The sequence below is a fragment of the Schistocerca gregaria genome, chromosome X (genome assembly GCF_023897955.1).
Source record: "Schistocerca gregaria isolate iqSchGreg1 chromosome X, iqSchGreg1.2, whole genome shotgun sequence".
Lineage (NCBI taxonomy): Eukaryota > Metazoa > Arthropoda > Insecta > Orthoptera > Acrididae > Schistocerca > Schistocerca gregaria.
In genome coordinates this window covers 622,079,851-622,368,208 of record NC_064931.1, presented here as the reverse complement: position 1 = coordinate 622,368,208, position 288,358 = coordinate 622,079,851, and the positions used below count along the sequence as shown (strand labels likewise).

Below are 288,358 nucleotides of genomic sequence, written 5' to 3'. Positions count from 1 at the left end.
GTGGCGGCGTAAGAGGAAGTCATACGAATAAGATAGAGGCGTTCGAACTTAGAGCCTCAGTGTAGGTCAGTTGGTCCAGAGTCTTATATTCCATAATGTTCCGCTCTTTCTGTAAAATCCTGCAGTCTGGCGAGCAAGGTGAATGATGCACTCCGCAGTTGACACAGATGGGAGGCGGGGCACATGGAGTATTGAGATGCTACGGGTGTCTACAATCTCGATATGTGAGACTGGAAGTATATTGGGAAGACATACGGCCAAACTTCCAGCATGTGAAGCACCGCATTAGGGAAGGCATATAGGGCTTGACGTCACAGTGGTAGACCATCACCTCGACGTTCTTATGTATCACTCGCGAAGGACAAGGTGAAGGCACCTGTGGCAGCTTGATTATCCCTGGGCCGCAATTGATGCGCCAGACGAAATGAACACCAAGCTGCTCTAAATTGGAGCGCATCTCGTCATGAGACTGCAAAAGCAGGCCCTGTGGAAGATAATACCCTGGACCATATTTAATCTCTTATACGCCGTGATGGTTATAGAAACATCTCTAGGCTTGTCACAAGCGAGTAATGCCCGTGACTGGGCAGAGGACATTGTTTTCATCAAAACTGGCCCAGAGCGCATTTTGGACAAGCCCTCCTCCTAACCAAACTTGCCTTCTACATTTTCTATAAAGAAGTGAGGCTTCATTACCATGAAAGACTCCACATCAGCTCTTGTACATACTAAATACAGGGGCGACTAAGTTTCGCTGCCAGCCTTAGACTTTCGTTCCTCCCATGGTGTGGCCACAGAAGGGAGCGATTTGGGGTCGTACTTCAGTGCGCTGAACTGAGAGCTGGAACGCTTAGAGACCGCTGGTGGCTGGCCACCAGCAAGAGATCTACATCTACATCTACATGACTACTCTGCAATTCACATTTAAGTGCTTGGCAGAGGGTTCATCGAACCACAATCATACTATCTCTCTACTATACCACTCCCGAACAGCGAGCGGGAAAAACGAACACATAAACCTTTCTGTTCGAGCTCTGATTTCTCTTATTTTATTTTGATGATCATTCCTACCTATGTAGGTTGGGCTCAACAAAATATTTTCGCATTCGGAAGAGAAAGTTGGTGACTGAAAATTCGTAAAAAGCTCTCGCCGCGACGAAAAACGTCTATGCTGTAATGACTTCCATCCCAACTCGTGTATCATATCTGCCACACTCTCTCCCCTATAACGCGATAATACAAAACGAGCTGCCCTTCTTTGCACCCTCTCGATGTCCTCCGTCAATCCCACCTGGTAAGGATCCCACACCGCGCAGCAATATTCTAACAGAGGACGAACGAGTGTAGTGTAAGCTGTCTCTTTAGTGGACTTGTTGCATCTTCTAAGTGTCCTGCCAATGAAACGCAACCTTTGGCTCGCCTTCCCGACAATATTATCTATGTGGTCCTTCCAACTGAAGTTGTTCGTAATTTTAACACCCAGGTACTTAGTTGAATTGACAGCCTTGAGAATTGTACTATTTATCGAGTAATCGAATTCCAACGGATTTCTTTTGGAACTCATGTAGATCATCTCACACTTTTCGTTATTTAGCGTCAACTGCCACCTGACACACCATACAGCAATCTTTTCTAAATCGCTTTGCAGCCGATACTGGTCTTCGGATGACCTTACTAGACGGTAAATTACAGCATCATCTGCGAACAACCTAAGAGAAAAGCTCAGCTTGTCACCCAGGTCATTTATATAGATCAGGAACAGTAGAGGTCCCAGGACGCTTCCCTGGGGAACACCTGATATCACTTCAGTTTTACACGATGATTTGCCGTCTATTACTACGAACTGCGACCTTCCTGACAGGAAATCACGAATCCAGTCGCACAACTGAGACGATACCCCATAGCTCCGCAGCTTGATTAGAAGTCGCTTGTGAGGAACGGTGTCAAGAGCTTTCCGGAAATCTAGAAATACGGAATCAACTTGAGATCCCCTGTCGATAGCGGCCATTACTTCGTGCGAATAAAGAGCTAGCTGCGTTGCACAAGAGCGATGTTTTCTGTAGCCATGCTCATTACGTGTCAATAGATCGTTCCCTTCGAGGTGATTCATAATGTTTGAATACAGTATATGCTCCAAAACCCTACTGCAAACCGACGTCAATGATATAGGTCTGTAGTTAAATGGATTACTCCTACTACCCTTCTTGAACACTGGTGCGACCTGCGCAATTTTCCAATCTGTAGGTACAGATCTATCGCTGAGCGAGCGGTTGTATATGAGTGGTAAGTAGGGAGCTATAGTATCAGCGTAATCTGAAAGGAACCTAATCGGTATACAATCTGGACCTGAAGACTTGCCCGTATCAAGCGATTTGAGTTGCTTCGCAACCCCTAAGGTATCTACTTCTAAGAAACTCATGCTAGCAGATGTTCGTGTTTCAAATTCTGGAATATTCCATTCGTCTTCCCTGGTGAAGGAATTTCGGAAAACTGCGTTCAATAACTCCGCTTTAGCGGCACAGTCGTCGATAACAGTACCATCGGCACTGCGCAGCGAAGGTATTGACTGCGTCTTGCCGCTTGTGTACTTTACATATGACCAGAATTTCTTCGGATTTTCTACCAAATTTCGAGACAATGTTTCGTTGTGGAACCTATTAAAGGCATCTCGCATCGAAGTACGTGCCAAATTTCGCGCGTCTGTAAATTTTAGCCCATCTTCAGACTTTTCGCGTTCTTCTGAACTTCGCATGCTTTTTCCATTGCCTCTGCAACAGCGTTCGGACCTTTTTTGTGTACCACGGGGGATCCGTTCCATCTCTTACCAATTTATGAGGTATGAATATCTCAATTGCTGTTGCTACTATATCTTTGAATTTGAGCCACATCTCGTCTACATTCGCATAGTCAGTTCGGAAGGAATGGAAATTGTCTTTTAGGAAGGCTTCTAGTGGCACTTTATCCGCTTTTTTTAAATAAAATTATTTTGCGTTTGTTTCTGATGGATTTGGAAGAAATAGTATTGAGCCTAGCTACAATGACCTTGTGATCACTAATCCCTGTATCAGTCATGATGCTCTCTATCAGCTCTGGATTGTTTGTGGCCAAGAGGTCAAGTGTGTTTTCGCAACCATTTACAATTCGCGTGGGTTCGTGGACTAACTGCTCTAAATAATTTTCGGAGAATGCATTTAGGACAATCTCGGAAGACGTTTTCTGCCTACCACCGGTTTTGAACAAGTATTTTTGCCAACGTACCGAGGGTAGGTTGAAGTCCCCACCAACTATAACCGAATGAGTGGGGTATTTATTTGTTACGAGACTCAAACTTTCTCTGAACTGTTCCGCAACTGTATCATCGGAGTCTGGGGGTCGGTAGAAGGAGCCAATTATTAACTTAATTCGGCTGTTAAGTATAACCTCCACCCACACCAATTCGCACGGAGTATCTACTTCGACTTCACTACAAGATAAACAACTACTGACAGACACAAACACTCCACCAGCAATTCTGCCTAATCTATCTTTCCTGAACACCGTCTGAGACTTCGTAAAAATTTCTGCAGAACTTATTTCAGGCTTTAGCCAGCTTTCTGTACCTATAACGATATCAGCTTCTGTGCTTTCTATAAGCGCTTGAAGCTCTGGGACTTTTCCAGCGCAACTACAACAGTTTACAACTATAATTCCGACTGTTCCTTGATCCAAGCACGTCCTGTAATTGCCAAGCACCCTTTGACATTGCAGCCCATCCCGCACTTTCCCGAGGCCTTCTAACCTAAAAAACCGCCCAGTCCATGCCACACAGCCTCCGCTACCCGTGTAGCCGCCAGCTGAGTGTAGTGAACTCCTGACCTATTCAGCGGAACCCGAAACCCCACCACCCTATGGCGCAAGTCAAGGAATCTGCAGCCAATACGGTCGCAAAACCGTCTGAGCCTCTGATTCAGACCCTCCACCCGGCTCTGCACCAAAGGTCCGCAGTCGGTTCTGTCAACGATGCTGCAGATGGTGAGCTCTGCCTTCATCTCGTAAGCAAGACCGGCAGCCTTCACCAAATCAGATAGCCGCTGGAATCCAGAGAGAATTTCCTCAGATCCAAAGCGACACACGTCATTAGTGCCGACATGTGCCACCACCTGCAGCTGGCTGCACCCTGTGCTCTTCATGGCATCCGGAAGGACCCTTTCCACATCAGGAATGACTCCTCCCGGAATGCACACGGAGTGCACACTGGATTTCTTCCCCTCCTTAGCAGCCATATCCCTAAGGGGCCCCATTACGCGCCTAACATTGGAGCTCCCAACTACCAGTAAGCCCACCCTCTGCGATTGCCCGGACCTTGAAGGCTGAGAATGATCCTCTGAAACAGGGCAGGCGGCTGCATCTGGCTCAGCCAGAGACAGTGCCTGAAACCGGTTTGTCAGACGCACCGGGGAGGCTTTCTGATCAGCCTCCGGGGACGCCTTTCGCTGCCTGCCACGCCTTGGTTGGTTGGTTTGTGGGGGTTAAAGGGACCAGACTACTTAGGTCATCGGTCCCTCGTTCCATGACCATAATAATACACGAAGAAAAGTCCAACAAGCAATAAACACATAACGGAGACGACAAGGGACGACACAATACAAGAAAGACATAGACGAAGACCAGAGAAAAGAGATTAAAAGACACACAGAGTGCGACGGTCATTGGCCGACCATGAAAATAAAACTGGAAAGGCCAACAACCAAGGGACACATTAAAACACCACAAACTAAAACCCCAGGCCAAAAGCCACAGTCGACACTAAAAAAAAATAAAAAGGGACTCTCATATTGAATGATAAAAACCCCCTGCTCGAAGAAAACGGAGAACTAAGTCAGCCATAGTAGAGTCATCGGTTAAAAGAGCAGGGAGTGTATCAGGCAGCGCGAACGTCTGCCTGAGGGCAGTTAAAAGTGGGCAGTCTAGTAAGACGTGTACCACGGTCAGGACCAATCCGCAGCGACAGAGAGGCGGGTCGTCACGGCACAAGAGATACGCGTGCGTGAGCCGGGTATGTCCTATGCGGAGCCGGCAGAGAACGACAGCGTCCTTGCGAGACCCCCTCATGGAGGAGCGCCACACACTGGTTGTCTCCTTGACTGCCCGAAGTTTGTTGGGAGACGGCAGGGTGCGCCACTCATCACGCCAAGCAGCAAGGACCTTCTGCCGCAATACGGATCGGACGTCACCCTCTAAAAGACCGATCTCCATGGCCGGGGAACTGACCGCCTGTTTCGCCAGTTCGTCAACCCGCTCGTTACCCGGGATGCCGACGTGACCCGGGGACCAAACAAAGGTGACAGAGCGGCCGCAACGGACGAGAGTATGGAGGGACTCCTGGATGGCCATCACCAGACGGGAACGAGGGAAACACTGGTCAAGAGCTCGTAAACCGCTCAGGGAGTCACTACAGATGACAAAGGACTCACCTGAGCGGGAGCGGAGAAACTCTAGGGCACGATAGATGGCAACCAACTCGGCAGTGTATACACTGGAGCCAGCTGCCAATGACCGTTGCTCACAATAATCCCGTAGAGTGAGAGCGTAACCAGTGTGACCAGAGACCACCGAACCGTCGGTGTAGGCCACCGCCGCGTTCGGAAACTCGGCCAGGATGGAAAGAAAGCGGCGGCGGAGGGCCTCCGGAGGCACTGAGACCTTCGGACCCTGTGCCAAGTCGAGCCGAAGGCACGGTCGGGGCACACTCCACGGGGGCAGACGGAGATTGGCCCGGAAAACAGGCGGCAGAGGAAAAAAGTCAAGGCCACGGAGAAGGTCCCGGAGGCGAACCGCAATGGGACACCCTGACCGGGGCCGCCTGTCTGGAACATGGACGATCGAGCGCGGGAACAGGAGACGGTAGTTTGGATGCCCTGGCATGCTATAAACGTGCGCGGCATAGGCGGCCAGAAGGCGGTCACGCCGGAACCGCAATGGAGGGACACCAGCCTCCACAAGTATGCTGTCGACGGGGCTTGTCAGGAACGCTCCCGTGGCGAGGCGGATCCCGCAGTGGTGTATGGGATCCAACAATCGCAATGCTGAAGGCGAGGCAGAACCGTACGCCACACACCCATAATCAAGGCGGGACTGGATCAGCGCGACCACAGCAAGAGGTTCACCGTCAAGGTAAAGGCGCGGCTCAGGGTGAACCGTGCGACGCCGGCAGAAATGCACAATGCAGGTCTTAGCGGCCGAAAACTGGAAGCCGTGCGTTACAGCCCATGACTGCGCCTTGCGGATGGCACCTTGCAGCTGCCGTTCAGCAGCGGCGATGCCACTGGAGCTGTAATATAGGCAGAAGTCGTCCGCATATAAAGAAGCCGCGACGGACGACCCCACCGCCTCAACGAGCCCATTGATGGCAATTAAAAACAGGGACACACTGAGGACAGACCCCTGTGGGACCCCGTTCTCCTGGACCCGGGAGGAACTATGCGACGCAGCTACTTGCACGCGGAAGGAACGATACGAAAGAAAATTCCGAATAAAAATCGGGAGCGGGCCCCTAAGGCCCCACCCATGAAGTGTGGCCAGGATGTGATGGCGCCAAGTCGTATCGTATGCCTTCCGCATGTCGAAGAAGACGGCAACCAGATGTTGGCGGCGCGCAAAGGCTGTACGGATGGCAGACTCCATGGAGACCAGATTATCGACGGCAGAGCGGCCTTTACGGAACCCACCCTGAGACGGAGCCAGAAGGCCCCGAGACTCGAGGAGCCAACTCAACCTCAGGCTCACCATACGTTCCAGCAACTTGCAAGGAACGTTGGTGAGGCTTATGGGGCGACAGCTGTCCACCTCCAGCGGGTTCTTGCCAGGTTTCAATACGGGGAGGACTATGCTTTCCCGCCATTGAGACGGGAAAACACCCTCGACCCAGACGCGATTGAAAAGATCTAGGAGGCGTCGCTGGCAAGGCACTGAGAGGTGTTTCAGCATCTGGTTGTGAATGCGGTCTGGTCCAGGAGCCGTATCAGGGCAAGCAGAAAGTGCGCTCTGGAATTCCCATTCGCTGAAAGGAGCATTGTACGACTCCGCGTGGCGCGTGTGAAAGGAAAGCCTCCGACTTTCCAACCGCTCTTTCCGGGAGCGGAAGGCCAACGGGTAGTTCGTTGACGCGGAACACTGAGCAAAATGCTCTGCTAACCGGTCCGCAATCGTGTCGGAGTCGGTGCACACTGCTCCATTCAGCGAAAGCCCAGGGACAGACAGGTGGCCGATAGCCTTGGAGTCGCCGAATCTTGGCCCAAACCTGCGATGCAGAGGTACGGACGCCAATGGTGGAAACATAACGTTCCCAGCACTCCTGCTTCCGTTGGCGAATAAGGCGTCGGGCTCGGGCGCGGAACTGTTTAAAAGCAATGAGGGTCTCCAACGACGGGTGCCGCTTATGGCGCTGAAGAGCCCGCCGGCGATCTCGAATCGCCTCTGCGATCTCGGGCGACCACCACGGCACAGTCCTCCGCCGAGGTGACCCGGATGTACAGGGAATCGCAGATGCCGCCGCAGAAACGATGCTGGTGGTGACCGACTGAACCACCGCATCAATCGGATCAGTGGAAGGAGGTGCGATCACTGCGACAGATGTAAATAAGTCCCAATCAGCCTTATTCAGAGCCCATCTGGAGGGGCGTTCAGAAGAGTGACGCTGTGGCAGTGACAGAAAGATGGGGAAATGGTCACTACCACATAAGTCGTCATGGACCCTCCAGTGGATGGATGGTGAAAGTCCGGGGCTGCAAAAAGAAAGGTCAATGGCCGAAAACGAGCCATGGACCGCACTAAAGTGGGTCGCCTCTCCCGTGTTTAAAAGGCAGAGGTCAAGCTGTGACAGAAGAGTCTCGACATCTCTGCCCCGGCCAGTAATCGCGGCGCTACCCCACAAGGGGTTATGGGCGTTAAAGTCGCCCAGCAACACAAAGGGAGGCGGCAGTTGTCCTATCAATGCAGCCAACACATGACGAGAGACATCACCATCCGGCGGAAGGTACAAACTGCAGACAGTAATAGGCTGAGGCGTCCACATCCTTACAGCGACAGCCTCTAAGGGTGTATGAAGAGGCACACACTCGCTGTAGATAGAGTTAAGGACGTAGACGCAGACTCCACCAGACACCCTCTCATAAGCTGCCCGGTTCTTATAATAACCCCGATACCCTCGTAGGGCAGGGGTCCGCATTGCCGGAAACCACGTTTCCTGGAGGGCAATGCAGAAGAAAGGGTGACTGCTGACGAGTTGGCGGAGCTCAGCAAGGTGGTGGAAAAAACCGCTGCAGTGCCACTGGAGAATCACCTCGTCCATGGGCGAAATAGGCGTGAAGGGACCGAGGAGGCAGATCACGTCACTGGGTCACCTGCTGTCACCGATCGAGGACCAGTACAATCGGCGTCCTTGGCGTCTGAGGGTATGGCGAGATCCAGGTCCTCAGCGGACGCCAGGATCTCCACCTCATCCTCAGACGCAGAGCCTGTATGGAGCGGCGGGGTGGATACCACGGCGCGTTCCTTGGCCTTAGAGGCCTTCTTCTTCTTCGTCTTCTCCCTCTGCTCCTTGGGCTTTACTGGCTGGGAGGGCTCCACCGAGTCAGTCTCCGGGACGGAGGAGGAGCGGGAAGCCCTGCGACCAGCCGCTGGCCTGCTTTTCAGCCATTGGCTGACGTCACCCTTCCCAGAGGTGGAAACCTGGGAAGGGAGGGAACCGAGGGATCCCTTGCGAGAGAGAGTCGCCAAGAAGTCGGACGCTTCTCTGGCTTAGTGTTGGGGACTTGTGTCCCCGATGGTTGGGGGGTCGTTGCTCCTGAGGTAGGTGGTGCAGGAGCAACAGATGGGGAAGTGCCCCCCACCATCAAGGGGGCAGGTGTAGTATTCCGGCTCAGAGTGTTCAGTGGAATCGGTGCAGCAGATGACAAAACTACTGTTTTGGCAGCGGTGGCATAGGAGCTGGTCAGAGCCACAGGATGTAGCCTCTCGTATTTCCGCTTAGCCTCAGTATAGGTCATGCGGTCCAGGGCCTTATATTCCATGATCCTTCGTTCTCTCAGTAGAACCTTGCAGTCTGGCGAGCAAGGGGAATGGTGTTCGCCGCAGTTCACACAGATGGGAGGCGGCGCACATGCAGTATTAGGATGTGAAGGGCGTCCACAATCTCTGCATGTCATGCTGGAAGTACACCGAGATGACATGTGGCCGAACTTCCAGCATTTGAAACACCTCATCGGGGGAGGGATATAGGGCTTCACATCACATCGGTAGACCATCACCTTGACCTTTTCGGGTAGGACGTCACCCTCGAAGGCCAAGATGAAGGCACCGGTGGCTACCTGATTATCCCTCGGACCCCGATGGACGCGCCGGACGAAGTGAACACCTCGCCGTTCTAAATTGGCGCGTAGCTCGTCGTCTGACTGCAAGAGTAGGTCCCTATGGAATATAATGCCCTGGACCATGTTGAGACTCCTATGGGGTGTGAAACATCCCCCAACTTGTCACAAGCGAGTAACCGCCGTGACTGTGCAGAGGATGCCGTTTTGATCAATACTGCCCCAGAGCGCATTTTGGACAAGCCCTCCACCTCCCCAAACTTGTCCTCCAAGTGCTCGACAAAAAACTGAGGCTTGGTCGCCATAAACGATTCCCCATCGACTCGTGTACAGACTAAATAGCGAGGTGAATAAGGTTCGCTGCCAACTGTAGCCTTTCGTACCTCCCATGGTGTGGCCAGGGAGGGGAACGATTGTGGATCATATGCCTGAGCGTTGTATTGAGGCCGAGAACGCTTAGAGACTGCTGGCGGCTGGCCGCCAGCAAGAGATGATGTACCACGCTTCATCGCGTGTCATCCGCCCTGATGCCACCTACTCCGACCAAGGGCCCTCCCCACGGGCGCCACCCAGCCTCAGCAACGACCACCTGGCGGCATGGCCATTGCCGGGAGTCCCGATGCCCCAAGGAGACAGGCATCTACTCCTTGGCATACGCGGGGAGTTAACGGCGCAGGCATCAGTAGAGCGATCCCTGTGTTGTCAGGGGGCTACAACCGACAGGGTACATGGCGGCCCCACCACAACGGACTGGCTACCGTGCTGGATTTCAGGTGAAATGTAGCCCATGATCGTCATTGGCGCATAAAGCGACACAGCAGAGCAGACTGCAAAAACCGCACCCAAGAACAAAGCCACGCCCTAGAGATGGTGAGTGGGCGGGACAGCTATGCGACGACGACCAACCAAGCTAGAGATGGTAATGAGCGATGGACACATTGCACCTTGTAAGGCGCCCTTCCCCAATCAGCTCGCTCTTTGGAAGAATTTAGAAGATGGAGGTCAAACCGGGTAGGGGACCATCACATAAGGCCGAAACGTTTGAGACTCCTTTTAGTCGCCTCTTACGACAGGCAGGAATACCGTGGGCCTATTCTTACCCCCGAACCCACAGGGGGGGGCCACGCCTTGGAACGACCTCCCAATCAACCACAGGCGAGGGCTCAGCCCCACTGCGGGCAGCAACCGGGGCAACCACAGCGGCAGACCGATCTGGGGACAGACGGGATGAGGTTGACATCCCCGTGATACCCGAGTCCGGCTCCCCACAGTGGTGCCCATTGGCAACAGCCTCAAGCTGCGCGACCGAAGTCAGCGCCGATTGCAGCTGTGAGCGAAGGGATGCCAAGTCAGCCCTCATCCGAACACAGCAATCGCAGTCCCTGTCCATTCTAATTGATGTTTAACAAGTTACCGAAACACGAGTCCGTGCCTAGATAACGCAAGCGGAACACACAAAGAATGTATCAACTAACCTGTACAAATGCCTAACGACTGCGCTACAATCTGCTGAATTTACGATTACAGTAACTAAAACTCGAAATTGCACCTCCTATACGAAACTCACACGCAATTTAAATAAGAATCTACGAAGTAAACACTAAAGCGCGATGCTACAACTGTCAAATACTATAATACGCCAGAAATATATGAATTAAACAATGCAAGTACCCAAAAACACGCAAAGAAATTAATTAAACTATCTAACAAATAAGTAAGCTAGGGTTATACGACTTGCTGCAGCAGCTGCTTATCCAACGGCGGCAGGGAGCATGTACCATGCTTCATTGTGGGTCAGCCGCCCTTACGCCACCCACTCCAACCAAGGGCCCTCTCCAAGGGCGCCACCCAGCCCCAGCAAGGGACACGTGGCAGGATGGCCATTACCGGGAGTCCTGATGCCAGAGGATGACGGGCATCTACTCCTGGCATACATGGGGAGTTAACGGCATAGGCATCAACAGAGCAATCCCTGTGTTGTCAGGGGGCTACAATCAACAGAGTACACGGCGGGCCCACCACAACGGACTGGCTACTGTGCTGGATATCAGGTGCAAAGAAATCCATGGTCGTCGGCGGCGGCACAGAAAGCGACACGACATAGTGCATAGCGGAACCGCACCCAAGAATGTATCCTCGCCCAAGAGATGGAGAATGAGCGAGACTGTAATGCGACGTCAAGAAAGTGTTCTAAAGATCTCAATGCACGATGGTCACGATACACCATGTACGTGCGTTCTTACCCATCTGGCTCGCTCTCCGGAAGAACTTTTAGATATTGAGGTCAAACCCTACAGGAGACCATTACATAAAGTCTGAAACATGTGAGACTCCTTTTAGTCACCTCCTACGACAGGCAGGAATACCGTGGGCCTCTTCTAATCCCTGGACTTACAGGGGGTACAGCACGCAGCTCTACATGTAAGCACCTAATGAATTTCTCATAAGAACTGAAACGTCCATAATTAAACACTGTACTTTACTACAGAACCAAGAAAACCACAGGAATCTAACATTTATCTTGGCATACGTTGCTCAAGTGGAGCCAATCCACAGCGAAAAGACGTACAAATCGGAAACACGGTATCGGACAATTCCTTTCAGCTATATATCTCGAACGAAGCCCTCGATATATAAAGCACAAACTTTACACAGCCTGCATAATACACTATCAATCTACGACACCAAAAACCTCAACAAATCAAACACTCAACAACTTCTGTATTCACTAGATAAATTTACGTACAACCGAAATACCATACATCTGAACACACAAAGCTATGTGAAGAGAACACATTTGGCTTAACAGTACTACCCTCATCAATATATCCCTCAGTAAGTCCCACAAATTTCCTCTTACTACAACTACAAATAAACCGTGAGCACATCGTCAGCGTGCTCTCTCACCTCAACCCGCCCACAAATTGTTCCTCCCACACCTCTTACGTAACTGTGACTTGTCGATGTCACCTGCGAACCCTGGCTTAACCAACTTCTTCATATACTTAACATATGTTGAACACACTTCCCTACGTAAAGGAACGCAATGTGACACTCCATTCCATTCTCATGTGCCCTAAGCTCATAGTGGACCTGCAAGAAAAATAAGTAAACAATACAGATTTCGTCATGGCTGATCTAAATTTCTCGTACCAAGTACCACGCTAAATCGATAGCAAGGCGTTGGCTCTATGATACGTCCACATGCATAGGTTCCTGGTCAACTTCATTCACTGCTCCCAAGTATGACACCTAACATTCTGTTACTAACCCAGAAATCTGCAGAAACTTTATGATCGACATCAAGTTGCCCAGAGCAGCACGTAACAAACAGCTTATGGACCCCATCCCTATCGATAAAGACATAAAAATTAAATTTAATAACGCATGACAAACACCAACCCAACCGTACATAACAAAAACGCCAAACTCGTAAACCTCAGAAACCAATAGATCATAATAACTCACTGGAAACAAAGCTCGCACTCTCGGCTCCACGTTACCTCACTGATTGCAAAGACGCAAATAAACCCACGTTGACAAACTGATTACCGCACGTTATACAAACAGCTCCACACACAACATCCACCACCAGAGTGCGCCACTAAATACACCAGTGGCATCACACACCCCAAAAATAGTAAGTCACATTTCAGAACAGAAATGTGGAATCGGATGCTTCTAATGACCCAACTTGTGGAAACATCGACGCCCAAAATTCGGCTCTGAATGCTTTGTTACATTAGAGAAACGTCGACATCTAAAACTTATTTCGTGTCTTTATAGGTACATAACTGCTTGTAAACGCCTAATATGTGAAATATTCCCGAAAGATATCACGTCAGTTAGTTCACGCCCGATGAGCACATCAGCCAATTTCCTATGGTAGAGATTTCTCTACTGATGGTTGTAGTAATTATGTTGGAAGTCACTTCAGTATTCATTATTCAGTGGGCTATAATATTTTGCAAGCGTAAAGCAAATTCTGAAACAAATGTCATCAGCTATATAGTCTGCCCTAGGTACTCCTGTTAGTAATCATTCCGTCCTCACACTCCATACTCTGAATTCGAATGCTTTCCAAGTAATTTGAATAAAGCTAATTTCTTAATTATTTCTGACCAAAACAAATTGAAATAAAACGTACGTATTCTTAGGGACTGGATGACCTCAGAAGTTTGGTCCACAAATTTCCAAACTTAAAATGTAAAACTACCTTGAAAGTGTAGTAAATGAGTATAAAACTCAGAACAAATGCTACCCTAACAAGTAGTAGCTGTAACCAGACCACAGAAGGAAATTTAAGCTGGTGGTTGTAAATGTCGTCTGTCATTAATAGTTGTGGAGGCTGATTATTTATGTATTATTTTATGTACAACATATTCACTTTATTGTTTAGACGGTGAGGATATCATTTTGATATTGGCTCAAATGTAATTTCCAATAACTTTTATTAAATTGTATTTATGTTGAGTGCTGAGGATCTCGTCTGATGGACGTATCTGTGTTAGTCTCTATTTGTGTGGCTTCACTATTACGATTATCATTTATTTAGTTTTACCCCTCCCTTAGCCTCTCAGTTCTCTCCATTTCCCCAGAGCACTGCCGATTTCCTTCCTTCCACACAATCCGAGCTTGTGCTCCTTCTCTAATGACTGACATCTCGACGGGACATTAAGTCCCATCTTCCTTCCTTATACGGGCTGTGCGGCGCACGCTGCAGCGCCTGAAGATACAGGTCTCATCACTTGCAGCGACCGTCTCCAGGAGAGAGCGAGTTACATTTCAGGTTAGTTTAATACTTCGTAGCGGCGCGTTTAGATACATTCACACTCTCGACAACAAATATCAAGATTAAGTAGTTCATTGGGCGCCTCTTCATTGACAGACTGACACCTGGCCCTCTACATAGCTGATCGTTCGCGACGTTTAATGGTCAAGGCAACTAGTGTGACTCGTAAGTTCGTTGTAAAATGTGTGATGAGGGGGGGGAGGGGAGGGGGGAGGCGCGTACTTCCTGTGGCCAGACCGTGGTTCGAGGGCCATGAGAAAGACAGACCGTGGCGCATAGTCTCAGCAAGTGACACTGCATGCCTTACTAGTGCCAGCAGCCGTCTGCGGCATAGAGCGAGTAATTATTTGAGACGAGTTTAGTAATCCTTGACTGTACGTTAAAATATATTCACGGTTTCGATAGCACACTACAAAGTTACGACCTATAGTGGGTACATTTTCAATTACATATTGATTTCCCAAGGGATCAGCACGGAACCGATGGTTCGCGAAGTGTGACGAACAGGCCACTAGTGCGATGTCACAACTTCATAGCAAGGGCCCGGATTTATCGTGGGCCCCGCTGTGGCGGCGCAAAATCAACTGCTATTTGGGTAACGGAGTTGAATTTGCTTGAAATTAGGCAAAAACGTTATCCCTACCTTCACGGTAGTGATCCTGAGCTGTGATGACATCTAGCAGCTTACGATGTATTGTTTACTGCGATAATTTAGCTGTGCAGTTGTCAATGGTCAATATCTAACACTGTTGGATAATGGCTGGTAGATATACACCGACGACAATTGCCTTAGAAACTCAATGTTTTATGCCGTTGATAACTTTTTCTGTATGTTATTTAGGATGAAACTGTTAGTTTCTCGGTTTTTGCCGAAGCAATACACACGTATCACACCTAACCTGTATCCGGAATCATTCGAGAGGAACGCTGAAACAGTACATTGTTACGTACAGCTTACCAACAGTCTCTTCGCTGACGGACGGATAGATTCCACACAGTTCTGGTGAGCTCGCATACAGAAATGCCTCTTTAATAATCCCGAAGTCTACGGGACGCCTTCATCCGAATCTCTGCATGCAGTACTCTGTAACACCACCCTCGATCATAGGCAAGCGGGAAAGGGCAATTCTACACACCATTGTCATTGCCAGCATACACATCAACCACAGGAAGATTCAGAACTTCTTTTGCGGGGTGCCGAGCCTGTTGGAAGCAGATTGTTCTTCCAGTCTCTCGTCGAGAGTAATAACGGCGGCAGTGTCTGTAAATTGAAATGCAAATTGTCTACTTGACATTGAGATTTGTCACTAGGACAAACATACCGTTGTACATCAATTACTATTGATTCATTATTCAGAGAAAGCCCAAAATAACTTTCAGAATCAGCAGCAACCTGTATGTTATTTCGTTAGTAACGAGGGTCCAGTGCCTCAAAGTGTGTATCATAATCAAATCACTCATCCGAAATCATCAAGACTCAATGGACTTCAGAACATTTTTCAGACTTCATTGGCGCAGTGAGCTTCCCTAAGATTCCACGCTACATGATATCTTGTGAGTGGAAGTTAGCAATACACTTCAGATAATACGACCTGTTTCATCCGTTTTTACTGCATGCAGCAGTTACAAACTTAGAAGATATTACACGTCAAAAAATGTAATTAAGCCATTTGCTTGCAAGGTTCATAGAAAGTTTATTAGATATTTGAGAAAACCGTGTTTAACAAAGTGTTCTTTCTTTCTTTCTATCAAAAACCGTTATCTGCATAACACATTTCATTTTGTACGACCAGAATGTAGCCTTCTTAACCGATAAAAAGGGAACTGCAATGATGCCCCCCCAGAGCGTCTTACACAATTAGCACACTGTTTTACACTTTTGTCTTAGTCACTATTAATTTGCTGCTACAAATACGGAAGACTTTCGTCTTTTTTTGTAGCTGTTGGTGAGACTGTAATAATTCGTAATAAAGGTTTTCAGAAGACAATCTACTACACTCTCAACTTAACAGAAGAGACTTTGTAGTCCTTATAGTATTTTTGCTATGCTTCCTTTACATCTGAATTTCTATTCCACACGCTTCATCTTCTTTTTAATGAACTGGGTGTGTTGTTTCATCCTCGGACATTTAGTTTATGGAGTATCTAGCGCTAAAACACCATTTAACTATACATTTAAGGTATTCGCAACTTAGAGCGCTTCGTTCCCAGTTTCAATGCTGGGTGTCTTAATCTTTAACTGTAAATGTTTCGTACAAAATATGTGAAAGTCACCATCACCATATCTACATCTGTATTAACAATTCTATACTCAGATGGTTCAAATGGTTCTGAGCACTATGGGACTTAACATCTGAGGTCATCAGTCCCCTAGAACTTAAAACTACTTAAACCTAACTAACCTAAGGACATCACACACACCCATGCCCGAGACAGGATTCGAACCTGTGACCGCAGCGGTCTCGCGGTTCCAGATTTTAGTTCTAACCTCGTCTGACAAAAACCGTTCTTAATTAGTACAGTAAAGACAGAAGAGACCAAATAATTTTGTTAAATTTGCACTGAGCTATGTGCATTTGCGAGCAGTAAGTATAACCTACGTTTAGCCTAATATATCTGTGTAGTAGTTTCCCCACATATCGTAATTTCGTTATTTTTCAATTAAGGGCGTTAAATATCTGGTCTGTAATATTTCATTTTACATACCAACATTTAAGGCTTCGAATATTCAGTTCATACAGAATGGCTTGAATCCCTCTACACTTCACGTCGGCAAAATTAAAATGTAATCATACTATAAGCGTAACGTGACGCTAGTTTTTGAAAACGTCATCCTACATGAATGTTAAGTCATATGGTTTCTGGCAGTTGAGTTTCCATACGCCCTCTCCGTGAGTGTTTGACCCGTATTTGAATGAATACAATAACTAATTACGGAAGTAACTCAGGAAAGTAAAGTATATAGTATTTGTTTTGTTCATAAGCTAGGAAATAAGACTGCCGATGGATACAGAAATCCACGAATATCAGATTTCAGTTTCGCCTATTGATCACAGGTCAACTACAGTTGGTATCGCCTAGTCTGAGCGCTGAATGAAATTACATTAATTTCAGATGCCTTTTTTTCTTTTTAGCTGAATTGTCTAGTTAAATAAATAATGAACAGGAAAAGACACTATCGGAATCAACAGAGGAGTAGCCAAGGAATAAAAGATAAACTGTAGAAGAAAATAAAAACTCTTTGTCCACATTTTGGAATGTATGAATGGCCCTTCCTGTATAGAATAAAACACACATGATTAAAAATATTTTAGTGGCATGTTCTTGCTCTGAGGGTAATGTAATGATATCGTTATGGCATAGTCTCACAGACAAAAGTTATTTGAGAATTATTGTTCGCGGTATTACGATATTTGCAAAACAGCAGGTTCGTTACCGATGATGGTCCTCTTTCTTATCCGTCTTCGTAGGCCTCTTTAATCAATAACCACCATATAAAAATTTCACTACTCGTACTCAGGCTGATTATTCAGTTATTGTGTGAAGATTCTATACCCCGTAAGACTATCAGGGTCTGTTCAACTACTGATGGTAAGCAAGAATGACGGAAACGGCTTTATTCAAAATGCCTTCACAGCATTCTATTTCTGTGTATGGTTGTGAGGAGAGCACGAGTGCTAATTAAGTACAACGAACTTGTGCAAGACTTCTAAAGACTTCCATATTGGTTCATGAATAGAAAATTGGATGCCAAGCATAACGACCACTACTACCAATAGACAATCTCCAACTGCAGAAATTGAGCTACTGTGAGGATATATGTTGATGCGCACTTCATACATGAACAAACGGAAATAGTAATAGCTTAATGATATCTTTAGAGATACTTTCACCAATTGGATGTATATAAGCAGTGACATACCTATAAAGACAGTCCTAAGCTTCACACCCAGAAATTCCACAAACAACAAAAGCATCCGGAGCAGAGTTTTGGGTGTCGGCGTTTTCACAAAATCAGCAAAGCGAAATTTCTTATGAAAACGTTTTGTTACTAACACGACACAGCTGATACCGGTTGCGTGGCTTTGCATGATACCTGACGTCACAGCAGTTCGTTCGCTTAATTCGTAGTAGGGGGCACTGCAGCGCGATCGCACGGTGACGTCACAGACAGAGCGCATATAAGGAGAGGAAGAGGGCGCTGTGCGCTACTTGATCGTTGTCCGCCATAGTGTGTGGTAAGGTCGGTGCAGAAATGGAGCCTTTCTACTCGCTGTTGTCTGTGATGGGGCTGTCGGTCGTGTGTCCGTCCATCTTTTGTTTCAACTTTGATATCATCGGCAGCCTACCACCAGAAATCGCGATAACCATCTTAAGGTAAGTCTCTTTATAATTCGTGAATGTAGGTGACTGTCAGTGTACAATTTATCGAGACAGTTGCTAGTAATATTCTCGTTCTTGTAATGTCTTCAGGTATTCAGTGGGATTCCTAATTACTTTTCTGAAATGTGTTTTCCTCAGTAGCATTTGTTTCGAAACTGTCATGAAAAAGTTCTGTAGTGCTGGGGTTTGCAGTTAACCGTTGCTGCTTAATGAATCCCACTTGAAGATCTAATTACGTCTGGAGAAATTGTAGCTGACAAATTACAGTTAAAATAGCTCAACTCGTCAAGGTTCACTTAGTACTGAATAAGAACGAGTGGTGGTATTTTCATTATGGAAGTTTGTTCTAACGACTTATTCGCTAGATGCTTAAACATATAACCGCGTGCTGTACCCTACAAAGTACTTGGCAAAACAGTAAAAAGGAGAAAATGGTAATGATATAGCAGGCCGCCTTTGAGTTTTCACGTGGTGTTACGTATATCTCGGATGTAAGTGTATAAATCTCCTGACAAAGTAAAGAGCTAAATTGTTATTTTGTTATGAAGACCCTTGCACCTAGTGGTGTCATGAAGGTGGGAGATTGTTTACGAAATGCGCTAGAGAGTAGAAGTCCCTCATTAATATAAAACTGATATCCACGGGATTTAAGGTGTAGTTTGTATGTGAAACTGCCAAGTGAAGTGTGTGTGTAATTGTAATCAGGCCATCTGTTTATGGGTGAAAACTGCTTTCGTGTGGTTTTAAACTGTTCATATTTCAATTATCGTTGTTCTATGTGCGTGCCATTCCTTCTGCTATGTTTTTGTTTTTCTGCCTTATTGGGAGCATAATACTACCATAGCCTAAGCTGAACCCCAAAGTATAGGATATCCATATTTGTTTACATGTGAGTCACGAAGCGAGTGGAGGTTGCTAATTGCATGTATTTCAAGAATTCGTCTTATGTATCGGCGACCACCAAGCTGTGTACTGCACTAACTTTTGCATAAATCATTTCTGCGCGTTCACTTTTTCAGGTGACACAGAATGAAGAAATGTATAGGCCATAAATTGTCAGACAGACAACTGGTTACCAGGACATCGCGTTCAATTGTGTGTTGTAAATGTATGTTAATGAAAGTAGCTATAAATATGAAACCAACCGTAAATTGCGTTTCTTCCCCCGGTCGAAAACTTTCGTGGATCAGTTCGTCTCAAAATTGTTAGATTCCTGAGATAATTTTGCAAGTGACAAAGTGAAGAGTAATATTTGTGATATATTGATACGTCGTTCTCGTAAACAAACAGTCTAAGCGAATAACACTTAATCTCAATTCTTATATAGACGAGTGATAGTTCAAATAATTTTATAGCGGTTAGGTCATTGGGGGAGCACTTGCAGAAGTAACATAGCGTACAAGAACTATCATGAAGTACACAAAATGAGTACTGGTTAAGTGACATTCAATTATCGATGGAATTGGTTTCCCTGTAACATGAAACACTACTTTCACCCTCAGTATAAGAAAAATGCCTTTTCATAAAGTATGTATTTATGATTAAAAGTAAACAGCACTTTCACAAGTGCCTGTATATCGGCAATAACTATTAAATAGGCACCGGTTGTTACTCCATAGCACCCATATCTGAAGGTATAGGATCTTCATTTGTTCGATATTTACGAACTACCACACAAGCCCCGGGCTCACATTTCTATAGTCGTGTAATATCATATTTCTAAATTTCCATCTGCACAGTAACCACTGTTAAATAGAATTCACAGATAGAATATCAAATATTCTGTAAGGCAAATTGTCAAAAGTTGCTGGAATAGGTGGACGGCACACAATGTGAAAATTATCGAATAATGTGCGTTGGGGAAGATCTGGCGGACGATTCAGCCTATTACGTAGGAGCTCTAGATGTAGTTGGGTGGTTTCACGTTCCACGTTAGAGGACTTGATGTGTCTTTCTACGTGATTATTCTGTTAAAAGTAGTTCTGCGTGTTTATTCTTCTTCATACATAAGTAGTTAGAAATGTTTCGAAAGTGGTTTTAAGCAATGTCAGTGTGTCATTGACGTGAGGGTTTCCGTCTTACTTGTGTGTATACTAGTTTTGGGTTATTGTACTGTTGGTATTTTATAGCTGCAGATTGGTTATTGGCTTTCTAATAGTTATTTCGGTGTGATGTTGAAGAATGATCGTGTAATTCTTTATTTGTCGTTTATAGATATGGCTACGTCACTCTATGGAGATGTGGAGAGATTATTCCTGTGGAAGTGCTGCTTTTGCCAGAGTGGTCTGCTCAAAGTCCATTAATTATTTTGTGCAGGTGACAGTAAAGGAAAGGGTGTGAGGCTGAAAGGTTATTGTCCCAACTGAATTTGCCTTTGGGAAGGTGAAACCTGGGATGGTTAGATGTGTTTTGGTAACTTGGTTATAAGGTATGTTGTTTGGGGGGTTGGGTGTTTTGACGTAGCTTTTAGGATGGTGGATTCGCGGACAAAACCGTTACTTGTTGGGTTAGTTGAACATATTGAGGATGGCTCTACTATTTTCTCATTGTCATCTTTTAGATAGTTGGGGTTTGTTACAGATTGGGAGACTTGCAGGCCAAAATCCATTTGTTGGTCGGAGTGAGTGGGGGAATATTTAACTTGGTTGGTGATTTGGCCAGGGTTGAATTTGGGCGTTGTGGGTGTTCCGTAGGTGTTCGTGAAGGGTGGGGAAGGTTGAGGGGTGCAGGTGGCGCAGATTTTTAATCGTTTCACTTAGGCTGATAAGTTAGTTTTGTTTTTTTTATATGTAATAGTATATGGCTTTCGTATTTTATGCTTAATTATGATACTTGGTAACTAAACTGTCATTGCGCTTTCATATGCATTTTTGAGTTGTAATACTAGCCGAAGGTAATGATTGTGATTCGGGGATATCGTGCAGTGCAGTTTCATGCGTTTCGGTCGCGTATGCTTTCCGTAGTAACTGACAAGAGTTTCTTGGTACTGCAAACATCGTTTGATGTTAGTAATCCACTTTTGATAATGTTCTACAGTTTTTAAGGCAAAGGATATGGTTTGCATATTATAGGCTGGGTGTAAGTGTTTTGTCATCGAGCAGTTTCCTTTATCCTTCCACAGCCTAGTAGGGTACCTCACTTGAGGGAATTGATGACAAGTTCGTGAGTCGTGCTGTGGAAAGGTTAAATCTCATACTCCGAAGCCTGCAGTTGGTTTTTGGGTTTTATAGTGATAATGTTGATGTAAAGATTCTGTGGGACTTTTACTAAAATGATGAGAAATTGGTTGTGGCCCCAATGACTGGTCAATATGGGAGTAAGTACATGCCAAATATGTATTACATTCTGCTGCGTGGGGCGCTTATCAGAGTGTAATAGCAACTTTATAGAAAAAGGTGCATTGTGATATTTGAGGGGGTGGTGTAGCAGTACTAGTAATGTCCTCTACCAAAGAAATATAACTTTTATGCTACCATCGTTTGGTTTTGCAATTCTAATAGCAGCTGTGTTTACCTGATATTGTGATACCACCATTTCTCAAGATAAGCGGTTGCATGTGCTATCACGCTCCACCGAAACTGACTACGCTTAGGACTAATCATATTGATTTAGTCCTGTGCTTCGTGAAAGTAAGGTTGTCTCAACATTGCAACATGCACAAAGCAATTGTTGCGCGATTTTATGTAGGTAGAAACCGAAGTCAATTTTTAATTCTTTTGATTAATATTACTTAATATACACATTTTATATCGTTTTGGTTTAGTACTATTTAAACTTGTGCAGCTTTTAGCTTTGGTTCGGTAGTCACTGCAAAGAAGTGATAGTTTACTATCTCGTGGCATACCGTTCATAGTAAAAGTTTGTATACGTATCGTCTTTATTTCATTAATCTGAATACCATTCCTCAGTGACGTGGCTGCATCAGTTAGTATCAGAAACTTATTTCCACTTGTCAATCACACTGCATTTAAATGATGAAGTACTGCAAGAAAAGATTTAGTCTAAGGAAATATGCTCAAAAAATTGAGTCTTTTGAAATACTGAACGTCAGTTATGTGCCTATGATTAGAAAAGTCACTCCTCCTGTCAGATTTTTTCCAGTATTTTGTGTAATTTTGGCGTAGCTGGAGCTCTGTAATGGTAGCCTTGATATTCCATGGTAAGTGTGGACTTACCCCTACCAAGCTTTCTATGCTACGTCAACTGCAATCCACGGCGTAAAAAATGCATTGAACAGGAATTTTCGTAATTTTCAGTGATCTTGCTCGAAGAGCAATTGCAGCTCAAGAACGTTTCCCGTGTTTTTGAGAAATGGTTTTACAGTAGTCGTTATATAGAATGGTTTCCTTTACAAAACTCGAACGTACATCAGAATAGTAGTTATACTTGTTATTTGTTGCTGAACCATTGCAAAACAAATGAAATCCATATTTTACTGTTCATTTCATGGCTAATTTGTGGTTTACTGAGTTAACATTTAACTGTCGGCAATTTGTGGCACACCAACTGAAAGTGGCCATCCGCTAATTTTTCTGTGATTTGCCTTGAGTACGACGACAGTGGTTGCACTGCGGTGAGCGTCAAGTGATTGCGGAGGGAAGTTCATCCTACAATTTTGTGTTAACGGAATTGTATTTTGTTGGAAATGTTTTGGGCAGATAAATATTTCGCGTATTTCTTTCAGATATTCATCTTCATACAGTATAAGGTACTTTTCATGCGCTATCAGTCGGGTTCAATTCGATTTTTTTAATGTTATCTCTTTTCTAGACTGCAGTAAGTTGTACATGTATTTTAAAGCTATTCCGAAAGCAGATGATGTAGCAGAGGTATTGAAACTGTATTGTACAGTCAGCTGCAACGCAGATATTTAGGCGGGTGACGGTTGTTACGTACGCAACAACAAAACGTTTTGAGTCCTTCAGTCATGTGTGGTCTGTGAAGCTGAATGTAATGAAAATTGTGTGATGTTGCTGGACTAAGTTTGCAGAGTTGCAGCAGCAATTGTTACCTGTAAAACAAAATAATTGTGCTCATCGCTTCGTTGTTTTGTACGAAAGACGGCGCTGGACAGAGACATTGAAACCATTTAGTGTAAGACCTGAGTTGGAATTTGACATTTAGTGTAGTTGGAGAGATCTCAGAAGTTTGTAGAACATTGTTAATCGATTTATAACGTACTGCTGATTCCGCACATTGTCACTCCGTATATTGTGAGCAGTCCGAAATCTCTCAAAGGGCCTTGCCTGTTATCGGAGCTTTTACTTTTCCAAACTGTTTAGCAACTAGATCAGAGTACACCGTTTCCCACTCGTTTGACCAGATTGCGTTAAACTTTTCGCAGTGATGAGTATTTTATAGTATGAGCTGAATCGAAGAAAACCATATACATATTAAAATGCAATGAAGCGTTATGTGACGCAATAGTGGAGTAGCATTCTGACAGCAAACTGATCGTATGTGTTGGAAAAAGTGATAAGCACGAAAAGTAATGAATTTGATTGCGCAATGTGGTCACACTCAGGGGTGATAGAATTAAGCAGATTTGTACTTTATATACGATGTGTAATTATTTTCATAATTATATTAAAGTTTAAAGGCACCTACAAAGCTCCGACTGACAGACCAATTTCGTGACAGCCTACACACGTGCCGACCGACTGCACTCAGAGATTATAGCTCCGCCCAGTTGTCGTTGCTTGTTTATCATAAATTCATTGTATTTGCTCTACGAGATCCAGCTTGGATTTACACCAAAATACAAGAGGATTTGCCTTGGCTGTTTTAGAGGTCCAAAGGCTAAAAAAGTCAAGAGAAAGCTGTGGGCAAAGATGCGAAAGAAATTCACCTAAGTTCTGTTACTTATGCAGTTGTTGTTACATGATTTTTCATAATTATCTAAAAATGAATGAATCGTGCGTTTCTGAGTGAATGGAAATCATCAAATTCAGTGCTTTCGTATCTCCGCAGTTATTAACTAAAATGATTCCTGAAACCTGCAATGTAACCTAAAGATGACTGAGAAAATACATCAAGCTGAAGGAAAATAAAAGATGTTAATATAAACATCATTTATGTGTGTATGTAGCATAAAAGATCAGGAAACTCATTGTAAATTCGACAACAGTGGCTACACATGGTGGCATACAAAAGATACGTAAGAAATGAAGCACCTTCAAAAGGCCATACTTCGCTCTTCATAGTATAGAGCTTAGATGTTGGCTGGACTGATTAACACTTAAAACGATGAAGCAATTACATTTTACGACTTCAAGTCCATTTAATATCGATACGTCAATTTTTGTACTTTATTTCCTACAAGTATCGGAGATAAAAACAGAACAACTTTTAATTTACGTGCCATAACAACCATTCTGGATTCGTTAAAAATTGAAACAATGTGCTTCATTTGTAACTTTAGTATTTCTATACCCCTCACATGTGTCCCACATATATTTGCAGACCTTAAATTTCTACAGAAACACTGTCTTCAAGATTTCTCCCATCTCGCACTGTGTCGTGTATATTAGACTGCATTTGATCCCACGAGCAGTCACGAAAGACCAACTTCTGTCTGGAGATTGCGCAGTTTGTTGGGTGGAATGGTGTTGATGCCTGCTGTCGTCTGGTCCTACCTGCCCAACATCCCGACGAGACATGTTCGGCGGTCAGTCAAAACGCCTATTCACGTCTAATATGTCGGTTTGTTGGTCCGTGTGTAAGGCCGTTAGTGTCACTACAGTAACGAAGGTTTCATTGCACTGTATCTGCTGCTTTGATTTTTCTCTGTATGCATCGATGTTGTCACTCTTGAAAAGCGATGGTATGCTAAAGGCGCGCATTTTGTGTTGCAGGCAGCTGGACGGAGAGGCGCTGTGGGCGGCGAGCCGCGTGAGTCGTCGCTGGAGCCGGCTGTGCAGGGCGGACGCGGTGCTGCAGCGTAGGCTGCGCCAGCAAGAGGCGCTACGCCGGCGGCGGGCAGAGGCGTGCGTCTGGGCCGTCCAAGTCGCTGCCGCGCCTGCAAGCAGGGATCTGCAGACCGCGCTGAAGGCGCGAAACGTCAGGCGTCCGCTCCATCTCGTCCCGGCAGGTGAGTCGCTCGATATGCTACTCGGCAACACATTTTATAACTATTACTTTGGTAGGGTTTACAGCTTAACTGTAAGCATTTCCAGTGGACGAATTGCGTTGGACTGTTGCTGTGAAGTGGCTCAACTGGACCCGTTTCATGAATGCTAGACGTACTTCGGTCTTCGCGGATTTACTATATTAACAACACTTTACATAGAATTGAATCTTGAAAAATAACCTGTGGAAAAGGCATAGAGGTGAGGCATAGAGGTGATGCATAGAGGAGGCCGTGTAGTGAAAGGATATGGTCTTACAAAATAAAGTATTTGTGACGCATGAACATTTTCTTTTTAGTTATCATCTTGCACAATTTCATTTTCTATTCACTCCTATATGAATGCAGATTTAATAAACGAAAGATTAACGTAGTATCATGATATCACATTCTCTTTACCTCATACGTGTTTCAGATTATATAAGATACGTCCTAGTTATCCTTTGCGCTTTTGTTATTTGCGTACTTGACTGGAGTAAGGACTTTCAGACGGGTATGAAGGGTAACGAACATTAACTCCGAGGAAGAAATTAGTCTGAATCAGTCATAAGAAACTCAACGTTCAAAGAATAACGCCGTTAATAGTTCTGTTAGACTCGACATAATCAAATTTCACTAGATTCTTGGTTTTAATCTGCAGTCGGACCCAAATTTTGGAAAAACCGCCAGTCCATCTAATGAATGACAATGGAGCTGTAATATGGCCAGCAACGGGCTACTGAGTTAGTGTTCTGTTTATTAAAAATTTCTACAATTGAATCGTAAATATACGCAGAATTCTCACTGTAGACCACAGTAAGGGTATGCATTGGCGGCAAACACTCGTCCTCACCTATAATTTAGACGCATAAAGGACACTGTGATTTGGTTAAAAGAAGTCATGAAGGTTACACATTAACTAATTTATCACAATGGGTGCAACTACGGGGACGAGGTGGTGTCTATCGTACATACATTACATATATGTGAATGTTAACACCCCTTTCCCATTTAGTAATTGTTACAATTAAATTTTGCTTGAGAGCCAACAAAAACGTACGCCCTGTTCGTGGTGAACCCTAAGTCAGTGCATGCTCTATATTTGTCCTGTAAGGCAAGGATAATTTCCTTCAGGTGTACTGCGCTGTTTCCTGCAAATGTTAATAAATCAATTGTGTAACGTGTTGTAGCATGTTCATCGAGCTTTTAAAGTTGCCTGCATCAGTTTTCCAGAAAGATTGTAATAGTAACATAATTCCCATGTTTCAGGTCGACCGCAGCCGTATGCAGCTCCTGCGAGCGCGCAGAATACGAATACGAATACGAAGACGCAGAAGAAATCGAGGCGGTTGCTAGCACCTGGTGCTAAGGGTGCGTCCCTGGTGTCTCGAGGGTGCTCCACTACTTCTGCCAACAGACCGTTGCGAATATGAAAACTGTATTTTACGCCAATAAACTACTTAAAATCCACACAATGTGTTTTCCTTGCCACCCAAGACACAATCTTAGTGAATTGCATTTTAAATTACGAATATGATTTTTATAAAGCTAATCGATTTACGAATATCGTTCAGTAATAAGTAACTTCGCTATAAAAGGTATATACAAGGATACACAATTAAGAGATAATCTCTTGTACTGCCCTTGCTACACGAGGACTATAAATGATGGGACTGAGCTTACACCAACAGAAAAAGTATTTTTTAACCTATTCACTAAACTATACTCAAAGCAAAACGGAACTCAAGTAAAACACGTTGACTGCTTCAGGCTTAGTTGCGAATGTTTCAACCCCAGGAAGCATAACGGCGTTCGTGTCTGCTGTGACCGGCAACGGCCTTCATGCTGTCAACAAGTTAAACGGAAAGTAAAACAAATTTTGCGCCGGTATTAAGAAATACGGCTACTTAATTAAAATTGTCTTTCGTTTTAATGGATTAATTAGCTGAGATTAACCTAGACATTTAAAGCTGCTCCAGGTAATTCTGTTCATTTCAGTGACGAGCAACAATAATTTTTCTCTATCCTCTTTAACTTGGTCACCATCATGAAGAGAAGACATTCGTGTATTCATTTAGCTGCTTGGTGGTAAGTACCTGACATTATTACTTAACATATTGCATAATTAATCATTTCCATGCCGGACGTGGTGGCCGAGCGGTTCTAGGCGCTTCAGTCCGGAACCGCGCGACTGCTATGGTCGCAGTTTCGAATCCTGCCTCGGGCATGGATGTCTATGATGTCCTTAAGTTAATAAGGTTTAAGTAGTACGAAGTTCTAGGGGACTGATGACCTTAGTAGTTAAGTTCCATAGTGCTCTGAGCCATTTGAACCAATAATTTCGAATATCAATAGTTCAGTCTGATGCAGTATATATTTATTTAAAAAAAACTTGTGATGTGGGTTCGATTTGAAGATAAAAGTAATTTTTGTTTTTCTCTTATTTTTGGTTTGTTCAAAAAGACAATTCAAATGCGTGTGAAACCTTATGGGACTTAACTGCTAAGGTCATCAGTCCCTAAGCTTACACAACCTAAATTATCCTTAAGACAAACATACACATCGAACCTCCGCCGGGACCAGCCACACAGTCCATGACTGCTTTTGGTTTGTAATTTGAAAATCACGAATAGAAAAGTAACATTCATTGCATAGATATGCAGGTACGATATGTTTTTATGAAGTTCGTACTTCTGATTAATTACGTAAGCAGTTTAAAGTATCGTGTGCGTTTAATTTTCAAAGAAATTCTCTGAACTATACACTATGCAGTACTACTATGTGGAAAGAGAATAGTTCCCTCCAGGCGTGTGTGTACGTACACGCAAAACGTATATACCACCCTGGAAGAACAGTCATGTTCGGTTTATTTAACAAAAACTCTCCGAAAATCATCAAAGCCGATGGTTATTTCCCCGTTACATTGATTCTCACCAACTTACAAGAAGGGCGTATTTAGATAGTGGTAAAAAGTCCATTTTTGTTCATCTTAAGATACATAGTCCTAAAGTTAAATGAGCGCTGAAAAATCTGCAGTTGAGATACCAGAAATATTCAAGCATTAGGCTTCTTGCTAGAGATGAACCATTCTTTCTGTTGGTTTGGATCTTTGTCAGAAGCACTATAATCAGAAAAGTGAAGGTAATGGACTTGTACCACTATTGAAATAAGCCCTTCATATGATAGAGCTTTTGAAAATTGTCAGAAGAATGGGCCACACACCACTCCTCCACTTAAACGAGACGCAGTCAGCCGGACTAAAATCAGTCACTCTCCGTCTCACCCATTACTCTTTTCTGAGACAAACTACGGCCGATGAGTGTTTGTTACTGTGTAATCAGATACTTTCACCATTCGAGCAGAGATAAAAGACTTAATAATTTTCGGTACTCTCAAAGTATGACTTCTAAGAATGCCAGACAAACTTGAAAAATCTTTGTGTGTCTGAAGAACTCTGGTAATGATACACATTTCTTCACATGAAAGCCACCTTTTATACCATTTTTCACATATAGCGTACGTCATGCGCTACAAGACTGCACAACATTGTTTACTCACCTGTGCACATTTAAGGTTTGTGTTTGATTGTATACATACGGACTCCACATCTCGCACATTTTCGTCGAATGAAAATTATGTTAGTAACGAAAAGCAACTTCAAACGAAAATAATCAGTTCTGAAATATTTGAAATAGCATAACCCTTATGTTTCTCATTAAAACTATGATTTGACTATCTGACAATGCGTTTAGCTAGATCACTGTTCTCTGTTCTTTATTGAAGACGGAAGATTTCATGTGTTAAATAATTTTTTATATCTCAGAATTCATTTAAGTAGTAAAGTTGAAATTTTGACTGTGGACTATTATTATTATTATTATTATTATTGTTGTTGTTGTTGTTGTCTTCAGTCCTGAGACTGGTTTGATGCAGCTCTCCATGCTACTCTATCCTGTGCAAGCTGCTTCATCTCCCAGTACCTACTGCAACCTACATCCTTCTGAATCTGCTTAGTGTACTCATCTCTCGGTCTCCCTCTACGATTTTTACCCTCCACGCTGCCCTCCAATGCTAAATTTGTGATCCCTTGCTGCCTCAAAACATGTCCTACCAACCGATCCCTTCTTCTAGTCAAGTTGTGCCACAAACTCCTCTTCTCCATAATCCTATTCAATACCTCCTCATTAGTTACGTGATCTATCCACCTTATCTTCAGCATTCTTCTGTAGCACCACATTTCGAAAGCTTCTATTCTCTTCTTGTCCAAACTAGTTATCGTCCATGTTTCACTTCCATACATGGCTACACTCCAAACAAATACTTTCAGAAACGACTTCCTGATACATAAATCTATATTCGATGTTAACAAATTTCTCTTCTTCAGAAACGCTTTCCTTGCCATTGCCAGTCTACATTTTATATCCTCTCTACTTCGACCATCATCAGTTATTTTACTTCCTAAATAGCAAAACTCCTTTACTACTTTAAGTGTCTCATTTCCTAATCTAATTCCCTCAGCATCACCCGATTTAATTTGACTACATTCCATTATCCTCGTTTTGCTTTTGTTAATGTTCATCTTATATCCTCCTTTCAAGACACTGTCCATTCCGTTCAACTGCTCTTCCAAGTCCTTTGCCGTCTCTGACAGAATTACAATGTCATCGGCGAACCTCAAAGTTTTTACTTCGTCTCCATGAATTTTAATACCTACTCCAAATTTTTCTTTTGTTTCCTTTACTGCTTGCTCAATATACAGATTGAATAACATTGGGGAGAGGCTACAACCCTGTCTCACTCCTTTCCCAACCACTGCTTCCCTTTCATGCCCCTCGACTCTTATTACTGCCATCTGGTTTCTGTACAAATTATAAATTGCCTTTCGCTCCCTGTATTTTACCCCTGCCACCTTTAGAATTTGAAAAAGAGTATTCCAGTCAACATTGTCAAAAGCTTTCTGTAAGTCTACAAATGCTAGAAACGTAGGTTTGCCTTTTCTTAATCTTTCTTCTAAGATAAGTCGTAAGGTCAGTATTGCCTCACGTGTTCCAACATTTCGACGGAATCCAAACTGATCCTCCCCGAGGTCTGTATCTACCAGTTTTTCCATTCGTCTGTAAAGAATTCGCGTTAGTATTTTGCAGCCGTGGCTTATTAAACTGATAGTTCGGTAATTTTCACATCTGTCAGCACCTGCTTTCTTTGGGATTGGAATTATTATATTCTTCTTGAAGTCTGAGGGTATTTCGCCTGTCTCATACATCTTGCTCACCAGCTGGTAGAGTTTTGTCATGACTGGCTCTCCCAAGGCCGTCAGTAGTTCTAATGGAATGTTGTCTACTCCGGGGGCCTTGTTTCGACTCAGGTCTTTCAGTGCTCTGTCAAACTCTTCACGCAGTATCGTATCTCCTATTTCGTCTTCATCTACATCCTCTTCTATTTCCATAATATTGTCCTCAAGTACATCGCCCTTGTATAAACCTTCTATATACTCCTTCCACCTTTCTGCCTTCCCTTCTTTGCTTAGAACTGGGCTGCCATCTGAGCTCTTGATATTCATACACGTGGTTCTCTTCTCTCCAAAGGTCTCTTTAATTTTCCTGTAGGCAGTATCTATCTTACCCCTAGTGAGATAAGCCTCTACGTCCTTACATTTGTCCTCTAGCCATCCCTGTTTAGCCATTTTGCACTTCCTGTCGATCTCATTTTTGAGACGTTTGTATTCCTTTTTGCCTGCTTCATTTACTGCATTTTTATATTTTCTCCTTTCATCAATTAAATTCAATATTTCTTCTGTTACCCAAGGATTTCTAGCAGCCCTCGTCTTTGTACCTACTTTATCCTCTGCTGCCTTCACTACTACATCCCTCAGAGCTACCCATTCTTCTTCTACTGTATTTCTTTCCCCTATTCCTGTCAATTGTTCCCTTATGCTCTCTCTGAAACTCTGTACAACCTCTGGTTCTTTCAGTTTATCCAGGTCCCATCTCCTTAATTTCCCACATTTTTGCAGTTTCTTCAGTTTTACTCTACAGGTCATAACCAATAGATTGTGGTCAGAGTCCACATCTGCCCCTGGAAATGTCTTACAACTTAAAACCTGGTTCCTAAATCTCTGTCTTACCATTATATAATCTATCTGATACCTTTTAGTATCTCCAGGGTTCTTCCACGTATACAACCTTCTTTCATGATTCTTAAACCAAGTGTTAGCTATGATTAAGTTGTGCTCTGTGCAAAATTCTACTAGGCGGCTTCCTCTTTCATTTCTTAGTCCCAATCCATATTCACCTACTATGTTTCCTTCTCTCCCTTTTCCTACACTCGAATTCCAGTCACCCATTACTATTACATTTTCGTCTCCCTTCACTATCTGAATAATTTCTTTTATTTCATCGTACATTTCTTCAATTTCTTCATCATCTGCAGAGCTAGTTGGCATATAAACTTGTACTACTGTAGTAGGTGTGGGCTTTGTATCTATCTTGGCCACAATAATGCGTTCACTATGCTGTTTGTAGTAGCTTAACCGCATTGCTATTTTCCTATTCATTATTAAACCTACTCCTGCATTACCCCTATTTGATTTTGTGTTTATAACCCTGTAGTCACCTGACCAGAAGTCTTGTTCCTCCTGCCACCGAACTTCACTAATTCCCACTATATCTAACTTTAACCTATCCATTTCCCTTTTTAAATTTTCTAACCTACCTGCCCGATTAAGGGATCTGACATTCCACGCTCCGATCCGTAGAACGCCAGTTTTCTTTCTCCTGATAACGACATCCTCCTGAGTAGTCCCCGCCCGGAGATCCGAAAGGGGGACTATTTTACCTCCGGAATATTTTACCCAAGAGGATGCCATCATCATTTAATCATACAGTAAAGCTGCATGTCCTCGGGAAAAATTACGGCTGTAGTTTCCCCTTGCTTTCAGCCGTTCGCAGTACCAGCACAGCAAGGCCGTTTTGGTTAATGTTGCAAGGCCAGATCAGTCAATCATCCAGACTGTTGCCCCTGCAACTACTGAAAAGGCTGCTGCCCCTCTTCAGGAACCACACGTTTGTCTGGCCTCTCAACAGATACCCCTCCGTTGTGGTTGCACCTACGGTACGGCCATCTGTATCGCTGAGGCACGCAAGCCTCCCCACCAACGGCAAGGTCCATGGTTCATGGGGGGGTTATTATTATTATTATTATTATTATTATTATTATTATTATTATTATTATTATTATTATTATTATTACCGTCGGTGTACTATAAGAGAAAAGTGTTTTTCGCCTCTTAATGAGTGAGTGACACGGTCACGTCGCAAATAGTATAGCGTTACACAATGTCAAATGCTGACAGAAGTCACAGAAACAGAAATTAAAGGATCAAAACAGTTATCATGGTATGTTAATAAATAGTACTTAGGGACCGTCTAGTCAAAACTAAACAAAACACAATTTTGTGTGTCTCACGCTTTTCGCCTCACTTTTTTGCAAAGCATCTTCAGTGGTCCTGAATACGTACACATCTTTGTTTATAGTGCTTATCTTACATTTAAGACGGTCTCAAAGTAATAATTGCCATTAAAACGTAATATACACACAACTAAGAAAGACAGCACCACAAAAGATCAAGATGGAATTATCACATGTCGCCTTTCAGACAGGAGCAACTACAATTAGCTTATAACGGGTAAGGTCGTTCAGAGAGACGGTTCTCGAAAACTGCTTGAGATACATGTCTGGATCATGTTTTATTACATCCACCGGACCAATAACGGCAAAGTACAGTTTTGCGATAGCTTCATGTTAGCGAAGTTGCTAAATTTGAGGCAAAATCTTTTATTAGCCGTAACTCCGTAACTATACATTTGCTGACCTATATTTATTTGAACTTTTTGGTATAGTTTTACTACTTGTCTTTTGTAATTTTTCTTCTCCTTGCTCCATTGACCTCAGCAAAGTGATGGACGACAGCACACACTCGAGTTCCTGTATGAATCTCAACTTAATAATCATTTTCAGTTCCTCATCCTCCCTGCCCTCAACGTTTTGTCATTTTGTCATTTCACACAGTTCCCCCTCCATTATAGTTCATACATCATATACTATGACAAGAGGATTTCGGTTTTCAGGTGGTTCACATTTTACCGCCTTACACTACTTTTTGGTTATTTAACAACTTTTCCTTGTCCTCCTCCGTCGCCATGTCTACTATTACAACACTTTTGCCTGGTTATACCTTATTCATTCTAATCTTGTCTTTTGCCAGGTTCACTACTGTCTTCTTTAACACGTCTTGTCCAGGCAGGGTCTGAGAAAGACCGCCGTGACCCCCCTGTGGGTTCGGGGGTAAGAATAGGCCCACGGTATTCCTGCCTGTCGTAAGAGGCGACTAAAAGGAGTCTCAAACGTTTTGGCCTTGTGAGATGGTCCCCTAACGGGTTTGACCTCCATCCTTCTAAATTTTCCGAAGAGCGAGCCGATTGGGGAAGGGCGCCTTACAAGGAGCGATGTGTCCATCATACATTACCATCTCTAGCCAGGTTTGTCGTCATCGCTTAGCAGTCCCGCTCACCTACCATCTCTTGGGCGTGGATTTGTTCTTGGGTGCAGTTTATTGCAGTCTGCTATGCTGTGTCGCTTTATGCGCCAATGACGATATTGGACTACATCACCTGAAATCCAACACGGTAGCCAGTCCGTTGTGGTGGGGCCGCCATGTATCCTGTTGGTTGTAGACCCCTGACAACACAGGGATCGCTCTGCTGATGCCAGCGCCGTTAACTCCCCACGTATGCCAAGGAGTAGATGCCTATCTCCTTGGGGCATTGGGACTCCCGGCAATGGCCATCCTGCCAGGTGGTCGTTGCTGAGGCTGAGTGGCGCCCGTGGGGAGGGTCCTTGGTCGGAGTAGGTGGCATCAGGGCGGATGACCCGCAGTGAAGCGTGGTACATCATCTCTTGCTGGCGGCCAGCCGCCAGCAGTCTCTAAGCGTTCCAGGGCTCAATACAACGCAACTACATATGACCCCAAATCATTCCCCTCCCTGGCTACACCATGGGAGGAACGAAAGACTAAGGATGCCAGCGAACCATACTCGCCCCGCTACCTGGTGTGTACGAGAGCTGATGGTGAATCCTTTACATCCATGAAGCCTCAGTTCTTCGTCGAGCACTTAGAGGACAAGTTCGGGGAGGTGGAGGGCTTGTCCAAAATGCGCTCGGGCTCGGTTTTGATCAAATCGGCGTCCTCCGCCCAGTCCCGCCGGTTACTCGATTGTAACAAGCTGGGGGATGTTCCGGTTACAATCACGCCCCATAAGAGTCTTAATATGGTCCAGGGCATAATGTTCCATCGGGACCTTCTATTGCAGTCCGATGACGAGCTTCGCGCCAATTTAGAGCGGCGAGGTGTTCACTTCGTCCGGCGCGTACATCGTGGTCCAAGGGATAAGCAGGTTGCCACCGGTGCCTTCATCTTGGCCTTCGAGGGTGATACTTTACCTGCGAAGGTCAAGGTGATGGTCTATCGTTGTGACGTCAAGCCATATATCCCTCCCCACGATGAGGTGCTTTAAGTGCTGGAAGTTCGGGCATATGTCTTCCCGCTGTACTTCCAGCCTCACATGTCGAGATTGTGGACGCCCATCACATCCCAATACTCCATGTGCTCCGCCTCCCATCTGTGTAAACTGCGGAGAGCACCACTCGCCTTGCTCGCCGGACTGCAGGATCTTCCAGAAACAGCGCAAAATCATGGAGTATAAGTCCCTGGACCGCCTGACATACACTGAGGCCAGGCAGAAGTTCGAACGCCTCCATCCTGTTCGAATGCCTGCCTCTTACGCCGCGGCTACTACTGTTATGGCCCCATTACCTCTCCCTCAGACTGCCACCTCTCAGAGCCGGAATGCTACACCTGTCCCCTTGATGGTGGGGGGCACTTCACTCCCTGCTGCTCCTGCACTACCTGCCTCAGGAGCAGCAACCCCCCAACCATCGGGGACATCAGTCCCCACTTCTAAGCTGGGGAAGCCTCAAACTTCCCCGGCTCGAATAGCACGGAAAGGGTCCCTTGGGTCCCTTCCTTCCCAGGTTTCCGCCTCTGGGAAGGGTGACGTCAGCCAATGGAAGAAAAGCAGACCAGTGGCTGGTCGCAGGGCTTCCCGCTCCTCCTCCGTCCCAGAGACTGACACGCTGGAGCCCTCCCAGCCAATGAAACCCAAGGACCAGAGAGACAACACGAAGAAGAAGACCTCTAAGGCCAAGGAACACGTGGTGGCATCCACCCCACTGCTCCCTACAGGCTCTGCGTCCGAGGATAAGGTGGAGATCCGGGCGTCCGCTGAGGACCTGGATCTCGCCGGACCCTCAGACACCATGGAAGCAGATTGTACTGGTCCTCCATCGGTGACAGCAGGTGACCCAGTGGCGTGATCTGCCTCCTCGCCCCCTTCACGCCTTTTTCGGAAATGGACAAAGCGATACTCCAGTGGAACTGCAGCGCTTTTTTCCACCACCTTGCTGAGCTTCGCCAACTCATCACCAGTCACCCTTTCCACTGCATTGCCCTACAGGAAACTTGGTTTCCGGCAATGCGGACCCTTGCCCTACGTGGGTATCGGAGTTATTACAAGAACCGGGCAGCTTATGAGAGGGTATCTGGTGGAGTCTGCGTCTACATCCTTAACTCTGTCTACAGCGAATGTGTACCTCTTCACACACCTTTAGAGGCTGTCGCTGTAAGGATGTGGACGCCTCAGCCTATTACTGTCTATAGTTTGTATCTTCCGCCAGATGGTGATGTCTCGCGTCATGTGTTGGCTGCATTGATAGCACAACTGCCTCCTCCTTTTGTGTTACTGGGCGACCTTAACGCCCATAACCCCCTGTGGGGTAGTGCCGCGATTACTGGCCGGGGTAGAGATGTCGAGACTCTTCTCTCGCAGCTTGACCTCTGCCTCTTAAACACGGGAGAGCCGACACATTTCAGCGTAGTCCATGGCACATTTTCGGCCATCGACCTTTCTATCTGCAGCCCCGGACTTTCACCATCCATCCACTGGAGTGTCCATGACGACTTATGTGGTAGTGACCATTTCCCCATCTTTCTGTCGCTACCACAGCGTCACTCTTCTGAACGCCCCTCCAGATGGGCTCTGAATAAGGCTGATTGGGGCTTGTTCTCCTCTCTCGCCACTATCGCACCTCCTTCCCATGACACCATTGATGCGGTGGTTCAGTCGGTCACCACCGGCATCGTTTCTGCGGCGGCATCTGCGATTCCCTGTTCATCCGGGTCCCCTCGGCGGAGGACTGTGTCTTGGTGGGCGCCCGAGATCGCAGAGGCGATTAGAGATCGCCGGCGGGCTCTTCAACGCCATAAGCGGCACCCGTCCTTGGAGAACCTCATCGTTTTTAAACAGCTCCGTGCCCGTGCCCGACGCCTTATTCGCCAACGGAAGCAGGAGTGCTGGGAACGGTATGTTTCCACCATTGGCGTCCGTACCTCTGCATCGCAGGTTTGGGCTAAGATTCGGCGACTCCATGGCTATCGGCCGCCTGTCTCTGTCCCTGGGCTTTCGCTGAATGGAGTGGTGTGTCCTGACTCCGACACGATTGCGGACCTGTTAGCAGCGCATTTTGCTCAGTGTTCCGCATCTACGAATTACCCACTGGCCTTCCATTCCCGGAAAGAGCGGTTGGAAAGTTGGAGGCTTTCCTTTCACACGCGCCACGCGGAGTCGTACAATGCTCCTTTCAGCGACTGGGAATTCCAGAGTGCACTATCTGCTTGCCCTGATACGGCTCCTGGGCCAAACCGCATCCACAGCCAGATGCTGAAACACCTCTCTGTGAATTGCCAGCGACGCCTCCTAGATGTTTTCAACCGCATCTGGGTTGAGGGTGTGTTCCCGTCTCAATGGCGAGAAAGCATCGTCCTCCCCGTGTTGAAACCTGGCAAGAACCCGCTGGAGGTGGACAGCTACCGCCCCATAAGCCTCACCAACGTTCTTTGCAAGTTGCTAGAACGTATGGTGAGCCTGAGGTTGAGTTGGCTCCTCGAGTCTCGAGGCCTTCTGGCTCCGTCTCAGGGTGGGTTCCGTAAAGGCCGCTCTGCCGTCGATAATCTGGTCTCCCTAGAGTCTGCCGTCCATACAGCCTTTGCACGCCGCCAACATCTGGTTGCCGTCTTCTTCGACATGCGGAAGGCGTACGATACGACTTGGCGATATCACATCCTGGCCACACTTCATGGGTGGGGTCTTAGGGGCCCGCTCCCGATTTTTATTCAGAATTTTCTGTCGTCTCGTTCCGTCCGCGTGCAAGTTGCTGCGTCCCATAGTTCCTCCCGGGTCCAGGAGAACGGGGTCCCGCAGGGGTCTGTCCTCAGTGTCTCCTTGTTTTTAATTGCGATCAATGGGCTCGCTGAGGCGGTGGGATCGTCCGTCGCAGCTTCGTTGTATGCAGACGACTTCTGCCTCTACTACAGCTCCGCTGGCATTGCAGTTGCTGAGCGCCAGCTGCAGGGCGCTATCCGCAAGGCGCAGTCGTGGGCTGTAGCGCACGGCTTCCAGTTTTCGGCCGCTAAGACCTGCGTTATGCATTTCTGCCGGCGTCGCACGGTTCACCCTGAGCCACGCCTTTACCTTGACGGTGAACCTCTTGCTGTGGTAGAGACGCATCGGTTCTTGGGACTGGTATTTGATGCCCGGTTGACTTGGCTGCCTCATATTAGGCAGCTTAAACAAACATGCTGGCGGCATTTAAACGCTCTCCGTTGCCTTAGCCACACCGGATGGGGTGCCGATCGGTCCATCCTTCTCCGGCTGTATCAAGCGCTGATCCAGTCCCGCCTTGATTATGGGTGTGTGGCTTATGGTTCGGCATCGCCATCAGCATTGCAATTGCTGGATCCCATCCATCACTGCGGGATCCGACTCGCCACAGGAGCATTTGGGACAAGCCCTGTTGACAGCTTACTTGTGGAGGCTGGTGTTCCTCCATTGCGGATCCGGCGCGACCGACTTCTGGCCGCTTATGCTGCCCACGTTTGTAGCTTTCCAGGGCATCCCAACTACCGTCTCCTGTTCCTGCACTCGATCGTCCATCTTCCAGACAGGCGGCCCCGGTCAGGGTGTACGATCGCGGTTCGCATCCGGGCTCTACTATGTGGGATTGAGTTTTTTCCTCTCCCGCCTGTTTTCCGGGCTAATCTCCGTCTGCCCCCTTGGTGTGTGCGCCGACCATGCATTCGGCTGGATTTGGCACAGGGTCCGAAAGACTCGGTCCCTCCTCCGGCCCTCCGCCGCCGCTTTGTTTCTCTCCTTGTCGAGTTTCCCGGATCTGCCGTGGCCAATACCGACGGTGCGATGGTCTCTGGTCGCACTGGTTACGCTCTTACTCTAGAGGATCATTGTGAGCAACGGTCGCTGGCACCCGGGAACAGTGTATACACTGCCGAGTTGGTTGCCATCTATCACGCCCTAGAGTATATCCGCTCCCGCTTTGGTGAGTCCTTTGTCATCTGTAGTGACTCCCTGAGTGGTTTACGAGCTCTTGACCAGTGCTTTCCTTGTTCCCGTCTGGTGATGGCCATCCACGAGTCGCTCCATGCTCTTGCCCGTTGCGGCCACTCCGTGGTCTTTGTTTGGACCCCAGGTCATGTCGGCATCCCGGGCAATGAGCGGGTTGACACGCTGGCTAAACAGGCAGTGAGTTCACCGGCTCTGGAACTCGGCCTTATGGAGTGTGATCTCCTGTCGCTTTTGCGCCAGAAAGTGCTTGGTGCCTGGGGTGACGAGTGGCGCACCCTGCCCACGCCCAACAAACTTCGGGCGGTGAAGGAGACGACCGGAAGGGCCTCTCGGAAGGACTCTGTCGTCCTCTGCCGGCTGCGCGTTGGCCACACGCGGCTGACGCACGGCCATTAGTTGCGCCGGGAGGACCCACCGCTATGTCGCTGCGGGGCAGCTCTGACGGTGGTCCACATTTTGGTGGACTGCCCGCTTTTAACAGGACTCAGGCAGTCGTTTGCGCTGCCTGATACCCTCCCTGCCCTTTTATGTGATGACGTTGCTATGACGTACCTCGTGTTGAGTTTTATTCGGGCAGGGGGTTTTTATCGTATGATTTGAGTGTTTGTCCTTGTATTTCCTGTATTGACTTGGGCCTTTGGCCTGTGGTTTTAAACTGTGGGTTTTAGTGTCATTTGGTGGTTGGCTTTTCCTTATTTTCATGGTCGGCCAACCACCTTCACACTCGGTGTGATTTTAGTTCCGTTTGTCTGGTCTTTGTCTGTCTTTCTTGTATTGTGTCGTCCCTTGTCTCAGTTCTCCGTTTTTAACGACTGACAGTTTTTATTTCGTGTGATTTTATCGTGGAACAAGGGACCGATGACCTTAGCAGTCTGGTCCCTTCAATCCCACACCCAACCAACCAAAGACCGCCGTGTCTGGCCGTTTGGTAACCCTAGCTATCGTATCTTTCGTAGTTTGTGGCTCTGGTGGGGCTTGCTTAGCCACAACATCCCACGCCCCAACATCGTGCAGCCAGCCTCCAGTGATGTCGCGACAGGCGTGAATGGAGGGACGAATGGAGACGTGTCGTCTTCAGCGATGAGAGTCGCTTCTGCCTTGGTGCCAATGATGGTCGTATGCGTGTTTGGCGCCGTGCAGGTGAGCGCCACAATCAGGACTGCATACGACCGAGGCACACAGGACCAACACCCGGCATCATGGTGTGGGGAGCGATCTCCTACACTGGCCGTACACCTCTGGTGATCGTCGAGGGCACACTGAATAGTGCACGGTACATCCAAACCGTCATCGAAGCCATCGTTCTACCATTCCTAGACCAACAAGGGAACTTGCTGTTCCAAAAGGACAATGCACGTCCGCATGTATCCCGTGCCACCCAACGTGCTCTAGAAGGTGTAAGTCAACTACCCTGGCCAGCAAGATCTCCGGATCTGTCCCCCATTTAGCATGTTTGGGACTGGCTGAAGCGTCGTCTCATGCGGTCTGCACGTCGAGCACGAACGCTGGTCCAACTGAGGCGCCAGGTGGAAATGGCATGGCAAGCCGTTCCACAGGACTACATCCAGCATCTCTACGATCGTCTCCATGGGAGAATAGCAGCCTGCATTGCTGCGAAAGGTGGATATACACTGTACTAGTGCCGACATTGTGCATGCTCTGTTGCCTATGTCTATGTGCCTGTGGTTCTGTCAGTGTGATCATGTGATGTATCTTACCCCAGGAATGTGTCAATAAAGTTTCCCCTTCCTGGGACAATGAATTCACGGTGTTCTTATTTCAATTTCCAGGAGTGTAGTTTGACTAGTGAAAAAAGGCAGGAATCCGTGTCTTACCTCGGACCGGCACCTCTAACATGAGGGAAGGGGGGGGGGGCAATGTAGGCCGCCCACCTATCTTGCCCAAGGGCACTCATGGGCTGCCACCGACGATTTAACCCAGCCCCCCTCGGCAAGTACACCCCACACTCCGGTGAGGCGGATGCACCCCTCGTCCTTTGCTGCCTACTAGCCCGAGCTTCTGCCTCTCGGCTAAGGACCCACTCCTGGTCAGGTAGTCGGCCGTCCACGTAGACGTTCAGCGCTGTGGACCCAGCTAATCTGTCCTAGGTGATGTCACCATCCCCTGGGTATGGCAGAACATGCCCCGGTTACCCACGGGGTTGCGAAGCGTCCTTGCCGACTCGTGTCGAGATCCCACGCCGACAAACGTGGTCGCCAGCATGCAGACCACCTGGTGTTCTGTGCTCTGCGTAAAGAGCAGCCGCCGACCGTAGCGGAGTCACTCACACGGTGAGCAACACTCCCCAGCCTAGCAGCTCGCTAAACCCTCCCCCAAGGGACAGATCTACGTTCTCTGGACACAGCTCCCTCTTTGGCACTAACCCTTCACAATCTCATTGGGTTGGGTGGCAGCTCCACCTACTGATGCAAGGCAACATCCAGGCGCGCACCCAGGAAATGCCGAGCTTAACTTCTGACACCAAGGAAAGTCGGAAAGAACCATTTGGAAGGGAGAAACTATGTATAGCGTTTCACTCCCCCATGTGAGGCCCATCGCCGACACGCCCGACCATGGAATGATACGTCATGGGGCGAGATTCCGCGCCTTACGGCGAGTGGGCCCACACCAAGCGCACCGCACAACCGACTGGGGAACTGCAAGCTTCCGCTAGCGCTTAACCCATCCGACCTCACGCCAGACATTGCTGATATGGAGCTCCGCAGGAGACCATCCTGACATGTTGACCCAACGACATTGTCACTTACGATTGCAGTGGGCTCAGGAGCACAGGGAATCGACCATCAATCAATGGAAAAATGTTGGATCCTCGGGTGAATCACATTTTTGCCTCAACAGGTCGATGGTCATCTCCATAAATGCCTTCATCGAGATTAACGATGGATCGAAACGTATTGTGCGCCACAGGCACAGGTTGGCGGGAGCAGTGTTATGCTTCAGGAGACGTTCTCCTGCACGCTGACAGCTGCAAACCATCTGCATCCCTTCTACATCTACATGGATACGTTGATACCCGGCAAAGGGTTCATTGAACCTCCTTGACAATTCTCTATTATTCCAATTTGTATAGTGTGCGGAAAGAATGAACACCTGTATCTTTCCGTAAGAGCTCTGCTTTCCCTTATTTTATCTTGGTCATCGTTCCACCCTATGTAGGTCGGTGTCAACAAAACATTTTCGTATTCGGAGAAGGAAGTTGGTGATTGGAATTTCGTGAGAAGATTCCGTCGCAACGTAAAACGCCATTCTTTTAATGATTTCCAGCCCAAGTCCTGTATCATTTCTGTGACACTCTCTCCAATACTTAGCGATAATACAAAACGTTCTGCCTTTCTTTGAACTTTTTCGATGTACTCCGTCAGTCCTATCTGGTAAGGATCTCACACCACGTAACAGTATTCTATAAGAAGATGGACAAGCGTAGTATAGGCAGTCTCCTTAGTGGGTCTGTTACATTTTCTAAGTGTCCTGACAATAAAACGCAGTCTTTTGTTAGCCTTCCCCACAACATTTTGTATGTGTTCCTTCCGATTTAAGTTCATCGTTCTTGTAATAACTAGTTATTTAGTTGAATTCGCGGCTTTTAGATTAGACTGATTTATCGTGTAACATTTTAGCACTCATGTGGATGACCTCACAGTTTTCCTTATTTAGGGTCAACTGCCACTTTTTGAAATATTCAGATATATTTTCTAAATCGTTTTGCAGTTTGTTTTGGTCTTCTGTTTACTTTATTAGACGACAAACGACAGTGTCATCGGAAAAACAACCGAAGACTGCTGCTCAGATTGTCTCCAAAATCGTTTATATAGATAAGGAACACCAAAGGGCCTACAACACTATATTGTGGACCGCCAGAAATCACTTCTGTTTTACTCGATGACTTTCCGTCAATTACTACAAACTGTGAGCTCTCTGACAGGAAGTCTCAAATCCAGTCACATGAGAGGATATTCCATAAGCACACAAGTTCACTACAAGCCGCTTGTGTGGGACAGTGTCAAAAGCGTTCCAGAAATCCAGAAATACGCAATCGATCTGAAAACCCTTGTCAATAGCAGTCAACACTTCATGTCAATGAAGAGATAGTTTTGTTCCGCAGGAATGATGTTTTCTAAACCCATGTTGACTGTGTGTCAATAGACCGTTTCCTTCGAGGTAATTCATAATGTTCGAACTGCTGCATATCGCCGTTAATGATATGGGCCTGTAATTTAGTGGATTACTCCTACTACCTTTCTTGAATATTTGTCTGACCTGTGCATCTTTCCAGTCTTGCGGTACGGATCTTTCTTCAAGCGAACTGTTGTATATGATTGTTAAGTATGTAGCTAATGCATCAGCATACTCCGAAAGGAACCTAATTGGCATACAGTCTGGAACAGAAGACTGCTGGCCGCGGTGGTCTCGCGGTTCTAGGCGCGCAGTCCGGAACCGCGCGACTGCTACGGTCGCAGGTTCGAATCCTGCCTCGGGCATGGATGTGTGTGTTGTCCTCAGGTTAGTTAGGTTTAAGTAGTTCTAGGGGACTGATGATTACAGATGTCAAGTCCCATAGTGCTCAGAGCCTTTTGAACCAGAAAACTTGCTTTTATTAAGTGATTTCAGTCGCTTCACTAATCCGAGGATATTTACTTCTACGTTACTCATGTTGGCAGCTGTTCTCGATTCGAATTCTGGAATATTTACTTCGTCTTTTGTGAAGGCATTTCGGACGGCTGTGTTTAGTAACTCTGCTTTGGCAGCACTGTCTTCGATAGTATCTCCATTGCTATCGTGCAGAAAAGGCATTGGTTGTTTCTTGCCGCTAACATATATCACATACGACCAGAATCTCTTTAGATTTGTGGTGACACCACCAGACACCACACTTGCTAGTTGGTAGCCTTTAAATCGGCCGCAGTCCGTTAGTATAAGTCGGACCCGCGTGTCGCCGCTATCAGTGATTGCAGACCGAGCGCCGCCACACGGCAGGTCTAGAGAGACTTCCCAGAACTCGCCCAGTTGTACAGCCGACTTTGCTAGCGATGGTTCACTGACTTCTACGCTCTCATTTGCCGAGACGATAGTTACCATAGCCTTCAGCTACGTTATTTGCTACGACCTAGCAAGGCGCCATGATCAGTTTCTATTGATATTGTAAATCATGTACCATCAAGAGCGACGTTCGTCATTAATGGATTAAAGTTAAGTATTCTACCAGCTACGTCCGTTTTTCTCAATTTTAATTCCCTTGTCATGTTCCAGACCTCACGCCATCCTGCGTGAGCTAAAACGCGTGCATTTTGGCATCCTTTAGTAACCCTATGTTGCCTCTCCTGCCAACCATAACAAGATTTTCTGCCAGATTTCGAGACAAAGTTTCGTTGTGGAAACTGTTATAGGCATCTCGCACTGAAGTCCGCGCTTAATTTTTCGTTTGTTAATTTATTTGGTATGAATCTTACAATTGCTGCCGATACTATTTCTTTGAATTTTAGCCACATCTGGTTTACACTTTTATTACTAATTTGGAATGAGTGGAGATTGTCTTTCAGTAACGCGTCATGTGAGTTTTTATCTGCTTTTTTGAATAGGTATATTTTTCCGAGGGTTTGGGGATTACAGTATTCAGTCTCGCTACGACAACCCTGTGTTCACTAGTCCCTGAATAGGCGTTGTTAACTCAGGATTATTTGTTGCTAAGAGGTCAAATGTGTTTTCACAAACGTTTAATATTGGTGTGGGCTCATGAACTAACTGCTCGAAATAATTGTCAGAGAATGCGTTTAGCACAATTTCGGATGATATTTTATGCGTACCTCCGGAATAAAAAACTTATTTTTGCCACCATATGGAGGGTAAATTAATGTCACCACCAACTATAATCGTATGAGTCGGGCACGTGTTTGAAATCAGACTCAAGTTTTCTTTGCACCTTTCAGCAACTGTATCATCTGAATTGGGAGGTCGGTAAAAGGCTCCAATTATTATTTTATTCCGGTTTCCAACAATGACCTCTGCCCATACTAACTCACAGGAAGTATGTACTTCAGTTTTGCGGCTAGATAAACTACTTCTGACAGAAACAAACACGCCATCGCCAACTGTGTTTAGCCTATCCTTTCGGAACACCATTAGGTTCTTCGCAAAAATTTCGGCTGAGCTCATATCTGGCTTTAGCCAGCTTTCAGTGCCTATCACGATTTGAGCATCAGTGCTTTCTATTGGCGCTTGGAGCTCTGGTACTTTCCCAACACAGCTACGACGGTTTACAACTATTATACCAATGATTCCTGTATCTGTGTTTATCCTGTGTTCAGCCTGCACCCTTAGTGACTGGATCTCTTCTGAGCAGGAACAGAGACACTCTAGGACGCGAGAGATGGCTATTAGCTCTGCAGTGAAAACACTGCAGCCAGTTGGCAATGAGCGTTGTTCATAATGATCCCCAAGAGTAATAGCACAACCGGCTCGACCAGCAACCATCGAACCGTCGATATAGACCACGTCAGGGCCGAGAAACGCGGCAAGAATGGAAATAAAGCGGTGGCGGAGGGTCTCAGAATGGAGTGAGTCCTTTGGTCCCTGTGCCAAATCAATCCAAAGGCATGGGTGGGGCACACACCACAGGGGTATACGTAAAATTGTCCAGAAAAGAGGTAGGAGAGAGAAAAACTCTATCCCAGAGGGCGAACCTGGACGCAAACTGATATCGTACACCCTGACCGGGGGCACCATTCGGGAAGATGGATGAGCGAGTTTGGGAACAGGCGATCGTAATTGGGATGTCTGGGCAAGTCACAAACATGTGAAGCATAAGCGACCAGTTGTCAATGGCTCCGGATCCGCAATGGGGGGACACCAGCCTCCGCAAGTATGGTGTTTACAGGGCTTGTGCGGAAAGCTCCAGTTATGAGTTGTATCCCGCAGTGAAGTATGGGGTCAAGCGACCGCAAGGATGAAGGCGATGCGGAACTGTAAGCCAGGCTCCCATAATCGAGACGGGGCTGAATCAGTGCCCAATATAGTCAGAAGGATAGACCAGTCGGCACCCCAGCTGCTGTGAGTCAAGCTATGAAGAGTGTTAAGATGACCCCAGCACGATCGTTTAAGCTGCTGAATATGATGGAGCCAAGTCAACCAGGTATGAAAAAGCAAGGCCTGAAACCGATGCGTCTCCACCACAGCAACAGGTTGACCGTCAAGGTAAAGCCGCAGCTCAGGGTGAATAGTGTGACACCGGCAGAAAAGCATGACGCAAGTCTTTGTGGCCAAGAGCTAGAGAAGACGTGCATGATGGCCAAAGACTGTGTCCTGTGGATAGCGCCCTGTAGTTGTCGTTCAGCAACCAGAATGCCAGTGGATCTACAGTACAGGCTGCAGCTGCAGCAAGCCCATTGGTAGCAACTAAAAACAGGCAGACATTGAAGACAGAGCCTTGTGGGACCCCATTCTTCTTGACTTGAGAGGAACTATGGGAAAGACCAACTTACATGCGGAAGGAACTGTGCGACAGAAAATTTTGAATAAAAGTCGGGAGGGGGCCCCTAAGACCCCATCCATGAGGCTCAGAGCCATTTGAACCATTTGATGGCAATCTCCAGGCAGACCAGATTATCTGTGGCAGAGCAGCCCTTACGGAATCCACACTGGGACAGAGCCAGAAAGCCATAGACTCATGTAGCCAACTCCGGCTCACCATTTGTTCAAGCAATTTTCACATAAATTTGGTGAGGTCATTGGGGTGGTAGCTGTCCACCTCCAAGGGGTTCTTACCAGGTTTCAACACCAGGATGAGGAGGCTTTCCCGCCATTGTGATGAGAACTCACCCTCTACCCAGATACAGTTGAAAACACATCAGAGGCGTCGCTGTTAGTTCACAAAGACGTATTTTAGCATCTGATAGTGGATGCGATCTGGACTGGTGGCCATATCAGGGCAAGCAGCTAGGGCACCCTGGAATTCCCACTCACTGAATGGAACATTGTACAGTTTGGGAAAGCGCGTATGGAATGAAAGGTTCCAATGTTCCAACCACTCTTTCAGGGAGCAGAAGGCCAGCGGGTAATGCGTAGAAGCAGAACACAGATCATAATGCTTTGCTAAGAGTTCTGCAATCGTGCCAGAGTCACTGCAGACTGTACTATTAAAAAAAAAAGCCCAGGTACACTGACAGGGGTGTGATATCCATAGAGCCACCTAATCTTGGCCCAAAACAGCCATGGAGAGGTACAGACACCAATGATGGAGACATACCGTTCCCAGCACGCCTCCTTCCATCGGCAAATAAGGGGGCAGGCTCAGGCATGGAGCCACTTAAAGGGAATGAGGTGTTCCCATGATGAGTGCCACTTATGATGCTAGAGGGTCTACCTGCAATCTCTAATGGCCTCAGCGACTCAGGGGACCTCCAAGGCACAGTCCACCGCCGAGGGGACCTGGGAGAACAGAGAATGGCAGATTCCGCTGCAGAAACGATACAGTGGGGATCGAATGAACCACCTCATGAATGGTGTCATCAGAAAGATGATCATTAGTGGCAATGGCGGCGAACAAGTACCAGTCATCCTTTTCAAAGCCCATCTGGAGAGGTGCCCAGGTGAGTGACGCTGTGGCAGTGACAGAAAGGTCAAAAAGTGGTCACTACTGCACAAGTTGTCACGCACATGCCAGTGGATGGCTGGTAGAAGGCCAGGGCTGCAGACCAAAAGGTCGATGGCTGAGTATGTGCCATGTGCCACACTGTAATGTGTGGAGACACCATTATTTAAGAGAGAAAGGTCGAGCTGTGGCAACACTTGCTCAACGACAGTGCCTTGGCCTGTTGCCACCAATCCACACCACAAAGAGTTATGGTCGTAAAAGTCGCCCAGTAACAGAAATGGTGGCGGCTACTTTGGTTTTGCTGGCTGGGACTGCTACACAGATTCAGTCTCCAGGACTGAAGAGGATCTCGAAGCCCTACGACCAGCTGCTTCTGTGCACTTCAGAGAGTGGTGAGCATCATCCTTCCCACTAGTAGAAACCTGGGCAAGAAGGGACCCAAGGGACCATTTATGAGCAAGAGGAGTTGAGGAAGTGGTATGCTTCTGCAGCTTAGATGTGGGGACAGACGTCCCCAATGGCTGGCTGGGGGGGAGGAGGTGTTGTTGCTCCCAAAGTAGGGGACAGGTATATCACTCAGGCTCTGAGGGGTGACCGAGATATGCGAAGCTGATGAGGCTAGAACAGATCTAGCGGTGGCGTAAAAGGAAGTCATACGAATAGGATGGAGGCATCTCAAACTTCCGCTTAGCCTCAGAGTAGGTCAGTCGGTCCAAGGTCTTATATTCCATGATTTTCTGCTCTTTCTGTAAAATCCTACAGTCTGACGAGCAAGTTGAATGATTCTCTCCAAAGTTGACACAGATGGGAGGCAGGGCACATGGAGTATTCTTACGCTAACTTTGACATCGTTTAGCTTCTGTTTGTCTGAGAGGTTTTGGCTGCGTTTAAATTTGTGGTGAAGCTCTCTTTGCTTTCGCAGTAGTTTCCTAACTTTGTTGTTGTACCACGGTGGGTTTTTCCCGTCCCTCACAGTTCTACTGGGCACGTACCTGTCTAAAACGCATTTTACGTTTTCCTTGAACTTTTTCCATAAACACTCAGCATTGTCAGTCTCGGAACAGCAATTTTCGTTTTGATATGTTAGGTAGTCTGAAATCTGGCGTCTCTTACTCTTGTTAAAACAGATAAACCTTCCTCCCTTTTTTTATATTCCTATTAACTTCCATATTCAGGGATGCTGCAATGGCCTTGTGATCACTGATTCCCTGTTCTGCACATAGAGTCGAAACGTTCGGGTCTGTTTGTTATCAGTAGGTCCAAGATGTTATCTCCACGAGACGGTTCTCTGTTTAATTGCTCGAGGTAATTTTCGGATAGTGCACTCAGTATAATGTCACTCGATGCTCTGTACCTACCACCCGTCCTAAACATCTGAGTGTCCCAGTCCATATCTGGTAAATTGAAATCCCCACCTAAGAATATAACATGCTGAGAAAATTTATGTGAAATGTATTCCAAATTATCTCTCAGTTGTTCTGCTACTAATGCTGCTGAGTCGGGGGTCGGTAAAAGTCGCCAATTAGTAACCTAATTCGGTTGTTGAGTGTAACCTCCACCCATCTTATAGAGACTTAAGGCTTTCGGTATTTATTGGTGGATCATTGCTAAAAAAACAATTATGAAACAGCTGCACACACAAATACAGTATATTGATATTGTTGGGGGGGGGGGGGGGGGGTTCGCGGCTTCGTGATGGGACGGCGCGCTTGCCAGGTAATTATTGTCCTGTCGAGAGTTTGTTGCATATTATTGGGGGACTTGCAGGCTAAAGTTTGTAAGTTGGATGTGTTGCTTTTAATGAATGGGGGAATGTTTAATATGGTTAGTTATTTTGTCAGGATTAATTTTGGGCATTGTGGGTGTTCTTTAGGTGTTTGTGAGGGGTGGGGAAGGTTGAGAGGTGCACGTGGCGCAGATTTTTAATCGTTTTACATAGGCTGGTAAGTACGCTTTGTTTTTTATACATAATAGTATGTGACTTGCGTATTTTATGCTTAATTGTGATACTTGTATATCTAAACTGTCAATGCACTTCCGTATGCATTTTTGAGTTTTAATACTAGTCGAAGGTAATGATTGTGATTCGTGAATATCGTGCAGTTTGTTCCACGTATTTCGGTCAGGTATGCTTTCGATAGTAAGTGATCGAGTTTCTTGGTACTACGAACATCGTTTGAAGATAGTAATCTTCTTTGATAATGTTCTATAGTTTTTAATGCAAAGCATATGGTTTCCATATTATAAACTGGATGTAGGTGTTTATCCATTGAGCGGTTGTCTTTTTTTGTTCCAGAGCCTAGTAGGGTGCTTCACTAGAGGGAATGGATGAAAAGTTGGTGAGTCGTGCCGTGGACATGTTAAATCTTATATTTTGAAGCCTGCAGTTGGTTTTTGGGTTTTATAGTGCTAATGTTGATGGAAAGATTCTGAGGGACTTTCACTAAAATGTTGAGAAATGGGTTGTGGCCCAAATGAGTAGTTAATATGGAAGTAAGTATAAGTTAAGGATGTATTACATTCTGCTGCGTGGGCTGCTTATCAGAGTTTAATTGCTACTTTACAGAAAGAGGTGCAATGTGATGTTTCAGTGGGTGTAGTAGTAGTAGTAGTAGTAGTATTCTCTACCAAAGAAATATAACTGTTATGCTCCCATCGTTTGGTTTTGCAATTCTAATAGCAGCCGTGTTTACCTGATACTGTAATACCACCATTTCTCAAGATACACGGTTGCATGTGCTATCACGCTCCACCGAAACTATCACGCTTAAGGCTAATAATATTGAATTACTCCTGTGCTTCGTGAAACGCCTGACTAAGGTTGTCTTAAAATTGCAGCATGCATAAAGCAATTTTTGCACGATTTTATGTAGGTAGAGACCGAGGTCAATTTTTTATTGTTTTTATTAATATTACTTTCGTTAGTGCGTCACATTTTATACCGATTTTCGTTTATTAGTATTTAAACTTGTGCACCTTTCAGCTTCTTTTCGGTAGTGGCTGCAAAGAAGTGGTGTAAACGTTCTACACCTTGTGCCATACCGTTCATATTAAAACTGTGTTTCATTAATCTGAATACCATTCTTCAGTGCCGTGGCTGCATCAGGTAGTATCAGAAACTTATTTCTACTTATTGGTCATACTGCAGGTAAAAGGTAATTGCTACAAGAAAAGATTTAGTCCAAGGTAAATGTCCTCTAACCTTCGTGAGACTTTCCAAAAGCTGAACGTCAGTCGTGTGTCTACGAATAGGCATGCAAGATTTCTCCCCTTATTTTGTGTAATGTTCGCGTAGCTGCAACACGGTAATGGTAGCTTTAAAATTTCATAGCATCTTCGTACGTGTGGGGTTGTCCATCCCAAGCTTTTTTTATGCTACGTCAACTGCAATTCACGGTGTAAAAAAATGCATAGAACAAGAATGTTGGTAATTTTCAGTGATCTTGCTCATAGAACAATTGCAGCTCAAGAACGTTTCCTGTGTTGTATTTGAAAAATTTGTTTTACAGTAGTCGTACCGAGCGAGGTGGCGCAGTGGTTAGCACACTGGACTCGCAATCGGGAGGACGACGGTTCTATCCCGGCTCCGGCCATCCTGATTTAGGTTTTCCGTGATTTCCCTAAATCGCTTCAGGCAAATGCCGGGATGGTTCCTTTGAAAGGGCACGGCCGATTTCCTTCCCCATCCTTCCCTCACCCGAGCTTGCGCTCCGTCTCTAATGACCTCGTTGTCGACGGGACGTTAAACGCTAATATCCTCCATCCTCCTCCCTACAGTACTCGTTATATAGGATGTTTCCCGTCACAAAAGTCGAACGTGCATCAGAAGAGTACTTATACTTGTGTTATTTGTTGCTGAACCATTGCAACACAAATTAAAGCCATAATTTACTATTTATTTCATAGCTAAGTTGTGGTTTACTGATTTAGCATTTAACTGTCGGCAATTTGTGGCACACCAACTGAAAGTGACCATCTGCAAATTTTTCTGTGATTTTCCATGAGTATAATGAGAGTGGTTGCACTGCGGTGAGCGTCATGTGATTGCGGAGGAAAGTTCATCCTACAATTTGGTGTTAACAAAATTTTATTTTGTTGGAAATGTTTTGGGCGGATAGATATTTTGTGTATTACTTTCAGATATTCATCTTCATGCAGTTAACGCACTTTTCATGCGCTATCAGTCGGGTAAAAATCGATTTTTTTAATGTTTTCTCTTCTCTAGGCTGCAGTAAGCTGTACATGTATTTTAAAGCTATTTCAAAAGTAGATGATGTATCAGAGGTACGGCAACTGTATCGTGAAGTCAACTGCAACGTAGATATTTTTAATTGCGCGAGTGTTTCTACTGGAGAGCTTCTAGGCGGGTGACGGTTGTTACATACGCAACAAGAAAACGGATTAGTCGTTCAGTGAAGTGCGTTATGTGAAGCTGAAGAGAATGAAAATGGTGTGATGTAGCTGGACCTAGTTCGTAGAGTTTCAGTAGCAATTGTTACCTGTAAAGCAGAATAATAGTGATGTAGCTTCTTTGTTTCATACGAAAGACAGCGCAGGAGAAAGACATTGCAACCATTTAGTGTAGTTGGTGACACCTTCCCATATATTACACATATTGTTAATCGATTTTGAACGTAGTGCTGTTTCCCGCACAATGGCACTCCCTATATTGTGAGCAGTCCAAAACCTCTCAAAGGGCCTTGCGTGTTATCAGATTGCTTTTAACTTTTCGTAGTGAGTAGTATTTTATAGTATCAGCTAGGCCGAAGAAAACCGTATAAATATTGAAATGCAAGGAAATTTTATGTGATACAATAGTGGAGTAGCATTCTGAAGGCCAACCGATGGTGTGTGTGGAATAAGTGATAAGCCACAACAACTGATGAATTTGATTGCGCAGTGTGGTCACACTGAGGGGTGATAGAATTTAGCAAATTTGGATTTTATATACAACAAGTAATTAGTTTCATAATTATATTTAAGTTTTAAGGCCCGTACACACGTCCTAGTTTATCGACCTACTGCAAACCAATTACTTGAGCCTACACACATGCCGCCCGACTTCACTCCGTCCTGTTGCTGTTAGTTGTTTATCATAAATTCATTGTTTGTTCTACGAGATCCAGCTTGGTTTTACGCAGAAACAAAATACAGGATTTGCCTAGGCTGTTTTAGAGGTACAAAGCATTAAAAAAAGTCAAGAGAAAATTGTGTAAAAGGATGCGAACGTAATTCACCCAAGTTCTGTTACTTAAGCAGTTGGGATCAGATGATTTTCCAAAATTATCTAAGAATTAATGAATCGTGCATTTCGGAGTAGCTGGACATCATCAAATTCAGTGCTTTTGTATCTCCACAGTTATTAGCAAAGTGATTCCTGAAATCTGCACTGTAACTTAACAGATGACTGAGGAAATACATGACGATAAAAGAAAACTAAAGGATGTTGATGTGAACATTGTTTATGTAAGTAGTATAAAATCACCTATAAGATCAGGAAACTCATTGTAAATTCGAAAATGAGTAACTACACATGGTGGTGGCATACAACATGCTCTCCATTGTATAGGGCTTCGATGTTGGCTGGACTGACTGACACAACGATGAAGAAATTGTATTTTACGACTTCAAGCCCATTCAGTATCGATACGTCAATTTCTATATTTTATTTCCTACAAGTGTCGGTAACAAAAACAGAATGAGTTTTACTTATGTGCCACAATCAACATTCTGGATTCGTTAAAAAATGAAACAATGTGCTTCATTTCTTGCTTCAGTATTGCTATACTCCTCACACGATGTATCCTAAATATCCAGAATGAAGTCAAATCCTAAATATATTTGCGGTCTTTAAATTTCTCCAGAAACACTGTCCTCAAGGTTTCGTCCATATCTCACTTTGTCGGGTATATTGTGACTGCATTTGATCCCACGAACTTTTGTCCGAAGACTGCACAATTTGTTGGGTGTTGTGGTGTTGATGTCTGCTGTCGTCTGGTCCTACCTGCCCAACATCCCGACGAGAAATGTTCGGCGGTCAGTCAAAACGCCTACTCACGTCTAATATGTCGGTTTGTTGGGGCGTGTGTAAGTCCGTTAGTGTCACTACAGTAACGAAGGTTTCATTGCACTGTATCTGCTTCTTTGATTTTTCTCTGTATGCATCGATGTTGTCACTCTTGAAAAGCGATGGTATGCTAAAGGCGCGCACTTTGTGTTGCAGGCAGCTGGACGGAGAGGCGCTGTGGGCGGCGAGCCGCGTGAGTCGCCGCTGGAGCCGGCTGTGCAGGGCGGACGCGGTGCTGCAGCGGAGGCTGCGCCAGCAAGAGGCGCTGCGCCGGCGGCGGGCAGAGGCGCGCGTCTGGGCCGTCCAAGTCGCTGCCGCGCCTGCCGGCAGGGATCTGCAGACCGCGCTGAAGGTGCGCAACATCAGGCGGCCGCTCCAACACGTCCCAGCAGGTGAGTAGCTTCTCGGCAATAAAGTTTATAACTCTTACTTTGGTAGGGTTTACAGTTTAACTGTAAGCATTTCCAGTGGACGAACTGCGTTGGACTGTTACTGTGAAGTGGCTCAACTGGACCCGTTTCATGAATGCTAGACGTACTTCGGTCTTAACGGGTTTACTGTATTAGTATCACTTTACGAAGCATTGAGTCTTAAAAAATAGCCTCTGGAAAAGCGATGAGCTGACCTGTTCATTTATTCACCTAAGTAAAGCCCATTTAATTTCTAATTGCCCTACAATCAATTGAGATTTGTTGGATGCAAGAACGGGTTTGTTTCAATTGTTGCTCCTAAATGTCAAGAGATAGCAGTCGTAGAAAGCAGAGAGGATCGATCGTAGGCAGAAACGAGGTCAAGGTCGACGTGTCACGGTGGCATGGTCGGCAATTTGACCTTCTAAATACAACTGGCACATGCCCCACCATGTCGGGCCGCACTTCACGCAGGTGCATCTTGATACACTTGTTGCCTGGATCCTTGTAACTATAGGATACTTACGAAACCGATCCTCTTGTATAATTGACAAAGGTATTTGATTTTGTAGTTCACCTCGTGATTATAACTAATTCCTTTACTTCAGCCGCGGTACCCAGGGAAATGATACTCAATACTCTTCCTGTATTCCCTTTCTGTGTAATTTTGTGTGCTTGAATGTACTTTCTAAGACGAGATTTCTTCTCAGAGCAGCCACCACGTATTCTTCACCAAACTGTTAGTGTAGCATATCGTTTTGCTTATTTGACTACATTCATTGTTAGTCTGCGTACGAACACGTGAGTTATCATGTATTTTAAGAGTAGTTTTTGTCTGTAATAGAATATCCTTTCCCTGTTTACCACGGCTGAAATAAATCAATTAGTCACAGTCATGAGGTAAACTGCAAAATACTACAACCTTTTTCTATACTGCAAGAGGATCGCTTTTAGAGAGGCCATATACTTAGTCCCAAGTGGCAGGTACCCCTAGATGAGCCTGTGTCAATGACATTCCCGATTTCACTCGGGGGGGGGGGGGGGGGATGGGCTAGTTACCATTAAATAGCTAAATTGTCAATCACAACCCCGTGATGTCCTGGCATTGCCCTCTTCCATGTCAGCGAGTGATCGACCCTTGCCCTTTTCTTTGATTCCCATTTACAGAGTTAATCCCCAACTCGACTAACTCTGGACATTATTGACGTACATTTGACAATAGTTTTCATATCCATCCATTCACTCCCAGGATTGGACAGATTATAAACTGAAGGGCTTTAAGTAGGTAAATACACGAACAAATCAGGCGATCACTCTTTCAGAGGCGTTTGTGCACTAATCCAGCCACCCCCTTCCCCCTCCCATATAGACTAGCTGTAGAAAAGGGCGTGGTAAGTCGGCTGTCGGCCCCCAGGTATTGAGAGGTCACAATACCGAACACACAATTTTGAATCTACAATAGCTGCTTGTGTGGTGAAAATTCCTTTTCATTACTGTGCCTGTTGCATGAGGTTTGTGGTCACATGCTTCATACTTGATGTGTGTCCGTGGTAGTTCCGTTTATTTCTGACCACGTCTATGATGGCAAACTGCAGATAGAGATTTTCTGTTTCACTTTTGCGACTGTTCTGTTCGTAAATTAAGCGTCGTCTTCTAACCGGCCCTATTGCCCCATATATACTGAAAAGTGAGTCTGGCTTAGTTTATGATTATATAGGTGTGATCTGTATTTCCTTCTCGGAATGTGTGTTACAGGGGGCCATTTACGTGGTACGTTGCCACAGAACCTATCTGAATGTCGAAGTAAATATTGTCTGGTGATGGATATAGGAGACCGTGTTGGGGTGTGTAGTGAGACATGGTGTTATAAAATAAAGCATTTGTGATGCATGAACATTGTTTCTTTTTAGTTATCATCTTGCACAATTTCATTTTCAACTCACTAACGCCCTTTTGAGCATGTTAATTCATGTGGATGCGGTTATCAGTTCTGTTAAACTCGACATAATCAATTTTCGCTAAATTCTTGGTTTTAGTCTGTAGTCGCATCAAAAGTATGGAAAACCGCCAGTCAATCGGCTGAGCGACAACGGGGTTGTAATATGGCCAGCAACGGACTACTGAGTAAATGTTCTGTTTATTAAACATTACTGCAATTCAATCGTAAATATACGCAGAATTCTCACTGCAGGCCACAGTAAGGGTATGCATTGACGGCAAACACTCGTCCTCACCCATAATTTAGACGCATCAGGAACACAATGATGTGGTTAAAATAAGACATGAAGGTTACACATTAACTAATTTATCACAATGGGTGAAACTATGGAGACTAGGTGGTGTCTATCGTATATGTATTCCATATGTCTGGATGTTAACACCCCTTTCTCATTTAGTAATTGTTACAATTAAATTTTGCTTGAGCGCGCACAAAATTGTACGCCCTGTTTGTGGTGAGCCCGGAGTCAATGCGTGCTCTATATTTGTCTCCTAAGGCGAGGATCACTTTCTTCAGGCGTACTGCGCTGTTGCCTGCAAATGTTAATAAATCAACTGTGTATTGTGTTGTAGCAAGTTCATCGAGCTTTTTAAGTTACCGGCATCAGTTTTCCAGAACGAGTGTAATAGTGGCGTAACTCCCATGTTGCAGGTCGACCGCAGCCGTATGCAGCTCCTGCGAGCGCGCAGAAGACGAAGACGAAGACGCAGAAGAAAGCGAGGCGGTTGCCACCACTTGGTGCTAAGGGTGCGTCCCTGGTGTCTCGAGGATGCTCCACTACTTCTGCCAACAGACCGTTGCGAATATGAAAACTGTATTTTACGCCAATAAACTACTTAAAATCCACACAATGTGTTTTCCTTGCCATCCAAGAAAATTTTAATGAATTGCATTTTAAATTACGAAAATTATTTTTGTAATGCCAATCGATTCACGAACATCGTTCAGTAATACGCAGCTTCACTATAAAAGGTATGTACAAGGATACACAATTAAGAGATAATCACTTGTACTGCCCTTGCTACACGAGGAAGGCTATAAATGAAGGGACTGAGCTTACATCATAAGGAAACGTATTCTTTAACCAAAACGGAACTCGAGTAAACCGCTATAATTTAGCAAGAAGAAAATAGGTTTAACACGTTGACTGCTTCAACCTTAGTTGCGAATGTTTCAACGCCAGGAAAGCATCATGGCGTTCGTGTCTGCTGTGGCCGGCAACGGCCTTACTGCCGTCAACTAGTTAAGTGGAAAGGAAGAAACTATTACGCCGGTATTCAGAAATATCACTACTTAATCAAAATTACTTGTCTTTTGTTTTCATGGGTTAATTAGTTGAGATTAACGTTGACATGTAGAACTGCTCCAGATAGTTCTGTTCATTTCAGTCAGTGACAAGAGCAACAGTCATTTTTCTCTATCCTCTTTAAATAGATCGCCAACATTACGGAAAGAGACATTCCCGTATTTGGTTAGGCGTTTGGTGCTAATTAACAGTATTACTAATGATATTGCATAATCAATAATTTTCTTTTATCTCCATAGTTCAGTCTGATGCAGTAAATATAATTAAACTTGATGTGGATTCGACGTGAAGATAAAAGTAATTCTTGTTCTCTAATTTTTGGTTTGTAATATGAAAATAACGAATGGAAAAGCAACATTCATTGCATAGATATGCCGGTACGATATGTTTTTATAATGTTCGTATTTCTGATGTACCGATTACGCAAGTAATTCAAAGTATCGTGTGTGTTGAAATCAGCAAACAAATTCTCTGAACTATACATCGTGCAGTACTACAATTTGGCAAGAGAATAATACCTTACAGATGTGTCAGTGAGACAACTTTGTATTTTGCCTGGATAAGTTCGTAGCACACTCCCATCGAGAAATTCCAAATAGAAAAGTCACGGCTCGCACAATGCTGCTACGAATATGAAGTACCATCAGGACCATATTAAATAAACGTGTGTGTGTTATATAATATACCACGCTGTGGTAACCCTTTTGCTATAAGAACAGCCGTTTTTAGTTTAGATAACAAAAACTCTCCGAAAATCATCCAAGTCAATGGTTATTTCCCCGTTAAATTGTTTCTCAGCCCCTTATATGGTAGAACACTTGAAAATTGTCAGAATGGGACATACATCACTGATGTACGAAAACGAGACACCGAGTCAGCCCGACTAAAACCACGTAGTAATTCTCTGTTTCACGCACTACGCTTTCTTCTGAGACATACTACGTCCGATGCGCGTTTGTTTTTGTGTAATCAGATACTCTCACCGTTTGACCAGCTATAAGAAAATTCAGTAATTTTCGGTACTCTCAAAGTATGACTTCTAAGAATGCCACACAAACTTGAAAAGATCTTTGTGTGTATGAAAAACTCGGTTAATACACATTCCTTCACATGAAAAACCTGTTATACCATGTTTTCCATATAGCGTTCGTCAGTCGCTACACGACTGCACAACATTGTTTACTCTCCTGTACATACTCGATTACTTACACATTTAAGGTTTCTGTTTGAATGTACACATACTGATTCCACCTCTCGCACATTTTCGTCGAATGGAAATTATGTTAGTAACGAAAAGCAACTTCACACGAAAATGGTCAGTTCTGAAATTTTTGAAATAGCATAACCCTTATGTTTCTCATTAAAACTGCAATTTGACTATCTGAAAATGTGTTTAGGTACATCACTTCTATGTAAGCATGCGATGACATTTTTTGTATTACGACCGCTTTATTGAAGACGGAAGATTTCGAGTTTTAACTATTTATACCTCAGAAGTCATTTAAGTTATAAAATTGAAATTTCAATTGTGGAATTATTATTAAGAGTTGGATAAAATTTATTTAACATAGGTGTACTGGAAGAGAGCAAATTGTTGTTCGCCTCTTAATGAATGGGTGACACCGTCACGTTGCAAATCGCATAGCGTTACAGAGTGTGAAATGCTGACGGAGAAGTCACAGAAACATCAAATTAAAGGATCAAAAAATTATCATAGTGTGACGATAAATATTACTTAGGGACCGTCTAGTCACAATTGAACAAAACACAGTTGTGTGTGTCACACGCTTTTCGCCTTAATTTTTTGCAAGGCATCTTCAGTGGTCCTGAAGATGTACACACCTTTGTTCATACTGCTTACCTTACATTTAAGACGGTCTCAAAGTAATAATTGTCACATACCTTAATATATATGCAGCTAAGGATGACTGCACCGCAAAAGTTCAAGATGGAATTATCACATGTAACGTTCAGACAGGAGCAACTACAACTAGCGTACAACGGGTAAGGTCGTTCAGAAAGAATGTTCTAGAAAACTACTGCAGATACACGCGTGGAACATGTTTTATTACATTCACCAGACCAATAACAAAGTAAATAGAAATCGTGCTTTACTTTATCCTCGTACAGTTTTGGGATGGCTTCATGTTAGCGAAGTTGCTATTTTTCAGGGAAAATCTTTTATTAGCTGTAACTTTAGTTTTACTTGTCGAATAACATATTAAAATACTTACGTATCTTTGAGAATCGCCCTGTATACAACTTTCCCATTGTAATTTTTCTCCACATTGCTCCAGTGACCTCAGCAACGTGATGGACATCACACTCCAGAGGTCCTGTTTTGAATGTCTTTTTGAGTTCCTTATCCTCCATGCCCTCGAAGTTTTGTCATTTCACACAGTTTCCCCTTCATTATAGTTGGTGCATCATATAGTATGACAAGAGGATTTAGTTTTTCAGTTGGTTCACACCACGTCGACAATTACAACATTTTTGCCTGGTTTTACCTTATTAATTCTAATCTTGTCTTTTGCTGGTTTTATTACTGTCGTCAAAATCCCCCGGACCTTTAATACGTCTTGGCCCGGCAGGGTCTGAGAAGGACCGCCGTGTCTGGCCGTTTGGTAACCCTTGCTATGTATCTTTCGTAGTTTGTGGCTGAATGCTGTACATTTGCTGCACTTGCCCCTTCGCCAGGCGAAGGGACGCACATTTTACTCAATACGACCAGTATATAAGGGACCTTCTTCTTAGACATCTTGGACAAATACAGAGCTTCTTTCTCGAAATCGAAATATTTATAACTTTTGGAAAACGAAAGCGATACCGACGATTATGCCAGAATATAATTAGTTGTGCCAAGTATAAATATAGATTCCTCTGTCTGTGCGGTAGCTTTCTTTCTTGCTTACTGATTGCGATGGAAACAGTCCATCGACATGGGAGCAACAAGAAAGGAACGATTTAACGAGAATGTGAATGTACGCTAATCATTTCTTTTTGATCACTGCATTTGTGCCTACTTTAATTACTACAACTGCATACCCAAAAGACAATAGGGAAAGAATAAATGGGTATGTGAACGTTTGAAAAGAAGAACGACATACTCCATATTAATTTACTCTCTAAAAACATTAGTTAATAAAGTGCAGCGGGAAAATGTTCAAAACATACCTGAAAACACGTTCACTAAATAGAGATAAGAACATCTATGATTGACATGGCACATAAAGAAAATGTTAGAAATAAGGAAATAAAGTAACACTAAATGCTACGCTTGTAACGTACGTTGTTGTTCTACATTGTTTAGCTCTGGTATTTACAGGGTCGCAGAGAAAGCATCCTAGGTTCTGGAGGGAAAAGCCGTAATTGTAATTATCTGCACTACAACAGAAACAAGAAGGACAACTTAAGGAAAAATACTGTAAGCTCACAATCGACTTTGAAGCAGATAGTTCCTGTGATTTAGTATGGGCAGAGCTTATATTCAACAACCGGAATAAATTAATAACTGGCTCCTTTTACCGACCCCTGTCTCAAATGAAACAATTGCTGAACAGTTCAAAGAAAACGTGAGTCTCATCACCCTATTCATACAATTATAATTGTCAGTTACTTCAATCTACCTTCGGAATGATGACAAAAATGCATTTTCATAAACTATTGTAAATAGAAAACAACTACCGTAATTGTTCTAAATGCTTTTTTAAACTTATTTTTTACAATTAGTTGAGGAGTCCATTCAAATTGTAAATGGTTACGAAAACACACTTGACCTCTTAGCCATAAATAATCCTGAGCATCACGACGGATACAAGCAATAGTGAACACGAGGCTCGCTTCCGTAACAAAGAAAGTCACCAAATCCAAACGCGAAATATGTCTATTTATAGAAGCAGCTAAAAATTCGGTTGACGTCTTTCTAAGAGACAGTCTCGAATCCTTCCAAACTATGTAAGTGAAGACCATATGTGTCCTAAGTTCACAGAAATAGTATCAACGGCACTCGAGAGATTCATACCAAATAAATTAATAACAGACGGAACTGATCCCCCATGGTACACAAAACACGACAGAAAGCTGTTGCAGGGGCACTGCAAAAGGCACGTATAATTTAGATGAACGCAAAACATCCAAGATTGGTGACGTTTTACTAAGGCTCGAAATTGGTTCTAACACGTTCAACACTTCTCCTATCCTCGAAAGCAGCTTTCCCTTGCAATGATCGACTTTTCGGTGTAAGCTCACCCATGTAACAACACCTTCTTTACATTCCCCATATTTAAGATACGCGTAACCTTTCTAATGATCAGGAGGCCTGCCCTTGTTCGTTGTCATAACTTCCATACTTAAAGTCACGTTACGAACTTCGAAAGCAAACTGGACAGGCGGGTGAGGAGGAGGAGGAGGAGGAGGAGGAGGAGGAGGAGGAGGAGAGCAGGAGGGGGGGGGGGAGACAATGGACCCAACCCTTCGGAGCAGGTAAAATCGTGGCAAATGTCCGGCGTGGCAACTGTCCACAAGACTCCTTGTGGCTCCGGTGGGGCTTGCGCAGCCACAACATCCCACGTCTTTAACGGCTGCTTGTTTTCCTTCTGAATTTCCTCAACATGGCCTTCCAGCCACATTGGCTATGGCCCTGCTGCAACTCAATTTTAATAATCTTTAGAGCAGCTTGACTTATCTTTCCGTTTTTAACATTCTGCTACAAGAGTAGCGTTATTCTGACGTGCCTACTCGTAACATTCTCGTCCGTCGTCAGTCCCAGCCAGTCCTATGAGGAGGGAACAGACACCATAGATCCCCATAAAGGTGAACACGTATCACTTGTTGCCGTACCAGCCATCATGTAGTTTGACAAGTGAAGAAAGGCAGGAACACGTCTCTTACCTCGGACCCGCACCTCTACCATGGGGGAGGGGGGGGGGGGCAATAAAGGCCGTCTACCGATCTTGCCCGAAGGCACTCATGAGCTGCTAGGTTCAGCACCCCATCGCCAACGTACTGGCTCCCTCAACAGCCCTGTCACTGACGATTTAACCCACCGCTCCTCGACAAGTGCACCCCGCACTCCGGTGAGGCGGATGCACCCCTCGTCCTTTGCCGCCTACTAGCCCGAGCTTCCGCCTCTCGGCTAAGGACCCACTCCTGCTCAGGTAGTCGGCAGTCCACCTAGCCGTTCAGCGCTCTGGACTCAGCTAACCTGTCCTACGTGATGTCACCACCCCCTGGGTATGGCAGAACACGCCCCAGTTACCCAAAGGTGCTGCGAAGCGTCCTTGCCGACTCGTGCCGAGAGCCAACGCCGACAAACGAGGTCGCTGGCATGCAGACCACCTGGTGTTCTGTGCTCTGCGTAAAGAGCAGCCGCCCAGCGTAGAGGAGTCACTCAGATGGTGAGCAACACCACCCGGCCTAGCAGCCCGCTAAACCGTCCCCCAAGGGACAGATCGTCGGTCTCTGAACACAGCTCCCTCTTTGGCACTCACACTTCACTTTCACACCGTCTTGGGTGGCAGCTCCCCCTTCTGATGCAAGGCCATATCCGGGCGCGCCCGGGAAATGCCGAGCTTAACGTCTGGCACCAAGGAGAGTCGGAAAGTCCCTTTTGAGAGGGTGAAGCTATGTATGACGCTTCACTCCCCCATGTGAGGCCCGTCGCCGGCACGCCCGACCATGGAACGATACGACATAGGACGAGACTCTGTGCCTTACGGCGAGCCGGCGGCGAGCGGGCCCACACCAAGCGTATCGCACAAGCGACTGGGGAACTGCAAGCTTCCGCCAGCGATCAACCCATCCGACCTCACGCCAGACATTGCTGAATATGGAGCTCCGCAGCAGACCATCCTTACGTGTTCACATGTTGACCCAAAGACATCGTCACCTACGATTGCAGTGCTCTCGGGACCTCAGGTATTCGACTGTCGATCAGTGGAAAAATGTTGGCTCTACGGGTGAATCACATTTTTGCCTCAACAGGTCGATGGTCGTCTCCATACGTGCCTTCATCGAGATGAACGACGGCTCGAAAGGTATTGCGTGCCACGGGCACAGGTTGGCGGGAGCAGTATTACGCTACGAGAGACATTCTCCAGCACTTGCATGGGACCAGTGGTAGCAATCGAAGACACGCTGACAGCTGCAAACCTTCTACATCTACATCTACATCTACATGGATACACTGCAAGTCCCTGGCAGAGGGTTCATCGAATCACCTTCGCAATTCTTTATTCCAATTCGTACAGCGTGCGGAAAGAATGAACACCTGCATCTTTCCGTAAGAGCTCTGATTTCCCTTATTTTATCTTGGTCATCGTTCCTCCCTATGTAGGTCGGTGTCAACAAAACATTTTCGCATTCGGAGGAGGAATTTGGTGATTGGAATTTCGTGAGACGATTCCGTCACAACGAAAAACGCCGTTCTTTTAATGATTTCCAGCCCAAGTCCTGTATCATTTCTGTGACACTCTCGCCCATATTTCGCGATAATAAAAAACGTGCTGCTTTTCTTTGAACTTTTTCGATGTACTCCGTCTGTCCTATCTGGTAAGGATCTCACACCGCGCAACAGTATACTATAAGAAGACGGACAAGTATAGAATAGGCAGTCCCCTTAGTAGGTCTGTTACATTTTCTATGTGTCCTGCCAATAAAACGCAGTCTTTTGTTAGCCTTCCCCACAACATTTTCTATGTGTTCCTTCGGATTTAAGTTGTTCGTTATTGTAATACCTACGTATTTATTTGAATTTACGGCTTTTAGATTACACTGATTTATCGTGTAACCGAAATTTGAGTTCCTATTAGCACTCTTGTGGATGACCTCACACTTTTAGTTATTCAGGGTCAACTGCCACTTTTTGAAATATTCAGATATCTTTACTAAATCGTTTAGCAGTTTGTTTTGGTCTTCAGATGACTTTATTAGTCGACAAACGGAAGTGCATCTGCAAACAACCGAAGACGGCTGCTCAGATTGTGTCCACACTTAGATGAGGAACAGCAAAGGGCCTACAACACTACCTTGGGGAACTCCAGAAATCACTTCTGTTTTACTCTATGACTTTCCGTCACTTACTACAAGCTGTGATCTCTCTGACAGGAAATCACAAATCCAGTAACATAATTGAGAGGATATTCCATAAGCACACAATTTCACTACGTGCCGGTTGTGTGGGACAGTGTCAAAAGCGTTCCGGAAATTCAGAAATGCGGAATCGATGTGAAATCCCTTGTCAATAGTACTCAACAGTTCACGTGAATAAAGAGATAGTTGTATTCCACAGGAATGATGTTTTCTAAACCCATGTTGACTGTGCCCATAGACCGTTTCCTTCGAGGTAATTCATGATGTTCGAACACATATATGTTCTAAAATCGTGCTTTATATCGACCTTCACGTTATGGGCCTGTAATTTAGTGGATTACTCCTACTACCTTTCTTGAATATTGGTGTGACCTGTGCAACTTTCCAGTCTTTGGGTACAGATCTTTCTTCGAGCGAACGGTTGTATATGATTGTTAAGTATGGAGCTAATGCATCAGCATACTCCGAAAGGAACCTAACTGGTATACAGTCTGGACCAGAAGACATCGTTTTGTAAAGTGATTTGAGTTGCTTCGCTACTCCGAGGATATTTACTTCTAGGTTACTCATGTTGGCAGCTGTTCTCGATTCGAATCCTGGAATATTTACTTCGTCTTCTTTTGTGAAGGCATTTCGGAAAGCTGTGTTTAGTAACTCTGCTTTGGCAGCACTGTCTTCGATAGTATCTCCATTGCAATCGTGCAGAGAAGGCATTGGTTGTTTCTTGCCGCTAACATACATGACATACGGCCAGAATCTCTTCGGATGTTCAACCAGATTTCGAGACAAAGTTTCGTTGTGGAAACTGTTATAGGCATCTCGCATTGAAGTCCGCGCTTAATTTTTCGTTTGTTAATTTATTTGGTATAAATCTGAAAACACTGCAGACAGTTCGCAATGAGCGTTGTTCATAATGATAGTAATAGCACAACCAGCTCGACCAGCAGCCATCGGACCGTCGATATAGACCACATCAGGGCCGAGAAACGCGGCAAGAATTGAAATAAAGCGGTGGCGGAGGACCTCAGAAGGGACTGAGTCCTTTGGGCTCTGTGCCAAATCCACCCAAAGGCATGGGTGGGGCACACACCACAGAAAAGAGGTAGGAGAGGAAATAAATATAGCACAGAGAGAAGATCCTGGATGCGACCTGTGATCGTACACCCTGACCAGGGGCACCGTTCGGGAAGATGAATGACAGAGTTGGGGAAAAGGAGAAGGTAATTGGGATGTCTGGGCAAGCCACAAACATGTGGACCACAAGCGCCTATTAGCCGATGGCTCCGGATCCGCAATAGAGGGAAACCAGCCTCTGCAAGTATGCTGTTTACAGGGCTTGTGCGGAAAGCTCCAGTTCTGAGTTGGATTCCGCAGTGAAGTATGGGGTCAAGCAACCGCAAGGGGGAAGGCGATGCCGAACTGTAAGCCAGTCTCCCATAATCGAGACGGGGCTAAATCAGTACCCGATACAGTCAGAGAAGGGTAGACCGAATGGCACCCCAGCTGCTGTGAGTCAAGCTACGAAGAGCGTTAAGATGACGCCAGCACGATCGTTTAAGCTGCTGACTATGAGGGAGCAAAGTCAACCAGGTATTAAAAAGCAAGCCCCAAAATCGATGCGTCTCCACCAATGCAAGAGGTTGACCGTCAAGGTAAAGCCGCAGCTCAGGGTGAACAGTGTGACGCCGGCAGAATAGCATGATCCAAGTCCTTGTGGCCAAGAGCTGGAAGCCGTGAATGATGGGCGAAGACTGTGTCCTGTGGATAGCGCCCTGTAGTTGCCGTGCAGCAACCAGAATGCCATTTGCGCTACAGTACAGGCAAAAGTTATTAGCATACAAATAAGCCGATATGGATGTTCCTACAGCTGCAGTAAACCCATTGATAGAAACTAAAAACAGGCAGAGACTCAAGAGAGACCCTGCAGGATCCCATTCTCCTTGACATGGGAGAAACCATGGTAGGGACCAAATTGCATGCAGAAGGAACTTAGTGACAGAAAATTTTGAATAAAAAACGGGAGTGAGGCCGCTAAGACCCCACCCATGAAGCATGGTGAATATATGATGTCGCTATGATGTATCATATGCCTTCCACATGTCAAAAAAGACGGCAAGCAAATGCCATACGGCTGGCAAACTCCAGGCAGACCAGATTATTGGTGGCAGAGCAGCCCTTACAGGATCCACACTGGGACAAAGCCAGAAGGTCCCAAGACTCAAGTAGCCAACTCCGGCTCACCATTTGTTCGAGCAATTTGCACATAATGTTGGTGAGGCCAATGGGGTGGTAGCTGTCCACCTCCAAGGCGTTCTTGCCAGGTTTCAACACTAGGATGATGAGGCTTTCCTGCCATTGTGATGAGAAATTACCCTCTACCCAGATACGGATGAAAAGGTCTAGGAGGCGTCGCTGTTAGATCACTGAGAGGTATTTTAGCATGTGATAGTGGATGCAATCTGGTCCAGTAGCCATATCAGGGCAAGCGGATAGGGCACCCTGGGATTCCCACTCACTCAATGGAACATTGTACAGTTTGGGAAGGTGGGTATGGAATGAAAGGCTCCAATGTTCCAACAACGCTTTCAGGGAGCAGAAGGTCAGCGGGTAATGTGTAGAAGTAGAACACAGATCATAATGCTCCACTAAGAGTTCTGCAATTGTGCCAGAGTCAGTGCAGACTGTACTATTCAAAAAAAGCCCCGGTACACTGACGGGGGTGTGATATCCATAGAGCCACCTAATCTTAGCCCAAAACTGCCATGGAGGGGTACGGACACAAATGATGAAAACATACCGTTCCAGCACTCTAGCTTCCATCGGCGAATAAGGTGGCAGGATCAGGCACAGAGCCTCTTAAAGGCAATGAGGTGTTCCCATGACGGGTGCCACTTATGATGCTGGAGGTCCCACCTGCAATCTCTAATGGCCTCAGCCATCTCAGGGGACCACCAAGGCACAGTCCACCGCAAAGGGGACTTGGGAGAACAGAGAATGGCAGATTCCGCTGGAGAAACGATGCAGTGGTGATCGAGTAAACCACCTCATGAATGGTTTCATCAGAAAGATGCCCAATAATGGCAATGGAGGCGAATGAGACCAATTCAGCCTTATTCAAAGCCCATCTGGAGAGGTGCCCAGGTAAGTGACGCTGTGGCAGTGACAGAAAGGTCAAAAAGTGGTCACTACTGCACAAGTTGTCACGCACATGCCAGTGGATGGCTGGTAGAAGGCCAGGGCTGCAGACCAAAAGGTCGATGGCTGAGTATGTGCCATGTGCCACACTGAAATGTGTGGAGACACCATTATTTAAGAGAGAAAGGTCGAGCTGTGGCAACACTTGCTCAACGACAGTGATTCGGCCTGTTGCCACCAATCCACACCACAAAGGGTTATGGTCGTTAAAGTCGCCCAGTAACAGAAATGGTGGCGGATACTTTGGTTTTGCTGGCTGGGAGGGCTTCACAGATTCAGTCTCCAGGACTGAGGATGATCTCGAAGCCCTACAACCAGCTGCTTGTGTTCACTTCAGCCAGTGGTGAGAATCATCCTTCCCACTAGGAGAAACCTGGGCAGGAAGCGACCCAAGAAAGAACTTTTGACCAAGAGGAACTGAAGAAGTGGTACGCTTCTCCAGCCTAGATGTGGGGCTGGACATCCCCAATGGCTGAAAGGGTGTTGCTCCTGAAGTAGGTGGTGCAGGAGCAACAGGGAGGGAACTGCCCCCCCCCCCCACCCCGGTAATGGGCAGGTAATTCCTTCAGGCTGTGAGGGGTGACGGGTAGGCAGAGCTGATAGGGCTAGAACAGATCTAGCGGCGGCGTAAAAAGAAATCATACGAATAGGATGGAGGCGTTCAAACTTTCGTTTAGTCTCAGTGTTGGTCAGTTGGTCCAAGGTCTTATATTCCATGATTTTCCACTCTTTCTGTAAAATCCTGCAGTCTGGCGAGCAAGGTGGATGATTCTCTCCTCAGTTGACACAGATGGGAGCCAGGGTACGTGGAATATTAGGATGTGATGGGCGTCCACAGCCTCGACATGTGAGGCTGGAAGTGTAGTAGGAAGACATATGGCCGTACTTCCAGTTCTTAAAGCACCACATTGGGGGAAGGATATAGGGCTTGACGTCACAGTGGTAAACCATTCTCACCCAATGTATCACTCTCAAAGGCTAAGATGAAGGCACCTGTGGCAACCTGACTATCCCTCGAGCCCCAATGGACACGCCAGACGAAATGAACACCTCGCCACTCTAAACTGCGCGCAACTCGTCATCAGACTGCAAAATCAGGTCCCTGTGGAAGATATTATCCTGGACCATATTTAAGCTCTGATGGTTACAGAAACATCTGAAGACTTGTCACAAGCGAGTAATGCCCATGACTGGACAGAGGACGCTGTTTTCATCAAAACTGCATAGTGCATGGCGCATTTTGGACAAGCCCTCCACCTCTAAATGCTATACAAAGAACTGAGGCTTCATTGTCATGAAAGACTCACCATCAGCTCTTGTACGTACTAAATACAGGGATGAGCAAGTTTCACTGTCAGCCTTAGACATTCGTTCCTCCCATATTGTGATTTGGGGTCGTACTTCTGTGCGCTGGACTGAGGCCTGTAACGCTTAGAGACTGCTGATTGCTGGCCACCAGCAAGAGATGATGTACCACGCTTCATTGCAGGTCAGAAGCCCTGATGCCACCCACTCCGACCAAGGGCCCTCCCCATGGGCGCCACCCAGCCTCAGTAAGTGCCACTTTGTATGATGGCCATTGCCAGGTGTCCCAATGGCCCAGGGTGATGGGCATCTACATCTTGGCATAAGTGGGGATTTAACGGCGCAGGCAGCAGCAGAGCAACCCTGTGTTGTCAGGGGGTTACAGCCAACAGGGTACATGGCAGGCCCACCACAATGGACTGGCTACCATGCTGGATATCAGGTGCAAAGAAGTCCATGGTCGTCGTCCGCACAGAAAGTGACACGGCATAGTGCACGGCGGAAACCGCACCCAGGAACGTATCCTCGCCCAAGAGATGGAGAATGAGCGAGATTGCAATGCAACGTCGAGAAAGTGGGCTAAAGATCTCAATGCACAATGGACACGATGCACCATGTACGACACTCTTCCCCAATTGGCTTGCACTCCTGAAAAAAATTGTAAATATGTAGCTCAAACCCTACAGGGGACCATTACATAAAGTCTGAAACGTGTGAGACTCCTTTTAGTCGCCTCCTACGACAAGCAGGAATACCGCAGGCCACTTGTAATCCCTGGACTCACACGGGCGTACAGCACGCAGCTATACACATAAGCACCTAACGAATTTGTCGTAAGATCTAAAACGTCGATAAAGAAACACTGTACTTTACTATACATACAAGAAAACCACAGGATTCTAACATTTATCTTGGCATATGTAAGTCAAGTGTAGCCCCCCCATAGCGAAAAATCAACACATACAAATCGGAAACACGGTATCGGACAATTCCTTTCAGCTATATAAGCTCCTGGAAATGGGAAAAAGAACACATTGACACCGGTGTGTCAGACCCACCATACTTGCTCCGGACACTGCGAGAGGGCTGTAGAAGCAATGATCACACGCACGACACAGCGGACACACCAGGAACCGCGGTGTTGGCCGTCGAATGGCGCTAGCTGCGCAGCATTTGTGCACCGCCGCCGTCAGTGTCAGCCAGTTTGCCATGGCATACGGAGCTCCATCGCAGTCTTTAACACTGGTAGCATGCCTCGACAGCGTGGACGTGAACCGAATGTGCAGTTGACGGACTTTGAGCGAGGGCGTATAGTGGGCATGCGCGAGGCCGGGTGGACGTACCGCCGAATTGCTCAACACGTGGGGCGTGAGGTCTCCACAGTACATCGATGTTGTCGCCAGTAGTCGGCGGAAGGTGCACGTGCCCGTCGACCTGGGACCGGACCGCAGCGACACACGGATGCACGCCAAGACCGTAGGATCCTACGCAGTGCCGTAGGGGACCGCACCGCCACTTCCCAGCAAATTAGGGACACTGTTGCTCCTGGGGTATCGGCGAGGACCATTCGCAACCGTCTCCATGAAGCTGGGCTACGGTCCCGCACACCGTTAGGCCGTCTTCCGCTCACGCCCCAACATCGTGCAGCCCGCCTCCAGTGGTGTCGCGACAGGCGTGAATGGAGGGACGAATGGAGACGTGTCGTCTTCAGCGATGAGAGTCGCTTCTGCCTTGGTGCCAATGATGGTCGTATGCGTGTTTGGCGCCGTGCAGGTGAGCGCCACAATCAGGACTGCATACGACCGAGGCACACAGGGCCAACACCCGGCATCATGGTGTGGGGAGCGATCTCCTACACTGGCCGTACACCTCTGGTGATCGTCCAGGGGACACTGGATAGTGCACGGTACATCCAAACCGTCATCGAACCCATCGTTCTACCATTCCTAGACCAACAAGGGAACTTGCTGTTCCAACAGGACAATGCACTTCCGCATGTATCCCGTGCCACCCAACGTGCTCTAGAAGGTGTAAGTCAACTACCCTGGCCAGCAAGATCTCCGGATCTGTCCCACATTGAGCATGTTTGGGACTGGATGAAGCTTCGTCTCACGCGGTCTGCACGTCCAGCACGAACGCTGGTCCAACTGAGGCGCCAGGTGGAAATGGCATGGCAAGCCGTTCCACAGGACTACATCCAGCATCTCTACGATCGTCTCCATGGGAGAATAGCAGCCTGCATTGCTGCGAAAGGTGGATATACACTGTACTAGTGCCGACATTGTGCATGCTCTGTTGCCTGTGTGTATGTGCTTGTGGTTCTGTCAGTGTGATCATGTGATGTATCTGACCCCAGGAATGTGTCAATAAAGTTTCCCCTTCCTGGGACAATGAATTCACGGTGTTCGTATTTCAGTTTCCAGGGGTGTATCTCAAACGAAGTCCTCGATATCTACAGTACAAACGCAAAAAGTACCAGTACCACAAACTTTACACAGTCTACATTACTCTAGCAACCCACAACACCAAAACCCCCAACAAATCGAAAACTCTACGTCTTCTCTATTCACTATGTAAATTTATGTGCAACTGAAATAACAGACATCTGAACACACAGACATATATGAAGAAAACGCATTTGAATTAACAGTACTACCCTGATCAATATATCCCTTAATGAGTTCCACATATTTCCTCTTACTACAACTACAAATTAACCTTGAACACATCGTCAGCGTGCTCACTCCCACCTTAACCCGCCTACAAATTGTTCCTCCCTCACCTCTTACGTAACTGTGACTTGTCGATGTAACCGGCGACCCGTGGCCTAACCAACTTCTCCCTATACTTAACAAACGTTGAACACATTTCCCTACTAAAATAAAAGCAATATTACACTCCATTCCATTATCATGTTCCCAAAAATAATAAGTAAGCAACACTGATTCCCTCATGGTCGATCTAGATTTCTCGAACCAGGTACCATGCTGAATGGATACCCAGGCGTTGGCGCTAGGATACATCCACATGTGTAGATCCCTGGTCAATTTCATCCACTTCCCCCTCCCCCCCTCTCCCAAGTATGACACCTGATATTCTGCTATTTACCCAAAACTCTGCAGAAACTTTATGATCGACATTATGCCGTTGTCCAGAGCAGCACGTAACAAACAGCTTGTAAACTTAAGGGTCATATCCATCCCTAATGATACAGACATAAAAATTAAATTTAATACCGCATGACAAACACCAGCCCAATCATACCTAACTAAAACGCCAAACTCATAGACCTCAGAAACCAATAGACCGTAACAACTCGCTGGAAGCAAAACACGAACTTCCGGCTCGACGTAACCAAACTGACTACAAAGCAGCAAATAAACCCAAGTTGCCAAACTGACTACCGCACGTTACACAAACGGCTCCACACATCAACATCCACCACGAGAGTGGGCCACCAAATACACCACAACATCTACAAACACGAAACACTTCGAAACCACCATGCGAGTGACATTACAAACTATAAACTATTACGTCACAGCTCAAAACAGAAGTGTGGAATGGGATGCTTCCAATGACCCAACTTGTTGATTCTGTGGCAACATCGATGCCCAGAGCTCGGCTTTGGATGCTTTGTGATATTAGAGAAATGTCTACATCTAAAACTTATTTCGTGTCTTTATATGAACCTGACTGCTTGTAAACGTCTACTATGCGAAAGTATTCGCGAAAGATATCATGTAAGTTGATGTAACTTCAGTTTGTTCACGCCCAATGAGCACATCAGCCAAATTCCTATGGTTGAAGTTTCTCCACTGACAGTTGCAGTAATTATGTTGGAATTCACTTCAGTATTCATTATTCAATGGGCAACAATATTTTGTAAGCGTAAAGCAAATACTGAAACAAATGTCGACAGCTATATACTCTGCCACAGGTACTCCTTTTAGTATTCATTCCTTCCTCACACATCACACTCTGAAATCAAATGCTTTCCAAGTAATCTGAATTAGCGAATTCCTCACTTATTTCTGACCAAAATAACTTGAAATAAGTCGTATGTATTCTTACAGAGTACAGTATCTTCGCACAGTAACGGAACAAATAAATTTGGTTTCGAATTGTTTCTGTTCATTCTTAAAATGTAGCCGCGGTCTGCAATGCTCCCTCTGGCGGAGATTCGAGTCCTCCCTCGGGCATGGGTGATGGGTGTGTGTTGTTGTTGTTGTTGTTGTTCTTAGCGAAAGTTAGAGTTATAATAAGTAGTGCGTAACCTTAGGGACGATGACAGCAATTTGGTCCCGTAAGACCATACCACAAATTTCCACACTTAAAATGTAAGACAATCTTGTAAGTGAAGCAAATGAGTGTAAGGCTCAGAACAAATACTAACCTAACAAGAAGTACGTGTAACCAGACCGCAAACGGAAATTTAAGCTGTTGATTGTAAATGTCGTCTGTCATTAATATTTGTGGATACTGATTATCTATATATTATCTTATGCACAAAATATTCACTTTATTGCTCAGATGGTGAGGATATCTGTTTGATATTGGGTCAAGTGAAATTTGAAGGATTTCATCTGTTGGACGTATCTGTGTTAGTCTCTGTTTTTGTATAGCTTGACTATTAAGATCATCATATACCCCTCCCAAAGTCTCTTAGTTCTCTCCGTTGCCACAGAGCACAGCAGTTTCCTTCCCCATACTTTCACACAATCCGAGCTTGTGCTCCTTCTCTAATGACTGACATCTCGACGGGACGTTAAATCCAATCTTCCTTCCTTATACGGGCCCTGCGGCGCACGCTGCAGCGCCTGAAGATACAGGTCTCATCACTTGCAGCGACCGTCTCCAGGAGGGAGCGAGTTACATTTCAGGTTAGTTTAATACTTCGTAGCGGCGCGTTTAGATACATTCACACTCTCGACAACAAATATCAAAATTAAGTAGTTCATTGGGTGCCTCTTCATTGACATACTGACGCCTGGCCCTCTACATAGCTGATCGTTCGCGATGTTTGATGGTCAAGGCAACTAGTGTGACTCATATGTTCGTTGTAAAAGGGTGGTTTGATGGGGGGGAGGGGGGGGGAGACGGGTATTTCCCGTGGCCCGACCGTGGATGGAGGCCCATGAGAAATGCAGGCCGTGGCGTTAGTCAGAGCACCTGACACTGCATGCCTTACGAGTGCCACCATCAGTCTGCGGCAGAGAGCGAGTAACTGTCTGAGACGAGTTTCGTAATCCTTGACTGCACGTTAAAATGTACGCAAGGTTTCGATAGCACACGATAAAGTTAAGGCCTACAGTGAGTACCTTTTCAATTACATATTGATTTCCCTAGGGCCCAGCACGGAACCGATATTTCGCAAAGTGTGACAAACAAGCCAACTAGTGCGGCTTCACAAATTCATTTATCGTGGGCTCCGATATGGAGTGAGTGACGTCATGGTCGCTACACTGTCTAAGCTTGAGGTAGGGGGTGCGCCATTTCGATGACGCCATAGGTCAAAACTGATGGGTAGAACCGCAATCTTCGGTTATCGAATATAAATGAATGCGGGTATCCTTAGGATGGATATACTGAATCACAAGCAGCATAAATTATAGGACAGTCTTAATACACCAGTGAGCTGAAATTTTCATAAATTTGGTTATACTAGACTGGAGTGATGGAAATCTCATTCACTATGTCGTAACTGAAGGCTTTTAATTTGAACGCCCTTTCCTTGGAAGTCATATGAAAGAAACTAACATAGAAAAACATGACTAACATTAAAAGCTAGAAACAATAATGAGCATATTATATAAAGCGAGTTCCTAGGTGAAGTGCTCGAACCGACAGGAAAGGAGAAAATTTTCCAGAACATTAGGTCATTGAAAATGAAGAGAGCCTCATACAAAATACAGGGTATTTATGACCAGAAATGTCTGTCCACATGCACCAAAATCCTATCTACAACATTGTAATCAAACCTGAGGAGCTATACGCCAGTGAGACACTGATCTTACACACAAACATTATCACACTGGGAAGAAAAATCATTAGGAAAATTAATGGTCCAAAACTAACGGACAATGGATATATGATTCACTCCAGGGACACCACAGAGATGTTCTCCAACATCGCAGCGGAAATTAGAAAGAGGCGACATGCACACGTAAGCAGACTCCCACAGACCAGACTCACCAACAGAATTCTCAGGAACATCCTGAGACCCAAGACTACTATACCTTGGATGACAAGTCAAAATTGATCTGGCAAGAGCTCAGAGAGATTCAACGGACGTCATAGACAAAGGCGTCTATAGACACTGTGTGTGCAAGTGGGAAGTGATGTCAGAGAAAACAGCACCTAAAGCCCAAACGCCAATGTGGACGGAAGAAAGAAAGAGAGCCTTTAATGAACGAATGAAGCAGTACAGGAAGAACAAGTAATCATGTATGTTTCGCTTGTTCTGATAAAAGGCCTGTAACGTGTGTAATAATAATAACGATAATAAAGCGAGCTATATTCATTTCATGTAAGTCATGCTTATTCTGCTTTCTTCTCAGTAATTTTACTCATACACACACAATACGCTTGGGAACTTTATGAAGTTTCTTATAAGTAATTTCCCCATCCACTAAAACCTTTCACCGGTGATCGAATTTTATTAATGCGTGTAAATATTGCACAGCAGCGGCTCAAAATCTACTGCTATTTGAATAACGTAGATGAATTGACTTGATATTAGACAAAAACTTTATCCCTTAAATATGTATGCGTAAATTAATACTGGGTAGTGATCTTGAGCCGTGATGATATCGAGCAGCTTACGTTTTATTGTTTAATGGGATAATTTAGCTGTGCAGCTGTCAATGGTTAATATAAAACACTGTTGGGTATAAGCTGGTAAATATACACCCACGATAATCCGCTTTAGGAACGCTTTACTAGTAGCGTTTGCACGACATTTCGTTGTGATGACGGTGGCTGCATAACATGGCACAGACTCTTCGAGAAACTCAATGTTTTATGTTGTTGATAACGTTATGTGTGTCCTATTTAGGGTGAAACTTTGTATTTTGTTTGTGCCGAAGCAATACGTATCACACCTAAACTAAATCCGGACTCATTCCTGAGGAACACTGAAACATTGCATTATTACGTACAGCTTTACAACAATCTCTTCGCTGACGGATGGATAGATTCCAATACAGTTCTGGTGAGCTCGCATATATAAATTCCTCTTTAATAATCCTCAAGTCTACGGGACGCATTCATCCAGATCTCTGTATACAGTATACCATAACACCACCCTCGACCGTAGGCAATTCTACACATAATTGTCATTGGCGGCACACACATCAACCACAGGTAGATTCAGACCTCCTTTCGTGGGGTGCCGATCCTGTTGGAAGCAGATTGGTCTTCCAGTCTCTCATCCAGAGTAATAACAGCGGCAGTGTCTGTAAAACGAAATTCCAAATTGTCTATTTGACATTGAGATTTTTCACTTAGACAAAATGGCCGTTGTATACCCATTAGTTTTGGTTCATGTCGCCAGAGATTGCCCCAAATAACTTTTCAAATCAGCAGCAACTTGTATATTATTTCGTCAGTAACGAGGGTCCACTGCCTCAAAATGTGTGTATCATTCTCAAATCACTCATCTGAAGTCATGGACACTCAATGGACCTGAGAACATTTTTCAGACTTCAACGGCATAGTGAGTTTCTCTAAGTTTCCACGCTACATTTATTTTATTTATTTATTTATATCCCATAAATCCAATACTGCGAGAATTATTACAAATAATACAAAAGGAGTACATAAAAGTACCTCTTGCAAGAGTGCATGTGGTATAAGAGAAAATACACAATAGGTATAGAAAAAAGTACATTAAAATATGGTACATCTTAATAGCCAAATAAAAGACACAGTAATGTTAACAGTAATTGTTACTATCGTAATGCACAATAGCGCATCAAATTAATAAATGTAAACTGCAACGATATCTTGTGAGTTGAAGTTAGTAATACACTTCAGACAATACGACCTCTTTCATCCGTTTTTACTGCTTGCTAGGGAGTTAAAAACTTACAGGCTATTACATGTCGAACATATGTAATTGTGCCTTGAGAACACCGTATTTAACAAAGTGTTCGTTAATGTTAAAAAAACTGTTATCTGCATATAACACATTTCATTTTGTACGACCAGAATGAAGCCTTGTTACTTGAGAAAAGGGAACTGCAATGAAGCCCCCAGATCGTCTTACACAATTAACACACTGTTCTACACTTTTGTCTTAGTCACTAATAATCTGGGGCTACGAATACGGAAAGATTAAGCGTGTGCGATTTTCGTCTTTCTTTGTAGCTGTTGGTAAGGCTGTAATAATACGTAATAAAGGTTTTCAGAAGAGAATCTACTACACTCTCAACTTATGCTTCATTTCATCTGGATTTCTATTCTACACACTTCTTCATCCCCTTTTTAATGAACTTGGCGTGTTGTTTCATCCGTGGAAATATGTCTGCGACATTTAGTTTATGGAGCATCTAGCGCTAAAACACCATTTAACTATACGTTTAATGTGTTAACTATACATTTAATGCATTAACTATACATCTAATGCATTCTGTGTTCCTTAATCTTTAACTGAAAATCTTACGTTCAAAATATGTGAAAATCATCAGGTTTAGTTCTGTATGAACAATTCTGAAGTCATCTGACAAAACAGTTCTTAATTTTTAGTATAGGGGGCCTGATGACCTCAGATGTTGAGTCCCACATTACTCAGAGTCATTTTAGTATAGGGAAGACAGAGGAGACCAAATAATTTGGTTACATTTGCACTGAGCTATGTGCATTTGCCAGCGATAGGCATAACCTACGCTTATCCTAATATATCTGGTAGTTTGTTTCTCGCATATCGCAATAACGACGTTATTTTTCAGTTAATGTTGTTGGACCGTATCTGATCTGTAATATTTCATTTTATAAACCAAAATTCAACGCTTCGAATGTTCAGTTGATACAGAATGGCTTCAATCCCTCTACGGTTTACGTCGACAAAACTAAAATGTAATCGTACTATAAGCATAACGTGACGCTAGTTTTTGAAAACGTCTTCCTACATGGATGTAAAGTCATATGGTTTGTGGCAGCTGAGTTTCCATATGCCCTTTCCACGGGTGTTTAACCCGTATTTGCATAAACACAATAACTAATTATAGAAGTAACTCATGAATGTAAAGGATGAAGTGTGTTTTGTTCGTAAGCTGGCAAATAACAGACTCTCGATGGATACAGAAACCTACGAATAGCAGATTTCAGTGTCACATTCATTTTTGTCACTGATAAACTACAGCTGGACTCGCCTAGTCTGAGTGCTGAATGAATTTACATTAAGTTCGAACGCATTTTTTTTCTTTTTAGCTCAATTGTGTAGTAAAATAAATAATGAAAAGGACAAGACACACTGTCGGAATCAAACAGTTCAACATTAGAGTAGCCAAGGAATATAAGATGCCCTGTAGACGAAAAGAAAATCCTTGATCTTTTTGGAACGGATGAATGGGCTTACCTGTACAGAATAAAACACATACGATTAAAAATATTTTATAGTGACATCTAGTTGCTCTGAGAGTAAGGTAATGAAGTGCTATGGTATAGTTTTATAGGCAGAAGTTATTTGAGAATTATTGTTCGCCGTATTACGATATTTGCAAAAAAGCAGCTTCGTTACCGGTCGTGGGCATCTTTCTTATCCGTCTTCGTAGGCCTCTTTAATCAATGACCACCATATAAAAATTTCACTACTCGTACTCTACTTCTATTAATGGTTTTCAGGAGGATACTAATGCTAATTATGTACAACGAACTTGTGTAAGACGTTGTAACACTTGCACATTGGTTCATGAATAGAAAATTGGATGCCAAGCATAACGACCACTACTACCAATAGACAATCTCCAACCGATAAATTGAGCTAATATGAGGATATATGTTGATGCACCCGTCATACATGAACAAACTGAAATAATAATAGCTTAATTACATCTATCGAGATATTTTCACTAACTGGATGTATATAAGCAATGACATACCTATAAAGAACAGTCATAAGCTTTCCACGCAGAAGTTCCACTAACAACATCAAGTATCCGTTGCCGAGTTTTGTGTGACGATGTTCTCACAAAATCAGCAAGGCAAACATTTTGTTATTGACACGACACAGCTGATATCAGTATTCGTTGTGTGGCTGTGCACGATATCTGACGTCACAGCAGTTCGTTCCCTTAATTCGCAGTAGGGGGCACTGCAACGCGCTCGCATTGTGACGTCACAGACAGAGCACATATAAGGAAAGGAAGAGGGCGCTGTGCGCTATTTGCTCGTTGTCTGGCGTAGTTTGTGGTAAGGTCAGTGCAGAAATGGAGCCTTTCTACTCGCTGTTGTCTGTGATGGGACTGGCGGTCGCGTGTCCATCCATATCTTGTTTCAACTTCGATGTCATCGGCAGCCTACCACCAGAAATCGCCATAACCATCTTGAGGTAAGTCTCTTTATAATTTAAGAATGTAGTGTGACTGTCAGCGCACAACGCATCGAGACAGTTGCTGGTAACATTCTCGTTCGTGTAATGTCTTCAGTTATTCAGTGGGATTCCTAATTATATTCCTGAAATGTATTTTCCTCAGTAGCAGTTGTTTCGGAACTGTCATGAAAAAGTGTTGTGCTGACGGTGTGCAGTTACCCCCTGCTGCCTAATGAAGGAAGAAAAATCCCACCTGAAAATCTAATTCCGTTTGGAGAAATTGTAGCTGACAACTCGTCGAGGGTCACTTAGTACTGAACATGAACGAGTGGTAGTAGTTTGATTGTGGTAGTTTCAGTTCTAACGACTTATTTCTTAGGTACTTAAACATAAAACTGCGTACTGTACGCTACAAAGCCACCCTTGAGATTTCACGTAGTGTTACGTTTGCCTTCGGTACAAGTGTGTAAATTTCCTTACAAAAAAACAGCTCATACTTTTGAATTGACATTGTGTTATGAACACTTTCTTAGATTATTAATGTGTTACGAAGACCTAGTAATGCGATGAAGGTGGGAGATGTTTGATCATAGTCACTCAAGTGGATTGTGTACCGTAGCCTCCTTGATTGCAACCATTCGTGTTGTTAGTAGCATTTTCTACGTTCGCAGTGTTTACGAAATACGGTGGAGAGTAGAAGTTTCTCATTCATATAAAACCTGAAACCCACTGGATGTAAGGTATAGTTTGTATGCGAAACTGCCGAGGTAAGTGAGAGTGCGAGTACGTAATAGTAGTCAGGCCATTTGTTTATGGGTGAACACTGCTTTCGTGTAGTTTTAAACTGTTAATATTTTAATTAACGTTGTTCTCTGTGCATGCCATTCCTTCTGCTATGTTTTTGTTTTCCTCCTTTATTGGGGAGCTTAGTACTACCATAGCCAAAGCTGAACTATACGGCATGTTTTCCCCTAAGTATAGGATTTCCATATTTGTTTACACGTGAGTCACGACGAAAGTAGAAGTTGGTAATTAAATGTAATTCAAGATTTAATCGTATGCATGGGCGGCCACTAAGCTGTGGACTGCACTAAATTTTGCAAAAATGATTTCTCCTTGTTTAGGAACGAAGAAATGTATATATAAGCCATAAATTGGCAGACACACAACTGCGGACCAGGACTTCGCTTTCAGTTGTATGTTGCAAATGTATGTTAATGAAAGTAGTTGTAAACATGAGACCAAACGTATACAATTTTGTTTCTTCCCTCGGTCGAAAACTTTACTGAAGCAGTTCGTCTCAAGATTGTTAGAGTCCTGAGATATTTTTGCAAGTGACAAAGTGAAGAGTAATATTTGTGATATGTTCCCATAAACATACATACTCGATCGGAATAATACTTAATGCCGATTCTTATATAGGCGAGTGATAATTTAGATATTTTATAGCGGTTAGGTCATTGGGACAGCACTTGCAACTCCATAACCACCATATGTGAAGGTATTGATACTTCCCTTGTTTGATATTTACGAACTACCACACAGGCTCCGGGCCCATATTTCTATAGTCGTGTAATATATTTCTAGATATCCCTCTACACAGTGATCACTGTCCGATAGAATTTACAGATCGAATATCAAATATTCTATGGGGCAAATTGTGAAAGGTTGCGTCAATAGTTTAGCCACCCACATTGTGAAAAATGTCTAATAATGTGTGTTTGAGGGAAACCTGGCGGGTAATTCAGTCTGTTACTTAGGAGCTCTAGATTTGGTTCGTCGGGTTCATGTTCGTTGTTAGAGGATATAATGTGTGTCTTCACTCAACAGCAGTGTGTGTGTTTATTCATCTTCATACATGAGTAGTTAGAAAGGTTGTGGTGCTTAATCATTCAAAAGTGGTTTTAAGTAATGTTAGTGTGTCATTGACATGAGGGTTTCCGTCTAGTAGGATTGTTGCACGAGTTGTGTGTAGGCTGGTTTGGAGTTACTGTACTGTTGGTATTTTATAGTTACGGATTGGTTTTTGGCTTTCTAATGGTTATTTCGGTGTGATGTTAATGAATGATCGTCTAATTCGTCTTTCGTTGTTTATGGATATGAGTACGACACTACGTGAAGATTTGGGTAAATTATTGGTTCTCGGCCATTCGAGATGTTTTCCTGTGGAAGTGTTGCTTTTGCCAGAGAGGTCTGTTCAAAGTCCATTAATTATTTTGTGCAGGTGACAGTAAAGGAAAGGGTGTGCGGCTGAAAGCTTCTTGTCGAAACTGAGTTGTCTTTTGGGAAGATGAAACCTGGGAACGTGGTTGTGAGGTCTGTTGTTTGGGGGGTTGGGTCGTAGTTTTTAGGATGGTGGGTTGACGGACAAAACCATTATTTGTTGGGTTAGTTGAACACATTGAGGATGGGTCTATTATTGCTTCTCAGTCATCTTAGAGATTTAAGTGTTTCGGTGTTTATTGGTGGATCATTGCTAAAAAACGGTTATGAAACAGCAGCACACGCAAATACAGTATATTGATGTTGGGGGAAGGGTGGCGGCTTCAGTTCCGTGATGGGACGGCGCGCTTGACAGGTAATTATCGTCCGCAGAATGACATTTTCACTCTGCAGCCGAGTGTGCGCTGATATGAAACTTTCTGGCAGATTAAAACTGTGCGCCCGACCGAGACTCGAACTCGGGACCTTTGCCTTTCGCGGCCAAGTGCTCTACCATCTGAGCTACCGAAGCACGACTCACGCCCAGGCGGGCACACAGTTTTAATCTGCCAGGAAGTTTCAATTATTGTCCGGTTTTAATGAGTGGTGGAATGTTTAATTTGGTTATTTATTTTGTCAGGGTTAATTTTAGGCATTGTGGGTGTTCTGTAGATGTTCGTGAGGGATGGGGAAGGTTGAGAGGTGCATATGGCGCAGCTTTTTAATCGTTTGACTTAGGGTGGTAGGTACGCTTTGTTTTTTATACATAATAGTATGTGACTAGCGTATTTTATGCTTAATTTTGATACTTGTATATCTAAACTGTCAATGCACTTTCATATGCATTTTTGAGTTTTAATACTAGTCGAAGGTAATGATTGTGATTCGTGGATATCGTGCAGTTTGTTCCACGTATTTCGGTGAGTGAGTTTCCTGATATTGCGAGCATCGCTTGAAGATTGTAATCTCCTTTGGTAATGTTTTACAGTTTTTAATGCAAAGTATGTGGTTTCCATATTCGTTCGATTCGTGCTGTGGAAAAGTTAAATCTATTATTCTGTAGTCTGCAGTTGGTTTTTGAGTTTATAGTGCTAATGTTGCTTGAAAGATTCTGGGGGACTTCCACTAAAATGATGGGAAATGGGTTGTGGCCCAAATGACTAGACAATATGGGAGTAAGTATACGTCAAGGATGTATTATATTCTGCCGCGTGGGCTGCTTATCAGACTAATAGCGAGTTTATAGAAAGATGTGTATTATGATGTTTCAGGGGGTGGTGTAGTAGTACTGGTAATGTCTTCTACCAAACAAATATAAATATTATGCTCCCATCGTTTGGTTTTGCCATTCTAATAGCAGCCGTGTTTACCTGATATTGTGATACCACCATTTCTCAAGATAAACGGTTGCATGTGCTATTACGCTGAACCGAAACTATCACTCTTAGTACGACTATTCATATTGAATTAGTCCTGTGCTTCGTGAAACGCGTGAGTAACGTTATCTTAACATTTCAACATGCGCAAAGCAATCATTGCGCGATGTTATGTAGGTAGATACCGACGTCATTTTTTAATTGTTTTGATTAATATTTCTTTAGTAAGCGCGTCACATTTTATACCGATTTTCGTTTATTACTATTTAAACTTGTGCAACTCTTAACTTCGTTCGGTAGTGGCTTCAAAGAAGTGATTGTAAACATTCTATATCTTTTGGCATACCTTTCAAAGTAAAAGTTTGTCCACATATCGTCTGTGTTTCATGAATCTGAATACCATTCTTCAGTGACGTGGCTGCATCAGTTAGTATCAGAAACGTATTTCCACTCATTAATCATACTACAGGTGAAAAGTAAGTGCTGCAAGAAAAGATTTAGTCTAAGGTAAATGTTCTCTAAACTTCGTGAGACTTTCCAAAAGCTGAACGTCAGTTGTGTACCTACGAATAGAAAAGTCATTGTTCATGTAAGATTTCTTCCCGTATTTTGTGTAATGTTCGCGTAGCTGCAACACGGTAATGGTAGCTTTAAGATTCCATAGTATCCTCGTAGTGTAGCCTTGTCCATCCCAAGCTTTTTATGCTACGTCAACTGCAAGCCACGGCGTAAGAAATGCATTGAACAGGAATGTTAGTAATTTTCAGTGAGCTTGGTCATAGAGCAATTGCAACTCAAGAATGTTTCCCGTGTTTATTTGAAAAATGGTTTTACAGTAGTCGTTATATAGGATGTTCCCCTTTACAAAACTCGAACATGCCTCAGAAGAGTACTTGTGTTTTTTGTTACTGAACCATTGCAAAACAAATTAAAGCCATAATTTACGGTTCATTTCATGGCTAATTTGTGGTTTACTGAGTTAGCATTTAACTGTGGGCAATTTGTGGCACACCAACTGAAAGTGGTCATCTGCTGATTTTTCTGCGATTTGCCATGAGTACGACGACAGTGGTTGCACTGCGGTGAGCGTCATGTGATTGCGGAGGGAAGTTCATCCTACAATTTGGTGTTAACGGAATTTTAGTTTGTTGGAAATGTTTTGGGCAGATAAATATTTTGCGTATTACTTTCAGATATTCATCTTCATGCAGTTAAGGCACTTTTTATGCGTATTGCGCATAAAAGCTATTTCAAAAGTAGTCGATGTATCAGAGGTACTGCTACTGTATCGTGAAGTCAATTGCAACGTAGATATTTTTAATTGCGCGAGTCTTTCGACTGGAAAGCTTCTAGGCGTTGACGGTTGTTACATACGCAACGAGATAACGGTTTAGTCGTTCACTCAAGTGAGCTCTGTGAAGCTGAACAGAAGGAAAATTGTGTGATGTTGCTGGACTTTGTTCGTAGAGTTTCTGTAGCAATTGTTACCTGTTAAGCAAATAATAGTAATGTAGCTTCTTCGTTTTATATGAAAGACAGCTCTGGAGAAAGTCATTGCAATTATTTAGTGTAGTTGCTGACATCTTCCCAGATGTTTGTAGAATATTGTTAATCGATTTAGAACGTAGTTTTGTTTCCCGCACAATGGCACTCCCTATATTGTAAGCAGTCGGAAGTCTCTCAAAGGGCCTTGCGTGTTATCGCAGCTTTTATTTTTCTAAACGGTGTAGCAACTATATCAAACTACACCGTTTCCGACGCGTTTGATCAGATTGCGTTTAACTTTTCGTAGTGATGGTTATTTTACAGTATCAACTGGACTGCAGTAAACCATATAAATATTATAATGCAATGAAATAATATGTGACACAATTGTGCAGTAGCATTCTGACGGCAAACTGATGGTGTGTGTTGAATAAGTGATAAGCCACAAGAATAAATGAATTTGATTGAGCAATATGGTCACACTCAGCGGTGATACAATTCAGAAGATTTGAACTCTATATACGACAAGTACTTAGTTTCATAATTGTATATAAGTTTAAAGACCACTACAAAGCTCCCAGTTTATCGACCGACTGACAGACCAATTTCGTGACAGCCTACACACGTGTCGCCCAAATGCACTCCGCGGCTACAACTCCGTCCTGTTGTTGTTACTTGTTTATCATAAATTCATTTTTTGTTCTACAGGATCCGGCTGGTCTTACACAAAAACAAAGGAGAGGATTTGACTAGGCTGTTTTAAAGGTACAAAGCATTAAAAAAAGTCAAGAGAAAATTGTGTAAAAGGATGCGAAAGTAATTCACCCAAGTTCTGTTACTTAATCAGTTGAGATCAGATGATTTTCCCTAATTATCTAAGAATTAATGAATCGTGCATTTCGGAGTGGCTGGACATCATCAAATTCTGGGGTGTTGTATCTCCACAGCTTTAGCTAATTGATTCCTGAAATCTGCAGTGTAACTTACAGATGACTGAGGAAATACATGACGATAAAAGAAAACTAAAGGATGTTGATGTGAACGTTGTTTATGTAAGTAGTATAAAATCAGCTATAAGATCAGGAAACTCATTGTAAATTCGAAAATTAGTAACTACACATATTGGTGACATACAACATACACGTAAGAAATGAAGCACCTTGAAAAAAAAGACAAAAGAATCCCACAGTTTGCTCGCCATGGCATAGGGCTTCGATGATGGCTGGATTGACTGACACAACGATGAAGCAATTATATTTTTCGACTTCAAGCCCATTCAATATCGATACGTCAATTTTTGTACTTCATTTCCTACAAGTATCGGTAATAAAACCAGAATGAGTTTTACTTTATGTGCCACAAACAACATTCTGGATTGGTTAAAAAATGGAACAATGTGCTTCATTTCTTGCTTCAGTATTGCTATACTCCTCACACGATGTATCCTAAATATATTTGCAGTCTTTACATTTCTCCAGAAACACTGTCCTCAAGGTTTCGTCCATATCTCACTTTGTCGGGTATATTGTGACTGCATTTCATCCCACGAACTTTTGTCGGAAGATTGCAAAATTTGTTGGGTGTGGTTTTGATGTCTGCTGTCGTCTGGTCCTACCTGCCCAACATCCCGACGAGACATGTTCGGCGGTCAGTCAAAACGCCTACTCACGTCTAATATGTCGGTTTGTTGGTGCGTGTGTAAGGCCGTTAGTGTCACTACAGTAACGAAGGTTTCATTGCACTGTATCTGCTGCTTTGATTTTTCTCTGTATGCATCGATGTTGTCACTCTTGAAAAGCGATGGTATGCTAAAGGCGCGCATTTTGTGTTGCAGGCAGCTGGACGGAGAGGCGCTGTGGGCGGCGAGCCGCGTGAGTCGCCGCTGGAGCCGGCTGTGCAGGGCGGACGCGGTTCTGCAGCGGAGGCTGCGCCAGCAAGAGGCGCTGCGCCGGCGGCGGGCAGAGGCGCGCGTCTGGGCCGTCGAAGTCGCTGCCGCGCCTGCCGGCAGGGATCTGCAGACCGCGCTGAAGGTGCGCAATATCAGGCGGCCGCTCCAACACGTCCCAGCAGGTGAGTAGCTTCTCGGCAATAAAACTGTAACTCTTACTTTGGTAGGGTTTACAGCTTAACTGTAAGCATTTCCAGTGGACGAACTGCGTTGGACTGTTGCTGTGAAGTGGCTCAACTGGACCCGTTTCATGAATGCTAGACGTACTTCGGTCTTAGCGGGTTTACTGTATTAACAACACTTTACATAGAATTGAGACTTGAAAAATAGCCTCTGGAAAAGCGATGAGCTGAACTGTTCATTTATTCGCTTAAGCAAAGCGCGTTTAATTTCTAATTGCCCTACAATCAACTGAGACTTGTTGGATACAAGAACGGGTTTGTTTCAATTGTTGCTCCTAAATGTCAAGAGATAGCAGTCGTACGAGGATCAGTCATAAAGTAATGCCTCCTATTTTTTTTTTTTCTACGTTTAATTGTCTGGAAATTTAAATGCAATTACATAGGTTGAAAACCACAACATTGAGGATCATTTTCTCATTTTTCAATGTAATCTCCGCCCATCTCTATAGTTTTGGTCCATCTTTGAACAAGGGCATGTATCCCAGCACGGTGAAAATCACAGCTCTGCTTCCTAAGCCATTGACGCACGGATGTTTTGACGGCCTCCTCATCTCCAAAATGAATCCCACGATGAGCTTCTTTTAGTGGCCCGAACAGATGGAAGTCTGATGGTGCCAGGTCAGGGCTGTATGGGGGATGAGGCAAAACTTCCCATCCAATTTTGACAATCTCGTCAGAGGTGTGACGACTGGTGTGTGGTCTTGCATTGTCATGCAAAAGAAGAACATCTGCCATTGATTTTGTTGGGCGAACTCGCTGAAGACGTGCTTTAAGTTTTTTGAGGGTTGACGTATTGAACAGAATTTATTGTGCATCCCTGCTCCAAAAAATCAACCAGAATCACACCCTCTGTATCCCAGAAAACTTGCCATAACTTTCCCTGCCGATCGCACAGTTTTGAATTTTTTCTTCCTCGGCGAGCTTGTGTGACGCCACTCCATTGACTGCCTCTTTGATTCGGGTTCAAAAAAATGCACCCATGTTTCGTCCCCGGTCACAATTTTTTTCAGAAACTCATCTCCCTCCAAACGGAAGCGCTGCAAGTGTTGGGAGGCTATTGTTTTCCTTGCCTCTTTATTCTGATCGGTTAACATTCTTGGAACCCACCGTGCACAAACTTTTGAGTACCCCAATTGTTTAATAATCGTGATCACACTGCCTTTACTAAGAGAAATAATGCGACACACTTCATCTGCAGTCACCCGACGGTCACCACGAATGATGTCATCAACTTGCTGAATGTTGTGTGGAGTCACTGCACTCACCGGCCTGCCGCTCCGCTTTTCGTCAGTCAACGGTGTTTGCCCTTCAGCTTCCTTACAACGACGAACCCATCGTCTAACAGTGCTGACATCCACTGTCACAACACCATACACCTTCTTCAGTCTTTCATGAATGCGTATGGGCGTTTCACCTTCTGCATTCAAGAATTCAATCACACAACGCTGTCTCAAACGAACATCGATGTCGGCCATCTTACAAACTTCTGCTGTGCTGCCACCTGTTGACACAGAAAGTTACTACTGCTGTGGATTGCAGAAGGTTTGAGGAATGGCGCCAAATTCAAATTTTTCACTTAATTTTTTTAAGTAGAAAAAAAATTGGAGGCATTGCTTTTTGACCGACCCTCGTAGAAAGCAGAGAGGATCGGTCGTAGGCAGAAACGAGGTCAAAGTCGACATGTCTAAATACAACTGGCACACGCCACATGATGTCGTGCCACAGTTCACGCAGGCGCATCTTAATACACTTGTTGCCTGGGTATGTGTAAGTATAGGTACTTAAGAAACCGATCCTGTTGTAGAATTGATAAAGGTACTTGATTTTGTAGTTCACCTCGTGATTGTGGCTAATTCTTTTACATCAGCCACGCAACACAGGGAATTATACGCAATTCTTTGTCTATAGTACAAGAGGATCACTTTTGGAGAGGTCATATACTTAGTCCCAAGAGGCAAGTGCCCCTAGATGAGCCTAGACTTCACCTTGCAGATAGTAGTCGTAGAAAGCAGAGAAGACCGACCATAGTCACTGGTGCATGGTCAGTAGTTTCACCTTCTAAATAAAGCTGGCACACGCCGCATCATGTCAGGCCACAATTGACGCAAGCGCATCTTGATACACTTGTTGTTTGGATCTCTGTAACCATAGGATACTGAAGAAACCGATCCTGTTATAGAATTGTCAAAGGTATATGATTTTGTAGTTCACTTCGCGCGTGTGACTAATTCTTTTACTACAGCTACGGTAGACAGGGGAATGATACGCAATCCTCTCCCTTTATTTCCCTGTTGTGTGCTTGAGTGTTCTTTCGAAGACGAGATTTGATTTTAGAGCTGCCACCACGTATTCTTCACCAAAATATTTGTGTAGCATATCGTTTTGCTAATTTGGGTACATCCATTGTTGGTCTGCATATGAACGGCAGAGTAATAATTTTCATATATTTTAAGAGTAGTTCTTGTCTGTAATAGAATATCCTTCCGTGTTTACCATGGCTGAAATAAATGAATTAGTCATAATCATGAAGTAAACTGCAAAATAAAATAATATTTGTCTATACTACAAGAGGATCGCTTTTAGAGAGGCAAATGCCTCTAGATTAGCTTGTCAGTGACAGCTCGTATTTCACATTGGGGGAGGGGAGGTTACCATTAATAACGCTCTTCACAGCCACTGACTGATCCTTGCTGTTTTCTTTGGTTCCCATTTACAAAGCTATGTTGGTAACGCTAAACACAGCTCGAATAACACTGGATATTATTGACGTACATTTGACACACAATCGTTTCCCCATCAATCCAGTCACTGACAGGCAATAGGACAGATTGGAAACTGAACGGGCTTTGCAAAACAATTACATGAACAAATCATGGGATCACTTTCAGAAGCGTATGTGCACTTATCTTATTAACGGGCAACATGTAGGACGAGCACTGCCCCCCTCTCCAACAATAGAATAGCTGTAGAAAGGACCCTCATGTATCCTGAAAAACGAGACTGGCTACGTTGCCATAGAACCTATCTGAATGTCGAAGTAAAGAAAACTCATTGATATTGTCTGGTGATGCATAGAGGAGACCGTCTTGGGGTATGTAGTGAATTTTTAGTTAACATCATCTTGCACAATTTCGTTTCCTACTCACTCCTATATGAATGCCTCAAATTAATATGAATTATTGTCGTGTGCGTGCCATATAAAGAGCTGGTCAGGTTTAATAAACCAAAGATTAACGTAGCACCACGATATCACATTCTCCTTACCTCATGCCTGTTTGATTAAATAAGATTCGTCCTAGTTATGCTTTGCGCTTTTGCTTTCTGCATACTTGACCAGAGTAAGGAATTTCAGACGGGTATGAAGGGTAACGAATATGAACGCAGGAGAAGAAATTAGTATGAATCGATCATAAAAAACTCAACTGTCAAAGACTAATGCCCTTTTGAGCATGTTAATTCATGTGGATGCCGTTATCAGTTCTGTTAGACTCCACATAACCGATTTTCGCTAAATTCTTGGTTTTAATCTGTAGTCGCAACCAAAGTTTGGAAAAATCGTCAGTCCATTTAATGAAAGACAACGGGGTTATAATATGGCCAGCAACGGACTACTGAGTGTTCCGTTTAATAAACATAGCTGCAATTGAATCGTAAATATACGCAGCATTGTTACAATTAAATCCGGAGGCTTCTCTGGGCAGGCCTGAGTAAGGGTATGCATTGACGGCAAACACTATTCCTACCCATAATTTAGACGCATCAGGGACACAATGACGTGGTTGAAATACGTCACGAAGGTTACACATTGATTGACTGATTTATCACAATGGGTGAAACTTATCAAACTATGGACACGAGGTGGTGTCTATCGTACATACATTTCGTATGTCTGAATGTTAACAACCCTTTCCCATTCAGTAATTGTTATAATTGAGTTTTGCTTCAGCTCGCACAAAATTTTAAGTCCCGTTTGTGGTGAACACTATGTATATGCATGCTCTATATTTGTCTTGTAAGGCAAGGATCATTTCCTTCAGGTGTTTTGCGCTGTTTCCAGCATCAGTTTTCCAGAAAGCTTGTAATAGTGGCATAATTCCCATGTTTCAGATCGACCGCAGCCGTATGCAGCTCCTGCGAGCGCGCAGAATACGAAGACGCAGAAGAAATCGAGGCGGTTGCCAGCACCTGGTGCTCAGGGTGCGTCCCTGTTGTCTCGAGGCAGCTCCACTACTTCTGCCAACAGACCGTTACGAATATGAAAACTGTATTTTACGCCAATAAACTACTTAAAATCCACACAATGTGTGTTCCTTGCCACCCAAGACACAATCTTAGTGAATTGCATTTTAAATTACGAATATTATTTTTATAAAGCCAATCGATTTACGAATATCGTTCAGTAATAAGTAACTTAGCTATAAAAGGTATATACAAGGATACACAATTAAGAGATAATCACTTGTACTGCCCTTGTTACACGAGGAGGACTATAAATGATGGGACTGAGCTTACATCATAAGGAAAAGTATTCTTTAACCAAAACGGAACTCGAGTAAACAGCTATAATTTAGCAAGAAGAAAATAGGTTTAACACGTTGACTGCTTCAACCTTAGTTGCGAATGTTTCAACGCCAGGAAAGCATCACGGCGTTCGTGTCTGCTGTGGCCGGCAACGGCCTTACTGCCGTCAACTAGTTAAGTGGAAAGGAAGAAACTATTACGCCGGTATTCAGAAATATCACTACTTAATCAAAATTACTTGTCTTTTGTTTTCATGGGTTAATTAGTTAAGATTAACGTTGACATGTAGAACTGCTCCAGATAGTTCTGTTCATTTCAGTCAGTGACAAGAGCAACAATCATTTTTCTCTATCCTCTTTAAATAGATCGCCAACATTAAGGAAAGAGTCATTCCCGTATTTGGTTAGGCGTTTGGTGCTAATTAACAGTATTACTAATGATATTGCATAGTTCAGTCTGCTGCAGTAAATATAATTAAACTTGATGTGGATTCGACGTGAAGATAAAAGTAATTCTTCTTGTTCTCTAATTTTTGGTTTGTAATATGAAAATAACGAATGGAAAAGCAACATTCATTGCATAGATATGCCGGTACGATATGTTTTTATGATGTTCGTATTTCTGATGTACCGTTTCCGCAAGTAATTCAAAGTATCGTGTGTGTTTAAATCAGCAAACAAATTCTCTGAACTATACATCGTGCAGTACTACAATTTGGCAAGCGAATAATACCTTACAGATGTGTCAGTGAGACAACTTTGTATTTTGCCTGGGTAAGTTCGTAGCACACTCCCATCGAGAAAATGCCAATAAAAATGTCACGGCTCAAACACACAATGCTGCTACGAATAGGAAGTCAATGCTACCAGCAGGACCATACTAAATAAACCAGTATGTGGTGTGTGTGTGTGTGTGTGTGTGTGTGTGTGTGTGTGTGTGTGTGTGTGTGTGTGTGTCGTTAACCTGTTTCTCAGCCCCTTACATAATAGAACACTTGAAAATGGTCAGAATAATGGGACGCTGAACACATTCCTTCACATGAGAGCCACCTGTTATACCATGTTTTCCATATAGCGTACGTCATCCATTACAAGACTGCACAACATTGTTTACTCACCTGTAAATACTTGATTATCTACACATTTAATGTTTCTGTTTGAATGTACACATACTGATTCCACCTCTCGCACATTTTCGTCGAATGAAAATTATGTAGGTAACGAAAAGCAACTTCAAATGAAACTAGTCAGTTCTGAAATATTTGAAATAGCATAACCGTTATGTTTCTTATTAAAACTATGATTTGACTATCTGAAAATGTGTTTAGGTACATCACTTCTATGTAAGCATGCGATGTCATTTTGTTGTATCAGGACTCTGTTCTATATTGAAGACGGAAGATTTACAGTTGAAAATTTCTATTTATACCTCAGAAGTCATTTAAGTTATAAAGTTGAAATTCTAACTGTGGACTAATTATTATTATTCTAAAGAGTTAGATAAAATTTAATTACCATCGGTGTACTGAAAGAGAGAAAAGTGTTGTTCGCCTCTTAATGAATGGGTGACACCGTCACGTTGCAAATCGCAAAGCGTTACAGAGTGTGAAATGGTGACGGAGAAGTCACAGAAACATCAAATTAAAGTACCAAAAAATTATCATAGTGTGTCGACAAATATTACTTAGGGATTGTCTAGTCTCAATTGAACAAAACACAGTTGTGTGTGTCACACGCTCTTCGCCTCAATTTTTTTTTTGCAAGGCAACTTCAGTGGTCTTGAAGATGTGCACATCGTTGTTCATACTGCTTACCTTACATTTAAGACGGTCTCAAAGTAATAATTGCCATCATACCTTAATATATATGCAACTAAGCATGATTGCACCACAAATGTTCAAGATGGAATTATCACATATCCCCGTTCAGACAGGGCCAACTACAATTAGCATACAATGGGTAAGGTCGTTCAGAAAGAATGTTCCAGAAAACTACTGCAGATACACGTCTGGAACATGTTTTGTTACATTCACCAGACCAATAACAATAAAGTAAATGGAAATCGTGCTTCACTTTCGCCACGTACAGTTTTGCAATGGCTTTGATAGTAGGCTGTTTACGTTTTTATATTGGTAACGCCACGTAGCGCTCTGTATGAAAATCACTGGCTGTGCTGTGTGCAGTCTGTGGCTGGTTTGCATTGTTGTTGGCTAATGTAGTGTTGGGCTGTTGGCTGTTAACAGCGCGTAGCGTTGCGCAGTTGGAGGTGAGCCGCCAGCAGTGGTGGATGTGGGGAAGTGAGATGGCGCATTTTTGGGAGCAGATGATCTGGACGTGTGTCCATCAGAAACAGTACATTTGTAAGAATGGATGTCATTAACTGCTGTATATATATTATCATTTTTGAACACTATTAAGGTAAATACATTGTTCTCTATCAAAATCTTTCATTTGCTAACTATGCCTATCAGAAGTTAGTGCCTTCAGTAGTTTGAATCTTTTATTTAGCTGGCTGTAGTGGCGCTCGCTATATTGCAGTAGTTCGAGTAACGAAGATTTTTGTGAGGTAAGATTTGTGAAACGTATAGGTTAATGTTAGTGAGGCCCATTCTTTTGTAGGGATTTCTGAAAGTCAGACTGCGTTGCGCCAAAAATATTGTGTGTCAGTTTAAGCACAGTCATGTACAGTAGAACCCCTCTAATCCGTCACCTTCGGGACCAGGACCATGGTCGGAACGAGAAAAATGTCGTATTATCCAAAAAATTAATATTTATTGTAAAAAATATAAAAATACATTTAGTACAGAAAATTAAACGATTTAAGAACTAAAAGATATCTATAGCAATATAAAAAGATGTTTTTTACTCAGTGTTAAACAGTATATTAACTAGAAAGGCTATACATGTTATGTATTTGTTTTAATAGGAAAAATGACAAACAAATTACAGTACTGTACTGTACATAATAACGTATAAACGATATATACCGTAAACAAAAAATGTTGATAGCACTGTATATAAAAAAGATTTTTTTTACAAAGAAATAAACGACTGTATGTGTAAACTAAGAAATTATTATACTGCATGCATTGTTTTTACAGTAAAAACGAAAACAAAGTACTCGGAAGAAAAGTCAGAGACACATTTTTGACGAGTTTTCCAAGGATAAATCCAGCCTTCACTGGCAGAAAATTTACTTTCGGTTTCCAATTTTTTGTGCAAAACTATCGCCTTTTCTTTGAGAATTGGCCCGGATATTGGAGTTATTTTCCTCCTTTCTTGACAAAACCATATCCACAATGCGTTATCAAGCAGTTCAAGTTTAGGCTTTTTTAATGTTTTCCGATTCTTCAGTGTTTTTACCATCAATCGTAACTGTATAGGAGTCACTCTTTCCGGTTCTTCCACCAATCCTTAATTGTCTTAACACCTACATTCAGTTTCTTTGCATTTTTTGGGGGCGAATCCCCTTCGCCCAGTCTTTGTAGCACAGCTAATTTTTCATTTAGTGAAAGAGTTACGTGGTTATCTTCGAATCCAGACACGTTGAATAACAGACAACTGTACACACAGTGTATCTACAGTAATAAGTACGGTAGAGAGCACGGAGTAAAGCAAACAACCAAGTTTTCTAATCCCAACAAAGGATGAAACTGCACAATAACGTACAGTATAACAATGTGCATAGCGATAGACACCGCAACAATGGCCCGACAGGCGTCTACTCAGTGAAAAGTCGGCACAGGCTTGCTAGCCTCAGCATGGTCGGACTAACCGGAGTTACAGACCATCCAAGGTCGGATTAGAGGGGTTCTACTGTACAATTTTTCTAAGGGGGCGTTTCATATGTCGACCCTTAGCTGAGGATACCTCACTGGAATCTTCTGATTTTTTCTTGTAGTTTGTGTAATTAGTGTAGCCATTGTTTATTGCTAGCGCGTAATTATAAAGAGAATTTCCTTTGTAGTTGTAATTTTTCATTGCTGTACAGTAAAACACTTGCGGCATGCATGTAGATTTGCACCAAGTATTTCACAGCTGCGCTTGCGATTAACTAGATATTATTTTCAGTGCTCTGTTAATGTGTTTTCTCATTTTGCTCTTCAAATTGTGCTTTTCTGTGTTGTCGTGTGAAATATTGTGACAATAACGGCGTGTGAAAAACGTAACACTAGGCTCCACAGTAAACTGAGAAATGACAGTGAAGACGAAAGCAATGTGTTAGCTCCCCGGGTAATGAATTAACTAATATTTGAACTAGTAATTTGGTAATTGTGAATAGGGAAATGGAGCGGGCGGCAAATAATGGCGTAGACAGTGAAACAAGTAGTGAACAGGGAAGCATTATCGATCGATCGGTCGGCAACAGCTCGCCTCAGGAATCCGAAATGACAGAACACAATATTGCAAATACTGTAGAATCAGGTTTTGGGTCCTCACCGTTTTCTCAAATAAGTCAAGACACATTTTCTGCTCGTCAAAATGTTAATGTTGCCGGTGCAAATGCACTGCCGAAAAGCATAGAGAAACAGATTCTAGACACTAATACATTATTATTGTAATTAATGCAGCAAATGGAACAAAATCAGGGACAAGCACAGCAACAGACACAATGGAACAAAATCTTCGGAAGTTAGACACCACGCTTGAACAAACACGTGAAGATTTAACTACTGAGTTACATAAAATCGAAGCGAAATATCAAAAGGTCTAATGACGTAAACACACAAATTTGTGAGCATTTCCAACCTATTTTTTTGCGTCATGAAAATGTATTACAGAATCACGAAGCAGCCATAAAGGAACTGCAAAGTATTGTTCATGAAAATCACGACACGTTGCAAGCTAAAATTGACTCAGTTGCCTCTGCCGATTCGGTTACGCAACTTGCAAAAACTCAGGAAAATTTAAAGGACACAGTAGATACTCTGAAAATTGGTTCAGAAAGACGCATGGAGGAAATCAGTTCATTATCAGAGAAAGTAGTTGAACTTTCGGACCAGCTAAATAATTTATCTACGAAGGTAGATGATAATCTGAATGACACAAAACCGGTAGTCTTTAATGACACAGAAGAGTGCGAACAAATTAGGAAGTTCAAACAAAATCAGAATCAAATTAATACGCAACACCAAGGAGAAATCCGGAAAGTACAACATCAGTTGACACAGGTAATACAAGAATTACATATACAGGACACTCGCGCTCCAATGCGGGAAGAGGGACATAGAAATACGGAACAGCCACTAAATAATAACACAGCGAATTTCGGAAATTATGAAAGAAATTGGCAAGGTGCACCGAAATTTGAAATGGAACCGCCGAAACGACGTAACAATGACCAACATGCGACTCGCCAACACGAAGATTTTGACTATTAGCTGTTCATCACTACACGCCAATTCAAAACATTTAAGAATTCTGGCAACGACATTTATCCACAAACGTGGCTTCATCAATTCCCTCATTGTTCCCCCCTTCCCCCAACTGGTCATTAGAGCACAGATTAGAATTTGTGTGTGGCTGTTTAGAGACTGAACTAGCCTTAAGAATGCGATCGGTCATTCGGAATTGCCACAGTGAAGGAGAATTTTATCATGCCTTCCTCTCAACATATTGGTCTCAAGCTACACAAGACCGAGTAAAACATAGCATCATAATGACGAAACATTTCAAACAATCTGAATTTTTCAGTCTTGTGAAATATTTTGAAGACATGTTGCACAAGAATCAGTACCAGTCAAACCCATACAGCCCCTCAGAACTCATCCGCATTTGCTTAATCAAATTACCTGAACATTTACGACATATTAATTTGGAAGGACGTTGCAAAGACGACATTGAAGCTTTTCAGGGACTCTTACAAGAATTAGAAATTGACACTGACAATCGCGGAACACGAAAACAGGAACACAACAATTACAGGTCACATCTGTCACAATTCCGCGATGACAGAAATAATAAATGGACACGACAAGGCTATTCTTACAACGTAAATCGTGACAAAACAGACAGCACCCATATGACTACCGTTGACATAGTTGTAATAACTACAGGGGAAGATCACCTCTCCGTGGTAGTGAATATCGCAGACACTCAGAGAAACAGACAATATGGGAACCAAAATAATTATTATCAAGGGAGACAGAATAACTTTAGACCAACGGTCCAGCGCGCAGTTACGATTCAGGGAGAAATTCTCCGCCATGTGACCAACAACAAAGAAACTATGGAATCTACCGACATGACGACAGACGATATGATCTTAACGACAGACCTGAATTGCATCAGAACTGGCGAGATTCAAACAGGGCTGGGCCCTTTCGAGAAGGTGATTTTGTAAAAGTGAGGTCTTCTAATCCCAATAACGAAGTACACCAACAAACAGACGATAGGCAATGACTCACACCGCTGGCAGCCACAAAACTTACTTATGAAACTGACGACGCAGCTGCCGTAGCTAGTAATTACGTAAAAATGGAAGACAGGGATATCTTACTCCAGGAACACTACGTAAAACATAACATTACATATCCTGTCATTCACATTACAGTAAATGAACTAAAATTTACGGCAGTACTTGACTCTGGCAGTCCCATTTCAGTAATTAGTGAAACAGCCTTTAGCAAATGCAACAAATCGAACGATTGCCCCACACTTCCATTACGTAAGATTAAATTACAAGGTGCGATCGTTGGAAAAAGTGTAGATATACGCCAACAAACCAACTTAGAATTGTTTTGTCAAAGCCATAGCTTCTCTATGAACTTTCTTATTGTTCCATTATTGTCGACAAATTATATTGAGAGTAGACTTTTTGAATGAATACAAAGCAACCTTAAACTTTCACGATACTTAAATAAGTTTAGAGAAAGAAGGTAAGTCAACTGCCTTGAAATTTGAAGATTGGCTCTCAAACCATGACGAGGAAATTAATCGGCTTTACCTTCTGTTAGACAACACTTCGGAATTTTCTACGGAACTAGACGCTAACAATCACTCTGCAAGAACTGACAGGGATGATATCGACGACATATTTGAAACTAATGACTTAATTCATAATAAAATCCAAACAATTGAGAATTGTAATGACACTGATAGGCAGGTCGTTTTTGAGATTTTACAAGCACATTCCACAGTTTTTACTCACAAAAGAGGAACAATCAAAGGATTTCAATACCAATTTCGTGTTCGTGAGCGTACTAAATTTTGTGTTAGACCATACAATCTATGCTTGATGAGGGCATTATTGAGCCTGCAGTAAGCTCATACAACAATCCATTACATGTTGTTGAGAAGAAAAATGGATCGATCTGACTTGTCTTAGATTCGAGACAAATCAATACTATCATTATTCCTGAAACAGACAGGCCGCAAACGATGGAAGAACTACTTCAAAATTTTAATGGTGTAAAAGTGTTGTCTTCTATTGATCTCAGATCCAGCTTTTATCAGATTGAACTTCATCCAGAATGTAGAAAATACACAGCTTTTCTTTGTTTCGGCGTTTGTTATCAAATTCGGAAACTTCCTTTTGGTTTGAACATTTCTTCGGCAGCATTCATTCGCGGGCTAAATTCCATATTACCTGAGTTCTTAAAACGTCACATCACCTTATATGTGGACGATATTCTGATAGCAGAAGCCTCATGTGAACAACATAATCGCATCCTCAACAGTTTGTTACGTATTTTTGCAGAATCTGGAATTACAGTTAACTTGGAAAAGTCTGAATTCGGTAGGTCAAAGGTGAGGTTTTTGGGACATATTATTTCTTCTGAAGGCATTCAGCCGGATCCTGAAAAGTTAGACGCAATCAGACCCATTTCAGTTCCATCCACAAAAAGAAAAAACAAGTCCGCAGTTTTCTAGGTCTCGTAAATTTTTACCGCCGTTTTCTGAATATGCAAATTCTAGTTACACCAAAACTCTGTTCTCTCACTGGAAAAAATACTATTTGGAACTGGGACGAACAAGCACAGTTGGAATTCAATTCTTTGAAAGAATCGCTACTTAACGCGCCAATACTAGCTCATCCTGATCTGTCACAAGATTTCTGCCTTACCACGGATTCTTCTAAAGTCGTTCTTGGTGCCCATTTATATCAAAAAGCTATAGAAAATGACACTACTGTTAAGAAAACCATTGCTTTTGCTAGCCGAGTGCTAACAAAATCTGAAAAAAATTATTCCGTTACTGAATTAGAAGCTTTAGCTATCGTTTGAGCATTTAACAAATTCCGTTTCTTTCTTTCTGGCAAGCACGTAAAAGTATACAGTGATCATCGTGCATTAGAATTTCTTATGCCTTCAAAATTAAATCATGGCAGGTTAAAACGTTGGGCATTGTTTCTGCAAGAATTCCACTTCACAATAGTCTACATTCCCGGCAAGGAGAACATTTTTGCGCACGCACTGTCACGCGCACCAGCTGGGCTTGAGAAAAGTAACACAGAAGGCAACCTCGAGAAAAATTTCAGTATTCTTTACATTCTAAAAGTCGCCTTTGAAAACTTCATCACCACATCTTTAAAGGACATTGCTCATGAGCAAGATAAAGATCCGATTTGGAAAGACATCAAAAGTAAATGGCATGAAAAGAAGCACACTCAGATTCGGCATTATTATCTGGTTAGAAACATACTCTTCAAACGCTGCACTGTTGATGACAAGCTATGGGTACTTTGCATTCCAGACGATTTTGTTAATAAGCTCATTTGGTACATTCATTTTTTGCTACGCACATTTTGGTCCACGAAAATGTTATCATATTCTTCGAACGACATGTTATTTTAACAATAGGGAAGAGAGAATTGGAAGAGTCTTGTCTATTTGTAAACTTTGTCAAAAGGCGAAACCATCTACTATCTCACATCGTGCTCCGTTGTTTCCTATCATTCCTTCTAAATTAAAGGAATTTGCTGCTGTTGATCTCTTGGGACCCCTTGTCAGAACATCGAATGGATTTCGTACGTTCCAGTCGCTGTTGAACTTACTTCAAAATTTGTTTCTTTCACTCCGTTACGTACAGCCACTGGACGGTCTGTACCCAACGCCTTTGTTAAAAATTTCTTAAGTGAAATTGGCCACGTTGCTAAAGTCATTTCAGATAACGGACCGCAATTCAGATCTGTTGTTTGGTCAAGCATGCTTCGGAACCATAAAATCAAACCTGTTTTTATTTCATTGTACTCACCACATTGTAACCTGTCTGAACGGGTTACGAAATAAATCACTAAGCTTTGCAGACTTTATTGTCACCAAAAGCATCAGCATTGGGACAGATATTTACACTTATTTCAAAATGTGCTGAATGAAATGCCTCATGACTCCACTGCTTTACCACCTACTCTTGTACTGAAGAATGAAGAACCACCGAGCAGAATCAGAGAGCTTGTACCTTTTCCGAATACACGTAAACTTCGACACAAAGACATAATTGGTTTGGATATTAAAAATATAAAATCTGCAGCAGACAAAAGAAAAAACTACACGGTGAAGCAAATGCAAAGAAATTATGTATTGGTCAGAAAGTTCTCATTAAAGCTCATTCATTGTCACATAAGAAGAAACACTTGGGTCACAAATTCTTTCTGATTTACAATGGACCTTACAGAATACCACATGATAATTGCGTTGAAGTTGAAACCCTGCATACTACGAAGAGTAAAGGATTGCACCACATTTCACATGTAAAACCGTTTATTGAGAGATAATCTGTTTTTTTTTAATTTAGTCTTTACTATAACATTTTTCACTTCACGTTACTAGTACTCTTTGTCACCCTTAGAGACTGTTAACATGTAACTGTTTTAAAACAAACTATCCAGTCTATAACCTAGGAAACACATTTACACAGTAATTACGAATGCATTGTTATAGTGAACAGACGACACAGTGTTATTGTGTGTGTACATTCTCGCTTGTTAGTGGCACGATTACGTGACGACCATAAGGCTCACATACATAGAACATGTACCGGTACTGCTAATGCTTGGAAACATAATATGATTATACTGTGGAGCATGTGCTTTGTGCTATTTACTGAAATGCTAGTGAACTGATGGGAAATATTCTTACATCTAAACACCTGATTATGACAAGTGTCTTTCTACGAGAGTTGAGAGAATTTCTACTAACTTATGGAATGCCACATGACTATTGAATTATATTTTTATGATTCGCTTTAGATAGTTGCTTATTTCATTTGATATCTGGTCTCCAGCTGTGTTACAGCATTGGTTTTATGAAATGAAATTAAAAGCATTTGCTAATGTGAAAACATTCTGTCTACAGATCTATTAAATAATAATTTTATGATCCACATTCTCCGAAAAAGGAGCACTTGGAATGGAAAGAACAATAAGAAGAGATTAATAACAGCAACTGCATGCATAATTTTCTTTTCAACTACTCAGTAATTTGTTATAGAATAAGTTTTGGTGGTGCATCACTTTAATTATATAGACCTTAAGATGTGAATATACAGTTCTCTTATCTGCATTGTTGTCTTTAGTGTACTTCCTTTCTGTTTGTGGGTTTGTCATGTTTAGAGATAAATTATTACATTTACTGCTGCTTGCTTTGCCAATTTGCATTTCTTTGTCATTGCTGTTTGTGTTAATTGTTTTGTGCTGCTGCAATGCCTCGCCCCTTAGTTTAACATCTGATCTCAGTAGATTTAAGTTAACTTAAGATGGGGTACGCTATATACGAGAACGAGCTGTGATGAGTTGGATGAAATGCATTGAGAAGCTGTAAGAAAATGGTTTGGCCTAAAAAGTATTTTGAAACAGGATATGAACAAAAAAGTTGGGTTTAGGGACAAAAGGTTTAGGTAGGATTTTCTTGGCAATTAATGATGAGGTAAGATAATGGAAAATAAATAATGAGGTAAGAAGTATGTGAACATATAAATTCAGAAAATATGCTTGGATAGGATTTTTTTGGTGGAAACAAATGTGGAAGTAAGAGGAAAGATCTATGGAATGAAGTTTTGGATTGGACTGCAGTACCAAATGTTACACTGAAAACGAACCCTCTCTTTCCTTTTGTATTATTCCGCTATGTGTTTATGTACCATTGTGTATTTGTCTTTTCCTGTCTTTATGTGGTTAGCTAATAAGAGTTATGTTGTAGAATCTTTCAAATAATATAATATTTGCTTTGCAAAGATGTTAGACATTATTAATTCTGTTGTGTTTTAATGATCATATGTGAAATTAATGTTTCAAAAACTATTATCATTATTTTATTTATTTACTTATGTCATAATTCCTGTAACACTGATGTACATGTTTATTTCTATTCTTTTGTAAAGCCTGTATTACTTCAAATGTTATTTGTATTATTATGTTTTTAATGCTTTCTGTATCTCTGTAATTGTATTCTCATGTTATAAAATTGTATTTGACACCAGTTTATCACATTAAGTAACATGTAAGCATTCATTTCACTGCAAACATTTCTGTTGGTCATAGTATATGCACATTATGTGAAAAAAAGAGGACTCTTGGTGCTCCCACGTGTGTTGATAATTCAGCAAATGACTGGTTAACAGCATTGCTGGTTCTAAGGACAATTCCAAAAACTTTGTGAGTGCACAAGTGGTGGTTTATGGATTTGCTGTATTCTCTGCCAGACTCTTCGATGGTGATTGTGCACCTGCACAGTCGCAACAGATAGCTGCTGGCCGTCTCTACAAGGACTACAGTGGGTCTGCTTTGTTATGACCTACCTACCAATATGCTTGAACTTGGACTGACTATGCTGTGGGTTTGCTCTGTTGTGGCCCATTACCTGTCTGCATGTCAAGATTCAGCACTGTCTCTCCGTTGGAAGGACAACACTACTTGTTCAAGACTGCATGGAAATCCACTACTTCCATGTGCATTTTCTTTTACTGCTCAGACTTTGAAAAAAGAAAAAACACTTAAATTTTACTGTGATGAATGATCAGGACTGTCTTTATGGACTGTGAGAAAATTTTAGCTTTTGACCAACAATGTATCAATAAGTGTGTGCATTTGATTTCTTGTAATTATGAAAAAAATTTTCAAACCTGTATTGGCCACTGCCCTAAACATTTAGTAAAATTTTTTTGTGGGGAGCATGGGGGCTATGTAAGTAGGCTGTTTAGGTTTTCTTATTGGTAATGCCATGTAGCGCTCTGTATGAAAATCACTGGTTGTGCTGTGTGCATTCTGTGGCTGGTTTGCATTGTTGTTGGCTATTGCAGTGTTGGGCTGTTGGCTGTTAACAGCGCGTAGCGTTGCGCAGTTGGAGGTGAGCCGCCAGCAGTGGTGGATGTGGGGAAGTGAGATGGCGCATTTTTGGGAGCAGATAATCTGGACGTGTGTCCGTCAAAAACAGTACATTTCTAAGAATGGATGTCATGAACTGCTGTATATATATTACCATTTTTAACACTATTAAGGTAAATACATTGTTTGTTCTCTATCAAAATCTTTCATTTGCTAACTATGCCTATCAGTAGTTAGTGCCTTCAGTAGTTCGAATCTTTTAATTTAGCTGGCAGTAGTGGCGCTCGCTGTATTGCAGTAGTTCGAGTAACGCAGATTTTTGTGGGGTAAGTGATTTGTGAAACGTATAGGTTAATGTTAGTCAGGCCATTCTTTTGTAGCGATTACTGAAAGTCAGAGTGCGTTGCGCCAAAAATATCGTGTGTCAGTTTAAGTACAGTCATGTACAATTTTTATAAGGGGACATTTCATAGCTTCATGTTAGTGAAGTTGCTATATTTCTGGCAAAATCTTTTATTAGCTGTAACTCTGTAACCAAACATTTGCGGACCTATGTTCCTATGAACTTTTTTCTTTAGTTTTACTTGTAGAAGAAGCTATTAAGATGTTTGGGTACCTTCGAGAATCACCCTGTATACAACTTGCCCATTGTAATTCTTCTCCCCATTGCTCCAGTGACCTCAGCAACGTGATGGACCACATCACACTCCTGATGTCCTGCTTTGAATCTCAGCTTAATACTCTCTTTGAGTTCCTCATCCTCCATGCCCTCAAAGTTTTGCCTTTTTTGTCATTTCACTCAATTCCCCCTCCATTATAGTTGGTACATCATATAGTGTGACAAGAGGATTTCGTTTTTCAGTTGGTTCACATTTTACCACCTTACGCATATTTTGGTTTTTTAATAACTGTTCCTTGTCCTCCTCCGTCGCCACGTCGACAATTACAACATTTTTGCCTGGTTTTACCTTATTACTCCTGATCTTGTCTTTTGCTGGGTTTATTACTGTCGTTCAAATGTCCCGGACCTTTAGTACGTCTTGGCCAGGCAGGGTCTGAGAAACACCGCCGTGTCTGGCCGTTTGGTAACCCTAGCTATCGTATCTTTCGTAGTTTATGGCTCTGGTGGGGCTTGTGCAGCCCCAACATCCCACGTCTTTGACAGCTGCTTGTACAGCCTCTCATTTTCCTTTTCAATTTCTTCAACACAGCCTTCCAGTCGCATTGGCTATGACCCATGACGCCAACTCATTTTAATAGTCATTGGAGCAGCTTGACCTATCTTTCCGTTTATAATATTCTGCTCCAAGAGTAGTGTTATTCTGGCGTGCCTACATTGTCGTCCGTTGTCTGTCCCAGCTCGCCCTACAAGGAGGTATCAGATACCACAGATCCCCATAAAGGTGAACTCTTATCACTTGTCGCAATACCAGCCATCATGTAGTTTGACAAGTGAAGAGAGGAAGGAGCCCGTGTCTTGCCTCGGACCAGCAGTTCTGGCAAGGGGGTGAAGGGTGGGGGAGGGTTGATTACTGCAGGCCGCCCATCGATCTTGCCCCTAGGTCAAGGGCACTCATAAGCTGCCAGGTTCAACACGCCGTCGCCAACATACTGGCCCCCTCAACAGCCCTGTCACCGACGATTTAACCCACCGCTCCTTGACATGTACAGCCCGCACTCTGGTGAGGTGGATGCAACCCTCGTCTTTCGCCGCCTACTAGCCCGAGCTTACGGCACTCGGCTAAGGACCCACTCCTACTCAGGTAGTGGACCGGCCACCTAGTCGTTCAGCGCTCTGGACCCAGCTAACCTGTCCCAGGCGATGTCACCACCCCACTGTGTACGGCAGAACACGCCCCACTTACCCACGGGCGCTGTGAAGCGTCCTTGCCGACTCATGCCGAGATCCCACGACGACAAACGAAGTCGCCGGCATGCAGACCACCTGGTGTTCTGCGCTCAGTGTAAAGAGCAGCCGCCCAGCGCCGTGGTGGCACTCACACAGTGAGCAACATCCCCCCTCCCCCGGCCTAGCAGTCCGCTAAACCCTCCCCCAAGGGACAGATCTTCGGCCTTTGGACACAGCTCCCTCTTTGGCACTCACCCTTCACTTTCACATTGGGTTGAGTGGCAGCTCCCCCTTCTGATGCAATGCAACATCCAGCCGCGCCCGGAAAATGCCGAGCTTTACGTCTGGCACCAAGGAAAGTCGGAATGAGCAATTTGGGAGGGAGAAGCTATGTATGACGTTTCACTCCTCCATGTGAGGCCCGTCACCGGCACGGCAGACCATGGAACGATACGTCATGGAGCGAGACTCCGTGCCTTACGGAGAGCGATCCCACACCAAGCGCACTGCACAAACGACCGGGGAAGTGCAAGCTTGCGCCCGCGCTCAACCCATCCGACCTCACGCCAGACATTGCTGAATATGGAGCTCCGCAGCTTACCATCCTTACGTGTTCACATGTTGACCCAACGACATCGTCACTTACGACTGCTGTGCGAGTCGGGACCACAGGCATTCAACCGTCGATCAATGGAAAAATGTTGGCTCTTCAGGTAAATCACATTTTTGCCTCTACAGGTCGATGGTCGTCTCCATAAATGTCTTCATCGTGATGAACGACGGCTCGAAACGTATTGTGCGCCACGGGCACAGGTTGGCGAAAGTAGTAGTATGCTATGGGAAACATTCTCCTGCACTTGCATGGGACCTGTGGTAGTAATCGAAGACATGCTGACAGCTGCAAACCATCTGCATCCCATTTACATCTACATGGATATTGTGCAAATCACAATTAAGTCCGTGGCAGAGGGTTCATCGAACCACCTTCACAATTCTCTCTTATTCCAATTCGTATAGTGTGTGGAAAGAATGAACACCTGTATCTTACCGTACGAGCTCTGATTTCCCTTATTTTATCTTGGTGATCGTTCCTCTCTATGTACGTCGATGTCAACAAAACATTTTCGCATTTGGAGGAGGAACTTGGTGATGGGAATTTCGTGAGATGATTCCGTCACAACGAAAAACGCCTTTCTTTTAATGATTTCCAGCCCAAGTCCTGTATCATTTCTGTAACACTGTCTCCCATATTTCGCGATAATACAAAATGTGCTGCCTTTCTTTGAACTTTTTCGATGTACTCCGTCAGTCCTCTCCTTACTAGGTCTGTTACATTTTCTAAGTGTCCTGCCAATAAAACGCAGTCTTTTGTTAGCCTTCCCCACAAGATTTTCTATGTGTTCCTTCGGATTTAAGTTGTTCTTTATTGTAATACTTAGGTATTTATTTGAATTTACAGCTTTTAGATAAGACTGATTTATCGTGTAACCGAAGTTTGAGTTCCTTTTGGCACTCATGTGGATGACCTCACACTTTTCGTTATTCAGGGTCAACTGCCACTTTTTGAAATAATCAGACTTCTTTACTAAATCGTTTTGCAGTTTGTTTTGGTCTTCTGATGACTTTATTAGTCGACAAACGACAGTATCATCTGCAAACAACGGAAGACGGCTGCTCAGATTGCCTCCAAAATCGCTTATGGAGATAAGGAACAGCAAAGGGTCTACAACACTACTTCAGGGAGCGCCAGAAATCACTTCTGTTTTACTCTATGACTTTCCGTCAATTACTACAAACTGTGAGCTCTCTGACAGGAAATCACAAATGCAGTCACATAACTGAGAGGATATTCCATAAGCACACAAGTTCACTATGAGCCGCTTGTGTGGGACATTGTCAAAAGAGTTCTGGAAATCCAGAAATGCGAAATCCATCTGAAATCCCTCGTAAATAGCTCTCAACACTTCATGTGAATTAAGAGATAGTTGTGTTCCACAGGAAAGATGTTTTCTAAACCCATGTTGACTGTGAATCAATAGACCGTTTCCTTGGAAACTGTTAAAGGCATCTCGCATTGAAGTCGGCGCTTAATTTTTCGATTGTTAATTTACTTGGTATAAATCTCACAATTGCTGCCGACAATATTTCTTTGAATTTTAGCCACATCTGGTTTACACTTATATTATTAATTTGGAATGAGTGGAGATTGTCTTTGAGGAAATCGTGAAGTGAATTTTTATCTGCTTTTTTTTTAATAGGTATATTTTTTCGAGGATTTGGGGATTACAGTATTCAGTCTCGCTACGACAACCCTGTGTTCACTAATCCCTGAATGGGCGTTGTTAACATTATTTGTTGCCACGAGGTCAAGTGTGTTTTCACAACCGTTTACTATTCGTGGGGGCTCATGAACTAATTGCTCGAAATAATTTTCACAGAATGAGTTTAGCACAATTTAGGATGATATTTTATGCGTATCTCCGGAGTTAAACAGGTACTTTTGCCAGCATATGGAGGGTAAATTAAAGTCACCACCAACCATTATTGTATGAGTCGGGCACATGTTTGAAATCAGACTCAAGTTTTCTTTGAACCTTTCAGTAACTGTATCATCTGAATTGGGAGATCGGTAAAAGGCTCCAATTATTATTTTATCCCGGTTGCCAACAATGAACTCTGCCCATACTAACTCACAGGCAGTATGTTCTTCAGTTTCGCGACAAGATATACTACTTCTAACAGCAACAAACACGCCACCGCCAACCGTGTTTAGCCTATCCTTTCGGAACACCATTAGGTTCTTCGCAAAAATTTCGGCTGAGCTGATATCCGGCATTAGCCAGCTTGCAGTGCCTATCACGATTTGAGCAGCAGTGCTTTCTATTGGCGCTTGGAGCTCTGGTACTTTCCCAACACAGCTACGACAGTTTACAACTATTATACCAATGCTTTCTTTATCTGCGTTTATCCTGTGTTCAGCCTGCACCCTTAGTGACTGGATCCCTTCTGAGCAGGAGCAGAGATGCTATAGAACGCGAGAGATGGCTACTAGCTCTGCAGTGAAAACACTGCAGCCAGGCAGCCAGTTAGCAATGAGCGTTGTTCGTAATGATCCCCAAGAGTAATAGCACAACCAGCTCGACCAGCAGCCATCGGACCGTCGATATCGACCACGTCAGGGCCGAGGAACGCGGCAAGAATTGAAATAAAGCGGTGGCGGAGGGCCTCAGAAGGGACTGAGTCCTTTGGGCCCTGTGTCAAATCCAGCCGAGGGCATGGGTGATGCACACACCCAGAAAAGAGGTAGGAGAGGGAAAAACTCTAGCCCAGAGGGCGAACCTGGACGCAAACTGAGATTGTACACCCTGACCGAGGGCACCGTTCGGGAAGATGGATGACCGAGTTGGGGAACAACAGATAGTAATTGGGATGTCTGGGCAAGCCACAAACATGTGCAGCATAAGGAACCAGTTGTCAATGGCTCCGGATCCGCAATGGAGGGACACCAGCCTCCCCAAGTATGCTGTTTACAGGGTTTGTGCGGAAAGCTCCAATTATGAGTTATATCCCGCAGTGATGTATGGTGTCAAGCAACCGCAAGGGGGAAGGCGATGCCCAACTGTAAGCCAGGATTCCATAATCGAGAAGGGACTCAATCAGTGCCCAATACAGTCGGAAAGGGTAGACCGAATGGCACTCCAGCTGTGCCAATAATATGACGCCAGAACGATCGTTTAAACTGCTGAATGAGGGAGCCAAGTCAACCAGGTATTAAAAAGCAAGCCCCAAAATCGATGCGTCTCCACCAATGCAAGAGGTTGACCGTCAAGGTAAAGCCGCAGCTCAGGGTGAACAGTGTGACGCCAGCAGAATAGCTTGATCCAAGTCCTTGTGGCCAAGAGCTGGAAGCCGTGCATGATGGCCGAAGACTGTGTCCTGTGGATAGCGCCCTGTAGTTGCCGTTCAGCAAACAGAATGCCAGTGGAGGTACAGTACAAGCAAAAGCCATCAGCATACAAATAAGCCAATGTGGATGTTCCTACAGCTGCAGCAAGCAAATTGATAGCAACTAAAACCATGCAGACACTCAAGACAGTGCCTTGCAGGACCCCATTCTCCTTCAGTTGGGAGGAACTATGGGAGGGACCAACTTGCATGTGAAAGGAACTGAGCGACAGAAAATTTGGAATAAATATCGGGAGGGGGTCCTTAAGGCCCCACCCATGAAGCATGGTGAGGATATGATGTCGCCATGTTGTATCGTATGCCTTTCGCATGTCAAAAAAATACGGCAACCAGATGCTGACAGCAGGCAAATGCCGTACCGATGGCAAACTCCAGGCAGACCAGATTATCGGTAGCAGAGCAGCCCTTATGGAATCACACTGGGACAGAGCCAGAAAGCCCTGAGACTCACATAGCCATCTCTGGCTCACCATTTGTTTGAGCAATTTGCACACAATGTTGGTGAGGCCAATGGGGTGGTAGCTGTCCACCTCCAAGGGGTTCTTGCCAGGTTTCAACACCAGGATGATGAGGAATTCCGCCATTGTGATGGGAACTCACCCTCTACCCAGACACGGTTGCAAAGGTCTAAGAGGCGTTGCTGTTAGATCACTGAGAGGTGTTTTAGCATCATAGTGGATGCAATCTGGTCTGGTGGCCGTATCAGGGCAAGCGGCTAGGGCACCCTGGAATTCCCACTGACTGAATGGTACATTGTACGGTTTGGGAAGGTGCATATGGAATGAAAGGCTCTGATGTTCCAACCACTCTTTCAGGGAGCACAAGGAAAGCAGATAATGCGTAGAAGCAGAACACTGAGCATAATGCTCTGCTACGAGTTCTGCAATTGTGTTGGAGTCAGTGCAGACTGTTCTATTCAAGGAAAGCCCAGATACACTGACGGGTGTCAGATATCCATAGAGCCACCTAATCTTGGCCCAAAACTGCCATGGGGAGGTACGGACACCAAGGAAGGAGACATACGGTTCCCAGCAATCGGCTATTAAGGCGGCAGGTTCAGGCACGGATCAGCTTAAAGGCAATGAGGTGTCCCCATGATGGGTGCCACTTATAATGCTTGAGGGCCCACCTGCAATCTCTAATGGCCTCAGCGATATCAGGGGACCACCAAGGCACAGTCCACCCTCATTTTTTAAGAGAGAAAGGTCGACTTATGCCAACACTTGCTTAACGACAGTGCCTCAGCCTGTTGCCACCAATTCACCCCACAAAGGATTATGGTCGTTAAAGTCGCCAGTAACAGAAAAGGTGGTGGCCATTGGGCTATCACCACAGCCAATACATGCTGTGGGACATCACCATCCGGTGAAAGATAGAGACTGCAAAACAGGAATAAACTGAGGCATCCGCAGCCTAACAGCGGCAGCTTGTAAAGGTTATTGAAGAGGTACACACATGCTGTAAAGATAGTCAAAGATGTAGATGCAGACTCCACCAGATACCTTCTCATAAGCTGTCTGATTCTTACAAAACTCCGACAGTCATGGATGGTGGGGGTTCGAATTACTGGAAACCAAGTTTCCTGGAGAGCAACGCAGAAGAAAGGGCCAAGACTGAGAAGTTGTCGGAGTTCGGCCAGGTGGTGGAAGAAACCGTTGCAATTTCACTGAAGAATGACATCATTCACAGTCGAAAAAGGAGTGAAGGGATTGAGGAGGCAGATTACACTGCCGACTCACCTACTGCCACTGCTGTAGAACCGGAATCTAGAACCATCACAACTGAGGCAGAGGTGACATCTAGGTCCTCAGAAGACACCAGAATCTCCATTTCAACCTCAGATGCAGAGCTGGTAGGTAGCGCTGATGGGCTGCCACTGGAATTTCCTTGGTCTTTGGAGTCTTCTTTTCTGACTTCTCCCATTGCTCCTTTGTTTTCTTTGGCTGGGAGGGCTTCACAGATTCAGTCTTCGGAACTGAGGAGGATAGTGAAGCCCTACAACCAGCTGCTTCTGTGCACTTCAGCCAGTGGTGAGGATCATCCTTCCCACTAGGAGAAACCTGGGCAGCAAGGGACCCAAGGGACCCCTTCGGAGCATGGCAAGCCCACCACAATGGACTGGCTACCATTCTGAATATCTGGTGCAAAGAAGTCCATGGTCGACATTGGCACAGAAAGTGACACCGTACAGTGCACGGCGGAAACCACACCCAGGAATCTATCCTCGCCCAAGAGATGGAGGAAGAACGAAATTTGCAATGCAACGTCGAGAAAGTGGGTTAAAGATCGCAATGCACAATGGACACGATGCACCATGTACGGCTCTCTTCCCCAATTGGCTCGCACTATGGGAAAAAAATTTAAATATGGAGGTCAAACCCTACAGGGGACCATTACATGAAGTCTGAAACGTGTGAGACTCGTTTTAGTCGCTTCCTACGACAGGCAGGAATGCCGCGGGCCTCTTCTAATCCCTGGACTCACAGGGGGGTACAGCACGCACCTCTACATATAAGAACCTAATGAATTTGTCGTAAGAACTGACACGTCGATAATGAAACACTGTACTTTACTATACAAACAAGAAAACCACAGGAATCTAACATTTATCTTGGCATATGTAGCTCAAGTGGAACCCTTCCGCCCCCACCATAGCGAAAAATCAACACGTACAAATCGGAAACGCGGTATCACATAATTTCTCAAACGAAGTCCTCGATATCTACAGTACAAATGCAAAAAGTACCAGAAACTTTACACAGCCTACAGAATACACTAGCAACCCACAACACCAAAACCCCCAACAAATCGAAAACTAAACGTCTTCTGTATTCACTACGTAAATTTACGTACAACTGAAATACCATACATCTGAACACACAGACCTAATGAAGAAAACGCATTTGGCTTAACAGTACTACCCTCATCAATATATCCCTCAATAAATCTTACAAATTTCCTCTTACAACAACTACAAATAAACCGTAAACACACCGTCAGCGAGCTCATTCCCACCTCAAACCGCCCACAAATTGTTCCTCCCACACCTATCAAGTAACAGATTTGTCGATGTCACCTGCACCCCTGGCCTAACCAACTTCTCCCTGTACTTAACATACGTTGAACACGCTTCCCTACATAAAGAAAAGCAATGTTGCACTCCATACCATTCTCATGTGCCCAAAAATAAAACGTAAGGAACACTGATTTCCTCATGGCCGATCTAGATTTCTCGAACCAGGTACCAATGCTGAATCGATACCCAGGCGTTGTATCCCAGGCTAGGATACATCCACATGTATAGGTCCCTGGTCAATTTCATCCACTGCCCCTCCCCCCCTCACCCAAGTATGACACCTGATATTCTGCTATTAACCCAAATATCTGCAGAAACTTTATGATCGACGTCATGCCGTTGTCCAGAGCAGCACGTAACAAACAACTTGTAAACTTATGGGTCATATCGATCCCTAACGATGTTGTTGTTGTGGTCTTCAGTCCTGAGACTGGTTTGATGCAGCTCTCAATGCTACTCTATCCTGTGCAAGCTTCTTCATCTCCCAGTACCTACTGCAACCTACATCCTTCTGAATCTGCTTAGTGTATTCATCTCTTGGTATCCATCTACGATTTTTACCCTCCACACTGACCTCCAATGCAAAATTGGTGATCCCTTGATGCCTCAAAACATGTCCTACCAACCCTGTCTCACTCCCTTCCCAACAAATGCTTCCCTTGCATATCCCTCTTATAACTGCCATCTAGTTTCTGTACAAACTGTAAATATCCTTTCGCTCCCTGTATTTTACCCCTGCCACCTTTAGAAATTGAAAAAGAGTATTCCAATCAACATTGTCAAAAGCTTTCTCTAAGTCTACAAATGCTAGAAACGTAGGTTTGCCTTTCCTTAACCTTTCTTCTAAGATAAGTCGTAAGGTCAGTATTACCTCACGTGTTCCAACATTTCTACAGAATCCAAATTGATCTTCCCCGAGGTCGACTTTTACCAGTTTTTCAATTCGTCTATAAACAATTCGTGTTAGTATTTTGCAGCTGTGACTTATTAAAATGATAGTTCGGTAATTTTCACATCTGTCAACACCTGCTTTCTTTGGAATTGGAATTATTATATTATTCTTGAAGTCTGGGGGTATTTCGCCTGTGTCATAGATTTTGCTCACCAGATGGTAGAGTTTTGTCAGGACTGGCTCTCCCAAGGCTGTCAGTAGTTCCAATGGAATGTTGTCTACTCCCAGTGGCTTGTTTCGACTCAGGTCTTTCAGTGCTCCATCAAACTCTTCACGCAGTGTCGTATCTCCCATTTCATCTTCACCTACATCCTCTTCCATTTCCATAACATTGTCCTCAAGTACGTCGCCCTGTCTAAGACCCTCTATATACTCCTTCCACCTTTCTGCTTTCCCTTCTTTGCTTAGAACTGGATTTCCATCTGAGCTCTTGGTGTTCGTACAAGTGACTCTTTTCTCCAGAGGTCTATTTAATTTTCCTATAGGCAGTATCTATCTTACCCCTCGTGAGATAACCCTCTACATCCTTACATTTGTCCTCTAGCTATCCCTGCTTAGCCATTTTGCACTTCCTGACGATCTCATTTTTGAGACGTCTGTATTCCTTTTTGGATGCTTCATTTACTGCATTCTTATATTTTCTCCTTTCATCAATTAAATTCAATATTTCTTCTGTTACCCAAGGATTTCTACTAGCCCTTGCCTTTTTACCTACTTGATCCTCTGCTGCCTTCACTACTTCATCCCTCAAAGCTACCCATTCTTCTTCTACTGTATTTCTTTCCCCCATTCCTGTCAATTGTTTCCTTATGCTCTCCCTGAAACTCTGTACAGCCTCTGGTTCTTTCAGTTTAGCCAGGTCCCATCTCCTTAAATTCCCACATTTTTGCAGTTTCTTCAGTTTTAATCTGCAGGTCATAACCAATAGATTGTGGTCAGAGTCCACATCTGCCCCTGGAAATGTCTTACAATTTAAAACCTGGTTCCTAAATCTCTGTCTTACCATTATATAATCTATCTCAAACCTGTCAGTATCTCCCTAACGATAAAGACATAAAAATTAAATTTCATACCACATGACAAACACCAGCCCAATCATATCTAACAAAAACGCCAAACGCATAAACCTCAGAAACCAATAGACCGTAACAACTCGCTGGAAGCTAAGCACGAACTTCCGGCTCGACGTAACCAAACTGATTACAAAGACGCAAATAAACCCAAGTTGCCAAACTGACTACCGCACGTTACACAAACGGCTCCACACATCAACATCCACCACCAGAGTGCGCCACCAAATACACCACGACATCTACAAACAGGAACCACTCAAAAGCACCATGACAGTGACATCACACAACACACGAAACTATTGCGCCAAAGCTCAGATCAGAAGTGTGGAATGGGATGCTTCCAATGACCCAACTTGTTGATTTTGTGGCAAAATCGACGCCTTGTGATGTTAGAGAAACGTCTACATCTACAGCTTATTTCGTGTCTTTATAGGTTCCTGACTGCTTGTAAACGTCAGTTTGTTCACGCCCGATGAGCACATCAGCCAATTTCCTATGGTTGAAGTTTCTCCCCTGACAGTTGCAGTAATTATGTTGGAATTCACTTCAGTATTCATTATTCAATGGGCAACAATATTTTGTAAGCGTAAAGCAAATACTGAAATAAATGTCATCAGCTATATAGTCTCCTCACACCCCATACTCAGAATTGGAATGCTTTCCAAGTAATCTGAATTTGCGAATTCCTTAATTATTGCTGACAAAAATAACTTGAAATAAGTCGTATGTATTCTTACAGAGTACAGTATCTTCACACAGTAACGAAGCAATAAGTTAGGTATCGAATTGTTTCTGTTCATTCTTCACTTAAAATGTAGCCGCGGTCTGTACGGCTCCCTCCGGTGGAGGTTCGTATCCTCCCTCGCGCATGTGTGTGCGTGTTGTTCTAAGCGTAAGTTAAAGTTATATTAAGTAGTGCGTAAGCTTAGGGACCGATGGCATCAGCAGTTTGATCCCATAAAACCTTAACACAAATTTCCAAACTTAAAACGTACAACTATCTTCTAAGTGAAGCAAATGAGTGTAAGGCTCAGAACAAATACTAACCTAACAAGAAGTAGGTGTAACCAGTACCACAAACCGAAATTTAAGCTGATGATTGTAAATGTCGTCTGTTATTAATAGTTGTGGATACTGGTTATCTATGTATTATTTTATGTACGAAATATTCACTTTATTGCTTAGACGGTGAGGATATCTGTTTGATATTGGGTCAAGTGAAATTTGAAGGATTTCATCTGTTGGACGTATCTGTGTTAGTCTCTGTTTTTGTATGGCTTCACTATTAAGATTATCATATACCCCTCCCAAAGTCTCTTAGTTCTCTCCGTTGCCACAGAGCACAGCAGTTTCCTTCCCCATACTTTCACACAATCCGAGCTTGTGCTCCTCCTCTAATGACTGACATCTCGACGGGACGTTAAATCCAATCTTCCTTCCTTATACGGGCCCTGCGGCGCACGCTGCAGCGCCTGGAGATACAGGTCTCATCACTTGCAGCGACCGTCTCCAGGAGGGAGCGAGTTACATTTCAGGTTAGTTTAATACTTCATAGCGGCGCGTTTAGATACATTCACACTCTCGACAACTAATATCGAAATTAAGTAGTTCATTGGGTGCCTCTTCATTGACATACTGGCGCCTGGCCCTCTACGTAAGTGATCGTTAGCGATGTATGATGGTCAAGGCAACTCGTAAGTTCCTTGTAAAAAGGGTGGTGGGAGGGGAGGAGGCGCGTATTTCCGGTGGCCCGACCGTGGTTCGAGGCCCATGAGAAAGACAGTCCGTTGCGCAGCATATGCCACAGCACGTGACACTGCATGGCTTCTGAGTGCCAGCATCGGTCTGCGGCAGAGAGCGAGTAACTGTCTGAGACGAGTTTCGTAACCCTTGAATGTACGCTAAAATGTACGCAAGGTTTCGATAGCACACGATAAAGTGAAGACATACAGTGGCTACCTTTTCAATTCCATATAGATTTCCCTAGGGACCAGCACGGAACCGATGTTTCGCAAAGTGTGACAAAACGTCAACTAGTGCGGCGTCATCGAAAATGAAGAGAGCCTTACACAAAACACAAGGCATTTATAATCAGAAATGTCTGTCCACATGCACCAAAATCGTCTCTACAACACTGTAATCAAACCTGAGGTGCTATACGCCAGTGAGGCATGGATCGTAAACACAAACATTTTCACACGGAGAAGAAAAATCATTAGGAAAATTAATGGTCCAAAACTCGCGGACAATGGATATAGGATTCACTCCAGGGACACCACAGAGAAGTTCTCCAACATCGCAGCGGAAATTAGAAAGAGGCGACATGGACACGTAAGCAGACTCCCACATATCAGACTCACCAACAGAATTCTCAGGAACATCTAGAGACCCAAGACTACTACACCTTGGATGACAAGTCAAAATTGATCTGGCAAGATCTCAGATAGATTCAGCGGACGTCATGGACAAAGGCGTCTAAAGACACAATGTGTGCAAGTGGGAAGTGATGCCAGAGAAAACAGCACCTAAATCCCAAACTCCAAAGTGGACGGAAGAAAGAAAGATAGCCTTTTAGTAATAAAGCGAGATATATTCATTTTATATAAAGGTCATGCTTATTCTGCTGTCATCTCGATAGTGTTACTCATATACACACCACACGTCTGGGAACTTTATTAAGTTTCTTATAAATAATTTCCCAATCCACTAAAACCATTCACCTGTGATCGAATTTTATTAATGCGTGTAAAAATTGCACAACGGGGGCTCCAAATCAACTGCTATTTGGGTAACGTAGATAAATTTAATTGATATTAGGCAAAAACTTTGTCCCTTAAATTTGTATGCGTAAATTAATACTGGGTAGTGATCTTGAGCCGTGATGATATCGAGCAGCTTACGTTTTATTGTTTAATGGGATAATTTAGCTTTGCAGCTGTCAATGGTTATTATAAAACACTGTTGGGTATTGGCTGGCAAATATACACCCACGATAATCCACTTTAGGAACGCTTTACTTGTAGCGTTTGCACGACATTTCGGTGTGATGACGGTAGCTGCATAACATGCCACAGACTCTTCGAGAAACTCAATGTATTATGTTGTTGTTAACCTTATCTGTGTGCTATTTAGTATGAAACTGTTTGTTTTTGTGTTTTTGCCGAAGCAATACACACGTATCACACCTAAACTAAATCCGGACTCATTCGAGAGGAACACTGAAACATTTCATTATTACCTACAGCTTACCAACAATCTCTTCACTGACGGATGGATAGATTCCATACAGCTCTGGCGAGCTCGCATAAAATCCCCAAGCCTACGGGACGCCTTCATCCAGATCTCTTTATACAGTATACTATAACACCACCCTAGACCGTAGGCAGTTCTACACATCATTGTCATTGGCAGCACACACATCAACCACAGAAAGATTCAGAACTTCTGTTGTAGGGTGCAGAGCCTTTTGGAAGCGGATTGGTCTTCCAGTCTCTCATCTAGAGTAATAACGGCGGCAGTGTCTGTAAAACGAAATTCAAATTGTCTATCTGATATTGAGATTTTCACTAAAACAAAATGGCCGTTGTACACCAATTACTTTTGATTCATTTCGCCAGAGGTTACCCCAAATAACTCTTCAAATCAGCAGCAACTTGTATGTTATTTCGTTAGTAACGAGGGTCCAATGCCTCAAAATTTGTGTAACATACTCAAATCACTCATCTGAAATCATGGACACTCAATGGACCTGAGAACATTTTACAGACTTCAACGACGCAGTGAGCGTCTCTAAGATTCCACGCTACATTTATTTTATTTATTTATATCCCATAAATCCAATACTGCGAGGCATTCGCATGGATGTAAGACGTTTCAGAATTATTACAAATAATGCAAAAGGAATACATAAAAGTACCTCTTGCAAGAGGATATCTGGTATAAGAGAAAATACACATTAATAGATATAGACAAAATTACATTAAAACTATGGTAGATATTAATAGCTAAATGAAAGACACAGTAATGTTAACAGTGATTGTGACTATCGTAATGCACAATAGCACATCAAATTAGTAAATGCAAAATGCAATGATATCTTGTGAGTTGAATTTAGCAATACACTACAGACAAATACGACCGGTTTCATCCGTTTTTACTGCATGCTAGGGTTGGTTGGTTGATTTGGGGAAGGGGGGGGGGGGGGGAGACCAAATTGCGAGGTCATCGGTCTCATCGGATTAGGGAAGGATGTGAAGGAAGTCGGCCGTGCCCTTTCAAAGGAACCATCCCGATATCTGCCTGAAGCGATTTTGGGAAATCACAGAAAACCTAAATCAGGATGGCCGAAGGCGGGATTGACCCGTCGTCCTACCGAATGTGAGTCCACTGTGTTAACAACTGCGCCACCTCGCTCGGTGCATGCTAGGGAGTTACAAACCTACAGGCTATTACATGTCGAACATATGTAATTGTGCCTTGAGAACACCGTGTCTAACAAAGTGTTCGTTCTTTCTTTTAAAAAACCGTTATCTGCATGTAACACATTTCATTTTGTACGACCAGAATGTAGCCTTGTTACCTGAGGAAAAGGAACTGCAATGATGCCCTCAGCGCGTCTTACACAATTAACACACTGTTCTGCACTTTTGTCTTAGTCACTATTAATCTGCTGCTACGAATACGGAAAGATTAAGCGTGTGCGATTTTCGTCTTTCTTTGTAGCTGTTGGTAAGGCTGTAATAATACGTAATAAAGGTTTTCAGAAGAGAATCTACTACACTCTCAACTTATGCTTCATTTCATCTGGATTTCTATTCTACACACTTCTTCATCCCCTTTTTAATGAACTTGGCGTGTTGTTTCATCCGTGGAAATATGTCTGCGACATTTAGTTTATGGAGCATCTAGTGCTAAAACACCATTTAACTATACATTTAAGGTATTTGCAACTTCAAGCGTTTCGTTTCCATTTTCCATGCTGTGTTCCTTAATCTTTAACTGAAAATCTTTCGTTCAAAATATGTGAAAATCATCATGTCTAGTTCTGTATCAACAATTCTGAAGTCATCTAACAAAACAATTCTTAATTTTTAGTATAGGAGGGCTGATGACCTCAGATGTTGAGTCCCATATTACTCAGAGCCATTTCAGTATAGGGAAGACACAAGAGACCAAATAATTTGGTGACATTTGCACTGAGCTATGTGCATTTGGGAGCAATAGGCATAACCTACGCTTATCCTAATATATCTGGTAGTTTGTTTCTCGCATATCGCAATAACGACGTTATTTTTCAGTTAATGTTGTTGGACCGTATCTGATCTGTAATATTTCATTTTATATAGCAACATTCAACGCTTCGAATATTCAGTTGATACAGAATGGCTTCAATCCCTCTACTGTTTACGTCGACAAAACTAAAATGTAATCGTACTGTAAGCGTAACGTGGCGCTAGTTTTTGAAAACGTCTTCCTACATGGATGTAAAGTCATATGGGTTCTGGTGGTTGAGTTTCCATATGCCCTCTCCACGGCTGTTTAACCCGTATTTGCATGAACATAATAACTAATTATAGAAGTAACTCAGGAATGTAAAGTATGAAGTGTGTTTTTGTTCATAAGCTGGCAAATAACAGACTCTCGATGAATACAGAAACCTACGAATAGCACATTTCAGTTTCGCATTCATTTTGGTCACAGATAAACTACAGTTGGACTCGCCTAGTCTGAGTGCTCAATGAATTTACATTAATTTCGGATGCTTTCTAGTTTAATAAATAATGACAGGAAAAGACACACTATCAGAATCAAACATTTCAACATGGGAGTAGCCAAGAAATACAAGATGCCCTGTAGACAAAAAGAAAATCCTTTTTCTCTTTCTTACCTGTACAGAATAAGACACATATGAGTAAAAATATCTTATACTGACATCTACCTGCTCCGTGAGTAACGTAATGAAGTGTTGTGGTATAGTCTTACAGACAGAAGTTATTTGAAAATTATTGTTCTCCGTATTACGATATTTGCAAAACAGCAAGTTCGTTACCGGTCGTGGGACTCTTTCTTATCCGTCTTCGTAGGCCTCTTTAATCAATGACCACCATATAAAAATTTCACTATTCGTACTCAGGCTGATTATTCAGTTATTGTGTGAAGATTCTATACCCCATAAGACTGCCAGGGTCTGTTCAACTACTGATGGTAAGCAAGAATGACGGAAACGGCTTTATTCAAAATGCCTTCACAGCTTTCTACTTCTATGTATGGTTGTCAGGAGGACACTAATGCTAATTATGTACAACGAACTTGTGTAAGACATTGTAACACTTGCACATTCGTTCATGAATAGAAAATTGGATGCCAAGCATAACGACCACTACTACCAATAGATGATCTCCAACAGCAGAACCGAAGTAATAATAGCTTAATGATATCTTTCGAGATACTTTCACTAAGTGGATGTACATAAGTAGTGACATACCTCTAAAAACAGACCTACGCTTCACATGCAGAAGTTGCACTAGCAATACAAAGGATCCAGAACCGAGTTTTGGGAGTCGGTGTTTTCACAAAATCAGCAAAGCGAACATTTCTTATGGAAGCATTTTATTATTGACACGACGGAGCTGATACCAGTATTCGTTGTCTGGCTTTGCATGATACCTGACGTCACAGCAGTTCGTTCCCTTAATTCACAGTAGGGGGCACTGCAGCGCGATCGCACGGTGACGTCACAGACAGAGCACATATAAGGAGAGGAAGAGGGCGCTGTGCGCTATTTGATCGTTGTCCTCCATAGTGTGTGGTAAGGTCGGTGCAGAAATGGAGCCTTTCTACTCGCTGTTGTCTGTGATGGGGCTGGCGGTCGTGTGTCCGTCCATCTTTTGTTTCGACTTTGATATCATCGGCAGCCTACCACCAGAAATCGCGATAACCATCTTGAGGTATGTTTCTTTATAATTTATCAATGTAGTGTGACTGCCAGTGCACAATGTATCGAGATAGTTCCTGGTAACATTCTCGTTCGTGTAATGTCTTCGTTATTCAGTGGGATTCCTAATTACTTTTCTGTAATGTATTTTCCTCAGTAGCAGTTGCTTCGGAACTGTCATTAAAAAAGTGATGTTGTGCTGACGGTATTCAGTTAATCCTTGCTGCCTAATGAAGCCGACGATTTACAGGACGAAAAGTCCAACCGGAAAGTCAAATCCCGTTTCTAGAAATTGTAGCTGACAACTCGTCGAGGGTCACTTAGTACTGAACAGGAACGAGTGGTATTTGTTTGGTTGTGGTAGTTTGTTCTAACGACTTATTCCTTATGTACTTAAACATAAAATTGCGTGCTGTACGCTACAAAGCCACCCTTGAGATTTCACGTGGTGTTACGTTTACCTTCGGTACAAGTGTGTAAATCTCCTTACAAAAAAAGAGCTCATACTTTTTGAATTGATATTGTGTTTCGATTGAACCTAGTGATGCGATGAAGGTGGGAGATGTTTGATCATAGTCACTTACGTGGATTGTGTACCGTAGCCTCCTTGATTGCAACCATTCGTGTTAGTAGCAGTTTCGACGTTCGCAGTGTTCACGAAATGCGGTGGAGACTAGAAGCTTCTCGTCAATACAAAACCTGATAACCACTTGGTGTAAGGTGTAGTTTGTATGTGAAGGTGCGAAGTTAAGTGTGAGTATGTAATTGTAATCAGGCTATCTGTTTATAGGTGAACACTGCTTTCGTGTGGTTTTAAAATGTTCATATTTTAATTAACGTTGTTCTATGTGCATGCCATTCTTTTTGTTAGTTTTTTTATTTTTTCTCCTTTATTGGGGAGCTTAGTACTACCATAGCTTAAACTGAGCTGTGCGCCATGTTTTCCCCAAAGTATAATATATCCATATTTGTTTACATATGAGTCACGAAGCAAGTGGAGCTTGCTAATTAAATGTATTTCAAGAATTCGTCTGAAGTATTGGCGGCCGCTCAGCTGTGAACTGCACTAACTTTTGCAGAAATGATTTCTACGTGTTTAGATTTTCAAGTGACACAGAATTAAGAACTGTATAGGCCATAAATTGCTAGACAGGCAACTAGGGACCAGTACATCGCGTTCAATTGTGTGTTGTACGTATATGTGAATGAAAGTGGTTATAAATATGAAACCAACCGTGTACAATTGCGTTTCTTCCCCCGGTCGAAAACTTTACTGAAGCAGTTCGTCTCAAGATTGTTAGATTCCTGAGATACTTTTGCAAGTGACAAAGTGAAGAGTAATACTTGTGATATGTTCCCATAAACATACATACTCGATCCGAATAATACTTAATCCCGATTCTTATATGGACGAGTGATAATTTAGATAATTTCATAGCGGTTAGATCATTGGGAGAGCACTTGCAACTCCATAACCACCATATATGAAGGTATTGGTACTTCTCTTGTTTGATATTTACGAACTACCACACAAGTTCCGGGCACATATTTCTATAGTCGTGTAATATATTTCTAAATATCCCTCTACACAGTAAACACTGTCTGACAGAATTCACAGATGGAATATCAAATATTTAATAGGTGAGAATTTGCGTCAATAGTTTAGCCACCCACATTGTGAAAATTGTGGAATAATGTGCGTTTGGGGGAAACCTGACGGGTTATTCAGCCTGTTTCGTAGGAGCCCTAGATGTGGTTGGTTGGGTTCATGTTCCATTTTAGAGGATATAATGTGTGTCTTCACTAAACGGCAGTTCTGTGTGTTCATTCGTCTTCATACATGAGTAGTTAGAAAGATCGTGGTGCTTAATCATTCAAAAGCGGTTATAAGTAATGTTAGTGTATCACTGACATGAGGGTTTCCGTCTGGTAGGATTCTTACTGGAGTTGTGTGTATACTGGTTTTGAGTTATTGTACTGTTGGTATTTTATGGCTACAGATTGGTTTTTGGCTTTCTAGTAGTTATTTTGGTGTGATGTTGATGAATGATCGTGTAATTAGTCTTTTCTCGTTTATGGGTATGACTACGACACTGCATGGAGATTTGGATAGATTATTGGTTCTCAGCCATTCGAGATGTTTTCCAGTGGAAGTGTTGCCTTTGCCAGAGAGGTCTGTTCAAAGTCCATTAATTATTTTGTGCGCTAGACAGTAAAGGAAAGGGTGTGCGGCTGAAAGGTTATTGTCGAAACTGAGTTGGCCTTTGGGAAGGTGAAACCTGTGAAGGATAGTTGCGTTTTGGGAACGTGGTAGTGAGATCTGTTGTTTGAGGGGTTGGGTGTTGTGACGTAATTTTTAGGATGGTGGGTTGACGGACAAAACCATTATTTGTTTTATTAGTTGAACACATTGAGGATGGGTCTATTATTGTTTCTCAGTCATCTTGTACACACACACACACACACACACACACACACACACACACACACACACACACACAATATTGATATGGGGGGGGGGGGGTTGCGTGGACTGTTTATCATAGTTCAGTAGCTAGTTTATAGAAAGAGGTGCATTGTGATATTTCAGGGTGTGGTGTAGTAGAACTAGTAATGTCCTCTACCAAAGAAATATAACTGTTATGCTCCCATCGTTTGGTTTTGCAATTCTAATAGCAGCCGTGTTTACCTGATATTGTAATACCACCATTTCTCAAGATATACGGTTGCATGTGTTATCACGCTCTACCGAAACTATCACGCTTAAGGCAAATATTGAATTAGTCCTGTGCTTCGTGAAACGCGTGACTAACGTTGTCTTAACATTGCAACATGCACAAAGCAATTGTTGCACTATTTTATGTAGGTAGAGACCGAGGCCAATTTTTAATTGTTTTTATTAATATTACATTCGTTAGAGCGTCACATTTTATATCGGTTTTCGTTTATTACTATTTAAACTTGTGTAACTTTTAGCTTCTTTTCGGTAGTTCTAGATCTTGTGGCATGCCGTTCATATTAAAAGTTCGTCTACATATCGTCTGCGTTTCATGAATCTGAATACCATTCCTCAGTGACGTGGCTGCATCGGATAGTATCAGAAACTTATTTCCATTTGTCAATCACACTGCATTTAAAAGAAGTACTGCAAGAAAAAGATGTAGTCTAAGGAAATATGCTCAAAACATTGTGAGTCTTTCTAAATGCTGAACGTCAGTTGTGTGCAACGATTAGAAAAGTCATTGTTCATGTAATATTTCTTCCAATATTTTGTGTAATGTTGGCGTAGCTGCAACACTGTAATGGTAGCCATAAAATTCCACAATATCCTCGTAAGTGTGGACTTGTCCATCCCAAGCGTTTTATGCTACGTCAACTGCAATCCACGGCGTAAAAAATGCATTGTACAGGAATGTTAGTAATTTTCAGTGAGCTTGGTCATAGAGCAATTGCAACTCAAGAATGTTTCCCGTGTTTATTTGATAAATGGTTTTACAGTAGTCGTTATATAGGATGTTCCCCTTTACAAAACTCGAACATGCATCAGAAGAGTACTTGTGTTTTTTGTTACTGAACCATTGCAAAACAAATTAAAGCCATGATTTACGTTTAATTTCATGGCTAATTTGTGGTTTACTGAGTTAGCATTTAACTGTGGGCAATTTGTGGCACACCAACTGAAAGTGGTCATCTGCTGATTTTTCTGTGATTTGCGATGAGTACGACGACAGTGGTTGCACTGCGGTGAGCGTCATGTGATTGCGGAGGGAAGTTCATCCTACAATTAGGTGTTAACGGAATTGTATTTTGTTGGAGATGTTTTGGCCAGATAAATATTTTGCGTATTACTTTCAGATATTCATCTTCATGCAGTTAACGCACTTTTCATGCGCTATCATTTTTTTTATGTTTTCTCTTCTCTAGGCTGCAGTAAGCTGTACATGTATTTTAAAGCTATTTCAAAAGTAGTGGATGTAACAGAGGTACTGCTACTGTATCGTGAAGTCAATTGCAACGTAGATATTTTTAATTGTGCGAGTCTTTCGACTGGAAAGCTTCTAGGCGTTGACGGTTGTTACATACGCAACGAGAAAACGGTTTAGTCGTTCACTCAAGTGAGCTCTGTGAAGCTGAACAGAAGGAAAATTGTGTGATGTTGCTGGACTTTGTTCGTAGAGTTTCTGTAGCAATTGTTACCTGTTAAGCAAATAATAGTAATGTAGCTTCTTCGTTTTATATGAAAGACAGCTCTGGAGAAAGTCATTGCAATTATTTAGTGTAGTTGCTGACATCTTCCCAGATGTTTGTAGAATATTGTTAATCGATTTAGAACGTAGTTTTGTTTCCCGCACGATGGCACTCCCTATATTGTAAGCAGTCGGAAGTCTCTCAAAGGGCCTTGCGTGTTATCGCAGCTTTTATTTTTCTAAACGGTGTAGCAACTATATCAAACTACACCGTTTCCGACGCGTTTGATCAGATTGCGTTTAACTTTTCGTAGTGATGGTTATTTTACAGTATCAACTGGACTGCAGTAAACCATATAAATATTATAATGCAAAGAAATGTTACGTGACACAATAGTGGAGTACCATTCTGACGGGAAACTGACGGTGTTTGTTGAATAAGTGATAAGCCCCACAAAGAGTAATGATTTGATTGCGCAATGTGGACACACTCAGAGGTGATGGAACTTGGCAAATTTGGATTTTATATACAACATGTAATTAGTTTCATAATTATATTTAAGTTTAAAGGCCACTACAAAGCACTCAGTTTATCTAACGACTGACACACCAATTTCGTGACAGCCTACACACGTGTCACCCGGCTGCACTCCGCGGTTACAACTCCGTCCTGTTGTTGTTACTTGTTTAACATAAATTCATTTTTTTGTTCTACGACATCCAGCTGGTTTTACACAAAAACAAAGGAGAGGATTTGCCTAGGCTGTTTTAGAGGTACAAATCATTAAAAAAAGTCAAGAGAAAATTGTGTAAAAGGATGCGAAAGTAATTCACCCAAGTTCTGTTACTCGAGCAGTTGGGATCAGATGATTTTTCCATATTTATCTAAGAATAAATGAATCGTGCATTTCGGAGTGGCTGGACATCATCAAATTCTGGGGTGTTGTATCTCCACAGCTTTAGCTAATTGATTCCTGAAATCTGCAATGTAACTTACAGATGACTGAGGAAATACATGACGATAAAAGAAAACTAAAGGATGTTGATGTGAACATTGTTTATGTAAGTAGTATAAAATCAGCTATAAGATCAGGAAACTCATTGTAAATTCGAAAATTAGTAACGACACATAGTGGTTACATACAACATATACCTAAGAAATGAAGCACCTTGAAAAAAAGACGAAAGAATCCCACAGTTTGCTCTCCATTGCATAGGGCTTGGATGTTGGCTGGATTGACTGACACAACGATGAAGCAATTATATTTTTCGACTTCAAGCCCATTCAATATCGATACGTCAATTTTTGTACTTCATTTCCTACAAGTATCGGTTATAAAACCAGAATGAGTTTTACTTTACGTGCCACAAACAACATTTTGGATTGGTTAAAGAATGAAACAATGTGCTTCATTTCTTGCTTCAGTATTGCTATACTCATCCGATGTATCCCAAATATATTTGCAGTCTTTACATTTCTCCAGAAACACTGTCCTCAAGGTTTCGTCCATATCTCACTTTGTCGGGTATATTGTGACTGCATTTGATCCCACGATCTTTTGTCGGAAGATTGCAAAATTTGTTGGGTGTGGTTTTGATGTCTGCTGTCGTCTGGTCCTACCTGCCCAACATCCCGACGAGAAATGTTCGGCGTTCAGTCAAAACGCCTACTCACGTCTAATGTGTCGGTTTGTTGGTCGTGTGTAAGGCCGTTAGTGTCACTACAGTAACGAAGGTTTCATTGCACTGTATCTGCTGCTTTGATTTTTCTCTGTATGCATCGATGTTGTCACTCTTGAAAAGCGATGGTATGCTAAAGGCGCGCATTTTGTGTTGCAGGCAGCTTGACGAAGAGGCACTGTGGGCGGCGAGCCGCGTGAGTCGCCGCTGGAGCCGGCTGTGCAGGGCGGACGCGGTGCTGCAGCGGAGGCTGCGCCAGCAAGAGGCGCTGCGCCGGCGGCGGGCAGAGGCGCGCGTCTGGGCCGTCCAATTCGCTGCCGCGCCTGCCGGCAGGGATCTGCAGACCGCGCTGAAGGTGCGCAACATCAGGCGGCCGCTCCAACACGTCCCAGCAGGTGAGTAGCTTCTCGGCAATAAAATTGTAACTCTTACTTTGGTAGGGTTTACAGCTTAACTGTAAGCATTTCCAGTGGACGAACTGCGTTGGACTGTTACTGTGAAGTGGCTCAACTGGACCCGTTTCATGAATGCTAGACGTACTTCGGTCTTAGCGGGTTTACTGTATTAACAACACTTTACATAGAATTGAGACTTGAAAAATAGCCTCTGGAAAAGCGATGAGCTGAATTGTTCATTTATTCGCCTAAGCAAAGCCCGTTTAGTTTCTAATTGCCCTACAATCAACTGAGATTTGTTGGATACAAGAACGGGTTTGTTTCAATTGTTGCTCCTAAATGTCAAGAGATAGTCGTAGAAAGCAGAGAGGATCGGTCGTAGGCAGAAACGAGGTCAAAGTCGACGTGTCACGGTGGCATGGTCGGCAATTTGACCTTCTAAATACAACTTGCACACGCCACATGATGTCGTGCCACAGTTCACGCAGGCGCATCTTAATACACTTGTTGCCTGGGTATGTGTAAGTATAGGATACTTAAGAAACCGATCCTGTTGTAGAATTGATGAAGGTACTTGATTTTGTAGTTCACCTCGTGATTGTGGCTAATTCTTTTACATCAGCCACGCAACACAGGGAATTATACGCAATTCTTTGTCTATAGTACAAGAGGATCACTTTTGGAGAGGTCATATACTTAGTCCCAAGAGGCAAGTGCCCCTAGATGAGCCTAGACTTCACCTTGCAGATAGTAGTCGTAGAAAGCAGAGAAGACCGACCATAGTCACTGGTGCATGGTCAGTAATTTCACCTTCTAAATAAAGCTGGCACACGCCGCATCATGTCAGGCCACAATTGACGCAAGCGCATCTTGATACACTTATTGCTTGGATCTCTGTAACTATAGGATACTGAAGAAACCGATCCTGTTATAGAATTGTCAAAGGTATATGATTTTGTAGTTCACCTCGCGCGTGTGACTAATTCTTTTACTACAGCTACGGTAGACAGGGGAATGATACGCAATCCTCTCCCTTTATTTCCCTGTTGTGTGCTTGAGTGTTCTTTCGAAGACGAGATTTGATTTTAGAGCTGCCACCACGTATTCTTCACCAAAATATTTGTGTAGCATATCATTTTGCTAATTTGGGTACATCCATTGTTGGTCTGCATATGAACGGCAGAGTAATAATTTTCATATATTTTAAGAGTAGTTCTTGTCTGTAATAGAATATCCTTCCGTGTTTACCATGGCTGAAATAAATGAATTAGTCATAATCATGAAGTAAACTGCAAAATAAAATAATATTTGTCTATACTACAAGAGGATCGCTTTTAGAGAGGCAAATGCCTCTAGATTAGCTTGTCAGTGACAGCTCGTATTTCACATTGGGGGAGGGGAGGTTACCATTAATAACGCTCTTCACAGCCACTGACTGATCCTTGCTGTTTTCTTTGGTTCCCATTTACAAAGCTATGTTGGTAACGCTAAACACAGCTCGAATAACACTGGATATTATTGACGTACATTTGACACACAATCGTTTCCCCATCAATCCAGTCACTGACAAGCAATAGGACAGATTGGAAACTGAACGGGCTTTGCAAAACAATTACATGAACAAATCATGGGATCACTTTCAGAAGCGTATGTGCACTTATCTTATTAACGGGCAACATGTAGGACGAGCACTGCCCCCCTCTCCAACAATAGAATAGCTGTAGAAAGGACCCTCATGTATCCTGAAAAATGAGACTGGCTACGTTGCCATAGAACCTATCTGAATGTCGAAGTAAAGAAAACTCATTGATATTGTCTGGTGATGCATAGAGGAGACCGTCTTGGGGTATGTAGTGAATTTTTAGTTAACATCATCTTGCACAATTTCGTTTCCTACTCACTCCTATATGAATGCCTCAAATTAATATGAATTATTGTCGTGTGCGTGCCATATAAAGAGCTGGTCAGGTTTAATAAACCAAAGATTAACGTAGCACCACGATATCACATTCTCCTTACCTCATGCCTGTTTGATTAAATAAGATTCGTCCTAGTTATGCTTTGCGCTTTTGCTTTCTGCATACTTGACCAGAGTAAGGAATTTCAGACGGGTATGAAGGGTAACGAATATGAACGCAGGAGAAGAAATTAGTATGAATCGATCATAAAAAACTCAACTGTCAAAGACTAATGCCCTTTTGAGCATGTTAATTCATGTGGATGCCGTTATCAGTTCTGTTAGACTCCACATAACCGATTTTCGCTAAATTCTTGGTTTTAATCTGTAGTCGCAACCAAAGTTTGGAAAAATCGTCAGTCCATTTAATGAAAGACAACGGGGTTATAATATGGCCAGCAACGGACTACTGAGTGTTCCGTTTAATAAACATAGCTGCAATTGAATCGTAAATATACGCAGCATTGTTACAATTAAATCCGGAGGCTTCTCTCGGCAGGCCTGAGTAAGGGTATGCATTGACGGCAAACACTATTCCTACCCATAATTTAGACGCATCAGGGACACAATGACGTGGTTGAAATACGTCACGAAGGTTACACATTGATTGACTGATTTATCACAATGGGTGAAACTTATCAAACTATGGACACGAGGTGGTGTCTATCGTACATACATTTCGTATGTCTGAATGTTAACAACCCTTTCCCATTCAGTAATTGTTATAATTGAGTTTTGCTTCAGCTCGCACAAAATTTTAAGTCCCGCTTGTGGTGAACACTATGTATATGCATGCTCTATATTTGTCTTGTAAGGCAAGGATCATTTCCTTCAGGTGTTTTGCGCTGTTTCCTGCAAATGTTAATAAATCAATTGTGTAACGTCTTGTAGCTTGTTCATTGAGATTTGTAAGTAGCCTGCATCAGTTTTCCAGAAAGCTTGTAATAGTGGCATAATTCCCATGTTTCAGGTCGACCGCAGCCGTATGCAGCTCCTGCGAGCGCGCAGAATACGAAGACGCAGAAGAAATCGAGGCGGTTGCCAGCACCTGGTGCTCAGGGTGCGTCCCTGTTGTCTCGAGGCAGCTCCACTACTTCTGCCAACAGACCGTTACGAATATGAAAACTGTATTTTACGCCAATAAACTACTTAAAATCCACACAATGTGTTTTCCTTGCCACCCAAGACACAATCTTAGTGAATTGCATTTTAAATTACGAATATTATTTTTATAAAGCCAATCGATTTACGAATATCGTTCAGTAATAAGTAACTTAGCTATAAAAGGTATGTATAAGGATACACAATTAAGAGATAATCACTTGTACTGCCCTTGCTACACGAGGACTATAAATGATGGGACTGAGCTTACATCATAAGGAAACGTATTCTTTAACGAAAACGGAACTCGAGTAAACCGCTATAATTTAGCAAGAAGTAAATAGGTTTAACACGTTGACTGCTTCAACCTTAGTTGCGAATGTTTCAACGCCAGGAAAGCATCACGGCGTTCGTGTCTGCTGTGGCCGGCAACGGCCTTACTGCCGTCAACTAGTTAAGTGGAAAGGAAGAAACTATTACGCCGGTATTCAGAAATATCGCTACTTAATAAAAATTACTTGTCTTTTGTTTTCATGGGTTAATTAGTTAAGATTAACGTTGACATGTAGAACTGCTCCAGATAGTTCTGTTCATTTCAGTCAGTGACAAGAGCAACAATCATTTTTCTCTATCATCTTTAAATAGATCGCCAACATTACGGAAAGAGACATTCCCGTATTTGGTTAGGCGTTTGGTGATAATTAACAGTATTACTAATAATATTGCATAATCAATAATTTTCTTTTATCTCCTTAGTTCAGTCTGCTGCAGTAAATATAATTAAACTTGATGTGGATTCGACGTGAAGATAAAAGTAATTCTTCTTGTTCTCTAATTTTTGGTTTGTAATATGAAAATAACGAATGGAAAAGCAACATTCATTGCATAGATATGCCGGTACGATATGTTTTTATGATGTTCGTATTTCTGATGTACCGTTTCCGCAAGTAATTCAAAGTATCGTGTGTGTTTAAATCAGCAAACAAATTCTCTGAACTATACATCGTGCAGTACTACAATTTGGCAAGAGAATAATACCTTACAGATGTGTCAGTGAGACAACTTTGTATTTTGCCTGGGTAAGTTCGTAGCACACTCCCATCGAGAAAATGCCAATAGAAATGTCACGGCTCAAACACACAATGCTGCTACGAATAGGAAGTCAATGCTACCAGCAGGACCATACTAAATAAACCAGTATGTGTGGTGTGTGTGTGTGTGTGTGTGTGTGTGTGTGTGTGTGTGTGTGTGTGTGTGTGTGTGTGTGTGTGTGTGTCGTTACTCTGTTTCTCAGCCCCTTACATAATAGAACACTTGAAAATTGTCAGAATAGTGGGACATACATCACTCCTCTACGAAAACGAGACGCCGAGTCAATCGGACTAAGCCCACACAGTCACTCAACGTCTCACCCACTACGCTCTCTTCTGAGACATACTACGGCCGATGAGGGTTTGTTTTTGTGTAATCAAATACTTTCACCGTTCGACCAGCTATAAGAAAATTCAATAACTTTCGGTACTCTCAAAGTATGACTTCTAAGAATGCCAGACAAACTTGAAAAAAATCTTTGTGTGTATGAAAAAGTCGGTTAATACACATTCCTTCACATGAAAGCCACCTTTTATACCATGTTTTCCATATAGCGTACGTCATCCGCTACAACGGTGCACAACATTGTTTACTCACCTGTAAATACTTTATTATCTACACATTTAATGTTTCTGTTTGAATGTACACATACTGATTCCACCTCTCGCACATTTTCGTCGAATGAAAATTATGTAGGTAACGAAAAGCAACTTCAAATGAAACTAGTCAGTTCTGAAATATTTGAAATAGCATAACCGTTATGTTTCTCATTAAAATTATGATTTGACTATCTGAAAATGTGTTTAGGTACATCACTTCTATGTAAGCATGCGATGTCATTTTGTTGTATCAGGACTCTGTTCTATATTGAAGACGGAAGATTTACAGTTTAAAATTTCTATTTATACCTCAGAAGTCATTTAAGTTATAAAGTTGAAATTCTAACTGTGGACTAATTATTATTATTCTAAAGAGTTAGATAAAATTTAATTACCATCGGTGTACTGAAAGAGAGAAAAGTGTTGTTCGCCTCTTAATGAATGGGTGACACCGTCACGTTGCAAATCGCAAAGCGTTACAGAGTGTGAAATGCTGACGCAGAAGTCACAGAAACATCAAATTAAAGGATCAAAAAATTATCATAGTGTGACGATAAATATTACTTAGGGACCGTCTAGTCACAATTGAACAAAACACAGTTGTGTGTGTCACACGCTTTTCGCCTTAATTTTTTGCAAGGCATCTTCAGTGGTCCTGAAGATGTACACACTTTTGTTCATACTGCTTACCTTACATTTAAGACGGTCTCAAAGTAATAATTGCCACATACCTTAATATATATGCAGCTAAGGATGACTGCAACGCAAAAGTTCAAGATGGAATTATCACATGTAACGTTCGGACAGGAGCAACTACAATTAGCGTGCAATGGGTAAGGTCGTTCAGAAAGAATGTTCTAGAAAACTACTGCAGATACACGTCTGGAACATGTTTTGTTACATTCACCAGACCAATAACAATAAAGTAAATGGAAATCGTGCTTCACTTTCACCACGTACAGTTTTGCAATGGCTTTGATAGTAGGCTGTTTACGTTTTTATATTGGTAACGCCACGTAGCGCTCTGTATGAAAATCACTGGCTGTGCTGTGTGCAGTCTGTGGCTGGTTTGCATTGTTGTTGGCTAATGTAGTGTTGGGCTGTTGGCTGTTAACAGCGCGTACCGTTGCGCAGTAGGAGGTGACCCGCCAGTAGTGGTGGATGTGGGGAAGTGAGATGGCGCATTTTTGGGAGCAGATGATCTGGACGTGTGTCCATCAGAAACAGTACATTTGTAAGAATGGATGTCATGAACTGCTGTATATATAGTATCATTCTTGAACACTATTAAGGTAAATACATTGTTTGTTCTCTATCAAAATCTTTCACTTGCTAACTATGCCTATCAGTAGTTAGTGCCTTCAGTAGTTTGAATCTTTTATTTAGCTAGCAGTAGTGGCGCTCGCTGTATTGCAGTAGTTCGAGTAACGAAGATTTTTGTGAGGTAAGATTTGTGAAACGTATAGGTTAATGTTAGTCAGGCCCATTCTTTTGTAGGGATTTCTGAAAGTCAGACTGCGTTGCGCCAAAAATATTGTGTGTCAGTTTAAGCACAGTCATGTACAGTAGAACCCCTCTAATCCGTCACCTTCGGGACCAGGACCATGGTCGGAACGAGAAAAAGGTCGTATTATCCGAAAAATTAATATTTATTGTAAAAAATATAAAAAGACATTTAGTACAAAAAATTAAACGAATTAAGAACTAAAAGATATCTATAGCAATATAAAAAGATGTTTTTTACACAGTGTTAAACAGTATATTAACTAAAAAAGGCTATACATGTTATGTATTTGTTTTAATAGGAAAAACGACAAACAAATTACAGTACTGTACTGTACATAATAACGTATAAACGATATATACTGTAAACAAAAAAATGTTGATAGCACTGTATATAAAAAAGAATTTTTTTACAAAGAAATAAACGACTGTATGTGTAAACTAAGAAAGTATTATACTGCATGCATTGTTTTTACAGTAAAAACGAAAACAAAGTACTTGGAAGAAAAGTCAGAGACACATTTTTGACGAGTTTTCCAAGGATAAATCCAGCCTTCACTGGCAGAAAATTTACTTTCGGTTTCCAGTTTTTTGTGCAAAACTATCGCTTTTCTTTGAGAATTGGCCCGGATATTGGAGTTATTTTCCTTCTTTCTTGACGAAACCACATCCACAATGCGTTATCAAGCAGTTCAAGTTTAGGCTTTTTTAATGTTTTCCGATTCTTCAGTGTTTTTACCATCAATCGTAACTGTATAGGAGTCACTCTTTCCGGTTCTTCCACCAATCCTTAATTGTCTTAACACCTACATTCAGTTTCTTTGCAATTTTTTGGGGCGAATCCCCTTCGCCCAGTCTTTGTAGCACAGCTAATTTTTCATTTAGTGAAAGAGTTACGTGGTTATCTTCGAATCCAGACACGTTGAATAACAGACAACTGTACACACAGTGTATCTACAGTAATAAGTACGGTAGAGAGCACGGAGTAAAGCAAACAACCAAGTTTTCTAATCCCAACAAAGGATGAAACTGCACAATAACGTACAGTATAACAATGTGCATAGCGATAGACACCGCAACAATGGCCCGACAGGCGTCTACTCAGTGAAAAGTCGGCACAGGCTTGCTAGCCTCAGCATGGTCGGACTAACCGGAGTTACAGACCATCCAAGGTCGGATTAGAGGGGTTCTACTGTACAATTTTTCTAAGGGGGCGTTTCATATGTCGACCCTTAGCTGAGGATACCTCACTGGAATCTTCTGATTTTTTCTTGTAGTTTGTGTAATTAGTGTAGCCATTGTTTATTGCTAGCGCGTAATTATAGAGAGAATTTCCTTTGTAGTTGTAATTTTTCATTGCTGTACAGTAAAACACTTGCGGCATGCATGTAGATTTGCACCAAGTATTTCACAGCTGCGCTTGCGATTAACTAGATATTATTTTCAGTGCTCTGTTAATGTGTTTTCTCATTTTGCTCTTCAAATTGTGCTTTTCTGTGTTGTCGTGTGAAATATTGTGACAATAACGGCGTGTGAAAAACGTAACACTAGGCTCCACAGTAAACTGAGAAATGACAGTGAAGACGAAAGCAATGTGTTAGCTCCCCGGGTAATGAATTAACTAATACTTGAACTAGTAATTTGGTAATTGTGAATAGGGAAATGGAGCGGGCGGCAAATAATGGCGTAGACAGTGAAACAAGTAGTGAACAGGGAAGCATTATCGATCGATCGGTCGGCAACAGCTCGCCTCAGGAATCCGAAATGACAGAACACAATATTGCAAATACTGTAGAATCAGGTTTTGGGTCCTCACCGTTTTCTCAAATAAGTCAAGACACATTTTCTGCTCGTCAAAATGTTAATGTTGCCGGTGCAAATGCACTGCCGAAAAGCATAGAGAAACAGATTCTAGACACTAATACATTATTATTGTAATTAATGCAGCAAATGGAACAAAATCAGGGACAAGCACAGCAACAGACACAATGGAACAAAATCTTCGGAAGTTAGACACCACGCTTGAACAAACACGTGAAGATTTAACTACTGAGTTACATAAAATCGAAGCGAAATATCAAAAGGTCTAATGACGTAAACACACAAATTTGTGAGCATTTCCAACCTATTTTTTTGCGTCATGAAAATGTATTACAGAATCACGAAGCAGCCATAAAGGAACTGCAAAGTATTGTTCATGAAAATCACGACACGTTGCAAGCTAAAATTGACTCAGTTGCCTCTGCCGATTCGGTTACGCAACTTGCAAAAACTCAGGAAAATTTAAAGGACACAGTAGATACTCTGAAAATTGGTTCAGAAAGACGCATGGAGGAAATCAGTTCATTATCAGAGAAAGTAGTTGAACTTTCGGACCAGCTAAATAATTTATCTACGAAGGTAGATGATAATCTGAATGACACAAAACCGGTAGTCTTTAATGACACAGAAGAGTGCGAACAAATTAGGAAGTTCAAACAAAATCAGAATCAAATTAATACGCAACACCAAGGAGAAATCCGGAAAGTACAACATCAGTTGACACAGGTAATACAAGAATTACATATACAGGACACTCGCGCTCCAATGCGGGAAGAGGGACATAGAAATACGGAACAGCCACTAAATAATAACACAGCGAATTTCGGAAATTATGAAAGAAATTGGCAAGGTGCACCGAAATTTGAAATGGAACCGCCGAAACGACGTAACAATGACCAACATGCGACTCGCCAACACGAAGATTTTGACTATTAGCTGTTCATCACTACACGCCAATTCAAAACATTTAAGAATTCTGGCAACGACATTTATCCACAAACGTGGCTTCATCAATTCCCTCATTGTTCCCCCCTTCCCCCAACTGGTCATTAGAGCACAGATTAGAATTTGTGTGTGGCTGTTTAGAGACTGAACTAGCCTTAAGAATGCGATCGGTCATTCGGAATTGCCACAGTGAAGGAGAATTTTATCATGCCTTCCTCTCAACATATTGGTCTCAAGCTACACAAGACCGAGTAAAACATAGCATCATAATGACGAAACATTTCAAACAATCTGAATTTTTCAGTCTTGTGAAATATTTTGAAGACATGTTGCACAAGAATCAGTACCAGTCAAACCCATACAGCCCCTCAGAACTCATCCGCATTTGCTTAATCAAATTACCTGAACATTTACGACATATTAATTTGGAAGGACGTTGCAAAGACGACATTGAAGCTTTTCAGGGACTCTTACAAGAATTAGAAATTGACACTGACAATCGCGGAACGCGAAAACAGGAACACAACAATTACAGGTCACATCTGTCACAATTCCGCGATGACAGAAATAATAAATGGACACGACAAGGCTATTCTTACAACGTAAATCGTGACAAAACAGACAGCACCCATATGACTACCGTTGACATAGTTGTAATAACTACAGGGGAAGATCACCTCTCCGTGGTAGTGAATATCGCAGACACTCAGAGAAACAGACAATATGGGAACCAAAATAATTATTATCAAGGGAGACAGAATAACTTTAGACCAACGGTCCAGCGCGCAGTTACGATTCAGGGAGAAATTCTCCGCCATGTGACCAACAACAAAGAAACTATGGAATCTACCGACATGACGACAGACGATATGATCTTAACGACAGACCTGAATTGCATCAGAACTGGCGAGATTCAAACAGGGCTGGGCCCTTTCGAGAAGGTGATTTTGTAAAAGTGAGGTCTTCTAATCCCAATAACGAAGTACACCAACAAACAGACGATAGGCAATGACTCACACCGCTGGCAGCCACAAAACTTACTTATGAAACTGACGACGCAGCTGCCGTAGCTAGTAATTACGTAAAAATGGAAGACAGGGATATCTTACTCCAGGAACACTACGTAAAACATAACAACATTACATATCCTGTCATTCACATTACAGTAAATGAACTAAAATTTACGGCAGTACTTGACTCTGGCAGTCCCATTTCAGTAATTAGTGAAACAGCCTTTAGCAAATGCAACAAATCGAACGATTGCCCCACACTTCCATTACGTAAGATTAAATTACAAGGTGCGATCGTTGGAAAAAGTGTAGATATACGCCAACAAACCAACTTAGAATTGTTTTGTCAAAGCCATAGCTTCTCTATGAACTTTCTTATTGTTCCATTATTGTCGACAAATTATATTGAGAGTAGACTTTTTGAATGAATACAAAGCAACCTTAAACTTTCACGATACTTAAATAAGTTTAGAGAAAGAAGGTAAGTCAACTGCCTTGAAATTTGAAGATTGGCTCTCAAACCATGACGAGGAAATTAATCGGCTTTACCTTCTGTTAGACAACACTTCGGAATTTTCTACGGAACTAGACGCTAACAATCACTCTGCAAGAACTGACAGGGATGATATCGACGACATATTTGAAACTAATGACTTAATTCATAATAAAATCCAAACAATTGAGAATTGTAATGACACTGATAGGCAGGTCGTTTTTGAGATTTTACAAGCACATTCCACAGTTTTTACTCACAAAAGAGGAACAATCAAAGGATTTCAATACCAATTTCGTGTTCGTGAGCGTACCAAATTTTGTGTTAGACCATACAATCTATGCTTGATGAGGGCATTATTGAGCCTGCAGTAAGCTCATACAACAATCCATTACATGTTGTTGAGAAGAAAAATGGATCGATCTGACTTGTCTTAGATTCGAGACAAATCAATACTATCATTATTCCTGAAACAGACAGGCCGCAAACGATGGAAGAACTACTTCAAAATTTTAATGGTGTAAAAGTGTTGTCTTCTATTGATCTCAGATCCAGCTTTTATCAGATTGAACTTCATCCAGAATGTAGAAAATACACAGCTTTTCTTTGTTTCGGCGTTTGTTATCAAATTCGGAAACTTCCTTTTGGTTTGAACATTTCTTCGGCAGCATTCATTCGCGGGCTAAATTCCATATTACCTGAGTTCTTAAAACGTCACATCACCTTATATGTGGACGATATTCTGATAGCAGAAGCCTCATGTGAACAACATAATCGCATCCTCAACAGTTTGTTACGTATTTTTGCAGAATCTGGAATTACAGTTAACTTGGAAAAGTCTGAATTCGGTAGGTCAAAGGTGAGGTTTTTGGGACATATTATTTCTTCTGAAGGCATTCAGCCGGATCCTGAAAAGTTAGACGCAATCAGACCCATTTCAGTTCCATCCACAAAAAGAAAAAACAAGTCCGCAGTTTTCTAGGTCTCGTAAATTTTTACCGCCGTTTTCTGAATATGCAAATTCTAGTTACACCAAAACTCTGTTCTCTCACTGGAAAAAATACTATTTGGAACTGGGACGAACAAGCACAGTTGGAATTCAATTCTTTGAAAGAATCGCTACTTAACGCGCCAATACTAGCTCATCCTGATCTGTCACAAGATTTCTGCCTTACCACGGATTCTTCTAAAGTCGTTCTTGGTGCCCATTTATATCAAAAAGCTATAGAAAATGACACTACTGTTAAGAAAACCATTGCTTTTGCTAGCCGAGTGCTAACAAAATCTGAAAAAAATTATTCCGTTACTGAATTAGAAGCTTTAGCTATCGTTTGAGCATTTAACAAATTCCGTTTCTTTCTTTCTGGCAAGCACGTAAAAGTATACAGTGATCATCGTGCATTAGAATTTCTTATGCCTTCAAAATTAAATCATGGCAGGTTAAAACGTTGGGCATTGTTTCTGCAAGAATTCCACTTCACAATAGTCTACATTCCCGGCAAGGAGAACATTTTTGCGCACGCACTGTCACGCGCACCAGCTGGGCTTGAGAAAAGTAACACAGAAGGCAACCTCGAGAAAAATTTCAGTATTCTTTACATTCTAAAAGTCGCCTTTGAAAACTTCATCACCACATCTTTAAAGGACATTGCTCATGAGCAAGATAAAGATCCGATTTGGAAAGACATCAAAAGTAAATGGCATGAAAAGAAGCACACTCAGATTCGGCATTATTATCTGGTTAGAAACATACTCTTCAAACGCTGCACTGTTGATGACAAGCTATGGGTACTTTGCATTCCAGACGATTTTGTTAATAAGCTCATTTGGTACATTCATTTTTTGCTACGCACATTTTGGTCCACGAAAATGTTATCATATTCTTCGAACGACATGTTATTTTAACAATAGGGAAGAGAGAATTGGAAGAGTCTTGTCTATTTGTAAACTTTGTCAAAAGGCGAAACCATCTACTATCTCACATCGTGCTCCGTTGTTTCCTATCATTCCTTCTAAATTAAAGGAATTTGCTGCTGTTGATCTCTTGGGACCCCTTGTCAGAACATCGAATGGATTTCGTACGTTCCAGTCGCTGTTGAACTTACTTCAAAATTTGTTTCTTTCACTCCGTTACGTACAGCCACTGGACGGTCTGTACCCAACGCCTTTGTTAAAAATTTCTTAAGTGAAATTGGCCACGTTGCTAAAGTCATTTCAGATAACGGACCGCAATTCAGATCTGTTGTTTGGTCAAGCATGCTTCGGAACCATAAAATCAAACCTGTTTTTATTTCATTGTACTCACCACATTGTAACCTGTCTGAACGGGTTACGAAATAAATCACTAAGCTTTGCAGACTTTATTGTCACCAAAAGCATCAGCATTGGGACAGATATTTACACTTATTTCAAAATGTGCTGAATGAAATGCCTCATGACTCCACTGCTTTACCACCTACTCTTGTACTGAAGAATGAAGAACCACCGAGCAGAATCAGAGAGCTTGTACCTTTTCCGAATACACGTAAACTTCGACACAAAGACATAATTGGTTTGGATATTAAAAATATAAAATCTGCAGCAGACAAAAGAAAAAACTACACGGTGAAGCAAATGCAAAGAAATTATGTATTGGTCAGAAAGTTCTCATTAAAGCTCATTCATTGTCACATAAGAAGAAACACTTGGGTCACAAATTCTTTCTGATTTACAATGGACCTTACAGAATACCACAAGATAATTGCGTTGAAGTTGAAACCCTGCGTACTACGAAGAGTAAAGGATTGCACCACATTTCACATGTAAAACCGTTTATTGAGAGATAATCTGTTTTTTTTAATTTAGTCTTTACTATAACATTTTTCACTTCACGTTACTAGTACTCTTTGTCACCCTTAGAGACTGTTAACATGTAACTGTTTTAAAACAAACTATCCAGTCTATAACCTAGGAAACACATTTACACAGTAATTACGAATGCATTGTTATAGTGAACAGACGACACAGTGTTATTGTGTGTGTACATTCTCGCTTGTTAGTGGCACGATTACGTGACGACCATAAGGCTCACATACATAGAACATGTACCGGTACTGCTAATGCTTGGAAACATAATATGATTATACTGTGGAGCATGTGCTTTGTGCTATTTACTGAAATGCTAGTGAACTGATGGGAAATATTCTTACATCTAAACACCTGATTATGACAAGTGTCTTTCTACGAGAGTTGAGAGAATTTCTACTAACTTATGGAATGCCACATGACTATTGAATTATATTTTTATGATTCGCTTTAGATAGTTGCTTATTTCATTTGATATCTGGTCTCCAGCTGTGTTACAGCATTGGTTTTATGAAATGAAATTAAAAGCATTTGCTAATGTGAAAACATTCTGTCTACAGATCTATTAAATAATAATTTTATGATCCACATTCTCCGAAAAAGGAGCACTTGGAATGGAAAGAACAATAAGAAGAGATTAATAACAGCAACTGCATGCATAATTTTCTTTTCAACTACTCAGTAATTTGTTATAGAATAAGTTTTGGTGGTGCATCACTTTAATTATATAGACCTTAAGATGTGAATATACAGTTCTCTTATCTGCATTGTTGTCTTTAGTGTACTTCCTTTCTGTTTGTGGGTTTGTCATGTTTAGAGATAAATTATTACATTTACTGCTGCTTGCTTTGCCAATTTGCATTTCTTTGTCATTGCTGTTTGTGTTAATTGTTTTGTGCTGCTGCAATGCCTCGCCCCTTAGTTTAACATCTGATCTCAGTAGATTTAAGTTAACTTAAGATGGGGTACGCTATATACGAGAACGAGCTGTGATGAGTTGGATGAAATGCATTGAGAAGCTGTAAGAAAATGGTTTGGCCTAAAAAGTATTTTGAAACAGGATATGAACAAAAAAGTTGGGTTTAGGGACAAAAGGTTTAGGTAGGATTTTCTTGGCAATTAATGATGAGGTAAGATAATGGAAAATAAATAATGAGGTAAGAAGTATGTGAACATATAAATTCAGAAAATATGCTTGGATAGGATTTTTTTGGTGGAAACAAATGTGGAAGTAAGAGGAAAGATCTATGGAATGAAGTTTTGGATTGGACTGCAGTACCAAATGTTACACTGAAAACGAACCCTCTCTTTCCTTTTGTATTATTCCGCTATGTGTTTATGTACCATTGTGTATTTGTCTTTTCCTGTCTTTATGTGGTTAGCTAATAAGAGTTATGTTGTAGAATCTTTCAAATAATATAATATTTGCTTTGCAAAGATGTTAGACATTATTAATTCTGTTGTGTTTTAATGATCATATGTGAAATTAATGTTTCAAAAACTATTATCATTATTTTATTTATTTACTTATGTCATAATTCCTGTAACACTGATGTACATGTTTATTTCTATTCTTTTGTAAAGCCTGTATTACTTCAAATGTTATTTGTATTATTATGTTTTTAATGCTTTCTGTATCTCTGTAATTGTATTCTCATGTTATAAAATTGTATTTGACACCAGTTTATCACATTAAGTAACATGTAAGCATTCATTTCACTGCAAACATTTCTGTTGGTCATAGTATATGCACATTATGTGAAAAAAAGAGGACTCTTGGTGCTCCCACGTGTGTTGATAATTCAGCAAATGACTGGTTAACAGCATTGCTGGTTCTAAGGACAATTCCAAAAACTTTGTGAGTGCACAAGTGGTGGTTTATGGATTTGCTGTATTCTCTGCCAGACTCTTCGATGGTGATTGTGCACCTGCACAGTCGCAACAGATAGCTGCTGGCCGTCTCTACCAGGACTACAGTGGGTCTGCTTTGTGATGACCTACCTACCAATATGCTTGAACTTGGACTGACTATGCTGTGGGTTTGCTCTGTTGTGGCCCATTACCTGTCTGCATGTCAAGATTCAGCACTTTCTCTCCGTTGGAAGGACAACACTACTTGTTCAAGACTGCATGGAAATCCACTACTTCCATGTGCATTGGCTATTGCAGTGTTGGGCTGTTGGCTGTTAACGGCGCGTAGCGTTGCGCAGTTGGAGGTGAGCCGCCAGCAGTGGTGGATGTGGGGAAGTGAGATGGCGCATTTTTGGGAGCAGATAATCTGGACGTGTGTCCGTCAAAAACAGTACATTTCTAAGAATGGATGTCATGAACTGCTGTATATATATTACCATTTTTAACACTATTAAGGTAAATACATTGTTTGTTCTCTATCAAAATCTTTCATTTGCTAACTATGCCTATCAGTAGTTAGTGCCTTCAGTAGTTCGAATCTTTTAATTTAGCTGGCAGTAGTGGCGCTCGCTGTATTGCAGTAGTTCGAGTAACGCAGATTTTTGTGGGGTAAGTGATTTGTGAAACGTATAGGTTAATGTTAGTCAGGCCATTCTTTTGTAGCGATTACTGAAAGTCAGAGTGCGTTGCGCCAAAAATATTGTGTGTCAGTTTAAGTACAGTCATGTACAATTTTTATAAGGGGACATTTCATAGCTTCATGTTAGTGAAGTTGCTATATTTCTGGCAAAATCTTTTATTAGCTGTAACTCTGTAACCAAACATTTGCGGACCTATGTTCCTATGAACTTTTTTCTTTAGTTTTACTTGTAGAAGAAGCTATTAAGATGTTTGGGTACCTTCGAGAATCACCCTGTATACAACTTGCCCATTGTAATTCTTCTCCCCATTGCTCCAGTGACCTCAGCAACGTGATGGACCACATCACACTCCTGATGTCCTGCTTTGAATCTCAGCTTAATACTCTCTTTGAGTTCTTCATCCTCCATGCCCTCAAAGTTTTGCCTTTTTTGTCATTTCACAAATTCCCCCTCCATTATAGTTGGTACATCATATAGTGTGACCAGAGGATTTCGTTTTTCAGTTGGTTCACATTTTACCACCTTACGCATATTTTGGTTTTTTAATAACTGTTCCTTGTCCTCCTCCGTCGCCACGTCGACAATTACAACATTTTTGCCTGGTTTTACCTTATTACTCCTGATCTTGTCTTTTGCTGGGTTTATTACTGTCGTTCAAATGTCCCGGACCTTTAGTACGTCTTGGCCAGGCAGGGTCTGAGAAACACCGCCGTGTCTGGCCGTTTGGTAACCGTAGCTATCGTATCTTTCGTAGTTTATGGCTCTGGTGGGGCTTGTGCAGCCCCAACATCCCACGTCTTTGACAGCTGCTTGTACAGCCTCTCATTTTCCTTTTCAATTTCTTCAACACAGCCTTCCAGTCGCGTTGGCTATGACCCATGACGCCAACTCATTTTAATAGTCATTGGAGCAGCTTGACCTATCTTTCCGTTTATAACATTCTGCTCCAAGAGTAGTGTTATTCTGGCGTGCCTACATTGCCGTCCGTTGTCTGTCCCAGCTCGCCCTACAAGGAGGTATCAGATACCACAGATCCCCATAAAGGTGAACTCTTATCACTTGTCGCCATACCAGCCATCATGTAGTTTGACAAGTGAAGAGAGGAAGGAACCCGTGTCTTGCCTCGGACCAGCAGTTCTGGCAAGGGGGCGAAGGGTGGGGGAGGGTGGATTACTGCAGGCCGCCCATCGATCTTGCCCCTAGGTCAAGGGCACTCATAAACTGCCAGGTTCAACACGCCGTCGCCAACATACTGGCCCCCCTCAACAGCCCTGTCACCGACGATATAACCCACCGCTCCTTGACATGTACAGCCCGCACTCTGGTGAGGTGGATGCAACCCTCGTCTTTCGCCGCCTACTAGCCCGAGCTTACGGCACTCGGCTAAGGACCCACTCCTACTCAGGTAGTGGGCCGGCCACCTAGTCGTTCAGCGCTCTGGACCCAGCTAACCTGTCACAGGCTATGTCACCACCCCACTGTGTACGGCAGAACACGCCCCACTTACCCATGGGCGCTGTGAAGCATCCTTGCCGACTCGTGCCGAGATCCCACGCCGACAAACGAGGTCGCCGGCATGCAGACCACGTGGTATTCTGCGCTCTGTGTAAAGAGCAGCCGCCCAGCGCCGCGGTGTCACTCACACAGTGAGCAACATCCCCCCTCCCCCAGCCTAGCAGCCCGCTAAAACCTCCCCCAAGGGACAGATCTTCGGCCTTTGGACACAGCTCCCTCTTTGGCACTCACCCTTCACTTTCACATCGGGTTGGGTGGCAGCTCCCCCTTCTGATGCAATGCAACATCCAGCCGCGCCCGGAAAATGCCGAGCTTTACGTCTGGCACCATGGAAAGTCGGAATGAGCAATTTGGGAGGGAGAAGCTATGTATGACGTTTCACTCCTCCATGTGAGGCCCGTCGCCGGCACGGCAGACCATGGAACGATACGACATGGGGCGAGACTCAGTGCCTTACAGCGAGCGGGCCCACACCAAGCGCACTGCACAAACGACCGGGGAAGTGCAAGCTTCAGCCCGCGCTCAACCCATCCGACCTCACGCCAGACATTGCTGAATATGGAGCTCCGCAGCTTACCATCCTTACGTGTTCACATGTTGACCCAACGACATCGTCCATTACGACTGCTGTGCGAGTCGGGACCACAGGGATTCAACCGTCGATCAATGGAAAAATGTTGGCTCTTCAGGTAAATCACATTTTTGCCTCAATAGGTCGATGGTCGTCTCCATAAATGTCTTCATCGTGATGAACGACGGATCGAAACGTATTGTGCGCCACGGGCACAGGTTGGCGAAAGTAGTATTATGCTATGGGAGACATTCTCCTGCACTTGCATGGGACCTGTGGTAGTAATCGAAGACATGCTGAGAGCTGCAAACCATCTGCATCCCATCTACATCTACATGGATATTGTGCAAATCACAATTAAGTCCCTGGCAGAGGGTTCATCGAACCACCTTCACAATTCTCTCTTATTCCAATTCGTATAGTGTGCGGAAAGAATGAACACCTGTATCTTTCCGTACGAGCTCTGATTTCCCTTATTTTATCTTGGTGATCGTTCCTCCCTATGTACGTCGGTGTCAACAAAACATTTTCGCATTTGGAGGAGGAACTTGGTGATTGGAATTTCGTGAGAAGATTCCGTCACAACGAAAAACGCCTTTCTTTTAATGATTTCCAGCCCAAGTCCTGTATCATTTCTGTAACACTGTCTCCCATATTTCGCGATAATACAAAATGTGCTGCCTTTCTTTGAACTTTTTCGATGTACTCCGTCAGTCCTCTCTGGTAAGGATAACACACCACACAGCAGTATTCTATAAGAAGACGGACAAGTATAGAATAGGCAGTCCCCTTAGTAGGTCTGTTACATTTTCTATGTGTCCTGCCAATAAAACGCAGTCTTTTGTTAGCCTTCCCCACAACATTTTCTATGTGTTCCTTCGGATTTAAGTTGTTCGTTATTGTAATACCTAGGTATTTATTTGAATTTACAGCTTTTAGATAAGACTGATTTATCGTGTAACCGAAGTTTGAGTTCCTTTTGGCACTCATATGGATGACCTCACACTTTTCGTTATTCAGGGTCAACTGCCACTTTTTGAAATAATCAGACTTCTTTACTAAATCGTTTTGCAGTTTGTTTTGGTCTTCTGATGACTTTATTAGTCGACAAACGACAGTGTCATCTGCAAACAACGGAAGACGGCTGCTCAGATTGCCTCCAAAATCGCTTATGGAGATAAGGAACAGCAAAGGGTCTACAACACTACTTCAGGGACCGCCAGAAATCACTTCTGTTTTACTCTATGACTTTCCGTCAATTACTACAAACTGTGAGCTCTCTGACAGGAAATCACAAATCCAGTAACATAATTGAGAGGATATTCCATAAGCACACTAGTTCACTATGAGCCGCTTGTGTGGGACATTGTCAAAAGCGTTCTGGAAATCCAGAAATGCGAAATCCATCTGAAATCTCTCGTCAATAGCTCTCAACACTTCATGTGAATTAAGAGATAGTTGTGTTCCACAGGAAAGATGTTTTCTAAACCCATGTTGACTGTGAATCAATAGACCGTTTCCTTGGAAACTGTTAAAGGCATCTCGCATTGAAGTCGGCGCTTAATTTTTCGATTGTTAATTTACTTGGTATAAATCTCACAATTGCTGCCGACAATATTTCTTTGAATTTTAGCCACATCTGGTTTACACTTATATTATTAATTTGGAATGAGTGGAGATTGTCTTTGAGGAAATCGTGAAGTGAATTTTTATCTGCTTTTTTTAATAGGTATATTTTTTCGAGGATTTGGGGATTACAGTATTCAGTCTCGCTACGACAATCCTGTGTTCACTAATCCCTGAATGGGCGTTGTTAACATTATTTGTTGCCACGAGGTCAAGTGTGTTTTCACAACCGTTTACTATTCGTGGGGGCTCATGAACTAATTGCTCGAAATAATTTTCACAGAATGAGTTTAGCACAATTTAGGATGATATTTTATGCGTATCTCCGGAGTTAAACAGGTACTTTTGCCAGCATATGGAGGGTAAATTAAAGTCACCACCAACCATTATTGTATGAGTCGGGCACATGTTTGAAATCAGACTCAAGTTTTCTTTGAACCTTTCAGTAACTGTATCATCTGAATTGGGAGATCGGTAAAAGGCTCCAATTATTATTTTATCCCGGTTGCCAACAATGAACTCTGCCCATACTAACTCACAGGCAGTATGTTCTTCAGTTTCGCGACAAGATATACTACTTCTAACAGCAACAAACACGCCACCGCCAACCGTGTTTAGCCTATCCTTTCGGAACACCATTAGGTTCTTCGCAAAAATTTCGGCTGAGCTGATATCCGGCATTAGCCAGCTTGCAGTGCCTATCACGATTTGAGCAGCAGTGCTTTCTATTGGCGCTTGGAGCTCTGGTACTTTCCCAACACAGCTACGACAGTTTACAACTATTATACCAATGCTTTCTTTATCTGCGTTTATCCTGTGTTCAGCCTGCACCCTTAGTGACTGGATCCCTTCTGAGCAGGAGCAGAGATGCTATAGAACGCGAGAGATGGCTACTAGCTCTGCAGTGAAAACACTGCAGCCAGGCAGCCAGTTAGCAATGAGCGTTGTTCGTAATGATCCCCAAGAGTAATAGCACAACCAGCTCGACCAGCAGCCATCGGACCGTCGATATCGACCACGTCAGGGCCGAGGAACGCGGCAAGAATTGAAATAAAGCGGTGGCGGAGGGCCTCAGAAGGGACTGAGTCCTTTGGGCCCTGTGTCAAATCCAGCCGAGGGCATGGGTGATGCACACACCCAGAAAAGAGGTAGGAGAGGGAAAAACTCTAGCCCAGAGGGCGAACCTGGACGCAAACTGAGATTGTACACCCTGACCGAGGGCACCGTTCGGGAAGATGGATGACCGAGTTGGGGAACAACAGATAGTAATTGGGATGTCTGGGCAAGCCACAAACATGTGCAGCATAAGGAACCAGTTGTCAATGGCTCCGGATCCGCAATGGAGGGACACCAGCCTCCCCAAGTATGCTGTTTACAGGGTTTGTGCGGAAAGCTCCAATTATGAGTTATATCCCGCAGTGATGTATGGTGTCAAGCAACCGCAAGGGGGAAGGCGATGCCCAACTGTAAGCCAGGATTCCATAATCGAGAAGGGACTCAATCAGTGCCCAATACAGTCGGAAAGGGTAGACCGAATGGCACTCCAGCTGTGCCAATAATATGACGCCAGAACGATCGTTTAAACTGCTGAATGAGGGAGCCAAGTCAACCAGGTATTAAAAAGCAAGCCCCAAAATCGATGCGTCTCCACCAATGCAAGAGGTTGACCGTCAAGGTAAAGCCGCAGCTCAGGGTGAACAGTGTGACGCCAGCAGAATAGCTTGATCCAAGTCCTTGTGGCCCAGAGCTGGAAGCCGTGCATGATGGCCGAAGACTGTGTCCTGTGGATAGCGCCCTGTAGTTGCCGTTCAGCAAACAGAATGCCAGTGGAGGTACAGTACAAGCAAAAGCCATCAGCATACAAATAAGCCAATGTGGATGTTCCTACAGCTGCAGCAAGCAAATTGATAGCAACTAAAACCATGCAGACACTCAAGACAGTGCCTTGCAGGACCCCATTCTCCTTCAGTTGGGAGGAACTATGGGAGGGACCAACTTGCATGTGAAAGGAACTGAGCGACAGAAAATTTGGAATAAATATCGGGAGGGGGTCCTTAAGGCCCCACCTATGAAGCATGGTGAGGATATGATGTCGCCATGTTGTATCGTATGCCTTTCGCATGTCAAAAAAATACAGCAACCAGATGCTGACAGCAGGCAAATGCCGTACGGATGGCAAACTCCAGGCAGACCAGATTATCGGTAGCAGAGCAGCCCTTATGGAATCACACTGGGACAGAGCCAGAAAGCCCTGAGACTCACATAGCCATCTCTGGCTCACCATTTGTTTGAGCAATTTGCACACAATGTTGGTGAGGCCAATGGGGTGGTAGCTGTCCACCTCCAAGGGGTTCTTGCCAGGTTTCAACACCAGGATGATGAGGAATTCCGCCATTGTGATGGGAACTCACCCTCTACCCAGACACGGTTGCAAAGGTCTAAGAGGCGTTGCTGTTAGATCACTGAGAGGTGTTTTAGCATCATAGTGGATGCAATCTGGTCTGGTGGCCGTATCAGGGCAAGCGGCTAGGGCACCCTGGAATTCCCACTGACTGAATGGTACATTGTACGGTTTGGGAAGGTGCATATGGAATGAAAGGCTCTGATGTTCCAACCACTCTTTCAGGGAGCACAAGGAAAGCAGATAATGCGTAGAAGCAGAACACTGAGCATAATGCTCTGCTACGAGTTCTGCAATTGTGTTGGAGTCAGTGCAGACTGTTCTATTCAAGGAAAGCCCAGATACACTGACGGGTGTCAGATATCCATAGAGCCACCTAATCTTGGCCCAAAACTGCCATGGGGAGGTACGGACACCAAGGAAGGAGACATACGGTTCCCAGCAATCGGCTATTAAGGCGGCAGGTTCAGGCACGGATCAGCTTAAAGGCAATGAGGTGTCCCCATGATGGGTGCCACTTATAATGCTTGAGGGCCCACCTGCAATCTCTAATGGCCTCAGCGATATCAGGGGACCACCAAGGCACAGTCCACCCTCATTTTTTAAGAGAGAAAGGTCGACTTATGCCAACACTTGCTTAACGACAGTGCCTCAGCCTGTTGCCACCAATTCACCCCACAAAGGATTATGGTCGTTAAAGTCGCCAGTAACAGAAAAGGTGGTGGCCATTGGGCTATCACCACAGCCAATACATGCTGTGGGACATCACCATCCGGTGAAAGATAGAGACTGCAAAACAGGAATAAACTGAGGCATCCGCAGCCTAACAGCGGCAGCTTGTAAAGGTTATTGAAGAGGTACACACATGCTGTAAAGATAGTCAAAGATGTAGATGCAGACTCCACCAGATACCTTCTCATAAGCTGTCTGATTCTTACAAAACTCCGACAGTCATGGAAGGTGGGGGTTCGAATTACTGGAAACCAAGTTTCCTGGAGAGCAACGCAGAAGAAAGGGCCAAGACTGAGAAGTTGTCGGAGTTCGGCCAGGTGGTGGAAGAAACCGTTGCAATTTCACTGAAGAATGACATCATTCACAGTCGAAAAAGGAGTGAAGGGATTGAGGAGGCAGATTACACTGCCGACTCACCTACTGCCACTGCTGTAGAACCGGAATCTAGAACCATCACAACTGAGGCAGAGGTGACATCTAGGTCCTCAGAAGACACCAGAATCTCCATTTCAACCTCAGATGCAGAGCTGGTAGGTAGCGCTGATGGGCTGCCACTGGAATTTCCTTGGTCTTTGGAGTCTTCTTTTCTGACTTCTCCCATTGCTCCTTTGTTTTCTTTGGCTGGGAGGGCTTCACAGATTCAGTCTTCGGAACTGAGGAGGATAGTGAAGCCCTACAACCAGCTGCTTCTGTGCACTTCAGCCAGTGGTGAGGATCATCCTTCCCACTAGGAGAAACCTGGGCAGCAAGGGACCCAAGGGACCCCTTCGGAGCATGGCAAGCCCACCACAATGGACTGGCTACCATTCTGAATATCTGGTGCAAAGAAGTCCATGGTCGACATTGGCACAGAAAGTGACACCGTACAGTGCACGGCGGAAACCACACCCAGGAATCTATCCTCGCCCAAGAGATGGAGGAAGAACGAAATTTGCAATGCAACGTCGAGAAAGTGGGTTAAAGATCGCAATGCACAATGGACACGATGCACCATGTACGGCTCTCTTCCCCAATTGGCTCGCACTATGGGAAAAAAATTTAAATATGGAGGTCAAACCCTACAGGGGACCATTACATGAAGTCTGAAACGTGTGAGACTCGTTTTAGTCGCTTCCTACGACAGGCAGGAATGCCGCGGGCCTCTTCTAATCCCTGGACTCACAGGGGGGTACAGCACGCACCTCTACATATAAGCACCTAATGAATTTGTCGTAAGAACTGACACGTCGATAATGAAACACTGTACTTTACTATACAAACAAGAAAACCACAGGAATCTAACATTTATCTTGGCATATGTAGCTCAAGTGGAACCCTTCCGCCCCCACCATAGCGAAAAATCAACACGTACAAATCGGAAACGCGGTATCACATAATTTCTCAAACGAAGTCCTCGATATCTACAGTACAAATGCAAAAAGTACCAGAAACTTTACACAGCCTACAGAATACACTAGCAACCCACAACACCAAAACCCCCAACAAATCGAAAACTAAACGTCTTCTGTATTCACTACGTAAATTTACGTACAACTGAAATACCATACATCTGAACACACAGACCTAATGAAGAAAACGCATTTGGCTTAACAGTACTACCCTCATCAATATATCCCTCAATAAATCTTACAAATTTCCTCTTACAACAACTACAAATAAACCGTAAACACACCGTCAGCGAGCTCATTCCCACCTCAAACCGCCCACAAATTGTTCCTCCCACACCTATCAAGTAACAGATTTGTCGATGTCACCTGCACCCCTGGCCTAACCAACTTCCCCCTGTACTTAACATACGTTGAACACGCTTCCCTACATAAAGAAAAGCAATGTTGCACTCCATACCATTCTCATGTGCCCAAAAATAAAACGTAAGGAACACTGATTTCCTCATGGCCGATCTAGATTTCTCGAACCAGGTACCAATGCTGAATCGATACCCAGGCGTTGTATCCCAGGCTAGGATACATCCACATGTATAGGTCCCTGGTCAATTTCATCCACTGCCCCTCCCCCCCTCACCCGAGTATGACACCTGATATTCTGCTATTAACCCAAATATCTGCAGAAACTTTATGATCGACGTCATGCCGTTGTCCAGAGCAGCACGTAACAAACAACTTGCAAACTTATGGGTCATATCGATCCCTAACGATGTTGTTGTTGTGGTCTTCAGTCCTGAGACTGGTGTGATGCAGCTCTCCATGCTACTCTATCCTGTGCTAGCTACTTCATCTCCCAGTACCTACTGCAACCTACATCCTTCTGAATCTGCTTAGTGTATTCATCTCTTGGTCTCCATCTACGATTTTTACCCTCCACACTGCCCTCCAATGCAAAATTGGTGATCCCTTGATGCCTCAAAACATGTCCTACCAACCCTGTCTCACTCCCTTCCCAACAAATGCTTCCCTTGCATGTCCCTCTTATAACTGCCATCTAGTTTCTGTACAAACTGTAAATATCCTTTCGCTCCCTGTATTTCACCCCTGCCACCTTTAGAAATTGAAAAAGAGTATTCCAATCAACATTGTCAAAAGCTTTCTCTAAGTCTACAAATGCTAGAAACGTAGGTTTACCTTTCCTTAACCTTTCTTCTAAGATAAGTCGTAAGGTCAGTATTACCTCACGTGTTCCAACATTTCTACAGAATCCAAATTGATCTTCCCCGAGGTCGACTTTTACCAGTTTTTCAATTCGTCTATAAACAATTCGTGTTAGTATTTTGCAGCTGTGACTTATTAAAATGATAGTTCGGTAATTTTCACATCTGTCAACACCTGCTTTCTTTGGAATTGGAATTATTATATTATTCTTGAAGTCTGGGGGTATTTCGCCTGTGTCATAGATTTTGCTCACCAGATGGTAGAGTTTTGTCAGGACTGGCTCTCCCAAGGCTGTCAGTAGTTCCAATGGAATGTTGTCTACTCCCAGTGGCTTGTTTCGACTCAGGTCTTCCAGTGCTCCATCAAACTCTTCACGCAGTGTCGTATCTCCCATTTCATCTTCACCTACATCCTCTTCCATTTCCATAACATTGTCCTCAAGTACGTCGCCCTGTCTAAGACCCTCTATATACTCCTTCCACCTTTCTGCTTTCCCTTCTTTGCTTAGAACTGGATTTCCATCTGAGCTCTTGGTGTTCGTACAAGTGACTCTTTTCTCCAGAGGTCTATTTAATTTTCCTATAGGCAGTATCTATCTTACCCCTCGTGAGATAACCCTCTACATCCTTACATTTGTCCTCTAGCTATCCCTGCTTAGCCATTTTGCACTTCCTGACGATCTCATTTTTGAGACGTCTGTATTCCTTTTTGGATGCTTCATTTACTGCATTCTTATATTTTCTCCTTTCATCAATTAAATTCAATATTTCTTCTGTTACCCAAGGATTTCTACTAGCCCTTGTCTTTTTACCTACTTGATCCTCTGCTGCCTTCACTACTTCATCCCTCAAAGCTACCCATTCTTCTTCTACTGTATTTCTTTCCCCCATTCCTGTCAATTGTTTCCTTATGCTCTCCCTGAAACTCTGTACAGCCTCTGGTTCTTTCAGTTTAGCCAGGTCCCATCTCCTTAAATTCCCACATTTTTGCAGTTTCTTCAGTTTTAATCTGCAGGTCATAACCAATAGATTGTGGTCAGAGTCCACATCTGCCCCTGGAAATGTCTTACAATTTAAAACCTGGTTCCTAAATCTCTGTCTTACCATTATATAATCTATCTCAAACCTGTCAGTATCTCCCTAACGATAAAGACATAAAAATTAAATTTCATACCACATGACAAACACCAGCCCAATCATATCTAACAAAAACGCCAAACGCATAAACCTCAGAAACCAATAGACCGTAACAACTCGCTGGAAGCAAAGCACGAACTTCCGGCTCGACGTAACCAAACTGATTACAAAGACGCAAATAAACCCAAGTTGCCAAACTGACTACCGCACGTTACACAAACGGCTCCACACATCAACATCCACCACCAGAGTGCGCCACCAAATACACCACGACATCTACAAACAGGAACCACTCAAAAGCACCATGACAGTGACATCACACAACACACGAAACTATTGCGCCAAAGCTCAGATCAGAAGTGTGGAATGGGATGCTTCCAATGACCCAACTTGTTGATTTTGTGGCAAAATCGACGCCTTGTGATGTTAGAGAAACGTCTACATCTACAGCTTATTTCGTGTCTTTATAGGTTCCTGACTGCTTGTAAACGTCAGTTTGTTCACGCCCGATGAGCACATCAGCCAATTTCCTATGGTTGAAGTTTCTCCCCTGACAGTTGCAGTAATTATGTTGGAATTCACTTCAGTATTCATTATTCAATGGGCAACAATATTTTGTAAGCGTAAAGCAAATACTGAAATAAATGTCATCAGCTATATAGTCTCCTCACACCCCATACTCAGAATTGGAATGCTTTCCAAGTAATCTGAATTTGCGAATTCCTTAATTATTGCTGACAAAAATAACTTGAAATAAGTCGTATGTATTCTTACAGAGTACAGTATCTTCACACAGTAACGAAGCAATAAGTTAGGTATCGAATTGTTTCTGTTCATTCTTCACTTAAAATGTAGCCGCGGTCTGTACGGCTCCCTCCGGTGGAGGTTCGTATCCTCCCTCGCGCATGTGTGTGCGTGTTGTTCTAAGCGTAAGTTAAAGTTATATTAAGTAGTGCGTAAGCTTAGGGACCGATGGCATCAGCAGTTTGATCCCATAAAACCTTAACACAAATTTCCAAACTTAAAACGTACAACTATCTTCTAAGTGAAGCAAATGAGTGTAAGGCTCAGAACAAATACTAACCTAACAAGAAGTAGGTGTAACCAGTACCACAAACCGAAATTTAAGCTGATGATTGTAAATGTCGTCTGTTATTAATAGTTGTGGATACTGGTTATCTATGTATTATTTTATGTACGAAATATTCACTTTATTGCTTAGACGGTGAGGATATCTGTTTGATATTGGGTCAAGTGAAATTTGAAGGATTTCATCTGTTGGACGTATCTGTGTTAGTCTCTGTTTTTGTATGGCTTCACTATTAAGATTATCATATACCCCTCCCAAAGTCTCTTAGTTCTCTCCGTTGCCACAGAGCACAGCAGTTTCCTTCCCCATACTTTCACACAATCCGAGCTTGTGCTCCTCCTCTAATGACTGACATCTCGACGGGACGTTAAATCCAATCTTCCTTCCTTATACGGGCCCTGCGGCGCACGCTGCAGCGCCTGGAGATACAGGTCTCATCACTTGCAGCGACCGTCTCCAGGAGGGAGCGAGTTACATTTCAGGTTAGTTTAATACTTCATAGCGGCGCGTTTAGATACATTCACACTCTCGACAACTAATATCGAAATTAAGTAGTTCATTGGGTGCCTCTTCATTGACATACTGGCGCCTGGCCCTCTACGTAAGTGATCGTTAGCGATGTATGATGGTCAAGGCAACTCGTAAGTTCCTTGTAAAAAGGGTGGTGGGAGGGGAGGAGGCGCGTATTTCCGGTGGCCCGACCGTGGTTCGAGGCCCATGAGAAAGACAGTCCGTTGCGCAGCATATGCCACAGCACGTGACCCTGCATGGCTTCTGAGTGCCAGCATCGGTCTGCGGCAGAGAGCGAGTAACTGTCTGAGACGAGTTTCGTAACCCTTGAATGTACGCTAAAATGTACGCAAGGTTTCGATAGCACACGATAAAGTGAAGACATACAGTGGCTACCTTTTCAATTCCATATAGATTTCCCTAGGGACCAGCACGGAACCGATGTTTCGCAAAGTGTGACAAAACGTCAACTAGTGCGGCGTCATCGAAAATGAAGAGAGCCTTACACAAAACACAAGGCATTTATAATCAGAAATGTCTGTCCACATGCACCAAAATCGTCTCTACAACACTGTAATCAAACCTGAGGTGCTATACGCCAGTGAGGCATGGATCGTAAACACAAACATTTTCACACGGAGAAGAAAAATCATTAGGAAAATTAATGGTCCAAAACTCGCGGACAATGGATATAGGATTCACTCCAGGGACACCACAGAGAAGTTCTCCAACATCGCAGCGGAAATTAGAAAGAGGCGACATGGACACGTAAGCAGACTCCCACATATCAGACTCACCAACAGAATTCTCAGGAACATCTAGAGACCCAAGACTACTACACCTTGGATGACAAGTCAAAATTGATCTGGCAAGATCTCAGATAGATTCAGCGGACGTCATGGACAAAGGCGTCTAAAGACACAATGTGTGCAAGTGGGAAGTGATGCCAGAGAAAACAGCACCTAAATCCCAAACTCCAAAGTGGACGGAAGAAAGAAAGATAGCCTTTTAGTAATAAAGCGAGATATATTCATTTTATATAAAGGTCATGCTTATTCTGCTGTCATCTCGATAGTGTTACTCATATACACACCACACGTCTGGGAACTTTATTAAGTTTCTTATAAATAATTTCCCAATCCACTAAAACCATTCACCTGTGATCGAATTTTATTAATGCGTGTAAAAATTGCACAACGGGGGCTCCAAATCAACTGCTATTTGGGTAACGTAGATAAATTTAATTGATATTAGGCAAAAACTTTGTCCCTTAAATTTGTATGCGTAAATTAATACTGGGTAGTGATCTTGAGCCGTGATGATATCGAGCAGCTTACGTTTTATTGTTTAATGGGATAATTTAGCTTTGCAGCTGTCAATGGTTATTATAAAACACTGTTGGGTATTGGCTGGCAAATATACACCCACGATAATCCACTTTAGGAACGCTTTACTTGTAGCGTTTGCACGACATTTCGGTGTGATGACGGTAGCTGCATAACATGCCACAGACTCTTCGAGAAACTCAATGTATTATGTTGTTGTTAACCTTATCTGTGTGCTATTTAGTATGAAACTGTTTGTTTTTGTGTTTTTGCCGAAGCAATACACACGTATCACACCTAAACTAAATCCGGACTCATTCGAGAGGAACACTGAAACATTTCATTATTACCTACAGCTTACCAACAATCTCTTCACTGACGGATGGATAGATTCCATACAGCTCTGGCGAGCTCGCATAAAATCCCCAAGCCTACGGGACGCCTTCATCCAGATCTCTTTATACAGTATACTATAACACCACCCTAGACCGTAGGCAGTTCTACACATCATTGTCATTGGCAGCACACACATCAACCACAGAAAGATTCAGAACTTCTGTTGTAGGGTGCAGAGCCTTTTGGAAGCGGATTGGTCTTCCAGTCTCTCATCTAGAGTAATAACGGCGGCAGTGTCTGTAAAACGAAATTCAAATTGTCTATCTGATATTGAGATTTTCACTAAAACAAAATGGCCGTTGTACACCAATTACTTTTGATTCATTTCGCCAGAGATTACCCCAAATAACGTTTCAAATCAGCAGCAACTTGTATGTTATTTCGTTAGTAACGAGGGTCCAATGCCTCAAAATTTGTGTAACATACTCAAATCACTCATCTGAAATCATGGACACTCAATGGACCTGAGAACATTTTACAGACTTCAACGACGCAGTGAGCGTCTCTAAGATTCCACGCTACATTTATTTTATTTATTTATATCCCATAAATCCAATACTGCGAGGCATTCGCATGGATGTAAGACGTTTCAGAATTATTACAAATAATGCAAAAGGAATACATAAAAGTACCTCTTGCAAGAGGATATCTGGTATAAGAGAAAATACACATTAATAGATATAGACAAAATTACATTAAAACTATGGTAGATATTAATAGCTAAATGAAAGACACAGTAATGTTAACAGTGATTGTGACTATCGTAATGCACAATAGCACATCAAATTAGTAAATGCAAAATGCAATGATATCTTGTGAGTTGAATTTAGCAATACACTACAGACAAATACGACCGGTTTCATCCGTTTTTACTGCATGCTAGGGTTGGTTGGTTGATTTGGGGAAGGGGGGGGGGGGGGAGACCAAATTGCGAGGTCATCGGTCTCATCGGATTAGGGAAGGATGTGAAGGAAGTCGGCCGTGCCCTTTCAAAGGAACCATCCCGATATCTGCCTGAAGCGATTTTGGGAAATCACAGAAAACCTAAATCAGGATGGCCGAAGGCGGGATTGACCCGTCGTCCTACCGAATGTGAGTCCACTGTGTTAACAACTGCGCCACCTCGCTCGGTGCATGCTAGGGAGTTACAAACCTACAGGCTATTACATGTCGAACATATGTAATTGTGCCTTGAGAACACCGTGTCTAACAAAGTGTTCGTTCTTTCTTTTAAAAAACCGTTATCTGCATGTAACACATTTCATTTTGTACGACCAGAATGTAGCCTTGTTACCTGAGGAAAAGGAACTGCAATGATGCCCTCAGCGCGTCTTACACAATTAACACACTGTTCTGCACTTTTGTCTTAGTCACTAACAATCTGGGGCTACGAATACGGAAAGATTAAGCGTGTGCGATTTTCGTCTTTCTTTGTAGCTGTTGGTAAGGCTGTAATAATACGTAATAAAGGTTTTCAGAAGAGAATCTACTACACTCTCAACTTATGCTTCATTTCATCTGGATTTCTATTCTACACACTTCTTCATCCCCTTTTTAATGAACTTGGCGTGTTGTTTCATCCGTGGAAATATGTCTGCGACATTTAGTTTATGGAGCATCTAGTGCTAAAACACCATTTAACTATACATTTAAGGTATTTGCAACTTCAAGCGTTTCGTTTCCATTTTCCATGCTGTGTTCCTTAATCTTTAACTGAAAATCTTTCGTTCAAAATATGTGAAAATCATCATGTCTAGTTCTGTATCAACAATTCTGAAGTCATCTAACAAAACAATTCTTAATTTTTAGTATAGGAGGGCTGATGACCTCAGATGTTGAGTCCCATATTACTCAGAGCCATTTCAGTATAGGGAAGACACAAGAGACCAAATAATTTGGTGACATTTGCACTGAGCTATGTGCATTTGGGAGCAATAGGCATAACCTACGCTTATCCTAATATATCTGGTAGTTTGTTTCTCGCATATCGCAATAACGACGTTATTTTTCAGTTAATGTTGTTGGACCGTATCTGATCTGTAATATTTCATTTTATATAGCAACATTCAACGCTTCGAATATTCAGTTGATACAGAATGGCTTCAATCCCTCTACTGTTTACGTCGACAAAACTAAAATGTAATCGTACTGTAAGCGTAACGTGGCGCTAGTTTTTGAAAACGTCTTCCTACATGGATGTAAAGTCATATGGGTTCTGGTGGTTGAGTTTCCATATGCCCTCTCCACGGCTGTTTAACCCGTATTTGCATGAACATAATAACTAATTATAGAAGTAACTCAGGAATGTAAAGTATGAAGTGTGTTTTTGTTCATAAGCTGGCAAATAACAGACTCTCGATGAATACAGAAACCTACGAATAGCACATTTCAGTTTCGCATTCATTTTGGTCACAGATAAACTACAGTTGGACTCGCCTAGTCTGAGTGCTCAATGAATTTACATTAATTTCGGATGCTTTCTAGTTTAATAAATAATGACAGGAAAAGACACACTATCAGAATCAAACATTTCAACATGGGAGTAGCCAAGAAATACAAGATGCCCTGTAGACAAAAAGAAAATCCTTTTTCTCTTTCTTACCTGTACAGAATAAGACACATATGAGTAAAAATATCTTATACTGACATCTACCTGCTCCGTGAGTAACGTAATGAAGTGTTGTGGTATAGTCTTACAGACAGAAGTTATTTGAAAATTATTGTTCTCCGTATTACGATATTTGCAAAACAGCAAGTTCGTTACCGGTCGTGGGACTCTTTCTTATCCGTCTTCGTAGGCCTCTTTAATCAATGACCACCATATAAAAATTTCACTATTCGTACTCAGGCTGATTATTCAGTTATTGTGTGAAGATTCTATACCCCATAAGACTGCCAGGGTCTGTTCAACTACTGATGGTAAGCAAGAATGACGGAAACGGCTTTATTCAAAATGCCTTCACAGCTTTCTACTTCTATGTATGGTTGTCAGGAGGACACTAATGCTAATTATGTACAACGAACTTGTGTAAGACATTGTAACACTTGCACATTCGTTCATGAATAGAAAATTGGATGCCAAGCATAACGACCACTACTACCAATAGATGATCTCCAACAGCAGAACCGAAGTAATAATAGCTTAATGATATCTTTCGAGATACTTTCACTAAGTGGATGTACATAAGTAGTGACATACCTCTAAAGACAGACCTACGCTTCACATGCAGAAGTTGCACTAGCAATACAAAGGATCCAGAACCGAGTTTTGGGAGTCGGTGTTTTCACAAAATCAGCAAAGCGAACATTTCTTATGGAAGCATTTTATTATTGACACGACGGAGCTGATACCAGTATTCGTTGTCTGGCTTTGCATGATACCTGACGTCACAGCAGTTCGTTCCCTTAATTCACAGTAGGGGGCACTGCAGCGCGATCGCACGGTGACGTCACAGACAGAGCACATATAAGGAGAGGAAGAGGGCGCTGTGCGCTATTTGATCGTTGTCCTCCATAGTGTGTGGTAAGGTCGGTGCAGAAATGGAGCCTTTCTACTCGCTGTTGTCTGTGATGGGGCTGGCGGTCGTGTGTCCGTCCATCTTTTGTTTCGACTTTGATATCATCGGCAGCCTACCACCAGAAATCGCGATAACCATCTTGAGGTATGTTTCTTTATAATTTATCAATGTAGTGTGACTGCCAGTGCACAATGTATCGAGATAGTTCCTGGTAACATTCTCGTTCGTGTAATGTCTTCGTTATTCAGTGGGATTCCTAATTACTTTTCTGTAATGTATTTTCCTCAGTAGCAGTTGCTTCGGAACTGTCATTAAAAAAGTGATGTTGTGCTGACGGTATTCAGTTAATCCTTGCTGCCTAATGAAGCCGACGATTTACAGGACGAAAAGTCCAACCGGAAAGTCAAATCCCGTTTCTAGAAATTGTAGCTGACAACTCGTCGAGGGTCACTTAGTACTGAACAGGAACGAGTGGTATTTGTTTGGTTGTGGTAGTTTGTTCTAACGACTTATTCCTTATGTACTTAAACATAAAATTGCGTGCTGTACGCTACAAAGCCACCCTTGAGATTTCACGTGGTGTTACGTTTACCTTCGGTACAAGTGTGTAAATCTCCTTACAAAAAAAGAGCTCATACTTTTTGAATTGATATTGTTTTTCGATTGAACCTAGTGATGCGATGAAGGTGGGAGATGTTTGATCATAGTCACTTACGTGGATTGTGTACCGTAGCCTCCTTGATTGCAACCATTCGTGTTAGTAGCAGTTTCGACGTTCGCAGTGTTCACGAAATGCGGTGGAGACTAGAAGCTTCTCGTCAATACAAAACCTGATAACCACTTGGTGTAAGGTGTAGTTTGTATGTGAAGGTGCGAAGTTAAGTGTGAGTATGTAATTGTAATCAGGCTATCTGTTTATAGGTGAACACTGCTTTCGTGTGGTTTTAAAATGTTCATATTTTAATTAACGTTGTTCTATGTGCATGCCATTCTTTTTGTTAGTTTTTTTATTTTTTCTCCTTTATTGGGGAGCTTAGTACTACCATAGCTTAAACTGAGCTGTGCGCCATGTTTTCCCCAAAGTATAATATATCCATATTTGTTTACATATGAGTCACGAAGCAAGTGGAGCTTGCTAATTAAATGTATTTCAAGAATTCGTCTGAAGTATTGGCGGCCGCTCAGCTGTGAACTGCACTAACTTTTGCAGAAATGATTTCTACGTGTTTAGATTTTCAAGTGACACAGAATTAAGAACTGTATAGGCCATAAATTGCTAGACAGGCAACTAGGGACCAGTACATCGCGTTCAATTGTGTGTTGTACGTATATGTGAATGAAAGTGGTTATAAATATGAAACCAACCGTGTACAATTGCGTTTCTTCCCCCGGTCGAAAACTTTACTGAAGCAGTTCGTCTCAAGATTGTTAGATTCCTGAGATACTTTTGCAAGTGACAAAGTGAAGAGTAATACTTGTGATATGTTCCCATAAACATACATACTCGATCCGAATAGTACTTAATCCCGATTCTTATATGGACGAGTGATAATTTAGATAATTTCATAGCGGTTAGATCATTGGGAGAGCACTTGCAACTCCATAACCACCATATATGAAGGTATTGGTACTTCTCTTGTTTGATATTTACGAACTACCACACAAGTTCCGGGCACATATTTCTATAGTCGTGTAATATATTTCTAAATATCCCTCTACACAGTAAACACTGTCTGACAGAATTCACAGATGGAATATCAAATATTTAATAGGTGAGAATTTGCGTCAATAGTTTAGCCACCCACATTGTGAAAATTGTGGAATAATGTGCGTTTGGGGGAAACCTGACGGGTTATTCAGCCTGTTTCGTAGGAGCCCTAGATGTGGTTGGTTGGGTTCATGTTCCATTTTAGAGGATATAATGTGTGTCTTCACTAAACGGCAGTTCTGTGTGTTCATTCGTCTTCATACATGAGTAGTTAGAAAGATCGTGGTGCTTAATCATTCAAAAGCGGTTATAAGTAATGTTAGTGTATCACTGACATGAGGGTTTCCGTCTGGTAGGATTCTTACTGGAGTTGTGTGTATACTGGTTTTGAGTTATTGTACTGTTGGTATTTTATGGCTACAGATTGGTTTTTGGCTTTCTAGTAGTTATTTTGGTGTGATGTTGATGAATGATCGTGTAATTAGTCTTTTCTCGTTTATGGGTATGACTACGACACTGCATGGAGATTTGGATAGATTATTGGTTCTCAGCCATTCGAGATGTTTTCCAGTGGAAGTGTTGCCTTTGCCAGAGAGGTCTGTTCAAAGTCCATTAATTATTTTGTGCGCTAGACAGTAAAGGAAAGGGTGTGCGGCTGAAAGGTTATTGTCGAAACTGAGTTGGCCTTTGGGAAGGTGAAACCTGTGAAGGATAGTTGCGTTTTGGGAACGTGGTAGTGAGATCTGTTGTTTGAGGGGTTGGGTGTTGTGACGTAATTTTTAGGATGGTGGGTTGACGGACAAAACCATTATTTGTTTTATTAGTTGAACACATTGAGGATGGGTCTATTATTGTTTCTCAGTCATCTTGTACACACACACACACACACACACACACACACACACACACACACACACACACACACACACACACACACACACACACACAATATTGATATGGGGGGGGGGGGGGGGTTGCGTGGACTGTTTATCATAGTTCAGTAGCTAGTTTATAGAAAGAGGTGCATTGTGATATTTCAGGGTGTGGTGTAGTAGAACTAGTAATGTCCTCTACCAAAGAAATATAACTGTTATGCTCCCATCGTTTGGTTTTGCAATTCTAATAGCAGCCGTGTTTACCTGATATTGTAATACCACCATTTCTCAAGATATACGGTTGCATGTGTTATCACGCTCTACCGAAACTATCACGCTTAAGGCAAATATTGAATTAGTCCTGTGCTTCGTGAAACGCGTGACTAACGTTGTCTTAACATTGCAACATGCACAAAGCAATTGTTGCACTATTTTATGTAGGTAGAGACCGAGGCCAATTTTTAATTGTTTTTATTAATATTACATTCGTTAGAGCGTCACATTTTATATCGGTTTTCGTTTATTACTATTTAAACTTGTGTAACTTTTAGCTTCTTTTCGGTAGTTCTAGATCTTGTGGCATGCCGTTCATATTAAAAGTTCGTCTACATATCGTCTGCGTTTCATGAATCTGAATACCATTCCTCAGTGACGTGGCTGCATCGGATAGTATCAGAAACTTATTTCCATTTGTCAATCACACTGCATTTAAAAGAAGTACTGCAAGAAAAAGATGTAGTCTAAGGAAATATGCTCAAAACATTGTGAGTCTTTCTAAATGCTGAACGTCAGTTGTGTGCAACGATTAGAAAAGTCATTGTTCATGTAATATTTCTTCCAATATTTTGTGTAATGTTGGCGTAGCTGCAACACTGTAATGGTAGCCATAAAATTCCACAATATCCTCGTAAGTGTGGACTTGTCCATCCCAAGCGTTTTATGCTACGTCAACTGCAATCCACGGCGTAAAAAATGCATTGTACAGGAATGTTAGTAATTTTCAGTGAGCTTGGTCATAGAGCAATTGCAACTCAAGAATGTTTCCCGTGTTTATTTGATAAATGGTTTTACAGTAGTCGTTATATAGGATGTTCCCCTTTACAAAACTCGAACATGCATCAGAAGAGTACTTGTGTTTTTTGTTACTGAACCATTGCAAAACAAATTAAAGCCATGATTTACGTTTAATTTCATGGCTAATTTGTGGTTTACTGAGTTAGCATTTAACTGTGGGCAATTTGTGGCACACCAACTGAAAGTGGTCATCTGCTGATTTTTCTGTGATTTGCGATGAGTACGACGACAGTGGTTGCACTGCGGTGAGCGTCATGTGATTGCGGAGGGAAGTTCATCCTACAATTAGGTGTTAACGGAATTGTATTTTGTTGGAGATGTTTTGGCCAGATAAATATTTTGCGTATTACTTTCAGATATTCATCTTCATGCAGTTAACGCACTTTTCATGCGCTATCATTTTTTTTATGTTTTCTCTTCTCTAGGCTGCAGTAAGCTGTACATGTATTTTAAAGCTATTTCAAAAGTAGTGGATGTAACAGAGGTACTGCTACTGTATCGTGAAGTCAATTGCAACGTAGATATTTTTAATTGTGCGAGTCTTTCGACTGGAAAGCTTCTAGGCGTTGACGGTTGTTACATACGCAACGAGAAAACGGTTTAGTCGTTCACTCAAGTGAGCTCTGTGAAGCTGAACAGAAGGAAAATTGTGTGATGTTGCTGGACTTTGTTCGTAGAGTTTCTGTAGCAATTGTTACCTGTTAAGCAAATAATAGTAATGTAGCTTCTTCGTTTTATATGAAAGACAGCTCTGGAGAAAGTCATTGCAATTATTTAGTGTAGTTGCTGACATCTTCCCAGATGTTTGTAGAATATTGTTAATCGATTTAGAACGTAGTTTTGTTTCCCGCACGATGGCACTCCCTATATTGTAAGCAGTCGGAAGTCTCTCAAAGGGCCTTGCGTGTTATCGCAGCTTTTATTTTTCTAAACGGTGTAGCAACTATATCAAACTACACCGTTTCCGACGCGTTTGATCAGATTGCGTTTAACTTTTCGTAGTGATGGTTATTTTACAGTATCAACTGGACTGCAGTAAACCATATAAATATTATAATGCAAAGAAATGTTACGTGACACAATAGTGGAGTACCATTCTGACGGGAAACTGACGGTGTTTGTTGAATAAGTGATAAGCCCCACAAAGAGTAATGATTTGATTGCGCAATGTGGACACACTCAGAGGTGATGGAACTTGGCAAATTTGGATTTTATATACAACATGTAATTAGTTTCATAATTATATTTAAGTTTAAAGGCCACTACAAAGCACTCAGTTTATCTAACGACTGACACACCAATTTCGTGACAGCCTACACACGTGTCACCCGGCTGCACTCCGCGGTTACAACTCCGTCCTGTTGTTGTTACTTGTTTAACATAAATTCATTTTTTTGTTCTACGACATCCAGCTGGTTTTACACAAAAACAAAGGAGAGGATTTGCCTAGGCTGTTTTAGAGGTACAAATCATTAAAAAAAGTCAAGAGAAAATTGTGTAAAAGGATGCGAAAGTAATTCACCCAAGTTCTGTTACTCGAGCAGTTGGGATCAGATGATTTTTCCATATTTATCTAAGAATAAATGAATCGTGCATTTCGGAGTGGCTGGACATCATCAAATTCTGGGGTGTTGTATCTCCACAGCTTTAGCTAATTGATTCCTGAAATCTGCAATGTAACTTACAGATGACTGAGGAAATACATGACGATAAAAGAAAACTAAAGGATGTTGATGTGAACATTGTTTATGTAAGTAGTATAAAATCAGCTATAAGATCAGGAAACTCATTGTAAATTCGAAAATTAGTAACGACACATAGTGGTTACATACAACATATACCTAAGAAATGAAGCACCTTGAAAAAAAGACGAAAGAATCCCACAGTTTGCTCTCCATTGCATAGGGCTTGGATGTTGGCTGGATTGACTGACACAACGATGAAGCAATTATATTTTTCGACTTCAAGCCCATTCAATATCGATACGTCAATTTTTGTACTTCATTTCCTACAAGTATCGGTTATAAAACCAGAATGAGTTTTACTTTACGTGCCACAAACAACATTTTGGATTGGTTAAAGAATGAAACAATGTGCTTCATTTCTTGCTTCAGTATTGCTATACTCATCCGATGTATCCCAAATATATTTGCAGTCTTTACATTTCTCCAGAAACACTGTCCTCAAGGTTTCGTCCATATCTCACTTTGTCGGGTATATTGTGACTGCATTTGATCCCACGATCTTTTGTCGGAAGATTGCAAAATTTGTTGGGTGTGGTTTTGATGTCTGCTGTCGTCTGGTCCTACCTGCCCAACATCCCGACGAGAAATGTTCGGCGTTCAGTCAAAACGCCTACTCACGTCTAATGTGTCGGTTTGTTGGTCGTGTGTAAGGCCGTTAGTGTCACTACAGTAACGAAGGTTTCATTGCACTGTATCTGCTGCTTTGATTTTTCTCTGTATGCATCGATGTTGTCACTCTTGAAAAGCGATGGTATGCTAAAGGCGCGCATTTTGTGTTGCAGGCAGCTTGACGAAGAGGCACTGTGGGCGGCGAGCCGCGTGAGTCGCCGCTGGAGCCGGCTGTGCAGGGCGGACGCGGTGCTGCAGCGGAGGCTGCGCCAGCAAGAGGCGCTGCGCCGGCGGCGGGCAGAGGCGCGCGTCTGGGCCGTCCAATTCGCTGCCGCGCCTGCCGGCAGGGATCTGCAGACCGCGCTGAAGGTGCGCAACATCAGGCGGCCGCTCCAACACGTCCCAGCAGGTGAGTAGCTTCTCGGCAATAAAATTGTAACTCTTACTTTGGTAGGGTTTACAGCTTAACTGTAAGCATTTCCAGTGGACGAACTGCGTTGGACTGTTACTGTGAAGTGGCTCAACTGGACCCGTTTCATGAATGCTAGACGTACTTCGGTCTTAGCGGGTTTACTGTATTAACAACACTTTACATAGAATTGAGACTTGAAAAATAGCCTCTGGAAAAGCGATGAGCTGAATTGTTCATTTATTCGCCTAAGCAAAGCCCGTTTAGTTTCTAATTGCCCTACAATCAACTGAGATTTGTTGGATACAAGAACGGGTTTGTTTCAATTGTTGCTCCTAAATGTCAAGAGATAGTCGTAGAAAGCAGAGAGGATCGGTCGTAGGCAGAAACGAGGTCAAAGTTGACGTGTCACGGTGGCATGGTCGGCAATTTGACCTTCTAAATACAACTGGCACACGCCACATGATGTCGTGCCACAGTTCACGCAGGCGCATCTTAATACACTTGTTGCCTGGGTATGTGTAAGTATAGGATACTTAAGAAACCGATCCTGTTGTAGAATTGATGAAGGTACTTGATTTTGTAGTTCACCTCGTGATTGTGGCTAATTCTTTTACATCAGCCACGCAACACAGGGAATTATACGCAATTCTTTGTCTATAGTACAAGAGGATCACTTTTGGAGAGGTCATATACTTAGTCCCAAGAGGCAAGTGCCCCTAGATGAGCCTAGACTTCACCTTGCAGATAGTAGTCGTAGAAAGCAGAGAAGACCGACCATAGTCACTGGTGCATGGTCAGTAATTTCACCTTCTAAATAAAGCTGGCACACGCCGCATCATGTCAGGCCACAATTGACGCAAGCGCATCTTGATACACTTATTGCTTGGATCTCTGTAACTATAGGATACTGAAGAAACCGATCCTGTTATAGAATTGTCAAAGGTATATGATTTTGTAGTTCACCTCGCGCGTGTGACTAATTCTTTTACTACAGCTACGGTAGACAGGGGAATGATACGCAATCCTCTCCCTTTATTTCCCTGTTGTGTGCTTGAGTGTTCTTTCGAAGACGAGATTTGATTTTAGAGCTGCCACCACGTATTCTTCACCAAAATATTTGTGTAGCATATCATTTTGCTAATTTGGGTACATCCATTGTTGGTCTGCATATGAACGGCAGAGTAATAATTTTCATATATTTTAAGAGTAGTTCTTGTCTGTAATAGAATATCCTTCCGTGTTTACCATGGCTGAAATAAATGAATTAGTCATAATCATGAAGTAAACTGCAAAATAAAATAATATTTGTCTATACTACAAGAGGATCGCTTTTAGAGAGGCAAATGCCTCTAGATTAGCTTGTCTGTGACAGCTCGTATTTCACATTGGGGGAGGGGAGGTTACCATTAATAACGCTCTTCACAGCCACTGACTGATCCTTGCTGTTTTCTTTGGTTCCCATTTACAAAGCTATGTTGGTAACGCTAAACACAGCTCGAATAACACTGGATATTATTGACGTACATTTGACACACAATCGTTTCCCCATCAATCCAGTCACTGACAAGCAATAGGACAGATTGGAAACTGAACGGGCTTTGCAAAACAATTACATGAACAAATCATGGGATCACTTTCAGAAGCGTATGTGCACTTATCTTATTAACGGGCAACATGTAGGACGAGCACTGCCCCCCTCTCCAACAATAGAATAGCTGTAGAAAGGACCCTCATGTATCCTGAAAAATGAGACTGGCTACGTTGCCATAGAACCTATCTGAATGTCGAAGTAAAGAAAACTCATTGATATTGTCTGGTGATGCATAGAGGAGACCGTCTTGGGGTATGTAGTGAATTTTTAGTTAACATCATCTTGCACAATTTCGTTTCCTACTCACTCCTATATGAATGCCTCAAATTAATATGAATTATTGTCGTGTGCGTGCCATATAAAGAGCTGGTCAGGTTTAATAAACCAAAGATTAACGTAGCACCACGATATCACATTCTCCTTACCTCATGCCTGTTTGATTAAATAAGATTCGTCCTAGTTATGCTTTGCGCTTTTGCTTTCTGCATACTTGACCAGAGTAAGGAATTTCAGACGGGTATGAAGGGTAACGAATATGAACGCAGGAGAAGAAATTAGTATGAATCGATCATAAAAAACTCAACTGTCAAAGACTAATGCCCTTTTGAGCATGTTAATTCATGTGGATGCCGTTATCAGTTCTGTTAGACTCCACATAACCGATTTTCGCTAAATTCTTGGTTTTAATCTGTAGTCGCAACCAAAGTTTGGAAAAATCGTCAGTCCATTTAATGAAAGACAACGGGGTTATAATATGGCCAGCAACGGACTACTGAGTGTTCCGTTTAATAAACATAGCTGCAATTGAATCGTAAATATACGCAGCATTGTTACAATTAAATCCGGAGGCTTCTCTCGGCAGGCCTGAGTAAGGGTATGCATTGACGGCAAACACTATTCCTACCCATAATTTAGACGCATCAGGGACACAATGACGTGGTTGAAATACGTCACGAAGGTTACACATTGATTGACTGATTTATCACAATGGGTGAAACTTATCAAACTATGGACACGAGGTGGTGTCTATCGTACATACATTTCGTATGTCTGAATGTTAACAACCCTTTCCCATTCAGTAATTGTTATAATTGAGTTTTGCTTCAGCTCGCACAAAATTTTAAGTCCCGCTTGTGGTGAACACTATGTATATGCATGCTCTATATTTGTCTTGTAAGGCAAGGATCATTTCCTTCAGGTGTTTTGCGCTGTTTCCTGCAAATGTTAATAAATCAATTGTGTAACGTCTTGTAGCTTGTTCATTGAGATTTGTAAGTAGCCTGCATCAGTTTTCCAGAAAGCTTGTAATAGTGGCATAATTCCCATGTTTCAGGTCGACCGCAGCCGTATGCAGCTCCTGCGAGCGCGCAGAATACGAAGACGCAGAAGAAATCGAGGCGGTTGCCAGCACCTGGTGCTCAGGGTGCGTCCCTGTTGTCTCGAGGCAGCTCCACTACTTCTGCCAACAGACCGTTACGAATATGAAAACTGTATTTTACGCCAATAAACTACTTAAAATCCACACAATGTGTTTTCCTTGCCACCCAAGACACAATCTTAGTGAATTGCATTTTAAATTACGAATATTATTTTTATAAAGCCAATCGATTTACGAATATCGTTCAGTAATAAGTAACTTAGCTATAAAAGGTATGTATAAGGATACACAATTAAGAGATAATCACTTGTACTGCCCTTGCTACACGAGGACTATAAATGATGGGACTGAGCTTACATCATAAGGAAACGTATTCTTTAACGAAAACGGAACTCGAGTAAACCGCTATAATTTAGCAAGAAGTAAATAGGTTTAACACGTTGACTGCTTCAACCTTAGTTGCGAATGTTTCAACGCCAGGAAAGCATCACGGCGTTCGTGTCTGCTGTGGCCGGCAACGGCCTTACTGCCGTCAACTAGTTAAGTGGAAAGGAAGAAACTATTACGCCGGTATTCAGAAATATCGCTACTTAATCAAAATTACTTGTCTTTTGTTTTCATGGGTTAATTAGTTAAGATTAACGTTGACATGTAGAACTGCTCCAGATAGTTCTGTTCATTTCAGTCAGTGACAAGAGCAACAATCATTTTTCTCTATCATCTTTAAATAGATCGCCAACATTACGGAAAGAGACATTCCCGTATTTGGTTAGGCGTTTGGTGATAATTAACAGTATTACTAATAATATTGCATAATCAATAATTTTCTTTTATCTCCTTAGTTCAGTCTGCTGCAGTAAATATAATTAAACTTGATGTGGATTCGACGTGAAGATAAAAGTAATTCTTCTTGTTCTCTAATTTTTGGTTTGTAATATGAAAATAACGAATGGAAAAGCAACATTCATTGCATAGATATGCCGGTACGATATGTTTTTATGATGTTCGTATTTCTGATGTACCGTTTCCGCAAGTAATTCAAAGTATCGTGTGTGTTTAAATCAGCAAACAAATTCTCTGAACTATACATCGTGCAGTACTACAATTTGGCAAGAGAATAATACCTTACAGATGTGTCAGTGAGACAACTTTGTATTTTGCCTGGGTAAGTTCGTAGCACACTCCCATCGAGAAAATGCCAATAGAAATGTCACGGCTCAAACACACAATGCTGCTACGAATAGGAAGTCAATGCTACCAGCAGGACCATACTAAATAAACCAGTATGTGTGGTGTGTGTGTGTGTGTGTGTGTGTGTGTGTGTCGTTACTCTGTTTCTCAGCCCCTTACATAATAGAACACTTGAAAATTGTCAGAATAGTGGGACATACATCACTCCTCTACGAAAACGAGACGCCGAGTCAATCGGACTAAGCCCACACAGTCACTCAACGTCTCACCCACTACGCTCTCTTCTGAGACATACTACGGCCGATGAGGGTTTGTTTTTGTGTAATCAAATACTTTCACCGTTCGACCAGCTATAAGAAAATTCAATAACTTTCGGTACTCTCAAAGTATGACTTCTAAGAATGCCAGACAAACTTGAAAAAAATCTTTGTGTGTATGAAAAAGTCGGTTAATACACATTCCTTCACATGAAAGCCACCTTTTATACCATGTTTTCCATATAGCGTACGTCATCCGCTACAACGGTGCACAACATTGTTTACTCACCTGTAAATACTTTATTATCTACACATTTAATGTTTCTGTTTGAATGTACACATACTGATTCCACCTCTCGCACATTTTCGTCGAATGAAAATTATGTAGGTAACGAAAAGCAACTTCAAATGAAACTAGTCAGTTCTGAAATATTTGAAATAGCATAACCGTTATGTTTCTCATTAAAATTATGATTTGACTATCTGAAAATGTGTTTAGGTACATCACTTCTATGTAAGCATGCGATGTCATTTTGTTGTATCAGGACTCTGTTCTATATTGAAGACGGAAGATTTACAGTTTAAAATTTCTATTTATACCTCAGAAGTCATTTAAGTTATAAAGTTGAAATTCTAACTGTGGACTAATTATTATTATTCTAAAGAGTTAGATAAAATTTAATTACCATCGGTGTACTGAAAGAGAGAAAAGTGTTGTTCGCCTCTTAATGAATGGGTGACACCGTCACGTTGCAAATCGCAAAGCGTTACAGAGTGTGAAATGCTGACGCAGAAGTCACAGAAACATCAAATTAAAGGATCAAAAAATTATCATAGTGTGACGATAAATATTACTTAGGGACCGTCTAGTCACAATTGAACAAAACACAGTTGTGTGTGTCACACGCTTTTCGCCTTAATTTTTTGCAAGGCATCTTCAGTGGTCCTGAAGATGTACACACTTTTGTTCATACTGCTTACCTTACATTTAAGACGGTCTCAAAGTAATAATTGCCACATACCTTAATATATATGCAGCTAAGGATGACTGCAACGCAAAAGTTCAAGATGGAATTATCACATGTAACGTTCGGACAGGAGCAACTACAATTAGCGTGCAATGGGTAAGGTCGTTCAGAAAGAATGTTCTAGAAAACTACTGCAGATACACGTCTGGAACATGTTTTGTTACATTCACCAGACCAATAACAATAAAGTAAATGGAAATCGTGCTTCACTTTCACCACGTACAGTTTTGCAATGGCTTTGATAGTAGGCTGTTTACGTTTTTATATTGGTAACGCCACGTAGCGCTCTGTATGAAAATCACTGGCTGTGCTGTGTGCAGTCTGTGGCTGGTTTGCATTGTTGTTGGCTAATGTAGTGTTGGGCTGTTGGCTGTTAACAGCGCGTACCGTTGCGCAGTAGGAGGTGACCCGCCAGTAGTGGTGGATGTGGGGAAGTGAGATGGCGCATTTTTGGGAGCAGATGATCTGGACGTGTGTCCATCAGAAACAGTACATTTGTAAGAATGGATGTCATGAACTGCTGTATATATAGTATCATTCTTGAACACTATTAAGGTAAATACATTGTTTGTTCTCTATCAAAATCTTTCACTTGCTAACTATGCCTATCAGTAGTTAGTGCCTTCAGTAGTTTGAATCTTTTATTTAGCTAGCAGTAGTGGCGCTCGCTGTATTGCAGTAGTTCGAGTAACGAAGATTTTTGTGAGGTAAGATTTGTGAAACGTATAGGTTAATGTTAGTCAGGCCCATTCTTTTGTAGGGATTTCTGAAAGTCAGACTGCGTTGCGCCAAAAATATTGTGTGTCAGTTTAAGCACAGTCATGTACAGTAGAACCCCTCTAATCCGTCACCTTCGGGACCAGGACCATGGTCGGAACGAGAAAAAGGTCGTATTATCCGAAAAATTAATATTTATTGTAAAAAATATAAAAAGACATTTAGTACAAAAAATTAAACGAATTAAGAACTAAAAGATATCTATAGCAATATAAAAAGATGTTTTTTACACAGTGTTAAACAGTATATTAACTAAAAAAGGCTATACATGTTATGTATTTGTTTTAATAGGAAAAACGACAAACAAATTACAGTACTGTACTGTACATAATAACGTATAAACGATATATACTGTAAACAAAAAAATGTTGATAGCACTGTATATAAAAAAGAATTTTTTTACAAAGAAATAAACGACTGTATGTGTAAACTAAGAAAGTATTATACTGCATGCATTGTTTTTACAGTAAAAACGAAAACAAAGTACTTGGAAGAAAAGTCAGAGACACATTTTTGACGAGTTTTCCAAGGATAAATCCAGCCTTCACTGGCAGAAAATTTACTTTCGGTTTCCAGTTTTTTGTGCAAAACTATCGCTTTTCTTTGAGAATTGGCCCGGATATTGGAGTTATTTTCCTTCTTTCTTGACGAAACCACATCCACAATGCGTTATCAAGCAGTTCAAGTTTAGGCTTTTTTAATGTTTTCCGATTCTTCAGTGTTTTTACCATCAATCGTAACTGTATAGGAGTCAGTCTTTCCGGTTCTTCCACCAATCCTTAATTGTCTTAACACCTACATTCAGTTTCTTTGCAATTTTTTGGGGCGAATCCCCTTCGCCCAGTCTTTGTAGCACAGCTAATTTTTCATTTAGTGAAAGAGTTACGTGGTTATCTTCGAATCCAGACACGTTGAATAACAGACAACTGTACACACAGTGTATCTACAGTAATAAGTACGGTAGAGAGCACGGAGTAAAGCAAACAACCAAGTTTTCTAATCCCAACAAAGGATGAAACTGCACAATAACGTACAGTATAACAATGTGCATAGCGATAGACACCGCAACAATGGCCCGACAGGCGTCTACTCAGTGAAAAGTCGGCACAGGCTTGCTAGCCTCAGCATGGTCGGACTAACCGGAGTTACGGACCATCCAAGGTCGGATTAGAGGGGTTCTACTGTACAATTTTTCTAAGGGGGCGTTTCATATGTCGACCCTTAGCTGAGGATACCTCACTGGAATCTTCTGATTTTTTCTTGTAGTTTGTGTAATTAGTGTAGCCATTGTTTATTGCTAGCGCGTAATTATAGAGAGAATTTCCTTTGTAGTTGTAATTTTTCATTGCTGTACAGTAAAACACTTGCGGCATGCATGTAGATTTGCACCAAGTATTTCACAGCTGCGCTTGCGATTAACTAGATATTATTTTCAGTGCTCTGTTAATGTGTTTTCTCATTTTGCTCTTCAAATTGTGCTTTTCTGTGTTGTCGTGTGAAATATTGTGACAATAACGGCGTGTGAAAAACGTAACACTAGGCTCCACAGTAAACTGAGAAGACGAAAGCAATGTGTTAGCTCCCCGGGTAATGAATTAACTAATACTTGAACTAGTAATTTGGTAATTGTGAATAGGGAAATGGAGCGGGCGGCAAATAATGGCGTAGACAGTGAAACAAGTAGTGAACAGGGAAGCATTATCGATCGATCGGTCGGCAACAGCTCGCCTCAGGAATCCGAAATGACAGAACACAATATTGCAAATACTGTAGAATCAGGTTTTGGGTCCTCACCGTTTTCTCAAATAAGTCAAGACACATTTTCTGCTCGTCAAAATGTTAATGTTGCCGGTGCAAATGCACTGCCGAAAAGCATAGAGAAACAGATTCTAGACACTAATACATTATTATTGTAATTAATGCAGCAAATGGAACAAAATCAGGGACAAGCACAGCAACAGACACAATGGAACAAAATCTTCGGAAGTTAGACACCACGCTTGAACAAACACGTGAAGATTTAACTACTGAGTTACATAAAATCGAAGCGAAATATCAAAAGGTCTAATGACGTAAACACACAAATTTGTGAGCATTTCCAACCTATTTTTTTGCGTCATGAAAATGTATTACAGAATCACGAAGCAGCCATAAAGGAACTGCAAAGTATTGTTCATGAAAATCACGACACGTTGCAAGCTAAAATTGACTCAGTTGCCTCTGCCGATTCGGTTACGCAACTTGCAAAAACTCAGGAAAATTTAAAGGACACAGTAGATACTCTGAAAATTGGTTCAGAAAGACGCATGGAGGAAATCAGTTCATTATCAGAGAAAGTAGTTGAACTTTCGGACCAGCTAAATAATTTATCTACGAAGGTAGATGATAATCTGAATGACACAAAACCGGTAGTCTTTAATGACACAGAAGAGTGCGAACAAATTAGGAAGTTCAAACAAAATCAGAATCAAATTAATACGCAACACCAAGGAGAAATCCGGAAAGTACAACATCAGTTGACACAGGTAATACAAGAATTACATATACAGGACACTCGCGCTCCAATGCGGGAAGAGGGACATAGAAATACGGAACAGCCACTAAATAATAACACAGCGAATTTCGGAAATTATGAAAGAAATTGGCAAGGTGCACCGAAATTTGAAATGGAACCGCCGAAACGACGTAACAATGACCAACATGCGACTCGCCAACACGAAGATTTTGACTATTAGCTGTTCATCACTACACGCCAATTCAAAACATTTAAGAATTCTGGCAACGACATTTATCCACAAACGTGGCTTCATCAATTCCCTCATTGTTCCCCCCTTCCCCCAACTGGTCATTAGAGCACAGATTAGAATTTGTGTGTGGCTGTTTAGAGACTGAACTAGCCGTAAGAATGCGATCGGTCATTCGGAATTGCCACAGTGAAGGAGAATTTTATCATGCCTTCCTCTCAACATATTGGTCTCAAGCTACACAAGACCGAGTAAAACATAGCATCATAATGACGAAACATTTCAAACAATCTGAATTTTTCAGTCTTGTGAAATATTTTGAAGACATGTTGCACAAGAATCAGTACCAGTCAAACCCATACAGCCCCTCAGAACTCATCCGCATTTGCTTAATCAAATTACCTGAACATTTACGACATATTAATTTGGAAGGACGTTGCAAAGACGACATTGAAGCTTTTCAGGGACTCTTACAAGAATTAGAAATTGACACTGACAATCGCGGAACGCGAAAACAGGAACACAACAATTACAGGTCACATCTGTCACAATTCCGCGATGACAGAAATAATAAATGGACACGACAAGGCTATTCTTACAACGTAAATCGTGACAAAACAGACAGCACCCATATGACTACCGTTGACATAGTTGTAATAACTACAGGGGAAGATCACCTCTCCGTGGTAGTGAATATCGCAGACACTCAGAGAAACAGACAATATGGGAACCAAAATAATTATTATCAAGGGAGACAGAATAACTTTAGACCAACGGTCCAGCGCGCAGTTACGATTCAGGGAGAAATTCTCCGCCATGTGACCAACAACAAAGAAACTATGGAATCTACCGACATGACGACAGACGATATGATCTTAACGACAGACCTGAATTGCATCAGAACTGGCGAGATTCAAACAGGGCTGGGCCCTTTCGAGAAGGTGATTTTGTAAAAGTGAGGTCTTCTAATCCCAATAACGAAGTACACCAACAAACAGACGATAGGCAATGACTCACACCGCTGGCAGCCACAAAACTTACTTATGAAACTGACGACGCAGCTGCCGTAGCTAGTAATTACGTAAAAATGGAAGACAGGGATATCTTACTCCAGGAACACTACGTAAAACATAACAACATTACATATCCTGTCATTCACATTACAGTAAATGAACTAAAATTTACGGCAGTACTTGACTCTGGCAGTCCCATTTCAGTAATTAGTGAAACAGCCTTTAGCAAATGCAACAAATCGAACGATTGCCCCACACTTCCATTACGTAAGATTAAATTACAAGGTGCGATCGTTGGAAAAAGTGTAGATATACGCCAACAAACCAACTTAGAATTGTTTTGTCAAAGCCATAGCTTCTCTATGAACTTTCTTATTGTTCCATTATTGTCGACAAATTATATTGAGAGTAGACTTTTTGAATGAATACAAAGCAACCTTAAACTTTCACGATACTTAAATAAGTTTAGAGAAAGAAGGTAAGTCAACTGCCTTGAAATTTGAAGATTGGCTCTCAAACCATGACGAGGAAATTAATCGGCTTTACCTTCTGTTAGACAACACTTCGGAATTTTCTACGGAACTAGACGCTAACAATCACTCTGCAAGAACTGACAGGGATGATATCGACGACATATTTGAAACTAATGACTTAATTCATAATAAAATCCAAACAATTGAGAATTGTAATGACACTGATAGGCAGGTCGTTTTTGAGATTTTACAAGCACATTCCACAGTTTTTACTCACAAAAGAGGAACAATCAAAGGATTTCAATACCAATTTCGTGTTCGTGAGCGTACTAAATTTTGTGTTAGACCATACAATCTATGCTTGATGAGGGCATTATTGAGCCTGCAGTAAGCTCATACAACAATCCATTACATGTTGTTGAGAAGAAAAATGGATCGATCTGACTTGTCTTAGATTCGAGACAAATCAATACTATCATTATTCCTGAAACAGACAGGCCGCAAACGATGGAAGAACTACTTCAAAATTTTAATGGTGTAAAAGTGTTGTCTTCTATTGATCTCAGATCCAGCTTTTATCAGATTGAACTTCATCCAGAATGTAGAAAATACACAGCTTTTCTTTGTTTCGGCGTTTGTTATCAAATTCGGAAACTTCCTTTTGGTTTGAACATTTCTTCGGCAGCATTCATTCGCGGGCTAAATTCCATATTACCTGAGTTCTTAAAACGTCACATCACCTTATATGTGGACGATATTCTGATAGCAGAAGCCTCATGTGAACAACATAATCGCATCCTCAACAGTTTGTTACGTATTTTTGCAGAATCTGGAATTACAGTTAACTTGGAAAAGTCTGAATTCGGTAGGTCAAAGGTGAGGTTTTTGGGACATATTATTTCTTCTGAAGGCATTCAGCCGGATCCTGAAAAGTTAGACGCAATCAGACCCATTTCAGTTCCATCCACAAAAAGAAAAAACAAGTCCGCAGTTTTCTAGGTCTCGTAAATTTTTACCGCCGTTTTCTGAATATGCAAATTCTAGTTACACCAAAACTCTGTTCTCTCACTGGAAAAAATACTATTTGGAACTGGGACGAACAAGCACAGTTGGAATTCAATTCTTTGAAAGAATCGCTACTTAACGCGCCAATACTAGCTCATCCTGATCTGTCACAAGATTTCTGCCTTACCACGGATTCTTCTAAAGTCGTTCTTGGTGCCCATTTATATCAAAAAGCTATAGAAAATGACACTACTGTTAAGAAAACCATTGCTTTTGCTAGCCGAGTGCTAACAAAATCTGAAAAAAATTATTCCGTTACTGAATTAGAAGCTTTAGCTATCGTTTGAGCATTTAACAAATTCCGTTTCTTTCTTTCTGGCAAGCACGTAAAAGTATACAGTGATCATCGTGCATTAGAATTTCTTATGCCTTCAAAATTAAATCATGGCAGGTTAAAACGTTGGGCATTGTTTCTGCAAGAATTCCACTTCACAATAGTCTACATTCCCGGCAAGGAGAACATTTTTGCGCACGCACTGTCACGCGCACCAGCTGGGCTTGAGAAAAGTAACACAGAAGGCAACCTCGAGAAAAATTTCAGTATTCTTTACATTCTAAAAGTCGCCTTTGAAAACTTCATCACCACATCTTTAAAGGACATTGCTCATGAGCAAGATAAAGATCCGATTTGGAAAGACATCAAAAGTAAATGGCATGAAAAGAAGCACACTCAGATTCGGCATTATTATCTGGTTAGAAACATACTCTTCAAACGCTGCACTGTTGATGACAAGCTATGGGTACTTTGCATTCCAGACGATTTTGTTAATAAGCTCATTTGGTACATTCATTTTTTGCTACGCACATTTTGGTCCACGAAAATGTTATCATATTCTTCGAACGACATGTTATTTTAACAATAGGGAAGAGAGAATTGGAAGAGTCTTGTCTATTTGTAAACTTTGTCAAAAGGCGAAACCATCTACTATCTCACATCGTGCTCCGTTGTTTCCTATCATTCCTTCTAAATTAAAGGAATTTGCTGCTGTTGATCTCTTGGGACCCCTTGTCAGAACATCGAATGGATTTCGTACGTTCCAGTCGCTGTTGAACTTACTTCAAAATTTGTTTCTTTCACTCCGTTACGTACAGCCACTGGACGGTCTGTACCCAACGCCTTTGTTAAAAATTTCTTAAGTGAAATTGGCCACGTTGCTAAAGTCATTTCAGATAACGGACCGCAATTCAGATCTGTTGTTTGGTCAAGCATGCTTCGGAACCATAAAATCAAACCTGTTTTTATTTCATTGTACTCACCACATTGTAACCTGTCTGAACGGGTTACGAAATAAATCACTAAGCTTTGCAGACTTTATTGTCACCAAAAGCATCAGCATTGGGACAGATATTTACACTTATTTCAAAATGTGCTGAATGAAATGCCTCATGACTCCACTGCTTTACCACCTACTCTTGTACTGAAGAATGAAGAACCACCGAGCAGAATCAGAGAGCTTGTACCTTTTCCGAATACACGTAAACTTCGACACAAAGACATAATTGGTTTGGATATTAAAAATATAAAATCTGCAGCAGACAAAAGAAAAAACTACACGGTGAAGCAAATGCAAAGAAATTATGTATTGGTCAGAAAGTTCTCATTAAAGCTCATTCATTGTCACATAAGAAGAAACACTTGGGTCACAAATTCTTTCTGATTTACAATGGACCTTACAGAATACCACATGATAATTGCGTTGAAGTTGAAACCCTGCATACTACGAAGAGTAAAGGATTGCACCACATTTCACATGTAAAACCGTTTATTGAGAGATAATCTGTTTTTTTTAATTTAGTCTTTACTATAACATTTTTCACTTCACGTTACTAGTACTCTTTGTCACCCTTAGAGACTGTTAACATGTAACTGTTTTAAAACAAACTATCCAGTCTATAACCTAGGAAACACATTTACACAGTAATTACGAATGCATTGTTATAGTGAACAGACGACACAGTGTTATTGTGTGTGTACATTCTCGCTTGTTAGTGGCACGATTACGTGACGACCATAAGGCTCACATACATAGAACATGTACCGGTACTGCTAATGCTTGGAAACATAATATGATTATACTGTGGAGCATGTGCTTTGTGCTATTTACTGAAATGCTAGTGAACTGATGGGAAATATTCTTACATCTAAACACCTGATTATGACAAGTGTCTTTCTACGAGAGTTGAGAGAATTTCTACTAACTTATGGAATGCCACATGACTATTGAATTATATTTTTATGATTCGCTTTAGATAGTTGCTTATTTCATTTGATATCTGGTCTCCAGCTGTGTTACAGCATTGGTTTTATGAAATGAAATTAAAAGCATTTGCTAATGTGAAAACATTCTGTCTACAGATCTATTAAATAATAATTTTATGATCCACATTCTTCGAAAAAGGAGCACTTGGAATGGAAAGAACAATAAGAAGAGATTAATAACAGCAACTGCATGCATAATTTTCTTTTCAACTACTCAGTAATTTGTTATAGAATAAGTTTTGGTGGTGCATCACTTTAATTATATAGACCTTAAGATGTGAATATACAGTTCTCTTATCTGCATTGTTGTCTTTAGTGTACTTCCTTTCTGTTTGTGGGTTTGTCATGTTTAGAGATAAATTATTACATTTACTGCTGCTTGCTTTGCCAATTTGCATTTCTTTGTCATTGCTGTTTGTGTTAATTGTTTTGTGCTGCTGCAATGCCTCGCCCCTTAGTTTAACATCTGATCTCAGTAGATTTAAGTTAACTTAAGATGGGGTACGCTATATACGAGAACGAGCTGTGATGAGTTGGATGAAATGCATTGAGAAGCTGTAAGAAAATGGTTTGGCCTAAAAAGTATTTTGAAACAGGATATGAACAAAAAAGTTGGGTTTAGGGACAAAAGGTTTAGGTAGGATTTTCTTGGCAATTAATGATGAGGTAAGATAATGGAAAATAAATAATGAGGTAAGAAGTATGTGAACATATAAATTCAGAAAATATGCTTGGATAGGATTTTTTTGGTGGAAACAAATGTGGAAGTAAGAGGAAAGATCTATGGAATGAAGTTTTGGATTGGACTGCAGTACCAAATGTTACACTGAAAACGAACCCTCTCTTTCCTTTTGTATTATTCCGCTATGTGTTTATGTACCATTGTGTATTTGTCTTTTCCTGTCTTTATGTGGTTAGCTAATAAGAGTTATGTTGTAGAATCTTTCAAATAATATAATATTTGCTTTGCAAAGATGTTAGACATTATTAATTCTGTTGTGTTTTAATGATCATATGTGAAATTAATGTTTCAAAAACTATTATCATTATTTTATTTATTTACTTATGTCATAATTCCTGTAACACTGATGTACATGTTTATTTCTATTCTTTTGTAAAGCCTGTATTACTTCAAATGTTATTTGTATTATTATGTTTTTAATGCTTTCTGTATCTCTGTAATTGTATTCTCATGTTATAAAATTGTATTTGACACCAGTTTATCACATTAAGTAACATGTAAGCATTCATTTCACTGCAAACATTTCTGTTGGTCATAGTATATGCACATTATGTGAAAAAAAGAGGACTCTTGGTGCTCCCACGTGTGTTGATAATTCAGCAAATGACTGGTTAACAGCATTGCTGGTTCTAAGGACAATTCCAAAAACTTTGTGAGTGCACAAGTGGTGGTTTATGGATTTGCTGTATTCTCTGCCAGACTCTTCGATGGTGATTGTGCACCTGCACAGTCGCAACAGATAGCTGCTGGCCGTCTCTACAAGGACTACAGTGGGTCTGCACCTTTGATGACCCACCAATACCATCCAACAACACCGTACTCTCTACCAGGACTACAGTGGGTCTGCTTTGTGATGACCTACCTACCAATATGCTTGAACTTGGACTGACTATGCTGTGGGTTTGCTCTGTTGTGGCCCATTACCTGTCTGCATGTCAAGATTCAGCACTTTCTCTCCGTTGGAAGGACAACACTACTTGTTCAAGACTGCATGGAAATCCACTACTTCCATGTGCATTGGCTATTGCAGTGTTGGGCTGTTGGCTGTTAACGGCGCGTAGCGTTGCGCAGTTGGAGGTGAGCCGCCAGCAGTGGTGGATGTGGGGAAGTGAGATGGCGCATTTTTGGGAGCAGATAATCTGGACGTGTGTCCGTCAAAAACAGTACATTTCTAAGAATGGATGTCATGAACTGCTGTATATATATTACCATTTTTAACACTATTAAGGTAAATACATTGTTTGTTCTCTATCAAAATCTTTCATTTGCTAACTATGCCTATCAGTAGTTAGTGCCTTCAGTAGTTCGAATCTTTTAATTTAGCTGGCAGTAGTGGCGCTCGCTGTATTGCAGTAGTTCGAGTAACGCAGATTTTTGTGGGGTAAGTGATTTGTGAAACGTATAGGTTAATGTTAGTCAGGCCATTCTTTTGTAGCGATTACTGAAAGTCAGAGTGCGTTGCGCCAAAAATATTGTGTGTCAGTTTAAGTACAGTCATGTACAATTTTTATAAGGGGACATTTCATAGCTTCATGTTAGTGAAGTTGCTATATTTCTGGCAAAATCTTTTATTAGCTGTAACTCTGTAACCAAACATTTGCGGACCTATGTTCCTATGAACTTTTTTCTTTAGTTTTACTTGTAGAAGAAGCTATTAAGATGTTTGGGTACCTTCGAGAATCACCCTGTATACAACTTGCCCATTGTAATTCTTCTCCCCATTGCTCCAGTGACCTCAGCAACGTGATGGACCACATCACACTCCTGATGTCCTGCTTTGAATCTCAGCTTAATACTCTCTTTGAGTTCTTCATCCTCCATGCCCTCAAAGTTTTGCCTTTTTTGTCATTTCACAAATTCCCCCTCCATTATAGTTGGTACATCATATAGTGTGACCAGAGGATTTCGTTTTTCAGTTGGTTCACATTTTACCACCTTACGCATATTTTGGTTTTTTAATAACTGTTCCTTGTCCTCCTCCGTCGCCACGTCGACAATTACAACATTTTTGCCTGGTTTTACCTTATTACTCCTGATCTTGTCTTTTGCTGGGTTTATTACTGTCGTTCAAATGTCCCGGACCTTTAGTACGTCTTGGCCAGGCAGGGTCTGAGAAACACCGCCGTGTCTGGCCGTTTGGTAACCGTAGCTATCGTATCTTTCGTAGTTTATGGCTCTGGTGGGGCTTGTGCAGCCCCAACATCCCACGTCTTTGACAGCTGCTTGTACAGCCTCTCATTTTCCTTTTCAATTTCTTCAACACAGCCTTCCAGTCGCGTTGGCTATGACCCATGACGCCAACTCATTTTAATAGTCATTGGAGCAGCTTGACCTATCTTTCCGTTTATAACATTCTGCTCCAAGAGTAGTGTTATTCTGGCGTGCCTACATTGCCGTCCGTTGTCTGTCCCAGCTCGCCCTACAAGGAGGTATCAGATACCACAGATCCCCATAAAGGTGAACTCTTATCACTTGTCGCCATACCAGCCATCATGTAGTTTGACAAGTGAAGAGAGGAAGGAACCCGTGTCTTGCCTCGGACCAGCAGTTCTGGCAAGGGGGCGAAGGGTGGGGGAGGGTGGATTACTGCAGGCCGCCCATCGATCTTGCCCCTAGGTCAAGGGCACTCATAAACTGCCAGGTTCAGCACGCCGTCGCCAACATACTGGCCCCCCTCAACAGCCCTGTCACCGACGATATAACCCACCGCTCCTTGACATGTACAGCCCGCACTCTGGTGAGGTGGATGCAACCCTCGTCTTTCGCCGCCTACTAGCCCGAGCTTACGGCACTCGGCTAAGGACCCACTCCTACTCAGGTAGTGGGCCGGCCACCTAGTCGTTCAGCGCTCTGGACCCAGCTAACCTGTCACAGGCTATGTCACCACCCCACTGTGTACGGCAGAACACGCCCCACTTACCCATGGGCGCTGTGAAGCATCCTTGCCGACTCGTGCCGAGATCCCACGCCGACAAACGAGGTCGCCGGCATGCAGACCACGTGGTATTCTGCGCTCTGTGTAAAGAGCAGCCGCCCAGCGCCGCGGTGTCACTCACACAGTGAGCAACATCCCCCCTCCCCCAGCCTAGCAGCCCGCTAAAACCTCCCCCAAGGGACAGATCTTCGGCCTTTGGACACAGCTCCCTCTTTGGCACTCACCCTTCACTTTCACATCGGGTTGGGTGGCAGCTCCCCCTTCTGATGCAATGCAACATCCAGCCGCGCCCGGAAAATGCCGAGCTTTACGTCTGGCACCATGGAAAGTCGGAATGAGCAATTTGGGAGGGAGAAGCTATGTATGACGTTTCACTCCTCCATGTGAGGCCCGTCGCCGGCACGGCAGACCATGGAACGATACGACATGGGGCGAGACTCAGTGCCTTACAGCGAGCGGGCCCACACCAAGCGCACTGCACAAACGACCGGGGAAGTGCAAGCTTCAGCCCGCGCTCAACCCATCCGACCTCACGCCAGACATTGCTGAATATGGAGCTCCGCAGCTTACCATCCTTACGTGTTCACATGTTGACCCAACGACATCGTCCATTACGACTGCTGTGCGAGTCGGGACCACAGGGATTCAACCGTCGATCAATGGAAAAATGTTGGCTCTTCAGGTAAATCACATTTTTGCCTCAATAGGTCGATGGTCGTCTCCATAAATGTCTTCATCGTGATGAACGACGGATCGAAACGTATTGTGCGCCACGGGCACAGGTTGGCGAAAGTAGTATTATGCTATGGGAGACATTCTCCTGCACTTGCATGGGACCTGTGGTAGTAATCGAAGACATGCTGAGAGCTGCAAACCATCTGCATCCCATCTACATCTACATGGATATTGTGCAAATCACAATTAAGTCCCTGGCAGAGGGTTCATCGAACCACCTTCACAATTCTCTCTTATTCCAATTCGTATAGTGTGCGGAAAGAATGAACACCTGTATCTTTCCGTACGAGCTCTGATTTCCCTTATTTTATCTTGGTGATCGTTCCTCCCTATGTACGTCGGTGTCAACAAAACATTTTCGCATTTGGAGGAGGAACTTGGTGATTGGAATTTCGTGAGAAGATTCCGTCACAACGAAAAACGCCTTTCTTTTAATGATTTCCAGCCCAAGTCCTGTATCATTTCTGTAACACTGTCTCCCATATTTCGCGATAATACAAAATGTGCTGCCTTTCTTTGAACTTTTTCGATGTACTCCGTCAGTCCTCTCTGGTAAGGATAACACACCACACAGCAGTATTCTATAAGAAGACGGACAAGTATAGAATAGGCAGTCCCCTTAGTAGGTCTGTTACATTTTCTATGTGTCCTGCCAATAAAACGCAGTCTTTTGTTAGCCTTCCCCACAACATTTTCTATGTGTTCCTTCGGATTTAAGTTGTTCGTTATTGTAATACCTAGGTATTTATTTGAATTTACAGCTTTTAGATAAGACTGATTTATCGTGTAACCGAAGTTTGAGTTCCTTTTGGCACTCATATGGATGACCTCACACTTTTCGTTATTCAGGGTCAACTGCCACTTTTTGAAATAATCAGACTTCTTTACTAAATCGTTTTGCAGTTTGTTTTGGTCTTCTGATGACTTTATTAGTCGACAAACGACAGTGTCATCTGCAAACAACGGAAGACGGCTGCTCAGATTGCCTCCAAAATCGCTTATGGAGATAAGGAACAGCAAAGGGTCTACAACACTACTTCAGGGACCGCCAGAAATCACTTCTGTTTTACTCTATGACTTTCCGTCAATTACTACAAACTGTGAGCTCTCTGACAGGAAATCACAAATCCAGTAACATAATTGAGAGGATATTCCATAAGCACACTAGTTCACTATGAGCCGCTTGTGTGGGACATTGTCAAAAGCGTTCTGGAAATCCAGAAATGCGAAATCCATCTGAAATCTCTCGTCAATAGCTCTCAACACTTCATGTGAATTAAGAGATAGTTGTGTTCCACAGGAAAGATGTTTTCTAAACCCATGTTGACTGTGAATCAATAGACCGTTTCCTTGGAAACTGTTAAAGGCATCTCGCATTGAAGTCGGCGCTTAATTTTTCGATTGTTAATTTACTTGGTATAAATCTCACAATTGCTGCCGACAATATTTCTTTGAATTTTAGCCACATCTGGTTTACACTTATATTATTAATTTGGAATGAGTGGAGATTGTCTTTGAGGAAATCGTGAAGTGAATTTTTATCTGCTTTTTTTAATAGGTATATTTTTTCGAGGATTTGGGGATTACAGTATTCAGTCTCGCTACGACAATCCTGTGTTCGCTAATCCCTGAATCGGCGTTGTTAACTCAGGATTATTTGTTCTTACTATTCGTGTGGGCTCATGAACTAATTGCTCGAAATAATTTTCACAGAATGCGTTTAGCACAATTTCGGATGATATTTTATGCGTATCTCCGGAGTTAAACAGGTATTTTTGCCAGCATATGGAGGGTAAATTAAAGTCACCACCAACCATTATTGTATGAGTCGGGCACATGTTTGAAATCAGACTCAAGTTTTCTTTGAACCTTTCAGTAACTGTATCATCTGAATTGGGAGGTCGGTAAAAGGCTCCAATTATTATTTTATCCCGGTTGCCAACAATGAACTCTGCCCATACTAACTCACAGGCAGTATGTTCTTCAGTTTCGCGACAAGATATACTACTTCTGACAGCAACAAACACGCCACCGCCAAACGTGTTTAGCCTATCCTCTCGGAACACCATTAGGTTCTTCGCAAAAATTTCGGCTGAGCTGATATCCGGGATTAGCCAGCTTGCAGTGCCTATAACGATTTGAGCATCAGTGCTTTCTACTGGCGCTTGGAGCTCTGGTACTTTCCCAACACAGCTACGACAGTTTACAACTATTATACCAATGCTTCCTTTATCTGCGTTTATCCTGTGTTCAGCCTGCACCCTTAGTGACTGGATCCCTTCTGAGCAGGAGCAGAGATGCTATAGAACGCGAGAGATGGCTACTAGCTCTGCAGTGAAAACACTGCAGCCAGTTGGCAATGAGCGTTGTTAGCAATGATCCCCAAGAGTAATAGCACAACCAGCTCGACCAGCAGATATCAGATCGTCGATATAGACCACGTAAGGGCCGAGAAACGCGGCAAGAATTGAAATAAAGCGGTGGCGGAGGGCCTCAGAAGGGACTGAGTCCTTTGGGACCTGTGCCAACTCCAGCCGAAGGCATGGGTGGAGCACAAACCTCAGGAGTATACGTAAAAGTGCCCAGAAAAGAGGTAGGAGAGGGAAAAACTATAGCCCAGAGGACGAACCTGGACGCAAACTGAGATCGTACACCCAGACCGAGGGCACCGTTCGGGAAGATGGATGACCGAGTTGGGGAACAAGTCCTTGTGGCCAAGAGCTGGAAGCCGTGCATGATGGCCGAAGCTGTGTCCTGTGGATAGCGCCCTGTAGCTGCCGTTCAGCAAACAGAATGCCAGTGGAGGTATAGTACAAGCAAAAGCCATCAACATACAAATAAGCCAATATGGATGTTCCTACAGCTGCAGCAAGCAAATTGATAGCAACTAAAACCATGCAGACACTCAAGACAGTGCATTGCAGGACCCCATTCTCCTTCAGTTGGGAGGAACTATGGGAGGGACCAACTTGCATGTGAAAGGAACTGAGCGACAGAAAATTTGGAATAAATATCGGGAGGAGGCCCTTAAGGCCCCACCCATGAAGCATGGTGAGGATATGATGTCGCCATGTTGTATCGTATGCCTTTCGCATGTCAAAAAAATACGGCAACCAGATGCTGACAGCAGGTAAATGTCGTACGGATGGCAATTTCCAGGCAGACCAGATTATTGGTAGCAGAGCAGCCCTTATGGAATCGCACTGGGACAGAGCCAGAAAGCCCTGAGACTCACGTAGCCATCTCTGGCTCACCATTTGTTTGAGCAATTTGCACACAATGTTGGTGAGGCCAATGGGGTGGTAGCTGACCACCTCCAAGGTGTTATTGCCAGGTTTCAACACGAGGATGATGAGGAACTCCGCCATTGTGATGGGAACTCACCCTCTACCCAGACACGGTTTAAAAGGTCTAGGAGGCGTTGCTGTTAGATCACCGAGAGGTGTTTTAGCATCATAGTGGATGCAATCTGGTCTGGTGGCCGTATCAGGGCAAGCGGCTAGGGTACCCTGGAATTCCCACTGACTGAATGGTACATTGTACGGTTTGGGAAGGTGCATATGGAATGAAAGGCTCTGATGTTCCAACCACTCTTTCAGGGAGCACAAGGCCAGCAGGTAATGCGTAGAAGCAGAACACTGAACATAATGCTCTGCTAGGAGTTCTGCAATCGTGTCGGAGTCAGTGCAGACTGTTCTATTCAAGGAAAGCCCAGGTACACTGACGGGGTCAGATATCCATAGTGCCACCTAATCTTGGCCCAAAACAGCCATGGGGAGGTACAGACACCAATGAAGGAGACATACAGTTCCCAGCAATCTTGCTTCCATCGGTTATTAAGGCGGCAGTCTCAGGCACGGATCCGCTTAAAGGCAATGAGGTGTCCCCATGATGGGTGCCACTTGTGATGCTTGAGGGCCCACCTGCAATCTCTAATGGCCGCAGCGATATCAGGGGACCACCAAGGCAGAGTCCACCGCCAAGGGGACCTGGGAGAACAGGGAATGGCAGATTCCGCTGCAGAAACGACCCAGTGGTGATCGAGTGAACCACCTCATGAATGGTGTCATCAGAAAGATGCTCAATAGTGGCAATGGAGGCGAACGAGTGCCTGTCAGCCTTATTCAAAGCCCTTCTGGAGAGGTGTCCAGGTGAGTGACGCTGTGGCAGTGACAGAAAGATCAAAAAGTGGTCACTACTGCACAAGTCGTCACGCACATTCCAGTGAATTGCAGGTACAAGGCCAGGGCTGCAGACCAAAAGGTCGATGGCTGAGTACATGCCATGTTCCACACTGAAAAGTGTGGAGACACCATTATTTAAGAGAGAAAGGTCGACTTATGCCAACACTTGCTTAACGACAGTGCCTCAGCCTGTTGCCACCAATCCACCCCACAAAGGATTATGGTCGTTAAAGTCGCCAGTAACAGAAAAGGTGGTGGCCATTGGGCTATCACCACAGCCAATACATGCTGTGGGACATCACCATCCGGTGAAAGATAGAGACTGCAAAACAGTAATAAACTGAGGCATCCGCAGCCTAACAGCGGCAGCCTGTAAAGGTTTTTGAAGAGGTACGCACATGCTGTAAAGAGAGTTAAAGATGTAGATGCAGACTCGACCAGATACCTTCTCATAAGCTGTCTGATTCTTACAAAACTCCGGCATCCATGGAAGGTGGGGGTTCGAATTACTGGAAACCAAGTTTCCTGGAGAGCAATGCAGAAGAACGGGCCAAGACTGAGAAGTTGTCGGAGTTCAGCCAGGTGGTGGAAGAAACCGTTGCAATTTCACTGAAGAATGACATCATTCACAGCCGAAAAAGGAGTGAAGGGATTGAGGAGGCAGATTACACTGCCGACTCACCTACTGCCACTGATGTAGAACCGGAATCTAGAACCATCACAACTGAGGCAGAGGTGACATCTAGGTCTTCAGAAGACACCAGAATCTCCACTTTAACCTCAGATGCAGAGCTGGTGGGTAGCGCTGATGGGCTGCCACTGGAATTTCCTTGGTCTTTGGAGTCTTCTTTTCTGACTTCTCCCATTGCTCCTTTGTTTTCTTTGGCTGGGAGGGCTTCACAGATTCAGTCTTCGGAACTGAGGAGGATAGTGAAGCCCTACAACCAGCTGCTTCTGTGCACTTCAGCCAGTGGTCAGGATCATCCTTCCCACTAGGAGAAACCTGGGCAGGAAGGGACCCAAGGGACCCCTTCGGAGCATGGCAAGCCCACCACAATGGACTGGCTACCATTCTGAATATCTGATGCAAAGAAGTCCATGGTCGACGTTGGCACAGAAAGTGACACCGTATAGTGCACGGCGGAAACCACACCCAGGAATCTATCCTCGCCCAAGAGATGGAGGAAGAACGAAATTTGCAATGCAACGTCGAGAAAGTGGGTTAAAGATCGCAATGCACAATGGACACGATGCACCAGTACGGCTCTCTTCCCCAATTGGCTCGCACTATGGGAAAAAATTTAAATATGCAGGTCAAACCCTACAGGGGACCATTACATGAAGTCTGAAACGTGTGAGACTCCTTTTAGTCGCTTCCTACGACAGGCAGGAATGCCGCGGGCCTCTTCTAATCCCTGGACTCACAGGGGGGTACAGCACGCACCTCTACATATAAGCACCTAATGAATTTGTCGTAAGAACTGACACGTCGATAATGAAACACTGTACTTTACTATACAAACAAGAAAACCACAGGAATCTAACATTTATCTTGGCATATGTAGCTCAAGTGGAACCTTTCCGCCCCCACCATAGCGAAAAATCAACACGTACAAATCGGAAACGCGATATCAGATAATTCCTTTCAGCTATATATCTCAAACGAAGTCCTCGATATCTACAGTACAAATGCAAAAAGTACCAGAAACTTTACACAGCCTACAGAATACACTAGCAACCCACAACACCAAAACCCCCAACAAATCGAAAACTAAACGTCTTCTCTATCCACTACGTAAATTTACGTACAACTGAAATACCATACATCTGAACACACAGACCTAATGAAGAAAACGCATTTGGCTTAACAGTACTACCCTCATCAATATATCCCTCAATAAATCCCACAAATTTCCTCTTACAAAAACTACAAATAAACCGTAAACATATCGTCAGCGAGCTCATTCCCACCTCAAACCGCCCACAAATTATTCCTCCCACACCTGTCAAGTAACAGATTTGTCGATGTCACCTGCAACCCCTGGCCTAACCAACTTCTCCCTGTACTTAACATACGTTGAACACGCTTCCCTACATAAAGAAAAGCAATGTTGCACTCCATACCATTCTCATGTGCCCAAAAATAAAACGTAAGGAACACTGATTTCCTCATGGCCGATCTAGATTTCTCGAACCAGGTACCATGCTGAATCGATACCCAGGCGTTGGCGCTAGGATACATCCACATGTATAGTTCCCTTGTCAATTTCATCCACTGCCCCTCCCCCCTCACCCAAGTATGACACCTGATATTCTGCTATTAACCCAAATATCTGCAGAAACTTTATGATCGACGTCATGCCGTTGTCCAGAGCAGCACGTAACAAACAACTTGCAAACTTATGGGTCATATCGATCCCTAACGATGTTGTTGTTGTGGTCTTCAGTCCTGAGACTGGTGTGATGCAGCTCTCCATGCTACTCTATCCTGTGCTAGCTACTTCATCTCCCAGTACCTACTGCAACCTACATCCTTCTGAATCTGCTTAGTGTATTCATCTCTTGGTCTCCATCTACGATTTTTACCCTCCACACTGCCCTCCAATGCAAAATTGGTGATCCCTTGATGCCTCAAAACATGTCCTACCAACCGATCCCTTCTTCTGGTCAAGTTGTGCCACAAACTTGTCTTCTCCCCAATCCTGTTCAATACTTCCTCATTAGTTATGTGATCCACCCATCTAATCTTCAGCATACTCCTGTAGCACCACATTTCGAAAGCTTCTATTCTCTTCTTGTCCAAACTATTTATCGTCCATGTTTCACTTCCATACATGGCTACACTCCATACAAATACTTTCAGAAACGACTTCCTGACACTTAAATCTATACTCGATGTTAACAAATTTCTCTTCTTCAGAAACGCTTTCCTTGCCATTGCCAGTCTACATTTTATATCTTCTCTACTTCGACGACCATCAGTTATTTTTCTCCCCAAATAGCAAAACTCCTTTACTACTTTAAGTGTTTCATTTCCTAATCTAATTCCCTCAGCATCACCCGACTTAATTCGACTACATTCCATTATCCTCGTTTTTCTTTTGTTGATGTTCATCTTATACCCTCCTTTCAAGATGATGTCCATTCCGTTTAACTGCTCTTCCAAGTCCTTTGCTGTCTCTGACAGAATTACGAAGTCATCGGCAAACCTCAATGTTTTTATTTCGTCTCCATGGATTTTAATACCTACTCCAAATTTTTCTTTTGTTTCCTTTACTGCTTGATCAATATACACATTGAATAACATCGGTGAGAGGCTACAACCCTGTCTCACTCCCTTCCCAACCATTGCTTCCCTTTCATGTCCCTCGACTCTCATAACTGCCATCTGGTTTCTGTACCAATTGTAAATAACCTTTCGCTCTCTGTATTATACCCCTGCCACCTTTAGAATTTGAGAGAGAGTATTCCAGTCAACGTTGTCAAAATCTTTCTCTAAGTCTACAAATGCTAGAAACGTAGGTTTGCCCTTCCTTAATCTAGCTTCTAAGATATGTCGTAGGGTCGGTATTGCCTCACGTGTTCCAACATTTCTATGGAATCCAAACTGATCTTCCCCGAGGTCGGATTCTACTAGTTTTTCCATTCGTCTGTAAAGAATTCGTGTTAGTATTTTGCAGCTGTGACTTATTAAACTGATAGTTCGGTAATTTTCACATCTGCCAACACCTGTTTTCTTTGGGATTGGAATTATTATATTCTTCTTGAAGTCTGAGGGAATTTGCCTGTCTCATACATCTTGCTCACCTGATGGTAGAGTTTTGTCAGGACTGGCTCTCCCAAGGCTGTCAGTAGTTCCAATGGAATGTTGTCTACTCCCGGGGGCTTGTTTCGACTCAGGTCTTTCAGTGCTCCATCAAACTCTTCACGCAGTGTCGTATCTCCCATTTCATCTTCACCTACATCCTCTTCCATTTCCATAACATTGTCCTCAAGTACGTCGCCCTGGCATAGACCCTCTATATACTCCTTCCACCTTTCTGCTTTCCCTTCTTTGCTTAGAACTGGATTTCCATCTGAGCTCTTGGTGTTCGTACAAGTGACTCTCTTTTCTCCAGAGGTCTATTTAATTTTCCTGTAGGCAGTATCTATCTTACCCCTCGTGAGATAACCCTCTACATCCTTACATTTGTCCTCTAGCTATCCCTGCTTAGCCATTTTGCACTTCCTGACGTCTGTATTCCTTTTTGGATGCTTCATTTACTGCATTCTTATATTTTCTCCTTTCATCAATTAAATTCAATATTTCTTCTGTTACCCAAGGATTTCTACTAGCCCTTGTCTTTTTACCTACTTGATCCTCTGCTGCCTTCACTACTTCATCCCTCAAAGCTACCCATTCTTCTTCTACTGTATTTCTTTCCCCCATTCCTGTCAATTGTTTCCTTATGCTCTCCCTGAAACTCTGTACAGCCTCTGGTTCTTTCAGTTTAGCCAGGTCCCATCTCCTTAAATTCCCACATTTTTGCAGTTTCTTCAGTTTTAATCTGCAGGTCATAACCAATAGATTGTGGTCAGAGTCCACATCTGCCCCTGGAAATGTCTTACAATTTAAAACCTGGTTCCTAAATCTCTGTCTTACCATTATATAATCTATCTCAAACCTGTCAGTATCTCCCTAACGATAAAGACATAAAAATTAAATTTCATACCACATGACAAACACCAGCCCAATCATATCTAACAAAAACGCCAAACGCATAAACCTCAGAAACCAATAGACCGTAACAACTCGCTGGAAGCAAAGCACGAACTTCCGGCTCGACGTAACCAAACTGATTACAAAGACGCAAATAAACCCAAGTTGCCAAATTGACTACCGCACGTTACACAAACGGCTCCACACAACATCCACCACCAGAGTGCGCCACCAAATACACCACGACATCTACAAACACGAACCACTCAAAAGCACCATGACAGTGACATCACACAACACACGAAACTATTGCGCCAAAGCTCAGATCAGAAGTGTGGAATGGGATGCTTCCAATGACCCAACTTGTTGCTTTTGTGGCAAAATCGACGCCTTGTGATGTTAGAGAAACGTCTACATCTACAGCTTATTTCGTGTCTTTATAGGTTCCTGACTGCTTGTAAACGTCAGTTTGTTCACGCCCGATGAGCACATCAGCCAAGTTCCTATGGTTGAAGTTTCTCCACTGACAGTTGCAGTAATTATGTTGGAATTCACTTCAGTATTCATTATTCAATGGGCAACAATATTTTGTAAGCGTAAAGCAAATACTGAAATGTCATCAGCTATATAGTCTCCTGACACCCCATACTCAGAATTCGAATGCTTTCCAAGTAATCTGAATTTGCGAATTCCTGAATTATTGCTGACAAAAATAACTTGAAATAAGTCGTATGTATTCTTACAGAGTACAGTATCTTCACACAGTAACGAAGCAATAAGTTAGGTTTCGAATTGTTTCTGTTCATTCTTCACTTAAAATGTAGCCGCGGTCTGTACGGCTCCCTCCGGTGGAGGTTCGTATCCTCCCTTCCGCATGTGTGTGCGTGTTGTTCTTAGCGTAAGTTAAAGTTATATTAAGTAGTGCGTAAGCTTAGGGACCGATGACATCAGCAGTTTGGTCCCATAAGACCTTAACACAAATTTCCAAACTTAAAATGTACAACTATCTTCTAAGTGAAGCAAATGAGTGTAAGGCTCAGAACAAATACTAACCTAACAAGAAGTAGGTGTAACCAGTACCGCAAACCGAAAGTTAAGCTGATAATTGTAAATGTCGTCTGTTATTAATAGCTGTGGATACTGGTTATCTATGTATTATTTTAGGTACAAAATATTCACTTTATTGCTTAGACGGTGAGGATATCTGTTTGATATTGGGTCAAGTGAAATTTGAAGGATTTCATCTGTTGGGCGTATCTGTGTTACTCTCTGTCTTTGTATGGCTTCACTATTAAGATTATCATATACCCCTCCCAAAGTCTCTTAGTTCTCTCCGTTGCCACAGAGCACAGCAGTTTCCTTCCCCATACTTTCACACAATCCGAGCTTGTGCTCCTCCTCTAATGACTGACATCTCGACGGGACGTTAAGTCCCATCTTCCTTCCTTATACGGGCCCTGCGGCGCACGCTGCAGCGCCTGAAGATACAGGTCTCATCACTTGCAGTGACCGTCTCCAGGAGGGAGCGAGTTACATTTCAGGTTAGTTTAATACTTCGTAGCGGCGCGTTTAGATACATTCACACTCTCGACAACTAATATCAAAATTAAGTAGTTGATTGGGTGCCTCTTCATTGACATACTGGCGCCTGGCGCTCTACATAAGTGATCGTTAGCGATGTATGATGGTCAAGGCAACTCGTAAGTTCCTTGTAAAAAGGGTGGTGGGAGGGGAGGATGCGCGTATTTCCGGTGGCCCGACCGTGGTTCGAGGCCCATGAGAAAGACAGTCCGTTGCGCAGCATATGCCACAGCACGTGACCCTGCATGGCTTCTGAGTGCCAGCATCGGTCTGCGGCAGAGAGCGAGTAACTGTCTGAGACGAGTTTCGTAACCCTTGAATGTACGCTAAAATGTACGCAAGGTTTCGATGGCACACGATAAAGTGAAGACATACAGCGGGTACCTTTTCAATTACATATTGATTTCCCTAGGGACCAGCACGGAACCGATGTTTCGCAAAGTGTGACGAAAACGCCAACTAGTGCGGCGTCATCGAAAATGAAGAGAGCCTTACACAAAACACAAGGCATTTATAATCAGAAATGTCTGTCCACATGCACCAAAATCCTCTCTACAACACTGTAATCAAACCTGAGGTGCTATACGCCAGTGAGACACTGATCTTACACACAAACATTATCACACTGGGAAGAAAAATCATTAGGATAATTAATGGTCCAAAACTAACGGACAATGGATATAGGATTCACTCCAGGGACACCATAGAGAAGTTCTCCAACATCGCAGCGGAAATCAGAAAGAGGCGACATGGACACGTAAGCAGACTCCCACAGATCAGACTCACCAACAGAATTCTCAGGAACATCTAGAGACCCAAGACTACTACACCTTGGATGACAAGTCAAAATTGATCTGGCAAGATCTCAGATAGATTCAGCGGACGTCATGGACAAAGGCGTCTAAAGACACAATGTGTGCAAGTGGGAAGTGATGCCTGAGAAAACAGCACCTAAATCCCAAACGCCAAAGTGGACGGAAGAAAGAAAGATAGCCTTTTAGTAATAAAGCGAGATATATTCATTTTATATAAAGGTCATGCTTATTCTGCTGTCTTCTCAATAGTGTTACTCATATACACACCACAAGTCTGGGAACTTTATTAAGTTTCTTATAAATAATTTCCCAATCCACTAAAACCTTTCACCTGTGATCGAATTTTATTAATGCGTGTAAAAATTGCACAACGGGGGCTCAAAATCAACTGGTATTTGGGTAACGTAGATAAATTTAATTGATATTAGGCAAAAACTTTGTCCCTTAAATTTGTATGCGTAAATTAATACTGGGTAGTGATCTTGAGCCGTGTTGATATCGAGCAGCTTACGTTTTATTGTTTAATGGGATAATTTAGCTTTGCAGCTGTCAATGGTTAATATAAAACACTGTTGGGTATTGGCTGGTAAATATACACCCACGATAATCCACTTTAGGAACGCTTTACTAGTAGCTTTTGCACGACATTTCGGTGTGATGAAGGTAGCTGCGTAACATGCCACAGACTCTTCGAGAAACTCAATGTATTATGTTGTTGTTAACCTTATCTGTGTGCTATTTAGTATGAAACTGTTTGTTTTTGTGTTTTTGCCGAAGCAATACACACGTATCACTCCTAAACTAAATCCGGACTCATTCGAGAGGAACACTGAAACATTTCATTATTACCTACAGCTTACCAACAATCTCTTCACTGACGGATGGATAGATTCCATACAGCTCTGGCGAGCTCGCATAAAATCCCCAAGCCTACGGGACGCCTTCATCCAGATCTCTTTATACAGTATACCATAACACCACCCTAGACCGTAGGCAGTTCTACACATCATTGTCATTGGCAGCACACACATCAACCACAGAAGATTCAGAACTTCTGTTGTAGGGTGCAGAGCCTTTTGGAAGCAGATTGGTCTTCCAGTCTCTCATCTAGAGTAATAACGGCGGCAGTGTCTGTAAAACGAAATTCAAATTGTCTATCTGACATTGAGATTTTCACTAAAACAAAATGGCCGTTGTACACCAATTACTTTTGATTCATTTCGCCAGAGATTACCCCAAATAACTTTTCAAATCAGCAGCAACTTGTATGTTATTTCGTTAGTAACGATGGTCCAATGCCTCAAAATTTGTGTAACATACTCAAATCACTCATCTGAAATCATGGACACTCAATGGACCTGAGAACATTTTACAGACTTCAACGGCATAGTGAGTTTCTCTAAGTTTCCACGCTACATTTATTTTATTTATTTATTTATATCCCATAAATCCAATACTGCGAGAATTATTACAAAAAATACAAAAGGAGTACATAAAAGTACCTCTTGCAAGAGTACATGTGGTATAAGAGAAAATACACATTAATAGGTATAGAAAAAAGTACATTAAAAATATGGTACATCTTAATAGCCAAATAAAAAACACAGTAATGTTAACAGTGATTGTGACTAACGTAATGCACAATAGCACATCAAATTGGTAAATGCAAAATGCAATGATATCTTGTGAGTTGAATTTAGCAATACACTACAGACAAATACGACCGGTTTCATCCGTTTTTACTGCATGCTAGGGTTGGTTGGTTGATTTGGGGAAGGGGGGGGGGGGGGGGACCAAACTGCGAGGTCATCGGTCTCATCGTATTAGGGAAGGATGTGAAGGAAGTCGGCCGTACCCTTTCAAAGGAACCATCCCGACATCTGCCTGAAGCGATTTTGGGAAATCACTGAAAACCTAAATCAGGATGGCCGGAGGCGGGATTGACCCGTCGTCCTCCCGAATGCGAGCCCACTGTGTTAACCACTGCGCCACCTTGCTCGGTGCATGCTAGGGAGTTACAAACCTACAGGCTATTACATGTCGAACATATGTAATTGTGCCTTGAGAACACCGTGTCTAACAAACTGTTCGTTGTTTCTTTTAAAAAACCGTTATCTGCATGTAACACATTTCATTTTGTACGACCAGAATGTAGCCTTGTTACCTGAAGAAAAGGAACTGCAATGATGCCCTCAGCGCGTCTTACACAATTAACACACTGTTCTGCACTTTTGTCTTAGTCACTATTAATCTGCTGCTACGAATACGGAAAGATTAAGCATGTGCGATTTTCCTCTTTCTTTGTAGCTCTTGGTGAGGCTGTAAGACTACGTAATAACGGTTTTCATAAGAGAATCTACTACACTCTCAGCTTATGTTTCATTTCATCTGGATTTCTAATCTACACGTTTCTTCATCTCCTATTTAATGAACTTGGCGTGCTGTTTCATCCTTGGATATATGTCTGCGACATTTAGTTTATGGAGCATCTAGTGCTAAAACACCATTTAACTATACATTTAAGGTATTCGCAACTTCAAGCGTTTCGTTTCCATTTTCCATTCTGTGTTTCTTAATCTTTAACTGAAAATCTTTCGTTCAAAATATGTGAAAATCATCATGTCTAGTTCTGTATCAACAATTCTGAAGTCATCTAACAAAACAATTCTTAATTTTTAGTATAGGGGGGCTGATGACCTCAGATGTTGAGTCCCATATTACTCAGAGCCATTTCAGTATAGGGAAGACAGAGGAGACCAAATAATTTGGTTACATTTGCACTGAGCTATGTGCATTTGGGAGCAATAGGCATAACCTACGCTTATCCTAATATATCTGGTAGTTTGTTTCTCGCATATCGCAATAACGACGTTATTTTTCAGTTAATGTTGTTGGACCGTATCTGATCTGTAATAAATCATTTTATATACCAACATTTAACGTTTCGAATATTCAGTTGATACAGAATGGCTTCAATCCCTCTACGGTTTACGTCGACAAAACTAAAATGTAATCGTACTATAAGCGTAACGTGGCGCTAGTTTTTGAAAACGTCTTCCTACATGGATGTTGAGTCATATGGGTTCTGGTGGTTGAGTTTCCATATGCCCTCTCCACGGCTGTTTAACCCGTATTTGCATGAACATAATAACTAATTATAGAAGTAACTCAGGAATGTAAAGTATGAAGTGTGTTTTGTTCATAAGCTGGCAAATAACAGACTCTCGATGGATACAGAAACCTACGAATAGCAGATTTCAGTTTCGCATTCATTTTGATCACAGATAAACTACAGTTGGACTCGTTTAGTCTGAGTGCTCAATGAATTTACATTAATTTCGGATGCTGTTTTTCTTTTTAGCTGAATTTTCTAGTTTAATAAATAATGACAGGAAAAGACACACTATCGGAATCAAACAGTTCAACATGGGAGTAGCCAAGAAATACAAGATGCCCTGTAGACAAAAAGAAAATCCTTTTTCTCTTTCTTAACTGTACAGAACAAAACACATATGAGTAAAAATATGTTATACTGACATCTACCTGCTCCGTGAGTAACGTAATGAAGTGTTGTGGTATAGTCTTATAGACAGAAGTTATTTCATAATTATTGTTCGCCGTATTACGATATTTGCAAAACAGCAAGTTCGTTACCGGTCGTGGGACTCTTTCTTATCCGTCTTCGTAGGCCTCTTTAATCAATGACCACCATATAAAAATTTCACTATTCGTACTCAGGCTGATTATTCAGTTATTGTGTGAAGATTCTATACCCCGTAAGACTGCCAGGATCTGTTCAACTACTGATGGTAAGCAAGAATGACGGAAACGGCTTTATTCAAAATGCCTTCACAGCATTCTACTTCTATGTATGGTTGTCAGGAGGACACTAATGCTAATTATGTACAACGAACTTGTGTAAGACGTAAGACTTGCACATTGGTTCATGAACAGAAAATTGAATACCAAGCATAACGACCACTACTACCAATAGATAATCTCTAACGGCAGAACCGAAGTAATAATAGCTTAATGATATCTTTCGAGATACTTTCACTAAGTGGATGTATATAAGTAGTGACATACCTCTAAAGACAGTCCTACGCTTCACATGCAGAAGTTCCACTAACATTACAAAGGATCCAGAACCGAGTTTTGGGAGTCGGCGTTTTTCACAAAATCAGCAAAGCAAACATTTCTTATGGAAGCATTCTGTTATTGACACGACACAGCTGATACCAGTATTGGTTGTTTGGCTTTGCATGATACCTGACGTCACAGCAGTTCGTTCCCTTAATTCACAGTAGGGGGCACTGCAGCGCGATCGCATGGTGACGTCACAGACAGAGCACATATAAGGAGAGGAAGAGGGCGCTGTGCGCTATTTGATCGTTGTCCGCCATAGTGTGTGGTAAGGTCAATGCAGAAATGGAGCCTTTCTACTCGCTGTTGTCTGTGATGGGGCTGGCGGTCGTGTGTCCGTCCATCTTTTGTTTCAACTTAGATATCATCGGCAGCCTACCACCAGAAATCGCGATAACCATCTTGAGGTATGTTTCTTTATAATTTATCAATGTAGTGTGACTGCCAGTGCACAATGTATCGAGATAGTTACTGGTAACATTCTCGTTCGTGTAATGTCTTCGTTATTCAGAGGGATTCCTAATTACTTTTCTGTAATGTATTTTCCTCAGTAGCAGTTGCTTCGGAACTGTCATTAAAAAAGTGATGTTGTGCTGACAGTATTCAGTTAACCCTTGCTGCCTAATGAAGCAGACGAATTACAGGATGAAAAGTTCCACCGGAACATCTAATTCCGTTTGGAGAAATTGTAGCTGACAACTCGTCGAGGGTCACTTAGTATTGAACATGAACGAGTGGTAGTAGTTTGATTGTGGTAGTTTCAGTTCTAACGACTTATTCCTTAGGTACTTAAACATAAAACTGCGTGCTGTACGCTACAAAGCTACCCTTGAGATTTCACGTAGTGTTACGTTTACCTTCGGTACAAGTGTGTAAATCTCCTTACAAAAAAAGAGCTCATACTTTTGAATTGATATTGTGTCATGAAGACGATTGAACCTAGTGATGCCATGAAGGTGGGAGATGTTTCATCATAGTCACTTACGTGGATTGTGTACCGTCGTGATTGCAGCCATTCGTGTTGTTAGTAGCAGTTTCGACGTTCGCAGTGTTTACGAAATGCGGTGGAGACTAGAAGCTTCTCGTCAATACAAAACCTGATAACCACTTGGTGTAAGGTGTAGTTTGTATGTGAAGCTGCGAAGTTAAGTGTGAGTATGTAATTGTAATCAGGCTATCTGTTTATAGGTGAACACTGCTTTCGTGTGGTTTTAAAATGTTCATATTTCAATTAACGTTGTTCTATGTGCATGCCATTCTTTTTGTTATTTTTTTATTTTTTCTCCTTTATTGGGGAGCTTAGTACTACCATAGCTTAAACTGAACTGTACGCCATGTTTTCCCCAAAGTATAATATATCCACATTTGTTTACATATGAGTCACGAAGCGAGTGGAGCTTGCTAATTAAATGTATTTCAAGAATTCGTCGGAAGTATTGGCGGCCGCTCAGCTATGAACTGCACTAACTTTTGCAGAAATGATTTCTACGTGTTTAGATTTTCAAGTGACACAGAATGAAGAACTGTATAGGCCATAAATTGCCAGACAGGCAACTGGGGACCAGTACATCGCGTTCAATTGTGTGTTGTACGTATATGTGAATGAAAGTGGTTATAAATATGAAACTAACCGTATACAATTGCGTTTCTTCCCCCGGTCGATAACTTTACTGAAGCAGTTCGTCTCAAGATTGTTAGATTCCTGAGATATTTTTGCAAGTGACAAAGTGAAGAGTAATATTTGTGATATGTTCCCATAAACATACATACTCGATCCGAATAATACTTAATCCCGGTTCTTATATGGACGAGTGATAATTTAGATAATTTTATAGCGGTTAGATCATTGGGAGAGAACTTGCAACTCCATAACCACCATATATGAAGGTATTGGTACTTCTCTTGTTTGGTATTTACGAACTACCACACAAGTTCGGGCCCATATTTCTATAGTCGTGTAACATATTTCTAAATATCCCTCTACACAGTAAATACTGTCTGACAGAATTCACAGATAGAATATCAAATATTTTATAGGGCAAATTGTGAAAAGTTGCGTCAATAGTTTAGCCACCCACATTGTGAAAATTGTGGAATAATGTGCGTTTGGGGGAAATCTGGCGGGTGATTCAGCCTATTTCGTAGGAGCCCTAGATGTGGTTCGTTGGGTTCATGTTCCATTTTAGAGGATAGTTACATCTACATTTATACTCTGCAAGCCACCCATCGGTGTATGGCGGAGGGCACTTTACTTGCCACTGTCATTACCTCCCTTTCCTGTTCCAGTTGCCTACGGTTCGCGGGAAGAACGACTGTCTGAAAGCCTCCGTGCGCGCTCTAATCTCTCTAATTTTACATTCGTGATCTCCTCGGGAGGTATAAGTAGGGGGAAGCAATATATTCGGTATCTCATCCAGAAATGCACCCTCTCGAAATCTGGACAGCAAGCTACACCCCGATGCAGAGCGCCTGTCTTGCAGAGTTTGCTAAACATCGCCGTAACACTATCACGGTTACAAAATAACCCTGTGACGAAACGCGCTGCTCTTCTTTGGATCTTCTCTATCTCCTCCATCAACCCGATCTGGTACGGATCCCACACTGATGAGCAATACTCAAGTACAGGTCGAACGAGTGTTTTCTAAGCCACCTCCTTTGTTGGTGGACTAAATTTTCTAAGGACTCTCTCAATGAATCTCAACCTGGCACCCGCCTTACCGACAATTAATTTTATATGATCATTTCACTTCAAATCGTTCCGCACGCATACTCCCAGATATTTTACAGAAGTAACTGCTACCAGTGTTTGTTCCACTATCATATTCGTTACGCACAAATCAAATAATTACATTTAAGGAAAATTAAAATTATTAATTTTTTCATTTGTGAAAATCGTTAGATATAACAAAAAAGATAAAACATAGAGTTGTATTCACTATTGTAATCTAACGTTCGCAATCTGAAACTTAAAGGAAGCTATGTTTGAAGGTTTAAATGTCAGCTGGTATTCTGTGTCATTTGTTTACTGATTCTGTATGTTTACAGCAGTGTCCTCCACGTGCTTCTCTTAACAGCACGTATAACGTCTCAGTCTATGTGGCATGGGTGACTTTTCTGTCGATAGATGTTCCACAAATGATGACTCCGTCTTCTGCTTCTCTCGCGCTGCCGTTACCTAACGTCCACCGCTCTGCCTGACTAACCAGCATATTTATTTATCCATGGAGCTTACAAGAGATTTTATGTACGTCACTCTCTGCCAAAGGCTTAAGTTTCTCTTTGACACTGAGTAATAATTTAGTCATGCTGTTGTTATTGTAAAGCGAAAACCTTAGCTTCTTCGGGAAGGCTATCGGAAACTGTATAACATAAAGGTTACTGCATCACTTTTCATAATTACCTAGAAATTCCTATTGGCCAGCGTTCAATTTTAAGCATTTTCCTTTGTCGCAGTATCATGTCAGTCAGGTGCGAGCCATAATCATTACTGCAAGTGTGATTGCAGTTCGGCTCGATAGGCAGATTTGGATAATGAAACGAGTGACAGGCGATCCACCGCAGAATGAAAAGAGTCGTGTTTCTGACCCGGGGGGGGGGATCTGGATATAATGTGTGTCTTCACTCAACAGCAGTTCTGTGTGTTCGTTTGTCTTCATACATGAGTAGTTACAAAGATTGTGGTGCTTAATCATTCAAAAGCGGTTATAAGTAATGTTAGTGTATCACTGACGTGAGGGTTTCCGTCTGGTAGGATTCTTACTGGAGTTGTGTGTATACTGGTTTTGAGTTATTGTACTGTTGGTATTTTATGGCTACAGATTGGTTTTTGGCTTTCTAGTAGTTATTTTGGTGTGATGTTGATGACTGATCGTGTAATTAGTCTTTTCTCGTTTATGGGTATGACTACGACACTGCATGGAGATTTGGAGAGATTATTGGTTCTCAGCCATTCGAGATGTTTTCCAGTGGAAGTGTTGCCTTTGCCAGAGAGGTCTTCAAAGTCGATTAATTATTTTGTGCAGGAGACAGTAAAGGGTGTTGTGACGTAGTTTTTAGGATGGTGGGTTGACGGACAAAACCATTATTTGTTGTGTTAGTTAAACAGATTGAGGATGGGTCTATTATTGTTTGTCAGTCATCATATAGAGATTTAAGGGTTTCGGTGTTTATTGGTGGGTCATTGCTGAAAAATAATTATGAAACGATCTATTGACACGTAATCAGCATGGCTTCAGAAAATATCGCTCTTGTGCAACGCAGCTAGCTCTTATTCGCAGGAAGTAATGGACGCTATCGACAGGGGATCTCAAGTTGATTCCGTATTTCTAGATTTCCGGAAAGCTTTTGACACCGTTCTTCACAAGCGACTTCTAATCAAGCTGCGGAGCTATGGGGTATCGTCTCAGTTGTGCTACTGGATTCGTGATTTCCTGTCAGGAAGTTCGTAGTAATAGACGGCAAATCATCGAGTAAAACTGAAGTGATATCAGGTGTTCCCCAGGGAAGCGTCCTGGGACCTCTGCTGTTCCTCATCTATATAAATGACCTGGGTGACAATCTGAGCAGTTCTCTTAGATTGTTCGCAGATGATGCTGTAATTTACCGTCTAGTATGGTCATACGAAGACCAGTATCAGTTGCTAAGCGATTTAGAAAAGGTTGCTGTATGGTGTGGCAGGTGGCAGTTGACGCTAAATAACGAAAAGTGTGAGGTGATCCACATGAGTTCCATAAGAAATCCGTTTGATTTCTATTACTCGATAAATAGTACAATTCTCAAGGCTGTCAATTCAACTGAGTACCTGGGTGTTAAAATTACGAACAACTTCAGTTGAAAGGACCACATAGATAATATTGACGGGAAGGCGAGCAAAAGGTTGCGTTTCATTGGCTGGACACTTAGAAGATGCAACAAGTCCACTAAAGAGACAGCTTACACTACACTCGTTCGTCCTCTGTTAGAATATTGCTGCGCGGTGTGGGATCCTTACCAGGTGGGATTGACGGAGGACATCGAAAGGGTGCGAAAAGGGCAGCTCGTTTTGTATTATCACGTTATAGGGGAGAGAGTGTTACAGATATGATACACGAGTTGGGATGGAAGTCATTACAGCATAGACGTTTTTCGTCGCAGCGAGACCTTTTTACGGAATTTCAGTCACCAACTTTCTCTTCCAAATGCGAAAATATTTTGTTGAGCCCAACCTACATAGGTAGGAATGATCATCAAAATAAAATAGAAATCAGAGCTCGAACAGAAAGGTTTAGGTGTTCGTTTTTCCCGCTCGCTTTTCGGGAGTGGAATAGTAGAGAGATAGTATGATTGTGGTTCGATGAACCCTCTGCCAAGCACTTAAATGTGAATTGCAGAGTAGTCATGTAGATGAAACTGCAGCACACACACACACACACACACACACACACACACACACACACACACACACACACACACACACACACAGTATATTGATATAGGGGGGGGGGTTGCCGGCTTCAATTCCATTATGGGACGGCGCGCTTACCAGGTAAGTATTGTCCGTTCGAGAGTCTGTTACAGATTATTGTGGGACTTGCAGGCTAAGGTTTGTAAGTTGGGTGTGTTGGTTTTAATGAGTGGGGGAATGTTTGATTTGGTTGGTTATTTTGTCAGGGTTAATTTTGGATATTTTGGGTGTTCTGTAGGTGTTAGTGAGGGGTGGGGAAGGTTGAGAGGTGCACATGGCGCAGATGTTTAATCGCTTGACTTAGGCTGGTAAGTACGTTTTGTTTTTTATACGTAATAGTATGAGACTTGCGTATTTTATACTTAATTGTGATACTTGGTATCGAAACTGTCAATGCACTTTCATATCCATTTTTAGTTGTAATACTAGTCCAAGGTAATTCTTGTGATTCGTGGATATCGTGCAGTTTGTTCCACGTATTTCGGTCAGGAATGCTTTCGATAGTAAGTAAGTGAGCGAGTTTCTTGGTATTTCGAACATCGTTTGTAGATAGTAATCGACTTTTGATAATGTTCTACAGTTTTTAGTGCAAAGTATGTGGTTTTTATATTATAAACTGGGTGTAGGTGTTTTGCCATTGAGCGGTTGCCTTTTTTCTTCCAGAGCCTAGTAGGGTGCTTCACTTGAGGGAATGGATGAAAAGTTGGTGAGTCATGCTGTAGCCTGCAGTTGGTTTTTGGGTTTATAGTGCTGATGTTGCTGTACAGATTCTGTGAGACTTCCACTAAAATGACGAGAAATGGGTTGTGGCCCCAATGACTAGACAATATGGAAGCAAGTATACTTCAATGATGTATTACATCCTGCTGCGTGGACTGTTTATCATAGTTCAGTAGCTAGTTTAGAAAGAGGTGCATTGTGATATTTCAGGGGCTGGTGTAGTAGTACTGGTAATGTCCTCTACCAAAGAAACGTAAATATTATGCTCCCATCGTTTGGTTTTGCAATTCTAATAGCAGCCCAGTTTAGCTGATATTGTAATACCACCATTTCTCAAGATAAACGGTTTTATGTGCTATCACGCTTAAGACTAACCATATTGAATTAGTCCTGTGCTTCGTGAAACGCGTGACTAACCTTGTCTTAACATTGCAACATGCACAAAGCATTTGTTGCACTATTTTATGTAGGTAGAGACCGAGGCCAATTTTTTAATTGTTTTTATTAATATTACATTCGTTTGCCGGCCGCGGTGGTCTCGCGGTTCTAGGCGCGCAGTCCGGAGCCGTGCGACTGCTACGGTCGCAGGTTCGAATCCTGCCTCGGGCATGGATGTGTGTGATGTTCTTAGGTTAGTTAGGTTTAAGTAGTTCTAAGTTCTAGGGGACTAATGACCACAGCAGTTGAGTCCCATAGTGCTCAGAGCCATTTGAACCATTACATTCGTTAGAGCGTCACATTTTATATCGATTTTCGTTTATTACTATTTAAACTTGTGTAACTTTTAGCTTCTTTTCGGTAGTTCTAGATCTTGTGGCATGCCGTTCATATTAAAAGTTCGTCTACATATCGTCTGTGTTTCATGAATCTGAATACCATTCCTCAGTGACGTGGCTGCATCAGATAGTATCAGAAACTTATTTCCATTTGTCAGTCACACTGCATTTAAAAGAAGTACTGCAAGAAAAAGATGTAGTCTAAGGAAATATGCTCAAAACATTGTGAGTCTTTCGAAATGCTGAACGTCAGTTGTGTGCCTACGATTAGAAAAGTCATTGTTCATGTAAGATTTCTTCCAATATTTTGTGTAATGTTCGCGTAGCTGCAACACTGTAATGGTAGCCATAAAATTCCACAATATCCTCGTAAGTGTGGACTTGTCCTTCCCAAGCTTTTTATGCTACGTCAACTGCAATCCACGGCGTAAAAAATGCATTGAACAGGAATGTTAGTAATTTTCAGTGGTCTTGGTTATAGAGCAATTGCAGCTCAAGAATGTTTCCCTTGTTATATTTGATAAATGGTTTTACAGTAGTCGTTATATAGGATGTTCCCCTTTACAAAACTCGAACATGCATCAGAAGAGTACTTGTGTTTTTTGTTACTGAACCATTGCAAAACAAATTAAAGCCATAATTTACGTTTCATTTCATGGCTAATTTGTGGTTTACTGAGTTAGCATTTAACTGTGGGCAATTTGTGGCACACCAACTGAAAGTGGCCATCCGCTAATTTTACTCTGATTTGCCATGAGTATAATGAGTGGTTGCACTGCGGTGAGCGTCGTGTGATTGCAGAGGGAAGTTCATCCGTTTCCGACGCGTTTGATCAGATTGCGTTTAACTTTTCGTAGTGATGAATAATGTACAGTATCAACTGGACTGAAGTAAACCATATAAATATTATAATGCAAAGAAATGTTACGTGACACAATAGTGGAGTACCATTCTGACGGGAAACTAACGGTGTGTGTTGAATAAGTGATAAGCCACAAAAAGTAATGATTTGATTGCGCAATGTGGTCACACTCAGAGGTGATAGAATTTAGCAAATTTGGATTTTATATACAACAAGTAATTAGTTTCATAATTATATTTAAGTTTAAAGGCCACTACAAAGCACTCAGTTTATCTAACGACTGACACACCAATTTCGTGACAGCCTACACACGTGCCACCCGGCTGCACTCCGCGGTTACAACTCCGTCCTGTTGTTGTTACTTGTTTATCATAAATTCATTTTTTGTTCTACGAGATCCAGCTGGTTTTACACAAAAACAAAGGAGAGGATTTGCCTAGGCTGTTTTAAAGGTACAAAGCATTAAAAAAAGTCAAGAGAAAATTGTGGAAAAGGATGCGAAAGTAATTCACCCAAGTTCTGTTACTTGACCAGTTGGGATCAGATGATTTTCCCTAATTATCTAAGAATTAATGAATAGTGCATTTCGGAGTGGCTGGACATCATCAAATTTAGTGCTTTTGTATCTCCACAGTTATTAGCTGATTCCTGAAATCTGCAATGTAACTTACAGATGACTGAGGAAATACATGACGATAAATGAAAAATAAAGGATGTTGATGTAAATATTGTTTATGTATGTAGTATCAAATCACCTATAAGATCAGGAAACCCGTTGTAAATTCGAAAATGAGTAACTACACATGGTGGTGGCATACAATATACAGGTAAGAATGGAAGCACCTTGAAAAAAGATACACACTTTGCTCTTCGTTGTATAGGACGTGGATGTTGGCTGGACTGATTAACACTTAAAACGATGAAGCAATTATATTTTACGACTTCAAGTCCATCGAATACCGATACGTCAATTTTTATACGTTATTTCCTACAAGTATCGGAAATAAAAACAGAAATAGAGGTCGCCGGACTTTTATTGTATGTGTCACAACAAAACACTCTGGATTTCGTTAAAAAAATTAAACAATGTGCTTCATTTCTTGCTTCAGTGTTGCTATGCTCCTCGCACGAAGTATCCCACAAATATCTGCACTCTTTAATTTTCTCCAGGAACATTGTCCTCAGAATTTCGTCCATCTCTCACTTTGTCGTGTATATTATAACTGCATTTGATCCCACGAGCAGTGACAAAAGACGAATTTTAGTCGGGAGATTGCACAATTTGTTGGGTGGTGTTGGTGTCTGCTGTCGTCTGGTTGTACCTGCCCGACATCACGATGAGGCATGTTCGTCGGTCAGTCAAAACTCATACACACGTCTGATATGTCGGTTTGTTGGTGCTTGTGTAGGGCCAGTTAGTGTCACTAGTCAGTCACTGAAGTTTCATTGCATTGTATCGGCATAACATCCTTCTTCGATCTTTCTCTGTATGCATCGATGTTGTCCACCTTCAGTGCGATGATATGCTAAAGGAGTGTGTTTTGTGTTGCAGGCAGCTGGACGGAGAGGCGCTGTGGGCGGCGAGCCGCGTGAGTCGCCGCTGGAGCCGGCTGTGCAGGGCGGACGCGGTTCTGCAGCGGAGGCTGCGCCAGCAAGAGGCGCTGCGCCGGCGGCGGGCAGAGGCGCGCATCTGGGCCGTCCACGTCGCTGTCGCGCCACCCGCCAGGGATCTGCAGACCGCGCTGAAGGCGCGTAACGTCAGGCAGCCGCTTCACCACGTCCCGGCAGGTGAGTCGCTCGATATGCTACTCGCCAATAAATTTTATAACTCTTACTTTGGTAGGGTTTACAGCTTAACTGTAAGCATTTCCAGTGGACGAACTGCGTTGGACTGTTGCTGTGAAGTGGCTCAACTGGACCTGTTTGATGAATGCTAGACACACTTCAGTCCCAGCGGTTTTACTGTATTAATATCTCTTTACAAAGTATTTAGTCTTAAAAAAACAGCCTGCGGGAAAGCGATGAGCTGACCTGCTCACTTACTCACCTAAGCAAAGCCCGTTGAATTTCTAACTGCCCTACAATCAACTGAGTCTAAATGGATCCAATAACGGGTTTGTTTCAATTGCTACTCCAGAATATCCAGAGTTAGTCGAGCGGTGAGTATCGTTATCAATTTAAACTTGCAGATAGCAGTCGTAGTTAGCAGAGAGGTTCGACCCTAGGCTGGGACGAGGTCAAGGCCGGCATATCACGTGGCATGGTCGGCATATTGGCCTTCTAATTATAATTGGCACACGCCGCATCATGTCAGGCCACAGTTCACGCAGGCACATTATGATACACTTGTTGCCTGGGTCTTTGGTTACTTACGAAACAGATCGTTAGAGCAGCCACCACGTATTCTTCACATATCGTTTTGCTAATTTGATTACATTCTTTGTTAGTCTGTATATGAACCCGTGAGTTATAATTTTCATATATTTTGTGAGTAGTTTTTATCTATAATAGAATGTCCATTCACTGTTTACCATGGCTGAAGTAATAGAATTAGTCACAATCACGAGGAAAACTGCAAAATATGAGTACTTTTGTCTATACTAAAAGAGGATCTCTTTCAGAGAGGTCACATACTTACAGTCCCAGGCGACAAGTGCCCGCAGATGCGCCTATGTCAATGACCGCTCAGATGTCACGTGGGCGGAGTGCGCGGGGGGGGGGGGGGCAAGTTAACATTAAAAAGCTAAATTGTCAATCACACCCCAGTCATGTACTGGCATTGCCCTTTTCACTGCCAGTGACTGATCCTTGCCGTTTTCTTTGACTCCCATTTACAAAGCTATGTTCGTAACGCTAACAACAATATGACTAATTCTGGACATTGACATACATTTGACACACAGTTTTCACATCCATTCACTCGCAGGCAATAGGACAGATCAGAAATTGAGCGGGCTTTACATAGGCAAATACATCGACAAGTCAGGTAATCAGTCTTTCAGAGGTGTTGTATATCTACAGTTTGTCTGATGAGATGATAGAAGAAACAGAAGTTGACAGGCAAGGGAATTAGGGGAATCAGAATTTGAAAGCTTCGGAAGACTTACGATCAAATAAGACAGAAGGGATGTCTAATATTCCAACGAAATTTCTAAAATCTTTGGGGAAGTGGTGAAGGACACCATACACGTTGGTGTTTTGAATGCAACAGCAGACTTTCATAAATCGTAATACACACAACTCAGAAGGTGACAAGAACCGACAAGTGTTAGTATTATCACACAACTGCTTAACAGCCCATTCATCCAAGTTGCTGACAGTAATATACAGGACAATGAAAAATAATATTGATGATCTGTTAGATGACGATCATATAGGCTTTAGGCAATGCAAAGACGCCAGAGGGCCTGTTCTGTATCTGTGGTTCATAGTGAAAGCAAGACTGAATAAAAATAAATACACGTTATAGGATTTTTCTACTTTAAAAATGCGTTCGGCAGTGTGAAATGGTGGAAGCTGTTCTAAATTGAGAGAAATTTGGGCAGAGTATATGGGTAGACGGACAACATTCAATATGTAGACGGACCACGAGGTAACAATAAGAGTGGAACACCAAGTTCTCTGGTTAAAAGGGGTGTAAGACAAGAGTGCGGTATTTCGCCCCCCTACTGTTCAATGTACAGCGGAGGAGGGTAGACGAAAATGAAAATTAGGTTCAACAGTTGGATTAAGATTCAAGGTTTGAAAGATATCAATGATAAAATTCGCCTACTATATTGCTGTCCTCAATCAAAGTGGATTAGAGTGTCTGTTGAGTAGAATGAAGAGACTATTTTGACATTCAGGAGCGGCTCGTATGGCCGTATGTGTACTAATCTGATTATTAACTGGCAAACTATAGGACGGCCTCCACTGCCCCTCCCCATGATCCCCAACCCCCCCACCCACCCACCCACCCAATAGACTGGCTGTATAAAGGGCGTGATAAGTTAGCCGCTGGCCCTCAGGTACTGATCATTGACACTCGAAACCATTCGGAACACTTCATTTCGGCTGTTCTATTTCAAACTACTGCCAACTTCAGCAACCTCAGTGAGGTAACACTGTAACAACCTGAAGATGTGGTTTCGTGTGTGTGAGTGGATTATAAATTAATTACAGTACCTTTACCCATATCGAACTGTGTTACGCAATACGACGCATTAGAAATGCTTAATACATGTGTTGAATGTCATTTTTCTTTTCTTCATTGTGTTGTATGACAAAGCCTTAATATATTCCGTGGTAAAAATAAGAATCGCATTTGAAAATGACTCTCTCTGTAATGAGTATTCATGAATCCGTTACTTAAGTATCAAAATTTGTATCACAGTAGCTGATTAGAGCGATCCGTGCACCTCCATCAGTTCAGTTTTCAATGCTAGAAGACAAACTGTAAATTACTCCCCCTCTTACATTTTTTAACTTCGCAGTGCCTGCGCGATTCATCCATCTGCCCCTGAGTAACGTGACCAAAACTACAGTTATGCGGCTTCCTGATTGAACCCTGTTGCAAACGCGGCGTGTCTCGATGACCGCGCGATAACAGCAGTCACTAGCATCAGAGTCTTCCTACTTGAGCGCTCATGCACAGGCATCATGCGACGCGCGATGTCGCTACAATTATTGTTTCTATAAGTACATGGAGAACATTTATAAAACATTAAATATATAGGATTTTGTTCAAAGTACAGTTTAAAGTTGCCCCTCACTTGCATGGTTGCTTCCGATTGAAGCATTTTCTCTTTTGTAAATTGACTTGTGCTGTTGTTGGTGTGATTCGGTATTCATCCTTCGAGAATGCAACCTCAACTTCATTTATTGATTCGAGGTTATAGATAATGTTTTCTTAATAGAATTCTTCCATTTACAATATGTACTGCGTTTTCTAGACTTTGCTTTAGGATTATGCAAAATTCTGAACTTAAATGTCATAAAACCAAAAGAACATTCTATTACCATTTTTACGCTAGATAAGCGATAGTTATATGTAATACCACCTACAGTTATTGTTCTTTCTGGAAGTGCCCTCATTACATATTCCGTTACAGGAAGCTCTGCTTTCTCTAGGAGAACAGATTGAAACTTGGTAGTGGATCTTGACAAAAATTCATCTATTTAAATCTTCCGACAGTTGCAGTGTGTCTGAACACACATCTGCGACGTTTTCTTTGCAATGTGAGCCTCTGTTCGCAACAGGAAATGTATAATAATCATCAGTGAAAGCAAATAATCTAATCGAAAATTATTTGTAAGAATAAGACGGAGAACTCGATTTACGTTTTTCTTAATGCGAACAGATTTCCCCTCGATACTTACAAGGCAGCTGGGGAATTGCCATCTGTTCCAAAAACAGTGTTCTCTGTTTCAAAAACAGTGTTCTCTGTTTCAATGTCACTTTATTGGCTCGGGCATATGCTGAAGCACAACGCTGTCCATGTAGTATTACAAACATCTCCAGCGACTGTGGAAATATCCGGTTTTGTAAATCTGAAAGAAAAAGCGAGTTGGCAGAACTGTATTAGTTCATACATTTGCAGAACAGATTTTATGGCGTCCACGATGCAATCAAAGTTGTAGGTTTCCTCCTTAAAAAGAGGAAAAATGACATTTCAATTCATACAAATGGTTGAATTCTCCATAAATATGCCTTCTAAAATGAAAATACCGAACACACAATTCGTGATCTAATCAATACCCGCTCGTGTGGGGAAAATTCATTTACTGTGCCTGTTACATGAGGGCTGTGGTCACATGCTCCATACTTGATGTGTCCCTGGCAGTTCCGTTTACTCTCATACCATAAATATGACGGCAAACTGCAGATAAAGTTCTGTTGTACTTTTGAGACTTGTGTTCGTAAATGAAGCATCCCCTTCCAAGCGGCCCTATTGCCCCACATATCCTGAAAAATGAGCCTGGCTTCGTTTATATCTGTGTGATCTGCATTTCCTTCTCGGCATGTGTGTTTGAGGGGACCAATACGTGTTACGTTGTCACAAACCTATCTGAATGTCGAAGTAAAGAAAACTCATTGATCTTATTGTCTGTTGATGGATAGAGAAGACCGTGTTGGGATGTGTAGTGAAAGGACAGTGTTATAAAATAAACCATTTGTGATGAATGAAAATTGCTTCTTTTTAGTGAACATCATTTTGCACAAGTTCATTTCCTACTCACTCCTATATGAATGCCACAAAGTAATATGAATTCCGTGTGCGTGCCCTATAAACAGCTGGTCAGATTTAATAAACCAAAGATTAACATAGTACCATGATATCTCATTCTCCTTTCCTCATACCTGTTTCACATCATATGAGGTTCGTCGTAGTTACCCTTTGCGCTTAACGAAAATCAGTTTTGTATACTGGACCCGAGTAAGGAATTTCAGACGGGTATGAAGGGAGAACACGAGCTCAGGGGAAGGAATTAGTCTGAATCAATTATAAAAACTCACCTTTCATAGAATAACACCCCTTCCTACCTTTTAATTCATGTAATGTAGTTTTCAGTTTTATGAGACTCGACATAATCAGTTTACGCTAGTTTCTTGGTTTAATTTCTAGTCGCACCCAAAGTTTGAAAAAATCGACAATCCTTGTAATGAAAGACAACCGGATTATAACATGGCCGGCAACGGACTACTGAGGGAGTGTTCTGTTTATTAAACATTTCTGCAATTGAATCGTAATTATACGCAGACTCCACACTGCAGTCCACAGTAAGGATATGCACTGACGGCAAAGACTCGTCCTCACCCATAATATAGACGCATAAAGGACATTGTGATTTGCTTAAAATAAGTAATGGAGGTTACACATTGATTGACTAATTTACCATAATGGGTGAAACTTATCAAACTATGGACTCCTGGAGGTATCTGTCTGTACATACATTTCATATGTCTGAATGTTAACAGCCCTTTCCCATTTACTAATTGTTACGCCCTGTTTGTGGTGAAACCTGTGTCAATGCTCCTCTATATTTGTCTTGTATGGCAAGGATTATTTCCTTCAGGTGTATTGTGCTGTTACCTGCAAATGTTAATAAATCAACTGTATTGTGTTGTAGCATGTTCATCGAGCTTTTTAAGTTACCTGCATCAGTTTTCCAGAATGAGTGTAATAATGGCATAACTCCCATGTTGCAGGTCGACCGCAGCCGTATGCAGCTCCTGCGAGCGCGCAGAAGACGAAGACGCAGAAGAAAGCGAGGCGGTTGCCACCACCTGGAGCTAAGGGTGCGTCCCTGGTGTCTCAAGGATGCTCCACTACTTCTGCCAATAGACCGTTGCGAATATGAAAACTGTATTTTACGCCAATAAACTACTTACAATCCACACAATGTGTTTTCCTTGCCATCCAAGACAATTTTAATGAATTGCATTTTAAATTACGAAAAATATTTTTGTAATGCCAATCCATTCACGAACATCGTTCAGTAATACGCAGCTTCACTATAAAAGGTATGTACAAGGATACACAATTAAGAGAATCACTGCTACTGCCCTTGCTACACGAGGAGGGCTATAAATGATGGGACTGAGCTTACATCATAAGGAAAAGTATTCTTTAACCAAAATGGAACTCGAGTAAACAGCTATAATTTAGCAAGAAGAAAATAGGTTTTACACGTTGACTGCTTCAACCTTAGTTGCGAATGTTTCAACGCCAGGAAAGCATCACGGCGTTCGTGTCTGCTGTGGCCGGCAACGGCCTTACTGCCGTCAACTAGTTAAGTGGAAAGGAAGAAACTATTACGCCGGTATTCAGAAATATCGCTACTTAATCAAAATTACTTGTCTTTTGTTTTCATGGGTTAATTAGTTAAGATTAACGTTGACATGTAGAACTGCTCCAGATAGTTCTGTTCATTTCAGTCAGTGACAAGAGCAACAATCATTTTTTCTCTATCCTCTTTAAATAGATCGCCAACATTAAGAGAAGAGACATTCGCGTATCTGGTTAGCCGTTTGGTGCTAATTAATTAACAGTATTACTAATGATATTGCATAATCAATAATTTTCTTTTATCTTCATAGTTCAGTCTGATGCAGTAAATATAATTAAACTTGATGTGGATTCGACGTGAAGATAAGAGTAATTCTTGTTTTTCTCTAATTTTTGGTTTGTAATATGAAAATAACGAATGGAAAAGCAACATTCATTGCATAGATATGCAGGTACTATTTAATTTTACGAAGTTCGTATTTCTGATGTACAAATTACGCAAGTAATTCAAAGTATCGTGTGTGTTTTATTAGCAAACACATTCTCTGAACTATACATCGTGCAGCACTACAATTTGGCAAGAGAATAATACCTTACAGATGTGTCAGTGAGACAACTTTGTATTTTGCCTGGGTAAGTTGGTAGCACACTCCCCAGGACCATACTAAATAAACGTGTGTGTGTGTGTGTGTGTGTGTTATATATTTATATAATATACCACGCTGTGTTAACCCCCTTTCTGTAAGAACAGCCATTTTCAGTTTAGATAACAAAAACTCTCCAAAATCATCCAAGTCAATGGTTATTTCCCCGTTACATTGTTTCTTAGCGCCTCATATGATAGAACATTTGAAAATTGTCACTATAATGGGACATACATCTACGAAAACGAGACGCCGAGTCAACCGGACGAAACCCACACAGTCACTCAACGTCTCACCCACTACGCTCTCTTCCGAGGCATACTACGGCCGATGAGGGTTTGTTTTTGTGTAATCAAATACTTTTACCGTTCGACCAGCTATAAGAAAATTCAATAACTTTCGATACCCTCAAAGTATGACTTCTAAGAATGCCAGACAAACTTGAAAAAAATCTTTGTCTGGAAAACTCGGTTAATACACATTCCTTCACATGAAAGCCACCTTTTATACCATGTTTTCCATATAGCGTACGTCAGCCGCTACAACGGTGCACAACATTGTTTACTCACCTATACATACTTGATTACCTACACATTTAAGGTTTCTGTTTGAATGTACACATACTGATTCCACCTCTCGCACATTTTCGTCGAATGAAAATTATGTTACTAATGAAAAGCAACTTCACACGAAAATAGTCACTTCTGAAATATTTGAAATAGCATAACCGTTATGTTTGTCATTAAAAACGTGATTTGGCTATCTGAAAATGTGTTTAGGTACCTCACTTCCATGTAAGCATGCGATGACATTTTGTTGTATCAGGACTCTGTTCTATATTGAAGACGGAAGATTTACAGTTTAAAATTTCTATTTATACCTCAGAAGTCATTTAAGTTATAAAATTGAAATTCTAACTGTGGACTAATTATTATTATTCTAAAGAGTTAGATAAAATTTAATTAGCATCGGTGTACTGAAAGAGAGAAAAGTGTTGTTCGCCTCTTAATGAATGGATGACACCGTCACGTTGCAAATCGCATAGCGTTACAGAGTGTGAAATGCTGACGGAGAAGTCACAGAAACATCAAATTAAAGTACCAAAAAATTATCATAGTGTGTCGACAAATATTACTTAGGGATTGTCTAGTCACAATTGAACAAAACACAGTTGTGTGTGTCACACGCTTTTCGCCTCAATTTTTTTTGCAAGGCATCTTCAGTGGTCCTGAAGATGTACACATCATTGTTAATACTGCTTACCTCACATTTAAGACGGTCTCAAAGTAATAATTGCCATCATACCTTAATATATATGCAACTAAGGAAGACGGCACCATAAAAGTTCAAGATGGAATTACAATTAGCGTATAACGGGTAAGGTCTTTCAGAGAGAAAACTGCTGCAGATACACGTCTGAGTCGTGTTTTATTACATTCATCAGACCAATAACAACAAAGTACAGTTTTGCGATGGCTTCATATTATCGAAATTGCTAAATCTGTGACAAAATCTTTTATTAGCCGAAACTCTGTAACTAAACATTTGCTGACCTATATTTATATGAAATTTTTTGTTTAGTTTTACTTGGAGAACAACATGTTAAAATATTTGCGTATCTTCCTGTATCACCCTGTATACAGCTTGCCCATTGTGCTTTTTCTCCACGTTGCTCCAGTGACCTCAGCGAAGTGATGGACGACATCACGCTCACGAGGTCCTCTTTTGAAACTCAGCTTAAAACTCTTTGAGTTCCTCATCCTCCATGTCCGCAATGTTTTGTCTTTTTGTCTTTCATTTCACACATTCCCCCTCCATTATAGCTGGTACATGATATAAAATGACAAGAGAATTTCATTTTTCAGTTGGTTCACATGTTGCCACCTTACACAAATTTTGGTTAATTAACAACTTTTTCTTGTCCTCCTCCGTCGCCACGTCTTCAATTACAACATTTTTGCCTGGTTTTACCTTGTTGATTCTAATGTTGTCTTTTGCCGGGTTTATTACTATCGTCAAAATCTCCTTGACCTATAATGTCTTGGCTAGGCAGGATCTGAGAAAGACCGCCGTGTCTGGCCGTTTGGTAAACCTTGCTATCGTATCTTTCGTAGTTTGTGGCTCTCGTTGGGCTTGCGCAGCCACAACATCCCAAGTCTTTAACGGCTGCTTGTGCAGCCTCTCGTCTTCATTCTCAGTTTCTTCAACACGGCCTACAAGTCACATTGGCTATGTCCGATGCCGCCAACTCATTTTTAATAGTCACTAGAGCAGCCTGACTTACCTTTCCGTTTTTAACATTCTGCTCCAAGGGTAGTATTATTCTGGCATGCCTATTCGTAACATTCTCCTCCGTCGTCAGTCCCAGCTCGTCTTACGAGAACGGATCAGACACCATAGATCCCCATAAAGATGAACTCGTATCACTTGTCGCCGTACCAGCCACCATGTAGTTTGAGAAGTGTCTTGCCTCAGACCGGCACCTCTGCAAGGGGGGGGGGGGGGGGGGGTGGACCACTGCACTCCGCCCACCGATCTGGCCCCTAGGCCAAGGGCACTCATGAGCTGAAGGATTCAGCACGCCGTCACCAACAAACTGGCCCCTCGACAGCCCCGTCACTGACGATTTAACTCAGCGCTCCTCGAGAAGTACATCCCACACTTCGGAGAGGTGGATGCACCCCACGTCCTTCGCCGTCTACTAGCCCGAGCTTCCTCCTCTCAGCTAAGGACCCACCCCTACGCAGGTGGTGGGCTGGCCACCCAGTCGTTCAGCGTTCTGGAGCCAGCTAACCTGTCCCAGGCGATTTCACCACCCCCTGGGTATGGCAGAACACGCCCCGGTTACCCACAGGCGCTGCGAAGCGTCCTTGCCGACTCGTGCCGAGATCCCACGCCGACAAACGAGGTCGCCAACTTGCAGACCAACTGGTGCTCTGTGCCCTGCGTAAATAGGGAGGGAAACAGCACCCGCCCAGCGCAGAGGAGTCACTCATACAGTGAACAACACCTTCGGGCTAGCAGCCCGCTCAGCCCTCCTGCAAGAGGCAGATCTTCGGTCTCTGGTCACAGCTCCCTCTTTGGTACGCATCCTTCGGTTTCGCATCGGGTTGGGTCGTAGCTGTCCCTTCTGACGCAAAGCAACATCCGGGCAACCCCGGAGAATGCCGAGCTTAACATCACATAACTAATGAGAAAGTATTGAATAGGATTGGGGAGAAGACAAGTTTGTGGCACAGCTTGACCAGAAGAAGGGATCGGTTGGTAGGACATGTTCTGAGGCATCAAGGGATCACCAATTTGGTATTGGAGGGCAGCGTGGAGGGTAAACATCGTAGAGGGAGACCAAGAGATGAATACACTAAGCAGATTCAGAAGGATGTAGGTTGCAGTAGGTACTGGGAGATGAAGAAGCTTGCACAGGATAGAGTACCATGGAGAGCTGCATCAAACCAGTCTCAGGACTGAAGACCGCAACAACAGCAACAACAACAACAGTAACAGTCTGGCACCACGGAAAGGCGAAAAGAGCCACTTGGGAGGGAGAGGCTATGTATGACACTTCACTCCCCCATGTGAGACCTGTCGCCGGCACGCCCGACCATGGAACGATACGTCATGGGCTGAAACTCCGTGCCTTACGGCGCGCCGGCGGCGAGCGGCCCCATACCAAGCGCACGGCACAAGCGACCGGGGAACTGCAAGCTTCCGCCCTCGCTCAGCCCATCCGGCCTCACGCCAGACATTGTTGCATATGGAGCTCCGCAGCAGACCATCCTTACGTGTTCACGTGTCGACCCAACGACATCGTCACTTGCAACTGCAGTGCGCTCGGGACCACAGGGATTCGACCGTCGATCAGTGGAAAAGGTCGATGGTCGTCTCCATAAACGCCTTCTTCGAGATGAACGATGGTTCCAAACGTGCTGTTCGCCATGGACTTGGGTTGGTGGAAACAGTATTATGGTGCGGGAGACATTCTCCTGCACTGACTTGGGACCTGTGGTAGTAATCGAAGACAAGCTGACAGCTGCAAACCAGCTGCATCCCTTCATGCTTGTTGTCTTCCACGAAGGGGATGTTATCTTTCAGCAGTGTAACTGCCCGTGTCTCGGAGCCAGAAGCGTGCTACAGTGGTTTGAGGGGCATTTCAGTGAACTCACGTTGATGGAACCAATCTGGGCCACTATCGGACGCCATCAGCGGGAACGTAAATCAGCGGCCCGTTATCTGCGCGAATTACATGACCTGCGCGTAGGTAGTTAATGTTATATACCTCCACAAACTTACGTACAGACTGTCGGATTCCTGAGACGCAGAATCAGTGGTGTATTTCGTTCCAAAGAGAGACGAACAAATAATTAAGCAGGAAGTCCTTATGTTTTGGCTCATCGGTGGATATGCTCGATCTGACATTTGTTTATATAAGACGCATTAGAAAAGACAGCTGCTGTTAATGCCACTGAAAAAGCCACGCTGAATATGAAAAAAAAATAGTTTATTTAAGAAGAGCGGAAGCGTTTCATAAACTACAAAAGACCTTCAAGCTGATTGATCGACAGCGATCACACACTAAACGTTACCATACCTCAGCTAACATCTATTTTGTGTATATTGTCTAACGGCCACGACGTCCTTAATTTCGCGTAAGAAACCGAATCATATCATTGAAGTTCCTTATGGCTCGGGCACAGTCATCGCCTTTCCTCGAAGAGATCCTGTGTCTTTCAGCATCTGCATGGTAAAACAGACACTGGTATTCAGCAAGAAAGAAGCTATTGATCGCTACTTCAAGCCATCAGCGAAGGAAGCAGTTTAACTCCAAATGATTAGATACGTATAAAACCGAGGAACCCTGGAGTTACTTTTTTTTGTACGGGCCAGTTATACAGTAGAAGGGCATACTAAAGAATGAGGCCTCCGAATTTCTTATGTGAAAACTCTTAAAGCTTTTTAAATAAAAGAAACGCCATTAACATTCTGCATCGTTATTCTTCATGTATATATATTTGCAGTCTTCTGCCGCTAGAGAGATCCGAATTGCATGGAATATGACGGTGTGCAGCGTAACTATGGCGTTGCGTGAGAAATAGTGTGCTGTAAGCGAGTTTCGAATTTGAAGAGTTTACCCACATATGGAGCCCCGGTCCTGTAGCATGCCAGATATCTGCATCAGTCCAACACCTTGGGCCTTGGGTCCACTGTCATCGATCTTCTTCCAAATAGTCGTCAATTGGTTCCATCTGATTTTCGTTTGTTTCGAGAACTTGAAGACCGCCTTCGAGGGCTTCATTTTGACAGTCATGAACCGTATCAAGTAGAGGTGAGGTTGTGGGTCCGTCAACAAAATGAAACATTCTACAGTGATTGTATCAAAAAACTGGTCTCTTGTCGGGAGAAATGTGTTCGTGACCAGGATAACTATGTTCAGAAATAAATATTTAGACATTAAGAATAAAGATGTAGAATGTTAATAACGTTTGTCTTATTAAAAAAGCTTTGGGAGACTACACGTACTTAGGAGGCATTACTTTTCAGCACACCCTCGGAAATTGGCGCTCGGTTCCACTTCTAAAAAAAGCCAAGAATTCACATGAGTTTACTTTGTCAGCATTAGAACTATGTAACGAAGAGTAAGAAGACAATAGCCCAAGATTTTAAAGCTTTTTTTTCCTTTCGCGACAAGTGAGAGCCAAAACTTCAATACGAGGTCTGTTCAGAAAGTTCTGGAACCTTGTCCGCAAAATTTTTCTGTGCTTACCTTTTACTTATTGTACATGGTCTGCTTCCAAATGCTCTCCTCCACAATTGATACACCGCTCCCAATGCCGTTTCCACTTCCAGAAACCCTCTTGGCACGCCTCTTGTTGGACCGCGCGAAGTAGTCTACGAATTTTGTTTTATCTCGTCTACCGTTACAAATTATCTCTCAAAGACGTTTTCAGCTTAGTAAATAAAACAAAGTCCGCAGGGGCTAGGCCTGCAAAGTTCGGAGGATGAGGCAGCACAGTGATTTGTTTTTTTGTGCAACAGTCAGTCACGCACCAACAGGAATGAATGTGCAGGTACGTTATCGTGATGCAAGAGCCATTAATTGTCTCATCACATTGCAGGCCTTTCACTTCTCACTTTTTCTCGCAGCCGTGGCAACACGTCCCGATAGTACCATCGATTAACAGTTTGTCGCTGTGGCACGAATTCATGATGAACTAATGCTTCAAAGTCAAAGAAAACTATCAACATGGCTTAGACATTATGCCTGACTGGACCTGACGAGCTTTCTTCGTCTTGAGCAAACTTTCCCGACCCATCGTGACCGTTGCGCTTTGATTTCAACACCATAACATAGAGCCATGTCTCATAACCAGTCATGATTCTCTTAATGAACATCTCATTCTCATTTGAGGGATCCAGAGGTCTTCACAGATTGCGTGGCGATGGTCTTTCTGGTGTTAACTCACGAGCCGTGGGACGAACTTTGCGGCAGCACGATGCATTCCAAGATGCTGTGTCACAATTTCATGACATGAACCAATTAAAGATAACATTCTTCTGTAATCTCTCGGACAGTCAGTCTTCGACTGGTACGCACAATTTCGTTTACATCCCTGACATGAGCGTCGTCGGTAGACATCGAAGGGTGTCCTGAACGAGGTTCATCTTTAACTTCCGTCCGGCCATTTTTAAACTGTGTGAACCATTGGTAACACCAAGTACGGCTTAAGCACTCATCACCATAGGCTTCCTACATCATTTTACATCTACATGGATACTCGGCAAATCACATTTAAGTGCCTGGCAGAGGGTTCATTGAACCACCTTCACAATTCTCTATTATTCCAATCTCGTGCAGCGCGCGGAAAGAAAAAACACCTACTTCTTACCGTACGAGCTCTGATTTCCATTATTTTATCGTGGTGATCGTTCCTCCCTATATAGGTCGGTCTCAAAAAAATATTTTCGCATTCGGAGGAGAAAGTTGGTGATTGGAATTGCCTGAGAAGATTCCGTCGCAAAGTAAAAATCCTTTCTTTTAACGATTTCCAGCCCAAATCCTGTGTTATTTCTGTGGCACTCTTTCACATATTTCGCGATAATACAAAACGTGCTGCCTTTCTTTGAACGTTTTCGGTGTACTCCGTCACCTATCCGGTAAGGATCCCACACCGCGCACAGTATTCAAAAAAGAGGACGGACAAGTGTAGTGTAGGCAGTCTCCTTACTAGGTCTGTTACATTTTCTAAGTGTCCTTCCAATAAAAGGCAGTCTTTGGTTAGCCTTCCCCACAACATTTTCAGTGCGTTCCTTCCAATTTAAGTTGTTCGTAATTGCAATACCTAGGTATTTAGTTGAATTTACGGCTTTTAGGTTAGACTGATTTATCGTGTAACCGAAGTTTAATGAGTTCCTTTTAGCACTCATGAGGATGACCTCACACTTTTGGCCGGCCAGTATGGCCGTGCGGTTCTAGATGGGTGGATAAGGTGGAAATGGGCGCTTAACAGTATAGTCTTTAGCGCCCGAACGGAAATAACAACGGACAAGTGTCACTAAAATGCAGCAAGTGCTAAAATAGGACTAAAAGGTGAAAGGCTACATAGGCAGTTTACACGTCAACAGTTTGCGACGGGTCAGGCTCTTATCGCGCAGTTTCCTTTCCCTGAAAGAAAATCCACCTACCTCGTTTCTTAGGTAGTTGCTGCACTCGCCTCTCCTGATAGCAGCTACTGGAAAAATTGCAGAAAAGCAGTGTTGAAGAAACTGCAATTTAATAGCCGCTCACCGGAGGCCGCGATACATGTTTGCTGAAATACAATCTATGAGCAATCTTCCTAAATAAATTGAGTTATTGGAATGGTAGTAATTGTTTACTCAAACGAGAACGCGAAGTTGGTAATTCTATTTAAGCTCTTTATTGTCTTTAAGCCTGATCATCAGCCCGCTAATCTACGTTTGAAGAAAGTTCAGTTCACAATTCTATCCACACTCAAACCCCGCCAGAATTAGCTTTCAAAGTTACGGAATTTACTTAACTGCAACACAGACGATTTTCTAACATACACGTTTGCAGTCGATGTTCAATAATAGTTCGTTTTTTAACGTTAATGCTCGCCATAAGCACTTAGTAAAAGTTTACGAAGTACCGCCACGCTTTTAATTATTAAAGTTACTCGCGTCTTTCGCGGAACGAAAAGTCACAACTCGCTCAAACTCACACTACGCGTTACTGGACTCTTCCAGTCTCAAATCGCACAGTACCGAACCGATGAAGCCGTTTTATGACTTCATTTTACACATTATTCGCGAGGACACATCAAGCATGTCTCTTCTCGATCCCAGTTCCTTCGCGACTCCACATCCACTCGCGACTCACTCTCCTAGTCTGCTAACCGTCCTCGCATCTCATTGGCTCACACATCACACAGCCAATCAGAATTAACTCTTTGGGTGCGCCTCGCGCCAAAATCTAGCACGCACCAGTCATGACTTCTGAATCATTTACGTCATGATTTCTTGTTACACAAAATTTACTGTATAATTTAACAAACCGAAAGGAAAACTAGACTTTACTTTATTTCCAGAAATTATTTAAATACTCGCGAACGTTCTGGCTGCTTGTACAATACCATACACTCTTGGACATCCGACATTCACTAAGATGGGGAACCACTGGCGACTCTGTTCCCACGGTTACATCGTCTGAACACTTGCGAGTTCCAACCTAGATTTTATACACTTGCAAAGAATGGCGAATGTCCCTCTTTCATTCACTCAGGCACACTCATTCACTCTCACCTACTCATATAAAATAACTGTTCACAAAAATTCAAAACATTTATGGTTATAACAAAGTTATAGGTGAATTTCTAAAAGTAAAATTCTCAAAATAAATACAAAAGCACGGAAGGTGATTTTGTTTCATAGTTGGATGGTCACTGAAGGTGATCTATACATAATGGTATTTATTTAGACTCGAAAATTGTAGAAATTTGCGTTTTCTGTAAGATTTTTCTAATTTCCAAAATATGCAGGTTTCAAAGCTCAAATTTGGATGACTTATTTTTATTCATAACAGAAACTAGTATATTAACTTTTAATTTCCTCAGGTTCCTCAGTTAGAAGTTATTAAAGATGAAAGTACACTAGATCGCGTGTTGCTAGTTAGCGCACAGGTCTTACATTCTCACGGTACAGACATGCCATATGGTCGTGACGTCAGACGAACGGACACCGGTAATCTGCCCGCTACAGCACATATGCTAATCTGATGGCTACTTTACAGTCTGTCTACATTTCACAGTAAATATTTGATAGAAAACTGTGCGCTCGCACTAGTTGCGACGCCACACACCTCCTGAGGAAACTAAATTTTTTCATTCATGACAAACCTTTAGTTTTCTAAAAAAATTTCTATTAAAGATTTACTCAAACAGCTATTTAACATTTATAGTTCCTGTACATCAATCATCCACTTATACCTAGGGCTGACGACCTACAAAACATCTTATATCTAAACATGCACTTTTATCATCATTCAAAAAAAAATTTTTCAGATTACAAAATTCTATTTACAAATTCCTGAAAGAGAAAACAAACCTAAATACTATCTTGATGTACGTCACACGCACACTAACACTACTATCGCTATGGTGAGCGTCACTTTTTTACCACTTACACTTAAGATTTTGATAGCACTCGTAGTTCGACCGGGTCCTGCTTGGGAGGTCCATTTCAAGTCTCGTGCTACCACCTCTGTTTACTTCGGCGCACCTGAAACATCAGCTGGCCTCAGTTCCCTTTCTAACTGCTACGTCTTAACCTACAGCAGCGATAAATGGCGCTATCTGCTTGACTCTAAAGTCTCATATTTTTGATAAAATTTACTTTACAGTATGTACAATTTTCAAATTTTTTTTTTTTTTTTTTTTTTTTTTAGTGAAAACTGAATTGACTTTCCTAATGCAGTACCGAAGTGGCACATTTACTCTTTAATTACTTCTTCATCTCATAATCAAACAAGTTATGGTTACATAAGAAATACTAAGAAAAACAATTCCTACAAATAGTTCACAAATACATAATAAATCTCCGCCAGCACTGGTGACTCTCCAGTTCCTGTACAATACACAACAATATAAAATATACACAAAATTATCAATATTACAATTCTGTCTCCAGGCAATCTCCTGTAGTCCTGTATCATAAATTAAACACTGAAAAATACATATTTACTTATTCATTTATCAACACTACAATCCTTATACTAATCTCTACGACAAACTTGGGGAGCTTTGTGTGTCTCTGGTCAAAAATGGAATCGATGTCATGGGTACTTTCCTCATCTCACATATCTGGAGTTACTTCAATTTCTTGTCAACATCAGGTTTTCTCTAGTCACATTCGGGTTTAATTTACAACTCTCATACTCATACTTCACACACTCAGGTTAGTATTTGTTAAAGCGTTTCCTACTAATCTGCGAAACCTCGTTACCCATACTTTCTAACATACATCCACCTCCTGAGTTACCAACGTCGCCTCAGCTCTGTTTACATTCGTAGCCTCACTTCCTTTTGTTTACAAACATCTCCTCTGTTTACCAACAAACGCCACCTCTGGTTACCAACATTAAGCTTTTTATTTACTCACCTTCGTAGCCTCACTTTTTCCTAATATCGAGCTAGCCAAACACTATGCTCATTCTTTCTCCTTTTCTCACATATTTCTCTTCATTTGACAGTCAGTCCTGCTGCACTGTCCCTTTAACTTAACTTCCTTTACCCCTTTGACAGTCAACCTTGTTGCACTGTACCTTTACTCATTTTACCACTAAATCACCTCCTGAGGCTCTGACTTCATTGAACAGACAGTTTTGCTGTACTGCTCCATTTCCTTTCCTAAACATTAGCTTAATGCTACGTCTTAACATATCGTTCTGTTACTTAACAAACAGCTTCAATGTTCGTCACCATATTTTCTGAGGCTCTTACATTTCTTAGTTATTTTACCTTTCTAAGGGCATTACTCACACCTTAGGCCAAACATTTACTTTACTGAGACTTATTACTTATCTGAGGTATCTTAATCCTTTTTGATTTTCTCTTACACTCATTCCTTACGCTTAACCTATACTGCACTGAGGTTCTTTCCTACTCATTACTTAAACACTTTATCACTTAAAAACTACGATAGAGAAGAAGGAAAGACGATAGAATTTTAGTTCTGAATGAAAGAAGAGGTAGGTTGACAATACGGAAAAGAAAGTGGAAGAAATATTGTCAAACGACTCGAGACCTAGTGCTCGTCACGCACTTAGCTCTGCAAAGAGTGCAAAGCTCTCTGAGGTATCTACTCACTCCTGGCCACGTCTCTCTTTAGTAATTTCTCCTCGATCCTATTTCTGACACTCACAAGCTCAGACGGATCCTCTACTTTTTTGCCACCGTACTCATTATAGCCCTCCAAGAATTTCTCTGTTTTACAAATACATATAGGAAAATCATTCTGCTCAGGATCCTCACATAGCTGCTTACCGATGAAAGGTATAGTAATTAGTTTACCCTTAATTTTTACCATAACATCATTGGTAGAAAAATTCACCCATCCTTCATATTTATTCAAAAAGTCAGCCCCCACCAATATGTCTACACTCAGTCCATTTATAACTAAGAAGTTCTGTCTTATTTCTACTTCCTTAAATGCTCTGGGTAGAAACACTTCCTGTTTTACTGTCTTCTTAGTCTTACCGGTTGCTACTACAATGTTCAAGCCACTTACTGGCATCTTAACAATCTGTTTACTGTTAGGGAGTTCATTTACCAAGTTCTGGGATACTGCACAGACTTCCGATCCAGTATCTATCAAACATTTAACTGGTTCATTTAATACTCTTAGCTCTACTATCGGTTGCCCTAAGTACTCTTTATTTATTTTGGGTTCTGCTTCCTCCAATAAATCTTGCACAATTTCTCTCCTTTCGAAGCCTGTCTTTTGGGTGGCAATCACATTCACACTTACAGGGTTTATTTCATGCTTATTATCACCCTCAATTCTAGTGGCAGCTCCTATTAGCCTATCCACTATTGCTAAGTCAAAACATTTTTCCAATGTTTCCCCCTCTTTCTCATTAACCTCCTTTTCTACGACCCTATCCAAGGCGTCGTCATTAACCTCTACCTCCTCCTCTAATCTATCCTCTTCTTCGTAACTATCTACAACATCAATTATCTTATCAAGCACAGTCACAACCCTGCCATTATTACTGTTCTCACCCCTATCCGACAGCTCTTCATTAGTTTTACTGTGCATAATGTCTTTCTGATTATTACCCTTATAACTAGTACTTAGTTCTTCAATAAGTGGCTTCTTATGATTATTCTTACAGTTAATTGGTTCATTAACCTCCACTTGACTTAAAGCTACTATCTCTGTCTGTTTTACGTTATCCTCCCTAAATTTTGTAGCAACAACATTTATGTTAGGTGGTCGTTCAGGCTGCTTTCTTATGAATGGTTTTGCCAGCGGATTTAACTTTAAACGCTGTTGCCTACGATCGCCAGCACACTCGTAGACAATTAATGGTTTTCCGAGCGCGGTGCGTCATCACTATGCCTCCAGCTGACCGCCTCACCTCCTGACATCTGTCGGCCGCTGTCATACTGCTCGCGTTCATTGAACCTGTTAACATATGTTCTTCCTCTACCACGTGAACTGCCACGGTATCCGCCGCCTCTCTGAACACCCATCCTATTAATGTTTACATCCGCGCGATTGTCATTCTGTCTAGCAGGCGGGCGATGCTCCCTCCTCATGTTTTCTTCTTCTTTTTGGACGGATTCAACCCTTTCTAAATACTGTACGAACTTGTCAATGTTATCTCGGGGCGCAGATATGATCTTAGTTTTCCAGTTCCACGGTAGCTTATTTTCTACCCCTAATATGATCTGTTCTGTTTCTAACTTATTACTAAGGTAGGACAGAGTTGTTACCCACCTTTGAACAAATCGTTTGATGCCCTCTCTCTTGGGGTCATACTTCTCTCCCGACCAGAACCGATTAAGAACATCCATCTGCTTTCTCTTTCCCCAGTATTCCTCAAAGAACGCTAATTTAAATTCTGACAATTTCGCGTATTTTTCAGAGGCTAAATTCCCCCATACTCTGGCCTCTCCCATCAAATTTGAAGTGATAAAGCCTATCTTTTGTTTATCGCTCCATACTTTCGGCAAAACGTCTTCAAAATCGTTCCAAAATTCTCTGGGGTGCATGTTCTTACTTGGGTCAAATTTTAAAAACTGTCTGTGGGTAACATACGCAACCTCGGTAGATTCAATTATTCCACTGGAAATTATACTACCACTATGGTTAGAAACACACTGTTCTACTTTGGTTAGTCTGCATTCATGCCCACAAAGTTGCTCATTCACACTTTCACTGAAATGGCTTATGTGAGTCTCTAAATTATTGACCTTATTTACAACTTGCTCTCCAAGTTTCTCACACCGAATTTTGGTATCATTTACTTTACATTCTAAGGCGGCATGATTAATTTCATTGGAATTCTCTACCACTTTTATGTGCTCACATACTTTATCTAATTCTGCATCAACATGGGATTTAAATTGCTGTTGATCCTCAGTAACCTGTTCGATTCGTGTCGTCAATTCACTTTGCACTTGAACAATATTTTCTGTACATTCTAGTTTAACCTGCTGTATTTCAACATTTACTTTACTACTGAGCACTGCTAAATCTTGCTTCCAACAGTCTCTGAGATCGGATATTTTGGAATCTAAATCAGCGCCCATTTTAGTCATCTCATTACTTAAATCAGATCCTAATTTAGACATTTTTGAATCCATTTTACTTGACATATTAGTTTCCATTTGTGACATATTAGTTTCCAATTTTGATATACTGGAATCCAACACGTTCATCTTAGTTAATAGATTCATCAGCATACTGGCGACATTATCCTTCGCCCCCTCATTTGCTGATACAATGTCCCTATTAACATTAACTACCGGCATGGGTAACTGTAACTCACTGGGCACTGACATATTTGGATCTGACTCCAAATTATAATTAACATAGGATGAATCAGTCAAACTACTACTGAAATTGGGTTGAGACACGTCTAAACTAAATTTCATGGGGTCATTTTCCCCTGTCTCCATCCCACTATCACAACTTAGTTCCGCCTTTTTGTCACTTGGTTGAAACTCAGCCATTTTTCTCACTTTGACTCCACAAACACACAAAGTTTTCAAAAGCACTGTACTTAACTTTGTGCTTCGGCGTGCTGCGTTGCTGCTAGATGAAACTGCGGGTCCGTTCACCATACACTGCAATGCTGTACCAGTTTCCGGGCCCCCGCTCGAATCAGCGCTGCCAACTGCCACTGCTGTCGTCGCCTCTGCGTAGTCTCCGTAGCTCGTCGTCTGCCAGACGCCGTCGTAGACTGCTATTCCAATCGGCGCGTAGTCACCGAAAAATTCTTCCGTTCCGTACAACACATTACAGTTCACGGACACTTTCACTGTCCTTCCTATTCACGTGGCGATATCAATTTGTACGCTACACAGTTCCTACACATAGCGAGCACTTCTGTATTGTCCGGTAATTGTCACTACTGCTTTTTTTGAAATTCACTGGAATTTACTATTTTTATTTCCCGGCCGATGCACCACTTGCGACGGGTCAGGCTCTTATCGCGCAGTTTCCTTTCCCTGAAAGAAAATCCACCTACCTCGTTTCTTAGGTAGTTGCTGCACTCGCCTCTCCTGATAGCAGCTACTGGAAAAATTGCAGAAAAGCAGTGTTGAAGAAACTGCAATTTAATAGCCGCTCACCGGAGGCCGCGATACATGTTTGCTGAAATACAATCTATGAGCAATCTTCCTAAATAAATTGAGTTATTGGAATGGTAGTAATTGTTTACTCAAACGAGAACGCGAAGTTGGTAATTCTATTTAAGCTCTTTATTGTCTTTAAGCCTGATCATCAGCCCGCTAATCTACGTTTGAAGAAAGTTCAGTTCACAATTCTATCCACACTCAAACCCCGCCAGAATTAGCTTTCAAAGTTACGGAATTTACTTAACTGCAACACAGACGATTTTCTAACATACACGTTTGCAGTCGATGTTCAATAATAGTTCGTTTTTTAACGTTAATGCTCGCCATAAGCACTTAGTAAAAGTTTACGAAGTACCGCCACGCTTTTAATTATTAAAGTTACTCGCGTCTTTCGCGGAACGAAAAGTCACAACTCGCTCAAACTCACACTACGCGTTACTGGACTCTTCCAGTCTCAAATCGCACAGTACCGAACCGATGAAGCCGTTTTATGACTTCATTTTACACATTATTCGCGAGGACACATCAAGCATGTCTCTTCTCGATCCCAGTTCCTTCGCGACTCCACATCCACTCGCGACTCACTCTCCTAGTCTGCTAACCGTCCTCGCATCTCATTGGCTCACACATCACACAGCCAATCAGAATTAACTCTTTGGGTGCGCCTCGCGCCAAAATCTAGCACGCACCAGTCATGACTTCTGAATCATTTACGTCATGATTTCTTGTTACACAAAATTTACTGTATAATTTAACAAACCGAAAGGAAAACTAGACTTTACTTTATTTCCAGAAATTATTTAAATACTCGCGAACGTTCTGGCTGCTTGTACAATACCATACACTCTTGGACATCCGACATTCACTAAGATGGGGAACCACTGGCGACTCTGTTCCCACGGTTACATCGTCTGAACACTTGCGAGTTCCAACCTAGATTTTATACACTTGCAAAGAATGGCGAATGTCCCTCTTTCATTCACTCAGGCACACTCATTCACTCTCACCTACTCATATAAAATAACTGTTCACAAAAATTCAAAACATTTATGGTTTTAACAAAGTTATAGGTGAATTTCTAAAAGTAAAATTCTCAAAATAAATACAAAAGCACGGAAGGTGATTTTGTTTCATAGTTGGATGGTCACTGAAGGTGATCTATACATAATGGTATTTATTTAGACTCGAAAATTGTAGAAATTTGCGTTTTCTGTAAGATTTTTCTAATTTCCAAAATATGCAGGTTTCAAAGCTCAAATTTGGATGACTTATTTTTATTCATAACAGAAACTAGTATATTAACTTTTAATTTCCTCAGGTTCCTCAGTTAGAAGTTATTAAAGATGAAAGTTCCACGTTATACACGCGGCTAGTTAGCGCACAGGTCTTACATTCTCACGGTACAGACATGCCATATGGTCGTGACGTCAGACGAACGGACACCGGTAATCTGCCCGCTACAGCACATATGCTAATCTGATGGCTACTTTACAGTCTGTCTACATTTCACAGTAAATATTTGATAGAAAACTGTGCGCTCGCACTAGTTGCGACGCCACAAGTTGCAAAGTGGAATGCAGCAGATAAAGAGGGTAACTGCAAGAGAACGTAGGTGAAAGGGTTAAAATGAAACACATAGCACATGTTTGGAACTGGCCTATTACAAGTATAAAAGGAGTGGTAAGCCACTCGGCAACACACTAAAAATTCCAACCTAAAATTTTTGGCTGAAGCCCAGAAACATCACAGTACCTTAAAACTTTCTTGACACTCGCCTCGTCATCGGCTAGAATCGAGGGCAGATCCCCACTAATATTAACTTCCGCCCTGACAGAACGATATAAATCACACACAACTAAAATGTGGCGTACAGTGATTCGTACGCCACAGGCATCACACAGTGGGGGTTCTTCTCGCCGTAGTAAGAAGGCATGCGTAAGGGGACAGTTCCCTATGCGAAGACGTGTAAGGGTCACTTCGTCACGCCTAGGTGACCGCCACGAGGAACACCACGGCTGGATGGTGGGTTTCACCAATCGCAGCTTATTTTCCCTCACCGCCAGCCATTCCTCCTCCCACGGTTGCATAAACTTCCGCCGCAGCACAGAAACCATACCTTGCAAAGGAATAGAACATTTTGTCACTTCCGGTACTCTGCAGGCGTCCTTGGCAGCTCTATCAGCTTGTTCATTTCCCCGTATGCCCACATGCCCTGGCACCCAGCAAATGGACACTTGCTTGCCCTGTCGTTGGAGGATGTACAGTCGGTCGTAAATCAGCTGTTCCAACTTCTCCGCTGGCTACAGGTTGTGCAGTGACTGTAATGCGCTCATTGAGTCAGAGCAAATTAGAAAGTTTTTGCCCTGAGTACACCGTATCTGCTCCAGCGCCTTCAGGATCGCTTGAAGTTCTGCGGAAAAAACAGTGTATTCCTGGGGAAGGCGAATCCTGATGACACGTTCGGGGACGTGCGGTTCTAGGCGCTTCAGCCTGGAACCGCGTGACCGCTACGGTCGCAGGTTCCAATCCTGCCTTGGACATGTATGTGTGCGGTGTCCTTAGGTTAGTTAGGTTTAAGTAGTTCTACGTTTTAGGGGACTGATGACCACAGATGTTAAGTCCCATAGTGCTCAGAGCCATTTGAACCATTTTAACCTCACACTTTTCGTCATTTACGGTCAACTGCCACGTTTCGCACCATTAAGATATTTTTCTAAATCGTTTTGCAGTTTGTTTTGATCTTCTGATGTCTTTATTAGTCGATAAACGACAGCGTCATCATAACAACCGAAGACGGCTGCTCATATTGTCTCCCAAATCGTTTATATAGATAAGGAAAAGAAAAGTGTCTTTGTAAAGGTTATCTTGAGTTTCACCCAAAATTTAATGCAGAAGCATTACGTCTCTACCATATCTAAATTCGCGAACTGTCCGACACAACATTCTACTCTAGACAGCATTCAACAATAACTACCTGACACACAACAATGAAACTTCCTGCAGTTACATATTAAACACGGACGTGTGCAGGGATGTCAACCGCACTTCGCTCCAACACACCATTGGCGCGAACTTAAGAACGTTCCGGAATTTTTTAAACAGACCTCGGACATTGAGTTGCTGTGGAAAGGAAGACGATAGGCCGGACTTAGATATGACTGCAGCTCAAAACAAACGGAGAGGACTAGTGAAAGAATATAATTCTTCATTTGTATGCAGTTTTGTCTCATTTAATTTTTTTTATCTGAAAAGCCTAGTGCCGCACATGTAATTACAGCAGCATTCCTTCTTATTCCTCGTTAAATATCCGTACGGAAACATGTTTCAAAGAGAAAAATGTTTTCCTTGCAGGTAAGTTGAAAAGTAAGTATTACAGTGAAAAAAAAATGTTCTAAGCCACACAGGATGTTTTAGATAATTCTGAGAAGCAATTTCAAGTTTTAGACAAGGGTTGTTTATGAATGAAGTTCTTCAGTGGAAAGAATTTATACTTACGTCTTGATAAATAGCTTAACTACATACTCGTGCTGAAGTGGTATTTTGAAGAGTCGATTTTGCCGAGTCATACACTACACTGCGAAACTGACGGAAGATGCAAATAAACTAACATTATTTTACAAACTCGGTGGAAATGGATGAAAGTGCGGGATTATGATGGCAGAGTTATCCCAAACATGCACGGAAAGCTGGACATCTTGTGGAGTGAGGTTAGCGTGACCACAGCGCCAAATGGTGCTGGTCCTGCAACACGATGATGTCGAAGGAATTGGAAAAAGTGAGTGAGTGAGTGAGTGAGTGAGCAGTTACGGTGTACAGTGATGCCGTCCTTTATAATATGTCGGGAGACAACATCTGGATAATTTCACAAGGGGAAGAATAATCAGAAAACTGGATGTAGGACGAAGGGTGGTGAGTGCAGCGAAACGGTTTGGTATGGCTCAGAGCATTGTTTCACATGGATGGTGAGCGTCCTGAACTACAGGCACTGTAGCCCAACGAGAAGAGGCGATCGACCACTGTCAGCTGCAGCAGCAGATGACTGCTACTTTGTGCAGCAAACAACAAGGGATCCACATCAAACAGCGGTTGAAACTGCTATCATATTTATCACGTCTTCGAGGCACGCAGTCACACCCTTCACAGTGGCACAGAGACTGTACGGGGGCAGTCTCTCTGCCCGACCATCAGTACGTTGTCCATTGACACCAGCGGCACCGTTTGAGATGGTGCCAGCAGCATAAAGGACCGAAACCATGAAGAAGTGGGAAGGGTGGGGGGAAGTCGCGTGCTCTTCTTGGATGAGAGCAGGTTCAGTCTGCACAGTGGTTCTGTACGTACCCTCGTATGTCGAGTGGTGGAAACACGTAAAGCGCCTGGGAACTTCGCCGAATATAATCGTTTTGGTAGTCCCGGCTTTACTTTGGGTGCAGGAATAATCTTGCATGTGCGTACTAACCATATCTTTGAACACGGTACACTTACAAGTCGCCTGCCGTAGTGGACGAGCGGTTCTAGTCCCTTCAGTCTGGAACCGCGCGACTGCCACGGTCGCAAGTTCCAATCCTGCCTCGGGTATAGTTGTGTGTAATGTCCTTAGATTAGTAAGGTTTAAGTAGTTCTAAGTTCTAGGGGACTGATGACCTCAGCTGTGAAGTCCCATAGTGCTCAGAGCCACTTTCTTTGAACTTACAAGTCAACGTTATTGTGACACCACTCCTTCCACGCGTGCGTCTTTTCAGGAGTGCATTTGGCTCTGACTTCGTTTTTGACTAACAGGGCGCGACCGCATCGAACAGTGCGGATGGAACAGCTTTTTGAACGATAGGATATTCAGCGAATAGACTGCCACCAACTTAATTCGCATCGAGCGCAAGTGGGTAGCGTTGAGGATATGTATTACAGCACGCCCACAAGCATCAAAGTCCTCACAGCAACTGTCGACCGCTGTGATGGAGGAATGGAACGACTTCCAGTAAGAACTCACCAGCCTTGTGGCCAGTACGGGAGCACGTCACAGAGCATCCTCTGCCGTCCGTCATTATCACATGCCCTATTAAGAAGCATGATCCGTGTTTTTTATGTCCAGAGGACAATCACTCAGATCGCGGTGACTTCGATGTTACTACTGTATCTGAACAAAACTATCATTTGTATTTTTGTCGTTGCATCTTTCCTTCAGTTACGTTCTGTATTGTGTTCTAAGAGTACTGTGCGCGTGATCCAAGTTTCATCGAGCTGTTGCACGCCGCTCTTATTTGTTAAATAAGGGTTCGCAGGAGAATAGATTTATATTCTTTATTAGATATTCGCACACATCGCAACTGCCCACCCAGCAGGAAATTGTTTTGGGTTTCTTACCTTGACGCGTACTTTTTTTTCGTTTCAGCTAATATAGGCTAACTTCATAAAATTTTTCATGTGATCGTTCAATTTGTTTGATGTTATTGTGACCGCGAAGCGCTGTCTTGGGGAGGTTGTTCTTGCCGTAACTTTTCTGTGGGCGTTTCCTGACGTGGACATGCGAATTGTTCCCTAGACAATAGAGCAATTTCCGTCATACATTAGAAGTGTTATTCTCCTGCACGGAAATATGTCCGCACAATGTGCAGTACGAAAGTGACTCTCCTAACCAGTAAGCACGGAGTACTTTCAAGAGCTGACGTAGTTTGCATGTAAAAATGTGATCTTTATCAGAAGATTTCCTTTTTGCATGTCGTCTACGTGGCAAATGTCTAACTTTCCATGGGCAGCTTAAAAAGCGTTATCACCTTGCATGTGAAAAGTTTGAGCCCAAACTCTCCACGCTTGTCTACCCTGAGAAATCCTATGGCTAACTACTGTACTATACCTTAGTTTGAAACTATTTGTTGTATTGAGGCCTACGTGTCCCTCTACCACTTTTACACCACTTCCTTCCCTCCCCCTTCCTTCCATTACCAAATTGATGATTCCTTTATGTCTAACTCTGTGCCCTATCAACAGATGCCTTCTTTCTGTCTAGCTGTACCATAGATTTACTTTCTGCGAAATTCGATTCAGTACCCGTTCAGTTATTCGAATCATCCCGATCAGAAAGTATGACGGAAGCAAGAACTAACTTTTTTCATATTTATGAATTCCACTGACTCGTTAGCGTGTATCACGTTCAAATCTACATACAATGCAATACTCAGTTAAGATTTACTTCATCAAATTGAATTAAAGGTCCGTATTAAACCTGGGATATCGTTACTAGTGTTTTAACGTGTTTCACACGAACGTGTGCCACTAATGCAGAGCTGGTGGGTATTTTGTGCATAATGATTAGCTTCCTTGGCCGACGGAAAATTGACAAGACGATTGCAATAGAAGTGGCTAGTTTGAAAACGACAGCGAACTTAAACTACAATTACGTTTCCACGTTTACTCTAACCAAAGGCTGACATTAAGACTGAAGTTCTATGTTTTGGCCAATTTCCTAATACCTACGGAAATTTTAAATTACCCTCAAATTAACGAACATTTTTGCAGGCTGCTGAGTAGTATCTAGTGTTTACTCAAGCTAGTTCCCGGTTTTTCTTAACATGCTTTGTTATTCCTGCAGAAATGTTGCTTTTTATACTATTATGAAGTATTTTATGTGTAAATTGAATAAATTTGTATGTAATCAAAATTTCTCGCTGAACACCAGGTGATCTTAGCAAGACAGCTGTACTTCAACTACATGTTTTCAGTTGTGAGTGGTTTGATGCAGCTCTTCATGCTGCTCTATCCTGAGTAAGCTTCATCTCCCAGTACCTACTGCAACCTACATCCTTCTGGATCTGTTTAGTGCATTCATCTCTATCTCCCTCTACGATTTTTACCCTCCGCACTGCCCTCTAGTACTAAATTGGTGATCCCTTGATGCCTCAGAACATGTCCTACCAACCGGTCCTTTCTTCTTGTCAAGTTGTGCCACACACTCCTAAATTATATTCAATACCTCATTAGTTAAGTGACCTACCCATAGAATTCTCAGCATTCTTCTGTAGCACCACATTTCGAAAGCTTGAATTTTCTTCTTGTCTAAACTATTTATCGTCCATGTTTCACTTCCATACATGGCTACACTCCATGCGAAAATTTTTAGAAATAACTGCCTGACACTTAAACCAATACTCGATGTTAAATTTCTCTTCTTCAGAAACTTTCCTTGGCATTACCAGTCTACATTTTATATCCTCTTTACTTCGACCATCAGTTTGCTCCCCAAATAACAAAATTCCTCTACTACTTTAAGTGTCATTTCCTGACCTAATTCCTCAGCGTCACCCGACTTGATTCGACTGCATTCCATTATCCTCGTTTTGCTTTTGTTGATTTTCATCTTCTATCCTCCTTTCAAGACACTCCATTCCGTTCAGCTGCTCTTCCAGGTCCTTTGCTGACAATTAAAATGTCATCGGCGAACCTCAAAGTTTTTTATTCCTTCTTCATGGATTTTAATGCCTACTCCGAACTTTTCCTAATACTACATACATCTTTGAAAGTTTATCTTATCAGTGAACTATATTGTTACGCAGTTCTAATGCCTCCGAAGTAACAATATGTATTCCAAATTCTCAAATATGGTTACAAATTACGACAGGAACAGCAAAGAAAATTTTGTATATTTTAATACGTTTATTGCTCTGCAACAACGGAATGTTGTAAATGGTAATTTCGCTCAGTAAGACAACATACAAGACTCACTGAACATGTCGAAACTTTTGCGAATGATATGTGGCAAATCACTGTACGGTTCTTTTATTAAAATGTCGAGGGAAGGAGACATCAAAATTGGCCAGAGACTCAGACGATCTCTCCAGACGAGCCATCAGCCGCTGGAGGCACAGCAACTTCTTCTGGATGCTCAGCAACTCCTTGAGGCTACGGATTTTTTTGTTGCGTGGGCGCCGGGTCTCCCACTGGGCAAGCTTCTGCAGCAACATCACGTCCGAACTGCACAGCTCTGCCCAACGTCTGCTCACACGACTCGCGGCCCACAGCGACTCTTTTTCCAGCTGCCTGCAGCACAAATGACACGACTTTAGCCACTGTAGCACTTTAAATTGAACAACATCGAAGAAATGAAAGATATCTAAGGTGTAACCCATGCCCGATTGCTTAAAATTCGATGGCGTGCGCGCTTTCGCTTGTGCACAAAGATATATCTGCTGTACAGATAGAATGCAATGACACCCCCAGACCTATTTGTGATGCAGCACCTTTGATATTTTAATTGGTTGCCAAATATGTGAGTGGCTCTAAGACGTCTAACAGAACACAGTACGTTCTCCTCCATGGTGAGTGTTCATCGGAAGTGAGGGTATCATCTGGAGTGCCCCAGGGCAGTGTGGTAGGTTCGCTGTTTTCTATCTACATGAATGATCTTTTGGATAGGGTGGATAGCAATGTGCGGCTGTTTGCTGATGATGCTATGGTGTACAGGAAGGTGTCGTCTGAGTGACTGTAGGAGGATACAAGATGACTGACAGGATTTGTGATTGGTGTAAGGAGTGGCAGCTAACTCGAAGTATAGATAAATGTAAATTAATGCAGATGAATAGGAAAAAGAATCCCTTAATGTTTGAATACCCCATTAGTAGCGTAGCGCTGGCTACAGTCACGTCGTAACAATGCAGAGCGATATGAAGTGGGACTAGGATGTAATGGCAGTTGTGGGGAAGGCGGACAGTCGTCTTCGGTTCATTGGTAGAATTTTGGGAAGATGTGGTTCATCTGTAAAGGAGACCGCTTATAAAACACTAATATGACCTATTCTTGAGTACTGCTCGAACGTTTGGGATCGCTATCACGTAGGATTGAGGGAGGCCATAGAAGCAATTCAGAGGCGGGCTGCTAGATTTGTTACTGGTAGGTCTGATCACGCGATTTTTACGGAAATGCTTCAGGAACTCTGGTGGCAGTCTATAGAGGAAAGGAGACGTTCTTTTCGCGAATCGCTACTGAAGAAATTTAGGGAAACAGCATAAGAGGCTGACCGCAGTACAATTTTACTTCCGCCAACTTACATTTCGCTGAAAGACAACAAAGATAAGAGATTAGGGCTCGTACAGAGGCATATAGGCAGTCAATTTTCCGTCGTTCTGTTTGGGAGTAGAACAGGGAGAGAAGATGCTAGTTGTACGAGGTACCCTCCGCCACGCACCGTATGGTGGATTGCTGAAATGTATGCGGGTGTTCAGGAGCTTACGGGTTTTTCCACTGTCTCTTTAATTGCGACTAAAAACCTTGATTCATCCACTGTTTATTGCATTTGTCCCAGCTTAAAGGTTCTAAACACACTAAACTGTCCAACTGGTGGCCAAACGCACGTATCTGTAGGTTTTTGCCTCACGTTACTCACGGATTTTAGGTTCAGTGTCATTTACTGTCTAATTCCTGCCGCTCTGCGTTATCAGTAATGCCCACAAAGACAGAAGTCTACAGTTCAAGATGGTTTTAATGTTTTTCATCCTTGTTACTGAATTAGATTGGCTGCCGTGTTCACATAAAACCGAAAAATCTAAATCATTCGCACTGCACTGTCACTAACGTCCCCATTCAATTTCACTTCCTGTTCTTTTCTACCTACGATCTTCACTCCCTCCACTTCCACATCCCCGAAGATATTCTTGCTAACTCTCCAAGGGCTGGTGTTGCGATGTGAAGGACGCTTGCAACTGATTAACATTTTTAACGTCAAATCCAAATTCGTGAAGTTCAGCCACCCAGTACTACGAGGGTTGGAACTTTAATAGTGGCAACTATTTATTTACAGCTCGAACATACGAGATACGTGTTTCAAAGTTTTACTGATCTTCAAAGTAGTCACCATCATTGTGTACAACCCCTTGCCAGTGATGTGGAAGTCTTAGGATACTCTTAGCAGTGCCAGTTGTGACAGTTCGAGCGGCGCAGTGTATTTTGCGGCGAATTTGTAGCAGGTCTAAAGCGAATGCCGTGAAGTGTTTCCTACAGTTTAGAAATCGAGTTGAACTCATGAGGGCTTACGTCAGGGGAGTGCAGTAGGTGGTATAGCACTTTGCAGAACGATCAGTCAGATCAGTAACAGCTTGCACTGTACGTGTTTGAGAATTTTCCTGCAAAGTGATGGTCAGGTCCTGCAGAAAGTGTCGTCGCTTCTGTCTCTAAGCTGGTAGTAGGCTGTGTTCCAAAAATGAACAGCATAGAGATGTAAGTGATGACACTTTCTCCATGACCTGACCATTTTGCAGGACAATGCTCAGGCACGGACAGTGCAAGCTGCTACTGATTTGTTTGACTGATGGGGCTGCCAAGTGCAATACCACCTACTACACTCCCCTGACTTAAGCCCTCATGAGTTCAACTCCATTTCTAAACTGAAGGAAACTTCACGGCATTCGCTTCAGAACTGCTACAAATTCGTCGCAAAATACACTGCGCCGCTCGAACTGTCAACGCAACTGGCATTGCTGAGAGTATCCTACGACTTCCACATAGCTGGCAACGGGTTATACACAATGCTGGTGACTACTCTGAAGGTCAGTAAAACTTTGAAACACTTATCTATTTTGAACGAGCTTTAAATAGTTGGCACTACTGACGTTCCAAACCTCGTATGATCCCACTATGACAAACTGACCTTTTTATGGAGAATCTGCTACTGAATGTTCGATGTAGTGACACTGAGTTACCAACCAACAGACTTGCTACACACACTATCGAGTTATATCTTAGGAGGAGGTCCTGTAACTGAGCACCAATGTCGAGTTACAGACTAGACCACAATGCTTTTGGCTCTTCTACTACTACTACTACTACTACTACTACTACTACTACTACTAATAATAATAATAATAATAATAATAATAATAAAACAAGATTAAGTATTACGCTCTGTGCTACAACGAGGCGAGAGGAACGTTTGAATACTAACTCATTTTTACAAGTAAGTGACTATACTCTATACAGTGTTACTTGTACATTCGACCTCAAGCTTCATATTCTCTTATCCCTTGGGATGGTTTGACTAACTGCGCTTCTCAGCCATAGTTCCTTCGAACTTCAGTCTTTGGTATCAGATCTTCACGAGTAATCATCGCCACTGGAACGGCGAAAAACAGAATACCTCTCCACTAGCACCATACAACAAATGTTTCCACTCCACTACACAGAAATCACGTGGATGACAAGCGTCCAAACGTTTTCTTGTTTTAACTAAAATTTACAGCCGGCGCCCATGTAATCCGAGTAAGACTAGGGGAAAACACCACGTAATTTGGATTTTTCCCTGATTTCGTGGTTGGTCGTATCATTCATGATACCTTCTAGAAAACATTTCGAAAATAGAACCAGAACACAGTGTACAACCTCTCAGTTAAATAACAGCTAATATACAAACACATTGTACGTGTTGCCTATTAACATGCAGTGACAAAATATTGCATAAATATAAAACTTTTACTGACATACATGGTTATTTGTCACCAAACCATAACTACACAGCTTTGTGAACCCCGTATGGTAGTCAACTTTCTTTTCATCTCCAAAAATCGCTTGTTCACTTTAGCATACTTTCTATAGACAACTTTCAAACTACAAAAAATTTTGCAGGTAGCCGGCTTCACAAGATGTGCCACGGAAGGCGAACGGGGGAAATGCAACAAAGCCTAAAATCTTATGTCTTGATTCACTACCTACTTGCCCAGCTTATGAAATGAAGTTCTTTACAGGTGGTATCCCTTTACATCTTAGAACTGCAGGAACTTCGTTCTTTAAGCATAATAGGGGAAATTCTCTTGGGCTATTATTTCTTTTTGGGGCTGCAAACGAAATATTAGTTTCTGATTACCTAGCAATGACGAGGCTACACACTTCATGTAGTCCACCTGGAGTAATCTGAACACACATGAATCCCTGCGCACGCCATCCTTGCTGCAATTTCGCACTTCTGAACATGTGATTTCCAACCAATTACAGTTATTCAGATACGTCAACATTGGACAAATTTGCAATGCAGCTTATCGCACGACGGGACTAACAATACTGATATTTAGCTGTGTGTCTAACGAACTGAACTTTCATTATATATAGAGCATAATTACTTTTCAGCATTCGGTTTTAGTTCCTCCATTTTATTATTAGGCTAAATGGTAATTCAAGGAAGGAGACATTACGACTAAAGGGCAGTCAATGGTGTCTACGGCTGTTCCATTGCATGCTGCTGCTCGCAAGCCGCTATCGTAGCCAACCAGGTTGTAGTGTATGGCAGCCGATGAGAATCGCTAAATTAATACTTTCGGTGGAAAATACGAATTCAGTACTTTTTATTGAAGTGGATATTATGGATTTTGAGTTTGTTACTGATTTTCCTATTTGTTTCATTTTACGTTTGTCGGAAAATTACAGGATTTCTTTGGATGTTAGGTATTCCAACGCAGCTGCCTTAATTTCCAGAAAGATTTAAGATTGTGTGCTGGTGAAGATTTAATTGCGGAACAAGCCTCTTAAGAAATTTTCTGCCAGTTAATACTGAGGAAAAGGAGTGACTATTCGGTGGTGCTACAAGGTGGAGTAAAATGCTTTAGATGCAGTATTAGATAAATTGGCTTGCAAAAAGCGGGCTCACTGGCGAAAATATTGCAGTGAATTTTGTGTTCCGGCTTGCATAAGGAATTTAAGAAATTTACGGAAGCTGCAAAGTTTATAGTCCTCACGTTTTCTTTTGGTTTGGTTTTTTTTTCTGGTTATTACTTCAATTATAGTAACTGACAAAATTCTCTTAATATTCAAATTTATGGCAAGTATGTCGCGATTTCCGAGGTTGTGGTTAGGTTGGAATCTAGTAACAAGATTTAAGAACTTAATTTAAAAAGCATAGTAATTTAAGAAAGAGCAATGTAACATCCAACACTTCAATTTTGTCACACGGACCTAGCAGCAGCACGCAACGGAAGAGCCGCGCACAGAAGGGCATATTTACAAATTTTCCCATAGAAATCGATTTGACCATCACCGAACACCGTTACCGCAAATCGTAGCATTCAGAAAAATGAAACAGGTAGATACAAAGATCATTCCTCGATTTAAACGATATACCATCTGATGCCAGAGTTATAATCAATTTTTTGTGCCTAATTGATAACCGAACCACATAGCGTCATAGTTGCAATATTTATCAAACAGAACTCGTGCAGTAATCATCAGCGATAAAAATGATATCCATAAAAACCGACCAGTATCTGGTGTTTGCTTGATCCCAAAACAAATTTAATCCCAGTAGGGAGGCTACGAACCCATCCGCACCACCACACACACATTCAATACTGCGAATTCATCGCAGTTACTCAATATAATTTATTAACTAACGGGACACCAGAGACGTTGGTAATTTTGATTCAATTTAAAACATGTTGTTTAACATTTAATAAACTAAATCCCTTTTAACTTACAAACGTTGATGAAAACAGGTATCAAAAAGACAAGTCAAGGTCAGCGCTAGCGGCACTATGTTTCTCTACCGCTCATAGGCTAGCAAAGCCGTAGTTTCAGCTTGCCAAGGGGATGATACGTTCACATAACTAATGACAGTTGAGAAAAGTATTTCCAGCGCCGAAACTAAAACTATACTCTTGCTGGGTGTTTGCAGTTTTGTTCGTATATTTCTTCCGATGTCGATTCCATTACATGGAACATTCCACTGCATTGTAGTATGCTGGTGCATATCACATGGATTAATGACTACACACCGTAAATTTAGTAGCTGTGACGGCTCAATGACAGCTATATTGCTATCGGTGTAGGGTGGAAGTGCAGCAAAACCCATCACTTTTCTAGGTGTTCCATTCATAACGGGTCTTGGAGTCTTGGAAGAAAACAAAATTCGCACCATTATGTAGTTCAGGTACTTGTGGGTGGCAGGAATTCCGTAGTGACGTCTGCGTTGAAGTGTGCGCCTCAGACAAAATTAAACTCTGGAGGAGTCACTGTAGTGTGTGACGAGTCAGGTAGAAGCAGAGTAGACAAGAAAACGTAGATTGGTGTTCAGAGCCACGCAAACAGGCTCTTAAAATTTCTTCGTGTTGCACCTCAACGACCGAATGCTGCTCTGCTGGATCTTAGTAAAGAGAACATTTTGCCAAGCATAATTAGTTTTCCTACCTATACGTGCCTGAGATCCGAGGGTTATCAACATGTCACTGAACTTATAATGGTGCATGCAGTAAGTGCTCATACCAGTTTTATACAGGGTAGATGGGATGCCATTGAATAACTGCTGCATGGTACAAGACAGAGCAAAATATTTGATCTCAAAACAACCGCGGAGAAAGAACTGAAGTGATTGTTTTTCAAGAGGCCCTGGTTGACAATATTTCTTCGATTTCTTTTTTTTTTTTTGTTTCATCTGAAGTTCTTGTCTCTACACAGAGGATCAATTAAAAACTAAATATTAACCTTCACAAATTATTACTCGATTTCATCACTAATTTCGAAGTTGTTAAGTCACAATGTGATAGTTACAATCGCAAATAATGTCATTTTTCCGAATATGTCTCGAATAAACGAGACTGTACGGTTGAGGTCTAACAGCAAAGATTAATTTTGATTGTCAAAATATTTGCCCATTTCACAGAATATGTTACGTTTCCTGGTGTGGTTTATTGACAAAATGTCTTAGTATGCCTTCGACTCTTGCTTCAGTGTACGTCGTCCTACTGCTCTCACTGGTTGTGAGAAACCAGTAGTTAACATCCTCTTTTGATCCCAATCGTACCTCACATCGAGCGCTAACACTGCCGCAGGGAACACTTGCCACTAGCCCATTAACCAGAATAAATACTCTGGTGTGCTGCCTGATTCTTTACCACACTGGTGAGCACAGCTACCGTAGAATTTCACGGACCATATGTACTACCAAATTATTACTTCCGGTTAATATACCTTGTAACCTTTAATTTTCTTAATATTTTAACGTACAAAAAAAAAAAAAATCACCATATCCTCGCAGGTAGTCCGGTTGTTACGTCACTGAATTTTTTAATGTTAATTTCATCGCGGAAACAGTGTATTAACATTGGCAGTTTTACACTGCCATGTCATATCACATCCACCGCCTTTACGGCGTCACAAGCGCATGTTCTGTCTCCCGGCATGCGAAGATTTGTTTATAGTCACAGAACAGAATGTACGAATTACGAATTAGGAACTAGTTTAATGACTGAGCGCGTTTGAGCACCATACAAATAAACAAAAATTTTCATATCAGTAAGGGGAATTCAAATGCACACTCTGCAACCTTACATACACACTACGTGTCATTGATTCATACGCTGTCCATGGGGAGGACATTTCCATGTCAAGCTTTGTCCGCAAAATGCTAGAATGAACGCAACCTCATCTACATCTAATATGGAATACACTATGTAAGTGATAAGGACCAGACTTTCCTACATCCGCTTTATAACCATTAACAAATGGCAAGTGGAAGTTCGAGATGTATTCTCCAACTCTTATCAGCTATGACATATGTAAAAGAAATTAAAGCTTCTGGGGCCAGGGACCGCAAACTACCGTGTAGATTCTGTTCCTTAATAGGTAGGAAATATTTACAACACACCGCCAGTTATACCGCCACGTAATCACTTTTACATTCGTAAAACATAAAGGTCACCTGAAAATTAATATTCCAATCTCCGGTGGAAGGTTGCCCACAATATCAAACTTGGACACGGACCCCATTACTACGACAGACGCAGACTGCGTGCCAAGACAAGGCAGCGACCTCTGCCGCTTAAACGCGCTCCCTCTGTGACGACACAGGACCATTGCGTTGCAGTGCCACCTACTGCAAACAAAATGAACGGGATATTGTGACGCCACATATAACACAAAATCAAACAACGAAACAAGACTTTCGCTGTTGTACGTTACACAATGCTTCCGTACGAATTTTTCGACTTTCTAGTGTTCTGAAAACACCAACACACACAACTCAGGTCCATCTCTTTTGTTTGCTTGTGTAACTTATGCAACGGAAGGATATTTCATACCTTTTTGGGTACATGGCTTCCTGTGACTACGTAATTCCATACGGCAATATGTTGTTGTTGTTGTGGTCTTCAGTCCAGAGACTGGTTTGATGTAGCTCACCATGCTACTCTATCCTGTGCAAGCTGCTTCATCTTCCAGTACCTACTGCAACTTACATCCTTCTGAATCTGTTTAGTGTATTCATCTCTTGGTCTCCCACTACGATTTTTACCCTCCACGATGGCATCCAATGCTAAATTTGTGATCCCTTGATGCCTCAGAATACGTCCTACCAACCGATCCCTTCTTCTCGTCAAGTTGTGCCACAAATTTATCTTGTCCCCAATTCTATTCAGTACCTCCTCATTAGTTATATGATCTACCCAACTAATCTTCAGCATTCTTCTGTAGCACCACATTTCGAAAGCTTCTATTCTCTTCTTGTCTAAACTATTTATCGTCCACATTTCACTCCCATACATAGCTACACTCCATACAAATACATTCAGAAACGACTTCCTGACACTTAAATCTATACTCGATGTTAACAAATTCCTCTTATTCAGTAACGCTTTCCTTGCCATTGCCAGTCTACATTTTATATCCTCTCTACTTCGACCATCTTCAGTTATTTTGTCCCCAAATAACAAAACTCCTTTACTACTTTAAGCGTCTCTTTTGCTAATATAATTGCCTCAGCCTCACACGATTTAATTCGACTACATTCCATTATCCTCGTTTTCCTTTTGTTGAGGTTCATCTTATATCCTCCTTTCAAGACACTGTCCATTTCGTACAGTTGCTCTTCCAGGTCCTTTGCTGTCCCTCACAGAATTATGTCATCGGCGAACCTCAAAGTTTTTATTTCTTCTCCATGGATTTTAATTCCTAGTCCAAATTTTTCTTTTGTTTCCTTTACTGCTTGCTCAATATACAGATCGAATAACATCGGGGATAGTTTACAACCCTGTCTCACTCCCTTCCCAACCACAGTTTTCCCTTTCGCGCCCCTCGACTCTTGTAACTGCCATCTGGTTTCTGTACAAATTGTAAACAGCCTTTCGCTCCCTGTATTTTACCCCTGACACCTTGAGAATTTGAAAGAGAGTATTCCAGTCAACATTGCCAAAAGCTTTCTCTAAGTCTACAAGTGCTAGAAACGTAGGTTTGCCTTTCCTCAATCTATTTTCTAAGATAAGTTCAGATGGTTCGAATGGCTCTGACCGCTATGCGACTTAACTTCTGAGGTCATCAGTCGCCTAGAACTTAGAACTAATTAAACCAAACTAACCTAAGGACATCACACACATCCATGCCCGAGGCAGGATTCGAACCTGCGACCGTAGCGGTCGCCTAAGATAAGTCATAGGGTCAGTACTGCCTCGCGTGTTCCAACATTTCTATAGAATAAAAATTGATCTTCCCCGAGGTCGGCTTCTACCAGTTTTTCCATTCGTCTGTAAAGAATTCGTGTTAGTATGTTGCAGCCATGGCTTATTAAACTGATAGTTCGGTAATTTTCACATCTGTCAACACATGACTTCTTTGGGATTGGAATTATTATATTCTTCGTGAAGTCTGACGGTATTTCGTCTGTCTCATACATCTTTCTCACCAGATGGTACAGTTTTGTTAGGCTTGGCTCTCCCAAGGCTGTCAGTAGTTCTAATGGAATGTAGTCTACTCTCGGGGCCCTGTTTCGACTTAGGTCTTTCAGTGCTCTGTCAAACTCTTCACGCAGTATCATATCTCTTATTTCATCTTCATCTACATTCTCTTCCATTTCTATAATATTGTCCTCAAGAACATCGCCCTTGTATTGACTCCCTATATACTCCTTACACCTTTCTGCTTTCCCTTCTTTGCTTAGAACTGGGTTCCCATCGGAGCTCTTGATATTCATACTAGTGGATCTCTCATCTCCAAAGGTCTCTTTAATTTTCCTGTTGGCAGTATCTATCTTAACCGTAGTGATATGTGCCTCTACATCATTACATTTGTCCTCTAGCCATCCCTGCTTAGCCATTTTACACTTCCTGTCGATCTCATTTTTGAGACGTCTATATTCCTTTTTGCCTGTTTCATTTACTGCATTTTTATATTTTCTCCTTTCATCAATTAAATTCAGTACCTCTTCTGTTACCCAAGTTTTCCTTTTAGCCCTCGTCTTTTTACCTACTTGTTCCTCTGCTGCCTTCACTATTTCATCTCTCAAAGCTACCCATTCTTCTTCTACTGTATTTCTTTCCCCCATTCTTGTCAATCGTTCCATAAAACTCTCCCTGAAACTCTGGTTTTGTCAGTTTACTCACGTCCCATCTCCTTAAATTCCCAACTCTTTGCAGTATCTTCGGTTTTAATCTAAAGTTCATAAACAACAGATTGTGGTCAGAGTCCACATCTGCCCCTGGAAAAGTCTTACCATTTAAAACCTGTTTCCTAAATCTAGCTATATTATATAATCTGCCTGTAACTTTCCAGTATCTTCCGGCTTCTTCCGTGTATACAATCCTGTTTCATGAACCAAGTGTTAGTTACGATTAAGTTATGGTCTGTGCAAAATTCTACCAGGCGGCTTCATCTTTCATTCCTTACCCCCGTTCCATATTCACCTACTACGTTTACTTCTCTTCCTTTTCTTACTGTCGAATTCCAGTCACCCATGACTATTAAATTTTCGTCTCCCTTGACTATCTGAATAATTTCTTTTATCTCATCATACATGTTTTCAATCTCTTAGTCATCTGCGGAGCTAGTTGGCAAATGAACTTGTACTACTGTGGTAGGCGTGGGCTTCGCATCTATCTAGGCCACAATAATGCGTTCACTATGCTGTTTGTAGTAGCTTACCCGCATTCCTAGTTTTTTAATTCATTATTAAACCTACTCCTGCATTACCACTATTTGATTTTGTATTTTAACCCTGCATTCACCTGACCAGAAGTCGTGTCCCTCCTGCCACCGAAATTCACTAGTTCCCACTATATCTAACTTTAACCTATCCATTTCCCTTTTTAAATTCTCTAACCTACCTGCCCGATTAAGTGATCTGACATTGCACGCTCCGACCCGTAGAACGCCAGTTTTCTTTCTCCTGATAACGGCGTCCTCCTGAATAGTCCCCGACCGGAGATTCGAATGGGGGACTATTTTACCTTCGGAATATTTTATTCAAGAGGACGCCATTATCATTTAACCATACAGTAAAGCTGCATGTCCACGGGAAAAATTTTGGCTGTGGTTTCCCCTTGCTTTCAGCCGTTCGCAGTACCAGCACAGCATGGCTGTTTTGGTTAGTGTTACAAGGCCAGATCAGTCAGTCATCCTGACTGTCGCCCCTGCAACTATTGAAAAGGCTGCTGCACCTCCTTAGGAACCACAAGTTTGTCTGGCTTCTCAACAGATACCCTTCTGCTGTGATTGCACCTACGGTACGCTATATACGTATATCGCTGAGGCACGCAAGCCTCCCTACCAACGGCAAGGTCCATGGTTCATGGAGGGGGGGGGGCGACAATAAGTAAGATTTATTACTTCGTTTCCTTCATGCAGTACGTGACCTACAGCTCATTTACCACGAATAGCTCATTTTCTACATTCTAAACTTTCTTAATCGTAGTTGTGGTACCTATATTCGGTCTCTAGACTAATATTTAAAACCCGTTGTGCAACATGTTTGTAAATGTAAAGATTTCTTACTACATCTGTTTTTTGGTTGAAGTGGGGGAGGGTATTACTACATCTGTACAACGGATATCGTTCACAGATGAATGAACGAATAAATAAGTAAAGAAATAAATAAATAAAAATCACATGCTCTAAAACAAATGTTAATTTATCGCATGTGGGTATCTGCTACAATTACTTTCCACGATTTGCTATCACAAGAATATCGTAGGTGTCACAGTTCATTCCATCAACTTACAGAATTCTCGGAAATTTCATGTTACCGAAGGTGTTTGAATAACGCAATTTCCTTATTCTCTGTAACCAACAGAAGTTGGTATAGACAATGGTGGTTTACGTCATGCAGAATCTTCAATGCAGTAACTGTGTAAGGTCCTTGCTGATGAATAATGGAGATTTTATACAGTTGTCACTGACGTAAGATGCCACAGAGGGCGGACAGAAAAGAATTCCGTGCATGGATATGACCTTGCTGAGTTGCAGGTATTAGCAGAGTACTGTGTATTCCAAGCTTCATACACCTTCTGTCTAAGCAGCTCATAAATGTCGTTCAGTTAACCTCGGTGCACGATGCTGCAGAAGCGAAATGTTTTTAATAATTTGTGAGAGTATTATTTTTCCGTAAGGAAAGTCCTTCATCTCAATACATAGAAACTGGTAAAGATTTTGATTTCACTTACCGGGCATCTCTTACTCCGTGCGAACAAACTGGTTGAAATTTTTATTTCCTGTTCATCATTAAACACGTAAAATAAGCTAAAATCAGTTTGAAACATTGTATGCATTTTGGGAAACTACAAACTGGTGTTCATAAATTTCGTGCGCAGTGGGAAATCCAATGATTTCTGTATTCTAGTTAATGAACAAAACAGACATTTCATCATTTGGACTGGTGGGTTACTTCTGCAATTAGTTACCGTTTTCGTACAAATGAATGCAAATAATACATGTTAGACTGTCGCAAGACTGGGTGTATTATGCTTCTACTGACAAAATCATTCTAGCTGTTAATACACACGCATACAAACCTCTTCAATAACTTGGGTGATTTAATGTATATTGTACGGTTACATTTTAACTATGATCATCTGAGGTGTAGCGGATGGTGCAGACGTTTTGGCTTAACTAAATATTCATAGTACTGATTACCTTTCATTTCTGTGTGAAATGCAGTGGTAATACAGTTAAGTTATGATCATCATTCCACAAACATACAAGTTGTACATATAGTGCACATACTGGGCTTTCTTGTTCCAAGTCATGGTCACAAATTCAAACAAAATATTGAAAATTACATTAAAAAGGTAGCAAGAATTATTTGCCTTCTTTGTCTAAAGTGTACTACAAACAAAGGAGATTTTTTTGTCAGGAACTGTTCACATTATTGGTAAATCAGTATCCTTACAAAATGGCGCTGCCGGCCGCGGTGGTCCAGCGGTTCAGGCGCTCGGTCCGGAACCGCGCGACTGCTACGGTCGCAGGTTCGAATCCTGCCTCGGGCATGGATGTGTGTGATGTCCTTAGGTTAGTTAGGTTTAAGTAGTTCTAAGTTCTAGGGGACTGATGACCACAGATGTTAAGTCCCATAGTGCTCAGAGCCATTTAAAATGGTGCTACTTCCCCTTTCATCATGTTTGGGCAGCAACATTTTCAACTAAATGTTAAGAAACATTATGAGCTTTAAATGCGCTAAATATATGGTTGTACAGTGCGTTAGCAATATATGCTAAATAAATAAACTATACCAGACGTTTTCCCGAGGACCACACAACACGTGAAGTTCCATAATGAAGATGATGAATCGTCAAGAGTAGAAGTCTAGCAATTAATAAAGAGCGCAATCTCGCTAAAACCATAACATATACATTAATATAGTTTCCGTTAACAGGAGAGGGTAAGAGATTATCTTATACAAAAAAGTTGTGAATTATCGCAGCCTCACCAACAGCTGCTGTGACTGACATAGTTCACTCACGTCTGGTCTTTCTGTAGTTGTGGAAGCAGGTTCATAACAACCACGCTAACTGTGCGTTAGTTCTACGGTAGCACGTCAACAATTAACGGTGGCCGGCCTCTGTGGCCTAGAGGTTCTAGGCGCTTCAGTCTGGAACCGCGCCACCGCTACGGTCGCAGGTTTGAATCCTGCCTCGGGCATGGATGTGTGTGAAATCCTTAGGTTAGTTAGGTATAAGTAGTTCTAAGTTCTAGGGGACTGATGACCTCAGATGTTAAGTCCCATAGTGCTCAGAGCTATTTTTTAATTAACGGTGAACCTTATGATTAGGAAAGAGCTGTCCAATGATCTCAGGTCGTCACCGTCTTTTCCACGGTGCATGTGTTCATTTGCACCGCCTAGTTGCAACAATTCGAAGTACCATTCTGCTTTATCCATGACCTTCGCGGTAGAATGATCATAAAACATCCGTCCATGATGTAGCTGCAGTTTTGTGATTTGCATCACATGGAATTAGCTTCATAGTATCTACAACGCTAGCACGGTAAACTTGGTCGCACTACCGCTATCTGCCCCTATTAGCGGCCGGCCAGAGTGGCCGTGCGGTTCTAGGCGCTGCAGTCTGGAGCCGAGCGACCGCTACGGTCACAGGTTCGAATCCTGCCTCGGGGATGGATGTGTGTGATGTCCTTAGGTTAGTTAGGTTTAAGTAGATCTAAGTTTTAGGGGACTGATGACCTCTGAAGTTAAGTCCCATAGTGCTCAGAGCCATTTGAACCAACGCTACTAGCGCGCTCGCAATTCGTGATTGCTCATAGCTCATTACTTGCGTTCTTCATTCCAAATTCTCAAAGACTTCTCTGAATTTTCGATCAGTGCTCTCTCTAGAAACTGGACAAGTGATCATTATTCCTGAAGTGTTTCCGTATCTTTCCATATAAATCTGGCTTGACCTATGGCGAGTCTGCTGATCGCCATTTAATTAAGAATTGTGGGCTGGCAGAGTCCCACTCCCTCTTGAGATTGCCATGCGTTCCTTTGTTTCGTTGATAATATATTAGATTTAAATATCATTGTGTATCTGATACTGGTCTGTAGTCTTCCCTTTTTCCCTTTATTAACTAATTTATTTTTTTATCTCTACAACTGAATTGTAAGACGAGAGGTCCAGTGCTTATACGGAGATACGTGGTGAGGTGAATTTCATCTGACGATAGGGTAAACAGTGAAAGGCAGAGCGCCTTTATTTCTTGCAGTTCAATTCCGCCAAGTTCTAATCATCTGCAGGCTTGGCAATCATGACAGAATGGATGGTGATTTCATTAGCTGCCGACCTGCGACAGAGCCTAAATCCTGATTCACTCAAGTAGATTTCGAAACAAACCGCACTAACACGTCTTTATCTATACTTGGCTGAAGTGTTAACAGTGGTGGGAGTACAGCCAGTTTCCCACTAATTACTTCCAGTGCTGTAAAATACGGTATTGATTACATAGAACCGGCTAAGGTAACAGTATTTATTTTAAACTGTTGTGGTCAACTGAACAGTTGTTCACTCAGATGATAGGGCTCTCGCCAGGGAACAAAGAATTTGCTGCTTATAGCTGTTTCAAGTTCTAAATGTCTACATTCGAGCAAAAACGTCTCCTCTAGAACACAAACACAGAGTATTTTAACAGTGATTTTGCCTATACCATTTTTCTACTGTTCCTGTTTCGCGGCAAAAACCCTACCAAAACTTTACAACCATGCGGCTCCTTTCCTAATTCTATCACGATACTCCTTGCGACCCCCCCATGAACCATGGACCTTGCCGTTGGTAGGGAGGCTTGCGTGCCTCAGCGATACAGATAGCCGTACCATAGGTGCAACCACAACGGAGGGGTATCTGTTGAGAGGCCAGACAAACGTGTGGTTCCTGTAGAGGGACAGCAGCCTTTTCAGTAGTTGCAAGGGCAACAGTCTGGATGATTGACTGATCTGGCCTTGTAACAATAACCAAAACGGCCTTGCTGTGCTTGTACTGCGAACGGCTGAAAGCAAGGGGAAACTACGGCCGTAATTTTTCCCGAGGGCATGCAGCTTTACTGTATGATTGAATGATGATGGCGTCCTCTTGGGTAAAATATTCCGGAGGTAAAATAGTCCCCCATTTGGATCTCCGGGCGGGGACTGCTCAAGAGGATGTCGTTATCAGCAGAAAGAAAACAGGCGTTCTACGGATCGGAGCGTGGAATGACAGGTCCCTTAATCGGGCAGGTAGGTTAGAAAATTTAAAAAGGGAAATGGGTAGGTTAAAGTTAGATATAGTGGGAATTAGTGAATTAGTGAATTTCATTGGCAGGAGGAACAAGACTTCTGGTCAGGTGACTACAGGGTTATAAACACAAAATCAAATAGGGGTAATGCAGGAGTAGGTTTAATAATGAATAGGAAAATAGGAATGCGGGTAAGCTACTACAAACAGCATAGCGAACGCATTGTTGTGGCCAAGATAGATACGAAGCCGACACCTACTACAGTAGCACAAGTTTATATGCCAACTAGCTCTGCAGATGACGAAGAAATTGCAGAAATGTATGATCAAATAAAAGAAATTATTCAGATAGTAAAGGGTGATGAAAATTTAATAGTCATGGGTGACTGGAATTCAGCAGTAGGAAAAGGGAGAGAAGGAAACGTAGTAGCTGAATATGGATTGGGGCTAAGAAATGAAAGAGGAACCCACCTGGTACAATTTTGCACAGAGCACAACTTAATCATAGCTAATACTTGGTTTAAGAATCATGAAAGAATGTTGTACACATGGAAGAACCCTGGAGATAGTGAAAGGTATCAGATAGATTATATAATGGTAAGACAGAGATTTCGGAACCAGGTTTTAAATTGTAAGACATTTCCAGGGGCAGATGTGGACTCTGACCACAATCTATTGGTTATGACCTGTAGATTAAAACTGGAAAAACTGCAAAAAGGAGGGAACTTAAGGAGATATGACCTGGATAAACTGAAAGAACCAGAGGTTGTACAGAGTTTCAGGGAGAGCGTAAGCTAACAATTGACAGGAATGGGGGAAACAAATACAGTAGAAGAGGAATGGGTAGCTTTGAGGGATGAAGTAGTGAAGGCAGCAGATAATCAAGTAGGTAAAAAGACGAGGGCTAGTAGAAATCCTTGGGTAACAGAAGAAATATTGAATTTAATTGATGAAAGGAGAAAATATAAAAATGCAGTAAATGAAGCAGGCAGAAAGGAATACAAACGTCTCAAAAATGAGATCGACAGGAAGTGCAAAATGACTAAGCAGGGATGGCTAGAGGACAAATGTAAGGATGTAGAGGCTTATCTCACTAGGGGTAAGATAGATACCGCCTACAGGAAAATTAAAGAGACCTTGGGAGATAAGAGAATCACTTGTATGAACATCAAGAGCTCAGATGGAAACCCAGTTCTAAGCAAAGAAGGGAAAGCAGAAAGGTGGAAGGAGTATTTAGAGGGTCTATACAAGGGCGATGTACTTGAGGACAATATTATGGTAATGGAAGAGGATGTGGATGAAGATGAAATGGGAGATACGATACTGCGTGAGGAGTTTGACAGAGCACTGAAAGACCTGAGTCGAAACAAGGCCCCCGGAGTAGACAACATTCCATTGGAACTACTGACGGCCGTGGGAGAGCCAGTCCTGACAAAACTCTACCATCTGGTGAACAAGACGTATGAAACAGGCGAAATACCCGCAGACTTCAAGAAGAATACAATAATTCCAATCCCGAAGAAAACAGGTGTTCACAGATGTGAAAATTACCGAACAATCAGTTTAATAAGCCACAGCTGCAAAATACTAACACGAATTCTTTACAGACGAATGGAAAAACTAGTAGAAGCCGACCTCGGGGAAGATCAGTTTGGATTCCGTAGAAATGTTGGAACACGTGAAGCAAAACTGACCTTACGACTTATCTTAGAAGAAAGATTAAGGAAAGGCAAACCTACGTTTCTAGCATTTGTAAACTTAGAGAAAGCTTTTGACAATGTTGACTGGAATACTCTCTTTCAAATTCTAAAGATGGCAGGGGTAAAATACATGGAGCGAAAGGCTATTTACAATTTGTACAGAAACAAAATGGCAGTTACAAGAGTCGAGGGGCGCGAAAGGGAAGCAGTTGGTGGGAAGGGAGTGAGACAGGGTTGTAGCCTCTCACCGATGTTATTCAATCTGTATATTGAGCAAGCAGTAAAGGAAACAAAAGAAAAATTCGGGGTAGGTATTAAAATCCATGGAGAAGAAATAAAAACTTTAAGGTTCGCCGATGACATCGTAATTCTGTCAGAGATAGCAAAGGACTTGGAAGAGCAGTTGAATGGAATGGATAGTGTCTTGAAAGGAGGATATAAGATGAACATCAACAAAAGCGAAACAAGGATAATGGAATGTAGTCGAATGAAGTCGGGTGCTGCTGAGGGAATTCGATTAGGAAATGAAACACTTAAAGTAGTAAAGGAGTTTTGCTATTTGGGGAGCAAAATAACTGATGATGGTCGAAGTAGAGAGGATATAAAATGTAGACTGGCAATGGGAAGGAAAGCGTTTCTGAAGAAGAGAAATTTGTTGACATCGAGTATAGATTTAAGTGTCAGGAAGTCTTTTCTGAAAGTGTTTGTATGGAGTGTAGCCATGTATGGAAGTGAAACATGGACGATAAATAGTTTGGACAATAAGAGAATAGAAGCTTTCGAAATGTGGTGCTACAGAAGAATGTGAAGATTAGATGGATAGATCACATAACTAATGAGGAAGTATTGAATAGGTTTGGGGAGAAGAGAAGTTTGTGGCACAACTTGACCAGAAGAAGGGATCGGTTGGTAGGACATGTTCTGAGGCATCAAGGGATCGCCAATTTAGTATTGGAGGGCAGTGTGGAGGGTAAAAATCGTAGAGGGAGACCAAGAGATGAATACAATATGCAGATTCAGAAGGATGTAGGTTGCAGTAGGTACTGGGCGATGAAGAAGCTTGCACTGGATAGAGTAGCATGGAGAGCTGCATCAAACCAGTCTCAGGACTGAAGACCACAACTACAACAACTCCTTGCGAGATGTATCTCATATTTCAGAGGTCCTTTGCACCCCCTGAAAGAGGGATTCCACGTCCAAACCAGCTGCATCCAAGGCAGGCTGAAGGATGAGAAAGCATATGTACAAGGCTCGATTTACAAGAGCGATTTATTATCGCGCGTTCGTAGCGTTATTTGCTCGCACTTTCCATCAGTGCATGTGAAACAGTGGTGCCGCGCACACAACGGCAGAGACGCTGCGAACACTCGCTCGCCAACCACTGTTGCATGGCAGCAATCTCGCCGATCACAGTAAACAAGTAGCCGTTGTAGGTGAATGGGGCAGTGCCCCACGTTCGTAATCCCAGCAACAGCTGCCGCTAGCATCCTATGGCTGAAGTCGATTTGGATGTGGAATTATTCATTGACGGGGTAAAGAAATTGCCCTGCAAATATGAGCCGCTTTTCGCATGAGGTATCATGATAGGATTAAGAAGAGAACCGCGTGGTTTCAAGTATGTGTAATTGTTTGTGAGAGTTTTGCTGCGAAATCGAATGACGAAAGAATTGATGTTGTTGAACATGACAGAAACTATTTTCCGTTTATGTTCTGAAAGTGGCGTTTTTGTCCGAATGTGGGCGCTTAAAACTAGAAATAGCGCTAAGCAGCAAATGCTTTGCTACCTGACTCTGAATGAACCAATCTTCAGTTGGCAATAAAAGTTTAAAATAAATTCTGTTACCTCATCCGGTTCAAAGTAACCACTGTTTTATTGTGTTGTAGCCACAAAATACATAATTGCACACATTTTGACAGCGATATAAAGTGAACAGTCTTTCATGTTTAAGATAAAATCGATACAGTATTCACTACAGTTGTCACCGACCCGAATTAGACATATTTGTCTTGCCATGGTACTTTGCCAGCAATGCCTATGAAATAATGAGCGGAAACATTTCCTTTACTGTTAACTGACCTTCCTTCTTGCATTGATAGGATTTCATTGCCCAGATCACATAGCCTGCTTTTCAAATCTCCTCGCATTTTTCAGCCATCTTTTTTTTTCCTATGAATTACGGTGTGCACTCTTTGTGCAAGTCTTCCCACATAGCTTCACTAACTTCCCTTACTATTTCACACAGTGTTGTGTTGCCTATTGTGTATTGATAATGCATATCAATCAGAATGCAGCCACTACCCAGGTATTTCGAAAAAGTGAGCAGTTGACGTTACAGCTGTTATTTTACTGTCAATTCGTCGAACGACTGTACATCCGTTCGAAAATAAAGAATTTACTTACGTCCTCTCTTAAATTTACAGACAGTGTCACAAACGCTCCTTTCAGCAACTGTGAACTAACCATTGAGTGAGTCCAAAACATCTTATTGCGTTTCTTGATGTATTCATAAATTAAATAAGCAAACACTGCATGCTTTATTCTGCCTACATGCATACCCGTTTGCTTCCAATCTACAAGGTGGCGCACGAAATGTGCTAGCAATTGTTTCTTTCACAATTTACGACGCACATTACATATACCGCTCGGATCACTATAGCAGTACCAGCAGAGCTTGGGAAAAAAAGAGTTACGAAATGATGTGTAATTCACGATACTGCCTCTAGGAGACTAGTAAGCAGCAATGGCTGACAATGGAAGACTGACGACACAGCAACGATCGTCAATTGTGTTACTTTTTTATGAAACGAAAAGCCTTGTTGTGACTTAGAGGTGTTTTCGACAACAGAATAACACACGATGGGTCCCTTGCAAGAAGACCATCGACAGCTTGTACGATAAATTTGTACAGGAAGGAACAGTATTGGAAGCGAAGCTACCTCGGCCTAAGCCTGTTTGTTCGCCGGAGAATATTGAAGCGGTACGAGTTGCTGTACGGAGAAGTCCCGGGAAATCGTGTAGAAAGGCAGCAGTGCAACTGGGAATATCCAGACGCTCCGTTCAACGCATTCTTAAAAGTGACCTCCATATGTACCCATACAAGATGACCTGTGCACAGAAGCTCATGTGAAGAACACAAGCAGCAGAGACTACTGATCGGAGGATACGGAAGAATGTCTCAACAATGTTTGGTTTTCAGACGAGGCGCATTTTCATTTACACGGTGTGGTTAACAAACAAAATGTACGATTTTGGGACACTGAAAACCCACAAGTGCTTCATGAACGACATCATTATGGGCCGAGGATTACAGCGTGGCCAGTAATTTCCAGTCACGGACTTTTCTTTGAAGAAACTGTGAACAGCGAGCGTTATTTGAGCATGCTTCGCAATAGCTTCGCTCCAAAGCTTCTTGCTATTGCCTTACCCTTCAGCAATCAGTGTTTCATGCAAGATGGAGAAAGGCCACATACTGCAAACACTGTGTTGGGGTTTTTACACGAGCATTTCGACATGCGGATCGTTTCACTCAGGTTTCTAGTTCGCTTCAACGGCGGACAAAATTGGCCCCCCAATAGTCCAGACCTCATTCCATGTGACTTTTTTCTTTGGGGGTACCTAAATGAAAAAATTTTCCCGAAACGTCGACGTTTCAGAAGACTTATTCTTCAAGCTTGCAGTGAAATTATGGAAGACATGTGCCGTAGGGTAATCACTAAATTCAGTGTTCGTTTGAAGCAAGTTAGAAACGAAATGGTGGACATATTGAGCATGTGCTGAGTTAAAACAAATCTCCATGGACGGCTATTTATTGTAGTATATGTTCCTTTCAGATTGTATTGACAATAAAGTTTATATTAAAAAACAAAATGGTAACACATTTCGTGCGCCACCCTGTAGTACAGCTGCGCGACTATCGCTGCGATGTTGCCGTGTGCGCACCAAAAACGATTTCTGGCTCTACGACCTGGCTGCGAACGCGCGTGGCTGTTAGCCGCTGGTGTGCATCGAGCCTAAGAGTGGGTTCGCGCGAGCGGAATATTTGCTGATCGTCACGTGCGTGGTAAATGGACGCACTGCTTGCGCAGTTGGTAGAGACAGTAGTCCACACGGGGCGCAAGCATGTTCCGCGGCATGCTGCGACAAATTTCAGCACCTAGGGAAACGTGGCTTCACGGAGGAACTGCCTCTGTCGCCAGCTCCAGTGCGAATAGTGAATGAGCCACTCCGACAGCCCACTTCACCACGTGTCGCGCCAGGGAAGCGCACGCCTGGTGCCGTGCTGCCGACGAGCACCAACATGTAGCCTAGCGGAGAGGTACACACGGGCACTGTCACCTTCAACAACTCCGCCACTCCCGCAACAGACGTCGATGAGTTGCAGCACGCCGACAATGAGGGCCAACCAACGCTCAGGTGCCGACGTCGTGTATTGGAATTGAAGATCACCAAAAGGTGAGTCCAACTTTCCAAACAGCTGTTGCGACAAGCGAGATGCAAACTACACTCCTGGAAATTGAAATAAGAACACCGTGAATTCATTGTCCCAGGAAGGGGAAACTTTATTGACACATTCCTGGGGTCAGATACATCACATGATCACACTGACAGAACCACAGGCACATAGACACAGGCAACAGAGCATGCACAATGTCGGCACTAGTACAGTGTATATCCACCTTTCGCAGCAATGCAGGCTGCTATTCTCCCATGGAAACGATCGTAGAGATGCTGGATGTAGTCCTGTGGAACGGCTTGCCATGTCATTTCCACCTGGCGCCCCAGTTGGACCAGCGTTCGTGCTGGACGTGCAGACCGCGTGAGACGACGCTTCATCCAGTCCCAAACATGCTCAATGGGGGACAGATCCGGAGATCTTGCTGGCCAGGGTAGTTGACTTACACCTTATAGAGCACGTTGGATGGCACAGGATACATGCGGACGTGCATCGTCCTGTTGGAACAGCAAGTTCCCTTGCCGGTCTAGGAATGGTAGAACGGTGGGTTCGATGACGGTTTGGATGTACCGTGCACTATTCAGTGTCCCCTCGACGATCACCAGAGGTGTACGGCCAGTGTAGGAGATCGCTCCCCACACCATGATGCCGGGTGTTGGCCCTGTGTGCCTCGGTCGTATGCAGTCCTGATTGTGGCGCTCACGTGCACGGCTCCAAACACGCATACGACCATCATTGGCACCAAGGAAGAAGCGACTCTCATCGCTGAAGACGACACGTCTCCATTCGTCCCTCCATTCACGCCTGTCGCGACACCACTGGAGGCGGGCTGCACGATGTTGGGGCGTGAACGGAAGACGGCCTAACGGTGTGCGGGACCGTAGCCCAGCTTCATGGAGACGGTTGCGAATGGTCCTCGCCGATACCCCAGGAGCAACAGTGTCCCTAATTTGCTGGGAAGTAGCGGTGCGGTCCCCTACGGCACTGCATAGGATCCTACGGTCTTGGCGTGCATCCGTGCGTCGCTGCGGTCCGGTCCCAGGTCGACGGGCACGTGCACCTTCCGCCGACCACTGGCGACAACATCGATGTACTGTGATTGACCTCACGCCCCACGTGTTGAGCAATTCGGCGGTACGTCCACCCGGCCTCCCGCATGCCCACTATACGTCCTCGTTCAAAGTCCGTCAACTGCACATACGGTTCACGTCCACGCTGTCGCGGCATGCTACCAGTGTTAAAGACTGCGATGGAGCTCCGTATGCCACGGCAAACTGGCTGACACTGACGGCGGCGGTGCACAAATGCTGCGCAGCTAGCGCCATTCGACGGCCAACACCGCGGTTCCTGGTGTGTCCGCTGTGCCGTGCGTGTGATCATTGCTTGTACAGCCCTCTCGCAGTGTTCGGAGCAAGTATGATGGGTCTGACACACCGGTGTCAATGTGTTTGGCCAGTTGATGGCAGTAATATGAGCACGAAGAGGAGAATTAACAAAAATCTGGAAACCGAGGACGTAGTTTTCTCGAAGAAGATACATGAGCAGAGTATTAAAACAAGATCTAAATTAAGGACTGAAATTGAAATTTGAGAATTTGTGGTCAGTTCCTAAGGGACGGGTGGCCGAGCGGTTCTAGGCGTATGGGTGTGTGTGATGTCCTTAGGTTAGTTAGGTTTAAGTAGTTCTAAGTTCTAGGGGGCTGATGACCTCAGAAGTTAAGTCCCATAGTGCTCAAAGCCATTTGAACCATACCCACACTCTGCCATCTGGTCGTCACATTGCGTACCGTGATTCGTCACTCCAGACAACGTTTTTCGGTTGTTCAATCTTCCAATGTTTACGCTCGTTACACCAAGCGAGGCGTCGTTTGGCATTTACTGGCGTGATATGTGGCTTATGCGCAGCAGCTCAACCATGAAATCCTAGTTTTTTCACCTCCCGCTTAACTGTCATAGTACTTTCAGTGGATCTTGATGCAGTTTGGAATTCCTGTGTGATGGTTGAGATAGATGGCTGCCCATTACACTTTACGATCCCGTTCAACTGTCGGCTTTCTCTGTCAATCAACAGACGAGGTCGGCCTGTGCGCTTTTGTATTGGACGTGTCCCTTCACGTTTCCAGTTCACTATCGCATCTGAAAAAATGGAGCTAGGGATGTTTAGGAGTGTGGAAATCTCGCGTACAGTCGTATGACACAAATGAGATCCAATCTCCTGACCACGTTCCAAGTCCGTGAGTTCCGCGGAGCGCCCCATTCTGTTCACTCACGATGTCTAATGACTACTGAGGTCGCTGAAATAGAATACCTGGCAGAAGGTGGCAGCACAATGCTCTTAATATGAAAAACATACGTTTTTGGGGGTGTCCGAATGCTTTTGATCACATAGTTTATAAGAAAATTATGGCTATGCTGTATGAAGCAGAGCTAGCTGGCGATGTAATGAAAGGTTTTATTGGGTTTTCTTACAAAATGGATCTATGTGACTACCCAACAAAAAGAGAAACGCTCACTAACTGTACACACATGAATCAGCCTTGTGATCTGAGATTTTGCCTACTTTTATAAATACGGTCTATGTTTCGACTGGAATACACTCCTAGTGAAATATCTATCTAGACATTAACGTGGAGAATTTTAGGTCGTTAACCAAGGAAAAAATATGAATACGTATATATATGGTTGGCGTTGTATAACAAGAATACTATGCTGGGGGTACTGGCTACTCTTGATGTTCTTTAATGTATCTGTTAATATACACCAATTTAACGAATACTGAATTTGAATATTTTGGGACCAGTGTATCAAATGACTACGTAAAAGTCTGCTTTAAAATAATTTTGTCCGTAATTGAGTGACATGACGTTTAATTATTTATTTTGGCCTTCGTTTTCCTTCATACGTCACAGGATTGGACAATACATCATAGAAAACAGTTTGTGGACACGTCAGGGAGGATGTTATGTGAACCAAATATTATAGTTTAGCAAGTCTGCCCGGGTAGCCACGCAGTCTAGTGCGCTGCTTCCCGAGCGGGAAGGCGTGCCCGACCCCAGATTAGTATCGAGGTCCGTTGTGCCGGCCAGCCTGTGGATGGTTTTTAAGGCGGTTTTCCATCTGCCTCGGTGAATGCGGGCTGGTTGCCCTTATTCCGCCTCAGTTACACTATGACAGCGATTGCTGCACAAACACTGTGTCCACGTACATGTACACCATAATTACTCTACCACGCAAACATTGCCGGCCGGGATGGCCAAGCGGTTCTAGGCGCTACAGTCTGGAACCGCGCGACCGCTACGGTCGCAGGTTCGAATCCTGCCTCGGGCATGGGTGTGTGTGATGTCATTAGGTTAGTTAGGTTTAAGTAGTTCTAAATTCTAGGGGACTGATGACCTCAGATGTTAGTCCCATAGTGCTCAGAGCTGTTTGAACTATATTTCTTGTAGTTGGAGGACCTGGGTATTCTAGTATAATAATTTACTTTAATAGTTGCTGAATAATAGAGTTTGATCTGACAAAATAACATTTATTAGAACAGTGTGTAAAATTCACGCAGGACACGTATATATCGTGGTTATAAAACAATTTGTGGATGAATTTACATAATTAAAACACAACAATGATATGGTTATTAGAATCGCCGCTAGCATGATGCTGGACAATTCGACTGAGATGGTTCCCAGACACATACAGGACACAATTAAGTTTTCTGTCGTGATTGCAGAATTATGTAATTTCGCAAGAAAGGTATGAATTCGAATAGAAACACACAACAGATCCATGAATAAAGCAGGAATGAGAATAAAACGTCACTAGGCGTGTGAGCTTCAATTAGTTAAATGGATTGCGAGACAAAATATTAGTAGTTGCGAAAAGAATCCCCTTTGAAGCAGGATGCAGATTTCAGAAAAACTTGCATACCAAAACTTGAAGCGAGTAGATTAGGTTAGGAAGGCCGAAAAATAGAAACGAGGTAAGAACTTCTCTTCCCTCAATATATCGCGGTTTCCGAAGCTGGGATTCAGCTTTGCAGATGCTGTCTTCCAGTGAGCGCCATTGAGGTTGTCGCCGACAAGTCGAGCTGCGCTCAACTGTGTTTGCTGCTAGCTGTTGCTGGGCTGAGCCGATGTGATGTCATTGCGAAGCACGAATCTCGTCATCCTCGTGATTACTCATCGCGGGTGCACGTAATTTCAAAATGGAACTTAGAAGACTTAGCAGAGGGCCGAAATCTGGAAAAATACGTATGTACGAGTACGGAGTCCAGAGTAGCATCGCCAAGTAGAAGATCGAATCAAAAAACCCGCACGAATTCGAATATGAACACGAATGCGTCTCTCAACTTTTGGTAGCCTTCTTCCAGATCTCAGAAAGGCACCCCTCACAATCTTTTGTAGCCAGTCGCAGAAAAGGCCTAAGTGCTCCTGCAACCAGGGATCCAGAAGTCCGTTTCCTAGTTCCCGCTGTAGAGTTAAAGATATATCTTCCAATAAGATACGTGTATAAGGAAATGTGAAACGGGTGTCGTCCCTTTCCCATGTACAGACTTGCTTGTCGGGAATTCTGCAGACCTTTCTGGGCTTCGCACTTCGCTCCCGCGGGAAGGGCGAAGTTTGAAGATATGCAGACACACGAGTGGATGTTTATTTTGCTTGAAAAAACACACACAGCAGGATAAGCGTCCTGGGACCTCTACTGTTCCTGATCTATATAAATGACCTGGGTGACAATCTGAGCAGTTCTCTTAGACTGTTCGCAGATGATGCTGTAATTTACCGTCTAGTAAGGTCATCCGAAGACCAGTATCAGCTCCAAAGCGATTTAGAAAAGATTGCTGTATGGTGTGTCAGGTGGCAGTTGACGCTAAATAACGAAAAGTGTGAGATGATCCACATGAGTTCCAAAAGAAATCCGTTGGAATTCGATTACTCGATAAATAGTACAATTCTCAAGGCTGTCAATTCAACTAAGTACCTGGGTGTTAAAATTACGAACAACTTCAGTTGGAAGGACCACATAGATAATATTGTCGGGAAGGCGAGCCAAAGGTTGCGTTTCATTGGCAGGACACTTAGAAGATGCAACAAGTCCACTAAAGAGACAGCTTACACTACACTCGTTCGTCCTCTGTTAGAATATTGCTGCGCGGTGTGGGATCCTTACCAGGTGGGATTGACGGAGGACATCGAAAGGGTGCAAAAAAGGGCAGCTCGTTTTGTATTATCGCGTTATAGGGGAGAGAGTGTGGCAGATATGATACACGAGTTGGGATGGAAGTCATTACAGCATAGACGTTTTTCGTCGCGGCGAGACCTTTTTACGAAATTTCAGTCACCAACTTTCTCTTCCGAATGCGAAAATATTTTGTTGAGCCCAAACTACATAGGTAGGAATGATCATCAAAATAAAATAAGAGAAATCAGAGCTCGAACAGAAAGGTTTAGGTGTTCGTTTTTCCCGCTCGCTGTTCGGGAGTGGAATAGTAGAGAGATAGTATGATTGTGGTTCTATGAAACCTCTGCCAAGCACTTAAATGTGAATTGCAGAGTAGTCGTGTAGATGTAGATGTAGATAACACCAAGTGGATAGCTGGAGACTGCACCCAAACTTTAGTATCAAGCCAAGGTACAGTACATGGACTGTATCAAGCAGAGTTCTCGCCCCTTCCATCAGTGGTTTCCTGTTCTGCTATAGAGGGTAGCAGTCTTCCATTCCTCCTCTCTTAGTCTGCAGAGTCTGAGCCCGGAGAATATTCCCTGAATGGCTCGCATGACTGTCTGTGTGGTCTGCTAGTGCAGGAGCTGCCTTCTGAATGACCGGCAGCTCTTCCAAGAATCTCCTCCTGTTTTCACCAGAATGGAAATGAGTTCCCCTGGTCAAAACCAGATGCATTAATGGGAAAAAAACTACAACAAGAATGAAATATTATGTTAGGTACAGTTAGGTACAGTTGCTACGAACTAGCCTTAAGCACTCTTGTAATCAGTGCGCAATACTGGGGAAAAGTTGACTAGCAAAAACTGAATCGAAAAAGTAATGAAGCAAGAGAATCTCGTACCCAAATTCTGTATGCAAGTAGGATAAAATGTGAGGCGAAAGGTCTGAAACAGGCCGCCACCTCGCAGTATAATTTTTGAATTTCTGTCTGCCGAAAGGCTTGCTAGGGTATTCCGTGCGGTTGTGTTGACCACTGACTCCGGAATGTGTAGTGGTCAGCGCTTCTGCCTAGTAAGTAGGAGAGTCACAGTCTGCTTTCGATCGGTGAGCGGCGAGAACGTCTTGTTTACGTCCCGTTCGCAGAGTCGCGAGCGCGCGTACTTTGTTTACTTCCTCGCCGCAGCTAATACTCGCGTCCGTTATCACTGGGTCGCCATGGCTCATTCGTACAGAGAAGCTACCATCAAGATCACCTTCCAGCCCGACTACGCACGACCACGAGCCTTTGAAGTCGAACAATTCATCCGTGACGAAGTTCAAATACCAACACAGCACATCATCGGTATCCACCTATCCATCAAAAGTAGCGTCGTTTACGTCAAGATGGTCGATGACGAGTTATGTCACGCAGTTGTGAACAGATGCGCGAACACTCTCAAGTTCAAACACTCCGATGGTCACATCGGAGAGGTTACTGTTGACCATGCTGGACTAGGCTTACGCACACTAAGAGTCTTCGAACTCCCTTTCGAAGTACCACCGGACGTCGTTACCTCAGCTTTCCGCCCTTATGGGACGGTAATTAGCCACGTGGCCGAAAAATGGAACACCTTCGAGACGTACCAGGTCCTCAACGGCGTCCGACAAGTGAAAATTGAATTAAAGAAACATGTGCCATCCTACTTAGTCACAGGTGGCTGTCGAGCAATAGTAATGTACGACGGACAACCTCGTACTTGTTCTGGTTGCGGCCAGGTGGGTCATGTGCGCTCGGCGTGTATTCAACGTCGGGTTACACAACTTCCGTTACATGACACGACGCCACCTCTTACGCTCACGGCCCTCCCCCTCAATTACGCAGAGGTGACACGATTGACTGTCATCATGACAGACGGCAACCCCCCCCCCCCCCCCCCCCCCCGGAAGACAGGAAGCGTTAGAATGCGCGCCTGTCGCCGGTCCATTACGGTGTCTGCAGAGGATGCAGAACGCCGCCCATCGACTCCACATGAAGATTAGAACGAGAGAATGGAACTCGACGCTAGGGTTGTACCGACCTCTGCCTTTCTACCTGAGGGGGATGCTATACGGGAGCCACAAGCTCTTTCGGACACAGAAACCCACGTCCGCAAACAAAGGTCACCGAGAAAACATAAAAAGCGACGTCGCACACCCTCAGACGATTGCCTCCAGCGGACGTCTTCTCCAGTTGACGACCGGACGGCCGACGAAACGACGAGGAAATTGGATGACACGAGATCGCCACCACCTGTCACTTTGTCTGATTTTGACAAACCCGATTCCGCTCTCTTGGGCAAACGGATGGCCAGCACATTACCCGCCGTTGGTACACAACCGGAAACAACTGCGTATTCACCCTTAGTCACTCAGCCCACAAGTGTTCTACCGCAGCCACCGTTAACTTACAGACCTTGGGCGGATGACATTGAAGACGATTCTACGGCCGCTGTGGTGAACGAGGAGAAGGGTCTCTCCTCCCACAACTTGGCCCCTCCCGAGTAGCAACAGATGACGGCGCGGACGCGGCCAGCAGATCACAGGCCCCACCTTTTACGGCGACACTGACGGCGGCCCCCACCGCAGGAGACGATCTACAGACCTATCGCTTAGCGACCATCAACATTAACACCATTCGGACACGTACGAAGTTGTCGCTGCTCCAAGACATGCTCAATGCAGCAGACGTTGACATTGTCTTTCTCCAAGAAGTCTTCGTCGCCGATTTCCCGGGTATCTATGGTTATACGCATCATGTGTCCCATGCCTCGCCAACTAACAGTGGAGTTACAATTCTCCTTAGAGAGAGCCTCGAGGCGGACGAAGTCCTATATCTCCCCGACGCTAGAGGATTGGCTGTAACGGTGCAAAGCGTCCGCTTTATCAATGTGTACGCCCCTTCCGGAACGAATCGCCGTCGTGACCTATCGCTCTTCTTCGCAGAAGGAATAGCATCCGTTTTTCAGAGCAGGCACGATGACTTGATATTACGGGGCGATTTCAATTGCACCCAAGCACCTAAAGATCAGCTGCCACGCCATTCACCGTGCCCCGAACTTGGGACACTCATCGGCGACTTCCAGCTGGTAGATACATGGGAACATGTTCGAGGAAACAGACCAGGATACACCCATTTCACGAGACACTCGTCTAGTCGCATCGATAGGATTTACGTCACCCGTTCTCTCGCGGCAACGGTGAGTGACGAGGAGGTGTGGCCAGTAGCCTTTTCTGATCACGAGGCCTATATATGTGCCGTCACCCTTCGTCGCCAACGGGTGTGGCGAGCCGACATCCCTGTAAATTAAACCTTGCTCATCTCGCTTCTCCTGATTGTCGACGCGCTATCGAAGACACGTGGAGTTTGTGCGTCCGCCGCCTCCCAACGTATCCTACGTCGATTAGTTGGTGGTTAACCTGCGCCAAGCCGGCCCTTCGGCGAACCTTTATTACGTATGGTCGTGAGACTGCTGCTTGGAGGCGGGAGACCCTTGATTTTTATTTCACCGTCCTTCGCGAATGCGCCTCCTTGCCACCCACGCCGGAACGACAGTTGACAGTTCAGCGTGTGAAAGCACAGATCGTAGCCCATATGCGCCGCCACCTTGAAGGGACGATCGTCCGAGCGCGAACACAAGACAGACTCGCAACGGAAAGACCCACCATGTACCACGTCATCCGAGAACGTACACTGCGAAGACGGGTGCTGATACATGCCATCACCACTGAGGACGGCCGTCATCACACCACACAACGTGATATTGCTACAGCCTTCTTCGACCATTACGCACGACTTTATTTTGCTCAATGTTCCGACCCGACGACGGTGACAGCAGTCTCACAACTGGTTTACGGCGTTATCCCACAGGATTTACAAACTGAATTATTGAACGACATTACGGAAGACGAAGTTATCGACACCATAGGTAAAGGAGCGGCGAACAAATCTCCTTGCCCGGACGGGCTCCCTGTGGTGTTTTATAGAACTTTCCATTATTTACTGGCTCCCAAGTTAACAGACATCTGTCGGGAACTTATGTCCCCCGCGGTGCCGCTCCCTGCGACCTTAGTAGAAGGAATAATTATACCGGTTCACGAACCTAAAGGTGATGCTCGAATACAAGATTACCGCCCGCTAACACTCGTCAACTGCGACATGATGATATTCACCAGACTGTTAGCAAACCGTCTACGACCGACCCTACCTTACGTCATCTCGCCAGATCAGACTTCCCTAGGGGGTATCAACAACATCCACACAGAACTGTGTAGATACCGTGTCTTAATAGCCCTAGCCAGGGCACGCCGCATCCCGGGAGCGCTGGCATCACTAGATTTTAGCCAAGCTTTTGATCGAGTGGATCACGCGTACCTAACGTCCGTTCTCCAGCATATGCAGTACCCGCAGCAATTCACAGACGTCGTGATGCGCCTCCTCCGAGGGGCGACTTCCAAAGTGCTCGTTAACGGGCGTCTCTCGCAGTCCCTCGCGATTTTCCGCTCCGTGCGTCAAGGCTGCCCCTTGACGACGTTACTATATGCTCTGGCACTGGAACCACTCCTCTGTGGCCTCCGTCAACGCCTCACCGGCCTTACCCTACGTGACGTCACATTTCGCTGTACAGCATATGCAGACGACCTGGTTCTCGTGTTCCGCAATCGCGACGATGTCAACAGAGCACTAGAATGGATTACCACGTACGGTGTGGCTTCCGGCAGCTGTCTCAACGTCGCCAAATCCGTCGCCATGGCCATAGGAGACGGGTTGACCTCAGCGTGTGTCGAACCCCTACAGCTTCGTGGCACTGTCAAATGTCTCGGAATAGAGTTTCACAACGACATACGGCGCACTGCGGCTCTTAACTACCGCTGCTTATTACAACAAATTCGGATCCAGATCTTCAAACTTCGTCTGCGGACCCTGGACATTCTCCAAAGGACACACTTCGTCAATGTTTACCTCGCATCGCGCCTTCCACACATAGCGCGTGTTCTTTCAATACCGTTACTGATGGCTCGACGTCTATTAGCGGCATTCGGAGCCTACGTCAGTACAGGCATGCTCTTCAAAGTCAGTTATGAGTCACTCACCCTTCCCCCAGAAAGAGGAGGTCTTGGTCTAGTCCATGTCCACGACAGAGCTGTGGCCCTGTATGTCAGCTCACACATCCAGCTGTGGCACCACCACCCGGAAAGTTTGACAGGTTTGCTGTTGGAGTCCTTAGCTCCGCCCTCCCTTATGCCCCCCACTGACGACGCAAGACATACCCCTACCCTTCTACTACTTCGGGAACTTTTACATTGAACACAGCTATGTCCGTATCGCAGTAGCACCGACGAAACAGGCGTTGGCGCGGGATATATATCATGACCTACAGCAGAGGCGCCCACCAACCATCGTGGAGACCAAAAGCCCTCAGATTAATTGGAAGGTGGTGTGGAAGACGATTCATGCGGTTACACTGGACACAACCGTCCGCACATGGTAAATCACAGTCAATGATAAACAGATCACCCAATCACGCCTCCACAAGATAAACATGGCGGAATCGCCTCTCTGCGTAGACTGCGGGATACCAGACACGGACGAACACCGTCTCACATGTGGCGCGGCAGAAGACGTATGGCGCTTGGTGAGACAGATTTTGTCGTATTTTCTACGAGTGACTCCGGAACACATTACACCTCGGTTTCTACTATTTCCGGATCAACAGTATTTCCCGCGCGCCAAGGCCAACGCTGTTACGTGGATCCTTGCGCATGCGGTACACTACTTATTTCACGATGGACCTAAAGATGTATTCGACTTTTGGAACTACCTCCAAGAACGTCATTGCAAGATCGTAAGGAACCCAAAATACAGACAGTATTTTTCTAATTACTTAGGGAGTGCCCTACGCGACCCTCCACGCAGCTGGATCATCAACAGGTAGGAGAAGACACCCATTGAATGAGCTGACAAGACTAAGTTCGATTCTCGGTGGAATAACATGATATACGTGAAGACGTACCTGGATGATGAAGCGTAAGGAGAGTAGCGACACATCCTTCTGCATCCTGTATGAAGCACTCTTTTTTTCGTTTTCCCCATATACATTACCTCGGTGTAGGAACGTGCCGAGATATTGTTTTTTTTTTTTACTCAGAGCACGATGCGGTGCTAGATACATTTATTTTTGTTGTGGTATAAAGTAAAACCACATTAACTTTGTATTAAAAATAGTAAATAAAAATAAATAAATAAATAATGATTCCCACAAAAGATTTCCCCCTCCCATCCCTGATTCCTTGATTCCTTGACGGACGAGGGGGACACTGTAAAAAAAAAAAAAAAGTAAGTAGGAGACCTGGGTTCGAATCCCGGTCCAGTACGAATTTTCAACTTGCCCCATTGATATAAATCAATGGTAATGTCAGCCAATGTCTTTAATTCCTTTGTGTCTATTTTCATGTTGGCTGCGGGATCAAAAGGGTGTCTGTTCTTTCGGACATGTCCAAAAGAACAGTCGCAAAATATATAAGAACATTAAGGAGATAAAAAGTGTTCAAAAGCAATATTACCATGTCAGTTAGCTTTATTTTTCTGAAAATATTTCTCAAAGACTAATAGCAGAGTCACAAAAAAAAGATTACAGTCGCTCACAGCACAGTGTTTAGCGCTTAAAGAAGCAGTAATTTTATTCTATTATTGTCTGTGAACTTACGTCCGCTGGTGAGCAAAAGATATGACTCGACTTACATCTCCTTGCAGCCAAGCAGAGTGGGAGACTTCTCTTAATGCAGCTGGCAGGTGTTGTCAAGGCCTGCGAGACAGAGATTTCTGGCTGGACAAGCTTTTCCTAATGCACCTGACTCAAAAAAAAATGTTTCTTTACAGGGAAAATTTGGTAGTAAGTGGCAGTATTGTCAGGAATTACAGAAAAATGTAGTGAAAACGTATATTAGATCGTCCTGCGTCCTGACGGCTGCTGTCTGCCATATTTGGGCATACATGGCGTCCAGCTATTTCATTTATGGGCCAGAGAGTGAACAGGCCATAGGGAGGAGGAATTCAGTGCACGGTTTTCAACCTTTAACCAGGGTGAGACAGAGGAGTGATTCCTCATCTTCCAGGTACGTAGAATAGTCCTCCTCCTTACAGTGGACGTCTCAAATGCGAGCGATGATAGCTTGTGATAAGTGCAAGAGTCTTCTTAGCTTATCGAGATAGTGCGCTATTGATCGTTGTGGCTCTCCTAACTACGGGGTGGCCGAGCGGTTCTAGGCGCTACAGTCTGGAACCGCGCCACCGCTCCGGTCGCAGGTTCGAATCCTACCTCGGGCATGGATGTGTGTGATCTCCTTAGGTTAGTTAGGTTTAAGTAGTTCTAAGTTCTAGGGGACTGATGACCTCAGAAGTTAAGTCCCATAGTGCTCAGAGCCATTTGAACCATCTTATGGAATTTGTCAGAACTGGCGTGCAGTTAAGAATTAACTAGGTATGTAGAAATACTTTATTTCTTTCACTGTGTTGATTGATATATATATATATATATATATATATATATATATATATATATATATATATATATATATATATGCCTCTTTGGTTGACTACATTGAAAAGTGAAAGAGAATCAGTCGAAAACGTAACAATTTTTTTTTTATTACAGTGGGATGTGTTCATATTTTGTAGTGCTTGCTTCATTGTTTTTATCACTAGTACGTCACAATTAATATTTCAGGCACAAGGTACTTGTTCTTGTTTTGTGGAAAGATCGGGAAAAATTGTAAATGGCAATGGGAGGTGGAGTGCTTACAGAAAATGTAAAATATTTTGGTGCTAATAAAGTGTTGGGTTGATCTGTGGGAGGAGACCAATCTGCTATGTCATCGGTCTCATCGGATTAGGGAAGGATGGGGAAGGAAGTCGGCCGTGCCCTTTCGAAGGAACCATCCTCTCATATGCCTGAAGAGATTTAGGGAAATCACGGAAATCCTAAATCAGGATGGCCGGACGCCGGATTGAACCGTTGTCCTCCCGAATGCAAATCCAGTGTGATAGCCACTGCGCCACGTCGCTCGGTTAAATTTTGGCAATTACTGGTAAGTTCTGTGGGACCAAACTGTGAAGGCCATCAGTCCCTAGGCTTACACACTACTTAATCTAACTTACACTAAGGACAACACGCACACCCATGCCGAAGGGAGGACTCGAACCTCCGACGGGGCCAGCTGGTTAATTAAGGTACGAAACTTCAAAGCACCCATTTTGGACAATTAATTGTGGTAATAATGACAACAATTTTTAAGTAGGATATGACTTTGTCACTCATTTCGCCTAAAGAGCTAATATTATCCGGCATTTTGCAGACAACGCCACTATCTCGTAAAATCATAGCAATTCCGCCACACGTCGTAATGTCAAAGTGTCTTACCTCTTGCGTTATGGTAATATCAACAGACATTTTTAGAGTATGCAGAAATGACCTATATTTTGGTGTTAATTTTATTAAATTAAGATTCAAAGCCCTAAGGTGACCATATTGGTCATTAATTATGGTAATACTGATTACCATTTTTAAGTAGGATAACACCCAATTCGCCAAGAGGACTAATATTTTCCGCCATTTCAGCAGAATGTGCTATGACATCAGAAAATTGTAGTAATTTACCCACACACTTTAACGCCGAAGTGTTTTACTTCGTAAATTATGGTAACATCTGTCACCATTGTTTAAGAAAGATAACTCTCTAGTAGTGCTCGTGTCACTACAGCGTACAGAACTAGGACATTGTGGGTAACTCATGTGCTCTAGTAATAAAACGAAGAGGAGAGTAAGGGGAAGACTGATTTCTATTGGTCCAGAGAGAAAGAGAGAATGGGGAGAATGACCTTCATTTTCCCACAAATCTTTACTCGTACAAGTGCCAAAGATTCATATGTGTGTGTATCAGGTTACATCCTAACCCAGAATGTAACACACATAGGTGCCCTATAGGCGTGGGTGACCATCTGCCTGGTATCAAGTTACGTCCTGAGTTTGAGCCTGACACCGTGGCAGGCAAATTTAGATGCCAAAGTCGTGGAAAGTCGCCTTTCGCTCCCTGTATTTTACCCCCGCCACCTTCAGAATCTGAAGAAAGTATTCCAGTCAACATTGTCAGAAGCTTTCTCTAAGTGTACGAATGCTAGAAAGATAGGTTTGCCTTTCCTTAGTCTTTCTTCTAAGATAAGTAGTAGGTTCAGTATTTCCTCACGTGTTCCAACATTTCTACGGAATCCAAACTGATCATCCCCGAGGTCTGCCTCTACCAGTTTTTCCATTCGTCTGCAAAGAATGGCATTTTGCAACCGTGACTTATTAAACAGATAGTTCGGTAATTTTCACACCTGTCATTACTTGCTTTCTTTCGGATTGGAATTATTATTTTTTTCTTGAAGTCTGAGGATATTTCGCCTCTCTCATACATCTAGCTCACCAGATGCTAGAGTTTTATCGGGGCTGGCTCTCCCAAGGCTATCAGTAGTTCTAATGGAATGTTGTTTACTCCTGGGGCCTTGTTTCGACTTACGTCTTTCAGTGCTGTGTCAAATTTCTCACGCGGTACCATATCTCCCATTTCATCTGCGTCCTCTTCCATTTACATAATACTGCCCTTAATTAAATCGCCCTTGTATAGACTCTCTATATACTCCTTCCACCTTTCTGCTTTTCCTTCTTTGCTTAGGACAGGTTTTCCATCTGAGCTCTTGATACTCATAGAGGTGGTTCTCTTGTCTCCAAATATCTCTTTAATTTTCCTGTAGGTAGTTTCTATTTTACCCCTAGTGATACATGCTTCTATATCCTTACACTTGTCCTCTAGACATCCGCCTAAAGCACATCACTGTTGATTGTGAGACTGAAGCATTTGTTCGTGCTTCTGAAATCTGTTCATTTTATGGTGAGTCAGGTTTATCTGTGCTGTAGGCCCACATTGTGTATATGAAAGTTCACGTAAAGCTGTATCACAGGTTTATCTGATATTCAATTAAATGTGGGATCGACAGTGGTGTGCTTTAGGCCCTATAGATCTCAACGCCTCATTTGTATTCTAGTCAAGGGACCATGTTGGTAGACATTACTACTTGAGTTTAATGATTTCCACAAACGGTAGTTTGTGTTTGGAATTTGTTATTTATTGTGCGGGAGTCGGCTTTCGTGTGCAGCGTAAACATGAACTGCGTTGAATATACAGGGTGATTCCAAATTCACTATACATTTTGTACTTAAATTTTATTAACCAATATGTAATGTCACTGCAACTTATGTTACAATAGGAAATAATTTAAGTACATTTCAATGTGACCACCTTGCATGTCTAGGCACACCCCCCAGCGCTCCACTGTAGGCCTAAATACCTGTCCAAGCATATCTGGTGTAATCTCAGCAGCTGCGGCTCGAATCCACTGTGTTAAGTGTTCAGTGCTGCGAATCTCCACCTGATATACCTTAGACTTGATAAACCTCCATGCAGAAAAGTCTAAGGGTGTCAAGTCAGGAGAGCGGAGTGCCCACATCCCTGGAGAGGCCCAAACAATCCACCTGCCAGGAAATGCTTGATTCAGATAACCCAGAACAACGAGGACGAAATGGGGCTGTGCACCATCCTGTTGAGAAACAACAGTATCCATAATCTCATCAGACTGGGGCTCCAAAAACTGTTCCAACATATCTAGGTATGTGGTTCCAGTAACGGTTTGTTCTGCGAAGAAGAGGGGCCCGTACACTGTTGACCTCGTTATCCCTAACCACACGTTCACTTTTGCTGTGTCCCGTTGCCACTCCTGCAACACACTTGGTTGTTCGTCTGCCCAGATCCTGCAGCTGTCTCTGTTCACGTGTCCTCAGGTATGAAATGTAGCATCATCACTGAACGAGACATTTTGTATCAAATTATCATTTTTAACAGCTTGTAGCAGGTCATGCCACTTAGCTTGTCTGGCTGCGTAGTCATCCGCATCAAGCTTATTTACGACCTAAATATCGTACGTACGTTTGTGCAGCTTGTAACGAAAACTCTCCATACAGTGGTTTGAGGAATACCAAGCTGCCTACTAAGTCTCCTGGTAGACGCGGAAGGGCTACGTGTGATCGCACCCTGCACACTTTCCACGGTGTCGGGCGTTATGGCCGACTTCCCTGGACGTTCTTCATTTGCAACACTACCAGTACGCTGGAATTTATTGACGAGCGTCTTGATAGCAAGCCTGGTGGGGCCTGTTTTCCGGAATCGTCGGCCCAAGTCTGTTCACACCTGTTCTTACGTCATTCTACAAAGACAAGTAGAAACAACAGCGTTTCGTTCTTCTTTGATTAGCATTCTGTCGTAGTACCTGCAATAAACAAATATTCCGTTACTGTATCACTGAAATATGTAGTAACTTTGGAATCACCCTGTATTTTAAATGCTAACAGAAAAGTAAAGCGGTGAGGAGGGGTCGTGAGTGGTGCTAGGCTGGCACGGTAGCTCAGCGTGTTCGGTCAGAGGGTTAGCCGCCCTGTGTAATAAAAAAACTGAGTTAATGGAATTTCTCCAAGTCTACAAATGCTAGAAACGTAGGTTTGCATTTCCTTAACCTATCTTCTATGATAAGTTAACAAGCGTCAAGGGACATCCGCCCCGAGCAAATAGAGCGAACAATCACGAACAAAATGAGATCAACAAAAAAAGAAAAAAGGTCGGAGAGCAATTGCCCGCGAAAGGCATAAGCCCAGATTTCGAGTCTCGGTCCGGCACACAACTTTAATCTGCCAGGAAGTTTCATATCACCGCACACTCCGTTGCAGAGTGAAAATCTCATTCTGGGACCAGAAAAATAAATTTCAAGGAAAAGTTAGCCGCAAAGGAAATAGGGTGTCCTATGACAGATCCTTAGATTAAGAGAGTGACAAAATCAAATATGCGTGAATACACGTGAACATTTAACAAGGAAGTGTACAGTTGGCACAAGTTGTTCTGTGGTGCAACGTAAGAATATCTGATTTTCAGTCCGGAAGTAAATTCGTGAACTAATATATCTGTTAGGGATTTGTACATGTACCTGAAAAAATAGAAAAGCTAGAAAGCTCTCATTTATTCACTAATGCGAAACGGGGAGTTGCGAAATCTTACACATTATTTCTTTATCACTCTAAGCTGTACTTAATTGTGTACAAAACAACAAAAATCAGCAAGAACAATTACTTGTTTTATCAGGTAAGTTATGCGTCTCATTGTTATAATAATAATAATAATAATTATTATTATTATTATTATTATTATTTCTTTCCTTTCTCAGACGTTATGTCTGGTTACAAATGGAAAATGACGCGGACCTTGATCAAGCGTGACTTCCTTTTAACTGTACGGTATATGTTATATTGCATTTAGGAACTTTCGGGTAATTGAACATATATCAATAATTCCATATTTCTATAGTTGAATATATACGTTTGGATGTAGCTGTATTGCGTTGATGTACTGGTGGATATTGTGTGGTATGACTCCGGTAGTTGATAGTATAATTGGTATGATGTCAACTTTATCCTGATGCCACATGTCTTTGACTTCCTCAGCCAGTTGGATGTATTTTTCAATTTTTTCTCCTGTTTTCTTTTGTATATTTGTTGTATTGGGTATAGATATTTCGATTAGTTGTGTTAATTTCTTCTTTTTGTTGGTGAGTATGATGTCAGGTTTGTTATGTGGTGTTGTTTTATCTGTTATAATTGTTCTGTTCCAGTATAATTTGTATTCATCATTCTCCAGTACATTTTGTGGTACATACTCGTATGTGGGAACTCGTTGTTTTATTAGTTTATGTTGTATGGCACGTTGTTGATGTATTATTTTTGCTACATTGTCGTGTCTTCTGGGGTATTCTGTATTTGGTAGTATTGTACATCCGCTTGTGGTGTCATTTACTGTTTCTATTTGTTGTTGGCAAAGTTTGCATTTATCTGTTGTGGTATTGGGATCTTTAATAATATGCTTGCTGTAATATTTGGTGTTTATTGTTTGATCCTGTACTGCAATCATGAATCCTTCCGTCTCACTGTATATATTGCCTTTTCTTACCCATGTGTTGGATGCGTCTTGATCGATGTATGACTGTGCTAGATGATATGGGTGCTTGCCATGTAGTGTTTTCTTTTTCCAATTTACTGTCTTCGTATCTGTTGATGTTAAGTGATCTAAAGGGTTGTAGAAGTGATTATGAAATTGCAGTGGTGTAGCCGGTGTATTTATATGAGTGATTGCTTTGTGTATTTTGCTAGTTTCTGCTCGTTCTATAAAGAATTTTCTTAAATTGTCTACCTGTCCATAATGTAGGTTTTTTATGTCGATATATCCCCTTCCTCCTTCCTTTCTGCTTAATGTGAATCTTTATGTTGCTGAATGTATGTGATGTATTCTATATTTGTGGCATTGTAATCGTGTAAGTGTATTGAGTGCTTCTAGGTCTGTGTTACTCCATTTCACTACTCCATATGAGTAGGTCGACATTGGTATAGCATAAGTATTTATAGCTTTTGTCTTGTTTCTTGCTGTCAATTCTGTTTTCAGTATTTTTGTTAGTCTTTGTCTATATTTTTATTTTAGTTCTTCTTTAATATTTGTATTATCTATTCCTATTTTTTGTCTGTATCCTAGATATTTAGAGGCATCTGTTTTTTTCATCGCTTCTATGCAGTCGCTGTGGTTATCCAATATGTAATCTTCTTGTTTAGTGTGTTTTCCCTTGACTATGCTATTTTTCTTACATTTGTCTGTTCCGAAAGCCATATTTATATCATTGCTGAATACTTCTGTTATCTTTAGTAATTGGTTGAGTTGTTGATATGTTGCTGCCAGTAGTTTTAGATCATCCCTGTATAGCAAATGTGTGATTTTGTGTTGGTATGTTCCATTAATATTGTATCCATAATATGTATTATTTAGGATGTTGGATAGTGGGTTCAGAGCAAGGCAGAACCAGAGAGGACTTAATGAGTTTCCTTGGTGTATTCCACGCTTAATCTGTATTGGCTGTGATGTGATATTATTTGAATTTATTTGGATATTAAGTGTGGTTTTCCAATTTTTCATTACTATGTTTAGGAACTGTATCAATTTAGGATTTACTTTGTATATTTCCAATATTTGTAGTAAACATGAATGGGGTACACTGTCAAAAGCTTTTTGGTAATCAATGTATGCGTAGTGTAGCGACCTTTGTTTAGTTTTAGCTTGATATGTCACCTCTGCATCTATTATCAGTTGCTCTTTGCAACAGCCTTTTTGTTCTTCATTTATAATTTTGTTCTGTGTTGTATGTGTCATTAATTTCTGTGTAATGAGTGAAGTTAATATTTTGTATATTGTTGGTAGGCATTGTATGGGGCGATATTTAGCTGAATTTGTTGTGTCTGCTTGATCTTTAGGTTTCAGATAATTTATTCCACGTGTAAGTGTATCAGGGAATGTGTATGGGTCTGCAACGTAACTGTTAAATAATTTAGTTAGACGTGAATGTGTTGAGGTGAACTTCTTTAGCCAGGAATTTGCTATTTTATATTTTACATGGGGCTTTCCAATTGTGCTCGGGTGACTTCATGTTGCAAAATTATCACTTCAGGCATTTGTGGTATCATCTTGTATGTGTCTGTTCTGCTTGTACTGGGTTTGACCATATGTTGCTCCAGAAGTGTTCCATGTCTGTTATGTTTGGTGGATTGTCCATTTTAATGTGTGTGTTATCTATTGTCTGGTAAAATTTCTTTTGGTTTCTGTTGCATTATTGGTTTTGTTTCCTTCTATTTTCACTTTTTTTGTATCTTCTAAGTCGTTTGGTCAATGCTTGTAATTTCTGCTTCTTTTCATCTAATTGCTCCATCGCTTCTTGTTGTGAGATTTTACCTAACCTTTTTCGTTTTTTGTCTGATATCTCATTTCTTATAAATTGTGTTAGCTGTCCGATGTCTTTTCTCAGTTTTTCTATTCTGATTTGTAGCCTGTGTTGCCATGTTGGTTTTGTGTGTTTCTTCTGTGTGTTAGTTGGTTCTGATCTCTGCCTAGTGTGTATATTTAGTATAGTGAGTGCTCCTATATAAACCAGTAGTTGTAGCTCTTCCATAGTTGTATTTTCATTTATTTTGTTGTGTATGATTGTGTTGATAGTTGTTATTGTTGTTTCAACTTGTGGGTTATTTGGTGGTCTATGCAAGAATGGTCTAATGTCTGTATTCTTTTTCTTCTATATCTAACATGTGTGTCACTTCGTGTTCTATTTTTGCTTGTTCTGGTGGCTGTCTTAAGATTTCGTTTTCCTCTTATTGTTTAATTGATGCATGTTGTTCTTTATTTGTTTGCTCTGGGATGTTTGAGTCCATTACTGTATTTTCTTCTTCTTCTGATTGCACATTATTTTGTTCCGGTATTTGTTGTACTTGTTGTTTGATGTTTTCTAATTCTGACTGGGGTATTCTGTTATTTTTTATTATTACACGGGTCTGATCAGCTAGTCGTTATTCCGTTAAAAATTTTAATTCTGGGTATCTGGTAATAAATGTTGTGTATACTTGTGATCTGTATCCAGCTGTGTTGGTTCCTAAGTTTGTTGCTTAGTAATAACAGAACATGATGTGTCGGTTAACTTCATCTGACCATCTCATCCTCTGTCTTTGTTTTCCTTCTAGAGTGGTTGGAGGAAGCATATCCTGCAAAACACTTCTATTCGGATTTAAATCATTTTCCGTGTGGCTAGCAGTGTCGTTACCATTGTGGACGAGCATAGGGTTCAAGCGTCGTCCCCGACAATGACAGCGCCTGTCCGAGGCTTCATTAGTTCTGTCCTGAACCAACTAATCACACTAAAAGGGGTGTTAGCCCTATTAGTGGTTTGTTCTTTTCGTCGCCTTTTACGACCGGCAGTACATACCGGAGGCCTATTCTTTTCCCGGGCCTCCACGGGTTTTATTATTATTTATTATTATTATTACTGTTCTTATTATTATTATTGGCAGTGCCTGAAGTTGTATAAACGTGTTGATAAACACAACTGTTATACAGCAGATGCTATTAATTTCACGTTCTCAAATTTATCTGAATCTAAAAATTTGTGAATATCCAGAATGTATACTCACGAGCCGCCAGTGGATGTGAGTGTATTCCCATTAGCTGGTGGTAGTATGTCATGAGCGACACGAGCTTGTAGACACACGAAGCTGCTATTACGTGAAATGGTAGCGATAGCAGCGAGGCGTGCACTGCCCTCTCCATGGCGCCTCATTCGGCCACTGCCTGCCCAATTTGTGCATTTGCACTCGGCCAGGCCATACCCGAGCGCGGTGGGCTCAATAGAATATGAGTGAGCAAAACGCCCCGTTTGCAGACCTCTACTAGCATCGCGCCCTCGTCTTTAATCGAGAATCATTCCCAGCGGTCACTACAACGGTCGTGTATAATTACAATGCGCATAATCAGCAGCACTGGCGTCATAGAGTATTCTTAGTCCGCTCTTGCAGTCTTCTGTACGAGTACCTTCGCAGATTCAGCCCTGTGCAAGCTTTGCAATTAGTCACCAGGTTTACAGTTACTGTTCTTCATGTGAGATTAACGAGCTGTGTTATTGACTTTCTGACACACATTAGCATCAGCAGGGCATACTTTCTTATCCAATTGAGGAACACTGCTAATCAGCTAAAGCCACTATTTAGAGCCGGCTTGTGTGGCCGAGCGGTTCTAGGCGCTTCAGTCTGGAACCGCACGACTGCTACGGTCGCAGGTTCGAATCCTGCCTTGGGCATTGATGTGTGTGATATCTTTAGGTTAGTTAGGTTTAAGTAGTTCTAAGTTCTAGGGGACTGATGACCTCAGATGTTAAGACCCATAGTGCTCAGAGCCATTTGAACCACTATTTTAATTTCTAGAATTTGTGTTTGTAAACTATTCCACATTTTCTCATGATTAATGCATATTATTGACGTTTTTAGTGAATTTTTTAACGTGTTTAGATGAAAATTGTTTCTGTTAGACACCTTCCCTTCAATTTAATTTACCTATATGCAAATTCCCAATTTAGGATTTATAGCTAGGAGATTAAAATTAGCGCTGTCATTTAAGTTGTGCACATTAAACACACAGCGTCGATCTTAAAGGCATGGCCTGTTAACAATTAGTTTTATGGGTTAGGGTAACTTCCCACATGCAGGGCATCCGCCCGCATCTCGTGGTCATGCGGTAGCGTTCTTGCTTCCCCCCCCCCCCCCCCCCCCCGGGTTCGATTCCCGGCAAGGTCAGGGATTTTGTCTGCCTCGTGATGGCTGGGTGTTGTGTGCTGTCCTTAGGTTAGTTAGGTTTAAGTAGTTCTAAGTTCTAGGGGACTGATGACCATAGATGTTAAGTCCCATAGCGCTCACAGCCATTAGAACCATTTTATTACGCTGTTTCCTGCAAATGTTAATAAATCAACTGTATAACGTGTTGTAGCTCCGCGTTAACTGGCAAACCCCGTCTCAGAATCCGAGTCTGTTTTGGATCTCCTGATGCAGAGTCAGGGTCAATAATGTTAGTTTTGTCTTCATTCACTCTCTCTGAGATCGGACAAGAGACCAAAAAAATTTCCGTGGTACTTTTTACAACTTGCTGAATCGAATTAATAATTCATGCTTTTGTGGATGCTGCACCACCTCTGATGATTTAATACGCGCTGCAAACCTGCGTCGTGAAATTCTTGGAAGGGCCGTGTATGTACAATGTTTTGTGAATTCAGTTTATTGTCTGCAGGAAAACAGAAAACCGCCACTAGATTTTTATTTTGTTCTTTGAGGAGCGTGTTTGCAAAATGTCACAACATCCAATATTTCGTGTCAGTTTGGTGCATGAGGGTACGCAATCGGATTTGTGTCTGATCAGGGGGAACTCACGGTGGACAGAAAACTTATGTCCTCGTAAATGCAAACAGTGCAGTCGGATGGGCCAAAGTGAGTCGTGCAATCAAGCCAGGCAGGATGTCTGTGCAACGTGCTAGCATTACGCATACTCGGCACAAAAATGCGAGAGATGTGAATGGTTATGCCTGAGGAGGAAGAAGGAATGACAGCACAGACAGAGACACAGAGGTAGGATAGCTGACGACCAAGGATGGAGTAACAACAATAGTTTAATGGGAAGATTTATATAGTATTCATGTGGTATTTGAGGCGAAAATTTTATCGTCAGATCGACCATTGTGTGCGGAAACGGGCCCAGTGTGAGAAGAGATTACCGATTAATTACTAGCGTTAACGTAAAAGGCTTCGGTAGTTACAGATTCGTGTTCTGTCAGCAGCTACAAAGAGATCAAAAATTGTCAGTTGTATGCCACATTTAACTTAGTAGCAAAGATGAAGGTAGTAAAGTTACAAGGGATCAAGGGCAGTGCGTCTCTCTTGTCGTATGCGTAGTACTTAGGGGTTAGAGTGGTGAGCATTTTGGCACCTGAATTTGCAATCCTTAATAGTCACTTATGTAATTTTTGAGATTTTCATATATATGGTACGATGCCATTTTGTAACGAGAGTGTAATGGTAGGTGGTACCGGAGACATGCCACTCACAATTATGGAATGTTCACAACGTAAATCATGACACGATGCATCATAACAGTTGTCGGGAGGTCAGATAACGTTCGACAGGACAGACTGTGAGGACAAGGTACTAAAAACTGGATTTAGAAACTAGGGCAGTGCTGGCGAAAAGGAGGACACTGGACACGATAAAGAAAATAGAAAGGATCAAGGAGGTATTTCAGCTATAGGCGAGGATAATGAAATGTATAACGAGTCGTGCGCCATAGATCGCGCCAATCAGGAGGCACATGAGGAGCCATTATGTCGACGAGGAGAAGGCGAAGAAGTGAAACGAGTGACAGAAGCAATAGACATTACTCCACAAGGATCACGATCAGTTTCACCGGACAGAAGTAACGAGGCAGAAGATGACCAGTTTAATATCGTAAATTTATTGAAGGACATGGGAGACAATTTTAGAAACAATGAGGAAAGGAAATAAATTATTTGAAAACAAAAAATCAGCCAACCAGTTGCAGGTACAAAGGTTTATTAACAGCTCTTGACCAAGGTTTCAACAACACAAAATTGTCTGCTTCAGAAGTACATAGGCACACAAAATCACATATTGGCGACGACAAATTTCAGTGCAAAGAAGCTCATCTCAAGTAACATGATAAGTGTGACCATCAGTAAAACCAAATAAAATGCATCAAAAAACATACCCCTGGCGCTGGGCTAAGCGTGAAAGTTTTCACATAAAAATGGACATGGAACTAAAAGACAGTGAAACGGCCCGTATATGGCTGGTCACATCATGGCCACATTTTCTCATGTTTTTACATGTGATTGATGTTTTAGTAAATAAATAACATGTTTAAATGAAATATTGTTTCTGTTACCAACCTTCCTTTCAAATCAATTATTCTATGTGGCCGACCGCTGTGGTCGAGCGGTTCTAGGCGCTTCAGCCCGGAACTGCGCTGCTGCTACAGTCGCAGGTTCGAATCCTGCCTCGGGTATGGGTGATTGTGATGTCCTTAGTTTCGTTAGGTTTAAGTAGTTCTAAGGCTAGGGGACTGATGTCCTCAGATGTTAAGTCCCACCGTGCTTAGAGCCATTTGAACCATTTTTATTCTATATGTAAATCCCCACTTTAAGAACTATAGTAAATGCCATTAAAATTAGCGTTATCCGTTTAAGTTTTACACATTAAACTCATAGCCCACATGTTAAAGGCGTGGCCTGTAAATACTTAGGTTTCTGGATTATGGTAAATTTCCACGTGCGGGTGTTTCGCAAACGTACCACATAAAATTGCCTCAGGTGCGTGGGCAGGTCGGTGGGCCCCTGGACGAGAGCAGTGGGAGAGGTGACCTCGGATATAACAATCGCAATTGACTAAGGTGTAAAACAATACTCCGGAAGTTTCATCAACGGAAATGTTGTCTTATCAGTGACTTAGAGTTTGAGGGTAGGACTGTCACAGGTCTTGTACTCAAGAATTATTCAGTGTTCTCTGCACTACAAACAGACGAAGGTTTTTGTCAGAAACACTTCGCGTTGTTGGTAAGGTACTACCCTTACAGTTTGGCGATATTTTTCATCTCGACGTGTTTCGATGGCAAAATTCTTAACAAAGTGTTATGAAAGATTATGCACTGCAAATACGCTGAAGTGCCAAAAAAATTGTTGTAGGCATGCGTATTCAAATACAGAGAAATGTAAAGAGGTAGAATACGGCGATGCGGTCGGCAACGCCTATAAAAGACAAGTGTATGGCGCAGTTGTTAGATCGGTTGCTGCTGCTACAATGGCAGATTATCAAGATTTACGTGAGTTTGAACGTGGTGCTATAGTCGGTGTGCGAGCGACGGGACACAGCACCTCTGGAGTAGCGTTGAAATGGGGATTTTCCCTTACTACCATTTCGCAGGTATACCGTGAATATAAGGAATGCGGTAAAACATGAAATCTCCGACATCTTTCCGGCTGGAAAAAGATCCTGCAAGAGCGGGATCAACGACGACTGAAGAGAATCGTTCAACGTGACACAAGAACAACCATTCCGCAAATTGCTGCAGATTTCAATACTGGGCCGTGCGAAATCTTCAATGAAATATCATCGCTATGGGCTTTCGGAGCCGAAGGCCCTCTCGTGTACTCTTGATGAATGCACGACACAAAGTTTCATGCCTCCCCTGGTCCCTTCAAGACTGTTGATGACGGGAAACATGTTGCCCGATCGGACGAGTCTCGTTTCAAATTGTATCGAGCGGATGGGCGTGTACGGGTACGGAGACGACCTCATGAATCCATGGACGCTGCATGTCAGCAGGGGACTATTCAAGCTACTAGAGACTCTGTAATGG

At 42.6% G+C, this 288,358-nt stretch overlaps 5 protein-coding genes across 8 annotated transcripts; 4 read left to right on the top strand and 1 right to left on the bottom strand.

The window, feature by feature from the left end:
* Positions 1–18,371: 18,371 nt before the first annotated feature.
* Positions 18,372–57,052, top strand: LOC126298243 (uncharacterized). The gene is made up of 3 exons (XM_049989548.1): positions 18,372–18,516; positions 53,991–54,226; positions 56,895–57,052. The coding sequence occupies exons 1-3, from the start codon at positions 18,395–18,397 to the stop codon at positions 57,050–57,052; spliced, it is 516 nt and encodes a 171-aa protein (XP_049845505.1). The 5' UTR covers positions 18,372–18,394.
* A 22,502-nt stretch (positions 57,053–79,554) lies between these two features.
* Positions 79,555–216,286, top strand: LOC126299325 (uncharacterized). 2 transcript variants are annotated; one of them, XM_049991155.1, is made up of 3 exons: positions 79,555–79,690; positions 210,490–210,725; positions 216,127–216,286. In XM_049991155.1, the coding sequence occupies exons 1-3, from the start codon at positions 79,569–79,571 to the stop codon at positions 216,276–216,278; spliced, it is 510 nt and encodes a 169-aa protein (XP_049847112.1). In that variant the 5' UTR covers positions 79,555–79,568; the 3' UTR covers positions 216,279–216,286. The 2 variants fall into 2 exon arrangements, with proteins under 2 accessions (XP_049847112.1, XP_049847111.1); XM_049991154.1 differs by lacking the exon at positions 79,555–79,690 and adding an exon at positions 201,399–201,543.
* Positions 121,331–130,866, top strand: LOC126299324 (uncharacterized). 2 transcript variants are annotated; one of them, XM_049991152.1, is made up of 3 exons: positions 121,331–121,510; positions 127,524–127,759; positions 130,687–130,866. In XM_049991152.1, exons 1-3 carry the CDS (start codon positions 121,389–121,391, stop codon positions 130,836–130,838), a joined length of 510 nt encoding a protein of 169 aa, XP_049847109.1. In that variant the 5' UTR covers positions 121,331–121,388; the 3' UTR covers positions 130,839–130,866. The 2 variants fall into 2 exon arrangements, with proteins under 2 accessions (XP_049847109.1, XP_049847110.1); XM_049991153.1 differs by lacking the exon at positions 121,331–121,510 and adding an exon at positions 123,018–123,138.
* Positions 161,067–170,629, top strand: LOC126299323 (uncharacterized). 2 transcript variants are annotated; one of them, XM_049991150.1, is made up of 3 exons: positions 161,067–161,246; positions 167,287–167,522; positions 170,450–170,629. In XM_049991150.1, the coding sequence occupies exons 1-3, from the start codon at positions 161,125–161,127 to the stop codon at positions 170,599–170,601; spliced, it is 510 nt and encodes a 169-aa protein (XP_049847107.1). In that variant the 5' UTR covers positions 161,067–161,124; the 3' UTR covers positions 170,602–170,629. The 2 variants fall into 2 exon arrangements, with proteins under 2 accessions (XP_049847107.1, XP_049847108.1); XM_049991151.1 differs by lacking the exon at positions 161,067–161,246 and adding an exon at positions 162,826–162,874.
* Positions 216,287–239,846: 23,560 nt separating the features above from the next.
* Positions 239,847–248,025, bottom strand: LOC126299327 (uncharacterized). The gene is made up of 2 exons (XM_049991156.1): positions 247,867–248,025; positions 239,847–240,236 (listed from the first exon to the last, which is right to left on the bottom strand). Exons 1-2 carry the CDS (start codon positions 248,019–248,021, stop codon positions 239,960–239,962), a joined length of 432 nt encoding a protein of 143 aa, XP_049847113.1. The 5' UTR covers positions 248,022–248,025; the 3' UTR covers positions 239,847–239,959.
* Positions 248,026–288,358: the final 40,333 nt, after the last annotated feature.

Excerpts from the sequence above, each read along its gene's own strand:
- LOC126298243 (XM_049989548.1), top strand. The coding sequence starts at position 18,395 with ATGGAGCCTTTCTACTCGCTGTTGTCTGTGATGGGGCTGTCGGTCGTG. Across the intron at positions 18,517-53,990 it reads ATCGCGATAACCATCTTAAG|GCAGCTGGACGGAGAGGCGC; the intron begins GTAAGTCTCTTT and ends TTTGTGTTGCAG. Across the intron at positions 54,227-56,894 it reads GCTCCAACACGTCCCAGCAG|GTCGACCGCAGCCGTATGCA; the intron begins GTGAGTAGCTTC and ends CCCATGTTGCAG.
- LOC126299325 (XM_049991155.1), top strand. The coding sequence starts at position 79,569 with ATGGAGCCTTTCTACTCGCTGTTGTCTGTGATGGGACTGGCGGTCGCG. Across the intron at positions 79,691-210,489 it reads ATCGCCATAACCATCTTGAG|GCAGCTGGACGGAGAGGCGC; the intron begins GTAAGTCTCTTT and ends TTTGTGTTGCAG. Across the intron at positions 210,726-216,126 it reads GCTTCACCACGTCCCGGCAG|GTCGACCGCAGCCGTATGCA; the intron begins GTGAGTCGCTCG and ends CCCATGTTGCAG.
- LOC126299324 (XM_049991152.1), top strand. The coding sequence starts at position 121,389 with ATGGAGCCTTTCTACTCGCTGTTGTCTGTGATGGGGCTGGCGGTCGTG. Across the intron at positions 121,511-127,523 it reads ATCGCGATAACCATCTTGAG|GCAGCTTGACGAAGAGGCAC; the intron begins GTATGTTTCTTT and ends TTTGTGTTGCAG. Across the intron at positions 127,760-130,686 it reads GCTCCAACACGTCCCAGCAG|GTCGACCGCAGCCGTATGCA; the intron begins GTGAGTAGCTTC and ends CCCATGTTTCAG.
- LOC126299323 (XM_049991150.1), top strand. The coding sequence starts at position 161,125 with ATGGAGCCTTTCTACTCGCTGTTGTCTGTGATGGGGCTGGCGGTCGTG. Across the intron at positions 161,247-167,286 it reads ATCGCGATAACCATCTTGAG|GCAGCTTGACGAAGAGGCAC; the intron begins GTATGTTTCTTT and ends TTTGTGTTGCAG. Across the intron at positions 167,523-170,449 it reads GCTCCAACACGTCCCAGCAG|GTCGACCGCAGCCGTATGCA; the intron begins GTGAGTAGCTTC and ends CCCATGTTTCAG.
- LOC126299327 (XM_049991156.1), bottom strand. The coding sequence starts at position 248,021 with ATGGTCCTGTGTCGTCACAGAGGGAGCGCGTTTAAGCGGCAGAGGTCG. Across the intron at positions 240,237-247,866 it reads ATTGGAATATTAATTTTCAG|GCAGCTGGAAAAAGAGTCGC; the intron begins GTGACCTTTATG and ends TTTGTGCTGCAG.